The following is a 285,618-nucleotide window of genomic DNA, read 5'->3' as shown; positions in this document are numbered from 1 at the left end:
CGCCCAAGGTACGACAGGTGTGACTGGAAAAACTCTGAAGTGAAATGCTTTGCAACTAAAAGAAAAAGAGTGATTCCTTTGTGATTAACATGCTGTTGTTTCCACCTCTGAAGCCTTTTTTGTCAAAGTGGAGATGCACCAGTTTGGGCAGGTGGGGATGAAGAAGAAGACTCGCATCCTGAAGGCCTCGGGGGGGCAGTGTAAGTGGGCGGAGACCTTTCACTTCCTCTTGGCCTCGTTAGACCAAGCCTGCTCGCTGTCAGTCAAACTCTACAGCCGGAGCTCGGTCAGGAGGAAACACTGTCTCGGACAGGTGAGTTGTTCTGACACCAGGTTTTCCTTTAATTGTTAATTCCCCGAGCTCTTTTTTTTTTTTAAGGTGGGAAAAGTTCTCGTTTTAAAAGAACACTCCAGGCCTCATCTCAATACACACACACATGTTGTGAAGAAAATGCAACGAGCTGAGGACTTATCGCTTTCCCAATGTTTCTGGCAGGTTCAGCTGGGATTCGACAGCCCCGCCCCAGAAGCGGTGGAGCAGTGGAAGGACACGATGGCTAACCCAGAGAAAGTGGTGTCTGCGTGGCACCGGCTGAGCGCTGCCTGAACCTCGTCTCCTCGCGTCTTCTTTACGCTCTACGGGCGTGACGCTCTCGTGCTGCAGGTCCAGCTGTGCCGGCTTGCTTCTCCACAGATGGACACAGTCTTGTGCACTAGCTGAGTCGTCCCCGACGGACGGGACTATAAAAACTACTGAATGTGCTCTGAGCTCCCCTGGGACACCAGATTTCCACTGTTCAGGTGCTCGGTTGTAAATAGGGGTTTCGAACAAAGTTTAATCGCTGGAAGTTTCGGGGGTTGTTTTTGACAAATTTAACAAAGTCAGCTTCACAGCATTTAGCTGTATATAATGCTGCATTTTGTAACTCACATGCCTTTTTAGGGAAAACCTTGTCACTCTGTTTCAATTGGATAGAAAGTTTACAAGCAGAGAAAGTCACCACAAAGCCAAACTCACTGTATCAGTCTGTAATTAAGACCCATCGTAAAGGATGAGGCTGACAATATTCTATACTTTTCTTATTGTCAACGAACCAAACAACGATCAAAATAACCATTTCTGGGTTCTTTTTTTCAGCTACATTGATTCCACTGAAGACGCAAATCTTTAAATACTAGTCATGACCACAGTTTCATTCTATCATTTCCTAAAACAGCTGGGCACTATAGTGATACAGCAAACATTACTTAAACATGCAATAACTGGATGTTTTGTCCACTTGTTTACTGCAGAAAGAAGTTGTGAACACAATATCATCATCTTTTAAGTTGATACGGCAAACGGTCATGAACATAAGTCCAACAGTTAATCTTTTTTTTAGCTTTGTTTTAGGTCTCGACCAACTCCTGAGGGATAAATCTGACTCCTAACCTGCTGAACGCTCCACTATGTTCACCAGCTAGTTGCTAACTGCGTCTGTCTGCTGTTTAGTGCTCAGAAGGTTGTGTACAGTGAAAAGAGCACTACATAAATGAAGTCCATTTACCATTTGTAGCCACTTTAAACAGGAGTAAATAGTGTATTTTCAAGGACTTTTTTATGTGGATTTATAAACATTTGGTCTGTTAGCGAGTGATGTGTTTTAATCGTTTTTGGATAACAATGAATTGAGGAATCAGTGATATATGACTTTCTTGTAAAATCAATTCACTGTTGGTTTTGGTCTTTTCATGGCATTCGTTGACAATAAGAGAAATATAAATATCACTTGATTTATCTTTTAATTCCCGTCATGTTACTGTAGAATACCAGAGTATCAAACCGTAGCTGTACGCTTCTGATGAAAGCACTTTATTTTTGATGTATTTAATGTATTAATGTTGAAAGTTTAGTGATTAAAAGTAGATGTCGTTTAAGTTATTTTGTGTGTTTATTGAAAGAAAGAAGTAAAGAGAGAATTAATGAAAAATAAAATGCTTTAAGTGTTAGTCTGTAGGTGACATTTCGTCTCAGCAGAATCCGAAATAAGACGAGGATCTCTTTAAGTTTGCACAATAATTCTGGGATTTTATGTGAATGATGGGCAGTCACTTGAAAGGAAAACAGGCCGTGACCTTCATCATGTACATTACACTCGTCACACTGAGTGCAGCGCCTGTTAAAATAGGTCAACAGCCATAAACCGCAGTGTCACTCTGTCACTTTTTATTGAAGAGGCCACTGGTTGAGAAACCTCAAGACAAACAGCAGGAGACTCTGCCACGGTGCTTCTCCTCCTCCTACTGTCTCTGGAACATCCTGTTTTTTCAATTTCACCCTTTATTATAAAGGCAATTTGATGTCACTACTGTATGTGGGCAATCACGACCGGAGTACCTGTAGAAAGGTTTATCATTGGTGTAGAGAAATCAAAACAATTTCCTTTCAGCTGCAGCACTTTGAAAAGTTTCAGTGCCAACACTTAAGAATAAATACAAATCTTACTTGCCAGTATTAAAGGGAGTGTGTGAACATTTTGGGGTTGTAAACATAACTATTCAAATTATCATTTGGAACATAAAGTAACATTTTCGTCATGGTAATATAACTTTTTGGGGAATCAAACTGTGTGGTTTATCATCCCAGATGGAATCCTGTCTCCGTTTCAGTCTCATAAAGCATGAGCTTGACTGGCGATGTGGTCTGTGTAACCAGCTGTAGACGTGGACACGCAAACACACACCCAGTGAACAATAAGTCTGTGGACCAAGAAAACAGAGTCTGGCGGGTGTTTGTGTTTAAAGTGTGTGTGTGACCAGGACAACCGGGCGCCCCATGTGACCTGGCCTGCGTCACAGCCCTTCATATCCTGGCGTGCCAAAACACCATCATCTTTATGTTACATAATGAATGTTTGATTTATGGTTAATGTTATACAGAGGGCATTCCAGACACACCTTAATCCTGTGACTTGACTTTACACTCAGAGGAGCTTGTTTGACTTTCACTCAGGAAAGGTGCTCGAGTCTCACAAGCAGGATTTGGGGTTTATTGTTCCTCCTTTGTGCTGAACAGATTCTTTTCCCGACTCTCATTTGGCCGGTTGCCACAGTGAGTCTGCTGCACATTCCAGTTGTCTTATAACCTCATGGTTGTGTCCGCAGGTTCCTTCACCTGGGAGACACAATGGAGGGTTTACAGGAGTCCTGTAGCAGAGAGCAGAGCTGTAAGAGTCATGCTTCACTCCTCGTACATGAAGGCACTTCCTCTGGTTTTCATTCAAAATAAAGGGTTGTGTAACATTACACGACACACGAACCCCTAAACTTATTAAAACGTGCTGACAACCTATTGGAAAAGAACTCAGATGTCCTTGAAGGAACATTAAAAAAAATCCTGGAAAGAAATTGTAACTCCTTTAGGAAAGTAATCCTGCAGGATTCTTCAACTGGATTTTAAAGGAATCCTGAAGGAAAGCTGAAAGCTGAAATGGTGAGCACATCAGTTTCATGATCTGTATTGGAATGTCAAATTGCATCGTCCCCATCAAATAGGATAAATTAAAAACTATGAACATTCAAACTGTAGTTTCTTTTAATTCAATTCAATTTCAATTCAACATACAACATCCTGCTGATGGAAATACTCTCTAAAGCACAAAATGTGTATTCATTATTAGTCCCTAATGAATGTAGTGTTTACTCCTGTTTGAGTAACGTTTGCTACAAACTACAGTGCCCTAGATAATTATTTTGCTCTTTAAAAAAAATTGAACTTTATATTGATTAACCGTTTATCTTATTATTTACGGTTTCACAAGGAACCAATGGGCTTGAGGTCGGGTGCCACAGACAGGGGAAGTCAGAAAGTATATAGAGATGTTGTAACACAATGATGGTTTTTGTGTTATCATAGGATTTGTTGACAACAAGATAAAATGTAGAATATTACCTGCCTCATCCTCTCAGCATGCTAGAAACTGCAGAGTAAAAATATCTCTCAAAAAATGACTCCACATGGACAATAGACCTTTTGTTGAAGTGTGTGACTCCGCCACCAGGGGGCGCCAAAGTCACAACATTTCAAATCATGCACATGTTGGCTTCAAATGAGAGAAATATTCGTTCTAGCGCAATCGAAAAGAATTCAACCTAAAGAAAAGTCTAATTAATATTCTTGTGATAACATTGAAATAAATGAATGTGAACGGTGTTGTTCTCAAACTCAGAACATCATCTGAATTTGCAGTTTCCCTCATCTCGGCAGAGTGTTTTAGCGTCTCTCAGCTCAGTTTTGTTTTACTTCACAGTCACTTTCATAGAGTGTTTTTTTGAGCCGCAACAAGCAGCTGCTTTAAAAAAAAAGCTTCCAAAGAAACACTGTAGACTGCAAAACTTTAGAAGACAGACAGACTAAGTCAGCAACTCGCTGGTTAAGTTATAATAGTAGAGCATTTGGCAGCTAAAGAGCCAGATCTTTCCCTCAGGAGTTGGCGGAGACCAAAACAGAGCTAAAAGAGAGTGAATGTTGTACTTACATCTGCCAGATAAACAGAAAAAAATGAAAGTGAATGTTGCTTTGTGACTGCTGGAAGTGGAAATCGGTAGCTGTATGCTAACATGTCACTTTCTTTTCTTTTTTTTTTTCCAACAACATAAGCTGAAAGAATTAATTACAGAGTGAGAGCAGTGGAGAGGTTTATTTTGAAGGCAGCTATCCACTCATTCCTGTTCTTTCAGGAGAGGAAGACGGAGCAGAGGCCTCATGTGGCCGCAGAAGCAGGAGTCTCGGTAACAATGGTGCACCGACCACATTACTCACATTAACCAGTAATATGTGCACTTTGTCCTGCTACTGGGTACAGCTGCTACAAAGCTGATTAGCTGTGGTCGACCACCAGCTGCTGGTTTTTCATTAAAATGGGATAAAAAATAACTTTCATCCGTCAGCAGGATGTTTCCTACAGCTTTATCTCCTGGATTTGAATTCTTCACATACTGAATTTGATACAGAATCTAAACTTCTGTATAAAGATGTTTCCTTTTTTCTCACAGACACACACATGCACACACACATAGTGCAGGTAAAATGTAATTACATTTCGCTAAAAGCCAATCCTGTTCCTTTGGACAGGACATTACCTCAATGTTTTTCACTATTCATAATTCAAGATTCATGAGCTCATCACTTTTGTCATTTTACCTTTATATACTTTTATTTACTGTTTTACTTCCTGATTTACAGCCTACATTTATACTTCTCATTATGCATAGCCCAAATATTTGTTAGATCCCTGTTTGTATTAGTGTATTCATTTTGCAATAACTGTCTAACTCTTAATTTAACTCCTGCATTGTTTTTTTTACTTGCATGTTTTTCTTTTTATGAGCATTGTTAGAGTGAATCTGAGTTCTCATATCTTCATTACCAACGACCAGTTTCCTGTAATTGTTGTGCCCGTGACAATAACTTGAAACTTGAGTCTTTACTAAACGATCATCGCCTGTGCTGAGCCTCTGAAGGAGTCAGAGCGCCTTCCTGTGGAAATTGGCAGAAAGCGCAGGATTGGATTGGCCTCCCAGTGTTGAGCAAAGTGTGTGCGTGTATTGAAGTGTGTATGTTTGTGTTTGTATGCATGTGAGAGTGTGTATGTGTGTGTGTGTGTGTGTGTGTGTGTGGGGGGGGGGGGGGGGGGGGTGAACAGGGTGACGCACTCTCCTCTAGATTTAAATACGTGAGCAGGCAGGGACAGGCAAAGCTCAATTGCCAAGATCACACTGAACAGAATGGATACAGACAAGAAAAACATGACTCTAAGAGAAGGATTCCTGGTGAAAAGGGTAAGACATGTTACTTAAATACATATAATGAAAGATATATAACAGCAAGAGAGAAGAGTATGTTGATTTTCTGAGAATGTGATTTCAGGGTCATCTTGTTCACAACTGGAAGGCGCGCTGGTTCGTGTTGATGCCAGACAAGCTGTTGTATTACAAGTACGAAGGAGGCAAGAGGGACTCGTGTCAGAGAGGGAAAATCCTTCTGAAGGACTGTGTGATAACTTGTCCTTTCCTGGAGTACGAAACTCGACCGGTAAGTTCCTCCAGACTCCAGTGTTACTTTTATACTTTTCAAGAAGTAACGATAACGATCTTATCGCGATATCTAGAGAACATTTTTAAATATTGCGGTTACCTTTAAGGTTTGAATGAGGGTAGTATATTGTGCCACCCCTCATTCAAACCTTAAAGAAATGATTCTTATTCTTAGTTTAAGTAAAGTGTGTCCTCTTTAAGTGATGGCAACTTTCTACTTGTGAATTATGTGGATACAAATGAAATTGTTATGTTTATTTTGATTATTTAAAGTTTTCTGTCTGATGCCCCCATTTATGAAAGAAATTGATGAGGTAAAGAAATTATTATAGGGTATAAAATCACAAAAAAAGCAATTAATTAATTTGGTTTCATAATTTGATTTGACATAAACTTGAATTAAATTTGCATAGTTATACACAAGACACAGTAAGAACAAACAGCAGACATGGTACAAAGTGCAGTTGTCTACATATCTGTCACATGGACGTACCACGAATTCTATTCAGTGTTCTCCTTTGTTTATGATTTTATTGCTGGAAACCACATTGAAGGTGTGTCTTTGGCTGAGACTGAGTGTCGCCTCAGGCTACTGTTTCTGCAGAATCTGTTTGTTGTTTTTCTTGTCTGAATTTGTCATCAGAACTGAACATCAATCTCCTCTCTCTTTATGTTTCCTAGTTGGTGTTAAAGCTCCAGACAAAGAATGGGGCGGATCATTATTTGGAGGCTTGTTCCCGGCAGGAGCGAGATGACTGGGCCGGTGACATCACCGCTGCGGTCGGAAAGCTGCGGACGCTTGAAGGTGTGAAGGTGACAAAGCAGCAGGACCCTGCTGGATCCCACTTACACAACATCAATCTGAGGTAAGTCATGTTACCCACACAGGCTTTTACCACATGTTAACGGTGTGTTCACTGTCTCACCCTGCAGACATCTCACTTCTGTCTCTGCTTATCTCTTTGTCTCTTTTAAAGCAAAGTGTTGGACTCCATGTACGACGTCCACAGTGGCATCAACATGAGCAACCACGTGGAGCAGGGCAACACTTACAGCAACTGTTTCTCAGGTGAGCCTTGAACAACATCTTTAGTCTTCTGCGTCGTCTCAGGTGATGTTTGCTTGGAAACATTTTTAAACGCATCATCTGCCTTTATAATATTTCAGTTTGGTTGTGATCCCTGCATGATGCTCATTAAATCAATGAGGATGAAATAACAATAATAAATGATCTTCTGCAACTTTAGCTATCTCTATTAATTAGATGATGTTTTGAATTGTGTACTCGTGTTTTTAGTCGAGCTGCTGAGCCTCTGAGTCGAATGATCGGTTGATTTGGTCGCAGTCAACTTAAATAAGTAATTTATTATTCTTTTTTTCATGCCGAGTGACTTATTCCAAAGTAACTTAAACACAAGATTTAAAGTTGTGCTTGTGTGCTTTTTGTGTGGAGAAACTTAGTTTTACAGATCTGTTGATTAAATCAACCATTCGCTTAGTCGACAAAACCGTATGAGTGTTAAGAAGAATTTCTTTGCTTAAGGACAGTTTTTGGGCATTAATATGTATAGCACCTTTTAGACAATATTTAAAATACCTTACACACAATGAAGAGGAAAATACATGATGAATGAAATGAAATAAAAATGGGATACAGTTTTAGTGCAGTGATATTTTTTACCATGGTACTTTGGGCAGTTTGTCTTTAATCTTAATGTCTTGCTTTGTGCATATAATATATATATATATATATATTATATGTATCTCTTCATGTCTTTATCTTACTGGTTTTATATTTGCATGTTTATATGCAATAACCCGTTTGAACCTCTATCAATACCTGGCAATACCTTTATATACATTAGGCTATTTTCATATTTCATATATGTTTCTGTACAGTATTTGAAATGTCCAAATCTATAGCAATGTTTCCCTCTATCTACTCTATCAATGTGTTGATGGATCCAGTGTCTCGTGCACATGCGTGGTGTTCCCTGCAGGTTCAGCGGTGGTGGACTGGCTGGTGTTCATGCAGCTGACTCTGACCCGTATGGACGCCATGACGCTGGCCTCGGCCCTGCTGGAGGAGGGTTTCCTGCGGACCGTCGGCCTGAAGAGTGTGGAGGCTCTCCGCACCGCCGGCCTCAGTGAGCAGTTCATGGACGACTCCACCGCGCTGTACAGCTTTGTGAGTACCAGGAAGTCTCTGCCTGCTGACCTCCGGCACTCTTATTGCTTCATGATGCCACGCTGAGAATATCCACACGCATTATGGACAGATTTTCAATGTTGATCCGTTTATAAAGCAGGTCAGAGTAGTATTTAATCCACAGCATGTTTGTGTTTTATCACAGTCTGACAGCATGAAGAAGAGAGGAAGTGTGAAGGCAGAGTCTTCGCTGTCTGCAGTGGAGCTGAGTGGAAACGTGGTGAAGAGAGGATATCTACTTAAACAGGTAAGCACACCGAAAAATAACTGAGTTATTATTATTATTAATAATATTATTATTAAATAAAGCAAAAGCCCTGACAATAAATACATAAGTAAGTAAGTAGATTAATAATAGTAAGTACCAATCAGATCAAATAGAGACTCCTCAAACTAACCCTTGGCCCTCCTTCAAACACAGGGACACAGAAGGAAGAACTGGAAGGTGCGACTGTTTGTGCTGCGTTCAGAGCCGGCTTACCTTCACTATTATGATCCCACCAAGGTGAGTGTACAGCAGCCAATGCTGTGGAGGCCCAACACAGGCCAATAAACTATTATACTAAAGACATAGGCGATTCGATTACCTGATAGAATCTCAAATAAATCTGATCAGTGTAATTTACTTACAAACACACTAAATCATTTCATGACCTAAATAAATGCTTAAATGACGACAAGAGGAGTCACAAAACAAAGCAGTTGTTGTGCTTTCCTGAGCCTCAGGCCAGTTATGACTCTGAACCCGTCATTACTTTAAAGTCTCTGTAATTCACTTCCACAAATCTGACTCTCCCTTCCTGTCTTTCGCCATTCACTCGTCAGGATGACATCAGCCCCGCTGGCGGCTTCTCTCTGCGCTCCTGTCTGGTGTCGTCTCTGCACGATAACGGAGTTCCCTCGGGTGAGTCGCTGTCTGCAACTCCAGTGACCTCAGAGTTGAATGGTTTTGTTTTCCACTTTTTTGTCTGACTGCTTTATTTTCTTAATTCATGAATTGATGTCAACAACTATTGTCTGTCCATTCAAAACCTGCTATTTCTGTTCCCTCATCAAGATGAACACGGTCACTTGTAGTTTAATTTGAGTTAATCGCACGTACAATGTCCTGCTGCTGTAAATATATTCTAGAGCATCAAACTGGAATTGTTCCCAACTAATGCCTCATTTACTCCTGTTTGAGTAATGTTTGCTAAAAGCCACAGTGGACAGCAGCTTCAGGAAATGATTTGCCTTTTATTTGCAAAAGGAAAGTAACATTCTTAACCCTGAGCCACAAACAGGGTCAGAAAGTACTGAAAAATACAGAATAAGGCCAGAATAATACTTGTATTTTGTGCTCCTGATGAAATGTGGTGTATTTAACACTAAAGTTACTGTTATATATGCGTCATCATTCATTCCGTTTACATCGACAATTGGCTTTCCATATTGAATTGTGACTGCACTAATTCTGTTTGTCTGTTAGTGAAACCCTCATGCAGTTCTACTTTACTAACTCTGATTTTTCCTCCCACACAGGTGTGAAAGGCAACATTCAAGGCAACTTGTTCAAAATCATCACCCAGTCAGACACGCATTACTTCATGCAGGCTCCGACTCAGCAGCAGAAGACGGACTGGATCGATGCGATCAGGAAGCTGACGTAGAGCGGTTCAAACTCTTCAAGATATTAACTAGTTCAGTTATTCAGCTATGAAGAAAGACTTACACATTCCATGAATGTATACTGTAGCAGCCAGCTGGGATCATGCAATTTAAATTAATTGAAATGAAAGTGTTAGTGGTCACAAAACGTTTCTCTAAAATATCAGTGCCTTCAGTTTGTTTATTCTGTATTTTTAAGTTTGTGCTCGGAGGACTTAAAGGCGTTTAAAAGCCCAACTAGCTCAGAGTTTTGCATGTGTTTTATGAGATTATTTCATTATTAAAACATAAATCATCTTGACTTTATTCTCCACATTCATAACTCCAGACACTAGTGGTGAAAGTACATTTACTCAAGTATACTTAAGTACAATGTTTGATACTTGTACTTTACTTGAGTATTTTAATTTTCTGCTACTTTATACTTCTTCTCTACATTTCAGAGATAAATATTTCACTTTTTGCTCCCTTACTTTTATATGACAGCTGTAGTCACAAATATCCAGACGGATATTTGATCTAAACCGACACATTACAGGCTTGTAGAATATATAAATGAATTATTAGACATATTCCAAACCAGTTAGACTTACTGTATGACCCCTCACAAAATGAGCAGTGTGGCCTTTGTCATCTTTCAGATGTCTGTGAGATACATTTTCCTCTAATCTGATAATACTTATGTACTTTTACTTTTAAACAGGACGTTGACTTGTAGGTGACGGCGTTTCTGCAGGTCTTAAAGAGTCGTAAGTCCTTTGAAGGTATTAAAAAGTCTTTAATTTAATTCACAAAGCTCTTATTTCTTTGGCGTGCCATTGGCAGTGGTATTAGTTATGAAATGTTTCTGTATCGGACTGCGGGATTGTCGGGAGACTGGGATTGTCGTGGCGGTGGACTGTTCACACAGGAGGCTGTGTAAATGTAATCTAAGTGGTATTAAAAGGTCTTAAATTGTCTTTAACTTGGTGATTGCTGTAGAAACCCTTTGTGGAATATTGTTTTATGGTTTTGTATGATTCTTTAACTTAAGTAAAATGATCTGACACCAGGAAGAAGTACAAGTAGAGACCAGAAAAAGGCCTCAGAAGGTATTTGTCCCAATCATCCAGTTCAGACCTGCTGCTCCCAGAAATCACAGACGGGCACTCCCACCCTGCAAGCTGAGTGGAGCCTTTATCAGCTGAATGACTCAAGCTGAGCTGGTGTTGGTTTACGGGCTTGTTCCAGTGAAATCATAAGTGACACAACACCTTAGTGATATGAGACGCTGTACAGTCAGTCTTGGAGTAAATCCAAGTACAAGTTACTCGACCACAAAGCAGAAAACAGCAAAACAGTTAACAACAAAAGTGATTTATTGCAGTGAAGTTAAGTCAATATGAAACATTCACACAAAAAGTGCTTCGGGGTAAAAGAAAAGTACATGAACCAGTGGGTGTTGGTGGCTTTTCATAGTTGATAATGGTACAATAACAAAGTTTAATCTGGAGGCAAACTGAGAGGAATGAAACAAACCGTGTGTGTGTTACTGGCATGCACTAACGTCGGCTACGCAAATCGCTTTACATTATTATATACTGAGTTCGGTCACAGAATGACAATCGGTTGATTTCAGAAACATTCATCTTCATGCAGGCGCTCGTAAACGTGAGTGCTTTCAAAGGTTAACTCCAGAGGTCTGAGGTTCCAATGCACACAGACGGATGCAGCACTCCTTTCAGCAGCGACGCATCACATCTGTGCAAATGTTCATCAGGAAGGGAAAATAGTATAGTTTAAACCACAAATTGCTTCAGTTTAAATCACATTCCTCAGTTGATTTAAGACACTGACGACTGTTACATTCAGTCTAACTTCAAGTCCCCAAACAGGTAATCTAGTGAAGGCACTTAACACGTGATTACGAGGCAGGCGTCACTTTGTTCCCCCACAGCCCCATCATGGGTTAATTCATTCAAAGTAGCTCTATTCTAACCGTTCGTACTGTGGTCCCCACAACATGAGGCGCTGGTGCTAGGCCACCTTGGTGAGCTCAAAGTCTCCAAAGACCCGTAAGGCAGTGAGGGAGGCGAGCCGGGTGACCCGGTGGGTGAATCCGCACAGAGGCTGTCCGTCCACCAAGATGCGAAACTGCTGGTGCTCACAAACTATCTCCATCTGACGGTCAGAGAGGAGAAGTAGAGTGTCAGGGTGTGTGTTTAATGCTAAAAACACACATATTGTACTGGCCTAAATCGTGAACAGAGAAGTCACAGATTTGCCTGCAGGGTATGAAAAGTTTTATATTTATGCATTGGAAGTTGGTCCATATTTTCTCAATCTGTTTCTGTGAAGAGTTTTGGTTATTTTACTTGAGAGATTTCTGTATTGGGGATTTTTTTCCCCCCTCCTGAACTATGTGCTTGTAGAAAAATAGAAAAATATATATAAAAAAAGAGACGCTTAAGATTTGAAACCATGTTTGTAGTGTCTTTAAGGGCGAATCTAAGGGCGAATCTTGAACAGAGCGGCGAGGTCATGCTCCCTTCAGGGTCAGATGAACTCGATCCTAACGGATAATCTTCCTGTTTCATTCTCTGCAGCATGAATTCAATCAATGGCTGATTATTACTTCCTGTTGTTTGGAGCAGATTTGCCTTTAGAACATGTTTAAAGAGGATTTTGTAATCCAGAGTGTATCTGCAGAAAATAAGCATAACTCCTGGATCACAGACATTACAATCAATAGAAAGAAGTGCAGTAACGGTCTTTTTTTTTGTCTTTTTCTTTATTCCTGATTATGTATTGCTTGATTTTTCAGTCATGTTTAATACGTCTTTACTGCATTGATGACCAGGATAGGAGGGGACGGGTTGATGATTATTGTTCAAACTATAACATGAGAACCTTTCTATTTTTGCATTGTCTTCCATTAAAAATAACTTGCTCTGAACTACAGGAAGATCTCCAGCAACTCTCTAGGAAATCTACTTTTTACAATCTAAGATCATGCAGAGATCAGAGAGGTGAAAAATAAAGGCAGGACAGATATTTCCCTTTTGACCATAATGACTGATTAATACATCTCATGTTCATGTTTATTAAACTGTGGCCCTCGCCGTCAGAGACTCTCAACGTACCTTGAAGGATTCTCCAGGTGTAAACGGAAAGTAGGAGAGAGTAGTTTCAGGTCTTCCCCACTTTCCAGCCAGGCGAGCGTTGCGTTGGACGGCCTTATCCATGAAGTTCACGTTTAACTGAAGTCCCACATCGCCGTCTGCGTCCTCCTCCTGAGGCTCACTGGACAGAATCACCTCGATGCTGACATCGAGGACGGGGCAAAAGTCAGGACATGAAGCTTTACTGCACTGCATTTCAGAGGCAAATGTATTCTTTTTACTCCACTACATTTATTTGGCAGTTTTAGTTGTACTTTACAAATCCTCTCAAAAAGAAAGTACAGCGAAGTCAGTTAACAGAAGATTTGTTCAACTATTTTGATCATCAGTTAGAAAATCATTTTATGATTCCAGCTTCTGAAATGCAAAGATTTGCCAATTTGTCTATCGATTATTTACCTTTATGTTTAGTAGTTTTGAGGTTTGGACAAAGCAAACATTGTGACGGTGTCACTTTGGGCTCTGGGGAATCGTGGAGGCATTTATAAACATTTTACAAACCAAACAATAATCACCAGATTAATTTATAATGAAAATAATAATAAGTTGAGTAATAATATTAATCGGGATATTCGTAGTGATGGAGTGATCAGCAGTCACTTTAATACATTGAATACTTGTAATACTTTAAGTAGATTTCCTGAATAAATCATACATTATTTTACTTAAGCAACATTTTTAATGCAGGACTTTTACTTGTAACAGAGTATTTTTCCAGTGTGGTACTAGTACTCTAGTAGAGGTTCTGAATACTTCCTCCACCACTGCTGATATCATGTAGCTTTTCTGTTTGTCTGCCTTATATTTTACATTCTTTTTTATTATTTACTTCTGGTGGAATCAACTGAATTTTAAATCGACGTCGTTTTCTTTGGAGAACAGTGACATCTTCTGGTCTTTATCACAACTGTGCTGTTGTAATAAGACCTTTAATGAAGAATAGTTGATTGTGAGTTTAAGCACAAAACTTAATAATAAATGTGTTAAAAGGAACGTTTATTTATTCCTGCAGGGGAATTTATAAAACTCCACATTTTTGCAGACAATTTTCAGTGGTTGAAGGTACATTTACTGAATACTTCAGTACAACGTTGAGGTACTTTATTTGAGAATAGAAAAACTGACAGGGGCCATTCTGCACAAGTACTATTACTTTTGATACTTTAAGTACCTTATGTTGCCAGTACTTTTACTTAACTTTACTTGTATTAGATTTTTATGGGATATTGCTACTTTTACTTAAGTGAATGGTTTGAACGTTTCTTTTTACAGTCATCATATACACTGCTCTGCCTTTGGCCCTGATTACATGGAAAGCTAAAACATTTTAAGCAACATTATTCTGTAACAATCTGGCATTTTGCAGGGAATTTTGTATTACTGGCTGCTGGCATTGCATTATTATACATTTATCGTATTATATGTTTGATTTGACCTTATCTGGCTACCAAAATGACAAATAAGCATGATTTTGGCAGCACATTTTGAGAGTGGAGTTGGTATCAGAACGACCTGAATCAATGAAAAGCTCTGTCACATTACATGAGGTATTTAGGAAAATAGTCCTTTGGGAACATTTGTCCTTAAAACCTCCCCGATGTTTCTTTAAAAAGATCTGCATTTTTGCACAGTATACGTTTGTTGTTTTGTTGGCAGCCTAATTGTCATCTTTTACTGGAACTTAACTAATGTCTGAATGAGTAAATAGCCAATTGATGTTATCAACCCCAAAACAATTCCAGTGTGACTCAGATTTTCAGATTTCATGGGATTTTACATCTTTGCCACCCATGTTCACATACCAACCTATAATTAGGAAACGCACTGGCATTACAAACATATTTTCCCAAAACAGGGACTTGCTGGGTGGTTATGCACTCAAACACAGACTACATCTGTCTGAAATCCTTTTTTTATAACCAGCCAGAGCATTTTCTTCCCTCATAACTTTAACTGGCTGCCACGTCATGTGTGCAACAGTAGGCTATATCAATAATTCATAATCCGCTTTTTATTGCAAAAAGGTGTGCACTTACTTCTTGGGTTTTTTGTTAATAATTCCCATGATAACCAGTTTCATTGAAGGCCGCAGTCCACCCTTTATCTCGCCGGTGTACTCCCCCTGAAACAATAGAGATCTGTCACGTACGAGCGGTGACACACAGGATGAGGCCTGTGCCGCTAAACACACTAGATCATTCCTGCATGATGCTCTGTGATCATGCAGCCATGCTGATGTCGGAATCTGCGGTGAGCTGCGACCTATATGGCACCGCTAGGAACAATAGCTTTATTGATCCACATTCTGAACAATCAGTGACTCGAGCTGCACAAACTATATTTCTGTATATTTCTTTCAGTGAGCCAATGCCGGAGTGAGATATTATACATGATCAGTATTTCAAATCATAATTTTCACAGCTATACATACATTTTCGTTCTTGTCCTTTTCTTCCATTCCACTCAGGGCGTGATGCAGTGTGGAGGTTTGGAGCGGTGATGCCAACTGAGGACTGACTGACTCTGCCTCCAGCTGGCAAACCCCGCCTGTAGTTGTCATAGAGACAGGCTCCCAATTTGGGGGGGGTGGGGGGTATATATTACAAGCTGAATATTTCAGTTCAATACAAATGATTTGGATAAAAAGTCGGTTAAAGAAGAGGGCTGTTTTGGGGGACTGATGTGAACGTGTGGGTTCATCCTTTCACATTCATCTCAATGCTTTTCTGTTGCTGGTTTGCAGCGGACCCGCTTCATATTTCTATAATAAATATATATAAATATAATACACTGTGTGCTTCCCTGTAAAGCCGTAGCCGTCCACCTGATGCTGCCTTCACTGGTCACGGTTCTACTCGTTAAACTGGTACCTCAATATTAATAATAATATTAATAATAACAAGTACAATGTCAATGTCTTCAGACTACTTCATCTATGTCTACTGTCTTTTGTCTTAATTCTGCAATTAATTTCCTATTTAATTATAATAATAAAACTGATAACACTACAACAACTACTACTACAACAACTACTACTACTACTCCTGCTACTACTACTCCTGCTACTACTACTACTACTGCTACTACTGCTACTACTACTACTACTACTACTACTACTACTGCTGCTACTACTACTACTACTACTGCTACTACTGCTACTACTACTACTACTACTACTACTACTGTATTTTGTATACATATATATATGAATATACATACATATATATATAATATATATATATATTTAAATATATAATTTAATATACACGTGTATATATATTATATATATATATGTGTGATGTGTGTTCCGATAGCACATGAAGGCACCAGTAAACGGAACGCCCACCTCGTGCCAACCTTTGACCAACCAGCGTTGGAGAATCAGCTGATTTTGTCACATGACCGCCGTTAACACGCACCTAGCCTCTCAACATAACAGGTCTAGAGAATACAGTAGCTGGGAGTGTAAATAGTCCCCATTTTCGGGGGAAGCATCACAAAGAAATGAGTAAGTAACTTCATTAAATACTCTCTAACTTGTTATTGATTTATGTGTGTGCCTGCCAGCTGTTACGGAAGTTAGCTAACTTAATGTTTCAGCTACAGCCAGTCAGCAAGATTCTGTAGCTAATGCTAAAGCTAGCTAACTGGAGACATGAAGGTAAGTTAGCTGTCAAATCTGAGAAGAGACGGTGGAAACATTGACATATTTAAAGGCTTATTTAATCCCGCTGACTGAGCAGCTCACTGCACAGCTGTTTTGAATTATTTCTCAACTTTCGTGGTTTGTTTGAAAAGACAACTAAAGGTAACGTTAGACTTGCTAAATAACAAATGAGTTGTGTAACGTTATCTGTAAAACATCCCACCTCTATGATCTTGCCTCTGAGTGACGTGAAGAAAATATGTAAAATATTGTTAACAAGCAAGTTCAGTTAACTATCTTTAGTTTTACAAAACAAACAAATAATAGATTATGATATTAAAAGTGTCTGAAATCAATTTTAGGGAGTGATCACATAAAATATATGATGCTGTAAATCATATAGCATGGGCCAATGCAAATAAAAAGACATAGCAATACTGTATAAAATGAATGAAATATTTAATCAAACTCCATTATACATGTTCACTGATACTGCCATACATGACTTACTGTGTAGAAACAAATCCAATGTGCTTACCCAGAACCAACAAAGCCCATTGTTTAATAAATGAATGTCTCTAAAAGACAAAGACTTTGTAGATTATCATACCACACTAATCATCTGTAAAGTAAACAACACATTAGCACCGGCATGTATCCAAAAGTTGTGAATGTATGATTATTTGCAGATTATACTTAGTGTAAACAATTATCCTTCTGTACATCTTGACTTTATAATCACACAATATATGCATCTCTTTGTTTTGTCAAACTTCCGATTCAGGTGAGGAAAGCTCGAGCGTCCTCCTTGGCTATGTGGAAGTAACGTTGCTGTTCCAGTTGTGACAGCTGACCCAGTGAAAGTGGCCATGCATCCCTTCGGCCGTGAGGCTGAGACCTCTCTTCGGGACTTGTTTGAGTACTTCAAGAGGTGTCTGCAGCATGGAGAGTGGGAGTTGGCCAATGCCTGTGTGCCACAGCTGGTTAGCTCAACGGGAGGACTTTCAGAAAACCTACGAGACATAATCAAAGCCATTGTCTGCCATCCTTACAATTTAAAGTGAGTCGCGCAGCCGCATGCTCACAAGACATTGTGAATTCTTAGATAAATCAAATGTAAGGCAGTGTTGTTATGAGTCTGCAAAAGTCCCAAAACCAAACCCTTATATTCGAGCTGTGGATTTAATGACACTGTGTTTATTTTGCAGATGGGAGTCTGTGGGCAGTCCACACAAACTGGCTTGGTTTTGGCTTCAGGTTTTGGAGAAATGGACAGAAGAGCAGGTAACACCATGAAGAATCCGGTATCGCAGCTCGCTCTATTGTGCTTATTTGAGTTACTCTTAAACGACATGTTTAGTCACTTCATCCTCCAGCTGTATGTTGGTATCTGAGAGCATCTCTGTTTGTGTTAACTTAACAAAATATGTCTTGGTCAAATCTTTTGTCGCGACCAGAAACAAATGTGTTCTTTCACATCATTTCACTGTGTTGTGAAATGATGTGACAAAATAACTGGACTCTTGTTTACGGTCCACTTCAGGTCCCTCTCGACGTCAGGAGAGAGCTGGAGTTCCTTCTCCTCCTGGAGGAGTTGGGCTCAGAGAGCATACCAGACACCGTTCTCAAGGTTATTATCATTTCATCTCATGTTGTCTGCTGTTGATAATGAAGTTGTAAAAACTAGATAGGAAAGCATTTACCTTTTTGAATGAGATTGAGACAAAGCTTTCTGTTCACACAGGCTAAGTGTGCTGAGATTAACTTGATGTGTTCTGTTTTACATGTTGTGACTATAGACTGAGATCAGTTATCTTTCAGCAGGAGTTGCACACGGCCTTCTTGGACACACAGTCTGAGACGAGAGCTCCAGAGGGTTCCAGCTCAACAGATGCGGCTGTTGAGTCTTGCCTGCGGACCTTATTGGAGAAAAAGAAGCCCAGACTCGCCCAGTCTTTAACGCACTTCTTACAGGTAGAGTCACGACAAATTATTCATATTCGTAGAGTTGAAATCAAACTTTTTCTAATTGTTCTCCTCCTCCTGCAGGACGAGTCATGCGCAGAGGACCACACTCTGCAGCACACTTTCATCCAACACCTGATGAAGGTACTGGGGAAACCGGAGAGAAGGCCGGAGAAGGTGGAGGAGTGGGTGGAGGAGATCTACGCCGTGTTGTCCGTGATGCCATGGAGCTCCGGACGGAGCGGCGGGCAGCTGGAGGCGCTGTGTGAGGCGCTGTGGGCCGCCAGAGACAAGCCCCTGAAGGAGGAGAGGATCCTGAGCTCGCTGCTCCGCCCCCGGAGCGATGCCCTCATCTCTGTTTACTGCTCCGCCGCTTTGAGACTTCAGAGGGATCATCTGCTGAGGAGCGCGCCTGATACACGAGGTAGTCCGAGTGTGTTCAGCTCCGATAATGAGAGAAGCCCGTTGATTATTCGGATACAAACAGGTTGTGGTGCCGCGTAAACTTCTCTCTCCTTCGATTCTTGAATTCATCAATAGAAATTGAGCATTATTTGATGTGAACATGCTTTAAAACACATGTTTCAGTCTAAACGTCCGATTTGTCCCTTTTTAAGTTATCTTCATGTTGATTAGTTAGAACAGACTGCTTTGTAAAATAGCCGTAAATGTTCCAACTTCCTATAAATCACTTCCTCCTCTGAGCTGTTTTAGGAGTCAGGTTGTCTCTTTCTATTTTATAGTACCAATACGAATATAATATATTTTACATAACCATTTTTTTTTGCCTTCTGTGCTTCCAGTTTCAAAGAGCAAACGTTTGCATCACTTCTTTTCCTCTTTTAATCACACTTCTGCTTCTGTGGCTGCGAACGCTCAACAGATTTTACTTAGTGTCTGGAAAACGTTACACGTGACATGTTTTCTTACTCCTCTGCAGTTTTGTTAGCGTCTACATAGATTTTCTTTCATTTATTTAAAGATCTGTTTGCTCATAATGTGGCATTAAACCAATAGTGGAGATTGATGGGCGGTTGATGGTTTAGCTTGTATGTAATGATGACATTTATTCTTCATATTTGACTAATGACACAAATCAAACTTAAATCAAGGAAAACCGTAAAAAAGAAGAAGACACAATGTTGAGCAATTGTTTACCCCTAAATGCCTCCCAGAATATCTTATTTACAGAGTCTGTGTAAATATGACGATGGTGAAACTAAGTAAACTTTGTTTTAACCAAACTAAGTAAACTTGAAACAAAGTAAACTTTGTTTTATCCGCCAACATACAATTTTATTGATACAAAACTCGCAATATTACAGTCCAGTCCAGGAGGAAGATGGACAATTCAGGATCGGTTTTGAATCCTTTTGAAATAGCATTTCTCTCCATCTGTTGACCACGGTTGACTCTTGTTTTTGCTCGTGCTCCATCACCGTCTCTTTTAGCTTTGTGTGCCTCTCTGTCGGCTACAGTCGTGGCCGTGGACTTTATGTTTTGGGTTGTTTGTATGCCCGTACCTCCTTGCATCCTATTCTCGTGAACGCAATATTTAGAGGAATGCCGGGATGGAATTTCTTCAAATTTGGCACAAACATCCACTTGGACTCAAGGATGAACTGATTAGAATTTGGTGGTTAATGGGTCAAAGGTCAAGGTCCCTGTGACATTTGATCACATGGATGTAAGGTGCAACTTGAAAGGGTGGCAAAGGCGTGTGACCGCAAGGTGGTAAATCAAGTTTTTGTTCTACAGTTAATTATGTTCTTGTTCTCTTTGTTGATCTTTCTTCATTATCAGCCAGAACCACACAAATTAATGTCAAAAATATAATTCTCTGAAGAAAAATCTCTACCTCCCTGGTAAACGTACTACTCACTGCCAAACGTTGCCTGTGAAAATGTAATCATTATTTAATTGAGACTCTTTCATAACCATTTGAAAACCCGTTGTTGTAACTTGAAATAGCCTGTTATGGATCGTAGTACTCAACTTGTTTCCACTCTTATCATATCGCCCTCTTAGTGGACCTTCCTGAAGCAGAGAAGTTGGCCCTCAGTTTATGTTGCCACAAGGATCGTCCATTCATCTGGAAGACCATTTATTTTGAGTGCCTTAGTAGTGGAAAGCACTTCCTCGAGCAGGTCCTGGTAAGTAAACCGCTGGAAAACTAGTCAAACTAGTCAAACTAGTTTTGTTATCAGATTTAAATTCCTTCAAGAAGTAACAGAGTGTACACAGTCTTCTTTCAGTAGCATCACAACTCTGTATTTTTCATAATCAGCACTGGATCGTGATCGTCAAGTGAAGTTGGTTAGCGATCACATGTGATGAAATGCAGTAATGTAATAAGATTGGTTGCTTCCTGTAGGTTACTGCACTTGACCTGATTAAACACGAGGACTTTTCTCAGCTGAAAGACTTACTGAGGTTGGAGTTCCAGCCTTTATCTCGTCTGCTGTTGCTCCTCGGGTGGACTCAGTGTCGCCGTCTGAGCTCGGCTCAAACGCTGCTCAGCATCCTTCACCGAGAGCAGGTCAGACGTCATCTCGTACCTCCACCTCTACAGCTATTTTACAGCTATTAAGTGTCCTTTGCTGATACACTCTCTTCCTTTTTAGGCCCCAGCCAATGACTCTGTTCTGCAGGAGTTTTCTGATCTTCTGTCCACTCAGCTTGGAGTACTTGAATGGTGTAAAGGCAGCAATCCGTAAGTATTTGTTTCACCGGCATTTAACTCCATCTCAATCATTATTTATTGTTAATGTTTACGTCTTTTATAACCGTGTCTGTGCAGAGGGATTTCCATGGATGCATTGCTGGCACAGCTGCACACTCTGGACAATCACTCTGCCCTCTATATTCTGCATTCTCTGACTCCTTTGGCTCAGTTTGAGGAGCGCAAGGTACTGGATCTGCTGCAGCAACTGCCAAATTTACCAAGAACAGGTCAGCATCGTCATCGTCCTCTCTCTTGTTGTCTCACATGAATGTTTTGGGGTTGACTGCCAAAATTGTATGTTCAACATACCATGGCAATAAACGGTTCTGATTCTGATTCTGATTCTGAAAAGAAAAATGTAATTTGTACTTTTCCCTGCAGAAGACAGCGAGGTCGTCAATAATCTCAGCTCTGGTGTGCAGAGGAACATTGTTTTGTTCCAGGGCTTCTGTGCCATGAAGTATGCCATCTATGCTCTTTGTGTAAATGCACATAAGTACTCAAATTGCACCGAGTGTGAGCCTCTGCAGCAGCAACAACAACAGCAACAGCAGCTCTCTGAAGCAGAAGTGGACCAAACCAAAACCCCGACGTCCTCAGAAGGTACGAAAGCTGTCTTTCTTTTCTGCGGTGAAGATTCAGTCTGATAACGGATGATAAAATGGTTTCCTGTCTGATAATTGAAGCTAATTATAATCGTGTTGCAAAATAAGTAGACAGTGCTGTCTTCATGGATAACCTGTTTAAATATAAAGTATTTAAAGTTAGTTTTGGAATGAGCTTTTATCAGCTTCTCAAATAGGAAACTATACTTCAATATCTTTGGGTTTTGGACTGACAAAACATTTAAAGACATCACTTTGGTAGAGCTGCATATAAGAACCATTGTATGTTAAAAAAACAGAGCGGGGTGGGGGGGGTAATATTCAGAGATACAATTCTAAATATCCAAGATTAAAGTTGGAAATTCACAGAAAAATAACAACAAATTTGTGAGAAATAATGCAAATCTGATCTGAGATTATAAAGTCACATCCTATCACGTTGTGAGGTTGGGTTAACCTCATCACACCACAGACGAAGCCAGTAAGCAGGACGTGCCCCGTGCACACGCTGGTGTGGAAGTGCACCGTTATGAAACGTGACGATGACTCTTGTTCGTTGATGCACAAAAGCTATCGCAGCATCCAGATCATTTTGTTTCGTCTGATCAGAGCAAAGTCTGGATACTTATGATATTATGGTGATTCTGGGCTAAAATCACGAGTATTTCCTTTCATTGCTAAATCCGATTGCAAAGTCTAATTTGATTAGGTCATCCACTGCAGGGATAATACACAGCAAGCGTCTGTAGTGGGAATACGAGCGTGGGAAGTAGAATCTTGTTGTTTAAAGCTGACAAGGTTGTCTTTGTTTATCGACCTTTTCTTTTCTTATATAGTTCTGAACGACAGCCTGATCTTCTCCGTTTGTTGTGTTTTCCAGGTTACCATGAGCTGTTCCAGCACTACCTGTCAGAGTGTCAGCTCTATCTGGAGGCCGTTCCTGCCATGTTCCGCCTGGAGCTCCTGGAGAACATCTTCTCCCTTCTCTTCCTGTCCACCGCTGACTTTTCCCAGCAGATCCAAAAAGAAACAAACTGGAACCAGAACACAGGGAATGTCACTCAGTCAGAACTTTTAGCGGATACAAGAAACACAAATGGAGAATCGGGAACCAAGGCAAAGACGGATGAGACTGAGTACAGCAGGAAAGAGAACGAGAAGCTGCGTTCAGGTTCACCATCAGCAGCCCACCGTAGCCACCTGGAGCTGGGGCACTTTATCCAGGGCTGCAGGGGGTTTCTGTCCGACGTGACGGCCATGACGGGTTTCCTGAAGCTGCTGAAAGAAGGCTTGGATGGCATGTGTGTGCTGGGCCACGAGGGCCAGGAGGCGGGAGGAGCACTTCTTCGAGAGGCCGAGGCCGCGGAGAACCTCGGCTGCTCGGTGACGGCTGAGACGTTCGGGCCTCGTCTGCAGAAGTTGTCCAAACGCACTGCAGAGGCTCAGTGGAGGCTGCAGATCATCACCAGCAATCGGAGCAGTGGAAGTGGTGAGATGGACAAGATATTTCTTTAGTTCTCTCTGCATGCAAGACGTAGCAAAGGAAAATCAATATTTGACTGGTGTCTCATCTTAATGTGTGTGTGTGTGTGGTCTTTCTTATTGTTGCGTCAGTGCTGGATGAGTTCAGATAGAATTGTGGCATTAAATCTCTCTGTCTTGACGGTAAATTGACTTGCAGGTTCAGAAAGTCCTCTCCAGATATCAGCGGTCAGCTCTCCCGTCACTTCTCTGGGACGCAGCAAGAGCTCGAGCCTGAGGAGAAGGAAGAGACCAGGGAGACGCGCTACAGAGAGACAAACCTCAGTGGAGAAACACAATGGAGAAGTTAGCACGAGTGCATCAGGTAACGCATACACAACAGCCTGTCATTTACATGACTTAAATCCAGGCTTTTGTCCTCCAAAGTTGTTGTTTTTTAAAGCCTTTTGTTATTTGTGTGGCTTTATGAAGTGTTTATTTGTCCTTTGTCAGATGGTGGAGGAGGGACGACAGGTTGTGTGGAGTTGGAGGTTTGTCCATGCGGAGGTCCACACAGCTGGCTTGTCCCCGCCATGTTGTCCCCTCCAGAGTCTCTACTCATGTCCTGCATCCACCGAGGAAACTTCATGGAGGCTCATCAGGTCTGTGCGGCAAGCTGGACTTTTGTTTTGCAAAACCTATTTGTTTTTTAGCAGCTTAAAAGTCAATGTTCCTCATTTTCATACACAAAGTACATTTTATGCTGTTGCTACTAATAATATAATATTACTACCACTAATAACACTTCCCACAACTCTTATGCTTACTGCCTAATCATGCTTTAGGTAAACCTTTATTTTCCATCTCGTGGCGTCTCTGCAGGTGTCTCTGGTGTTTGATCTGGAGGCGTCTGCCTGTTGTGGTGAGCTGGTGTTCATGGAACGCTACCATGAAGTGCTGGTGGAGCTGGGACGGGTGGAGCAGAAGATGGAGAGCCAGTCCAGGTCTTCATCCTCATCCTCCTCAGAGGGTTTGGGGACAGCAGCTGTGTCGGGGGCAGGAAGGAGTCGGCTGGGCAGCAGTGGGCTATCAACCCTGCAGGCCATCGGAAGTGCTGCTGCTGCAGGTTCGACGTCTTGTTTCCTACTTTAGCAGAATTAAATCGTCGGCAACACGGACCTTCATTCCTCCCTCCAAAGCTGCTCCCCCAAAAATTATCATTACGAACGTAAACAACCAACATGGCTGTTGTCAGTAGCTGTCAAGCTAGCAGCTTGTGAAAGACACTGGTGACGCACAATGAGTTGAATGAAATTATTGGTCGGGCTTATTACAGTTCTGCGCAGCCAGATATACAGGGTTTACATTTTCAATAGTTGTATTACCTTTTGTCATGCACAGGAGATAACTCAGGATCTGACTTGTGTGTGTGTTTTTTTCCCCCGCAGGAGTGGCTTTCTACTCCATCTCAGACATAGCAGACCGTCTCCTCAGCACCCCTGCTCACCCGATGCCCTCACTGGAGGACGGCTACTGGCTGAGCCGCTGCACCTCAGACCCCTCTGGCCTCCTTTACACACTGCTGGAGGAGCTCAGCCCGGCAGCCATGGCGGCCTTCGACCTGGCCTGCTGCCACTGTCAGCTCTGGAAGACGTCCCGACAGCTGCTGGACACCGCGGAGCGCAGACTCGGCAGCAGCCTGGAGGCTCGAGGTATGCGGTTTTAGTATTAGGGTCTTTCTTGGAATAATTTTTTAGCAATCATGAGGATTTATGTAGATGGTGCAGGTTGCAGAGCAGATTTTCTTGAACATGGAAATTGAAACAAGACCAACTACAGCGTCATGTGTTTATTAGCAGCTTTGCACATGTAGTAATTTGAATCCCTGTCTGCCTCCCCAGGAGTAAGAGTTGACCCCAAGGTTACACATTCTGAGGGGATCTGTGGATTTCCTGTTGTATTACAGCAGATCAACAAGATCCTGAATCATTCTGCCACCAATAAGAGCTCTGTCAAAACAGGTGAATACAAATATAGACAAAATAACTTTCTGGACCAGAGATTTAATATGAAAAATGAATGAAATGTGCATAATTGTTTCTTTGTTACGGATCCTCTCTTGTTCATAGAAGCTGTTGGAGAAGACCAAGTCTTCACCAGTCCATTTGGTTGCTGCATCCAGGACGTGCTCCTGTGTTGCTACCCGGCCCTGAGTGAAGAGTCCATCGCTGCTCGGCTCGGTCTAGCTCAACGTTTGGAGACCACCCTGCACGTCTTGAGCACCGCTACAGATGGCACAGGTCGGCTCAGTAACCGTGGACGTTCAGATGCCGTTTTGGTAGTCAGATGTTGAACTGTGCATGTCAATCAAATTGTTTTATTACACTTGGATCCGTTGTATGTTTCCGTAGGGATTTGAGCGGATCGTTTGTCACGTCTTGTGTAATGTCAGATACAATTAGGTACAATCTTAGCTGTACCACGTTAGCATTCTGTGGGAAAGTCTGTATGATTGATGATTACCTCTCGTTTTGAACAGAGGGCAGCGTGGGCAGCGCTCTGCTGGCACAATTGGTTGAACAGGCCAGTCTGAAGCAGTCGGAGCTCGACGCCCACCCCGTGCGCTCCAGCATGAAGCAGCTGCTTCGTTCTCTGGATCAGCTTTGCCCCTTCGAGCCAGGCGGAGATCTCGCCAGACCAGATTACGTGCGCAGCTTCCTCGACTACGTTAACACACTGGCATCTGTGTTAGTGCGCAGCCTTGGTTCAGAAGGTAATTTGTCTTTGAGGAGCTGATGTGTTTTGGAAAGAGGCTGATCTTAAAATACAACCTCTAACAACAGCTCTTTAAAAGTTTAAATAGTTTAAGAGCATAGTGCTCAGACGTCACTATCTCAGTGTCCCAGTTGGTACTGGAGGTGCTTAGTAATATGCTCACTTTTTATACCAAACTACAGCAATTCTAACCTAAATACGGACTTTACCGTGAGCCAGCAGGGACTCTTCTGCTTGTTACACCTGGTTTTATTCTGGTTTGCCTCTCTTACGGTTTCTCTTAGATCAGAGCAGCGAAGTGAAGCTCGGGAATCCACTGCTGGTGTTGCTTCAAGCCCCGTTTCAGCTCTTCTCCTACCTGCTGTTTGACAGACAGGTGTCTCCTGACAGGTATGCACCGTCAATGTGAACACGCGTACATAAGGCTGCAGTTCTTGTTAAGACAAGTTCATTCATTAATGATGGTGTGAAAGAGGAGATCTACAACAAAAGTGAAATTAGTTAAAAAGGAGTGGTGTGAAGGCGACAGCTTAGTTAATTATTTCATGTCCTGTTTACTCCCCAGAGTGCTGTCCTTGCTGCAGCAGGAAGGCCTGCGACTGAGCGTCCAGCAGGTGATTGTCCAGCGATGCTGTGAGACTCTGCCTGTGTGGATCTCCTGTCCAGCTGATGACGGCGACTCCAACCGAGCCAAGAAAGATGACGGAGTGTTCGGCGTGGCCAGTTTGTCCGTCCTGCTCCAACAGCACGCTCAGGAGCACGTGTCGACTCTGGGAATCGCAGAGCCTCAGTCTGAGCCGAGCTCGGAGTCTGAGGACTCGGTGGAGGACCTCTCCCCTACAGCCACCAACCTCTCCACCTCACCACCATCCTCTTCCTCCTCCTCCCCCACTTCCTCAAGCTCATTCCTCCTCACACCGTCAGCTCTGTCCTTCCTCAAGTCTCGCTCCCCTTTACTGGCCACACTGGCGTGTCTGAGTGCCTGCAAAGGAGAAACCGCCCGGACACAATCCTCCGGATGGTCTGGCTATTTCCGTAGCAGCCGCAAAGAGGTTGCCCTAGATGGAGAGCAGATTTCTCGTGAAGCAGATAACCTCCTGAAGGAGTTCCCTATTCTCCGGTCCTACCTTCACACTATGGCGGAGCCGCTGCTGGGCGCCTTGTTAAGTGAGGGCGAGGAGGGTTCTGCCGGACTAGGGGCGGATGTTTGTGGGAAACCCGTCGTCGGCCTCCTGCTGTCTGGGCCTCAAGATGAAGTTGCCCAGGCCGTGGCTGCTGAGGCCTTCCAGCAGGCTCTGTCCTCCAGAGACCTCAGCAGAGCCCTCAGTCTGTTGGAGCTGTACGGGCAAGGCTGCAGCCAGGAGGGGGCGCTAAGAGACCGCCTACTGGCCTGTGCTGCCTTAGAGGGTGAGGCATGATCAGACATGATGCATTTTAACAGAAGGCAGCATATTGGAGCTCATCTCACTTTCGTCTGTAACAAACACATTATTGTTGCCCAGCTACATGTATATGCAGCACGTACATGTAGTCGCTTTACGTTGATCAACAGCACATTTTATATTTGTTATAAACAATTCACGTAATTTATTAAGCAAAAATGGCAAACATTCACTGGTTCCATATGTGCAGATTTACTTCTTTTCTGTGTTTTACATCACTGTAAATATATATGCACAGTACATTTATATTTGGTTTAGAACAGATCAAACACATTTAAGACATTACCTTCCAATTTTGTGTATTCCTTAAAACAACATATGTTGAATGCAGCAGTTACTTTACAACTGTTATCAATGTAACTAAGATGTTTGCTGTTCTTGTTGTTTATCGTCAGATGGAGACAACGGTATCGGTCAGCTGTTCCGCGTTCGGGATGCTAACCTTCGAGCGCGCGTTGCCCTCCAGGCTCTGGAGCGCTGGCCTCTGTCCGCCTGCCTGGAGCTGCTCGAGTTCTGCCTCAACGACCCGAGCACGGACACCTCGCTGAGGACGGACTTGGAGCTCAAGAAGAAAGAACTGGACATCTATCACTGGGTAATTTTATAGAGCTCAACTGAGACTAAGTGACCTGTTTCTAATCTCCAGAGGAATCTATACAGCAAAGTAGTCACGCAAGCATTCAAACCAAGTAGATGCATGTAGAAGCTGTCAAAACAACAGGAAGGAAAGTAATTGTTGATATCCTAATGATAAATATACACCTGCCCTTGAAATCAGGCTTACTTTTGGCTGACTTTAGTTCTCGTCTTGCACGTGTGTGACCTTTTTATCCAAGTTTGGCATTCACTACATATTGTTCTTGTCTGGTGTTGACACAGTTTGTCATGAGTAGACTGTCATTTGACATATTTTGAATTTACATTGTGACACGTCAATTGTTTTCTTCTTCTCTTGTCGCAGATGCTGAATTTACAGCCCCGGTTTCCTTGGGCTACTTGGCAGGAGCTGAGGACGGAGTCTAAGACAAACTCTGAGTCACTGTTATCTATGATGGTGGAGGCAAAAGTAAGTACAACACACCTGCAGCTGTTTGCTCAGTGCTTCTGGGAACAACGTAATCTCTTAAACACATAATATAAATCATCTATTAATTCTTTGCAGGAGTTTGCTCTTTGTGCACAGTGGGTTGAACTCTATCCGGTATCCGACCAGCTGAGGCTGCAGCTACAGACTGAGCAGTTGCTCCATCTTCTGGAGAAGGGACAGACAGACGAGGCTTTCCAGGTCAAGTCCACTGAACATCTGGTTAACTTTAGACTGAAATCCATTTTAGGCTTTAAAATAACCTTGTTAAATTGGTCAGGGATCACTAATTTGATCCTGAGTTCAGGCAGATGCTTACAACATACTCATCGTTGTGAATTTGTACTCCTGTAAGTAGAGGAAAGAAAGCCTTATACGTGTTTAACTAACATATTTAGTTACTACTGTGACAGTGCCTCTCTCTTTTTGTTAATGTGCTTCGTATCTTACTTATTTTCTTTAGTTACTGGAGGGCCTCTCAGACTTTGTGGTCGGCTTAGACGTTTGTGAGCGCGCTCTGGACCGCCGCCCCGGATTGGCAGCCTGTCACTTCCTGGCTGACTACCTCACTCTGCATTTCCAGAGGCAGGTTTCTCCAGCTCGCCGACGTCACATCCACGCCCTCCACTTGGGCTCAAAGGTCTGTCAATGCTGCACCAATGTAATCCTTAATAGTATTTAGTGGTGATTATCTGACAGAGGATTTAATTCATGCTGTCTGTCGCAGCCATTTTCCTTTTGAGAGGTCAAAAGAAATCCTCAGGTACACGCCTAATACTTTGTGATTTTAACATATGTGATTGGTGCCCATCACGTGTGCTTTTCACTGATTTCATGCAGCGTTTAACTTTATTCAATATGTCAATGAGCCCACTTATGTAAAGGATCATACACTTGACCTCGTTTTCTCATTTAGTTTGGCAATCTTGTGACAACGGATGTGTGTGTGTGTTATTCCTTCTCCCTCAAAGCTGTCCTCTCTCTGCTGCCAAATTCTCCGAGGCTTTTTCTTTTGGCAGCTCACAGTGAGATATATTCATGCTGTTATTTCCTCTCGTTTAAACTACTGCAGCTCTCTCTATACCTGCCTCAGTCAAAACTCAGTCTCACATCTCCAGCTTGTTCAAAATGCTGCAGCTAGAAGTTTTACAGAGACCATGTTGCCCCAGTCTTATCTTATAAGCAAGTATCTTTATTTCCACAATCAAGTTGGTATATGCTGAAGCTTTATATTTCCTCTTTTTAGGAAATGTTCCATGTGAAAGGGTCTCTATTATATTACAATATAATGCTATTTCTGATTAAGGAAATGTTTTACCGTATGGTTATCTAGCTATGTGATCTCCAGATGGAGTCTCTGAAAGATATGAGAAGCAAGGTTTCTGTCTTGGCCAGGCAAGCGCGCTTTTGCACTAAGTGAGTGCACTTTATATAACACTTGCAACAGGATGTAAATCCTCTTTTTGAATGTGTAAGCGGTTATTTCCTATACAGGAAATCAAGCTTATTACCTTATTTGATGACCAAGGGTTCTGTCTTTCCCAAACAGGATGTCAAGCCCTTATTCGGTCCTAGGATGTGCAATGTGCATGTCAGCATAATAAAGCAGTTTTCCATGATACAGGTTTTGACAGTCGTTGCGACATTATTTGATATTACACAACACCAGTAAGATTCCGAATTGATTTTAAGATTTGACTTCCATCTCACTATTGTGATGGAAGATTTCTATGTTTAATCGGGAGAAGAGAGTTTTGTTCACAAATCAATAATGTCTTCAAAAGATTCAAAGTTGTCTTGTTCTGTTTATTTCCTTGCAAGGGAAGAATGCACCACAGATACTCAAGTCAGTAGTCTTGTGCTGAAAGCTTCAACGAAATACAACATTCAACATACTTTTATACATGCAGAGGTCTACTGAGGTTATGCCCTAAATATGACTCCTACGCAGGGAGTGTTCAGCCTGGTGTTATCTGGTTCATGCAGGGACACTCAACTGTGAGTCAGTTGTTGTTTCCATGTTCCTGTTTTCAAACTGCCCTTCCGAGGAACCTTCAGTTTCATAATGAGCTTGAATGCCTTCCTGTTTTTAAACTTCCCATCTGAGGAACTTTCAGTTTCATTATGAGCTGGAATGCAGCCTTAAATCCTTCAGACATAACGGTGACTGCTCTTTCTCCATTTTCCCTCCATATCTCCATTCCAAACAACTTATCAATTCTGAAAATGTTATAATTGCGCAGAGGTATTATCTTCTGCCACAGAGTGATACGGCCAATTTTAAAGTCCTGTACTCTTAATTCTTCAAGTATTCAGCAAATGACAAGATGAGTCCGAGTCAAACATGTTGGTTTCATACCATTAAACTGTGCTTTTGCTGAATTGCTCCATATCTTTGGTTGTTTTAATATCAGCGGATGTGTTTCATCCTCCAGGTGTTGCTGACTTTGCCTCCAGCGGCCAGGCAGGAGTACTTCCCCCTGCTGTCGGAGCCCCTGCTGATGCTCGAGCAGCTGTTGATGAACCTGAAGGTGGACTGGGCAGAGGTGGCGGTGCGAACCCTGCGGAGCCTCCTGGTTGGTCAGGAGGCCGGCTTCGGTGCCGAGGACATCGACAAGCTTCTGGCCGACTACGCCGGCAAGGCCCTCGACTTCCCCTGCGCTCCGAGAGAGAGGTCTCGATCTGGTCAGTGCTGAGTGAGCTTTGTGTGGTGCCATTTAGGTAACATATTTGGAAAATGATCTTTAATAAACTGTTCTTGGCTTGGAATCGAAGTTTAAAACCCAAAATGTGTTTGTGCTCCAAAAGATATTGTTGTTGGGACAAGTTCAAGTTCATATTTTAGCACAGCCAGTTACCGGTACCACAGCAACTCGTGCCAAAATATATGACTGCTTGTATTTCAGACTCTGTAATCAGCCTCCAGGATGCGCTGATGCAATGTCCTGCTCAAGACAGCTGCTCCCTATCTTCCAGTCGAATCGAATCTTCAGCAAACTCGGCAGGTGAGACTTGTTGCACTTGTTCAACAGTAATAATACGATACAAATATTGATCCTCGACAGAGAATTTCCCTGCATGGAGAGTCTCTGTTAAGGGATTATACGTTCTTTCCCCAGGAAACATAAATATTGATTTAAAAAAATGGTAATTGAGTTATTTGTTTGATGGCGTTTCTTATGCGAGTGTTAAACTATTGATTGAAGTTCCTGGTTTGAAACTTGTGGATTTTCTAAATGATTTCTTTCTTGTGTTTGATTCCAGGCAGCACGCCAACACACACCTCCTCCTCAAACAGCACAGACAGAGAGAATGATCGAAGCTCCGCGGGGAGAAAACGGCGCTCGTCTGCCAAGTTCCAGCCTCCGGACCAACCACCGGCCCGCAAAGACTGGGTCCCTGACACCAAGCGGGACGTGTGCATGGTCTGCCAGCGTGAGCGGTTCACCATGGTGAGTGGGGCCAAACACTGTTGTCATGAGTTACATTACCTCACATTAAGTTACCTTACCTCTGTCCCGTAATATTTCCCAACCAAATGAGCGACCTGTTGCTTTTTCAGTTCAACAGGCGGCATCATTGTCGGAGATGTGGCCGTCTGGTTTGTCACTCGTGTTCAGAACATAAGATGTCTGTCGATGGCCGCCCAGGAGATGAAGAAGTCAGAGTCTGTGACCAGTGTTACGCCTACTTTCACCCAGAGTAAGACTCTAGATTTAAGTGACGCAAACCTCAAATGAAAACTCTTTTTTTTTAGCAATGGCAATATCTAGAAAGAACACAAAAATGTGAAGGTTTTAATTTACAAAAGAAATCAGACATGTTACTGTGTTTATTTAATTTATTTCTTTTTTCTTTTTTCCCCGTGTTTAGTTCTGATGATGAGCTGGAACCAGCTGAAGGTAAATTTAAATAAAATCAGAAATTGCATGTGAACTATTTACTGTGATTGAGAATAAAATGTGTCAAGAGAGGATGTAGGCTTGAAGAAGTGCACCGGCCACTTGGAATATCCAAAATGAAGCCATTCTCAAATCAGTGATGTGTGGAGGCCATGATGATGATTATGTCTCTCTCTGCTCTTCTGTCTTTGTGCAGTGGCTGGAAGCCCCGCGGCCACAGAGGAAGCTCTCGACGGGATGCTGCATCTGCCTGAAGTGGTCCAACGACGGATCCAACTCAGCACAAACCCTGCAGAGAACCAGCTGCTGCGGAGCGAGTTCTACTACGAACAGGTCAGTCATTTTCAACTCATTGCAGGCGACTTGCATTAAGTGCACCAACCTGTAATAATATCCTTGAATGCTACTCTACTTAACGTTATGGATTATTTTACGTAGAATTTCTGACTAAGTGCAGTATAACGAGCCTAAAGTTGAGTTTATTTCTAGCATTTGACATAGTTGACAGACCACTATACTGTTATTCAGTTGTCTTACGGTTGAATTAACCTACTAAGACTAATTATTGTGTTTTCCTAAAACTCCAAGGCTCCCAGTGCGTACCTCTGCGTGGCAGTCTTGTCTCTGCACAATGACCAGACGGCATGTGGTCATCAGCTCATCAGCCACTGCCGATCTCTGTCTTGTAAGCTGACCAATCCAGAGGTGGACGCCTGCCTCCTCACCGACATCATGCGGCAGCTGCTCTTCAGCGCTAAGATGATGTTTGTCAAGGTTGGCCGCAGCCAGGATCTCGCCTTATGTGACAGGTAATATGTTACCCATTTATTTCTGTTGTTAAGGACACTGTGCCATCAGTTATATGGCGGGAAAGTGAGCGTGAGACGGATGAAAGGAGATTCACTTCTATTAGATATGAGTGCGACGCTATGTCTGGCTGTGGAGGAAGGGTGAGGGTTTAAAGCCTGGGGGTTAAACACTTAATTATTTCCTGTCATTTTCTTAAAGGCCCTGCAGAGCCACACAGGGCTTTTCATTGACTCTGCTCACCTCAAATTATACCTTTAGTCGGGTTGGAATTGGCTGCAGCTATTCTAGGAATGCCACCAAACCCTGATAACAGAAGTCTTGCAAGAAAGAAGGAGTGGGCTGTCAATCAAGTGCATTCTGTACATGCCCAGGCAGTGTCAGAGGAGGTAGCATAAGTGAAAACACCTGTCGTGTTGACCATGAGTACGTAGAGGTTTTAAATCAGCATTAACCTTCAGGCCTTTTCCCACAGAAGACATTTTGACATGTGACGGTAGGAAAAGCACACCTGTTTTGAACAGGGACGATGCACAAAGAGCATTAACCTTCTATTAAACAAGGAGATAAGTAATGTACTGGGTCTCTGCAGATTTACTGGGCACGTAGGTAGAATAATAAATAGTAAGATTAGACTTTAATTAAACACACACAAGATTATAAACGAGATTAAAATCTGCAGGCAATCATTTCCGTTTATAGTCCGAGTGCTATCTTGGAACCCAGCTTCAATCGTCTGGCAAAGATTTAGCTTTTATTGGCTAAATAAAATTAGCTTGTGAACCGGCTTCGTATCTCAACTGCAACTCCAGTCTCGCATCTCAAGCTGCGAACTTTAAACAACGAGCAGTGCTGGGAAAAGGAAGTCTTCACCGGACCACCAGGGATATATCCGCCGTCAGACCGATAGCCGATGAGTTCAGGGAAGTTTTTATAGCTAACATTTTAGCAAACATCTTTGTTCTTACATATCCAGCAGACACAGAGCAGCAGTACCATCACATATGAATTTTTGGCCACCCGACTGATATTAAATCCAATACTCACTCACTCACTCACACTCTTTGGCTTCTTGATGTTCAACTTAAGAAAGCTGCGGCTGTAAAAGCAAATCAATGAGCTGAAGTAGACTTTGATACATTTCGAATTATGGATATGATTGATTTTACACAAATATACTTCAAGACCCACACAGTTTTGCTTCCTCTTTTATTGTGTTCTCTGTTTCCACAGTTACATCAGCAAAGTAGACGTGCTCAAAATTCTAGTGACGGCCAATTACAAGTACATCCCGTCTCTGGATGACATTCTGGAGACTTCTGCTGTCACACGTCTCCGTAACCAGCTGTTGGAAGCGGAGCACTACCAGCTAGCAGTGGAGGTGAGGCAGTTGGTGGTTCATTTGTTTTTTTAAAATTATTTCACAGTTATTGTCACAGTTCAATCATACACCCACCTCTCTCCAGGGCTCCGTTTTAATAAGTTTGCCTCTTGTAAGATTTCCGTTTGGCTTCTGAAAGCTTGAATTTGTATATCCCCGTAGTAGAGCACCTTGAGGTTAACATTCAGTTAGTTAGGCAGCTCATTAAACCACCCGAATCAATTTAATGATTCAATGAGATAAATGCAGACATTTAATTCCATCGCTGTTCTTATTGAGACTGGTTGTTTGGCTGCTATGCCAGGTGTCTACCAAGAGTGGCCTGGACCCTGGCGGCGTGTGGCAGGCCTGGGGGATGGCATCTCTCAAGGCGGGTAACCTTTCTGGAGCGAGGGAGAAGTTTGCCCGCTTCCTGAAGGCTCCAGTGGATCGCAACCAGCTCAACCTGGGTCCCTTACTGCTGCAGGAGGTTGTCCAGCACCTGGAGACCACTGTGCAACCCGGTCTGGCCACGGTAGGGAAATGGTGGCAGTGTCTCTTGTCTTTTATCCAAGCAGCATCTCTGCAGCGGTTGGCATGTCAGATGTCTCCATTATAGAACATCAATATGTGCAAGTTTCATTTCCCAACTTGCATCTATTTGGCACCACACACACATCATCATTCTCAAATACTAATACATAAATCACAGCAACTATAAAATGTCCAGAAATCATTGGTGAATCTGCTCGCTTATGCGCACATATAAATCCTTGACCTGTCGTGCGATGTTCGTGTTGTCTGTGTGTCTCCGTCAGTCTCTTGGTGAGGACATCTTGGCGTCCCTGCGGGAGCTGGAGGACGCCCTGTGCGAAGCCGGTCCTGTGGATCGACCAGAGGGTCCGACACAGAGAAGCAACCTCCACCAGGAGTGCCTCTACTACCTGAACACATACGGCACTCACATGGCACTCATCAGCTTCTACATGCGTCATGACTGCATGACGGAGGCTCTGACGTACCTGCTCAACAAGGTGAGACGTAGTTGTTGTTGTGAAGAGCATTCAGGCACGCTTTGAGGTTTTAATCAACCCCACTTCTGACTTTTTATACATCTCAAATCTGGCTGATGTCAGCCTCAACGCTGTCTAATCAACATCAATGCAGTAAAATTAGATTTTAGTACCCCGTTTGCACCAAAGTAAGGTTTAACAAGTAGCAGTGTACCGAGTGTATCGCTACAGTACAGACATTGAGTAAGCAGACCACAGTACGACTGCATCTTCTTGTTTGACGCATGTTTTTCTGCTTTCTCGTGTGTCAGGAGTGCCCAGACGAGGTTTTTCTAGAGGGTGTGTTGCAGCCCAGTCTGGAGCGGGGGCGTCTCGGCATGCTGCAGGGCATACTGGAAAAACTTGACCCTGGCCTGGAAACTTGCAGCCGCTACCTCATGGCCTCCTGTCAGTTCCTGCAGCGGCGGGGATACTTCAACACGCTCTACCAGCTCCAGCAGTTCATGATGGTTAGACTCTTTAATGTTCTTTTATCTCTTAAATTGTCATACTCTTTTGAGATTTTAGAAAGGTAAAAGAAAGACACATTTTCCTGGCTTTACCGGAAATCAGAGATTCATGCTCTGTGCCTTAGCACCAACTGACTAAAAACAGGCCTTTAGATTACATTATGAATGTCCCAAAATGTCCCTGTTGTTAAGACGAGCACCATGTAATTACTGATTATAGTTTAAACCAGCGGTTCCCAACATTTTTCTTTTCTTGTGATCTCTTAATACGAAGCAATGTCTGAGGCCTCAAGAGGTAAAACTCTAAAATATCTAAAATAAAGCAAAGATGAGAGACAAGTTTGATAAATATACAATTTTGTGAGTTGTTTTTTTTCCTGTTATACTTCTTGTAATTCGGAAAATGCTGTTTACCTGGACAGGATCAGGTGCGGGCGGCTATGACCTGTATCCGATTCTTCACTCATGGAGCCAGTTCGTACCTACAGCTGGGTGAAAATCAGGTATGTCTCTCTTTATGACTGCGGTTTTGCAGTTTGCAAAACTTTAAAAGAAAACAGTAACTTAAACATGACCGTGACGTTGTACAGCGCTGGTTGGTCAGAGCCAAAGAGCACCTAAGGACATACCTGCAGGAGCAGCAAGGTCGGGGAGCTGTGAGGAAAAGATCTCCGGTCAACTCGTTCAGGAAGATGATGTCGTCCAGTGACGTGTCCAGGTTATTCAATACATCCTTTAATTTACATGATAGAAATAAATCAACACGTTTTGCCTTTTTTATTATTATATTTGATTCACACGTTTGCTACCTATCAAATAGACTCTTTATTTTTTTAAAGTATGGACATCTTCTGTCTTATTTTGTCAGGCATATGAACACAATTGAGCTTCAGCTGGAAGTGACCCGTTTCCTCCAACGCTGTGAGTCGGCGGCCTCCTCTAAGGAGCCAAAGACCAGTTTACCTTCCCTCAAGTCCCCCGGATCCACTTCACCACCGACACTGTTTGGGGGAAGCCCCATGAAAGTTGAGGTTGCCTGCAAGGTGAGGTTCCAGTTGTATATATCGCAGTACTTAAATTAATAATCTATAATCCACTTTAGACAGATTAAGTTTGTTAAAGTGGCACACTGCTGACGTTATTCATAAGTTAAACCTCTGGATCAGAGATCAAGGAGTTATGTGAAAAGTATAAATATATATATCAAGGCACTATTAGATATTTGTTTAAAGGGTATTAACTCCCAGTCATGGATATTTAATCCAAAGTCTTTGAATGCATTTAGTTTCAGTCTCTTTGAACGAAAGCATTTGCAAAGTGAATATATTATAAACCTCAGTTTTATCTTTTTGAGGCGTTAAAGGTCAGACGTTTTTACAGGAATGGTTTTTAACTTAAACTCATTATGAACACATGTGTGAATAATGTAAAATATTAAAGGCCTGATTGTTTTCTGTGTTTCATGTATATTATCGATATAAGAACATCCTGTCAATCATTTATCATAAAATGCGTAATATGTCTTTTGTGTCTTTGCAGGTGATGCTTGGAGGAAAAAACATAGAAGAAGGTTTTGGCATTGCATATAGAGTCATACAGGTATGTTGTGTGTGTGTGTGTGTGTGTGTGTGTGAGGAGACAAAAGACAATAAAAAATTGGACAGAAGATTTAACGTGAACATATGTTCACTGGTAAGCTTTTATCCTCTCTTTCTCGCTCTCTTCCTGCCTCAGGACTTCCAGCTGGAGGCCCAGGCGGTCTACGTCCGGGCCGGCCAAAGGCTCGTCCGCCAGAGGCAGTATGGAGCCGTAAGGCAGCTGCTCAAATGTGTCGGTGAATCAGGCGCCGCCACCAAGAACGACTGCGACGCCCTCATCCTCAGCTGTGTCTCCATTGCAGATAAGGGACCAGCTGATGTGAGTACGGACAAGGAAGAGACGCGAGTGTACTTAGATAACTAATCATGACCGTGACTTGGCTCTATGATGTCTTCGTTTGTGTGTTTATTTGTGCTAAGTGCTTGCTGGCAATCTCCAGCACATTGGTCATGAAGACTTTTTGCTGTCCTTTTATCTGATTTAGGCCAAAGAGCTGGAAAGTCTCATTCTGGAGACCAAGAGCACAGAGAGCAAGGTAGTGTGTCTAATGTTATTATCCCCTGCTTGACACTATCATGGTTTTTCTTGCCTGAGGCTGGGTTTTTTTAATAGACATAGAAATCACAATTACCTCGTTCTTGGGTCACTTTGGTATTCTCGTTGTGAAAGTCATACTTAACCTAACTCTCATCACATCCGTCCGCAGATCAAAGCCTACCTGGTGTGCAGTAAACTGAGACCAGCGTACCTGCTGGCGGTGAAGCTGGAGCCGAGCCGAGCCGGCCCGTTGGTCCAGGAAGTCCTCCAGGCCGCCGAGGGAGCGCAGGACTCCGTGATGCAAAACATCTGCGGCCAGTGGCTGTCTGAACACCACAGCAAGTCCTCTCAGCAGCGCCAGGGCCGACCCAATGCCAGGTAAAGGCATGACGAGGGATTACACCGACAGCACTTGAAAACAATTGAGCCCCAAATAAGAGGATCCAGGGTTTCTAATGTTACACAGTTATAGAAACGCGGGGGGGGGGGGGAGGATTAGTAAACTTTCAGATAGATTTGACTGCACATTGGGTGTATCAGGAGAGCAGCTGTTGCACATGTTACATTACATGCAGATTATTATAATGATTGATATACGGCGCACTTTACACTCAGTGTGTGCTGAGTAGTGGATGTGGGCCACGGGAGTCAAAAGGATTTTGGTGTCTATGCTCAAATTGAGTTGTTAGAAATACGTTTTTTAAACCTCCCAAGAGTTTAAATTCTCCTCTTGCTGCAGCTATGAACAGCTGTACGTAGCTTTTAGGTGTGGTAACCATTGATACCTGCTGTGGTCAGAGGTGACACAGACAAGAAGCTTTCAACGGGACAGGTCAGTGAAACACGGTTTCTATTTCAGTGAAAGCATCTAGAAACCCTGACGATCACTTTCTCTTAATGTTGGTGCAGCCTTCCTGTCCGTAAAACTGACAAATCACCACCGTGCTTTATTTCCATTCTGGAAATAGTTTGCTGTACACTTTTTGAGAGGGAACAATGTCGCTGAACCGGAGTGACAACTACCACCGATACAGTCGTCGTTACACAATATAAACTCATCTAAGAACTCAGTATTTGACTCAGATTAATCTCCTACCTCAGCCAAAAGGGAAAATATCTTTAACTGACTGGAGGGCCTTTGATAAATGTGTTGCCTGTCTTTTGTTTATTTGTATTATTTATGTGTCCTTCCTGTTTCAGAGTGTGAATTTAGACGTCAATGCAATTAGATGTCCTCCGCCAAGAACGGTACATGTTTAAACCTTGTAAAAACTGAAAAAAGGAAGTATCTTGTTTTTTGTAATCCTGATGAAGCTGTTTACCTGTTTTACCTGATATTGTATAGCACATTTTAAGGCCAGCTTTCAGCGTATATTCCCTTTTGGTAAGGGAAATTAATATCAAACAGGATTTGAGGTATTTTGGGGCATTAAAGACGGTGTTGAGAAATTTACAAGAAAGTCAAAGTTTTAGGGTGGATACAGAAAGGGACCCGTTTATAGATCATGTTATTGGGGAAGTTTGATTTGATCCAGAATATGGACTCATTAGTTTTGTCTCTGGATGTCTAGTTTCATGTCGTCTCTTGTGTCTCCTGAGTGTTGCTAATTTTAAATCATGCTTTTCACTTTGTTCTGGTGGGAGACCTGAAATATCTGTTTGAATAATATAAATCCACAATGATTAACTTACATGGATAATCAATCAATTAATGTTGGAAAAGGGATTTCACTTTTGCCATATTTTTCTGTTGTTTAATTTTGTTTTTGCATATTTTGTTCACTAAGAAACACCCTGGCCAACTCAAGATAACCGTGCAAAAGCATTGCCACCACAAAACATGTTTTCAGTTCATTTACGGGACAATCAACTGTGTTGCTGAAGCGGCCTTTTCAAGGATACGACTCTTGATTACATGGTCACGGTCTTCTTTATGTAGAGCAGGTACTGTGTTGTCCCTTTGTCTTGCTTCCCTCTGCTGCACTAGTCTGAGGACTGAGACTGACGGATCTTCCTCTTACTGTAAGTGTTGATCAGCAAGAGATGAAAAGAATCCTCCTTAACGTCGACTGTTGTCTCATCACTGCCGCACTTTATACTTAGTGAGTTTAACAAAAAATAAACCTCTTTGGTCAAATGTGTAATTCAGTAACTGCTTTCATGATGCAGGGACTAATGATTTTGAAATGTAATTGATTTCTCTATCCCCTGGAAAATGAAATGAAATAATAAAAACAATGTACAATAATATTGAGCTTAATGCTGCCATGTTTCTTGAAATGGAAAGGAAAGTTTAACATACACTTATTCATTTACTTGCCATTAGTTTGTTAGCTAGACTAATGCCAATCTGATGTTTGTATGCTAAATGTGTAGCTAAGGCTAGCAGCGGGCTAAAGCTTAGCTTAGCATAAAGACTGGAAGCAAGGGAAGCAGTTAGCCTGGCTAACTGCAAATGTTGTTCCCTGTGAAAAGAGCCAAGCTAGCTGTTTCCTGTTTCAGTCTTTATGCTAAGCTAAGTTAGCCGGCTGCTAGTGTTAGCTTCATATATATTTAGCGTACGGACATGAAAGTGGTATAATTGTTGTATGTCTCTGCAAGAAAATTAATAAGCGCATTTTCTTTCTCTCCAAAGTAACACTGTGATAGAATCTGACTCATTTGTTCTGGGCAATAATTCAACTTTTCAATGACGTTTCACGGCTTGAGATGAACCATTTCTCTGTTTTTGTCTGTTAATCCAGTTCACACTTCACTGGTGGCATTTTGTTGATCTCAAACTGTCTTTTGAAAGGACTGAGACGAGCACCCTTATAGTAATATCTCTGTTTATTTACATCAAATGTAAACATTCAACTCTTAACATGAATTTAAGTGTAGTAAAAGGCATGTTTCACTTGTATAAAACACAGAATGTAAACTCTTGGCAACCTTGCATGTGAATGCTGAGAAGGAAACATGACGAGGGAGATCCTAAAAATGTAAAACTGTAGTTCCTCTAGGAATGTGCAATTTTTGGCAATGCAAATGGGAAAAAACTCATCAAATATTGCAACGACATGATTCTAAGTCGGATTTGGTTAATATAGAAAAACCTCCTTATAACCTACATTGACTACAATTATCACAAAATACATTTATGCAATTCAAGCGGTAATCGTGGCTCAGACGGGCGCTGATATTCGATAATTTACTAATTTTTTTTATCAACCTGGAAACACTATAAAGAACCCCTGCAATTGTTTAGAAATGCTGGCACAAAAGTCGAGCAATTTAACTGCAGATTCTAGAGAAATCAAAAGAACGCGATATTCGATAAAGATGCTGGTCATTTACCCTGGCTTGACCCTTCACAGTTTCCTACAGCATTACAATACATCAAGTTGCTTTTTTGCCTAAACTGTATTCACATTGTGTCACAAAAATATAGAGTCAAAAAGTTATTTGCGGTAACATGATAATACAGTGAAGTTTGGTTTGAGGAGCACCAAATACTCAAGTTATTGTAATGTAATTACTGCATTATTACACAAAAAAGCAACTTCACCTTATAGTACCTCTTACAGTATTACCTGACTGCTTATTAGGTAAGAAACGCTCAAAGTACAGAACATCAAAACCATAATGAAATGAATGATCAAAGAAAGACTAATAGACCTTTGAGAACTGAGATAGATGGTTAAAAGTTGAATCAGTCCCACTCGATACCTAAAAGCTCACAGCTGATGTCCCACAGTCTCCGAGCTGTCTCCTCACTTCTTCCCTGTGGGGCAACAAAGGCAGGGGCGCAGTCACTGAAATGAAAGAAGGGGTTGTGGTTACATAACGGCTAATGACGCTGTGAGTCATCACTCTGGGTGCAGTGATCTCATTTCTCTTTGACCTTGAGAATGGTAATGTTTAGCATGAAAGTATTTTATGTGTCTGGGAAGGGCTGTACAAAAGGAACTTATCTCCATCTTTTTGTCCCCTCTACAGTAAATTAAACGTCCTGAATCAGCACTTTGATGGCTCTTTTCACATCAGCCATTTTAACAAGCCCTTGCTTGTAAACCCAGGTGTAATGAATGATAGTGTACTAAAGTCATGTCAAAATGGCTTCTGTGAAAATGGCCAATTCAAAAGGAAAACTAAGAGAATCCGACTGCACTTACACTAGCTTATTTAATTATGCAATGCCGGATCTTATTGATGTGCGTCCCTTTTTAAATGTAGCTGCCGCGAGGAATTGTTGGACGGCATTATCTCCTTTTCTTTCGTACAGGATGGTCCAGTGTTCCCTCTGCTAAAGGAGTTAAGAAAGGAAACATTTAGGCACCTTTCCTAGGTCTTATCATGGCTGTCACTTAAGATACTTCTGTGTCATTTCACTCAGTAAAAAAAAGCCTTTTTGACCGCAGTCTATCTTCAGTGGTTCTGGTTCCAGAGGGAAATCTCCCCAAATCATTTCAGTTTACCAACCAGCCATGAAGGTTTAGTGGCGTGTGTCTCGGGAAGTGAGTGTTTTTCTGTTGGTCTGTCTACCACTTTGGCCCGGACTGAAATATTTCAACAACTGTTTTGGATTGCCACAACATTTGGTCATGATAAACAAAGTTGGCAGGGAATGAGTGCTTGTGACTTTGGTGATCTTCGGACTTTGAGGTTAAAATGTCTCTCAACAGTTATTTAATTTGCTGCAGACATTCGTTTCGCCCTCTGGATGAACTTTAATCGCTCTGGTGATCTCTTAAAGGAGCAGTGTCTAGGATTTAGTGGCATCTAGCCTCCCTTTGCAAGTGTGACTGAGAACTACGGTGGCCCTCGGGTAACATAAAAACATGAAAGGCTCTCGCTGGAGCCTGTGTTTGGTTTGCAACAAGGCAGACGCCATGAATAGGCTCATTCTAAGCTAACGAATACACAACGATTCTTAGTTTCAGGTCATTATGCACTAATGTAAACATAGTTATTAATATTATGAGTATTATAGGGCTCTTTAATATTAAAAGGTCTTGCTTGATACTTAAGATCTTCCTCTAAAATCTTCCTCTATTTACTAAAACAGACACATTTTGTGGAAAGTTTTATTTTTTAAAAATTAGTTACAAGACTGCAGGTCTTGCTCTCTCTCACTCACATCAAATGTCCTTTATAATGAACACTTAAAAATCACAGTATACTAGATTATGGGTCAATAAATGTGGTCAGTACAAGTATCTCACTCGTTTCCTCGGTTTCGTTGTCTGCTTTTACACTCGTAGCTCTGCTGTTGGCTGAAGTCCCTGTCGTACTGGAGAGGATTTATGCTTTTGTTCTTTTACAGTTTCTGTGTGGACTTCACAACAAATATGCATTAATAAGAAAAGGAAAATTGTCCATTTTGTGTCCATCGCCCTCCTCAAAGCCACTAACCGTGACTTCAAGCGTCCACTTCGTACGCCGCTCGCTAATCGCTCCAATAGCAGCTTGCTTCCTCTGCATGTCGGCAGTAGTAGAATTATTAAATGCAGAATTTAACTGCACAACAAGCTGCTAGTATAGACAACAAGGTCAGCGACGCCTGTAATCCTTTATCCATGTTGAATTTATATACCAGTCTAACTAATACTAGCCGTGGCATTCCTTTACCTTTACCCCCTCAATTCTGAAGAGTAATCTTACATCATAAAATGATAAACCGTCTCATAGGAAAACCATGATGGAGTCTAGTTTTGAAGCAAGAAGCTTGTGGGTTGTGTCGACAGTGGGGAGCGAAACATTAATAAAGAAGATAGGATCAGGTTATCACATGGTTTCTACAAAAACCCGCGTGTTGCACAATTTGATAGCACATCGAAATAAAAAAAAATTCCTATGATTGTAATAAATAGGCAAATTTGCTTCGAGAACCAATTTCAGATCCCCGGGTCTTTGAAAGGAACGTGATAAATGTCTAGCTTGTTGTCACCTACCTGAAGTGTTTCCCAGAGATTGAGTGCAGCTCGTCTGCCACAGCGCAGTAGAGGCTGGTCTGCGCTCCTTCCCGTGGGGTTTTTAAGAACGTGGCGAAGACGGTGAAAAATATCGTCATGAGAGTCGAGTGTCTGGTCAGGTCAGAGTTCACCGTCCCCGGGTGGACTGAGTTCACCGTCACATCGGTTCCTGTGAGGACAACAAACAAACATCACGACGTGTGACATCTTTCTTTTTTTTATTCCCACAATATTTTTATTCTGTTATTTTGAAATGCAGCCTTTAACGTTCATATCATATGTAACACATCATTACATTGCTGCATAAAACAAAGAGACACAAACATACTCATAATAAGAATGCTCCTCCCGCTTTAATAAATTATAATCTTTACAAAATGGAGTATATTAATTGCAAAAGATGCTAAATTGATCAAATATTAAGAAGAAGAAAAATGTCTCGATAAGCTCATAAATTGCATCACTTGATCATTATATCTAAATCATCAATGAAGAGCCTCTATAACTTCTCAAATATATGGTGTTTGTCCATTGATTAGTGCTCGGCCTGTGAATCTTTTCCATACATGTTGTGGCATAAAGCAAGCTTGGGTCTATAATTGATTTTTACTATAATTATTTATAATTATATGGATATAAGCCCAACAGCAAAACCATAAGATTTGCTTTGAAATAATCCTGAATCACCTCTTACCTCTTCCCAGAATGTTTTAATCTTCCTTCATTGCCACATACGATGAAACAATGTTCCTCTAGTTTACATACATTTTGTGCATATGCCTGGTATGTTTTTGTTATATCGATTTAATTACTCGTTTTCCTCTTTCTAATCTGCGATTATTACAAAACTCTTTGTGCACTACGAGGTCTTGAAGCACCAACATTACCCCCCACAAAAGGCTGGTTAAGACGAGTTGTTTGTCTCTTATTCTCACCACTAACCCTCTCTGTTACTACTCTGTTTGCCAGTGCAGAGCAGGTCACCGGTTTATTCTCCCACGTGTTGGTGTGTTTGGTGTGTTTGGTGTGTGTGTGTGTACCTTTGAGTCTACGTGCCAACTCTCTGGTAAAGAGCACGTTAGCCAGTTTGCTCTGGCAGTATGCTAATCCACTGTTGTAGCTCCCCTGGCTGTGAAGGTCATGGAAACGGATCCAGCCGAAGTTGTGAGCCAGAGACGAGACCACCACGATCCGGGCCGGCGCACTGCGCTTCAGCAGCCCGATCAGGAGGGACGTCAACAGGAAGTGCCCTGCCAGACGTAAGAAAGGTGTACAGTCAGTGCTGAACTCACACAGCATTCCATCAAGTTTAAGGTTTGATTCATTTATTGATTAAAATAAATGTCAGCGCGGCCTCACCCAAGTGATTCACTCCAATATGCATCTCAAAGCCGTCAATTGTTTTTGTGTAGGGGCACATCATCACGCCGGCGTTGTTGATGAGGACATGAAGATGGTTGACCTCTGAAGAAGAGAACATCACAAAAATAAAAAGAAGAAACACGGCCGCCGTGATAGCTGCTTAACAACGACAAAGCCGGGCTCTGTGGGTAGATGAGACTCTGTGCTCACCTCCGAGGAATTTCTGAGCGAAGGCTCGTATGGAGCAGGTGTCTGCCAAGTCCAGCTCTCGAACCTCCACTTGCGCATTCGGATACGCAGCTCGTATACTGTCCGCGGCCTCCTCTCCTTTGGCCACATCTCGGCACGCCATGATCACCCGCGCCCCTGTCGTGTGGATAAATAAGCAGCAGCTAAGCTATGGACAAAACTGCATTAATTCATAGAAGAGAGGCGAGAGGGAGCTTCTGTTGGAGGTCTCTGGTTTAAGCTTGTTGCTCAGTGATGCAAGACAGTGTTTGACAAAGTTGACCCACATCGTATGTCACTCCTCAAGCCAAGCATTACTGTAATAACATGGCACGGTCAACCAAAGATCATAAACTACAAGAGGCAACAGATGTTTTAATAATGTGACATACACAAATATAACTGTGTATGTCACCAGTAAGATGACATACTCGTGTATGTAACTGGTAAGATCCATATTTTCACAGCAGACATTTTGACTCGTCATAGTAGGAAAATCCCAGCTGTCACTAAGAACACTACTGATGTCTCTGTTCTATTCAAGTGTCCCAGGAAGTCGAGACAGTGAGCCAGCATGCACAACACCAGGACCCTGAAACTGAAGCAGCTAAATGGAATTCAGCCATTTTATTTACTTAGAACTCTGATTCTCCTGACCTACAGCCAAGAGATTAGAGCTGGGCAACAACTAAGAATCATCATTTGTTGTGTTGTGAAGATGTGATGATATGATGACATCATTTTATTCTGTTGCACAAATTAGTTTTCTCCAGCGAATTGTGATTTAAAATGAAAGAAACGTGATTAACTAGTGGGCCAAGGTTAATTGCACTTAACATCTGTGTGATTGTCATTGTATGTATTTCCCAGATCATTATAAATATATATTAATGTATAAGGATATGGGAGATAAAACACTCCTGAAACATACTGATTTCAATCTTATTGCGTAGCCCTACAGAGACACCTGTTTACTCTTATTGTCCGGGATACATTATGGATGTAAAGAGTCGCTGTGCTGTGTGTTTGAACGTAAAAACCAAAAAGTCACCTCGCACTGCCAGGTCCAGGGCCGTCTCCTTCCCGATCCCTGTGTTGGCCCCAGTGATGAGGACCGTCTTGCCTTCCACACTAGCTGAGGGCCTGCACACTCCTCCTGCTGCATATTTTCTGTTAATACACAATGACCACAGATTAATACTGGGGACATTGAATCACAGCAGACGGCTAACATTTGCATGACGAGTAGCCCCCCTTCTACTCGTGTCCTCGTAAGGATTGGACATATGGACAGCCTGGCTTAATTATTCACAGAGAAACTTGGAAAACGGGACAGTTTCTGAGCGTCAAGTCATACGACCCACGCCACTGAGCAGGACGGCCCCGTAACCAATCGCTCTGTTGGAGTAATGCATACAAATATAACTCCTCCTACGCTCAGCCTGCTGATAGGCCCGAGCCGCTCAGATGGACTCCCGGTTCATCTCTGTGCAAAGACTCCCACAGCTCCATCATTCTGTTTCATTGATTTTTCTGCTTGAAATGTCAGTCAGCGTCGCGTGACCTAATACGTGATTTAAAAAAAAGCAACCTTTAAAATAACGATCAGTTGAGTTAAGTGGACGGACAGCATTTTATATGATGTAAATGAACCCTCATCGCAATGATTACATCAGTGCAATGTGATGCCCTGTCAACCAAGTAACAATATACGTGATGTGGTAGACGCTGGATTTAAATATGAGAATAAACGAGTGCGTTCATCGCTGCTTACCTTATGTGTGGTGCAAATAAAATCACCAGTAGCGTCACCACTCCGAGGCCCGCGACAATTAATAAAAGCAACATCATACCACGGATGTGCGCCTTTCCTGTCTCTTCCTGCAGGATGCCACTGCTCTGTAGGCAGAACAGCTGATGTCAAAGCATAAAGGGGTGCAGAGCGTAACAGGGGTGAAAGCTACACCGCGAACGGCATCATGGGAAATGTAGTTTTTACAGCTTGACAAAAAAAGGTTATCTTTATTGTTTTTAGTTAAAATCATATCCATGTTAGGAAAATGTTAACTGTCATTCGAATTATTTAAATGTGTTCATTTATATAATATAAACAATTTTAGGCAAGTAAATTAGCGTATCTTATCGGACTGAATAAGACAAGTCGATTATTATGTTTCTAATTAATAACTTTAAGATACAACTGCTTTTAGGAAAAATAACTATTCAATACTATCAAGAGGAATACACAGTCAAAATAAATAAATAAAAAACTGGGCTACAATAAGAATGAACAAAAACAAATAATTACATCAATATACAAATTGGAAAATAAAATAAAATATCACAATTCCCCCCCAAAAAAAATTACATTAAAGTTTGTTTTTTTCATCCGCTCAAAATTAAATAAATCATAGAAATAAATTGTTGTAATGTACATTAAGAAGTAGTAGTGTCTCAAAACGTCATTTCCCAGAAGGCGCAGTGAAAGCTGTCTGCGTAGTGCCTGAGTAGAATTGTTGTCGGGTGATTTTTAAATAATCTTTTACCATTATTTGGCATAATTTTCGCATCTTGTATTTTGTATCTACAACGTTACTTTCAACCTGTTATTTCTTGTTCAAACAAAACAAAACAAAAACATGGGTTGTTTGATTTTTGGTCTGGAGTTTTAGGCTTGTAGGATCACGAGGTCCATCATGCGGAAGTCCCGAGAGTCTGATTAGCATGAAAGCAAAAACAGTAGATTAACTTAAAGTTGACGTCACTGTGATTAGTGTTGTATGTTTAACAACAAAGAGACGAGGTAGTTTCTCCAGAAAAAGGCAGCTTTAAAAAGGCATCAAAAATGTCGTCGGAGGAATTCGAGAAATTGCACGAAATCTATAAATCACTATGTGCGGAGCTCAAGCTGATGCCAGAGAGAGCTCCGAAATGCCACGGAGGTAAACAGGTGTTGTTGTTGTTGTTTTACCAGCTTATGTTAGCTACCTGTATTATAAAGTTATCAGAGCATGTGTTCTGTGCTGTGAAACTCGCTTTGTATCTACAGAGGAAAGGAAGCGGCTGGTGAGGAGCTTTGATGAGAGGCATGGGGAGGCTGAGGAAGTGGTGAGTCCTGTCTGTTTGTTATGGAAGTGGTATGTGCGAGCTAACAATAAGCACTTTAATTACAGCTTCAATGTTTGAAGTTGTTCTCAATGTACTTCCACACAGTTCCAGGAACAATGTACAGGAAGACATCAATAGATATGTAGCTTAACAACAGGGACAACAAAGATAAACACATGCGTTACTGTTCAAAAGTTTGTAATCTGAGACCTGCCACAAAATCCCTTTACAGTCATTTGACAGGACTGCTCTATATGTTTGAACTGTCTTTCATGCTTGTTATTTGGGATTCAAGGCTTGCAAAAAAAAGATACTAATGTTTTGTATGTGTGGAGATCAAAACACGGTAGAATGGTTCAACCAGACGGACAATTTAAAGGGAAGAAAGAGCCAACAGTAAAGAAACTGGAAGCTTTGCATCCCAATGTGTGCAGATTTAAAAAGGACATGGTTCCTGTTTCAGTGTCAAGTGCACAGTAGCCTCTAACAAGCTGGAAGGGGAACAGGTGTGTTGCTTTAGCAAAGCTATTCTTCAAACATCACAATAGAAATAGAAGATTAGTCTAAATGTACTACTATAGGAACTGGATCAGTGACCTAGTTTTCTGCAGAGGGCCCAAAGAAAAACCGGCTCCCAAAATGACACTATCACACTATTTTCTTTTCTGTGTCTAGTTACAAGGGATGGAAGAAGAGCTGCGTGCTGCACCTTCCTCCTACCGAAATGCAATGAGTACCAAGCTGCGCATGTACCGCCGGGATCTGGGCAAGCTGCAGAGGGACATGAAGAACTCTCCTGCTGGCTTTGGTTCGCCTTCCCAGACGTTGGAGGGAAGTAATCATGGCATCTATTCATCGCAAAACCAACAAAGTGTGAGTGTGTGGCTGTCGACTCTTGACATTTGATAAATGTCTCATCTCATGATGAGGGTTATCAAACGTTAAAGAAAAGGAAACATTTCGGCTGTCCAAAGTGTCAGTAGAAAGTGTATGTTTTGTTTTTCAGTCTCACAGATTGAAAGCAAGAAGCGCACATCTCCTTTCTGAGTTTTGTAAAAACAAATTCTGTGGAAGTGCAGGAAATCAAGAAATTGATTTTGAAGAAAGTCTGGCACACTGATGTGAATTTTACTGCCAAATAGCCCCAAATGGTTCTCTTAGGAAGTACAAATATCTGACAATGGATTTTCTTCTAGCTTCTCGGTCACATTAAGTGATATTTACTCTGGTTGGTTTGTCGTTTTTTGCCCCCCCCCATGCAGACACACGTGCAGTCCCAGAGATCTTTGCTCCTCCAGGGCTCAGACTGTCTGAACAATGCCAGCCAGAGTATTGAACGGAGTCAGCGCATCGCCGCTGAGACGGATCAGATCGGCACAGATATCATCGAGGAGCTGGGAGAGCAGAGGGAACAGCTGGACCGCACCAGAAACAGAGTGAGCTGTCAATTGTTACTATGCTACTGTACGGGATGAGATTGTGTTGCTCCATTAGTTTTAATCCGTTGGGGGTAGATCCTGTATGGTTAATATTTAGTTTCTTTAATTTGATAGAATTTTTAGGGGCAAAGGCAGGTGGTACAGCTCAGATTTGGGTCAGTATGATCTATCTTTGTTAGGTTTATTTTATTACTTTAGTATAAGGAGAAGTAAAAAGAATGTTGTTTTCATGCCATGATTTTGTTAAATCTAATCCGTCTTTTGTTTGTTTTGAAGTTGGTGGATACTGGAGAGAACCTCAGTCGAAGTAGAAAGATTCTTCGTGCCATGTCACGGCGGTAAGTCGTACGCTTAAATGATCTTGTTTTAATGAATGCACTAAATGATTGAATACTAAAAGTCACTTTCCTGGGTTTGAGTTGTTCTTTTGAATGCCTTTCTCCGGATGTGAGGTGTTTCTGTCTCTGTAGCGAGACTCTTATTATGTTATGCTGCATTAACGAGCCAAAATGGTGCACATTGATTATACTGAAACATGGGATTTGGTGAAAAATAAATATTCTGAGTTCAGAGTTTTTACACCAGAACATATGACTGTTGGTGGACACGCTGGCTGTTGCATTGAACCTGCAAACTGTTGATTTAGGACAATCTGTCTAATTGTTAGGACACGGCCCTGTTGTCTGTTTTGAAGAAACCTCCGTGCTTTAAATACTGCAGGTGCCAGTTTCAGTTGAAAAGCCTACGTAAATCCGTGGCTCCTGACGTCTGTCTACCATGCAGTCTGGGGAGGCCGGTTCATTCATCGCCAGTGGAACATTAGTGACTGAGCACTTTCAACTTCTCCCATTTCCCACGTCAGCTCAGGTTTCATCCGCTCAGTCGCCCTGCGCTAAGTCGCCCTGCGCTAAGTCATCCCAGCAGGAAATACCGGAAGAATTTCCACTTGGGTTAGGACACGGACTGCGAAGTAAACAAGTTATGTGATCTACCTTATTGGGGGTTCATCTGGCCGTGTGATCCGTTATGGCAGTGTAGTGTTACTCTGCTGATCTAAGGGGAACCGATGTGGTTCATTAACATTCCTAGCCAGGACAGGAATAGCCCTTGTCTTGGTGCAACAGGGAGCCTCTATTGCATGACAATTCAAAAAAAGTCTGTTATTCTGCTTTCTGTGAAATGCAAGAACTGCGTGCTGCACCTTCCTCCTACCGAAATGCAATGAGTACCATGATTGGCTGATTAATGCGTTTCTGAATAACATGCTGGTGATTAGGGCTCCAACTAATGATTATTTTTGTTATTATCGAGGCGATTAATGTAATTATTCTCAATTAGCCAAATATTTGTTTAATCCATAAAAATGTCAGAATATAATCCTAAATGCCTTGTAAGGTTTTGTCTTCAGACAGTCTAAATCTAAAGATATTCAATTTACGATCACGAATGACAAAGACAATCATCAAATCCTCACATATGAGAAGCTGGAACCAGCAAATGTTTTGTATTTTTGTTTGAAAATGTTCTGTCGATCGACTACTTAAATAATCTTTAAATTGAAATTTCATGAAATACGATTGTGGAACAATGAGCCTCTGTTTCTTGTTGACTTTCATCTTGTGTTGTCTTGTAGGCTGGTGACCAACAAGTTGCTGTTAGGTGTCATCATTGTAATGGAGTTGGCCATTCTGGGTGCTGTGATTTATCTGAAGTTCTTCCGACGATGAGCAAACTAAATAAAAACAATCTTAAGCTCTTGATTCAGAGCAAACCCAGACTCTCTTCATCCGTCTCCACTGACCCTCCAGCAGCAATAATGCTCCTCTGCTGTCTTCAGCCAACTGTTTCTGTGAGTACATAAGGACATTGAGATGGTTCAGTCCTAAAACGAACTTTTACTGACAGAGGATTCTGTCCACGGGCTGGGGAAGTAATCAAGAATGACTAATGATGATTGTTGAACCTGCTACTGGACTAAACCTACAGAAACTCAACGCACAAACCTGAGATTTGCACCGTTTTATCAGACTTAACACCAGTGATGCCCTGCAGGCTGATGTTGTGGACCTGCTGCAGACCTCAGTGTGGGTTTGACTTTCTCTCGCATGTGTTTCTCCGTTCACTGTCCCTGTGAAATGTTACTGATAGACATTAGCTCAACAGTTATTTGATGAAGTGGCACCAATTCAATCTTTATTCTTTTTGTTGTGTCATTGTGCCCCATATCCAAATACTTGTATTTAGCTCATTTTTCCAATTCGGAGTACTGAGACCTGAGGCCAAATGTTGTCGGTCAAAGATGTGAATTAAAAATGGGTGGAAACTCTTAATACATGCAACTTAACTTAACAGTAAATAATGTTGTCTAATCACTGTGTAATACAAAAATCAATCTTAGAAAAAGCTTCCGCATCCCTGATTTGAATGTCTCCACCTGATTAAAGGTAATCATTAACCTCGGTCTACATTTTATCTGGTACTTTTCAGGGACGGCAGTCAAACAAAGTTATAAAAACATTCGCTCTGGACCTAACGTTGCCAAAATATGTTAGAACCAGACCAGATCGTGCTGGGTGAACAGCACCTGTTACTATAATAATAATGATGATAAGGTTGTTTTTAGTGCCATGTACTTGAAATGGAACATCTGCCACTATATTCTTCTTCCGCATAGCTACCATGCCTTCCTAGAGTGGTACCAAGTACAAAAACCTGTTTGTGGATTGGGGCGGGGCGGGGTCGAAAGAAATGTGTGAATCTTTTCTGCTTTTGTCTGAAGTATTGCTTTCACTTCCCCTTAAAATAACAACAAATAAAGTACAATTTATGCTGTTTCTAACAGTAAATACTATGGTTGTATTAATACATGAATTATGATATATTTGATGATGTAAGTGCAACTAATGTAACTATGATGCCAGCGACACTGACAACAATTTATACCAGTCGAACATTGGCCATTATTTCTTTAATGCATCATTTTTCAGCTATATGCTCTTCAGATAGCTGTGACGGTCGACCACTTTGGTCCACACTGAAATATCTCAACTATTGGATGGACTGCCGTGACATTTCGTAAAGCCATTCATTGTTCACTGAGGATGAATCCTACTGACTTAGGTGATCCTCTTACTTACATGCTCGGTCAACTCTGAGGTTCATATTTGTGTTTTTTAGTGAAATATCTCAACTATTGGATGGGATTGCCATGACATTTGGTACAAAATCAAACTTCACTTCAGGATAAATTCAGGGCGCAACTCTAACTTTGTTTAGTGGTTGCCAACACGGAAAATATGAATGCCATTTTATTGTCACCTGACAAATTTCCCTTTGTGTCAGTTGAATCAATTTGCACACTTTGGTGATGTTGACGTGTTTGTCGGGAACTTTTCACCGCACAGTCAAAACAACTTCATTTGCCTCACCGGTGTCTCTAAAAGGGATGCCTGTGCCCATGCGAGGAAAGGCATCAATGCAGCGTTGTCTGTTTCCCATCTGACTGGAACAGCAATATTTTAATTCCCCTAATGCATCAAATATTTTAAAAAACATATTTGTTTTGTGGTGCACTTTTGACTGTTGGCTGCAACTGCTGGAAATCAAGGCAGCCCTTTCTGTCGAGCCCTAAATTGGCAATAACTTTGGCGATAGTTCATTTTTCATCAGGTCAACGATATTCTGTCTAACTGTCTGGTTTATGACCATTTACTTGCAGAACCAATGGCACTCCCATCAGCCTGAGTTTATTTTGTACTTAGTTATATGCCTTGAAAATAAAATGAAACAAACCACAGAGGAAATAAGACACATTTACACCAACTAAAAATGCCATTTCATTTATGGAAGCCCAAAACATTGTATAAACTCTTTGTTACATAGACAGTCGTTTAGTGGCAAAATCAAGTCAAACATTAGTTCAGATCAAACCTAAATCCAAATCAATTTTGAATCAAAGCTGGATGCTAATACATGTGCTGTTAGGTTCATAGTGAAAATACAAAAGTAAGCTCTAAAGAAAATACATTAAACACAGCTGGTCCAAAGTGCAATTACATAATTTCTAACTTTCAGTAAAGGACACAGCCACAACACAGTTGAGTCCACGTTAGACTGTGGGCTTTAAAGTAAGTCAAAGTTGGTTTATCATACCTCTGAGGCAGGTTCATTCTCTCTTAAACCAAACGCATAGTAAATGTGTCAGCTGTGTCCTAACACAGTGGTCCCCAACCACCGGGCCGCACAGAAAGAATCAATATATTATTTCCGTCTTATTGATTTTTTAAAGTTTTATTTTGAAAAATGACCGAATTTTCTCGCAATTTCATCCGCCTGTGGCTCTTGACATGGCAAGACGCTTGTCTCGGTCACGTGATACGTTACCTCAAAAATTAAGCTCGCAAACTAGCGAAAGTGAATAAAAAAAACCTTTTGGACAGCTACTTTGCAAACGGTTAAAGGCCACTAAGGAGACAGAAGAAGAGCCTACAACTTCCAAGAAAAAAAAGCTTAATTTAACAGACAATATCAGGAGTCTAATTAAATACCAGGAGTATTTCTGACGCGCCAAACTCCGCTCTGCAGAATATGTGGCGACAGAGGAAGATCAGCTGCTGGAGATGGCAAAACGACGGTGGCCTTAAAAGTATGTTTGAGACAACAACTCTGCTGGTGTTTTGGATTAAAATCAAGGCGGAGTATCCTGAGATCGCCACTAAAGCACTGAAAACCCTGCTTCCATTTCACACATCCTATCTTTGTGAAGCAGGATGTTCTGCAGTGACGGCAATCAAAACAAAGTAGTCTGGACATGAGGAACACACTTCGAGGGTCATTGTCTCCCATTACCCCCAGATAGGACCGTCTCGTTGCAGAGAAACAAGCTCAGGGCTCCCACTGATTCAGCGTTATTGTGAGTTGTATTTATTTATGCATTTTATATTTGTTTTAATGCCGGTCGTATCATTTTATTTCGTCGTGTTTATCCGCCACACCGTGAAAATATTGTCTTACATGAAGCCGGTCCGTGGCGCAAAAAAGGTTGGGGACCTCTGCTCAAACACGTAACTTATTATACATACAGGAGCCAAATAAGTTGGTATTGCTGGTAAAATTAACAATATTTCCATCAATAATTTTGTCTGCGCATTATCAATGTGAACTTTTTTTTACCTGAAATCTGTAAAGCCCTTTTTATAGATGAAAGAATTCAGACATAAGCTAGTTTTCTTCATGAAACATAAATCTAAACAGCAAAACGATTAGAGCAAAACGATTAGAACAAAACTGGTAGCTACTATTAGATTCGGTCTTCACAGACTTGTATTCAGAATTGCGGAATGCTCAGCGATAATGTCAGTAAAGCTCAAAGCTTTGCTTGGTGCTCTCAGAGGCGAAGCTGCTACGTGTCGTCCTTCACTGAGGGAATCTCATCGATGGATGCAAAGTGCCTTCTCTCGTCTGTCCCAGACACGACGCGATGACGTCCACCGCAAGAGAGGCGGTGGCCTCCACCGCTTCGGGGCTGGCTCCCAGCTTCGGATTTACCTCCACCAGGTCCATGGCTGACAGCAGACCTGAACACATTCACGAGTTAGATACTAATACGTCACGATAAAAGAGCTTTAAGGAAAGGAAAATAGACAGTATAAGGTTATGTGACGCTGCCTTCATAGGATGTTGCGACCATGTTTGTAGTCATCTGTACCTGTGTTATGGATCTCCTCGGTGATGTAGATTCCTTCCCTGTAGGTCAAACCTCCGTTCACTGGTGTTCCTGTGGCCGGAGCCAGAGACGGGTCGAATGCATCGACGTCAAAGCTCAAGTGGATCGGGCGCTGTTTTCTGTCCAAGGTGAGACAATTCAAGTGTGAACTTGAGGATCACTTCAACTCAGACATGAGGAATAATTTGGTTTTCATCATATATGAAAAAACTCAAACTTTCAGTAGAAGTTAAACATTTACACGTGTTAAAATGTTTAACAGTAAGGGAATGTAATCATTTACTTCGACAAAAGAGTGTCAAGAGTGACTTCCATGACCCTTTGGATGCCGAGTCTGTCGACATCCCTCATGGTGAAGTACTGGATGCCCAGGTCCTTCATGATGGTGCTGTAATAAACAGAATCAGAAACATCAAGAACTGGTTCCACAGTGCATTCAGGGAGAGTTCATATCAGCCACATTTGGTAACGGTTGATGTTGTGTACTTACTACTCTCCGGGGTCAACGTCCCGCAGTCCGATGTAGATCAGGTCCTTCGAGAAGAGGAACGGCTTTATCCAGGAGAACCCTGGGACAGCTGGCATCTGTGGTGGACAGATAGAGATAATGTAATTTGGAATATATATATATATATATATGTATGTATGTATGTATGTATGTGTGTATATATGTGTGTGTGTGTGTGTGTGTGTGTGTGTGTGTGTGTGTGTGTGTGTGTGTGTATATAGGGCAATGTTTTGGATCTCTTTCAGTCTGGCTGTCTTGCTCCTATGTAGTAGGAATGGGCTGCCTTTACATCTCTGTGCACAGAGGTCCATTATCTCATCATCCGTCCATGTTTGCACAAGAGAAAGTTATGTCAGTGCTGCAGGCTGGGCTGTGGTTATGTCACAGCTAAAGGGCGTTGTTTCTGACGCAGGTTTCTATAGTTACAGCACGCTGTACATTAGATATGCTGCACCTTGTCTGTCGTAATTGCGTCATCGTCTATTTCTGTGATGTATGTTTTTAAGTATTTCTCTCTATTTTATCCCCTCTGAAAAGTGTCTTGATTTTTTTTTAAAAGCTCTTCCTAAATAAAATGTATTACCATTAAATGATATGATTTTGAAGAAACAGTGCACGTTCAAATGTTAGCTGCTTGTATTAATTAGTGTTCACCTTGTCTTGCAGCTCTTTGAGCATGAATGAGACAGGCTGGCCGTGAAGGTTTCCCGATGGAGAAGTCATCGGTGTGTTTATATCGGCATGAGCGTCGACCCAGATGAGACACAGGTCAGGACGCTGCTGGGCGTGGCCTGCCACCGAACCAATAGCAAGGCTTTGAAATGAGAAGGACAGTCTTATAAATATCTGGTGTTTATATCAGTTCAATTCAGAGGACGAGAGTATCTTTAAACAAGAGTCTTACCGTAGAAACGTATGGTAAAATGACATGCAGTAAGAAGCCTTTGGACACCTACATACTGTACTAGCTGTATGCTGCTTGATGCAGGTCTTGTTCACAAACAGCACATTCTTTATAATTACCTGTGATCACCTCCGAGCATCACAAGGGTGTGTCCTGCACCGACGGCTCTGCTCACTGCGCCAGACAACATTTTATTTGCTGCGCCCACAGTGCGAGGGAACTGGACGGTCATGTAGGGTTCGTCCTTCTCAAGTTCTTGGAAGTTGAGGTCGCCGAAGTCGTGGACAGAGCAGTCTAAACACAGTGACAGAAAGCGGCCATCGATGAAAACACTTCGCCATCATTACATTACCATTACAGTTTAGTTCAAAAGTACAACTTATTTGATGCAGATGCACACTGAATCCGATCATAGTGAAGTTTACGAGTGACGGAGAAAGAGTTCAGTTTTTACACCAGAACATATGACTGTTGGTGGACACGCTGGCTGTTGCATTGAACCTGCAAACTGTTGATTTAGGACACTGCCCTGTTGTCTGTTTTGAAGAAACCTCCGTGCTTTAAATACTGCAGGTGCCAGTTTCAGTTGAAAAGCCTACGTAAATCCGTAGCTCCTGACGTCTGTCTACCATGCAGTCTGGGGAGGCCGGTTCATTCATCGCCAGTGGAACATTAGTGACTGAGCACTTTCAACTTCTCCCATTTCCCACGTCAGCTCAGGTTTCATCCGCTCAGTCGCCCTGCGCTAAGTAATCCCAGCAGGAAATACCGTACACATTTCCACTTGGGTTAGGACACGGACTGCGAAGTAAACAAGTTATGTGATCTACCTTATTGGGGGGGGTTCATCTGGCCATGTGATCTGTTATGGCAGTGTAGTGTTACTCTGCTGATCTAAGGGGAACCGATGGGGTTCATTACTATTCCTATCCAGGACAGGAATAGCCCTTGTCTTGGTGCAACAGGGAGCCTCTATTGCATGACAATTCAAAAAAAAGTCTGTTATATAGCAGCGACAGGCTGCTTCTGCTTTCTGTGAAATTAAAGATTGCTGCTGTACAGTGTGGCTTCTGTCAGCAGAATAAAATAATGTCAGTTGCATTAAATAAAATCCTAGATGTGGAAATACCCTGTGTGAGGAACAGAAAGGAAGGGAGAGCTGCGACTGTTGCTCAACACTGTTTACGACTGATGATCTCGGGGACCGGACATTCCATTACAAATACTGTAACACCCTGTGCCTGTTTATTTGGTGACATGCAAGATTAAACTTGTTTTTCCTTCTACATGAAATCCTATGATTGCATGCTGCAGTAATGTTACAAATCTTATTTGTAACTTAATATCTTTTGAATAATTTGTTTCCACTTGTTGCCTCAACACATTAACGTATGTGCCGTATACCAGTACTGTACATACATATCCTGTATATTAGATATTACAGAGCAGACTAAAATGACCCCTGACTGAGATTTAGTACTTTCCTATAATAAAAAAGGTTTGAAAAAAATCCTATTTGAAATCAAGGAGACAAGATCAAGGAGGCAAATTGAGTAACAAGTTTATGTATAGTAATACAAAAGAACAATGATCTTAATTCTTCCCCATGCATAGATCTTAAGTTACTTTCAAAATATACCAGAAATCCAAAATGCATATTTCCTTAATAAATGATTAATTGGATGTGAATCACCAGAAGCACATTTTCAATCTGTGTAGTTTACTGTATTCTGAACCAAGTTTAATATATGGGACATAACTGTAAATTCATATGTTAACACATGAGGTGCTGTTATCTTCATGCAGAAATATGTTATTCTAGTTGACTGGTTTACACTGCAGGAAATCCATTTCTAATAAATGCATGCATTAATAACGGTGTGGCTTCTGTCAGCAGAATAAAATAATGTCAGTTGCGAATAGCCTGTGTGAGGAAGAGAAGGGAGGGGAGGGCTGCGACTGTTACTCAACATCTGATGATCTTGGGGACCAGACCTGCCAGTACAAATACTGTAACGACCCTGGCCTGTTTATTTGGTGAAATGCCAGATTGCTGCTGTGCCCAAAGTTCTGTGGTTAAACTGTACTGGTTTGATTATCTGTATGATTTTATTTTTTACTGAGACCGTTTGGATAAACAGAGAGTAGAGTGTTGAGTTCAATTAGGGTTCGGTTTCCTACGTTGGCTCAGCTAGTGACACGGCAGCTGTATATTTTTTCACCGCTGCCATGTTGACTTCCCTTTACCAGAGAAATGATTCCTCGCCAACTCATTGCTTTCAACTTCAGCAGACTAAGGACATTTCTCAAACCTCTCATTTTAAACTTGTTTAGTTTTTTTAAATACGAACAATACATTTCTAATAAATGCATGCATTAATAACGGTGTGGCTTCTGTCAGCAGAATAAAAGAATATCAGTTGCATAAAATAAACCCCCAGAAGTGGAAATACCCTGTGTGAGGAAGAGAACCGAGGGGAGGGGCTGCGACTGTTGCTCAACATCTGATGTTTTTAAGATAAGATAAGATAAGCCTTTGCGGCTGATGATCTCGGGGAACAGACATGCCAGTAAAAACGATTATTTGGCTGCAACACGGGAACGGGTCCTGCCGTTCACTGACCTGCGGTCAAGCATAGACGATCTACTGTGTTAAGAGTTGCATAACGCTGCTATTATTACTTTCATTTTCTGTATGTCTCATGGAAGGTGCTGCAGTGAGTTCAAAGTGACCTTGTTTCCACTGTGGTGTAGTGATATGTATATGTAGACCGTAGTAAACTATATAGTGAGTGTATTTACTGTAACCTTATCATACATATGGCAGCCGTTTAAATCCTGTGGGGTCAACAAGCACAAGTCATGGTATTTTTCCCTTTCTTGTGGTATAATTATACTATTTTGTTGGATAATCCTGCCTGCTAGTAGATTAATTGTATGATGACACAGTTTTTATTGTGTTTCATTAAGGAGAGATGTAGAGAAACTACTTTGGGCTCACTTAAAATGGGCATTTGTCAGCATTTTAAATGTATATAAAAGAAAGATTTGTGTTAATGAATTACCATAAATCATTATATGAGTAGGCAGTTAAAGACCAAATTACTTTATTGTCCACAATACCTATTTCTTTATGATAGGTTGTACCATATCAATCTTCAGTGTGTCCTTCGTATTCAAAAGAGAAATATGTGTGTGTGTGGACTACAAATAGACTAAGTATCCTCGGCAGGCTGACTTTTCTTTTACAGTATTCCTGTCCTAAACTCATCACCAGGCTCTTAAATCTCCTCTTTTTTTTGTCATGCGTGTGGGCGTGACATTTCCATCACAATGCAACCTCAACGACCCGCTGACCCAACATGAATAACAGATTCTTTCCGTCTCACTTGTCCTCTTTCACATTCAAAGCAGCTCTCTGTTTCCCGCACGAGGCTGTCTGCGTCTCGGTTGAAACTGAAGATTCAAAAAAGTTATTTGGCAAAATGTTGGTGATGACGGAGTTGAAATACACCCGCACCCGCACCCTATCCTCTTACTACGCACTTAAGACCATTTACCGGAGACAAGAATGACGAAGCCAGAATGTCTCCCAGACTGAATTAAAGAATATAGTGTCCTCTCGCGTGTGTGTTGACTCACAGAGCGACCCTTTCGGAAGATCTACTTTATGCTATTCTTGCCCTTTTATGGACAATCGTTGTAGATGTTCCCGCGGGGACTGAGTGAAACTAGTCGCCATTGTTTCATCGTTCTACTTCTTGCAAACATACGCACAAAACACTGTTACTAAATGGAGATTTATAGTCTATTTAAATACTTTAATGTCCTGTTGTCTCATAATATTCCCACACAAAACATAAAAAGGGATCACTTTGTTCTCTACAGCACGTGCGCCTCTCCCCGGCTACATGTCGGATGTTTATATTTACAGCCTCCAGGCGAGCCTGCATGTTACACTCGTCCACTGTTACATAACGCCGCTGCATCGGCAGCTCCTTTTATTATCCCCCCGTTTGTCACTTACCTAAACCGGAGAGCCTTTCGATGAGCCCCGCATCTCTGATGACTTTAGGGCCGTGCTCCACGCCTCCTCTTTTCTGTGTTGAAATAAACAGGAGTTTATTCAGTGCTGAAGATGTTATTTGAAAATGAAGATTAATAATATATACACATATATATATATAAAGTGGACAAAATATGTTCTTACCTGTCCTCTTGAAAACGGAGCTCCCAGCACAGCCACGGACTGAGATCTGCTTTGTAGGCACGTGTGGTTGAGTTGAGATCTGAGAAGACGGGATAGCGCTAGTCTCAAAGCCATTTTTCTTTTCTTTTAAAAAAAAATAAATCCGAATCGTCCTAGTGCAAATCAGTGCGATACCAGACGCTGCCCCAAAAAGTCTGACGAAACCGCTGTAGATGTCGCGCTGGTGGATGCTGAATGTGGACCTGGTTCCTGCAGGAGGCTGGTTTTATTGGTCCTAAAACTACTTAATATTCATGAGGGGGTGAAGAGGAGGACTTGGAGGAATAGCAGAGGTGATCTACCCCATTGGGCATTTCTCCGTTGAAAAGACGTTTACAAGAAGTCTACGCCCACCATTGAATCAGAAGTGGTTCAAAAGTGAAAGTTATTTAGCTATTTATATAAGTTGATTAAACGTTCAGGCTTAGACCAGAATTCAACGGGATTTGCAATACTACCATTTTCCGTCCTCTACATTGTGCCAATAATAGTATATCATCATTTTAGAGGCTTACTAAGAAACCACATCCACATTTATCAGTTGAAAGCCAGTATTGGAAATCCCTTTGAAAAAAACCATCCCTTTGAACCACCTTTAACGCGAAATGCTCTCAGATCAATATGTAGCAACTACATACTTAGCCATAGTAACACATCCGTTTCCACTTACAGGACAAAAGACCAAGTGACACAGGAAACAGTTCATTTGTATTTATTAAGCACAATATAAATATAAATGTTCTTTATATACAACCATCATCTCCTTTTCTTGATTTAAATGTCGTTGTCAAAGCCACACAGGAGCCGGTTTCAGAAGGTCTGCCATGTTTTCAACGTGGACATCTGTAAATATAACAAGTATTAGAAAAACATATTGACTTTTGGACCAGTTGTGACATTGCTTTGCTTTACTAATGTCCTCCTCATCTAAACTGTGTACAGCCCCACTCGCTGTCCTCCGTGTACTTTACAAGTAAAATGTCCTAAATACTTTTATAACGTTAAGCTACAGCGGCAGTCCATAAAGAGTCTACAACATTTACGAACACATGTTGCTAACGCTACTCGCTAACATGCTAACGCTAGCTAGCAGCCTCGCCCACATGGTGAGCATAACACAGTGGCGGGCCGTCAGGGCCTGCAAAGCCTTCCCTGCTGGCCTAAACAATCACAAAGTTAGAGCTATTTTATAATTTTTCTTAAATACACTACATGTATCATAATTTATAAAATTATTTTTCCCATTATCTTATTGTCTTCAACCAATCAGATCTTTAGTTTAACATTCTTGGACACGCCAGAGCGGCCTGCAGGCCTACAGCTACATCAGCATTAGCAGCAGGCTGCAGTGAGATTCTGTGATTGGTCAGTGGGCGAACACGTGACTATTTTGAAACGAAATCTACAGCAGAGGCTTAGTGAGAGTTCATATTGAAAGATATGAATGAAATTATGATATTTTTTGCATTTTTCTTGGTGTAGATTGTTTTTTTTTACCTAGCTTTGTTTTTTAACACTCAATGGCTGAAACTGGAAGATAAACGGATTTGTGAGTTGGGATTTAACTGTGGGATTAAACTCTTTGTCAACAAAGAAAAGAGGATGTGATCAGCATTTAGTAAGTTAACTGGTTCGTTTTTTTACATTTAATATATAAATGGCCCTTGAGTGTGTAGCAGAATGCGTGTTGCTGCTGTTGTATTTCCGTTAAGCTAGTTAGCCTAGCCTCCCGGAACACTTGCGGGGCATCAGCTGTTTTTGTTCCGGTTCAGAGGTCACACAGATGTCTCCAATGAGCGCAGAAAACATTATATTTCTTACAATTTCAGCTTCTGCATTTTCCAAATGCACTAGTATTATTCAAACTTATTGTTCGGTTTGTAAGCCTAGTACCGAACGGTTTAATACAAATACGTAACGTTATATAGTTACAGCCCAAGAAACGAATAATAACCCTAGCTGTGGCGCCATCATGTGGTTATAAGGTGGTATTTCAGCAGTGAAGGCCCATGGCATAACATGATATTAATGGTATGGTAATAGTATATTTCGGTTTTTAATATTGGAATAAAGTAGTTAAAGTACTTACAGAGTATGTCGTTAGCGTGAAGCATGTTTAATCCGTCAGCTCGTTCACTTCACGCATCAACTCGGTAGGAGCTGCTCAAATCGTTGCATGTCTCCAGCAGTATCGTCTCCAACTTAGAAAAATGCACATGCGTGTTGCAGCAATAAACACGGACACGTATTTAGCATGGACATACACGTAACCGCAATGAGCTAGACAACAAGCTACAACCTTTATTAATTATAACGGGCCGTCTTACGGACTCCTCCGAGATGGAAAAACGGCATTGCTCTTAATGAGCGGCCGGCTGCGAGACGAGTGGCAGGGACCGTCTACAAAGTGCAATGCGGAAAATACCTACTACAACAATATTCAATAGCTTCACTGTCATGCAACCAAAATCACTTCATACATCAATGGGCTCCTCCTTGTTGTACTACAACTGGTATTTTGATAAAATATGATGTTGATTAATGTTAATCCTACAAAATGCTGTACTACAAAATAACAGTTGTAGTACAACAAGAAGGAGCTCATTGATTTATGAAGTGATTTTGGTCACACTACACTTATCAGTGAAGTTATTAAATATTATTTCCAATAAAAATTAACAAACATTAATTACATTACATTACATTACAGTCATTTAGCAGACACTTTTATCCAAACATTAATCAAAATAACAGTTGTAGCACAACAAGGAGGAGCCCATTGATGTATGAAGTGATTTTGGTTGCATGACAGTGAATCTATTGAATATTATTCATTACGGTTACACAGAGGTGTCGTTTGTATTTTAGCAACGTTTCACTAACGATTTATTGAACCGTGAAGTCCGAATCTTTTAATATCTTTACAACTTAACCTAACCTTTGAGAAACATTTTATTCGGAATTATCAGTGACGCTCAGCGTTTATGGCCAGTTATAAACTCGTATTGATAGCGGGATGTCCTTTTTCATGTACAGCGACTGACGTCAGGTTGAGTGAAATATGTGGGTTTGCTCGAGGACGTGCCTGCGTATCAGGTTCTTTTAGTGACTTGTTTGTTGTGAATCACTTCACTGCAGTCTAATCTAAGTGGAATTTTCCAGAGCAGAGACGGAGCCGAGAGATAACGACTTGTTTACACGATAACCTTCGACCTGGTTGTTTGTCAACAGCCTAACTCTGCACATCTAGCCTAATGTATGGTACTCTAAGGTGTCTTTTCTAGTGTCCCGCTATCATTAGCGAAAGAACAACGCCTATTCAAACCTGTTACATAAATTGTAGCTACGCCACACTATAAAAACTCCGTTAATCCCTTCGATTAAAGGTATTATCTGCTAAATGTAAGCTACTTGGCCAGTCAAAAGTACAACTAGGCTACTCATCATGCAGAATATATGTTACATGTTTATACATTATTACTACTGATGCACTAATGTGTACGTTGGGTTTATGGTTATCTGTTGGAGGCACAGCTAATTTGAACTAGAGACAGTGCGATTCATTTTCTAAGATCCTGTAAATAATCTTAATCTAACATTTATTCAAGTCAGATAAATTGAGTGGAAAAGTTCTAAATGGCATTAATATGTAATAACTCATATATACACATTAGAACAAGTGTCTACAGTACTGCTACGCACACGTCCGGGAAAGTTATGGGTCTCGCGCTGTAACAATAAAGAAATGCAAGTCAGTTCCCGATCCGTTCCAGCTGCTGGATCCGTTCTGCGCATGTGCGGGACCGCCGACCCAGAATCCCTGCGAGAAGACCCGCCCCTACTCTGCCTCTGATTGGCTACTTGCTGCTAAACGCTAACGTTAGCCTAGCTATGATGCTAACCCGCGCTTCGAACTAGATACGCCGGGTAAGAGCGACTCAGCCACGGCAGCTCACGTTTTTGTTCCCGTAGTAGGCTAAGGTTCAAGCAGGGGCCCCACAGAGCATGTTCGAGAACCAGAGGGAGGGTGGTAGGTGTGCACATGCGCGGAACGGATCGGGTACTGACGAGGCCTTTGGCGCCACCAAGCGTTGGAAATGGAGAATTTCGAGAATTTAAGAAGTCAACAAATAATTATAATGCCCTGAGTGTGACTGTCAGGCAACATTTTCTTCAGGATATATACAAATCTCCCCCTCCTACTCCAATTTAGTCCAATCTAGGTCCTAGACATTACTATTTGATTTACAAAGTATGTCAGGGGTTGCAGTCTGGGTTATTGTGATTAAGCATATGGACCCTTTTTCTTTTAATTAAACCTCACAGATTGTGTATAGCCTGCAACAACATCTACTCATTCAAATATTTAGGTTATAGATGGTTAAAGGGTCATTACAGCGTTGTTGTTGTATTTCTTTGGTTTTTGCATGTTAAGTCTATTTATTACAAATCCCATTTTCACAAACAAATTTCCATGGCATGGTGTTTGATACCTTCTATTTAGAATTTGTCACTTTGAATAAAAGCATCTGCCAAATAAATGTTTAAGGCAAATTAAGGAAATATAATCAACCATCTTTCGTCTTTAGACCATTTGTTTTGACTTAAATTAATCATTAACACTTTATTGCAGGTATTTTTCAAGAGTATATTTCACTCTATTAATAGATTTTTTTTTACAGATACAAAAAAGCTGATTAGACTTTAGAAGTCACTCAGGAAATCTTGTTCAGCTCAAGTGCTACGGGGGTAGCACTTATGACCTAACTAGTCACCGACAGGCCAAAGACATACCAAACCTGTGAGGGGGGGCTGCAGTACCAGGATGTAATGGAAGGTCTACCTTGATGGCAAAGAGGTGCCTGAGACTGAAAAAATATTGCCATGGAGCTTTGCTCAATTATCCACATAACAGTAAAGAACAGGGCTTGTTTCTCCTGAATATACCTACAGGGCAGTTCTCTTTATTCAAGGGACAGCTGACATTCATGGGAACCTATGCTTCTAGCAAGGTGATGCATTATGTTCAAGTGGATCAAGTAGAGAAACCTCCCTCAGTCACATAGTGTTACAGATAGGTTTCACGATATTTGGCAACCCTTCCTCAATTATTTTCCTGGAGGTCTTGTTGGCCTGCTGCTGAAAGGGTGCCCGCTAAGTCATAGACGCTGTTTTTCCTTTCCTTTGACACTGTACTAATGTATACAAAAATGTATATAATGTAATTCATATGTATGTTTTGCAACCCATTTACTAATTTTCTTATTTTTGTTCTGTAATTTGGCAATATCTGTGCTGTCTGGTTCTTTGTTTGACTGTGTGAAAAATACATAATATAATACATTATTATATTAAAAAAAGTGCCTGTGATCGTGCGTGAGTGACTGCCTGACAGACTGAATTTAGGGCAACAAAAACAAAAATGATGCTATGGTATCCCATGATTCATTGCGAAAAGAATAGGTCCCAGTTATTTGTATCCATAGGTGTTCTTGCTGCGCGCCGGTGGCAGTTATTACGCTAATCTATAGTGTAATGTTTTTCTGTTAACCGTATTTAATGGGCTTTTACTCGGATAAACCATAGTATTATCAGACGCTGGGCTTTATTTTACACTTGATAACAGGTGAGTAAATTCTCACATGACCGCTGCAGCTAACGTGAACTAGCAAGGCCACACAGTGAATGTGCTAAGCTAGCTCGAGCTAATTTAGCTAGTTAACGTCAAACGTGGAGGAAAGCCCACTTTTCGACTAAGCAAGGATCACACCTAGTTAGGTTGTAACGTTAGCCAGTCAGCTGCGCCATCCATGGTAAACATGTTATACTATGATGAACTTGACATTACCCAATTTAACCCTGAAAAGCGCCAACAGTGTTTTTCCTGTGGTCTTCGGTTGAACATCCTTTCTTCGTTGTAGGTTCCTGTATATTTCAGGATGTCTTACCCTCCTCCGCTCAACCGCCAGCAGATCGGCATCCCGCAGTTACCTCCCAGGATCCCACCTCCTCAGTATGCGGGATTTGCCCCGGGTGTCCCGCCAGGTAAGAATCTCTCACATCCACAGAAACAGCTGTCTGTGTGTTTTGTAAATCAGCCTTTGGATACGTGACCCGAGGTGTAAGGAGTTCCTGTTTGTTGTCTTGCACTTCCACCATTCAGACCAGCTCTGTGAGAGTGAAAGAACAGAAGCAAAGGGACATTGTTTCTGTAACAAAAGCTGTGGCTTCTGGACTCACATTTTGATTTGATGTCACACCAGTTAACAACAGAAAAACTTCCACTTGAATTGAAAAACAAAATGTACCACTAAACTTATAGAGGTTAGTGAGCCGTAAATGGTGAGGGAACGATACAGATACATACCTATAGGTTAAATATAATACCTAGAAACAGCAAATCACAAATTATACTTATTACATAAACAAATAGCAAGACAGCTGCCAGCATTTGTTTGGTAAACCTAGTTGGTTATTACCTTGGGTAATCACACACACTACAATATATGATTTTCTGTAGTTGTATGCTTCAATACGTGGTTCAGTTATTGTATTTTGTTTCTATTTTCAGGTACTCCCATGATCCCGGTTCATATGGGTGTCGTGAACCCTACAACCACAGTGAGTCAGAAACAGGACTTCCTACTAAATGCCAATTTAAGCATCAGCTGTTATGCATGACCTGCTAGTGAATACATAATCCTTACACATTATCAGTTTAGCTCCGTTCATGCAGTTTATTTTGGGCAACTCTGCTGCTCAGCCGAGGCAGTTTAACTGACCCTTAAACGTATTACCAGATTATAGTAATGGTTGCACTGTTTCTTTTGTTGCTTCAAACCACTTCAATACCTAAAATGTAATTTCATGTTGCAGGTTCTTGTCCCGACAACAGTCGCTGTCACACACAAGCCGATGCTTCTAAAGAAGGAGCCGAACATCAGAGCAAAGGACATGGACGACAACAGTGGCCCCACCACCACGGTTTTTGTAGGGAACATCTCTGAAAAAGCATCGGACATGTTAGTCAGGCAGCTTCTAGCGGTGAGTTGACAGAGTGTGTACCCACTCCTGTGGTCTGTTTGTTATTCAGAAAATGTTCAAATGAAGTTCAAGGTCTGGATATTGTGAGAGTGGAATGGCAGCAACAGTTTGTACAGTTCAAACCTCCAACACATCATCAAGATATGCAGCGCCGTGGATCATGAAAGTCTTATATTGAGACAGCCCTTTTTCACACAAACCCCTTTTACAGCAGAACACCTGCCGACATAACAGATTTTGATTATAGCTGCTCATGACTCATCTCACATATCCACTGACAAACGAGCATATGTCTCAGAGATAAACAAATACTGTTGTGTCAACTTCCTTATTGGCAATTCATTGATCATTAATTAAATATAAATATCTGTTTTGTGAAATTAAATAATTTCTGTTTTCTTTCAAAACAGAAATGTGGTATCGTTCTAAGCTGGAAAAGGGTCCAAGGTGCCTCTGGGAAACTTCAAGGTAAAAAGTGCTCAACACATTTAAACCTTCTTATGATGTGAATACACATTACTGTACCAGACACAACATTATAGAGACACTGTAATGCCACTTAAGAGGACTCACCCCACCACGTTTTACAGTTGATATAGTCGATATGTTTTCCCTGTAGATAAAGTTATGTTTGTTAAACTAACTTTCTGTCCGCTCTCCTCTCCTGGAAGCCTTTGGGTTCTGTGAGTATAAGGAGCCTGAATCAACACTACGAGCCCTCAGACTTCTGCACGAGCTGCTCTTGGGCGATAAGAAGCTGTTGGTGAAGGTAGATGCCAAGACCAAGGCCCAGCTCGATGAGTGGAAGGCCAAGAAGCGGAGTGCCAATGGGGTATGCTGTTCACCTGCTGAGTGAAACACGAACATTTCTGATACGGTGCTACTTTTTTTATATTGGGTTCATAAGCCTAATTGTTCTGGCTGTAACATATAGGGAGCCGGTGGTGGGTCAAAGAACGGGGACGACGATGAGGAGGAGGTCGTCGATGAAGAAACCCTGCGCCGGGACCAGGTTGTGAAGGGGGCAATAGAAGTCCTCATCCGAGAGTATGCGAGTGAGCTCAATGCTCCCTCGCAGGACCCTGACAGTCAACCTCGCAACAAGAAGCGTAAAGAGAAGAAAGAGGAGGTATTGTTGTCCTAATGAAGATGTCGTGTGATTTGTAGCTTTTCACAGTAACTCTTGAGTTCTTAGTGTGTGTTTTCTTGTCTTTCTTTCCTTCGTGTAAGGAGGATATCAATGCCATGGAGATGGAGGATGACAAGAGAGACTTGATTTCCAGAGAGATCAGTAAATTCCGGGACACGCACAAGGTAATGTATCAACCTGCTGTTATTACGCTGTCATTTAGGTTTCTGAGAAGAAATCCTCCACATTTGTAATTAGAAATTCCTCAACAGCAAATGGAGCTGCAATTTATATAACTTCTGGTAATTCCTCCATAAGACTGTTCTGTTACTGTCAACTATAGAAAGGAGGTAGTGTGTTAATATATAGATCAGTTAGTCAAATTCAAACATTAAAGGAATAGAGAGTAGTAGATGTTGGTACAAATATTTTATAGTATCTCTTTAAAGTGTTCAAATACTACATCAACCACTCATAGATGGTTTCATAGTATCTGTCAGTGTTTCCAAATTGGACGAGTTATTCTTATTCATAATACTGATTTGAGACGAAAGGATTTAGCTCTGCACAAGCGAAAGTCATCACACAGAGTGCATGGACACAATGTTAAATTCCATCCAAAGCTAATCTATTGATTAAACCCCACCAATGTGGTAGAGTTCATTTGGTGACTAGAGCAAGATGAATCTCAGAATCTCAGCTTTGGAAAAAGTTGCGAGGATAGGATGTAAGTATGACCTTTCACTTCTTCGTTACTCTTGTTGGGCGCTCCCTTCTGGAGGGTTTGCAGAGGGGCAACTGGCTCTCAGTCCACTTGCAGCATTTCTATTTACGTGTAGACTCGCGGACACAAAGTGCTGGAGTTGGAAAGCACACATTGCTAGTGATGTCCGAACGTAGCCTGGTGCACTTACCCTCAGTCAGGTCTCAGAAGGCGGGGCAGCTCAGTGAACCTCTGCAGGTCCTCGGGTGATAAATTATGTGTCTGAAGAACACACACACAGACTGATTGAGCCTAACCACTGCAGTGTTTTGAACTGCAGCCTGTAGTATTGCTAAAGCAGGGAGCGCCCCTCCACAGCACTCTGTGGTCTGAAGACATGCAAGGTAAGTGCTTTTATTTCTTATTTCTCTTCTTTTATTCTCAAACTTTTTTTTCTTCTCTTCTGTGTCTTAGTCCCCCCCAATTAGGTAAACAATAAAAGGAAATACATGATGTGATGTATGTATGAATCACATTAAATTACTAGTGTTTAAGTGAGGTTCAAAAGAGGCCAAAACACATATACCAAAACTACAGGTGCCCAAAAATCAATTGAAAATCGTTTAATATGTGCAGGTGACCCGTCTTGAAAGTACACGATGGATATCACATGATGCCAAACACACCGCAGTCGACACAGAGAAACCTGGAACTTGAACCCATACGATAGGGATATCTCAGACATGCAGTATGGTGGTTACCAACATCTGTTAGTTTGCATGTGACTTCATATAGTCCACCTCTGTAACAGTGTTTGAATCGTGGATTTAGTTTCTTGAGTCGTGTGTTTCAAACTCGCCTCCAAAATCAGCATTTTTCCATAAATAGAATTGTAGAACAAGAGGTAAGTTGTAGGATGGAAATAAGATAGAAAACAATTCAATGAGAGATAGATAGTTAAATGACAACTTGTAAGTTATTTGCTTATGTGTGTCAAAGCTCTCCCTCTAAATTAGACAAAAAGCTAAACAATGTAGAACATAAAGCTCACATACAACAGGCAGTTCAGACCTCTCCCTTTCTTTTTCCTTTTGTTTATCACTAAACTGTCAGACCCACATTTCCAACAGCACGAAACACTAACAGCTCGTAGACATTTGTTAAATCAGACTGTGGAATGTGGGCCTGACTCGGCTGAGGTTTTTATATTACTGATTGGGTTGGAGAGGCCAGATAGACACTAGAAGACAACCTGCAGGTAAGACTGTTTCACTCATTTCTTTGTGGCATAATGAAATATCTGACTTGTTTCCGACATGACTTTAAAGTTGTTATTGTTATTTATGTGGATGAACATTAGATAAACTGCTTCACAGGTATCGTTTGGAGCTTTTTTTTTTTCTTTCTGATTATTTTGACTTTACACATGACCTGCTTTTCCTCCCACACGTAGCCTGTAGGATGTGTAGGGGCAGAGAAGTGCTGAAACCGTAGTTCATCACCTGTGAGTTGCACACCAATAGCTCCAAAACGGTCTGTAGAAAACCCCATGATTTCTATGTCAACCCAGTTAGAAAGCAGACAAGTGGTCAACGATAATACGATACGAACTTTGTGGTCCGTTCACACTAAAATTCATTTTGCATCTTTTGGCAGTTCAAAAACATCCCGGTTAAACACCCAGCCACACATATGACACCTTCAGACATCTGGATTCAGGTCTCATTTAGCATGAAAAACACCAAACACAATGTGCTCCCAGTTCCCTTCTGTCACTCTGCTGCACACAGGACTCCCACACCGGGGGAGCACTTGAATTGCAGTCTGGAGCTCCTCCCTTGCACCTCGTATGACCATGTAGAAAACGCATGGGAGTAGATTACGTAATTCACTTAGTTGGGCCATTTGCCATGTTAAACCTGGGCTTGTTTTAATCCACGTGGCACCTAAAGGTAAGACCAAACCAGGGCTTTATATAGTGGTGATCTTAAGTGTACAGTTAGAACTTGTTGACCTGATGGTTCAAAGCTGACTCAGCACTTGGTAAATACTTTTATCTTAAGTGTAGTATTCGTAGCCCCACTTTGAATGAAACCCGTAAAGCTGACTGCATACAGCATTACGTTAATGTGTACCATTAAACCTCTACGTGTCAGACATGATGCTTTCAACCCACAGCATCTCTTGCATCATGTCTAATCTATTACCGTTCAGTATGTTACATTGATTATGAAAGTGGCCGGATATTGGTTTCACCACTATGTCAAGTTTTTATTGGAATGGCCTCTTAACAGAGCGTAATCTCAGATCACCAAAGAGCGCAGAGTAACTGCAGAGGTCAAGTTGACCTGCTACATGTGGGAAAAACAAATCACTCAATACTAGTATTTATGATAAAGGGGACGGCTGGATACTGATGCCAGGGCAGAAAATGATCTATGCACCACGAGATACAATAGTGTAAATGTTTAGAGCTAAAAAAAAAGGTGTCAAAGTTTAACTGGTAGATGGTTTTAACTTCCTCTCTTGTCGTAACTCGGATAACCTTAAGTTTATCGGTGTTTTTCAAGATTGACCTGTAACTTATGGTTTGAAGTAAGTGTGTCCTGACTTGAGCAGCATCTGTATTAAACCTGCTCAAACAGCGGACCACTCTTCCTGGAGGAAACACCAGAGCTAAGAGGACTTCCTCACTTGCAGCAGCGAGCCTCTCCAAGGCAATGAGTCATGGCAGTATGTGAGCATGTCTGGCCAAGGGAGTCAAAATCATTTACAGTGCTGACAACACGTGTACTCATGTATTTTAGTATGATGTTTTTGGTATTGACGATCTGTTAACACGTTCTTTTCCTTTTTCTTCCTGTTGGGCTCCTGCAGAAACTTGAGGAGGAAAAAGGAAAGAAAGAAAAGGAGCGACTGGAGGTCGAGAGGGAAAGGAGAGAGAGGGACAAAGAGCGGGAGCGAGAGAGGGAGCGCCGTGACCGCGAGAAAGAGAAGGAAAGGGAGAGAGAGAGGGACAAGGAGCGGGAAAGAGACCGAGATCGCGACCGCGAACGGGAGAGGGATCGCGAACGGGAGAGGACGAAGGAGCGAGAGAGGGAGCGGGAGAGGGAGAGGAGTCGAGACGTCAGTGAAGGTCGCAGCAGATCACGGTCAGTAGGAGAGAAAGTTCTTCTAAAACACCTCAATGTATTTGTACTGCGATAGAGACTGCATCAAAAGGAATAATAAACGGGTAGTTATCCTCTTTCCTAGCATTTAGCCTCTATCTGCACTGAACACGCACACGTTTTAGTGCTAAGTTCTGGAACTGCTTGGTTTAGGTACCTTGAAAGTGCTTGAAAAGTCTAATTTTACTCTTGCAGCTGTACGAACGCTGAAGAAATCAAGTGTGCTGGCTCATGCAAATACAAAATAATTAAACCAGTGGAGTAAAAATGCAGCTTTGGCTAAAACCAGATCAGTAAGACTGTCTACAAGTGAAATAAGTGCTTGACCTTTTGTATTACTTCAACATAAAAGTGATCCTGGTGTTGGACTCATTGAATTGTCTTTTGCAGAGAGAGGACTAGAGAAGATAAAAAACGAGACCGTGAGGAAGACGAGGAGGACGTGTACGAACGGAGGAGACTCGAGAGGAGGCTTAGAGACAAGGAGGCGGCCTACCAAGAAGTACATATGACATCTCTTCTGTCATTTTGATTTTCATCGATTTTAAACAAAAGTTCAAATAATTGCACATCAAGAATATTGATTTGATGTCTGACTCTGTGACGGTTGAATTGTTTTTCTTCTTAAAGCGCCTGAAAAACTGGGAGATCCGGGAGAGGAAGAAGGCTCGTGACTACAGCAAAGAAACAGAGAGGGAGGATGAGCGGCGTCGGGAAATGGTGAACGCACACCACACCATATCAAATAATGAATCCTATTGGTTTATACACAATTAGTATCGTCAGATATGTGAGGATGAGTGGCTGGAGCTCTGCAGAGACACTAATTGTTAAACTGTGTGATGTGATTCAGATGAAAGAAGCCAAAAGGCTGAAAGAATTCCTTGAAGATTATGACGACGACAGAGACGACCCAAAGTACTACAGGTGATTATCTTGCTGCACATTTTAGAAGTGCGAGGTGCACACTTGTTCGTTACTTGACTTCTCTTTGTCATCCTCAGGGGCAGCGCTTTGCAGAAGCGACTCCGTGACCGAGAAAAGGAGACGGAGTTGGACGAGCGAGACCGGAAGAGGGAGAAAGAGGAGCTGGAGGAGATCAGACAGCGGCTTCTGGCTGAAGGCCACCCTGACCCCGATGCTGAGCTGCAGAGGGTGAGTCAGTCATTCCAGAAACGAGAACGCGTGTCCAGATTAAAACAAAACATTGGAAGTAAAGGAGCAGCTGGGTGAAACCATAGATCATTACACTGAGGGATTTGTCCTTTTATTTCAAATATTGGAATCCAAAGTCTGACTAAAACTGAAACAAACACACTGTAGCTTCTACCGAGTCGTCTTATTAAAATGTCACCAAATATTGATTGCTGACACAGGATGTCATCGTTAATGTGTTGTGTATGTTTGTGCAGATGGAGGAGGAGGCAGAGCGCAGACGGCAGCCTCCTCTGAAGCTTGAACCCGAGGAGGACGTGATCCAGGAGAAGGCTCACAAGGATCGGGAACGGGATCGGGAACGGGATCGGGAACGGGATCGGGAGAAGAGAAGTTCAGGGAGGCCCGCGGAGCCGATGCCCCGAGTCCCCCAGCAGCATTCGGATGATGACGAAGAGGAAGTAGGCGAGGAGGATGACTACCACGATGGCGAGGACTCTCAGGAGGCCAAGCCGCAGCTCAAACCCATCATGCGACCAATCACCACCGCTCCCTCAGTGTCCTCTGCCAGTGGGAACGCGACTCCAAACACACCCGGCAATGAATCTCCCTGCGGCATCATCATTCCCGGCGAAAACACCCCTGAGGTCCAACCTCCGGAGGAACTTCGGCCCAAGATTGGTCTCAGTCTCAAACTGGGTACGTACACGGTAGCAAACTGAGGACACGGAGGGATCTACTTCTTCAGCTGCGTTGTGCTAGAAATAACTGGTGTTTCTCTTCTCCAGGTGCCACCAACAGTCCCAGCCAGCTCAGCGTCGGAAAGCGAAAGAAGCTGGCGACCGTGGAAAGTGTTTTCAACAAGTTCGATGAGGAGGAGGCCGACGAGCAGCCTCGCAAACGGAAACTGGTTCCGCTGGACTACGGCGATGACGACAAGAGTCTGGGGCTGGATGGGGCTGAAATACCAGGGGCCAAAGGCAACGTCAACACAGAGGAGAAACGCAAGCACATAAAGAGCCTTATTGAGAAGATCCCCACAGCCAGGCCTGAGCTCTTCACCTACCCTCTGGACTGGACCATGGTGGACTCGGTAGGGAGCCTCTGGCATTTCACTTTGCAACAACTTCATTAACTTTAAAATGTAACAATGTTCAAAAGGTCAAAGAACGTGTAGTAATCTGATATTCTCCCCCGTTGTTGTCTTTGCTGCCATAACATTGATCGATAAATAAATGAGGCCGTGTGTTGTTGTGAATTTTCTTTCTTTAGACTCTGATGGATCGTCGCATTAAACCGTGGATCAATAAGAAGATCATCGAATACATCGGCGAGGAGGAAGCCACGCTGGTTGATTTTGTCTGTTCAAAGGTTTGTGATTATTTCATTTCAAACGCTGGTTCCCGTTGAAAACATGAAAGCTACTGAATATATATTCGTTAGTAATAGTCATTGATATTTTTGTGTCTTGAAACTTGTTGCGTTGCTCAGCTGCTTATTTTCTTTTCTTCCCAGGTGATGGCACACAGCACCCCTCAGGGTATTCTTGATGATGTTGCGATGGTAAGTTGAAGCACAAAGCCGAAATGTTTTCGAATGGATCTTTTATGGGAGTTGCTGATTATTTGAGTCTGAATATCAGTCACTAAAAAAAACACACTGGGGTAATATATTAACACACATCGAATGTGTTCCGATAAATGAGTTTCTAAAAATTATATAAAAGTGAAGCCAATGCAGAAGAGCCTTAAACTTGTGTTCTCTCTACTGACCAGCAGGGGGCGACTCCGCTGTTTGCAAAGAGAAGTCAGATTGTATAGATTTCTATGAGAAAACGATTTATTACCTCAGTAAACATTGTGAACATGAGTTTATGGTCTCAATCTCTAGTTTCAAGTCTTCTTCAATACAGCATGATGTTCATTTAGTAAATTATGGAACATTTAGAGAAAACTTGACAAACGTCCACTTCAGTAGCACGGCTGCAGAATGTTGGTCTTAGTCGGTTATTATTTAAGGTGAAGCAGCTTAAGCCTGCTACATTGTAACACAGTTGGTTTTAAGTAATCCATGTAACTTTCATGTAACAAGTCAGATTCATTGCGTATATTAATCGAGCTGTTTTAATATAAAGTTTTTTAAACCAACCTATTTGTGTTTTAGGTTCTTGATGAAGAAGCAGAAGTCTTCATAGTAAAAATGTGGAGGCTGTTGATATATGAAACGGAAGCAAAGAAGATCGGTCTGGTGAAATAAAGAACACGTGTCTCTTCGTCTGACTTCCTAAGATCACAGTTCTGCTGGCGACAGTTTTCTGGTCCAGCAGACTGTAAACAACGTGCCCATACGCCCCTCCATTCCATCAGCAAGGAGCTGCTGCCTTGAGTGTGTGTGTGTGTGTGTGTGTGTGTGTGTGTGTGTGTGTGTGTGTGTTTGGAAGAGAAAGTCTGAGCTGTGAACAGAAAGGGTTTGCACAAACATATTGCATGATGAAACTTTGGTTGTATTTTTTTCCTTTGTTGAAGCTGTTCAGGCAAAAGATGGTTGCAATCCACCCACCTGTTCTCCAAACTGTTGGACTCGTCTGCTTTGATTTACTGTTGTCATGTTGAGGCACTGCTCCATTGTGTGAACTAATAAATATGCTTTTTTAATTAAAATATTGTCTGTCTGTCTTTCTTTAATGTGTTTCTAACTATTTTGTTTATCTTCATTTTTGTGAATTTTAAATGCAATTATGCTTGAGAAAGTTTATTTTTTCCTCGTTATATTCCTCCTCACTTTTTTTGTATTTATTCTCCAAAATAGGTTATTTACAAAATAGTAACTACAATATTGAGTAACTTCTCAAATTAAAAAAACCTCCATAAATAGATTTGATGAGCATAATCTCTCATTTTACAAACAGTTCTCCCTGCAGGCATCTAATTGAAACAACAGGGAAAATGTACCAAAATATAAATTGATATTTTTTTTATTAGTCACTTAATTTTTTTTTTTTTAATACAAAATTCCCTCAAGGAAGTTGTTTTACAAATTTATTTTTATTCCTGACAAATAACCCATTCATACATGTTAATTTACAAAATAGAAGCATTTGTTTGATGTATTTAAAATGTATTAAAACATTACAGATATTCTATTATGACCTCATAAATATACTGAAACAGTTGATTTTCTTTGCTGAATATTTCCTAAAATATTATTCCAGTTGGGGATTTCATTGTACTTATACATTTAAACATAGCTGTTACCAATATTCTTTTTCAGATTTTAATCTAAATGTTTAGTCCACGAAAAACGATATATATTATATACATTAATTATTTAAAAATAAAAACATAAAAGATCTGGTGTTGCACCATAGACTGTATAAAAGCTAACCACGGCCATGCTCGTATCTTGTTTATTTTATTTGCTTCAATTTCATTCTACTTCCTCCTGTCACGCGGCTACGTGGCAGGTTTGCGTCGACAGGTTGAGGGTTCAGGAGTTGAGTTGTGACCCGGAAGCACTTCATTGTAGAACCAAACAAGCGGATGTACCGTGAGCCAGTTTATTAGCTAGCCGCAAAAACCAAGTCGTTTGCAAGTTGCATTATTATTATTATTGAGTGACAGTTGAATATGGAATAAACGATGCGCGGTGACGGATGTTTGCAATTATACGTTAACGTGTCAGGATTCATCATTTGTGAATTTTGAGAGACAGACAGTTAACGAAGCTAGTTAGCTTAGCATTGCTAACGAGGCCAGAGGCTGTAGCGTATCAGTTTAGCGTTGGTTGGTTAACGTGGATGTTTTGCAGCGAGCTGAACTGGTACCAGATACAGAGGAGACGTGTATTTATGTATTTATTCAACAACTGTTCTTAACCAACAGCTACAGGTTGAAGGCATGTTCTTAAACTTGTCGAGCAGTATATAAAAGACCCGTGTTAAAAGTACAGGTGCAGGTTTGTTTTTTATGGTTTAGAAGATTAAGAAAAGAAAAGTGCAGTCATGGACGACTTTAGCTCGATCAGCCTGCTGTCTCTTGCGATGTTAGTGGGATGTTATGTGGCCGGGACGATACCTTTAGCGGTCAACTTTTCAGAGGTAAGTCTAAGACATGCTAAGCTTTAAAAACGTGCTTCCTGGAAGCTTGCAGTAACTTTGCCCACGTTTCAAAACTTATAGAGAGGTAAAAGTTCATCTCTGTCGGTGCCTGTTAATGTAAAGAAGCTGTGATTGCATCATGAACTCCGTGCTGTTATCAGATCATTATTTGCTTAAAAACAATGAGACTTGTGCTGATGGTTCCTCTGTGCTCGTGTTTCTCCAGGAGAAGCTGAAGCTGATCACTGTGCTGGGAGCAGGGCTGCTGTGTGGGACTGCTCTGGCTGTTATTATTCCTGAGGGGGTCCACGCACTTTATGAAGAAATACTGGAAGGTAGACGTCACCAAAACACTGATTCACTAATGTATTTAAGGACTACCTAGGAACTGTTTATCCAACTCTCCTGGATGAAGATGTTGCATTTCATTATGTTTGAACCAGTAATTAGGCTACAATTTGATTGTTTTAATCAATAAATTGTTAGGAAACCGTGAATAATGTCTGGCACAATGTATCAAAGTCCAAAGGAACCTTCCTCAAATTGCTTTTTTTTATCCAAAATACAAAAAATACCATGTCGACCAAATGTATCGTGACATATCAAAGACAAACGCAGCTAATCCTCACATTATAGAAACTGAAATTTGCTGAATAATTAACTTAAACGATGAATTGATAAACACACATTTTGCTGACGAATTTCCGAAGTTGACTAATTGATTAATTGACAAATGTTTTCAGCTGTCAATCAGATCTCAATCCCCTTTTATTCCACAAGGATAATTCACTCAGCGTCAGCGCTGCTCTCCAAATATTCCCGGGTATTAAAAACAAACAATGAGGCAACTACAGTACGTTAGTGGGAGCAGCAGTCTGTCCACATTTAAGTTTGAAAGCCTGAAGACTAGTTTGTCATCTTGTAGATCTGCTCCACTGCGTCCAGATGGTGTCACAGTGATACTGAAGACTACTTTTAAACACACAGTCTGTATCAGACAGCACTTTGTACGTCGTCTTTCAAAGGGCGCTTTATAGGTAAAGTTGACTTATTTACAAAAACTATTTCCGGCCGGGCGTCCTGGCGGCCTCGGGGGTCTTTTTCCATTCAGTCAGTTCTCTACTGTGTACTGTCTAATATAATACACTTTAATGTCTTTGCCTCTTTTCAGAGGAGACACCAGAAATAGAAAATATAAATTTATAATACGTAGACATTCGTCTGAGTGGACTGAAACAGTTTGAGTCTTTTTCAAACAGAACAAGGTTCAGCGAGCTGTAAAGAACAACGTATGTTCTTGCACAACAAACTTAGTCAAACATAGATGTTTGTTTTGTGATCATTTGTATTGACGTGTTCGTCTGCGCTAAAGAGAATGCTTCACGGATTAGTGATGGTTTCTGACTGTATTTAGCAGTGAATTAGATGTGTTAAGGTCTTTTTTTTAACAGCCCTTGTGCCTGCCTCCTCCTGCTCTCTCCTGACCCGTGTTTTCTGCAGGTGCACACCACAACCACGGCCAGGCCGGAGCCGTGGAAGTGTCCGAGGCGAAGGGTGAAGCGGACGCGGCCCTGAGTGTCGGCGGGAAACACGAGCACAGTCACGAGCATCTTCACGCCTGCATCGGAGTGTCTCTGGTTCTGGGCTTCGTCTTTATGCTGCTGGTGGACCAGATAGGCAGCTCTCATGTGCACAGCACAGAAGGTCAGTGTTGTGAGGATGGTGACAGCAGCTTTGTCATTAGACTCATTTAGTGCTAATCTTCTCCAGACCAAACTCCCAGATGCACCCAACATGTGAAGCCACACAGTTCTTACTCAGTGTGGAGACTTTGTTCTCTCATTATTACTTGCTTCTACTTTTATATCTTTCTTAAACCTAATATACATTTCTTTTTTTAGGTTTAGATCCAGAGTCAGCAAGAGTCGCCTCCTCAAAAATCACAACCACCCTGGGTCTGGTGGTCCACGCTGCAGGTAGGTCTGCTCTTGAATATTTAACGTCTCATAAAGATGCTTTATAAGACTTTTTATTTTCAAATCGTCCTCGTTGAACTAAATCACAAAGTGGTGCTGTGATAGAGAAAGGTCTTAATATACATAGACGTGATCAGACAGATGTTGTGTTGTTACATTTAATTAACACTTAACTGTTATTCTCTGCTACACCTACGTTTACTTGAGAATCCCATTTTGAACTGATCTTAAGAATTACTGCTTTATGGAAAATTAAAAACAGAGCGTTTGAGCAGTAGCATTTGCTCTCTGTCTTATTTTATTTTTTTCGGTTTTCACAATATTAGAACGTCGTAGATGTTGTGCAGATGTGAAAGATGTCTCATTGACTGTCTGTTGTCTCCAGCTGATGGAGTGGCGCTGGGAGCTGCTGCCTCCACCTCTCAGACCAGCGTTCAGCTCATTGTCTTTGTAGCCATCATGCTGCACAAGGTAATAACGGCTCATACCTCGTACAGTAGATCAACGCTTTTCAAGATCCTTTTTAAAATATCTAGTTTTATTAGATACACATTTATATGATTAAACGTGTAGCAGCAGTAGAGCTGAAACAAGGGACTTGTGATCGTCACTTTAACCTATTATTTCGACTTTGTATCGACCAAATGATGAATCGAGAATTTAATTTGCAGATCAAAAGATAATAGAAATAGAATTGTGCACATGTGAGCCTGTGTGAACTCTGCTGCTCTGTCTCCTGCAGGCCCCAGCAGCGTTCGGCCTGGTGTCGTTCCTGATGCATGCTGGTCTCGAGAGGAACCGGATCCGCAAACATCTCCTGGTCTTTGCCCTGGCAGCGCCCGTCCTGGCCATGCTCACCTTTCTAGGCCTCAGCCAGGTAAAAAAACAAATGATGCAACCCTGTCCTGGAGGCAGTGAGTGTTTTTGTTGTTTACTTTGACATTTAAAACCAGTTTGACCGGTGTGACTTCAGGACTAGACAGGACAAGAGACATTAACCCGCCATGTTTCAGATAAAGAGGGTTCATGTGCTTTTAAAATGAATATCAACAGTCGAGCCGTCAGAGGGAAAACGTTTCTTGGTGGAACACATGTTTAACAATTGCTTAGACATTTCCCCTCACTCTGTCTTTGTGTGTTCCCCTCCTCAGAGCAGCAAGGAGGCCCTGTCAGACTTCAACGCCACCGGCGTCGCCATGCTCTTCTCTGCTGGCACCTTCCTCTACGTGGCCACCGTCCACGTCCTCCCCGAGGTCGGGGGTGGCGGCGGCGGCCACAGCCACGCCCCCGCAGGAGGGAACGGAGGGAAAGGACTGAGCAAGGTGGAGGTGGTAGCTCTGGTGCTGGGCTGCCTCATTCCTCTGGTGCTCTCAGTCGGTCACCACCATTAGACCCCAGACTGCAGGACGGATTTAAGACAGGTGTACGGGGGGTGGGGTGGGGGGGAAGCGGAGACAGAGACTTCAAACATTGTGGATCTAAATGTCTTGTTGCTTTTTGTCTGCTGATGGACCTCGTGGACCAGACTGGTGCTCGTTGCGGGGACATCTCACGACTTAAACAGGGACTGAATGACGGTTGGGGAAATCAAGAGTTGCTGCAGAGACAACGGAGGAACACGACAATGTTTTTATCTGACGGCGAAACATCTCACAGCTGCTGTGTGTGTCCATTTATTCCAGCGGAAAGCCCTTTTTTTAAGAGACACCAGTAGCTGTTTTATTTCAATCATCGTGGAGTTTTCAGTGTTGCATTATCGTTCAAAGTCAAAGAGCCAACCCGGATTCATCACAGGGATGTTTTACTAGGTGGCAGTTGCTCAGTGAGATTTAGATTTGAAGAAGCCGCTGATATCAAGAAAGCAAACTCTCTCTCTCTCTCTCTCTCTCTCTTTTTTTTTTTAAAAGATTGTACAAAGTGTAAATCTCTTTGCAACAACTCCGATAGATGTGAGCTGATTTTCAAGTGCCATAGTAGGAAGATGAATGCGACACCTGAAGAGACGTCGCCACAGAAATAGAATAGGAACGCTACACATAAACATGGCCGCCACCCTGCTACGTTGATTTGAATGTCCCTTCTACTCCTTCTATTTCTATTGACATTACAGTTAGTCGTTCCCGACTTTGTCTTTCTGACCGACGGAGATCTTTTTCTGGCAGCCGACTCTGAAGCAGGATGAGAGATCGGCTCCAATAAACACCCAGATGCTCGTCACACACGTTTCTTTGGCTCTTGAGTTTTGCCTTTTGTTTCTTGTCCTGACGGGAAGCTTTTCTACGATGCGGATGTTGATGATGATGATGTTTCTAGTCTGTTCAAACCCGAGTCCTGAGCGAGCAGAAGACACGACCAGCGTCACAACAGTCACTTTTATTTCTAGTTTCTGGTTTTGCTTGTTTTATGTTCTGTTTTACTTTGAGGGTAATTATAAACAGAAGTCGTAAGGGGGAAACGAATTGTATAGAATTGTCTTAATTGATTGTATAGAGTGTTATTAAGATTATTTGGAGGCGGAGGGATGGTTTGCCTGACAGAAGGCGTTAAGTGGATGAAACCGTTTAGGGACCAGCGGCTCAGGAGAACAAACATATTACACATCCAGGCAGGAGGTTTTTGAACAAAACCTTTTTTTTTTTCCTGGTTTCCTCCTCATCAGTTAATCAAACCTGAGCAATAATCATACGCATGAAACCGGGGCACTGTCGCTGCTTTTGTTAAGGAGTGCAGCAGAGCCTGAAAATGGCTTCATAGGGTTTTGCCTTCATCCTCAAAGCGCTGGTCATGTGATTCATCTCTGCCTCAGTACAACTAAAACAGTAACCGGTGGATGCATTAAAGCCTCAGTAGGGACAGGACAGGTGGATATTGTGAGTGTTACTGTATCACTGTGCCTGCTCATGTATATGTATGTACGTGTGCTGTACAGAGTAACTTCTTCTTTCCACACTCGTCACCATCATGATCTCGTGTGAGACGGAACTGCTTACTCACAAACGCGTTGGTTCTTTTTAATCTTACATTTTTTTGGACATGGATGGACGGCTCTGACGCGAGGCTTCAAACGGTCGGAGGAGTCTCTGTTTTATGTATGACTTGAACGTTTTCTACAAACGCAACTCAAGTCAATTAATTCCGAGTTCTAAGAAGAGAAGAAGAAGAAACCTGGTGAAACGGTGTTTTAGAGAGGAAGGGTCGGGTCGCATGCAGACCAGCAGCTGCATGACTGTTTTATTTTTTTGTGGGACGCTGTATGTGTGTACAAAAGGGAAAGAACCCCACCGTGTTGCTTCTCACACACAGAGCCCCATCATGTGCCAGTTCATCTACATGTTGCATCAGGATCCCTGCTGAGACCCGTAGGCCACTAGTATGTGATAAGAGCTGTAGCTGAATCTAATCTGCTGGTTGGTTTGACAATATGTAAGTACATTGTGGAAAGAGTCCAAAGTGATGTCAGTCCGAAACTCCAAATATATCCGGTTTACTATCATAGAGGACGAAGAAATCCAGAAAATCCACAAGCTGAAACCTTTTGAGTTTTGCTTGAAAATTGCTTAAACGATTAATTTATTATCAAAATGGTTCCAGATATATTTTGACGTCGATCAAATAATTGTTGTGTGCATGATTTATTCGGGAATATGTCCGCCTGAAGTCACTGAAAACAAGCACATCTCCATCTGTACAGTGGAGGAGTTACTGGTGACTGTAATTGTTCCGTCTGTGTGTGAAAAGATGTCTCTCTGATGTGATTCAGTGTAACTAACTGGAGCATCGTGTTTACGGTTGTTGGTTAAAACTTTTTAATGAATGAATATGAAGCTTCATCATGATCAGTCAAAATACTGGACCGTCACATTTCCATTGTCGTCACTTAACATCTGATCAAACATGAGTATGAAATGAAACTTGTGGAAACTCGTTAAACTGCAGCTGGAGTTTGATGCATCGTCTCCCACACAGACAGGAAGAGGTGATGGCACATGATGGCACATGTTGGGGCTGAGTGGAGGTTTCAGGATCAAGTCAATATTTGTAATAGTTTCAGTGGGGGTGTGTCTTTATTTCCTTTCTTTTTCTGTCATTCCAGAATGAGTCTGCCTTATTTCCATACTTTTGATTGTGAAAATCAGTTGTAAAGCGATGTGTTTTATGACGACTAAATTAAAGTTTTTTTAACTGGTGAAAATGTTCTCCTATATTTTGATTATTTAAGCAACAAATGTTGCAGGAACATGTCAGCTAGCTGTTGATTTTAACAGGTGGAATTCATCATGTTTTTAAAGCAGTTTTCCCATGTATGAAGATGTCTTGCATTCGTCAAGGTAAGCATTTATGGATTCCTACCGTTCGGTCACATTTATAACAAATTGTGTGATTTTCCTGAAATGAAATGTTGATTCCGAGCCATTTCTATCCTGACGTCATGTTTTTCTTGTGAAAAAAAAGTCTGCAGGCTCATGCTCTTCTGAGCTGTCGATATCTTTATAATCTGCTGTTCCACACATGTTAAATTAATCTGATACTCAACAAAGCTGAGCTGCATGTCAACCGCTCTGACTCTCCATCCTCTTTAGCAGGAAGTCGTGCAGCCCCGCCACTGCCCCAGATGTTCTACTAATTCGCTGCTGGAGCCACGGATGGAGTGAGTGATGGAGTGATGGACGGAGAGTTCATACCTGCCAAGAGCTGGAGACCGCGGCGGCTCCAGTAATCTGAATAACAGCTTTTACCGGCTGGAATGTATTGACCGGCTTCAGATTTAGCAACTCACTCCTAAAGCTCCCCTCCCTCCCTCCCCCATTGCCTCCCAGTACCGCTCCACTTCCTCCCTCCCTCTTTCTCCCTGTCATCCCTGGTTTCATCTCGCCGCCGCTGTGCGGTCAGTCTGCCTCCGGCGTGGTGAGCGTATTGACGGCCGCATCATTCCACCCTGCTGAGTTATTGGGATTTCTTTGCTACTTTTCCAGCTGTGTATTGAAGCTGTCCATGCAGCTGTCCGTGCCTGTCCAGCTAATTGTTATTGACTGACTGTATTATCTATTTTATTGATAGTTTTTTTGTTTTGCCCAACCTCCCAGGGCGTGGAAATCCAGAGAGGATGTTCTCATCTTCGTCCAGAAACTCTCTGTTCTCGCCCTGGTTGTCCATGGAGCAGTCGGACTCTGAAGCGTTGGACATCAGCACCAAGGTGCAGCTGCACGGGGTGCTGTGGAAGAGGCCCTTCGGACGGCCATCGGCCAAGTGGTCCCGCAGGTGAGGGAGAGGGTGTGAGTCACCTGGTGGTCTTTATCGTTTAGCCTCAGACGGAGCACTTTACACTGCAGTTCTGGGGAGAAATTCTGCCTCTGCTGCTTACATTAACTTTAAAAAACGAGAACATTTTTCTTTTCCTGGACAAAAATGCTGAATATTCTTAGAGAACGGTCATATTTTCCTTCCAAGGAGTGTCACACGATACTAAAAAGTCAATCTTTGCTGTGATATATTTTGAAGAAAATTAACTTATATTGACTATTGATTTGACACCACAGGTATATAATATTGTTTTTCTACTTTTCCGGAGGCAAAAACTATTTTATTTCTTTTACAGCTGCAGTTAAAAATATCTCTTTTTTTCCTTTTAGAGAAACATCACAAATTACAGAAGATTATGATTTTTCTGACAGAAGTTTAGATTCCAGTTCTTTTCACATCCCAGTGTCAGAGCATCCTGACACGGTGTAGCTTTGGATGTTTAAATGCCTGGATTGGTACCTTATGTCATGATAATGCTCTTAGTTTACATAACCGTTAAAACGACAGTACACGGTGGGTCCAGAGAGTCCGTTTGCTGCACACTCTTCTTTCCCATCGGCTTGTGTCATACAGCTCAGAAGAATTTGGTTTTGTTCGGTAAACGCTCATTTGGTTTCTCGTGCCAAAGAGAGATTTCAGGGTATTTACTTTTGTCACCAGCTTTAAAAAAAAAAGAAAAAAGGATGTCGTTTGAAACAAATCTGCCAATCAGTGCGGTGACATTTAGATGTGCGTGACCGATTGAAAGACTATGAATAACAGCCGTCCCTGATTTCACACATTAGGGTCAGTTTACTCGTCGTGAAGAGTAAAACTCAGCCGTATAACTTCTTTCTAGACAGAAAACCTAAGTTATCAACTGGAGGCACCGAGTTTGAGAAAGAAGAGACAAGAGGGTCTAAAGAAAGATGCTTTTGAGGTGCATTATGGGAAATTAAGGATGCAGAGTCTTTTGAAGCTGGAACTTAAAGTCAGGATATCTCGGCCTCTGCTGCAGATAATTAGTTTTTCTTTAACTAGTGGTACTTACTAACTTTTTATTGTTTTCAAGTTAATTCCAAAGTTCCTTTAAAACGCGCAATGACAGGACATGGATGTGACGAGTAAAGATATAAATATGTCACATGTAAATCTATGTTCAATAAATGTTATAGTTTATGTAGTTAATGTAGTTTACACATCGGGGTCCGGACCTCTGCAAGGGGTCACAAGATGAATCCAAGGGGTCTCTAGTGGATTACTTGAAATAAGAACAAACCGGATTCTGCAACATTTGTTCTTATGAAATGTGGCATCATTTTACCCTTTTAAGTGTCTGAAAACAATTAAAATCAAACATTCTGAGAAGGTAAAAGTCTTCATAAGCCCAAGATGACAGGTGGCAAGTGCTGCTTTGTATTAATGAGTTAGAAGAAATAAAGGTTGGGGAACAACTGATCTAAAGCATAAAATACAACCGCAGCAGCAAAAAGCAGCTCGTTAACAGGAGGAACTTTACAGGTCACTTCTAAAATAATTACATATAAACAGAGCCAGAAGCATCAACTAAAATGTATCAGGGAGTCAAACAAGTCACCTGCTTTTGTTGAGAACGTCGGCAGACGTTGGTTCCTTCCAGACCCTCAGGATTCACTCACTGCTGCTTTCATTGTCTTCCTCGGTACAAAGATTCTTCATCATCAAAGACAGCTTCCTGCTCTACTATGCGGAGAGCGAGAGGAGAAACTTTGAGACCAACCGGTACTTGAACATCCACCCCAAGGTGAGCCGCTGCATCCTCTCTGAACGCCTGTAAGCTGGTGGAACATGTATGTCGGTTGTTTTATTGGATGACTACGTGCACATCAATATTTAGGAGGATTTAGATTAATAACTGTGTTTAAGTCACTTTTTTTCTTTGAGGAACAGAAGGCTTTGACCTTTATTATCCAGAAACATGATAAATATTGTGTTGTGTGTTTCTGTCACAGGGAGTCATTCCTTTGGGAGGATGTGTGGTGTCAGCGAATGAAAACATGGGCATGCCGTTCGCCATCGTGGTCGACCTGGAAGACTTCACTGTGAGACCCTGATCCTGTCACACGTTCACTCCATTACTTTATCAGCCTCACAGAGGTTTAAAGTATCATTATTAAGACGGAGCAACGCATAACGGTGCAGACAGACAACCAATTTATGCAAACATAGCAACACACAGTGTCACAATTGATTGCATGACAAAGCAGCTTGCAGCTTGTTAGCTCTTTCTAAACTGTACATTTACAACTGTAATGGCGTGAGACATCAGCTTAATCCTGCATCAAATGGGACACATAATGGAGTGAACTTAACTGCACACTGGGACACAACAGTGTTACATAAATGTGTACTATGTCAGCAGCGCAAAGATCTTTCACAGCCTAAGATCTTTATTGACGATCTGCTGATGTCTAATGTTGTGTATCCGTCCCCCCAGGGCACCATCGTCCTGGCTGCTGAGTCTGGGGAGGAGCAGGTCCAGTGGATGGAGATGCTGCAGGAGTCAGGGAAAGTGTGAGTATTCCACTGACGCAGACAGAACATGACTCTTAAAGCTTCTTTGTTTGAATTTTCATTGGTTTACAAAATTATTTTGATAACAGAAGTTTTTGTTTGTCGGAAATGTTCAGCTCAAACTCGAGACTTTAAGTTGTAAATGTTAGAGATAACGGCCTGATTCAACCACAGCTGTCACTATAATGTGTATCTGATCCGTAACAACCAAACATTTTATGTTTAACAATTTAATTTGAAATGACGTTTCACTTTGTCTGCTGCAGCTTTTAACAGTGCTAAGAGTTGAGGCTTTGAGCTAAATGCTAACAGCATTACAGTTAAACTAAACGGTTTACTGTCTTAGTTTTGCGTGTTAGCATGCTAACATTTGCTAATGAGCACTAAACACAAAGTACAGCTGAGGCTGACGGGAAAGTCATTAGTATTGGACAGATTGAAACTTTCACTTGACGATATAATTCATCCTCTGGGGAACATAACAGTGTGTATCAAATTTCACCAGAATCCGACCAAAGAGTCAAGATGTTTTTGAATGGAAACCAACATCTTTAGGATTCCTCCTCAGTGAACCATGAATGTCTGGACATACACTGAATTCACTGAATACGTGAAGACTTTGACCTGCTGGTGGAGCTCGAGAAGAAGTCTCACGATGGCTAAAGTCACATGCTCGCTGTGTTTTCATTTACAAATCATCCCGTAGTTTTGTTTAAATCTCTGCGTTCACCCAACAGCACGTGGAAGAACGCCCAGCTGGGGGAGGCCATGATCGAGAGTCTGGAGGCTCAGGGGCTGCAGCTGGCCAAGGAGAAGCAGGAGTATCTGGGTAAACATGGAGGGAAGTCTCCTCAGCTCTTTAAAGGCTCAACAAGCTCAGACCGTTTACAAGAAGTTGTTTTCTTTCTCCAGATAAACTGATGGAGGAGACTGAGGAGCTCAGTCATCAGAGAGCACAGAGAGAGGTGAGACCTTTTCATTTACAGTATGTTAGGTGGAAAGAGTTAAGTTGTAAATTTACGAGAAAAAACTACATTTATGAGGAAATAACTTGAATATTCTCTGAGATTAAAGTCAAATCTATCGGATAAAGTGTTGTTTCACTTTGCACAGTTTGATTAACCCCACAGCTTGCTGTGTGTAATGCCTGCAGTGGACGATCCTAATAAAAGCAATAAGGAAATGCTCAAACTCCAGAATCTCCAAATAATCATAAGCTTCCATTAATTAGTCATTATTTCCCAGAAACCAAGATGACTTCTTCAAAAATCTTCTTTAATCCAACCAGCAACCAACCAAAACCCAAAGATCTTCAGTTTACTTTGATATAAAACGCAGGAACATAAAGCAAATCAAAGGATTTTGCTAAATAAATGACCTAAACAATTAATAAATGATCAGAACTGCTGTAGGATAGTTTTCTGTCGAACTTGATTCATTCAGTCACGCTGTACGTTGTCGCTGGATCTTTGTCTTTTTAAAGATTTGTCACGCTGCTCTTGTTTGGTTCATCATTTAAACCTCCACACAGGAGCTGGAGCGTCTGAACCAGGTTCTGGAGGAGGAGAAGATGAAGTTTGAGGAGGTGGTGGTGGAGCTGAAGGCGGAGCAGGAGCATATCAAACTGTGAGGAAACATCTTCCAGTTCATGTGAACTGCTGCCGATTTACAATTCACAAGTCTGTAAATGAATGTGATTTATTTTCTGCTGTGTGATTTGGCGGCAGAGAGCTGGACGGCACGGCTCAGTCCCTGAAAGGTGTCGAGAGTAAAAAAGAAGAGCTGAGCAGTTTAACCGTCATGCTGCAGAAATCCATCGAGGTATGATCGACAAAAAGAAGCTGTTTAGGTGTCGCTGTTGTTTATCTAATCTAAAAAGCAAAGACGCACATTTACTAAAATGTCAAACGATCCCTTAACATAAAAATATCTTGACTTTTTTTCTCAGAATAACTAAATGTATTTAATTGTTCTTATGTGACTTTTACTCTCTTCTTTTATAACGTACTCACTGTTAACCTAGAAACGTTGTCTTACACGAAGTTGGTAACTGATCTTAAAGTACGTGTGCATATACAGTATAACTATAATATATAGTTCAATGTAACTATGTCACTCGTTTAGAAATGTAAGCAGAGGGCTGCATCTGAAAAAGACCTGAACACGTATTAAAAAGATCATTTGTGATCATCGTTAACAAAAAGCCGACGCGGTTTCCAGAGCTTTCAAGCACGTCATGAGTGAGATACAAGATAGTTTTTTGTTCAAATAGACAGGAAGGTGAATTATTTTTGTATTATTATTATTATTGGACATTTTTCCAGGAGCTCTCTCAGGAGAAACAGAGAACTCTGGAGCTGCTGGGGGTGAAGGAGCAGAAGGAGACCCAGACGACGGCGGGGGGGAGCTCAGCCTGCAGGGAGCCCGAGGTCGGAGAGGATCCCGGAGAAGTGGACCTGCTGCAGGACCTCAAACACATCGAGGAGCAAATGAAGATCCTGCTGAAGGAGAAGGAGCAAGCTGACATCAAGTGAGTGACGATTTAGAGACGGAATCAAACACATCAACACTGGTTACCGCATCAAAACTAAATAACTTGAAGGTGATATCGGCTGACGAGAGGGCTGCGGTTAAGTTTTGGCATCAAAAGGGTCAAACACTCCAGGGAACCTCTATACTAATGGCACAGAGGATGTTACTGCACTAGTGGAAATGTGTATCGATCCCTAAACAACCAGCCACATTGATCAGCACCAGTAAGTGGGATATTACAGGCAGCTGCTTATTGACTGTGCAGCTCTAATGTTCTGGTGCGAACACTGAAGTATCCGAGCCATTACGTTATGTTTCCATGAGCTCTGCCTTCACTGACTGACACACGCAGCTGCAGCTGCGTGGAAAAATACAAAAGTAAAACCATGCAGAATAGTTTTCTTATCAAACTGATGCTCACTTGCTTTGCAAAACAACAGTCCTGGATCTCATAGATTTTGACTCAAATCTATGAGATCCTTTTGAGGCAGTTAAATTAGAAACACATAAATCCACTGATGCAATATATTTAGTGTAAAAAAAAACCATGTTTTCCTACATTTGTTTTTTTTTTTATATATTTTGTCCAGTTATTTACATTATCGAGGAGCAAAAGTAGCAGAGAGACCAGAAACTGTAGTCTGACGTTCACAAAAGACCAACAAACAAATCATAAAGACAGGAACTGAGCTGGTAAATTCAACAGATATTCAACCACAAAAAGCAATAATTCGACAGTTGGATGAGAAGATCAATACCACTCTCATATCTGTCTGTTAAATATGAAGCTACAACCAGCAGCTGGTTAGCATAGCTTAGCATAAAGACTGGAAACAGGGGGGAAATAGCTAGCCTGGCTGTCTTTAAGGTAAGAAAATCTGCCCAGCAGCTCCTCTAAAGCTCAGTAACTAACACGTTATAGCTTGTGTGGTTCCTGATTTCACCTTGAAATCGAATGCCAGGTGTGTGTTTGTGTGCATTCCTCTGTGTCCTGTAGAGCTCAGTGAGCACAGCATGGCACCCAGCTCTGCAGCCCTGACGCTGAAGGGCACCAGAAGCACTATTTACAGCTTTTTAACGGCTTTACGGCTTAAGCTTTGAGCTTTGAAATGGGTTTAAATAATGCCAAAATCATTCAAAATTGCCAAAATCTGAGTTATGAACATGTTCTCATTAGGATAAAGATATGCACGACATGCCTCTATGTTGTTATGTTGTACATGATGATGATGATGATGATGATGATGTTGTGTGTTTGTCGCCCAGGCTCAGGCACAACGACCAGCGGGCTCATGTCCTGCAGCAGGAGAGGGAGTACTACTCTTCTCAGGCTCAGACGCTGCAGCAGTCGCTCTCTCAGCTCACTGTGGACAAACAGCAGACCGAGGCCGAGCTCAAGGTAACGAAGCATGACTCAGCTGCTCTCAGCTTGCATTACTCAGCAACAAATCACCGCTCAAAGTCAGTTTGAAGGTGACCGTATTAATCTGTTTTTAATTCATCTATTTTATTTATTCAGCTTTCTGGTCGATCACATGTTCTGTGAAGATGGTTTCAAAGCCTTTGACTCAGAATTCTACATCTGAAAAGCAGTCACTTCAAGAAAATCAACCCTGTTTTCACATTTATCATAATAATAATAATAATAATTTAGTTAATCCAATGGGTTGTAACAATTTTAAATGGATTATTTTCTTTTTTTGGGGGGACAATTTTCCAAACCCAAAAAGGAACATTTCATTATTTTGTTTGTCTGAAAAATTCTAAATACTTTGTATTTGTATATTTTTTTTTATTATTTTAAAGACTCAGAGGAAATGACCTCATTCCTCTTTACATCAACTCATGTTTCTCTGTCTTCCTCCAGACCTCCGGACCGAAGCGAACAACCATCCGTATTTATTCTGTGTAGTCAGAGTCAACATTGAAATTCATGTTTTACATAGCTATAAAGGTGGACAAGCCGGTACTGCTGCTTTCAGTTCACCCTGAAAAATGGTATTAATTTTGAGGTGCTGTGTCCTTTAAACACCACGAGACAGTTAGAATTTGAATAAACTGTGACTTCTTCATCTGAGGAAAATCTTTCCTCCATCACATCAGCTCAGTTTATCATTAAAAAGCCCAACGTTCCCACATACAGATTCAGTATATATCGCTGTAACCCACTCGGTTAAATCAACATCCCGTGTGCTTCTCTGTGTGCGTTAGGCGGAGATCGAGTCTCGGGTGGAGCTGGAGAAGAGACTGAATCAGGCTGAACAAGCTCTGCAGGAGCTGGAGAAAGGCCTGGACTCTCTGGAGCGGACCAAAGAGACCGACGAGAAGATGAAGGGCGGCGTGACTCAGCTGAGGAGTGAGTGCATTCACTGGTACCTTCATATCCGATGTCCAAAGTGTGCCGCAACATTGCATTTAGTCCACATGAGGACGGACAGCCACAATATAATCAGTATGTCCCAGTAAAATAGGTACTTTAATATGAGTTTTAGCAGGTTTATGCATATTATGCTAATTACTAAACTTATTGATTTCATCGATTATCAAAATCTATGGAAATGCTAAACTCTGAGTTTACTCTGGGCTGAGTAATAATTCAATATTCGTATTTTCATGTCAAAAGCTACAAACAATTTCAATCAATGGGATGAACACAAATGTAACTGTTTTTCCATTATTTTTAACACTTTAGTTACATATTTATATCTGTGTCAAATACTCTAAACGCAAGATCCACTTGCATTACTTTTCTGTTCCCATACTTAAGTCGCACAATGACACAAAAAGTAAGTGGACTTTGCCTTTAGAGTACGTTCACTCATAATAAACTAAATATCAGGCTGTGGCCTGATAATGTGTGTATGTTCATGTGTGTGTGTGTTTGACCAGGATTCTTTGAGGAGTGCATCTGTGCAGCGGAGATCGAGGCGAAGCTTCCGTCGATAATGAAGAACGCCGTGTATCTGCACAAAGCTGCCGCACGCCGGATCAAGAGCTGCCGGATCCAGAGGAGAGCCTCCAGACGCCACTGGTGTAAGTCTGTCACCGCACAGGAATGAGCACGACAGGAACTCCAAGGACACGGCAACATAGTTTAAGACTGAATTCATCCACATTCCCAACAGACATGAAACACGAGGCAAACCTTGGAGACAACCTTGTTTTATATTTTTGAGTGATGAATTTCATTGCTTCTTTTTTTAATAACATTTGTCGATTGTTTCTCTGTTAATGATCTTTGGATTTTATCTTTGGAGTCTGTTTCAATATGAGCACAATAAATTAGTCATTAATAGTTTGTCAGATGTTTAACAATGGTGCTTGAGATTTCACTGCAATGATGGTTAAAGTTTTTTTCGACATACTAATCTATGAGTTCTTTCGACGTGCTATACTATGATTTTCAAAAGTGGCTTTTTTTTTGGCGTGCTATTACTTCCACGATATACTACGACTGAAAAAACAGCATGCTATACTAGGCATCTATTAATATCTAATTGTTGTTTTTTTCCGCTCTGCTGTTAGTGACGCACTCAAAGTCTTTTGCTGCAGCCAGTCCTGATGACGACAGCATGGAGGAGCTGCGCGAGACGGCCCGACGACTGACCTCTGACAGCAGCTTCAGAGAGAGCGTGTACGAGATCATCGCTCGTAAGGACGCTACGAACAAAACGGGGGACTGAGAGGAGAGACGGCATTGTTAAGGGGGCGAGTGAGTGATTTAGAGATCCTGATCCGAAACCCCCGACTAAGATACTGTAGATGATTGTACACAGAAATCTGTTAAGTGTCATCTACGGTCGTGGCTCTTAACAGCCCCCTTTCCACCGAACAGTTTCCAGAAACTATGGAGCCAAAAGAGGAACTGTTTTTGCACATTACTGTTTGTGGTCCTGTCGAACCTGATAGATAGACAGATTTGATTTAGCAAAAGAGTAATTATGATGTAAAGTACATGAACGTTAGGAACATTGCACTACAGTAGTGGGACTCTAGACTCCACCTGATAAGATAAGTTGTGATGAGACTAGTAATATTGAACAGATAGCACACACAATGCAAATCCATCTTGTAAAATTGTTTTTATTCTCCTGGTTTTGATTGTATGCACAGATTGTGTCCTTTTACATTAACAGAGGCTTTTTGAAAACTACGCACAGATTTGTGTTAAATTGACCATTTCATTATTGCTACAAACTGAAAATCTGTCCTTGACGCAGCAACTCAATGTAAATCACTGACATAAGCATTTTGGGAATAATGTACAAATTATAACTTAACACCAGAAATGATACAGAAAAGAAGCCCACATGTTAGGGTAAGGTGAGAGGGTTCATAGGGACCGAACAACATGCCTTGATGCGAATAAAGCTGTTTTTGAACCTTGTACATGTCATATACTAGTTACTAGTTTCAAATGAAAAGAAAACTCTTGATATGGATGTATTTCCATGAGAGGACAGGTTTGGTGTTTTCCACTTGATAAAGTTCAGTGTGGGAAGAGAAGAAGGATTGTAGGTTACATCACCAGCTCTTGTTCATCACCAGCACCTGAAGGAAATAAAATGAGAATGTGATCAATACGAGTAACGATACAGTACGTGGAAAAAAGATGACGAAGAAAACGTCAAAAAAGACGAAAAGTCATGCGATACTGTCGAAGAGAAAACGTCATAAAAGTCAGTATACCATGTCGAAAAAACATCATAAAAAGTTATAGTATAGCATGACGAAAAATAAGAAAGTTCATAACACACTTTTTGATTTAATTATTAAAGAAATAATTAAAAAGTGATGGTATATGATGTCGGAAGAAAGTCATTGTACAGCATGTAATGAAGTCATAGTATAAGTATGTTGAAAAAGCTTCATAAAAAGTCACAATATAGTAGTAAGTATAAGAGTATTTCAAAAAACTTCATAGTATAGTGTGGCAACAAAATGTCACATGATATTATAGCATAAATTAGTCATAAAGTAAGTCGCCTCTCCGTGATAATCTTGTAGAACATCGTGGTTTATAAGCCCGTCAGTCCTCTGCTGCTCTAATGCTGCATTTCAAATTCAGTCTGGCTTTTATCGCAGCAGTTAGCGACGTTAGCGGGTATCAGGCTGTCTGAAACGCTGCGGTCCAGTCTACTCCCGGGCCACAGAGGTGACTGTGTAGGTGACAGTTTTAAAGGATTTCTGCCTTAATGAGGAGAAGGAATGCTGCCTAATGTTCCCTGCCCAACACAGATGTTGGTGTAACAAAGTGATGGCTTGTTCTTTCATATTCCCACGCACTCTTTCTGCTCACTCGTTCACCTTTTGCTGCTCCATCCTGATCTCCATTTCCATTACATCTGAAGGCAAAAACCCCTTTTCTTTTAATCTGTGAGATTGTAGGATTAGCGCAGCCGGAGGCCTTTAAAGCGCGTTGTTGGCTCATGATTGATGCATTTTTTCTCTGTCTAGTTGGGGTCAGTGTTGTGTTTTTTTTTATTTTTTACTTTAAGCGCTGGAGGAAAACAGTATGTAACAAAACAGAAGGCATTGCATAACATGTGAAAGCAATAAAAACTCGTACCTGTTGACCTTGACTCGGTCACCAGGCGGTTGTGTTGGGAGCAGATCAACTGCGAGGGGAGGGGGGGGTCTCTCAGAGCGCTTTACTGTTCACTGTAATCTGACATGAAGAGGGGAGACGGAGGGAGTCCTTGAAGGGAAAAAGAGGGAGAGTAGAACAACCCTGCAGCAGGAATCTGTGTCCCCTAATGCATCATCAGCATGGGGCTCGTGCACACGGCCCTCCTGTGCTGCATCGTCAGCGGCACAGACAAGTGTCCAACCCGGGGCTTTATTTCTATGCTATAATGTCACAGTGCGAGGACAAAAAGATCCTGCATTTACTTTTGGGGGGGGGGGGGGGGGGGTTTAGAACTATTTGCGCTTGATTTCCCCCTGCAGGAGCGCTCCCTTAAAAGCCTCTGCAGTTGTCATGGAGTTGTGCTTCCTGGTAAACAATGAGTCCTTTCAGCTTTCAGTCCGGTAGCTGAGATAGACGGCACAGAGCGGAGGAGGGGTTGTGTTGCCGCACAGGGCAGCTTCTCTTCCTCTCATCTAATATGAAGTCCACTGTACGTCCCATACAGGCCTCACTCTTCATTTATATCAGCTGATTAAGTTTGCGGTCTCATTACATCCATGATGCAAAATTTGGTTTGCTTTGAAAGGATCTCTAGTAAAAAAAAATGACGGTCAAAAAAGGTCATCGAACAAGCTGATAGGGTGACGATATGCAAGGAAACAATAACACTGTGGGTCTTTATGAGAAGAAGGGTAAAGCTGTTGGGGTGATGAGGGTCATGATGAAGGCAGGAGTCACGCACATGACCACAAGTAGAGGGTCCGCAGCAGAGCCGTGGGTTTATTTCTCATCCAGGCTGGCTTTGAGTTGAGCTTCCAGGGCCATTTTATCAAACGTACGCATGTTGGTCTCCTCGCGCACTTTGTCGCGCACATGAAAGGAGGCCCGGGCCACAGAGCGAGCGCTCTCCAGCACCGCCCTCTTCTCCTTGAAGATCTGCTCGCTCTTCTCCAGCTTCCTCTCGATGGACTGCAGCAGCTCCTGACGCCTCTGCTTCTCCTCCTCCTCCACTCGCTGCCTGTTGAGCCTCTGGAGTTTCTCCTTCTCCTGCCGGGTCTGGACGGCCCGCTGAGCTTTCTCTTTGGACCTCTCCTCGGCCACCAAAGACGCCTGCTGGGCCCGTTTCTCCGCCTCCTTCACGCGAGCTTCCAGGAGCTGCCGCTGCTGCTTCTCGTGCTTCTCCGCTGCCTTGCGTGCTTTCTGAATCTGCTTCTCCTCGCGCTTGGCCTTTTCTTTCAGCTCCTGCCCTCGACGCTCCACTATCTGTTCATAATTCTCCAGGGAGCGGCTGAGCTTCTCCTCTGCTGCCCTCCTGGCCTCCTCCCTCTCCTCCTGCTCTCTGCGGGCGATCTCCTGTATCAGGGCGGCGTGGCGTCTCTTCTCCGCTTTGTTCAGACCTCGTCTGTCCTCGTGGCTCTGGTGCTCCTTCTCTTGCTTCTTCAGCTCGGCCATGGTGAGCTTCTCCTTCAGCAGCAGCCTCTCCATCTCCAGCATGGCCGCCCTCTCCTCCTCCAGGGCCTTCAGGTTCTGCTCCTGAAGAGCTTTCTTATGCTTCTCCTCTCGTGCCGCCTGCTGCAACCTCAGCAGGCGGCTGCGCTCTTGCTGCTCCGCAAGCTCCCGCCATCGCTCCTCACTCTCCTCGGCCTGTCGCATCTTGGCGGCCGTCGACAGACGCTCCTGCTGGCTGAGTCGTCGCTGCCGTATCGACACCTGGGTCTGCCACACCCGCTGGCACTGGAGCACCGCGCGCTGCTTCTCCCGGTCCTCCTGTTCTCGCCGTAGCTCGTCCATTCTGCGCTCGCTGTCCCACTGAAGGTGAGCCACGTAGCGGGTCTGACTCATGATGTCCTCCTCCTGGTATCTGGCGAGCATCAGAGCTGCGATCTTGCGGTCGCGCTCGGACACGGCCTTCAGGCCTCGGCGCCTCACCTCCCTCACTATGCGCTCCACCTTCTGCGTCGTCTGCAGGGAGTGGCTCAGGTCGCCGAGGCTGAGGCTGCGGCCCATCAGGGAGTTGAAGGTGGCCATGGTGCGAGCCCGAGGGCTGGAGACTTTAGCCCAGTAATCTCGAGCGCCGTCCCAGCTGTAAGTAGAGGAAGCGCCCGACTCTGATGAAGTGCATGCAGTAGTGGTTGTGGTGGTGGTGGTGGAGGTGGAAGAGCAGACCGGATCCATCCTCCGCTGTAAGGACTCCAGCGAATGGCTTTTTCCTGGCACCTTGGAGTGGTCAAGGTGTCCATTGTGCTGAGAGAACGGAGCTCCTGTTACGCCGTTCAGAGGCGTCCCAGAGCTCTGAACTGCCGGCTTCTTCACCGATGATGACAATGTAGAGTTGGCTCTAGGGAAGGAGGGGGTTTTCGGTGTCGATCTGGGGAAAGTGTTGGAAGATTTACCGCCTGAGGACTTCATGACTACTGGTGGAGGGCCGGACGAGAGCGGCCGCGTGGTTTTTACTTGTTCGGGTGAATGCTTGGCAGATCCTTGGAAGCCACCTTTAAAGGATGGCGTATAGATTGTGGAAGCAGTTTTTGAGGACTGAGATTTAGGGGATGTACTAGAGTTGGGAGCTTTAGATAACAGAGCCGAAGCTGCTTTAGATGTTGGACCTGATGCTGTGGCTCTAGAGGCTCTATCAGGGGGTGAGCTGGAGGTCACCGGCCCAGATTTATTTGGCTGAGAGGAGCCAGAGGAGGCTTTGTGCTGCTGCTCCACAGCAGAGGGTGACGCAGCGCTGCCGGTATTGACTGCCGCCTGCAGAATCCTTCTCTTTTCCTCCCTGACGATCCTCTCCCTTTCCTCCTTGCACTGCCTCAGTTTGCCGTGCCGGTCTCTCTCGTAGACTTCGAACAGGCCCGTCGCAACACGCATGGAGCGGCCGGGAGCCTCCCGGGCGAAGTCAGCCAGCGGGCGGGGCAGGAGCTCCACGGGTTTGACCCCGCATCGCGCACACGCCTCCAGAGAGTGAGGGCTCGTCAACACGTAACGGCTGCCCTCTGCGACTGGCGAGTCAAAGTTGTACAGGTCCAGGTGCAACTTTGGCGACGGAGCTCTTTCAGTCTGAGTCTGTGGTTGCTCAGGTGAGGGCGGCCCCTGAGGGGCGCCGTCTGGCTCCGCCGGGGTTGCAGTGTGGCAGGGGCTCGGCTCGGAACTGCCGGAGGGCGGCGTCTCGAAACCGGCATCCCCATCATCCTCTGTCGTCGTGCCGTCGGCCTCTTCTGGCAGCCGAAGGTCTTCAGTGGCCACAGCTGGCGTGCCGAGCTGCGGGCCTTTGCACTTGTTGTTGCACTCCTCAGCCTCCGAGGGGTCGACCATAGTTGGCTGATACTGCAGGTAGAGAAGAGGGAAGGGGTTGATGGAGAGAGAGGGAGGTATGATATATGAGGGGATGTGAATAAAATAGTGGAAAGAGGTTTCAATTAGAGGATTATTACATTCAGTCCAGAGCTTAAGAGAGATGCAGTCTGTGGGGGAGGGTCACAACGCATGTTCAGAGATGCATGCATGCATGAGCACATATTCATGATTTTTACACCAGATGAGACATTTCCCCTTTAGGGGAGTGACATAAGACACGAAAAAACACCAGAGTCCTTTAATAGAGAGTCTATTTTTGGCAGAGTTACTAGGCTGTGAAGAATTTGATTACTCACAGCCATATTTTTCACTCTACATCACACAATCGACCTAAGGATACCTTTGGAATCAAACCAGGCCCTGTAACATATACACTATATATATATTATTCATCAGTTTATATTAAAAAAAGCTGGATTTAAGATCTACTCTGCTCTCTCCTCACCATCGTGGACTCACACCTCACAAACAGTAAAGGCCTTGACTTTTCTGTGTCAGCAGCACAGAGGCAGAACATATCTGAATTAGATATCACAAACGACTCAGGGTCAAATTCTAAAGACGGATTATATTAGACATGTTTCGCTGCAGTTTGCTGCTGTGTATGAAAACAATATTTACTATATTTGACTGTGGTTTGGTTGCATTTCATGCGGCGTCGCACCACAGAAAACACCCACTGACCTGCCAGTTTGTAAAACGTGTTCTGAACCGGTGCTTTGTTCCCCTTTAATCCGTGCAGTACCCCTTGTTCCCTGCATAATATCAGGTTTCAGGGAAAAGGCTGCGGCCGTCGACCCAACGATGGAAGCTTCACATCGTCGCAACCTGCAGCAGCGACTCGACGGACAGACGGAGCCTTTCACAGCCGCTCGGTCTCACTGAGCGGCGCGGAGTAAATCTGCGCTCTGCAAGATTAAAAATGGCAAAAAAATAATACAAAATACCGTCCAGAGAGAAATGTTCACGACACGTCGAAAAGAATCTGCTATCCAGCTTCCTCTGATCCTCCCTCAGCAGAGTGCATCGCGTAAACATCAGCGGTTTCCACCTGCTATTCAGCAGCATCCCTCCATCTCAGCCTCCTTAGCTCCGCCTGCTTCTGGCAAATATGCTTTAAAAAAAAAAAAAAATACGGTCTGCACGCTGCAATTAACCGAGTGCTCATACACTCAAATGACATGCTTTTAACATGTGACATTGGCCTAATGGGTCTGAATGCGTTAGCCTCGAGCACAGATCCTCCTATAGGCCTGTGTTTCAACCACAGATGTATACATCTATAGAAGGGACGCGTCCTAATAATAATTAAAGCTGCAAGCAGCGATGTACGGGCCCTCGTATCCTCCCGCACGTCGGAGGTACTGGCGGGATGCCGGCAGAAGCGGCCATAAATATCTGCGACCATCAGACAGCGAGCCCACAAGTTAGACGTATTTTTAATGATTGGACTGTGTGACACTGGAAATTATGTAGTGCAAATATTTCACCAGTTCCTGTATCCACTATGTGGCGCTAGAGAACACGCACAAACATGCATTATGTTGCTCTATATCAAGTATAGACCACATCGTGTAAATCCAATTCAGTGTGTCACATAACGCTGTCTTCCTGTTGCCAGTAGGTGGCACTATGATTTTAAGTGGAAATTGGCTCATAGACATCCTCAGGCCATGACTATTATCAAGTATGGCAAGTTTGGAACAGATTTGAGCAAGTCCAGTGGAGTTACATCAGCTTGTTGTTTAACGGCGAATCACTTAAAATGGCCGCCATGCCACGGCTTCGCCATTCCATCAAACGTAAAGCTTTGACTAACTTGTAATTGCAAAGTTCTCTAAAAAAAAAACCTCTAAAAGTAAAGTAACTAAAAAAGTAACTTTAAAAGTAAAGTAACTAAAAAAGTAACTTTAAAAGTAAAGTAACTAAAAAAGTAACTAAAAAGGTAAAGTAACTATAAAAGTAACTAAAAAAGTAAAGTAACTAAAAAAGTAACTTTAAAAGTAAAGTAACTAAAAAAGTAACTAAAAAAGTAAAGTAACTAAAAAAGTAACTTTAAAAGTAAAGTAACTAAAAAAGTAACTAAAAAAGTAAAGTAACTAAAAAAGTAACTTTAAAAGTAAAGTAACTAAAAAAGTAACTTTAAAAGTAAAGTAACTTTAAAAGTAACTAAAAAAGTAAAGTAAATAAAAAAGTAACTTTAAAAGTAAAGTAACTAAAAAAGTAACTTTAAAAGTAAAGTAACTAAAAAAGTAACTAAAAAGGTAAAGTAACTATAAAAGTAACTAAAAAAGTAAAGTAACTAAAAAAGTAACTTTAAAAGTAAAGTAACTAAAAAAGTAACTAAAAAAGTAAAGTAACTAAAAAAGTAACTAAAAAAGTAAAGTAACTAAAAAAGTAACTTTAAAAGTAAAGTAACTTTAAAAGTAACTAAAAAAGTAAAGTAACTTTAAAAGTAACTAAAAAAGTAAAGTAACTAAAAAAGTAACTTTAAAAGTAAAGTAACTAAAAAAGTAACTTTAAAAGTAAAGTAACTTTAAAAGTAACTAAAAAAGTAAAGTAACTAAAAAAGTAACTTTAAAAGTAAAGTAACTAAAAAAGTAACTAAAAAAGTAAAGTAACTAAAAAAGTAACTTTAAAAGTAAAGTAACTAAAAAAGTAAAGTAACTAAAAAAGTAACTTTAAAAGTAAAGTAACTTTAAATGTAACTAAAAAAGTAAAGTAACTTTAAAAGTAAAGTAACTAAAAAAGTAACTTTAAAAGTAAAGTAACTTTAAAAGTAACTAAGAAAGTAAAGTAACTAAAAAAGTAACTTTAAAAGTAAAGTAACTAAAAAAGTAACTTTAAAAGTAAAGTAACTTTAAAAGTAACTAAAAAAGTAAAGTAACTAAAAAAGTAACTTTAAAAGTAAAGTAACTTAAGTAAAGTTATGACTTTTCTACATGGTACACTGACTTTTTCATGACTTTTTTCGACATCCTATACTATGCTGTATATAACTCCGCAGCAACTCCCTTCATCAACATCGATTGTCTTCCTTCAGGATGGAGTCCAATCGCCAAAGACGTTGCACTATTCACATTTGTACAATGTGTAATAAATTATTGTGAAATTCTAATGAAGTCTCTCCTGATTGAATGACTTTTTTGACTGTTTTTCGACTTTAACCCCAGTAGAACAAACTGAAAAAAAACAATTGGGTTTCATCATTAAATTCTTTTCTTTACTGCATTTGCACATAATTCACTGAACACACGGAAGTCCAGAAGCATCCAATACATACACTGACCGATGAAAACAAGGTAAAAACAATACGTCTGTAATAAAATACACTTTCATGTTCTTATATGCATAATATAAAAACAATAAAGGAAAATATTTAAATTGCAGTAATTACTATTTACAAAAGGCATTTTCTTTTAAAAGGAACTTTTACAACTTCAGTACCTATAAATAAATCAAACTATATGCAGGTCAGGTGCAGTAGTACAAAAAGGCTTTGATATCAGGAGAGTAAGGTGACAGTTTTACAGCAGGACAGAAAGGCGGGATAAGGCCTGATGAACATTAGGTAGCCTGGAGGAGTTCACCAATGAGGAGCGAGTGCTTTTCCTCCGTTTCGTCTCTGGCCGGTCCAGGTTGCCTTCCAACCCAGCTGATATCACGCAGAAGTTCCAAATCATCAAGGTTGATAGGGTGAGGTCATCGCTAATGGAAATAACGAGCCTGTTGACAAGGGCATCTCCCATGCCATGCATATTATGCACTGAACACAGACTTCTATTCGCCAAACCTGTAAGGTAGTGTACTGTACTGTTTATATGTTGGTTGAAATTAAAGATATGTGTAGTTTTGGTTTTCCAAATGTGCAAGGTGTTGTAATTAATGCAGTGCTTACTCTGAATCAACACTACAGGGATACGGAATAAAAGTTTTTCAAATAAAAATAAAGTAACTAAAAAAGTAACTTTAAAAGTAAAGTAACTAAAAAAGTAACTTTAAAAGTAAAGTAACTAAAGAAGTAACTCTAAAAGTAAAGTAACTAAAAAAGTAACTTTAAAAGTAAAGTAACTAAAAAAGTACCTAAAAAAGTAAAGTAACTTTAAAAGTAACTAAAAAAGTAAAGTAACTAAAAAAGTAACTTTAAAAGTAAAGTAACTTTAAAAGTAAAGTAACTAAAAAAGTAACTAAAAAAGTAAAGTAACTAAAAAAGTAACTTTAAAAGTAAAGTAACTTTAAAAGTAAAGTAACTAAAAAAGTAACTAAAAAAGTAAAGTAACTAAAAAAGTGTGCAGGATGGTCTCTCAAAAGTCACATCACCGCATGTAGCAGCTGCCATCTGCCATCCTGCTTCAGTGTAAAATAAAATATACTGCAATTACTCATAACAGCCACTAGAGGGCACTACAATATAATAGATGAATGCCTTCACTTTCTCTGCAGACAAAGGAGGGTCAGCAGCCAATCAGCATCATCACAGTTTATCTGGGGTGGAACCAGTTTTCAGATCCTTTAATTAAGGAAAAGCATCAATACCAGACATAAAAAAAGAGAAAAAGTTATATGTAAGTACTATCACCTACATTTACTAAAAATATCATAATATATAAGTACTTATATTGCTGAAAAAAAGCCCCTTGTGGGTGTTTTACAATTATTCATAGATATTATTAGATAAGTATTACTGATGCATTCATGTGTAGTTTGTAGCTGATTTGAACTAGACTTTTGGGTAATTTTGTATATTTTTCACGAAACAAAAAATACAATCTACTTTTAAAACATAATGCATTGTTATGTTTTCTAGGTATAATCTTAGTCTGCTAACTAACTAGTAACTACAGCTGTCAGACAAATGCAGAGTAGAAAGTACAATATTTACCTCTATAATGTAGTAGAGTAAAACTTTAAAATAGCAGTAAATGGTAATACTAAGTAAATTATAAGTGCCTAAAATTTGTATTTATGTACAATACTTTTTGCTGCTGGAGCTCATAAGAATTGAACAATAGATTTTTTATCAAATGTGACGTGCTGTATGGAGGCCATCGATGACTTCACTCCAGGCTGCTTACTGTTTACCTTCTTTTCTTTTTTTGCTAAAACCCCTTTACGTTAAATATTAACATTTATTATTAAAGACAAGCTACATATATATCTATTAACTTTCAAACTCTTGTGATGGATATTATTATATTGAAGACACAAAAACATCACAGCAGTGATAGTAGTAAACATGTACTTGTAAATAGTGTGCGTTATTATTACCATGTATGTATTAATTCATTATGTATGTATTTAATTCTCTCTCCTCGACGTACCTGCACATTGCTCTAGTCACAGTGATTCATGTATGAATACGACCCACTGACATCTGTTTGTTCTATGTCCCACTGACAAAATAAAAAAAGAAGTTTTACTGTTTCATTATGTTTATACAGCAGTCTTCACAAGCCCATTTTTAAAAAGTCTAAATACTGTTTCTATTTCCTATTGAACCACTCTGATTCTCTAAATGACTAAAAGTCACGAACTTCAATGGTTTCTACACTATACAAGAGTTGTGAAGCTTCCAGAGGACTAACACCTCACCCTCAGTCCCTCTTTGTACGTGAATAGGAACAAACTGGAAAAGACAATCCTTTATTTAATGAAAAAGGTACACTGGGACATGTGTATCGTTACGTAATTGAGGTGGAAGGTCAAGGGTCACAGACAGGGCAGCAACAACAGAGCCGGTGAGAATTCACCTTCATCGGTAGAGTTGGTGTCTCTGACATATATTATATTTTAAACTTGTTCAAATGAGGTAAAAGCCTCATTATCTCCACCAGGAGATTATGCATTCGTTTGTGTGCGTCTGTCCACGGCTTATCTCGCATACTGCTGGACCCATCATTCTAATGTTTTTTTGTCCTTGTTTATGACTGTATGCTCAAACTCTTGTGGTTGCAGTGATTCACATTTTTTATCGACTGCTGACTCCTCAATACTCTGAATGGTGGGGGGGTGCAAGTGATCACCAACTGCTCCAGTTTGGACTCTTGTTTCCTCTACGGATTACAATTTATTTCTCTCTTGATTTGAATGCCTAGATAAGACAACTGCATGCACATATATGTACGTATATAACTATTGCTTAGCGAATTGCAAATTGAACTGAGCGCTGACTAAACTGAGTGTGTTTAGCTAACGGCTAACGGGGCTAAACACACACAACAGGACTGACAGGACTGACAGACTGACATTGCACTTGACTGAGTGCACTTTTCTAGTCAAGATCGATTTTTACCAGAGAGCAACAAACATTCAGAATCAAAAAGCGATATTAAAAAAAGAATGTTTTTCGTTATTGCTACTTCATTGACAGTACAAGTGCCACTACAACTATTTCTATTATCACAAGTACTGCTGCTGTAACATCCACAACAACGACTTAAGTGCTACAATGGAAAGCCGTTTGAGCGTTTAAATAAACACACCCACTTCTACTACTACTCCTACTATACCATGAATACTCTTGATGGAGCTATTATTAGCAATAGAGTTGGTCGTAGCAGTACTTATAAAATTCTTGTTCTAGCCGGTACTACAAGTGGTAGAAGGAGTCAAACAGAATGGTAATTGTCTCTGTGTATTTTCCTCCACCACCACCACCACTACTACTACATGAATGACTGTAGTGTGTTTACTGAGGCAGGCTGGTCTGGTTCGGTCCAGTTGGAGCAGTTGAATCAGGATTAGATAACTCTGAGTGAAAATCACAGTGATGATGACCCACTAAACTCCTGACCCGGTGTGGGGAACAGTGCGAGTTTAATTGGCCCCGCCCGTGAGCCGTATCAGGAGGAGAGCGGGTAACAAGTGACAACAGGGAACGTGCTGGCTGGCTTGTTAACCGGGGGCATGGGGGTCTGGGATGGGGGGGGGGGGCATGGTGTGGTCGCTGCACAGTTCACTGGTGCAGGGGTATGCTCGACAGAAGTTTTTGTGTGTTTTTGTTTTTGGTAGGGCATGCTCCCCACCACCAAAGCTGGACTGGGGGGTTCATCGAGAGGTGAGCTGCTCTGTGCAGTCATGGAGACCACTGCAATGCCCGGCTGGTGGTGAGGGCCTTGAGGGTGCCCTTGTATACTGGTTGTAGTGGGAACCAGTCTAGAGGTGCCAAAAACCTTCAGAGTAGCAGCACATTTTAAAGTATAACATGTGAACCGGGGCTTGCTATGTGGCACTCAGGACTGTAAGGACATTTTAAGGACAAATAATAGTTGTACTTCAGTATTTTACAAATTAAACCGAGTCCTAAACCATACTCACAGCCTAAAATCTATTTTTAGTTGAATTATGAATACTTTAAATGACAAAAATCACACTCACGTTATTGTCAACCCTGATGGTGCAGCAAACAACATATTACAAAGTAAACTGTTATCTAACAAATAAGTTGACAGTTTACTTTACTTTTACTTTACTATTTTATAAACAGGACTGTGACTGCAATGATTTATAAATGACTGCAATCAATCAATAAATCAATCAAGGAGTCAGTCAACCAGTAAATACTTAAGAAAACAAATTAACCAGATATGGTTTTACTCTTCTTTTTGTTGAGTGGTTTGTTAATAATGTCTTTGGAAAAACCTGGAAACTTAATAAATATATTCATCAAAGAAATCAGTAAATTCAATTAATCAATATTTCCTTTTTCATGCATTTTTGTTTTGCTCTTCAGAATTGGGTTCCTGTCACGTTGGTAAACTTTAAATAAATAAGAGTTTTTGCTGAGACAGCATTAAATAGTGAGTACGTTTACTCAAATACTATACCTGGGCACAATTTTGAGGTACTTGTACTCATATTCCCATTTTCATATGTAATAAAAAAAATAAAATCTGATGACTAAAGGCAGCAAAATAGATGATTTACTGTAAATGTAATAGAGTAATAAAGTGCTAATGCACGCGAACATTGTGTATAAGTACAAACTGATTCTATATCAGCTCTCCTAGTTTGGAAACTCTGCTGGAGTTCTGGGAGATCTTGCAGCAAATGATTGATTAAGAGGTCTTGTGTTATAATAACAAAGTGAAGGCAGAATCTGTGCAGCTAAGAGGATCTATGTGCCGTTCGCGCCAATGGACGAGGCCTATTTTTACACAGAGGCAACAAATGAATCCAGCCAAGAGATTACAGACAGACAGAGACTCTGGGAACTCTGGCTAGAACCACTGTTGGCTACATGACTCAACAGCCTCAGCTGAGATGAATTCACCCATTTAATTTGCCTCCAAGAGGCCGATCGGATTGTCAGCTCTACAGTGCGGATAAAGGCAAACTCTTTTACAGACCTGGAAATCAAGAGGATACGGTCGGTTTATGTGCATTTCCACCTCTCCGGAGGGCTACTGATTTTCCACATTATTATGTTTTACTACTACTGTAGTGTCTCGTGCCAGGAGGACACTATCGGGGTGTTCGCCCAGAGAGAAAAGAGAAACACTCTTAAAGAGTGAATGATGCTATTCTCACGAGTTTAGTGATGAACACCTGGTAAGGCGACTACATGTCACCTTTTACATTACCAAACTTTTTCTGCTAAGACAGAAACATGTGAATAATATATTATAATCTATAGGCTAAGATATTGGTCATTCACTTCTAATATGTGTGTATTTATGTCGGGTACAGCTGCAAATTACAGTAACAAATTTTCTTCTATTTACTTTTTTCAATTACAATTTTTTGTAATTTATATATCCTCCGATTTGATTGATCTTTAAAAATTGTTGCAGCAAATTACTGGGTTAAAATCAGCATATAAAGGAAGTTTACTCAAATTGTTTTAATGTAACGGCTTTCCCATCCTGTCAAGAAAATAAATTCAATCATGATTCTTAATTCTTTGGTCATGTGTAATATTGTATTATCAGTAAAGCTTTATTAAACAGGTTTTTGAATGTTTAACTGTCCCACTGAGCGAGGACTCGACGTTACGCAAGCAGTTAATTGATGTAAATTAATTGGAAGGTCAGCTTTTTTTCCGTATAACTGCTAAAAAATTAGAAAAATTCCTTCCAGGAAACTACGGACCTGTCAGATTAGGTGTTACTGTATTATACATAGCAGCAGAAGTCTAACCCTAATAATTCATATCTGCGCTGCAAACCAGAAGAAAAGAAGAACAATAAAACAAAGAAAAACAGACCAGAATGTGAGAAAGTTAGAGGTACCAGAGGATCATTTAAATGCAGCGCTGTAGGACTGTAGGCTGATGTTGTGTATGTTCTCAACAATCCCGTCTTTTTTTCACTCGCTGTGTCCTGAACACTCGCTGCCCTGCAGGAACTCACCGGTCCTGTGAAGACTGAGACCTCTGGTTGCCCCCAGTTCACATTTCCAGCCTCGGTTTGCAAACAGAAAAGGACACGTTTTCTGGACAGTTTCAACAACTCCACCTTTTGACCCTTTGCTTTCTCCAGCCACGAAGCACCCCCCCCCACCACCCCACCCCCTCCCTCTCCCCCTGCACTCTGCCTCCTGTGGGTACAGGGGTCCCATGCGGGTGTTGGAATAGTCCCCCCCCTCCTCGGTGGAAGGGGAAAAGGTCCCTGAGACGGAGCTGTTAATTCAATCAGAAGAGCGGTATGCTCAATTAAGCATCCATAAGGGCTCTGGATGGGTCTGGGGGCCCCGGAGAGGGCAGGCAGCCCAGTCCCCCATGAGGTATTAATTGTGGATGACAGTGTGTAAACAGTGGGGTGAATAGACAGCGCAGGTGCGGGACACCAAAGTCCAGACTCAATAGCCCTTTTCACACCCTTTGCACTCTGTTGCCATTTTCTCACTACGTAAAAATCCCTCGAATCTCTGATTAATGTCACAGATAATTTGGCTTTGTGGGCTTATTTATTTGTTGCTGTGCGTTTCCGTCACTAGGCATGCTGCTACATCAGCCTCAGTGTGTGTGTGTGTGTGTGTGTGTGTGTTTGAAGAGGGTAATAAGAGGCCAGGTTGCTGCTGTCCAGACCTGTTGGCCAGCCGAGGGCTATCTGCGGCTCCTCGTTTTCAGGAGCTAATGAAAATTGCGGCCAGTACATGTAAAATATGTGGAATTTATGAAATGAAATCCAGATGACACTTTAAAAGGAGTGGGCTTTCTATCTGACCTCCGATTTTTCCACAGCACACCACCAACCCCCGTCCCTGTCTGTCTGTCTGTCTGTCTGTCTGTCTGTCTGTCTGTCTGTCTGTCTGTCTGTCTGTCTGTCTGTCTGTCTGTCTGTCTGTCTGTCTGTCTGTCTGTCTTTCATTCAGCGCTCATGTTTGACAACATCAGCCTCACTAGAGCCGTCATACACACAGACTGTTAACAGGGAACTGTAGAGGAAGACATATGCAAATCAGTACTTTCGTAACAAGAAATAAACATTTCCTGAGGTAAAAGTACAGAAGTATCATCAGAGAAAATGTACAAAATTCAAAATACTCATCATGCAAAATGGCCCCTTTCAGAGTGTGTTACTATATTCCTGGATTATTGATGCATTAATTGAGTTGCATTAAAGTTAAGGCTGGTGACAGTGGAGATATACTTTAGGTAGTTAAATAAACAACATATTTTACAAACTGTTTTGCATGTAAAAAAATATTTTAAAAAGTAGCAGAAGGTCTCAGAAAAACGAATTGGAGAAAAGCGACAATATTTCACTCTGAAATGTAAAGGAGTAGAAGTACAAAGTCCCAGAACATGGAGTGCAAGTACTTCAATACTGAACGACTCCGGTGGTCAAAGAAGTATTAACAGAAGTATTAGTATGCTGAAAAACTATGATTTATGCAAAGTGGCTCTTTTCAGAAGGGGAAAGAACTGTTAAGTTAGTTATTCTTTAAAAATATGAAGAGATAAGATAATAGTTGCTTTTAAATGTTGAATATTAATAAGTCAACATGTAATCTGACGTATAAATGACAATTACAGCTGTCAAATAGTGCGGTCAAAATTAAAACAAAATAAAAAATATTTAAGAATTGTTCTTTAGTACAGCACTTTAATTAATGTATTTGTTACTTTCCATCATGGTTTAATGCAAAGTTTCATATCAAAGAGTTTATTATACCGTGTGTCAGACATTTAGTGAAGTAACTCAAATACAGATGTAAAAGAAATTTAGTGAAAAGTAAAAACTACAATATTTCCCTGTAAAACGTGGTACAAGTATAAAGTTGCACAAAATGTAAATACTCAGGTAAAGCACAAATACCGTAAAGTTGTAAGTTTAGTACTTCCACTGTCTAAAGTGCAGAAGACAATATATTCGAATTATTAAATGATCAACGAGAAGCTACTAAAAAAAATGGAAAAATGTAAAAGGAGCTTTTACTTTGAAAAGTGTTTGGTTCACATAGTATAAAACTGTGAATACCTGTAACATCTAATGGGACAACTAACTAGTTAAATGTTATAACTTTTACCCACAACATTAAGCATACCGCGTCTGAACTCTCTCTGTGTGTGTGTGTGTGTGTGTCTAACTTTTCGTACATGTGACATCATGGTTGAACATCTGTGCCCTCCCCCCCTCCCCTCCCTGGCCGTCAGATCTCTGGGTGGCCTCTGTCCTGCTCCGTCTGTTTCTGTGTCTACAGACACCTGCTAATTTTCGGCCGTATGTAGTTGGTGTAAGCTGGCCGGGGGACAGCGGCTGGGGGGGGTGCTGCAGTAATTGGGAAATACATTTCCTTTCAGCATGCCCATTCAGTCCTTTTTTGTTTTTGTTGTCAGAGGTTTTCATTCATGCTCGGCCAAATGACAACAGAATTAAAGTGTAGAGCCATGCTTTCCCTACAACAGCTTTACACCACAGAAAACTTTGTCTTCTTTGTTAGGGGGGCTGAAGCGAGAGGGAAGAGCAGATATAAACTGATCTCGTTAACATTCCAAGAGACACTCCTGTCCTGTCCCCCCCCCCCTCCACTCTACTCCTCATCTTCACCTCCCACAGCATTTCTCCACACATCACACCAGGTCATGAGTGGACCCGGCTGGCACAGAGCAGAGAGGAAGGGAGGGGAAAACGATGCACCCGGGGTGAGAAACAGCACCTGAGTGAGGCGTATCCATCCTCTCACAGCTCTGGTAATGATACACGGGCGCTTTGCTGAGTCTCTGCGGTGGACCGATAAAGAAGAATTCACCGTCTCCAGTTCGTTTAGGCCTCCATTTTTCCTCTCCTTTATGTCCAACTTTCTTTTTCAGAGGCCTGACCCTCTTCACAAATTCTCTCCATCGTCTCTGAGAAAATAGTCCTCCTGAAACCGCCCGGTGCTCACAGAAATCGTTAATGCTGACCCTAATTGTGCCAATTCCAGCAGCTCAATAGCTCTAATTACAAGGTTCTTCACTGAGGCACTCAAAAAGCCGCTGAACTGTCATCGGCAACAATTAAAAAATATCTATAGGGACAAAGACTGAGGGAAGGGGATTTGAGGGGGGGGTCACCCATTCCAGCAAAGGGTGACCGGATGGCCCTTTTCAGCTCTTATAAGCCCAGTTTCTGAAGCCGGCCACCTGCACTCAACACTCGGCTTCCCTCGCTCGCCCTCTTCGGTCTCTCCTCCTCCTTTTTAGCTCGCTCTCAATGGGCCACACAACTTATCTGAAAGAGAAAAGATGGAGAAAGAGAGCGCGCAGAGAGAAAGAAGACGTGGGAGCAAGAAGTTGAGAGTTTGTCGAACGACTACAGTGTGGAGCCAGTTTTACGAGTCCATCTAAGGGGGTTTCCAGTCAGGATGGACATCAATGCAATATGATCAGTGTTGGAGACGTATTCAGATACTTTACTCATATAAAAGTACCAATACTGTAATATGAAAATACTCAATTACAAGTAAAAGTCTGAAATCGAAAAGGTCACTTCAGTAAAAGTATTATTAGTAAAATGAACTTGAAGTAACAAAAATCAAAGAACCCATAATAGAGAAAAATGTTCATTTATAATTGTCTTTTATATATTACAGCCTATTGAATAATAATGATAATACTGATACATCCATGTGTAATTACAATTGAACTGCAACTATTTTGCATTATATTGGTTGGTTTAATACTTAAAAGTGAGTCATATTTTAAAAGATCATCATGTGATCGACGTGTAAAATCTGGAATCCAACTGGAAGTTAGTGTAGTAAAAAGTGCAACATTTCTCCCCGAAATGTAAAAATATTAAATAGCATCAAATGCAAATAATGAAGTTATGTACAAATACATCATATTTGTCAGTATAGTAAAAAAGAAAAATGTATTTATTATACATTTTAATAATACATTTTCAACTGCAAACACATTTATTATGTATTTTATGTATGTGTATATGTAATTTAGGCAATTATTATTATTAATATATATTACTGCTGCTTTCTTTACAGTGATCAGCCACCATACTCTTCCAAACAATAAGGTTTACTCTTAAAAACAAGTTAAACCACGAACAATAATTAGGGATTAAGTGTCACAAACAGACGTTTTTGCCCAATCAACCTCTGAATCCCCATCCTTTCAACACACACACACACACACACACACACACGCACACACACGCACACACACGCACACGCCGACCCCCTGCAGTGCTTGTGACAGCTATTGACTTTACTCAATAGATGTTTTCTATTGTAACCCAAGTACACAGGCTAAATGTCACGGCAGCAGGATACTTGGCTGTTATAGAGCATTATATGTCTCTGAATGGGGATGAGAACCTAAAATTTGACTTCACAATTGCTCGGCCATTGTTCCTGCTCTCAAAGACCGATGATAATACACCGAGTGTCCCTGCAGCTGCTGCTTCTCCTGACTGACTGACCACAGCAGCCCCTTTTCTCCTCCGTGGAGAGTTAATCTTGGACCAGTTTAAAAGGTGGGCGTGGCTTTCTAACGCCATCCCTCGCTGCTATTGGACGCTTGTGGGTGTCAGTCAGCGCCGCTTCTCCCTCCTTTGCGTTTTAAATGAAGCCGCAATGGATACAAGCGCGACTCAACCTGTGGAAGCCGCCCGCGATGAACAGCTGATCCTCGCAGTGGATAAAAACCCCCCCAAAAAAACCCGATGACCATGATCACCGCCGAGTCATGATTTCTCATCCCACGCGCGCACTATGTGATTAGTTATTGGAGAAGTAGACAAGAAGGAAATAACTAGAAAGAAAGTAGATTGGAGAGAGTGGAGGAGTGTTGTGTTTCTGGGACCTGTTGATCATCAGTGTGGCAGACGGACCTCACAGAGACTACCTGCAGCTCACCGACCATCAACTATGTTATTGTCACGTTTGCTTCTTTTCACCTTTTCTCGCTTTTGGGCGCCTCTGATCCTCTGCTACCTGCCTCAAGTCTCCGCACAGAAGCCGGGCTCACGGGTGAGTGCATACCTGAGCGTCTCTTGTGAAGATACACTGTCGGATAATACTCCGGGTAAAAAAGCGACATGACGAAACACTTTTTGTGAGCCAAATGTCATACTGTGCGAATATAAAGGCGTAGTTTATCAGAATATACATAAATGTTTCACCTTCCACAGAGAATATAGGAAGTGTGATCGTGCTTTTGACGGCATGATTAATCGCTTTGTTAAATTTACTGGAATTCAGGCAATCCGCAGATGTTTAAAATGCAAATCTATAGATGTATGTATGAATGTTCTTAGAAATATAGTGCAGAGGTGTATTATGCAGTTCACGTGAGACTGTTCATAACAGCGTTCCTGTGCGGACCAGGTGAAAAACGAAGGGAATCATAGGAAGGAGCCCCACAAAGTAATCAATAAAGTCAACAATTCAAGGACTTTCAAAACTGACAGTCAAAGACTCGAAATAACATGTTTTGGAAGGTGCAACATGAATAAATTCAGCCAAAATACGAATTAAATAATGCTTATTACTGATTATCTTGTCAAGTAAATAAAGCCTTCTGCTGCAATAAGTTATACATGATAAGTAATGTTTACAATGCAGCTTTTTCCATCAACACTCAAGACTTATAAGGCCTATGTTGTATTTATTTTTGGAATAAATTCGTCATTATTCTTAAGTATAGTTTATTTAATGGGTTACATGGTTATAAACTGTCTTACTCTTCCAGAAAAATACATTTTGGTGCAATTTTGAGACTTGTTCTCTCTTTTAGTCATTAGGAAGAACCGAGTCCTGATCTCTGTGTTTAAAGTAATCAGAGTGTAAGACATGATAAAACACTGTTTTTAAAGATATCCCTTCTAGGACAGATCTTTGTCCCTCCATCTCTTTTTTTTAAACTCTCTCTCCCCTCTCTGTCTCTCTCACACACACACTGCTTTATTTGTTCCCCCTTTTGTTACAGTTTCTTTTTGTTACACAAATACCTGTGGCACTGGCCAAACAGAGAGGGAAACAAGTGATGGAGAACAGCATTGTTTCAGCTCACAGATGCAGTGTAATATTTGTGGTTAGAGGGGTGGGTGAATATGTCACAGTCACATATTGGACCTATTTCACAATGTCTTTGAACCCCTCCCTCCCTCCCTCCCTCCCTCCCTCCACGGGACACAGTGGTCAATGCGGCTCTGTGGAAAGAGTCGGAGTGAATTATACTTTCCGTAATCACTTCTTTGCTACCCACTAGATAATTGTTTTCCTACTGCCCAAATAATTTAAAACATGAGAGTGGAGTGACTGGTTTTTACGGCCACACCAGTGAGTTCGGAGTTTGCTGTATATGTTGCGTCTGATTCAGCTGACAGATCTTTGGTTAGCCACATGGGATATTACAACAAGTGCTAGGGAGTTTAGGAAATCAGAAGAAAGGTGATCTATCTGAACTGAAATTTTCCAAACCGCTTCTACTTTCTGCTCAAACTTTAGTTAAGAGGATTTCAGGCTCCTCTGCAGGCCGGGAAACTTTCAAAACCACACTGGATAAAGTCCAAAATCAGAGGGTGATGTCAATTTGAAAAGCTGACGCTTTATAGAGACAAAAACGTTTCGGCAGAAGAAAACGCTGAAAACTTCACCGAGGTTCGGTGAGCAATCGTAGCATCTCTATCTCAACTTTATCCCCCCCCCAAAAAAATTAAACACTCTCTCCGCATCCACTTCATCCTCCTCCTGGGCCAATCCAGTCCCACTCGGCCTGCTGCACACCCCCACTCACACCGCAGCAGATACTTTCAACATTGCTCACAGCTGCCGTAAACCACAATTCACCCCCCCCGCACACTTTCCACGTTGATATCAGGGGCGAAAGCCTGAGCTAACTTCCCCGCATAGCACTGCTCCTTCCTCATTTCCCCGGAGGCTCCATGATGCAATAAGTGCAAACGTCCAACATTTCAATAGGAGTGATTGGGACACTAACAACGCATTTGACAATTTGAACTTTTTGCCTTGTGATGGTTGTTGTTGTTGCAGCAGTTCAGATAAGTCTGTCCATACCACTCCGTCCTCATTCTTGAAAGAGTAACTTTTGACTTTGTCTCCTTTATTGTTTTAGCAATGTGTCCATCGGCTAGAGGGAGGGCAGCACCGCTCAGATGATAAGGATGTGTGATGATGGTTCAGGGTGGGGATCACACATTTTCCTATGGTGATATAGGAACACAGTCTCTGCAAACTGCCAAGACAAAGTCCCAGTCTGAATTTATTTAGTTCAAAGGCAATTTTTTACAGTTTAAAAGATCTAATTGCAGGTCTTCATGACTGCAAAAACATAATTTGCAGATTTGCAGAACCCTAAATACCGGGAATGATTTATTTCTCTAACAAGACAGGTGGGATGGCAGGCAAAGTCTTGTTTCCTCTAAATGGTTTTCACTTCAGGGAATCTGTTTCCCAACGGGTGGGGGGGGTAATCAGGAATTAGTCCTAACAAATGGGGACCCCGTCCACTCTTACCCATCTATCCTTAATCCCCCTCATCAAATCAACCTGTTAGCGCCGGGGATGGGATGCGATGAGCCGTCGACCTGCATACTTTGGCGACGGCATCGGTGAAGAATCATAAAAACTCAATAAAAAAACAAACATAAAGAGCCAGGCTCGAGCGGCGACGCAGCCAAGAGTACATACCTCCAGCTTGGGAAAGCGGGAAAGCCTTTTTATTGGTGTGAGGTAGATCACAGTGCAGGTGTCAGCGTTCTGCGTGTGTGTGTGTGTGTGTGTGTGTGTGTGTTGATGCAGGCAGCGGATGGGTGCAGGTGTCTGTGTGTGATTGTTGCATCTTCAGCCAGTGACTTAATTATGCCGACAGTGCTCAAAGGAATGGAAGTCAGGAACTAGACTCTTTAAGTGAGAAATAAACTCATTTGAAAACATCAGATACATTAACAGGCATTTTGATATTTAAAGGTGATAGTCGAACGGGGAGAGAGCGTTTTAAGGGGACAGAGTGAGACGGTTGTATCCTAACAATCAAACCACTGAGATGCACAGAAGAAGAGCTGTTGGCCATAATCACGCAGACGTGCAGTGCACATTTCACCATTTAAGTCTTTATGGGGAAAAAACATTCTTGGCAAAGCGATAAGGTCATAGTTTGGCATCATCGTCTTCTGTGAAGAGTCATGAAATACAAACCTTTCAGATTAAACTTTGTCCCGACTTTCTGTTCAGCAGCAGTTTCTGATTAGGCGCTTAAAGGGAAAATCCCTGAACAACTGTTACTGGTGACGAAGCTTGTGGTTTTGGGTTCTTTTGTTGTTTAGTGGTGTGATTTTGAAAACGGACACAACAGCAGACATATTTTTCGGTTCTCAGAACATTGCTGTTCTTACTTAAAACATGGTGTTTTTGAATAGATGATGGATTCTTCCCTCTGGGAAGCTTGTGGGGATTCTTGTGCATAACTTTGGTTTGAAGGGACAGCGTGTAGGCTTTGGGAACATCTAGCGGTGTGGTTACAGATTGCAAGCAACTGAATACCCCACAGCTCGCTCACTCCCTCTCCAAGACTGCGGTAACGCTCAGAAGGGTTAGGGTTAGAATAAATCCTTGTTGGATTAAGAATATCTACAGCAAATTATGTGAATCCGGCAATTTATATTTAAAATCTTGTGTAAAAAAATGACATTTTGGTCTGAGGTTGGTGCTTTAGCGAAGCAAAATCAAAATGATTTATCCTCCAGATGTCCGTGCTGCGCTCAGCCTCATTTGACTGCCAATCTCACAGTGGAATCGTGGTAGTGACGGGAAAATGTGGTTAAGAATCAAAGGATCATTTATCATACATAACTAACAACATGGCTATTTCAGAGTCAATGATTAGGTCTATACATGTATTAAGCAGAGCACTCACATGGGAGCTAACACCATCAGAGGCTAGATATATTTTTAATTACGATTTTCTGGAGTCCGCTGGAGAAGGCACATGTAACAGCTGTTTGCAGCTTGCTTCTCCCCTTGACTGACCTGTAGCTTCCCGTCGGTTGCGGAAAATGGAATTAGGACCAAAAGTTCTATTTACTATATTTCTACAGAGAAATAGAGTTTGAACAGAAGGGTATCAATGAGTAAAAAAAAAAACGACGATCTGTCGACTTGACCAATCAGATTCCACTTTGTCAATTCTCAGTCGGGGACGCCCCCTAAAGCTCACTGTCTTTGGTTTATTTCCTCACTTTTCATCTGCTCAACCAGCAACCAATCCAATTGCTTACATATGTCGATTCCCTCTGACGAATGCATAATCAGGGAACACATTTCATGCTCAATTTCAGGTCTTTCTAATCAGTGTAGTGAAATGCAGTCACCATCCAGCTCTGTGATTTCAGTCCAGTGAGCTTCATGCACAGAATCATCGCAACTTCCCTCAGCATTCTTCCCCTGCAGATCCTCCTGATAGTTGTGGTTTATGCTTTTACACGATTGTCTAGTCCACTATGGGAACTTGCTCTATGTAAATTTGCTGTGATGGTGACATGCTTCAGTTTTTGTTCGAGGGGAAGGCTGCCTGTTAAAAGAGTTACAGCTCTCTGTAATCCTTCAGATTATCAGGACGGCAGGAACACTTCCTTTTCTCTCTCAAAGTAGCTCAGCAGATTAGCCTCTTCTCCCACACATATTTAATCGTTTCCTTTGATATGAGCGAGTGTGTGGTCTCGGTCAAAGTACGCAATGGTGGCAAAAGCTATTGAAATGGGTGGTACACACACACACACACACACACACACACATCCTGGGAACAGCAGAGACAGCCGACTGTTCTGTAGCCAGGATGTAGCATTAGTGACAAACAAGGAATGCTGTTAATCAGATTTAGAGTCATTTCCGAAAAGGAGGAGCACCTCCCTCTGCCCCTTCACTCACACTTTCATTTTGATCGCTTTACACCACTTCAAAAAGAATAATAAGGAAGTCATCCTTCTCTTTTATGTCATATTTACTCTTCTGAACGTCATCTAAAAAGGAAATCTGATTTCATAACCATAGCAAGACATTAAAGCTGATAAAATGAAAACAATAAATCAAATCACTGTGTGATAAACCCACAGATAATTATCACCCAACTCTGCAATTCCCTTGAGTGTTACGCAGTGTTTCAGTGTCTTTCAGCTTAAGGTTTTGGATTTTCAGACCTGCAACTTTACCGTTTTGGTTCACTGCTCTCATCAGCGTTGTTTCCAGATGCAACAGCTGGATGCTATCAGCTCAGCAAACAGACAGTCAGCGACTAGCTGGTGAACATAGTGGAGCATTTACCAGTTTAAGACTCAGATATTTCCTGAAGGAGTTGGCGGAGACCAAAAACAGAGCTAAAAGAGAGTGAATGTAAAACTGTGTAGGGCTGCATTTCACTATGTTAATGTGGTCGAAATCATCAACGCCAATGCATTTTCGGATTGCCTGATAGACTATAATAGAAATAGTTGTATTAAAAAGCCAAATCCGATTTCTTTGCATCCTTCATTTCTTTGTCGATTCAGTCCGGTGGAGAGATGAAAACAACACGTTAGGACTACGTTGCTAAAAACGTTACCTGCTAAAACATGACAATAATTACATAAATATCTAATTAAAATAAATAGTGGAATAGGGGACGACACTTTAATGTCTTCAGCACAAGTCCCACACACTTTGCACCTCCGATGTGAAAGTTGTTCAGCTCCTTTAGCGCTCACAACATGCTACTACTCTGTTTTGAGGGTTTTAAAGGGTTACGCTGAACAGTCTTTTTCAGGACAAAACCCAATTAGAATTTTAAAAGGAAAAAGAGGAAGGAGAAGAAGTGAGCGACTTTCCATAGATTCCTTTTTTATTTTCTCCACTTTTTTTTCCAGTAAAGTGTGTTAATGAAAACAGCATGAGGGATGGCATTCCATTTATATATTTCCTGAAAACAAAATGCTAATTATCGGACAAAAGTGTTTACCGCGGCCCGTTAAAAGCACAGTATACAATTAGCCCCGACTTTGGTGGACAACTTTCATTGGCTTCTTTCCCCTGTGGTTGACTCACTTTTATTCTCCTTTTCCGCCATTTGAGTCATCCACTTGTTGGCTGGTGAGGGAATGCCAAAACGCCTGTTGATGACACAGAGATGCATTAGATGACCATTTATGTATGTATTTATGTACGAGTTGGTGTTGTTGCATTGTTTGTTGTTGTTGTGCCCAAAGGGGATAATGAGCGCATCACACGAAGCGTGGAGCTGGCACACAGCGTTCCCTCTCGCCGTCTCACACTCACACAACCCGATGCAGCCGATCTCCGTCTGTGCATGCAAACCCCTTTTCCGTGGAAGCAGTGATGTCATTAAGCACAAGGAGCATGTGATATCAAGTCATTGTGAGAGCTTCAGTTGACGCGTGTTAGAACAAAGTGGAGGTGTCACTACAGGCTTCTCCAACTAAAGATGTTTGACTAAATGGAGTTTCAATCATGAGAGAAATCTCAAATTCGGACCATTGCTTTGTATAATAACGACCATACTGCAGCCTGTATTTGAATTGTTCAGCATCCAGTTTTCCAAAGCAGCAAAAATATACAGCTACATAACAGCCTTATGGACAGGACAGACAACTCTCCAAAAAAATATTCGTAAAAAATCCTCTTTAATTGACGAAGGAAATTGTACTGTGAAGCACGGATCAAGATCTGGAAAAGATGCCAAATCATGCTGAAATTTCTTTAAAATGTGTGCGCCACAAATGTTCTTGTGTTGTTAAGAAATTAAGATTTTTCAGTTACAGTCATCTGGAGATGAAAACTCAAGAGCTCTGGCAGTAAGATTTTAAAACTAACCAGAGGTATGAATTAACTCTAATGGGTGTGGACTGGGGTACTATTGTGAGTTTTAACAGTGACAGCAATACAGTGATTTCCAAAATGCAACTTCAGCCTCAGGTACAATATCTAGCCTACTGGAAGGCCTTGCTGCAGGTTTGAAAACTCATTTCTCTTAAACAGTATTGTGCCCACACCGTCATACAACCGTCCACAGAGAGAAACACACTATGACTAATTGTAGCGTTAACTCTTGAACCTTGTTTGAGTTGTAAATAAATGTTTGCTTTTCCCGTTTTCTGTAATCAATGTAGCATGAAAGCATGCATAGCATAGTTAGCTAACTAGCCAGCTGCAATATCATGTTTAGTTAACTTCTTGCTTCTTGTCACAGCGTAGGAAAGCACATCGCTATCGCCATATGAGTGATAACCATGTCCGGCTCATATTCTGTGCGTTAACCGGTGTAGCATGAACGCATGGTGGAATTAGCAAGCTAACTAGCCATCAAGCCAGCCGCTGAATGAGTCAAATTGAACATCTTTGTTTCATCCACACACTCTCGTCACAGTGTAGATGAGCGCGTCACAACAACTGTATGACCAATAATCAAACAACATTTCCACCACGTGACTTATGTTTACGATTTCTGGATCGTTACGTTGGATTTTACCTTTGTGGACGCAAACCAGACCAGCAAGAAAACAAATTGAGTTGAGTTGCATTGTGGGTGATGTTGGCGGCAAATTGTGACAAGGAAGACGAATGTGTGGAGTAAAAAAGACGATACATCGGATTACGCAGGATAAAATGTCTTTTTTTTTTTGCAAACAGTCCATCGTGAGTCTGACAATGCCATAAAAAAAAAGTGAATAAAAAAGCTCGATACCTTTTACTCTACTGTTGTGTTCACCCCAGAAACGGGACTCATTTTGTCCGCTTTGTATTTCTCCACACTCCTCTTCTCTCCTGTCGCCACAGCTCTGGTGTATCTGGGGTATAAATCAGGTGACATGTTGTTAAAACAAAATTATAGCAAGCTTATTCCTGACTAAAAAAGGGTTAATAAGTGTATTAAAGGTGAAAAAGGGATCTGCTGTTTATATTGTGTTATATGTGTGTTTTTATAATAAAAAATCTGTTCAAAGAACTTCGCTCTACCCTACACACAATGAGCCAGTTGGAAAGTTTTACTTTGTTGCATTTACTGTAGGAGACGTAATCCACAGATTTGTTTATTTACTACCTTTGTTCCGGCCTGCTTTTTCCCCTGTAAGCCTTTTAAGCGTGCATATATATAAAATAATCATTTTCTAATCATATTCTTTGTTCTTGTTCCACTCCTGAGGCTCAGGCCGGAGTAGATTCGCTGCCAGCGACGGTAAAAAAAAAAAAAAGACCACTTTGTTAATGTTGTAACTGTTGCACAATGGGGGTTGCATTTCACTTATTTTATGAGTGGTGCAGAGAGAGCTCAGGGCTCCGTGTGCTTCTGGCTGAGATGAGTGTGTGAGATTGTGTGTGTGTGTGTGTGTGTGTGCGTGTCGGGGGAATTTGGCTTGTTAAATGTGAGAATCTCAGTGCTCATTGTTTCCCCGGTCAAGATATCGGTACCACACTAGTAACTGGTAACTTCCCTGGTGTTTTAGGGTTCAGGTCAGCTCATCTTTGACTTCATCTCTTTGGTTCCTGGGTGTCCAGGATGTCATGTACTCACAATGTTTGGGGATTTCTATTTAAGCTGTCTCTCTAAAAAATAAATTTCTTCTTGTTGTTCTTGTGAATTAAAGAAAGGTCTCTGAGCAGCTGTTAAAGTGAGATTAATCCCTAATAAATCCCCATAAATCTTTGATGTGCTGCCTGTTGCATAACGATCTGCAGGAAGGGAGCATGAGCGAACTTCTCCCCACAGGTTTAGGTAATTAATGTTATTTCGAGCAGCGCGTGTTCCTCAACAGATCCAGCAAAAAGCTCCTGTTACATGTTAGTCTGTTTAATTTAGATGTGTTTGTTTGGTTTTGATTATGGGACGTCGGGCGGGTCTCAACCCCAGCCATTATTGGCCTAACATGAGGGGCTGTTTTCCCTCAGGAGATAATGCCAGGTCCCATAATCCTGGCTAACACTGTAGCAGCTGATTGGCGTCAAACAGACCTGGGTCAGACACAGTAACTGAAAATAACTCGTAGTCTTTGTTTTAACCTCCTTAAGCCGCCAGATGGGTGGGGTTTACCACATCAGGACAATTCAGATAGTATTTGGTAAGCTAGGAACCACAGAAAGCGTATGAATGCTGTCAAATGCTTTGCTGATTGCCTACAAACTTCGTTGTGTGGCGCTAAAAGACAAACCTCACTCCTCTGGTTGATCCTCGCGGGTTAACAGTTGTTTTTTCAGATACCATGTGATCCAGGCTCGGTGTCATTCACTGCCGGTGTGGGTGAACTTTATTTTGGCAGGATTCAAATGTGAACCACGTGCACATTTATTGTAGTGAGGAAGTCATGTAAAGCAGTGGTGCCGTAGGGACTGTTGTGAGACTTGATCCGACCTGAGAAGTGGCCGCGATGCAGTGCAGAGAGTCTGAGTCAGAAGATTAGATTAGATCAGATTCTCGAGATTCATTTAGAAGGTTTTTGCCTCGGCTGTTATAATCTGAAACAGTTCTTTGGCAAGTATGGTTATGAACAAGCAATTAAGGGTTACACAGAGTGCATTACACAGCTCCTAGTGAGAATGTCATCAGTGACTGACCAGTTGTCATTAGTGGGAATAGTTCCACATTGAGAAACACGCTCATCCACTTTCCTGACGATAGTTTGATGTGATGATCAACACCTCTCTCTGTCTGTTAAGATATGAAGCTACAGCCAGTTAGCTTAGCATGAAGACTGGAAACTGCTAGCGTGGCTCTGTCGAAAGGTAAAAGCATTACCAAGCACCTCTAAAGCTCCCTAATTAACTCTTTATGTCCAGTTTGTTTAATCCATAAGGAAAAAAAGACCCCAAGAAATAGTCCAGCATATTGTTTTCTTTTTTGTGTGTGTGCTCTTTGTCAAACTGTAATCGGCAACTTTAACAGACGTATGTTGATCTTTATTTCAAGCTAACTTTCAGCAAAGTAACTTGTCTTTTAATAATAAATAACTCGATAAATTCCCATGGTCTAATGTGCACATAGAGTAAACGAGACTACTAACGACAGCCACCGGCTTCACCCTAAAAGCTGAACAATGAAGTCCAAATAGTCCTATCAGTATTTATGTACCCTCAAGCATGCATTCATTGTTTGTTTTAAATCTTCAACTCAAGTAACAGAACGTCTAACTAAACCTTTTCTGAGTCTCGGGTTTCACCTTTACGGGAGACGAGTCTGTGGGTGGGACAGCATGACTAAGAAATGACTTTGTGTGGGAGACTCGGTGGGAGTGTTTATTTCCACTTACTGGACAATGTCGTCTCAAAATCTTTGATTTAATGTTTTATTATGACAGAGGAGGTAGAGTGGCTGAATCCATTAAGGCTGTTATTTCGAGCCAGGGATGGGGAGGACGGGTCAGTCCGTGGGCAGGGGCCGGTCTCTGTGGCTCTTAACCTGGATGAGTGGCCGGATAAATCACTTTTTTAAGAATAGCTTGCTTTGTATACCGATTTACAAATTGTAAAAGTTCATCACGTAGACAAACTGCTTTCCATACACACTCCTGCTGTGAGGGGAACATGTAACTGCTCGCTTCTAGCCGCATGATACTTTATTCTAGGGAGGAAAAAACCGATAGAACACAGATGCACGTTTTTTTTTCCGACTACTGAATTGTTCCCGTCCTTCACCGAAGCCAAGAGGAGAACACGCATGTTAAAAATGAAATGATGTGCTATGTTTTCCTCTCTGTCTGCACTTTCTCATAAAGAGGGCACATCATGATTTAGTTTTAGTCTGAGCTCTCAGACGAGAGATTTTCTACTATGCTTCAATGCCAAAGCTGAAATCCCATTTAACTGTCTGGCTTGTTCTGGACACATTGTTACGGCGAGGCGAGTTGGATTTGTGTCATCTGAAGTATTATTCCCTGTTTGTTTAAATATCCTTTCACCTTGTTATACAAGTTTTTGTCTGTATCAACTTATGAGAAGCATTTCAATGGAGGAGTTAAAGGAGCCGCTCTGTGCTCAGAACTTGGATATTCTAACAGACATATTGTTTTATGTGGAGATAAAAACCTGTAATCCTCTACAGTATTTTCAATTAACTCTGGACCACCCGGTTAACTCATCTCCTGATTTTATCTGGAAGATACTGAAGCTCCAGTGTCTTTTTCTATTTCAGGAAAAGTCTAATCTCTTTCTTTGCTCTTTACAGATAATGAAGTATCTGCCTGAGCTGACAGACACAATACTGATTTCTCTACGGCAAAAAAAAAACTTCCCAACCAGTCTACCTAATGTTATATTTAATTGTAGAAATATGGCCTGTGGGGTGAAATTATTCCACATTTTTTCCAATAGGTCTTCATCTGTTTCAGGACTAAAACAAGCTTGAAAAAGGGCCAAAATCTTCACTAATATGAACATGATCCAAACCAATTAATTTGCATTGAACACAGGTGATATTAGCTCACCAGTTGGCAGATTTTTCACCTCATGAATTTTGGACTTTTTATTTTCGGACCTGCGTCTCGTTTACTTCACCACATTTTTGGATTTGTAATTTGTGCGACAACAAGTTTAAACTCCTGTGACACTTCCAGGTCATCACAGAGAGACATATTAGCCAGAATGTGACAAAGAATATCAAATTCAAGTAGTACGAGTGTGCTGCCACTGTGGCTGAGGGAGTCTGCATCCTTTGTAGCCATAACCAGAGGTTTAAGGGTTGAACTAAAATATCTCAACAGATGTTCATGTTCCCCAGAGGATGTATTATAATGACTTTGGCGATTGCCTGACTTTAATGCCACAATGCGGTTCACATTTGTGGCTTTGAGAATATCTCAACAGTAAATGGATGAATTGCAAAAAGACAGACATTTATGTTCCCCTCAAGATGAGTTATAATGACTTTTGGTTTTGCCCTGACTTTAAATCTAGCATCACCAGCAAGTCAAAATTGTCCAATACCAAATACCTGCAAAACTAATGGCATTCCCTTCAACCACGGATGTCCTTCGTGTTAACTTTAATTACCAAATGTTAGCATGTTAGCATTAGATGGTGAACATCATAGACATGATACCTTAGCATTCAGTGTTGAGCATGGCTGTGGAGTCGTTTTACGTTGTTTCTTTTCTTAAAAATCTAAATTTAGTTTATTTTTATTTTTTTTTCTTCTGTGCGACATACCCTAAAACACTCTTTCAAATATTAAGTAGAATGATTTTCAGATAGTGTTCACAGTGAACTCCTTCAGTAATGAGCAGATTATAGGCGATTAGTGCAAGTGTCCACTGATCTGTGACAGTCAAATTGTCCAGAAGAACAGTGTCACTGGCGGATACTTAAAGTATGATGTTATTGGCAGTCGTTACGGAGCAAGCATGGTTAGAGGAGCAAAGAATTCAGACAGGATGGCTGTGACGGTTTCTGGAGCCTTTTTATAATAATAATAATACCAACGCAAAGGCATAAATGGGTGCACAGTGCTGCATTGACAAGAGTAAAAAGAAAATACACTGGCATGCGGTTAATCCGTTTAGAGCAGCACGATGAAGACTCCTGGTGATTCATTTGTATATGAGATCCAGTTGTACACCAGCTCATTCATGACATCAGTGGTTTGGCTTCGTTACCATCTACACTTTGTTCAGGTCCGTCTGATTGCTCTTTAAATGTTTGGAGAAAATCTGTCTCCAAGCAACAATTTTGATGTTATTCAAAATACGGAGGGGACGAGGGGGGAGAGGGAGAATTAAAGTTGTGCTTGTATACATGCAAAGCTCCACACACGCATTTGTACTGTGGATCATTTTGAAAAGATCGTCTGATAGGAGTTGGCAAGTGACGGGTAGAAACTGTGCCTTTTGTTTCTGGCTGCGTTTTATTTTCCATCACCTTCTTCCCCTCCATACCTGCCCCTAAAGAGATCCCCTGTGTCGGATCAAGACCTCCAACCGACACTACGCCGATTGCTTTGAGAGACTTTGGGTCAAAACTGCATTTGAGAGGTTTTCACGTGCACGTCCCTACTTGAGAATTGTTCAATTCTTTTCTTTTTTTGGTCCTTTATGAAACAGGTGTTTGAGCAGCCACAAAGTTTAATCAAGAGCTCCTGGTGTTATTTCAAATAGTTGAAACATTTTCAACAAGAGTTGGCTCGGGTACGCTGGACACATTTCACTGGTGCTCCTCACTGCACACCTACTCTCTCTCCTCACTAACCCACAACTCCATCTTCCTGGTAAAAGTCTGTGCTCCCCTGAAATCCTTTAGACCTTAAATATATTTAAGGGCGGCTGCAAAAGCCAAGAACCATTACTGCTGTCAGAGAGAAGGCCGACTTCCAACGGCAGAGTAGAACCGACTCACTAATAGATCATGAGTAAAGACCTGGGGAGGGAGAGGGAAGGACTCCCATTGCTCTGAATGTGGTTTGGCTCCTTTGAAAACTTAATCAAGGTTCAAACTTCAGCCAAAGATCAATTAGATAAACTAGCCTCTCGGTTGAGCTTCGGAGCAGAGCCGCTCACACCCGCGTTACAGTAGCCTAAACAAAGAAAGGCAGCGGCCGTCAAGTGCTTGAGGAGGAAAGAAATGTTTTAAGCAAAATGGGCAAGTGACCCATGTGTCCAATTTGTACGTTAGTTTGGCATAATCTCAGATCCAGCTGAATGCAGCCTTTGTTCAAACACGGTGAAACGAGAAAGAACGGAACGGAGCCAAAAGGAAACCGGTTTTTCATGGAATGAGAAAATCAATATCTTTGTGTTATGTGAAACCTTAAGTGAGTATTTCTCGTTGCAGTGGCTGATCGGAGACAGGGACAGTCACTGCGGGGTCATCTGCTCTCGGACGCAGGGGAAGCCGGTGTGCGGCTCGGACGGCCGGAGCTACGAGACCGGCTGTGAGCTGCAGAGGGCGCGCTGCAAAGACAAAACACTGACACTGGCACACCGCGGCCGGTGTCGAGGTGAGGATTGAACTCTGGGGTTTTCACTTGATGCCAGTGCATCAAGAAAATCTAGCCGCAGATGGAGTAATTTGTCTCAGATTTGTGAGTCATCTGTGACTTGTTAATGCCAGAAACTATTAACATTTTCATGACGTGCATGTTTGCACATTGTTTGTCTTAGTTCCACACAATTCTTGTCAGCAGCTGGCACTGGAAGTCTTATTCACTGGAGTTTCCATGAATGCACTAACAAGGATTTTCTAAACACTCTGTGCCTACAACTGCAGCACTGCTTGACAGTAATATAACTTGGAAAGATAAAATAGTCTTTTACAAAACATACTGCGATGGATGGAAGAGAGGATTCCGATTAGGGGTGAATGATGGATAAATACTTATTATAACGCCATATTGCCCGCTCCTGCCTCTATGGCCAACGGAACGGTTCCTAAGAAAAACTGCCTAAAAATGTTGTTTTGATATACAACACAGTTGCCAGTTGCACGCTAGCATCCCTTAACCATGCCATGACCCCACAAAGCTTCAAGTGACTTTTCTGTTTCAGGTAAAAATTGGGTGAAAATCGATCAGTTGCCGGTGGCTCCAGCACCAACTTCCACATCTGAGGCGAGAGACCTGGAGCCCAAAGGTAAGGCCACTAAAACACCTTTTGAATCTGATCACCAGGACTACAAACGAGGAGATGGAGCTCAAACGGTAAGACTCTCCTCTGTAGCAAAGACTATGTATTGTAAACTCAGAAAGCAATGCACTGGTTTACTTGAGACGAAAGCTGTTGCAGCTTTGCGTGAACACACCAAGACAGAAAAGTAGAACTGAAGAGGAGATGTCTAAAGTGGAACTGAACTGAAGATGTCTTTCATTTTCCGCCTCGCTGTAGGCGTGTAAGTTTTTACAGACCAGGATCACACACTTCCTCACTTTCTGGATGCCAGCCACTCAACAACAGCAGAGATTGATAGGTCTAGAGTCAAGGTTGGAACTTGGCATGTCCTCCCTTTTTTTTTTTTTTTTTCAGCCTCACTGTCCATTAGGAAAACAGCATTCCCCACCAAATCCATTTTTGGAGTGAATTTTGTTCTCTCTGTATGCTAATACACGGTTTTGTTTCATAATAACAGCGGTGTGCCAAGGAAAGGAGAGCTGGGCAAAGCTCACAGTCTTTGTAGACGCGGCAGGCCTGTTTTGTTGTAGTGTAACTGTTGCTTTATTTAGGCAGGCAGCTCATGAACAAACCTGTGTTCACAACGGCAACGCCTGGCGAACGCCTATGGAGGTGTGCGTGAGATTCAGATTAAAACACAACTGATAAATGTGACTACAAGAGGTATAAATTACAGCAAAACGACTACAAACACATAGCTACGCCTTTTACAACAAGCAGACCTGCTGGTTCATTATTTAACTGTCAATCATCAAGAAACAGCTCATTATTCAAAACAGAGTGATTATAAAGTGAAGGTTTTTTTCAGCCAGGTTATGAAGTATGTGTTTGGCAGTCAATCAAACTCTCCTAACAACAGAAATAAAGAAAGAAAGAAACCTTTGGATGTTCGGTTATTTCTGTCTTGTCACAACTTAAAAGCACAGACTTATTTAAGTGATTTATTGAGGTCTTCCGTAGGACATTGGACGGATTTTACTTGTTCTCTAAACGACACAAGCGCCACAAAGTTTAATAAGCGTCTTTCTAAAGTAAGACTGAATGTACTCTCAGTCAAAGTCCACGTTTATGAATTTGTGTAACCATGTCTGTCCTTTTTTTCGGGTGACTTCATCAGCCAGTTCTGGCTCTGTCAGTCTTTGACTCTGGAGGAGACAACATGTCTGTCTCCTTTCAGGTCCAGAGACAGGTTTTTTTTTAAACTTTCATTTATGTGGGGAGAATGTTTTGCCAAAAGTGGAGGGCTGCGGTCGCACCGGTCAGCTCACCCGGTGTGAGCGTGTATACACGGACAGTTGACCATGAAGCTCGACTCCACAGGAGCTGCGAGTGCAATAAAAACAGTAGTTACTGACGGGATTTTGAACCAGTGACCAGCTGGTGTGGAGCCCAGTTCAGTCTCTGACCTTTCAGCCACTTCCATCTAGTGTCCCCTGAGAGCAGCAACACAGTCAGTCACTCAAGTTTCCACTGACATTTCTAAATATCAGTGCGGAGTCCATGACGCACTCCTCAAGCACTAACAATGTGGTTTGGACGGAGAATTTAAAATTAGTGAATAAATAATGCTCCTCTCCCTTTATGTCTATCAAAAAAGGGTCCTTGAGCAAAGGCACTCAAACGTCAGACGGCACTCAGTGGCCAACAGTAGTAAACTGTGGCTGCACTGGTCAGCTCCTCCCCAAGGTGTGAACGGGGTGTTGTTGACACAGAACACACGTCTTCAGTAAAAACACAACAGCAGTGGTGTTTGTACACAGTGTGTGAGAGCGGGCTGTCCTGTTAATCTGTTACAGATGCAGGTCAGTCCAAGTGTCGCGTTGAGAGGAACCAGGCTTTGGAACAAGCCAGGAGACCTCAAGAGTCCATGTTTATCCCAGAATGCAACGAGGATGGAACATTTGCGCAGGTCTGTCTCGCTACCCTCCACAGATTTTCTTCCTCTTTATCCTTCACTTTACCAACAGTCTCTCGTGAACTCTCCCCCTTCACATCACCCAAGAGATCAGTTTCACTTCACTGATATTGAACATTTCTATCGTGCTCTTCACCTTCTGTTACATACACTAAACTAAATCATGTATGTTACAAAGCTATCGGTGTGTTTTACCTTTTTGCATCTGCAGGTCCAGTGCCATACTCTGACAGGTTACTGCTGGTGTGTCACCAGTGACGGCAAGCCAGTGAGTGGCTCCTCTGTGCATAACAGGACCCCGGTGTGTTCAGGTACTGGGGGAGGAGGGGGGGGGGGGGCTGGGGGGGAACAAGCCCGGCAACCTGTGGATGAAATGTTTTTAATAAGAATCTCATCTTAACATCGGCAACACAGCTTGCATCTGCTCTGCCTCGGCACTGCTCACGTTGGAGTTATTTGTGCTAACAGCTCAGCTCTACTTCAGAGTAATGTCTAACAGGTTGTATGACTTAAACTCCTGTAGAAGGGTTGGATGTTTCCCGACAGTCCTTTATTAGGGTGGAGAGGCAGCATAACGAGCATTTAAAATGATTCAATGGTGGCTGCCTCCGTAAGATCTTGGAGCCAGCGGTGCTTTGGAAGCCAAGTCACTGAGGATTGAGCCAATTATCTTTTCAGTCACTTTAGGAATTGGACTTTTTGTCACAATTCAAATAAAAATGTTTTTAATATATAGGCTTCAGAATGGATGCAGTACATTCGAGGCAGAACTTACGTCTGGGCCTTTGTGTTACAGTTAGAGAGGGTCTGTCTTGCCATACTGTGGGCACATGTGTATTACATGTCATGTGGCATACAGCAGGTGCAGGGTCAACGAGAAGGCTAATGGCCATACATCCAGGGGCCTCCCGCTCTCACCCCCCCCCCCCCCCTCTAACTGCTCTCAGCAGGCCGGAGGAGAGGGAGCAGCGCTCTGAACACTCATCCTGGATGGGAACACTTTATGATAATCACCATCATTTTCCCCCAGAAGATAATACACAGGGGTTCTTTGCCAGAATTGGATTGCACAGCCACAAGAGCATATGGTGCAAATTTTGTGTGGAGAGCGTGGTGAGAGCGGTCGCATGCCCCTCTGAAGCTGCTCGACAGACCGCCAGAGGCTTCCCGCTCCCTCTGTCTTCTCCTCCCTCAATTTCCTCGTCTCCCTCTCTCTGCGTTTCCCCACTTGTGCCACTAATCACCTGTATGGTTTCTCTTGGCACCTGCTGAGTCGCAGTCTTTTCAACAGAATCAGTAAATGGAGCATGGTTGCATTCATACATTTACTCTTCTGCGCACAAACAGGAGCTCTAATGTCTATTTGGTATTTGTCGAAAAACAACCAGGCTTGTTCATGACATGCTCACGGATTTTTCTAAATCTTTAAAAAAGTATCCTGAAAGTGGCACTGCTGTTTCAGCTGTGTGTCCACATGAAGTAGGTGGAACTGGAGGCTACATGGCAGCTTTTTGCTAACTGAACAGTAAGTTTAAACAGTTCATTCATGTTACTGTACCATCGTCTTCCGTCTTACGACTGACCACACACCGAGCTGATTGAGCCGATTAGATCATGGTAGTTTCTTCCATTTTGTATTCTATAGCTCTCTGTAAACATGGCATGCAATGGGTCAATGGAAAATTACCAGACTACCAGACTTGAACTATATGTTAACACTCCACGCAGATTTACTTCTCTGTAAAAGAATTAATCGATGAATCGTTTCAGTAATCTTTCAAGCAAAAATGGTAAACGTCTATTGGTTCAAGCTTCTTTAATGTAGGAATAATAGGCAGCTTTTCTCATATGTGATGGTAAATGAAATAACTTTAGGTTTTGGAACATTGCTTCAACAAATCTTAAGACGTCACTTTGGGCTCTGCGAAGTTGTGATGGCTGTTTTTCACTAGTTTTGACAAAGACCATCCAAATTCTCGACAATCTGCAGATTAATAGATGAAGAAAAGCAGTCCTTATGTATTAAAAAAACATATTTCATGAAGAAATTAATAACTTCAGTGAATTTTCCCTGCCCTCTATCAGCACTATCAATTTCAGATGTCCAGGTTTAAATAAAGTTGATGAAATTCTGAAGTGTAGTTTATGGAACAACAATGTCTCTAGCAGTCTCCTTTCTGTCCTGCATAAGATCCAATATCTTCATTGTTTCTTGCAAAGGTATGTATGACACTGGGACCAGAATCTGGGCACAGTAAACCTGAACCTGTATACAGCTGCTAGTTTTGCCCCCGTAAACTATGACCCAAATCAATCATCTCGCATACATTTGCAGGAAACTTCCGTGAATTTATGGGAACTCATGCTGGGACAAGTGGATTGTCAGGTAGTAAATTTCCTTCCAGTTGCCTTTACTCAAAATGTCTCCACTTTGCCCGTTCATTGTAATTGGTTGCACTGTCTAATCTCCCCCCCCCCCGTGCATCCATGCATGCACGACTGCTTGCATGCGCCAAACCAGAATGATATTTGCAAATGTATACTACTTAATTTCACTGCATATCCACCGATGGTGCAGATCACACAGGTTTGCATTAGTCAGCAATAAAATAACGCAACGGGCCTGATGTTTCAATGTGTGCCTGCTATCAAGTACTAACAGAATAAAATCATCAAACGTCTAACTAAGTCAAGATGTCAGTGGGTTGGGTAAAACGTGAGAGTTTTTCTGTTTAGTTGGAACAATCACATTCACATTTTAAGTGTTTCTTTTTGTTTCTAAAATGGATAAACATCATTTTGGAATCAAACTCTTGAAATGTTCCACAGGAGTTGTTGCTGCTGTCTAGTCTTTGCTTTGTACATGTTATGTGTTTTTTCTCTCTCTTTCTTTCTTTACAGGGTCAGTAACCGATAGACCACCCGGGCCACCGAACTCTGGTAGAAAAGGTGAGCTGAGATCTGCTGTAAGTCTGTGTGTGCATGCGTGCGAGTGTTTCCATTTGTATGAAAGACACAGAAAGAGTTCAAAATATCTTTTGACCTGGTTTTGTTCCGTCTAATCCGTGCAAAGTCCATATTTGTGCAGAGCAGAAAGGTACATGACTGGTGTTTTACTTAGTGGATTTGGATTTAAATCTTCTTTATAGCTAAATAATACATCTTAAAACTAGCATTTCTTTCTTTGGCATGAAAGCGTTACCTTCATATTGGATCTGTTGCTGAAACTGTAAATTATGAAAATGATATAGAATGACTGTAGTTCTACAGTTTTCCTATGGTTTCATCAAAGTAATTAAAACAATTGAACAAAACTGAAGTGAAAACTAATGCAAAGATTATTTTTAAACCCAGAAGAGACGGACGGCCTCTCAGGGTTTCTTTATTATTTAAGCACTTTAGTCGTTTCCAAACCCGGATGTTGTTCTGTACCTCTTGTTGAGGTGACGATGCTTCCATTAATTGTTTTTTTCCCCCCTCTAGCAGTTTGTAGCTCACAGTGCAGACCTGGATCAAACAGTAAATTGACAAATATTGTAAGTTACAGAGTTTGTTTTAACACGCAGCTACATCGAAATTGGAAATTTTAGGAAGTGCAGAAAATAAGTTGTCAAAAAGGGATCAAAACAAATACTGGTGCTTCTTTCTGACTAGTGTTTGACCCAGGTTTGCACTTGTCTGAGACCAACGCAGTAACCGCTGTGTTTTATTATTCACAGTTTGACCAGGTCAGGTCAGTTTGTCCATCTGATTAAAGGACTTTAGTGTTTGTAGAATGACTCCAGTCCTCTGTGGTTTGCTTTTGATCGCATTACTTCCTAAGGAATTTTCCAGATGCGACAACACTGCACATGGGTGAGTATTCTAGGAAGCTGAATTCACAGCATTATCTCAGATCCATTACAACTTATCGATTTCTTAAATAGGACATTGACTCTTCTGTCCTGTGCTACACTGTAAAATGTAATGCATGGGCAAAACTCAACCTTGTTACTGAATATGAAGTTGTGTCATCCTATGTGTGAGTGCCAAACACCACAAATGTTTGTTCTTGTTACACTGGGATAAAAGGATACAGTAGCAACTATCACGCATTTAAAGGTATTAGGATATTTACTTATGTATATTTATTATTCTTGTGCATTTATCCTGAGTTTAGAGCAATTTAGGCTATTATTAGATATATTGTTGCTTTTTAAATGACAAAGATGACACTTTTCCAACAACTCAACGCTTGTTTTCTGTTAAATACAGAACGCAGAAGGGAAAGAAAGTTCAGAAGACGCTCTGCACCTCATCACGCTGCTGCCGTTTGTAGCATAGTGTAAACGTGCGGCGTATCCACTGCAAGAATTAAAATAATAAAAAAAGGGAACATAGTGGTTGTGGCCGTTGCTCGTCATCTCCTGTGGTTGGCTTGTCAATAGCGCAGTATTGCAATATTGTGGTCATCGCGACAGCTCTAGATGAAAGAAAGACAATGACAAATTATTCAGCCTGGGAGCAAAGAAACTTGGGAGGGATTCATTAATTTGAATTGATGAATAGTCGTAAATATGGTGACACAGCGATCTTTAAAACTACTACTGGTTTATACACTATGTGGTTCGTAAGTTATGTGGTTAGCATGAGGCCAAATCTAACTGAGAAACTCCGTATTAAAGAAGTACTGCTAGAACGCTTGTTGGTGCTTTTTTTGTATATAATATTCATTCATTGCTACATTTGGGCAAAATGCGGACATGTCAATACGAGACTTCCTTCTCATGGACCATTGAGTGAGTCAAGAGGGTGATTTTTGGGGGTGGAGCCAGAATAATGATCAGATCGTCACGCATTAACCGCAGAGGACCACCAGTTTCGTTGCCAAACGTCACTTCATACACCGGATGAGCGTTTTTTTGGGCAGACCAACCAATCAGACGACGGACCGAATCAACATCTGCATCATCTTATTTAGAAACTCAAGAAAGAAGTTTAGTTGGATTAGTTGCGATTGAGCTACACCTGCACTGCACTCATGCGGGTCCTGATGAGGAGGGTGGTCCCCTCATGTGTGTGTGTGTATGTGAGCGTATGTATGTGTGGTTTACAGTGTGATTGTGAGGAAGTGTGCTGAATGTGCAGCCTGATCATGTTGGTGTTGTGTTGCGTGTCAGTGCGAGAAGTTGATTCATGTGTATGTGAGAGATGTGGAGCTACATGTGGATGATCGTTCTTCTATTATTCTATCTGTCTCTCTCTCTCTTTGTCTGTTTTTTCTATCTGACTTGGCCGGGCCATGTGCAAATCCCAACCATTCAACAGTTCTGGAGAGTAGATTGTATTAACCTCATTAATGGTAGTCTCTTTCCGTTTCTTTCTCACCCTCAACCCAGATGATGGCTCCAAGCCCACGCCCACCATGGAGACTCACGTCCCCCCTGAGGGTGACGGTAAGTCTGCAGTTATTACTCCTCCACCTGTAACACGGCGCTAAGGTCGTCCCTTAGTTCGCTGAGGTGCATAGGAGGATGCCGTAGCGTTTCGGCTCACGAGGTTTCTCCTTTATGTACTTTAAAGCTGTGGATCCTCAGATTTTAACATTCAAACTCAAGACGCCATCTCTTAAGAATGCCCCGTTATATTAAATGGAAAACTCCAGCTGTTGAAAATACCAGATGACATATTTGATATTTTTGGAAAAGCTGGGATCTCGACTGCAATTTAAATTTTGGTTTTGTGGGCAAAGCTTGGCTGTGCTAGTGAGCTACTGGCGGATCGTGGCTAAATGAAGCTTAAGCTGTGGTACGTTGTGTGACGATCATCTGGAAGCATGGAAGTTATTGATCTGCCCTCTGTCATCCTGTCATTGCAGAGATAACTGCTCCAACGCTGTGGATAAAACAGCTGGTTTATAAGGAGAATAAGCAGAACAGCTCCACTTCCAGGAGGCAAGGTGAGACACAGAAACTCATCCTTATTCTGAGACCTTTACGCATAGATTCTTCCTTGATATGAATCTTTAATAACACTTGAAAATGGTTTAGAACAATAGAGCATCAAGTCAATATCAATGCAGTACCCATAGATTGCCAAAATAGCGTATCAAACACAAGTGGACGTTGAGCGTGTGGGAGGCCAGTGAGGGATCACAGCCCTTAACATATCACTGATGAACCCACCTCTCCTTCCAGTGCAACCACCTACTCAAATATCACCCATGCACTGTTTTCAGGATACAATCATTAGCCTCTTATTGATATCGAAGATGAAAACTATACCAAAAAAGTAGCCTAAACCCTAAATAAAGTCAACACAGTGAAAGTATCAACTGGTCTCCGGTGTAACCGGTTTCAAAGCCACTAGTTTCAGATCAAATGTAAAACAGTTTGAGGACAGCGCGGTGCTGCCGGTATTATGTTTCTTGTTTTCTTTCCTTTGGTGTAATTTGTTTAGCTCAACTGTCTCCTTTTCAATTACGCCTCGGCATGTTCACTACCCTCCGGGCATCTGGACGCCTTTCACGCTTCTGCAGCGAGTCAGTGAGTGAATGTGATGGGGAGTGTGTGTGTGTGTGTGTGTGTGTGTGTGTGTGTGTGTGTGTGTGTGTGTGTGTGTGTGTGTGTACACATTGGTTAGCTGTTATATCGATTGATGTTTGTCCATTATTAAAAAGTCTGCAGAATGTGCATCTATTTTTTTTATTTCCAAGTTAATTTATTCACGTCAGTGTTCTGCTGTGTTTGGTCTTCTAACTCGCCGCTGAGGCGGTGCGGTGGAGAGTTTTAGAGTCCCACAGTTAAGCCGATGTTTTCTGAGGATACACAGGTTTTTGAAAATGAGCAAAATAGTTTTAACTTATTCTCAATCAAATGTTGTGTCACCAGCATTTAATATGATATTGTAAGATTAGTCTTCAAACACATTGGTCATGTTTATCAGCCTCTGCACATATGAATATTTTGAATAAACATTTCCACCTTGTCTGCACGTTATATTGATCTCTCTACCACACAATAGGGTACACAACAAGTTGATTGTGGTATGGGCCTTTAGCATGACAGCGCTGTGGCGGGGGAAACTATAGTCAGGGCAGCATTAAAGATTGTATTTTAGATGAGAGATTCACTGCGACAGCTCTTTGAATCTTCTGTGGAAACACGAGTTTCCTGTTTCCAATTAGCATCCGGTGTCCTCCGAGTACGAGCGACAAGGCCGACTGAGAGGGACGTGTCATCACGTTTGAGAGAGACATGAGCAATGTGTGTGTCTGCCACTGCATCTGTATGTAATTGCATACAGTATGTGTGTGTGTGTGTGATTTTGGATGCGTGTATCAAAAGGAGATTCAGCGCCTGTGTCTGTGAATATTTGCGTTACTGAAAGAATGTGTGTGAATGTACACGTGTGTTTCAGAGTTTGGCAGTAATAAACAACAACACAGTATTGCAAGTTAGGATGTTATTGTACTTAAGTATTATACATTTTGATAGACCTCTCTACTTTTTCTCCACTACATTTCCAGTCCAGTAATTTATGACAGCTGTAGTTAATACAGTAGTTACTTCAAAGATTCACATTTCTAAACATATCACTAATATAATACATTCTTTCTTTTGTCCTTTCTTTCCTGCTCTCTCTACCCGGGTTCTTTCTTTGCATTCTCATCTGATTTGAAAACATTCTAATCACAAAAACTTCCCTGTGATATATACAGGACTGTCTCAGAAAATTAGAATATTGTGATAATCCTCATACGTGTGATTTAGTTTACTGAACCAAGCTGAGTGTTTTTCAAGGCTCAGGAAACCCTTGCAGGTGTTTCGTTTAATTAGACGATTCAAGAGATTAGTTGAATACCCTACTAGTATACTTTTTCATGATATTCTAATATTTAGAGATAGGATATTTGAGTTTTCTTAAGCTGTAAGCCATAATCAGCAATATTAAAAGAATAAAAGGCTTGCAATATTTCAGTTGATTTGTAATGAATCCAGAATGCATGACATTTTTGTTTTTTTAATTGCATTACACAAAATAAAGAACTTTATCACAATATTCTAATTTTCTGAGACAGTCCTGTATATGATTACAGTATTTTTCTCCCGACACGCTGGGAAACCTGAGTACTGAGAAAGCAGCCCCCCCCCCTCTGTGCCCACAAAACTACCTTATTCATTTACTGGCTTTCTGGACACCCCATAATTATGATTTAAAGCGATGCGGAGATTGTGTTAGTGAAACGTGTTTGCTTGGGCAAAGCGATGCAAAGATCATTTTTCAAAAGGGTGCCCTGTTGCCAGACTTTGACAAGCTGTTGTTCCAATGCTGTGAGGAGGGGGAAGCGCTCTGTCGTGCAGCTCATTTATAAAAGTGTGGGGAGAACCAGAAACTCGCTCACCGCTATCTCCCCCCCCCCCCCTTGCGGCGAGTCAAAGAAAAGAAAAATGAAATGAAGGGAAATAATACGATCATGTTATCCGAGAGCATGATTTTGAATTTAAAAAAAGGGATTTTTATCTTTATTTAAATACTATTTTGGTTCAAGGCAGCTTGAACCGTTTTACTTTTCAGCACGATAAGCGCTGACAGTAACACGTTGGTACCAAACACGCTAAAGAATGATGTGTTTTCAACATGGCGTAATCATTTCATGAGTGAACTCTCCATCATCTCTGGTTTTGTTTCCCTTTAGGTCATAAACACACATGCACCCACATACCTACTCACAGAGTTCCCCTGTTACTAATACTTCCGCTATTTTAACTGCAGAGAGGGTTTGCTATAGACAATATTGCAGTGATTACCCCACAGCTGAAAGCCATTGGAGTGAAGTGAAGAGGAGAGAGCTCTGGGTGGGGTGGCGGTGGGTCCAGAGAGGGAGGCATTAGGATAGAGAGAAGCAGAGAGAGGAAGAAAAGGAAAGGAAAGTGAAGGCAGGAGACACAAATGCTTAGAAAGGTGGGAGGAAGGGATTAGAAGAATGATAAAATGTGTATCAAAAAGAAAGACAAGCAGAAATTAGAAAAAGAGAAGACGATTTTAAAATCGTCTTGGTTTGGAGCCTGGAGGACGAGGGCCAAAGTGAAAGACTTGAAATAAGTCTGATCTCATCAAAGATACTGCAGATGTTCATCTTTTGTCCATTATCAGTTTGTCCTGAAGAAGAAATGACCACAACAACGAGTTCCTGACGTCCACTTGTGTGGGTTCCTTTTTTGTTTTTCTGGACAATATTTGTTTTCTGAGGGTTTCTGTTTCTAATCATTTGTTTCCTGCCAAGGGAACAAAAATAAAAAAATAAATAGAACAGAAATATCCAAGGCAGGCAAAGAAATCGTAGATTCAATTTCAACTCCACACAAAACTGAGAGGACTACATTACCAGTGTCCAGCCACTTTCCATTTATATGTATGAAAACAATTTTCTTTTGGGATTCCTAGCGTCTGGCGCCAGCATAACCTCTGTATAATAAACACTGCTAAATAATTTGGATGTGAAGGAACCTTGGCGAGGACCAGAGCCACGGCACAGCGCTAAGAACACTTGAGTGTGAGTCTTCGCAGGAGAAAAACGTCTTTGGTGTAGGCACACGTTTAGTTCTCTGTTGGCAGCCATGCTCAGGAAACACACACACACACACACACACACACACACACACACACACACACACACACACACACACACACACACACACACACACACACACACACACACACACACACACACACACACACACACACACACACACACACACACACACACACACTTCCCAACCTCGTCAGGTCTGCTGAACCTGCCACCACCATCATCTTCCTCCTAATTCATTTTTTTAAAGATATATAGAAAATAATGTGTACTCTTAAAGTTACATTGATTTATTTTTCTCAGCCATTGGGGGCAGCACAAAAAGCTAAAAATTGCTTCTTACACAGAGAGCAAATACAGTATATATATATATATATATATATATATATATATATATATATATATATATATATATATGCCAACCCCTTTCACACACGTAGTAATTTGATTCAGTATGGCAATAGATAAGTTTTAACTTTATCATTTTTATGAAGTAAATGTTGATTGCACAATGTAAAGGCTCAGAATAATGACACCATCAACGTTTAGATCGGTTCCCTTTAAGTCCGGCTTTCACTATGTATTCTGTCGGCCACAGGGTCTCGATCATCTGGGAAAATGCGATGCAAAATGTATATAACTGAAACACTGGGGTGCCTTTAATCATCGCACTGAGATCAGTGTTTCTAGTTCAAATTCTTACAGCTGTTTCTTGCTTTGGACATTTACCAGGCTGCTAGCTGCTAGCGGTAGCCATGTTGCTACCGCTAGCAGCGTGAAAACAAACCAGCAGCTCCAAGCTACTGTGACGTACTGCACTAATTATGCTTTAGTTACTTGAATTGCGTGAGCTACCGGCACAAATGGCTACTAAATGACTCTAATGAGCTCGAGGATGTGAAAATACCATCCTGAAAAACAGGCTTGAAAACGGTTAGTGTGACCCTCTTATCGTAGCTCGATGCTTCACAGAGCACTTGAACGTAAAATGAAGAATGGATCAGGAGCGGTAAAAGCACACTTCATCGCCATGCTCACAAGTTTAGCATGCAGCTCTGTTGAACTTGGCTCAAGAGTGAGCGATGGACTAAATGGATGTGAATGTAAATACAGTGTGGTGGGACAAGGTGTTGCAGGAGCATCTCTCGAGGGCTGAGAGGGTACTGAGCTACAAAAAAGCTTGTAAGAGGACCTGGAGTTAAGATTTCTTTCCCAAATTCCTACAGTATTCCCAAGGCCAATAATTAACGTTGATGCTCAAAATAGCCTTATTTAACATTGTTTAACAATGCGGTGGATGATTGCCTGACAGTCAGTTACATCATGGGCCAATAGAAAGCCCTAAATATGGTTAAGTTACTCTATAAAGTGACCTGAAGAATGATAAATGCCATAGAGTACGCCTTTTACCAACGAGTAGCTGGCCAATCACAAACAAAGCTGGATTAAAATCGTGATGTTGGGCTACTTTAAGCTCCAAATAGTGACTTACAAAGTACAACATACAGAAGCATACCACTATAAATGATTTGTTTAATAGTTGCTAAAACTCTTTTTTTTGCTGTGACATGATTATCCCGAATCAGGTTTTCTTTCATCTTCTCCTACACAAGCTGCCTATAACTAGGCTACATACAGTATCTTATGTGTGCACGAGTTGGGTGCAAATAGCATTGCTGGCTCGGGACACCTGGGTGCTTATAGCTTCTGCCTTGTCTTTTTGTGTGTTTCTGGTTTCCCCGATTGTGGTGCCTCTGTATTGAGTGTGTTTCTCATGGTTTTAGAGAAAGTTCCCTCTTGTGACCAGGAGCGACAGAGTGCACTGGACGAGGCTCGGCAGAATCCTCGCGAGGCCATTTTTATTCCCGACTGCGGGCCCGGAGGCCTTTACAAACCGGTCCAGTGCCACCAGTCCACAGGCTACTGCTGGTGTGTTCTGGTGGACACGGGACGGCCCATTCCTGGAACCTCCACCAGGTAATATTATTTATTATAAAAAATCTCTTAACTTTAGCTTCAATCGAGCAAGACTGAATACTTTCAATTAAAGTGTGGTTACTACATACAATAGGCACAGTAGTTTGTTTTAAGGAGTCTCTCATTTTAAGTCTGTGAATTTCATTTTAACTAAGACTAAGAGTCTACAACTATGGCAGCTCAATGAGGCTTTACTGAAGCACGTTTCCCAAAGCTAAATGCTAACATCAGAATGCTAACATGCTCACAATAGGTTGGGACCATCAGAATGGGAATTTTATTATTTTTTTAATTCCTAATGGTTGTGCTACATGAAAAGTTGCGGGATCATCAAAGTTATTAGAATGAACCCTGAGGGGAACATGAATTTCGTGACTCCACTTAAGAAACATTACACTCAAAACAACAATTGTGAATCTCTTGTTGGCGCCAGAGTAAAAGTCAATTATTTACCAAAGTCAGTAGGGATCATCCACTGGGAACCATGAATCTCGTGCCAGTTCATTTCACAGGTATTGAGATATTGAAATGGTGGAAAGTTTGACCTTCCGGTGGAGCTAGTGGAAAGGTCAGGGAATAGCCAAAGTAACTAGGATTCATCCTCTTGGCATCATGGATACATGTACCAAACTTCACAGCAATCCATCTGATAGTTGTTGATATACTTCAGTCTTGACAAAAATTGTGGAGCGACTTTAGCTAATGGCTAAAATGTATTTTCAATTGTTGTGACCTTACATTTCTTAAGGAATTATATATCAGTTTTTGATGTAATTGATGTAAGTTGCTGCTGCCAGTTTACTTGGCAAAATAATAAGCTCCAATCCCTGATGGGAAAATCCTTTAGTCGAGTTTATTTTCAGTGCAGTTGCTGCTGTTTATATTGCTTTCAATGAAACGGCGGGGGCACAGTGAAGCTTTTACAAGAGCTGTATGTCACAGGGATCGAGAAGAGGCAATGGTGAATAAATGACGTCCATTGCTCATGTTTCGGTTGTTTAAAAACCTTTCATGAATTGTATCTGGAACGTGAATATCACAACTTGAAACACAGTGACGGATAAAGGGAACAAGTTTGGATGTTTAAAAAAAAAAACTGTCGGCATGCACCGGTAAATAGATGAGCTGTTTTTGTTCGGGAAGAGGCTTCATCATTCTCTCGCTACAAGAGGGTTTATGTTTTACAGGATGAGGCACAGACTATCAGAGAGAGTTGGTTACTATAGTTTGAATACAGGACTGTGCAGGTTTACTTCTAAATCAATAAATAAATGTGTATTTATTATTGACAGCCCCCCAAAAAACTCAAATATATCACTTACGCAGACCAAATTCTCATCCACATTTCAGAGATATTGAATGACACCCTTGAGGCGATTATTTCTTCACATAAGAATTCATTTTTTTGGGTCTAGAAATCATGTCACTCTTCTGAATTTCTTTCCTCTGGACAGCAATGTGCATACTCATGCATCAGACATCCCTTCTTGGATCAGTGGCTCTGCCGACTGAAAAAAAGAAATGACAACTTGCTTTTACTTTGAAAAAAAAGAAGAGAAAAAAGAAAGGCAAACGAGACACACATGCTCAATTTTCCATCCTACATGTCTGCAAGAACCACTGATACAACGGCCAGGAGAAAACGAGTCATGCCACGCATAATGCCGAGCAGTTTGTTACGGCCCTGAAACAACTCTTTGTGCATGTCAAATCAAATTTAGAGAAGCTCATCACTGTCAATAATGATTTGCAGATCAACAGTGAATACGCAGATTAAACAGCAGTAGGTTGTACAGTTTCATGAAGCCAGAACGGCGCAAATGAGCAAAGATCCTTGCAGTGAAGAGATTAGGAAGAGAGCATGTTTTCATAATGAGGATGGACAAAGATTTTCCTCCGGCATCAATAATGTCTCCTGGTTTTAAGCTCCAGCTCAGATTGTTCTGAGGCCTGAAAAGGAAAATCTTTTCTTGTGTTTTTGTCTTCAGATAAAAAGGTTTTTTAAATCTTTTTTTCCCCTCCGATCACATTTGACATCATGGACGAGCCTCTGTTTTGCTTTTGCTGTTCACACATTGCTAAGAAAGGTTTATTCTTTCCTTCTCCTGTCTCATGCGGCCATGTCCTCTCTGTGTAACAGGTACCAGACGCCAGAGTGTGACGGCGCTGCGCGGTCTCGCATCTCAGACGCTGAAGATCCCTTCCAAGGCAGAGAGCTGACAGGTTGTTCTTTTTTTTTTTACTTTTCACTGCAGTTCAATACATTTTGGTGCTTTGGGGACTGCAGAAACATTCTTGGATTCATTTTATTGTCTTATTTTTTAACAAATGAGGAAAATCCAGTTCATTACTGATGTTTGCTGAGCCTAATGGCTCCTAATGACTTTCAAGCTTTCTCATCTCGCACGACACATGCAGTTTACGATATTTTGGGGCAGATTTACCTTTTAAATTCTTACTAGGTTTTTGACAAAAGCAGCTCCTCATTTCTAGCTAACCCTGCTGGGCTTACATACACTTAGACAAGAAACACAAGAGGTTGATTTTTTTTAAGATGCAGACTTGTTTGGCAAACCAAAAGCTATCTCGGTTAACGATTTTGGCTGAAGTTGCTGGAGTGTAAACTTTTTCCAAATCCAATTAAGAGCGGGACAGAGCTGCCAACGTAACCCTAAAACACTGATAGCATCAACATACAGCGGATGTGCTAGTTTTTAATGGGGGGGGGGGGGGGGGGGGGGCTTGGCTGTAACCACACAAGCTTATGTGGTATGAAATCTCCTAACATGATGGTGACTATTTTAGGTAGTGGGTTAGTTAGCTAGACATGCTAACTTCTGCAGCTGATGTTAGAGCAGAGAGTCACGCTGGTTAATCCACTTCAAAACACTTTTTTCTTCCATATTTTCTATTTTGGAAACGCTTTTTAAAATATGTATATACTTTTATCTCTTTTAGTACAGCTTCAGCAAGTGGAGGAATCCAAAGCTTGACCTGCTGTGTTTAGTTAAAATATAAATTGATAGCATTGTAGCTCAGAGACTTTGAATTTGTTTTTCACCTTTACACAAACTGACCAGATTGAGGGTTTGGATTAAGAATGGTCTGACGCACACTTTGTGCTGTTGGATTCCCTGGAAGCAGAGACCAGAGGTCGTAACCTCGGCTCATACTCCTGTGCCCGTGTTACTGCTCACTTACTTTAGCTGCCCCTGTGTTTCCCCATTCTTTAAGGTTGTATTGTAACTCTTATTTAATTCCCCATCTGGTGAGTTTACAGAGTCGAGCATGACTCCTGACTGTGCAGCAGATGTGTGGCATGTTTTATGGAAGGTGCGAGTGTTGCGGGGTGTGCTGGTGCGGCTGTGGGGGGGGTGTTGGGAGACCACAGGGTGCTGAGTGGAGATATTTTTATGTACTGGAGAGGGATGCTCTGAACCACCACAACAAAGGAACAACACTTCATGGTCGTCACATGAAGGCAAGAAGAGAGGATGTCTATTAACAGCATGCAGCTACAGGTTCAATCCCACTGCACACAAAGCGGCACAATACCACCTCTGTCAGGAGGGCAGATAAGAGCTCCTCCCCCGAGACCAAAGGCTCGGATCTGATAACTTCCAGTTCAAATCAGTTCAGGAACTGTTTTTTTGTTCAATGTCATCTAGTCTATCAACAAATAACTTGGTCAGATGTGACAGACATCCACATTTGCAGACACTCAAATGCAAACAGAGCTGAGTGTGTGTCTGCTCTCCTGTCTATGTCAGTATATCAGGGATTCAATGTTGACTAAACCAGTTGCTTTGTGATCAGCTTATAAAGAGAGAAAAGATCTAATGTTGGTGAAAACAGCTTTATCTGGACAAAAGTATATTAAAAATAATTCATGTTTCTGTAAGTAGAAAAGTAGGAATTTAGCTCCAGAATTGAGTTTGGACCTAGAAGCAAATGTCGTGATCCCAACCCGACAAATGTTTGTTGTGATTAGTTGATGATTGATTAATGTGCTAAAACAGCACAAACGTACTTAATCATTTCTGGCTCTTCTCTATATTTGCTCTTGTGAAATGGATAGTTGTAACTCTTACAGGCGTTAAAGATATTTCAGAATAATCTCTGTACTTGAACTACCCACACGAGTTATAAACATATGCAACCTGTGAAGATGTGCAACAGTTAAACTTTGCTTTCTTTTTATGGTTTAAAAAAGCGAAAACAAAATTTGATGACCGTGTCGGAGTTTAATGTGTTTAAAGATCAAATCCAAGAGGCTCAGAGCCTGTCGGACGCTGCCAGACGGCCCCGCACCACACTGTGCCCTTGACACCTTGCCACATAGGCGGCATACAACGTAATGGTTTGCGCTTCATAACACCCCAATTTAACACTTGGATTAAGGCACAGCAAGGCAGTGCTGCTCAGAGCTTGTCATGTCCGGGAAATGCTAATTGGATTCACCTGGCGGCAGCAGACCACCTCCCACAGAACCCCCTGAGCCGGCACAAAGGGAACGAAAAGACACGAACGGAGCAGAGAACAAGGAGGCCACGGACGCTCGGAGGAAGGGGAGGAGGAGGGGATCGACTGAGAAAGCTTGAGCGAAAGACGGAGAGACTGGGGGAAAAAAAAGAATGAGAAGATTAGTTTACTATGCAGCTGCGTTTGAAGTTTCCCTTTCAGAGACACAATTAGGAGGGAAAAATTTGCACTGGTTTAGCGTGCTATTAAAAGGCATACATCTGGGCAATTAAAAAAAAGAGGTGTTCAGAATTGAGTCATAAAAGTTAACAGGTCTGCTCAAATGCTCAACACAACTCTCATCACCGCACACTTCTGTTCCACCTCTCGACATGTGCCTCAGCTCTGCTTTTCTGAGCACTTACAGAACAGCTACGTATGTCACCGCTATTGGTTCAGCAGTAATCGTGAACATAAGCAGACAGATACACCTGGTTTGTCATTAAGCTGTGGACAAGGTTTGCTATATGCTATATTTTACTGCGTAACTGTCGCTCTGGTTCTCTGGTGTCGAGGTTTTAGTGGCACTTCAGCCTCACTGTGCCGTGCCGACTCAAATTACTTGGAAGGTAAATTTGGTGTATTCTTGTCTTTGATTTGTGCCAGGCTGCCCAGAGGGGAAGAAAGTGGAATTCATTACAAGCTTGTTAGACGCCCTCACCACAGACATGGTGCAAGCCATAAACTCACCAGCCCCCTCCGGTGGTGGGAGGTAAGTAATGTCACACAGCGTTGAAGACCCTGAGAGTATTGTGCCTGATCAGGATACCTCATGGCTGATCCTTCATGGAAAACCTCCACCCCTCTCTTCTGGTTTTTCTCAAATCATCCCTCCCTCTGGTTTTCTGAATTGAACACTAATATTTTATCTCGGACATGCACAGATTTTTGGCACAGACGCCGACAGGGTTTGTGCTCATTTTCCGTCAACGTTAGAACTTTAGACACCGATGGGACTGGAGGGCATTTGGGATTAATGCTGGTGTAATCTATAACGTGGAATACGTAATGCAATGTCCTCCTTGATGTATAACATACGCTGTCAGTTTCTGACATAAAACATGAACCGCCTGAGGTATCCAGATTAACATCTTTTATTGCACAAAAGACGTGATTTCATTAGAAATCAACCAAATGGACCAATCATTTTTAAGTGAAGTGATGTCATACAGGATTAAGAACTGCTTATCATTTTATATGCAAATTCAAAATTCTAATTTGTGTTAGTCTTTTGTATCTCCAGTTCCTTTTTGTGGATATGTTGCTTTATTGCTAGGAATATTGGTATAAAAGGTATTTCTGCCTGTAAACCAAATTTTACTTTGCTACTTCCCTTTATGCCAGGTTTTGAAACATCAACTTTTTCACTCCCATCTGTGCCTCTAACCCCAACCAGGTTTGTTGAGCCTGATCCCAGTCACACTTTAGAGGAGCGGGTGGTGCACTGGTACTTCGCCCAGCTGGACAACAACGGCAGCCACGACATCAACAAGAAGGAACTCAAGCCGTTTAAGAGGTACCTGAAGAAGAAAGCCAAACCCAAGAAATGCGCCCGCAAGTTCACCGACTACTGTGACCTGAATAAGGACAGAGCCATTTCCCTGCAGGAGCTGAAAGGCTGCCTGGGCGTCAGCAAGGAGGGTAAGAGGAAAAGGACCTGAAGGTTGAGAGTCTGTTGGCAGGGTCACAGAGGAGGGTCATGACCGCGGTGTGAACCTCAGGCCAGCTGGGTCAAATCTGCATCGAGTCTCGTCTCCTTCCAGCGACGTGTGCCCTTTGGCTCGCAGTTTCACGGCTACTTTAATGAAAATAAAACTAATTCTCTTATAGACATGTCAAATTGAGGATTTATGACAAAAGAGGAGGTAGTTGGTTGTGTTACCATTTTCTGTTAGTTTTTTTTGTATTTCCCCAAGTTACAAGCGTAAACTACAATAAACATAACCGTTTCCATTTGTTTCCCTAATAGATTTTTACTAATGATTTCATCATGTCATAGTTTTAAAAAGAGTAAGGGATGAGGTAACTGCAGTGCATGTGACAAACAGATGTGGTGGCAGTCTGAATAAGGTGTAGCGCTCCACTTCGTGACGAATATTTAAACCAGACTAACGTATTAATGGATCCAGACACGGTCTCATCACCACTATTACTCATCATCATGAGTGTACACAATACAGATCATTAAGTAAGGAGCTCCCAGTGAGAAGCTGCTTCTACAATCCAAATGAAAAACGTATGAATAAATGTTTAAGTAGTTACGAGATGCTCGGAGGTTGTGAAACACATTGAACACAAAATTACAATGTTTTCAATTCAAAAAAGGAAAAAATACTTAGTGACAAAATGTTTCGCAGGTAGCTGTGCTGATGCATATGAAAAGTAATGAACAAATATTCCGCTATTTAAAGTGTACTATAATTATTTCATCTCATGGCGTATTAAAAGTTCCAGTAACAAGAAATCCACCTCCATCAAGCCCAATATTTGTTTTTTTTCTGTTTTGCAGGTAGCTCAACAACAAGTGGCAACCAAGGGCCAAGGCAAGGGACAAAGCTGTTCAGTAAGGCAAACTAATACACTTTCACTAACTCTGGCTTTGAGTGCTGTACTGTAGTTTGCTTATTGTGTAATCCATTAACAGTCACACTGGTGAAGTGCATCAGCCTGGAGTAGATACAGCTGGTTTACACAGCAGCGTTTGATTTACATGCAAAGCTTTTGTGAGTAAATTAAGTTTGAGGTGTATGTTCGTTTTGTTCTGTGTGGATGTGCAGTAATGTGTGTGTGTGTACATTGGTAAGATTGAGTATTGTCATCTGTATTTTACAGATTTTGCCTCAATTGACTCTCATCTCAAGAAAGAAATAATTGAGTCATTTTTGGTCCCGTTAATGCTGTTGACTCTTGCCGGTTCAGCGCCACATAGCACTGAGGTCATGCGTTTACCCTGGCGCCGCCCCGCCTCACCTGGAGAACGGTGGCTCTGAGCGGGCATAACGTCAGGCCTCTCGGACCCTCTGGGCACGGCTGCCAGGATAAACAGCCCCGGTGCCGGAGCAGCAGAGAAGGAGGCTCGGCCGCTTGTTTTCCCTGTGGTCAACAAATCTCTCACCTTCACGCTTAAGAGCTGGAGGCAAATAGCCTGACAGTTTTATACAGGTCCTCATGCTGCCACTCAGGCACTCTGAGCTGGTGATGATTGTGGAGAGACTGAGGTATGTTCAGAGAGGAGACAGAGTCTGCAAGAACATATGGCAGCATTCTGCCTTGACTAAGATAGACGACCATTGTGTTCAGGTATGCCTAGCTGATCCTAAATGGCCTGGATCGCTTTAAGCCGAGCGGCCTTTGCCAGACATTAAATCTTGTCATGCTCTGTCGCAGCTTTGGGTCGTCACTGGAGTGTTGTTGGACATATTTACTGTTTGCAGTACATGCTTTTTGGTGGAGGATTGTGAGCATGTGGGGCAGAGTGGAGCACATCTGTGTGAGGCGCCCCGCTCTCCACGCATTGGCAACGACAAAAGAAAACATCTGAATACCTTGTGCGAGTTTGGAAGTGCTGCAGAGGGTGGCATCCATCCTCTGGGAGGGACTGGAATCCTCATTATAGATGAGATATGGAACAGAAGCACAGGGCAGCGGGTCTGGTGGCTCAGACGGCCCGAGCATTGTGTCTCCTTCACTGCAATGAACAAAACACAACAAGGTTTTCACTGTTAAACTTGAGTTCACGATGTTCTTTTCAAAAATCTTAATTCCATTTAGAAGACATAAACATGCTTTCGAGTAAGAGCAAACACATGCGGGTGTGCGTGCACTAATGCTTGCACGCACAGGCAGGCATCGGCTCTTGTTGAGCATGAGTGAATTTTTTATGCTCTACAGTGGCAGCATGCACAACTTCGTGCAGAGTCGGCGCTAAAAGTGATGACGTTACATAGAGGTTGGACGGATGAAGGATGGACTAGCATCCTTTTAGCCTTGTGAAGGTCGATTTTTAATACAACCTATTTTCATCTGTCAAAATCGACACCGATGTCCATTTTCCCTCCAGTCTACAGATAACTAAAATGTATCATTCTAGCCGAGGAAATTATAAAAACGTAACAAAATCAAACATTTTTAATCAAACCCTATTTTTCAGTTATTTTGACGTCATTAAGCACTGATGACTAAGAGGGAACAGAGCTTTTAGGGGCTGATTTCACCCGACAAAGGACATTTTAAACTTCCCGCTTTGTTCAGTAGGTGAAGCTTGCATCGGCATGAACGGTCAGATGTGCAGATGGTGTTATTGTTAAGCTCCTCTCTTCTTCCTTTCTCGTCTCCTCCCCTGCTCTCTCGTCTCTTCCTCTCCCGTCCGTCATTAGGCGGGAATGAAAGGAGGGCATTATGAGGCAGGCCTGGCACCGAGGCTGCGGGACCATTAGAGAGCCCAGAGCCCCGTCCCTCTCAGAGCCAACAGCACTTGCTCCACACACCACTTGTGTTTTAATTACTGTGACATCAGCTCGACACACTGTACCGCGTTGAAGGTAACCAAGAGGACTGTGACAGTTTTGATGAGCGTTGCTTTGCTCACCAGTTTGGGACAATAACCCTGAGCCGACAGTAAACTCAGGCCTGTGAATCCTCAGCCAAGTCGTCGTCCCCCGGTTGCCACCATGTACAGGTGTACCATGATTCCCAGCTCGTGAGCCAAGTGTCTTTATTAGCTGGTCCCAGGCGAGGCGAGGCGATTCTCCGCTAGACGGGATCTTCTTTCAGCTCTTTATCACAAGTGGGGCCAAGGTGTCCGGGGAGAGGCCGGGTGAGCTTTGTGTTGTTAATGGCACACTAGACAGTGTCCTCAGTGACTGGGAGGAGAGGAGGGAGAGGACCATTCGCTGCTCTGGAGCCCCGTAATTGCAAAGCCGATCCATCAGCGCTACTGTGGCTCGGCGTCTTACAACAACGGCGACATTTATCTGAGCTAAAGAGAGAGGAGCGGCGTGACTTCACTGGAGAGAGGCATCAGGAAATATGGCGGAGCTGCATAGTTTTAGAGTTAGAACATGTCACTGACGCTGCCAAGGTAAAGGGTTTATGACACTGAACGTACAAAAGATACTTCAGTTGTTGTTTTTGAGTTGCACGGTGTTACTTGAATGTTACTTTTAAAAGCCATTAACACCACAGAGGCCAAACTGCAGTCAAATAACAGCTGGTCTGAATCTTAGAGCTAAACTATTTTAACATTCAAGTATCGCACCATGATTCCTTTGTATCCTGGTTTCACCTAAATTAATGTTGCCAGACCTAAAGATGTCAACGTCAGCCGGTCAGTCCTCCTATCAAATGATATGATGATATTCAAAGTTTCTGAAAGATAGTATTCTCTGGTCATGTAAGCCACACCCCTTCTTGTGCATTGAGGTTTCTGTCTGTTGGTGTTTAAAAGAAAGAGAGAATATATTTGATGAACTGTGTGGATACAACAGACAGTAACAGAAACCGACATTTAGTCCCATAAAAATGTCACAGCTAAGACTGCAAACAGTCATCTGGATCCCACTAGTCATGGTAGAAATAGGTGGCCGTAACATTTATTTCATACACTTAAAGTGGAGGCGAGAGCGCTGCAGGACTCATATGGAAGATAATCTGTGATTTATGGAGCGCTGCGGGGATTGTGATGCTTTTAAATCTAAACAGAATATTTGAATGTGGAGCGAATGCATCGTCTGAGACCTGAAGCTGGACTAACGTAACCAGCACTGACAGAGAGTGCACCTGCACATCCCCACCCCCCACGGGCCGCTGACACACACAAGTAGAGAGCCTACACATACACACACACCTGCAAACATATAGATAGAAAGACGTACACACACACAACCAAATTGAATGCACCAATATGCTAATAAGCACACGCACACGCACACGCACACACACACACACACACACACACACACACACACACACACACACACACACACACACACACACAGCTCTGGAGGACCTCTGCTCCCCTCTGACAGCCATCTGTAAGCAATCTAAGCTCTTTACCCATCTCCCCCCACCCACTCATCTGATTGATGAGAGAGCAGTCCATCCCTTGTGCAGAGCACCGACTGTCCCAAGCAGTTTCAGCACGAATGCAACACAACACACACAACTTCAGAGAATGTTGAGTTACAGCTCGGTTGTCACATAACGTCGGCACATGTGACGGTCCGTTTGGTCCGTTTGAGTGTTGGTGGGGCACAGCTGCTTAGCAGTCAAACTTTAGTCAGTAACCACTGACTTGACTTTTTTTGTAAACTCAAGAAAAAAAGATGACAAAGAAAAAAGCTTACTGATGGAAATAAAATGATGCTGGTGAGATGTGAAGGAAAGGCGCTGACAAACATCAGCTTTCTACATGGTCACTCAGAGACACACCATGCATCAGTAGTGATGTTTTTTTAATCAAACTATATGAGATGTTACAGATGTTATTTAAATTGTGTGTGTTAGTCCGTGTAAGTGAGCTTCTGCCTGTGGAGTGGAGAGAGGTCACTGTCTTGTCACGCAGCAGCTATGTGTGAGTGCATCTGGATGCCGGATACTAAACTACTTTTTTCCTCTTTCTTGTCCGTCCGTCTGTCTTTCTGTTCCCAGTAGGTCGTCTGGTGTGAGAAGAGAAGGATCCAGAAGCTGAGACGAGAGCAGAGGGCACAGAGGGAAGGCATCTGTACGCTTGCTGACAGACGGAGCAGAAAAATTAAGAAGTTCCTGAGTTTCAAAAAAAAAAAAAGTGACCAGAAAAAAGTGAAAAGAAAACAAAGCGGCGCCAAAATATTTGCACTTTCTCCTCCCTATGTTTGACATTTTATCCGTTTTGTACGTGTTTTTTTTTTTTCTTCTTTTGAATTGACTGCAAAGGTCTAGGTAAGAATGAGAATATATTTGTAAAAAGATCACCACTGGAAGATGTGCATAATACCACATTTCCCCTTGTGTTTTAGTCTGCTGTTGGGATTCATTCTGTCCTCGCGGAACAGGAACTAACACATTTTGTGGCCACTAAATTAAACTTACACTTTCCCCTGTTACACACACAGCAGCCCACAGGCCAGTGGGAAGTCACTAAAGAGGAGCTTACCGTCAAATTCAGCCCAAATGTTGCTCGATACTCAAAAAAGGAGGAACTATGGCAATGTAGGCTTAAACGAACGTGTAATGTTGTATGTGAGCATATTAAGTGAACGGCATGTATTACAATCCAACTGTGACCGTGAAGTCGAATTTATCAGCACAGAATTAGCTGAGGACTCCCCTTGCGTTGGGGAACGCTAGCCGTAAGAACTTACCACACGATTACTTAAAAGGTGTCCTTTTAGTGCAACCCAAAACCAATGCAATGTCCATCAGGTTGTTTGTAGGTCCCTCAGTTATCAGCATGTTGTCTGCACAAGATGCCTTGAGGTTTTCATTGTTTTTCTACTTTTGTATAAAGTTTGTGCTAACAAAAAATAAATCATTTTAGTTAAGAAGGAAACATTGCAAAAAGCTAACAGTAACCTGATTGTGGAAAATGTGTAGCAGCTGTCAGGAATAACAAAGGTAATAAGATGCACCCCCCACATACTGGTATAGAACATACTCAGTCTGAGCAGTATACTAACACAGCTATAGACACTGTAGCACACAGCAGGTAAAACATTTCTACAAGCACGTGGCAGTATGAATCTGTTAAAGCTGCATTCATTCGTTTTTTAAGCCTCAACCCTGAACTAAAATTGCCTCAAGAGTTACATCTCGGGTTGGGCGAACGGACCAACATATTGGCTTTCAGCGATCGGTCGAGTCCATCGACAGTTGGTTCTTTCTCAGGCGATTTTTGACATTTTATTTTGTTAATTTAAAATCGTCTAAAACGTTCCACTATGTTCACCAGCTAGTTGCGAACTTTGTCTGTCTGGTGTTCGGTGCCGAGCAGAGTCGCGGAGAGTCGGTTGGCTTGATGAGACCAAACTATATAGTAAATGTGCCATAAAGAAACTAAGAGAGAGCGGCAGAGTTGTCTGTATGAGGAACCCCTTTCACAATGAATTGGATTTAATGTTTTTATCTAAACAATATTGATTAATGCAGCTTTAAGTTCAAACCACAATGAAGGCCGTTGGTTTACACATAACTGTTCTGTGTGTAATTGTATGCGGCTAGTGTTACTACCCTACATGGTTCATAATTCATTACTCCGTTTGTACACAATCAAACAGCTAAAGACTATCTCCAGGGTGTTATTGGTGATGTTTGGTGATCATGGGTTCCTCGGGTTCTACCGGCCACCTTTACAAATTGCAATAACATCAACAAATCTGTGACAACGACCCCCTGGTGGGGATTTTATTTTTCCAAAACAGATTACAGTGCAGAGACGTTTAAATATTATTTTTAGTCCCGGGAAAAAGAGGTGGCACAGATGACTAAACCCAACCAGTAAATGGAGTCAAATGTTTACACGGCTCAGTATCCCGTTAATATCCGCTCAGTTCACCCGTCACACTCACGTTTATTCCAGTTATTGTAAACAAGATGTGGCATTGACAAACGCCAGTTCCTAAAATAAATATTTGAGTCTCCCCAGTAATTTCGGAGTACATTTTGTGTATGTAAACACACGTATTGTCTGTCCTCCAACAGTTGATGTCAGTCCTGCTCTGTGAAACACTTACCACCACACATACTCGGAGCTTAACCTAATACAAGACAGTGCAGGAAGTCTTTTTAAATACCCACAAAGATATGAGATGAAGAAAAAAGTCCACACGAACAACATAAAATGTCTTCCTCAAATTTGGGAACAATTGAGTTGCTAAATTGGAGAATCCTGAGTTTGCTATAGTGGTCTGAATGCTTGTGCATTTGTTGTGGAGTCACTGCAGTGGCTCATGAACATGAGACAAAAAAAGCTCCCATTGTAAATATGTACAATAACCTTTGTTTGTTTGTTTGATTTACTAAATTTCATTATGGGGTTTATTGGTGTTCACTTATTCACTGCCATATATATATATATATATATATACTTCTCTCTGTGTTTACATCATGTCAAACAATAGGCTATTACAGTAGCTAATTCACGTTGAAATGCTTAGACCAGACTGTATGCCATAAGCTCTGAGCACTGTTTATTTTATCTGTGGTGGGGTTATTTGACTATTTCAGCTTGTGTTTTACGACTCCTGTCATCACTAAACGCCGTCAAGAATGTATACAGTATCTATCTGGTTGCTTAATCCACTACAATCACAAGTCCAGTCGCGTCTAATTTGAAGTGGGCAGTTGTGCCAAGAATGAGAAAAGAAACGTCTCTCTCAGACGGCTGTGCAGTCTCTCCTGAGTGGCTGCGTCGGTCCAGGTTTGAACAACTGGCCCTGTGTGTCTGCTGAAGTGCTTCCAGACGCCGCAAGAGCTGCAGATCACATGAGAGATCTAAAACCAACCTAACAGGCTAGTAATCACCGCTAATCACGATGGGGGACGTATAGCGAGGGGAGGCCTACAGACGACTGTCAGTCTGACGGGGAGAAGCCAAGATTGTCTCGCCGCTCACTGGCAACTTTTCCACTGCAAAAGCCCCAACAGGCTTGTCGGGACCATCTCGATGCGTTTTGACAATATTTCTTATTCATAGTTGAAAGAAACAAGATCTGTTGGGAAACAAAACACTGAGACGTGTTGTCTTTGGGTGAAATTGGTAAATGATGTGGCTTGAGGTGCAGATGTTTGGCGAAGCAAATGAAAACAAAAATACTTTTCCACTTATTACACAGGCCTTATTTCCTGAGTTATGGGAACCTGTGTCACAATAGACTCACACGAGACTAAACAATAGACAGGACCAAAAAGAAAAAGAGAGCGTTTTTTTTTGGAGGGGAACCCACACTGAAGAGCATCTTGGCACACAGCAGTGGCTTACACCTGGGTTGTATCACTTTTCTGGGTAGTTTGTGTTTTTCCCCACCTGAACAGACATAAATTTAAAGCGGCCATAATGAGAAAAAGGCCTGCAGTTGCCCTACATTCAGGACAGCTGAGACACAAACATACCAGTTCATTCTTACTTAAAGCGGCTATAATAGATATCTATCAAATGATAATATGAAGGCAAATGTTAGCTCCTAAACTTGGAAAAAAATATTGGATAAATAGCAATCACTTATCTTTTGCAGGAGCGTATGAAAGTGTATATATTATAGCACCATTTTGCAAGCAAGTAACTGTTTTGACTCAAGTTGAAGTAGTTGTAAAAGCCTGTTAATTATGAAATAGGAGCAATGTTCAGAAGGATTTTTCTTGTCCAGAATTTCAATGTTCCCCTCCTCTTCCCACGGTCTTTACCCGTCATAGTCGCACTACATGCGGTTCAATCATGCCAGAAAAACAACAACAAAAGTAACGATAATATAGAACTGATCCAGATACAGTTTTATACCACATCTACTCAAACTATGCTCAGTTTAGACTCAGTGTTGTGCAGCAGAAAGGCATTTAGAGCTGGAGCACGGGACAAGATCTCTGTGGGGGGGAGAAGGAGTTCAACACTGCCCCCTAACGGTGAAGATGGTTCACTGCAGACTGCAACTCCACATATTGAACCCTGTTAGCCAGGTACACACACACACACACACACACACACACACACACACACACACACACACACACACACACACACACACACACACACACACACACACACACACACACACACACACACACACACACACACACACACACACACACACGTCTATTACACATAATCAGCCAAGCCAGTTAAATTCAATAAACTGACAACACTCAGTTTTAAAGACAGGTTACGTCCGGCAACTTTCTAACTTTAATGGGGACTTATATGTCACTATTTGTTTAAAAATTTCCAGGTGATATTGTAAAAATAGCTTACGGTGGACTCGCTTGTTGCTTCATAATTTGCAAAACTTTTTTGACTGATAAAACTTGACTACAAAGATGCACTCTGTTTGGCCTCATGATTTGTGTGCGGTGTGAGATTCTTTGATTTAGGGATGAGACTTCAAAGGTACGGATGTTGTCAGTGCATGATGGGAGGCGGAGGTCGCTGGTGATGGGGGTGGTTTGGACTGGGGGGCGGGGGGGGGGGGGGGGGTTGTATCACAGATGAAATTGGAGCCAAGAGGCAGCTGCAGTACATCTGTCTTGTACTGACACATGTGGCATTTGACTTCCAGTGTGAAGTTCAAAAGAGTTTCGTAATGACGCAGCTGCTTAGGGATGTATGTGTGTTTTAGAGAGTGTGTGTTTTCTCCTTTGTTGAAGGTGGGGTGGAGGGGGGGTTGCTAAAGGGGTTTCATAGGTGAAGACTGGAATTTGGGGTTTTTTATAAGGGATGTGTGGGCAGCGCAGGTGCTGCATGATGTTGTCTCCACTAAAAACATACTAATCCAGCATGTCTAGATAGAGGGTCCAGTCTCCTTTCACTAAACTAAACAAAATATAGAAATATAGGACATCTGTCCACGTAGGAGTCTGTTAGAGCCCATAACCACATGTTTTAGTAGTGACAAGTCACTTTTATTTCTCTTTTGTGTGCATTGAAACACTTAGAAGCAGGATCAAACACCATTACAGGTAATTATAGCGGGCAATTAGTCTGTGTGATAGCTTAACATTAGCGGTGGGGGGGGATGACGGTGCACGCCACTCACCATTTGTGCCTGATGCCCTCTGTTCCTGCAGCAGCACCTGCCCAGCGGGGTCAGGGGGGTTGTCTGCCAGGAGGCCAGGGCTCAGGGGTCAGAGGGCATGTTCCAGACAGGCGTATCCACACGCTGATTGAGAACTCAGCTGCAGGAACAAAGCTTGCAGGTGGACGAAGCATTTTGCCCCCCAATGCTAATTATTCTTTCCTCTTTTTTGTGCTCTGCTGTGCTGCAGATTTTGGGTTAAATACAGTCCTGTGACATCGGGGTGGTTTTGTGGTTCGATTTCCATCACAAATAAAGATTGAAAGTCAACAAGCACGTTCAGTTCTAAATCCCAGTTTGCTTTCAGTTAAATTCATTTTCTTGTCGGTGATTTAATGTTCTGTTCTCTGAGGTCTGAAGGTAAATCACAAAAAGTTACACAAAGTACAGAACAGGAGATGTTTAATATTTGAAATTGGTGACATTTATCAGCAGTGTGGAAAGTTGCTTTCCATAATTTACAACGTGAAACTAGCACTGTTTTATAGCGTAAAGTTGGAGTTTAATAGGAGGACTCCTGTTTTCCGTCTTCAACACAGCTCAAGTGTTTCACATATGAGTCAGTGCAGTGCAGGTTTTTCTGTGGATTGGGCCACACTTGATATTTATTTGGACATATTTTACTTAAGTTGTACGATAAAAGATCATTTTTATGCACAAATGATGTGGTTTGTGGCGAGGCCGGGGAATGTTTCCTCCCCTAACATTGTGATTAGGTTAATCCCTCTTCTTCATGCTTTTATTTATTTGGCTCGTGCAACTCGGCAGCGAAAAAGCAGTTCCTGCCTATTTGGATTTATTCAAGAGGCAGGTATGTGTGTGCGTCTATCATGATTTCATTTTCATTTCACTTGTAACCTGTATTTTACTCGTGGAAATGCCTCATGTGCACACATGCATCCTTTACATACGTGTTTGCACATACCAGCATGCAAACAAAATGCAGCCAAGCTAACAGTCATTGGATAAGACTGGGTTAGATTAAACCTCAGTGATCCATGTGAGGAAATAAACAAAGAAACACAGGACGATGCAATTCATCAGCTAAAACTAAAGCAGGAAAAACCCTAAAACTGAGGTAATAAGACTTTCACGCAAGTACGATTTTAAGTTCTCCATTACATCATAGGTGGGAAACACACACGCATACAATATATGGATACGCTATTAAAATATAGCAACCACGTAAAACACAAAACACCCACAAGCACATTGACAAATTTGAATGTAAACGCATGCAAGCGCCAATGTAAGTACAGATAATCCCCCTTACTACAATGAACATAAATTATAAGATTATCTAAAAGCTACATCAGGCCTAGATGGCTTTAGCCCTCAAAGCTCCACCGCGTCCTCCTGTGTGAGCTATTTGATCAGGATCAGTCCGGTTCAGGGATTAATCTCTAATAAGTGTGCATGTTGCTGCGGTCACAGCTCCAGGATGGACTGACGGATGGAAACCGATACCTCCAGAGCTTCAGACTGACAGAGAGCAGGGAGCTAACATCAGGCTCGTTGTCGCAGGAGGAGGACATTTCCTTCTTCCTGGTACTGTCTGTTCAATCTTTGAGGCTCTAAATTGTCACAGCGTTGTGTGATGGGTGTTGCCCATTAAGAGACTATCCTTGAAAGCAGCACATGGTGTCTCTGCCTCAGTCAGCTAATCTTGACCCAAGTATGCTGCTGTTGACATTTATCTCAGTTGTTACTATTTAAATTCCCGAAAAATCTTCATATTCATTGTATTATATAGCAAGCAGGCTTTTCCAATTCAGGAGTGAAACTGGGTGAAGATGTATTTGCTTTATTTTCTTCCTCAGAATGAAATTATTTTTCTGTAATACTTCCTACCAGTTACAAGAACGACGACGTATGTGTTGAACAGATTCCGTCATAACAACTATGCCCATGAACAGGTTATCCATTGTAATTTACTCACATCAATGGTGTTTAAATATGTTTGTGTGAAGAACACTAATGTAAAAACAAAGTTGGTTATTTAACCGTATTTTAACACAGTGGCTTTTCTATGTTTACATGATCGTAAACTGTGACATGAGGTTCATTGTCTTTGAGTGAAAACATAACTTTTCACATGTCATTGTCAGTTGTACGGTTTCCATCCATCCATTACCTTTAACCGCTTATCGCCAGACTATCGCAGGGCTGACACTGATTGACAGACATCCATTCATGCTCACATTCACACCGACGGGGAATTTACAGTCATCAAGTTTCATGTCTTGTCTCTGCGAGCCACGACACCACCGTCTCATGCTGATAAAATAATCTCAGTTTTTAGTTGGGAGAAATAAAGAAATGGTTCAATCGTAAAACCATTTTTTCTTAGTTCCTAGAAAGACACATGGAGATGCGAGGTCATCAGACACTCGTGAGCTTTCCATTTCAATGAACATCGTCAGGACAAAGTCGCCCAAAACACGCACTCGCACAGCTGAAGCACGTGGCTGTGTGATTGCCAAAATGACAACTCAGTGCTCCAACAAGGAAACAATTTGCATTTTGGTCCTGACCCGGGAACAGTTGCGCTTATTCCACCAGAGTTAATTTGAGGGTTTGGGTGCAGAAGATAAGCTGATCCTCAGTCAGTGAAAGCTTCAGCACGCCGATCAGCTGGTCCATGAGAACCAGAGGAGGCCCGCGGCTGCCTTTCTGTCAGGCCTGCCCCACATTCACCAGCTGGGTGCGACTTCATCACTGGTGCACGTGTGTGTGTGTGCGTGTGTGTGTGCAGTTTTTAGTAGTGGTGTGGTCACTTTACACAGTCATATCTGAAACTCAGGAATAAAGACGGGATCAACATACGACACTCAGGAACAGTGGTGAGTTTATATAGATATAGATGTTAATATATATGTATATATATATATATATATATATATATATATATATATATATATATATATATATATATATTGATATAGACTTGCACGCAACATAGTCAATAAACTGTCTACAAAGGTGTAACTATGTATTCATGTCAGATTTTACTAAAGCTGTTGTACAAGGGATACTGGTAATTATTAAATTAAATAATTTAATCACTTTTTTTCATTTTATTTTAGAATTCAATATGTGAATTGTTAATGAACAGTTTTACCAGCGGTTATTCGGTTAGCGGTTTTGATTTAATGCTAATGAGAGGATTGTAGTTTCACATTTTCTTTTACTGAAAATGACAATAAAAAAACGTATTTGTCTAGAAGTAAAAGTATTACATTGAATGTAATGTATGTGATTTAGTCTAATTTTCATTTTTATCACATATAAAATCCCATGTCAGCACATAATTTGTGTTTTTCACAGCAGAGAGTCAGACGAAGATACATGTACCCACATCTAGAGGGAGCGAAACACCGTCTCACCTGAACAAATGGCGCCGCAGGAGGTTTGCTTCTTTTAACCCTTTAATCTACAAATGAACAGACAGAAGGAGCACTAACACACACTTGTGGTCGTTACAATTCTGTACATCTTGCCAGTGTGTGAAGATACCGCGGTTGCTATCCTCGACCTTTACAAATAAGCCAGACAGACTGCTTTTATTTGTGGAACCAAATAAACTGAGCTCAGATCACTCTTGTTTAACTATGTACAGCACGTTTGTGTGTTTGAGGTGCAAATTAAAAACATCTCAGGGCAACTCATTCAGAAAACATGTTTGTGACTTCGTCCGGAATGTGTTTCATACAAGAAAAAAAATACTCAAAGCATTTTAATGTTCCATGAAAACCAGTTTCTGTTTAAAATAAGTTAAAAAAGGTAAAGAAATAAATGTCACTAACTTCATTGTTGCAGAGCCATCTGACCGCCACACTCCTGACCTCCATCCTGGCAGCGGTGCTCGGCTCCCTGCAGATCGGCTACCACACGGGCAACGTCAACGCTCCAGCCAAGGTGAGCAGGACACACGGGAGCTGAGGGGGGGGAGACGCGAGGACGTGATGCCGTGACACCAATCGTTAAGTTTTAACAGTCCCCGGTACTAAAAAAACATCTTCATGTTTTCCACTACTGTCACGTATTTTAGCTTTAGAATTTGCTTTGTAAATATACTGCTCATCAAGATCCATTGAGAAAAGCATATAGAAGAATATCTTTCTCAACAAAGAAATAGAAAATACCTTCATTTTAAATAATACCTTAGAAAATACACTATCAGGATATGCAGAAAGGTCACAACATGTCCAAGCTCAGAACTGCAACAAGAAAACCATTATATAGACCGTGGACAACCAAGTCCAACAGTATCATGCAACAGCGGATCCCGGAAAACCGTCTGACCGTCAAACAAATATCTCACAGCCTCAATACGACACTAAATAAACCTAACAAGCCCCGAAACTCTCTGGCTCAGCTCCAGGTCTGGCTCAGCTCCAGGTCTGGCAGGGTTCTGCTAGTTCACAGGTAGACTGCCCTACATGTTTGTGAGTGATTCGACATTTAAATTCCTCGCAATACAAAATATTTTGTCCGGAATAATAACAATACTGACAGTAAAGGTGACTTAAATTGGTGTTGTTTGATTGGTCCATCCCAAGGAACTATTCCGGTTTTAAATAAGTTGTACCCAGTTTAATGTTCACCAATCAAACCCACAGTTTGAATTTCTACTGAGTTTCCTGATCGTCTTTTGCCGTTTGCTCACCGTTTAGATCATTGAGGAGTTTTTCAACCACACCTGGAGAGTCAGGCACAACCAGACGATGCCAGATCACAGCCTGACTCTCCTGTGGTCGCTCTCCGTCAGCATTAAAGACTTCGGAGCCCTGTTGGGCTCGCTGGGAGTCAAATATCTCGCAGATTCTTACGGGAGGTAAGAATAAAGGCCAGGGAAAAAAAAAACAACGTTTTTCTCATAACTTCCATCGTGTCTTTTAACGTCTCTCGTCTTCCCCTCCAGACGAAACTCCATCCTCATAGTGAACGGTCTCTCTGTTGTGGGAGCGTGTCTGATGTCGGCCTCCAAAGCCAGCCAGTCGTTTGAGGTTCTCATCCTGGGACGGTTGGTGTTCGGCCTCTTCTGCGGCCTGGTGATGACTCTTAATCCACTCTACATCCAGGAGGTGTCCCCCACAAACCTGAGAGGGGCCTTTGCTACACTCAACCAGGTGTCCTTCGCCTCGGGCATCCTGCTGGGAATGGTGAGGACAGCGCTGGAAATCTTCAGTTTTGACTGGAAAAGTTAGATGAGATTGATGTTTACTGTCGTTACGCCTGCTGTTACGACCCCTCCTTTCCACTAGGGGCCTACCAGGATAAGTTAGACACAGTCCAAGGTTGGATTGTAGGAATTCTGTTACTTATTTTGTCCTAAATCTCTGACTGTTGCCCAAGTTACCTCCCATTTTCTTTTCCTATTACACTAGTGTTTAGTCGTGCATCCTTGGGGCCTACATTTAATGGTGCTGGTAAGGCTAAATAGCTACATTTGTTAAGAATTTGTTTCTGATCTAGAAAGTGTTGTTTTTGTCTCTATAATGACATCATGTTGTGGTGCTTGGATGTGATTTATAACCTTCCGTATACAGCAGTAATTATGTACATTGATGCTGATCTCGAGTCAAGATCCATCCAGAGAAAAATATCCGACAATGTCTCTTTCAACCAAGAAATGTTTAGAACTTCAACAGTAAAACATCATCATAGAGATATGATAGAAAGATGCATCCATGAACGAGGTTCCTGTATCCCGTCTGCTGCAGGTGGCTGGTCTGGAGACAATGCTGGGTACGGAGCATTACTGGGCCTTGATGCTGTCCCTGTCTGTCATTCCGGCCCTGGCGCAGTACCTGGTCCTGCCTTTCTGTCCCGAGAGCCCTCGCTACCTGCTCATCAACCGGGGAGAGGAGATCCAAGCAGAGGCTGGTGGGTCCTACTTTTAGGTATTTTATTGTAGTCATTGAGCCGAGTTATATCACAGAGACACATCCAACAGGGCAACAGTCCTGCAGTCACAGATTAGTGAGACGAGCTGAAGAACTTTCTTCATCAGCTTTTAGATTCAGGGCTGACCTCCAGGAATCAGAGACGTGCTTTTAAAGCACTCTCGTCTCTCAACTCTGTGGATGCGCCGCAAAAACAAAAAGAGAAATGTGCTTTTAACCCCCAACCCCCCAGCCCTGCTGAGGCTGAGAGGACGCTCAGAGAAGGTGTTCGCTGAGCTGGAAGAGATGAAGGAGGAGGCCGCCCACACTCAGACCGGAGTCACCATCCACGAGTTCTTCAAGAAGGGCCGATACAAGCAGCCCATCATCATCGTCCTCGTCATCAACCTGGGCAGCCAGCTGTCCGGATTCAACGCGGTCAGTCTTATGAAATGCATCTGTGAAAAGTTTTCTGGCAAAAACTCATGACTTTGAAGGAACACTGCCTTTTAGAGTTGTTAATCATTTAGTACGGCTTACTCGCTGTCTTATGAATATTTCACTTTTCAGCGTTGTAGTATTTCTTCAATGCATTATTCAGGGCTTCGGCTCTTCTCTCTTGACTCTCAGATTCTGGGGCAGTGGGTCAGGACAATACCCCCCTGTCCCTAAAAAACACACAGAGACGTCCCAGTAACCCAGTCATCTAAAAGCAGCGCCTGCTCTTTTCTTTCAGATCATTAATTATTCCACCAGAATGTTCCAGGCCAAGTTCGATCAGGCCAAATACCTGACTCTGGGCGTGGGGGCCGTCAACGTCACCTTCACTTTGGTGGCAGTGAGTACAAAATCTAGTCTTTAATTAATAGTATTATTCAGCACATTATCATCTCGATTATCAGGTTTTGCCACAAATTGCAGCACTGAGATGTTTTGTTTTTTTCCTCTTTCAAGTTCTTCCTGATGGAAAGGGCAGGAAGGAGGAGATTGCTCCTGACTGGTTTCATCTCCATAGCCGTGTGTAACTTACTCATGACCATAGTGGATTCTGTCCTGGTAAGCATCTACTCCAGTATTGGATTTGAACAAGAAACCTGGAATCCACTAAAATAAACTTTCGTAAAGTTATTTTTAACTTAATTCTCAGGTGAACAAAATACAAATGTATTACAATTTTGAAAACGTAATACATTTACGTTATAGGCTAATTAACCCTAATAACATACCCATTTTTGCACACATATTTCAACACAAATTAACCCTCAAACTCACAACGACCCGACTGTACATCGACCCTTTCAACAACAAACGTGTCCATCCACCGTGCAGCACCTGGTCCCAGAGCTGCGGAGCCTGCAGGTCCTGCTGGTTTTCGGGCTGATTTCGGCCTACGAGCTGGGCCCCGGCCCCATCTCGTGGTTCATCGCCGCCGAGCTGTTCGACCAGCCCGCCAGACCCATCGCCATGGCCTTCACCAGCATGCTCAACTGGGGCGGGAAGTTTGTTCTGGCACTCCTCTTCCCTCCATTACTGGTGGGTGTATACTGTTGGCCTGCACGCTGTACCACCGAGATAAACTTTAGAGTTCTTTTTTTAAGTTCCCTTACACCTTCGAGACATGCCTGTTAAATACAAGCTATAAATCTGTTCAATCATACTGTAAAACAGACGTGAATCAGAATCTTAAATATGTATAAATCTATTGCTAACTCCGTCAACATCAGGTTGAAATGATAGTAATTAAATTAACAGTTAACCAGGGAAACATCTGTTGGTTATAGTGCTGCAGAGATGGCAGCCAACCTGAAACCAAGTCTTCTACCTTCTTGTGTAAATCAGCCTTTTGTGAATGTTACTCTTCTGTGTGTGAGTGTGCTAAGACACCACGCTTGGTAAAATACAGATCAAGTACTAAGGTGAAGATAACAACCGTCTGTCTCTCCCACACACACAGAAAGTGTGCGGCGCGTACGTCTACCTCCTCTTCATGACGGTGGCTCTGGTCGCCTTCACCTTCACCTGGATCCGCCTCCCGGAGACAAAAGGACGCACATTCGACGACATCGCAGAGGAGTTCAGAGGAGCGGAGGGCATCCCTTTGCACAACAAGACCGGATTCAACACGTTCCCCTGAGCGACCTTTCGACCCTCACTGAAGCTGATCATAGTCACTGTTAAAAAAACTTCTGTTCACCCAATTTACCAAATATTAGCTGTACATAACCAAATAGTTTGGGTTTTATTTGCTTCAGTTTTGAAACAGAAAAAAACATCAATGGTTCTTAAATAATAAATAAATAATGTCCTCAAATTATTCTCGAGTCTCTCTGTTCAGCGGTTTCCGTTCAGAGGAATCTGCCTCAGGCAAAACATAATGTGGGAGTTATCCTGAGTAACACTATTGTCTCTGGAAAGACATCTTGAAAAACCAAAAGAGCACAGAAAAAATAAAATCCCATTCAATAATCCGGGTGAAGTGACACTTAAACCTTCCTGTTGTTCATGACAAAGGATGAACTGTTTCACTTCGAGCGCGCCGTCAAAGTGCGTCTAGAAGAAGCTGGCGGGGCCTCACTCATTTGGTTTTCCAACAAACACTGTTCTGATGACAGTATGAGAATTGAAAGCGTAAACTGATTGATATTTATACCATATGTTTTGAGGCATTTTGAAACCATTGTTTTGTTATTTTGTAAAGAGATGGAGCCTTTTGAGAGGCAGGTGGAGGACACTTTCAAACTGTAACAACGTGGAGTCTGCAGGACCAACGATTAAACTGTCGTTTGCGCTGCAGACCATGAAGTCATCGTGATGAAATCCTCATGTTTGTTTGTGTCACCGCCACCTGATGTGTAAATAAACATACTGTTAAATCATGTTGGTCACGATCTTCATTCTCTTAGGTTTTGGACATGGACTGTGGTTAAGCTTAGATTATTTTTATGTTTTAACTGTGTATTTAAGATCGATGACATTAAACTGAATTATACTGTCCCACCATAGAAGAATCTTCCCTTGAATGTGGGTTTACAGCAGCCTTCCAGTTTATTATTGGTCTGTGAAATCTCACATATCTCTGAAGTGTGTACATTCGTGAGATGTCTGTGAAAACCAACCGCAGCCGTGTGAATCAATATTTCATCCCTGATGATCTACTGTGACCTGCAGGAACCCCAGAGGAAGAGGAAGAGGAGGAAGAGTTTAGAGGACAAGTTTGGGTTTGAAAACACCACGGGGCACAATTAAATTTGCATGAAAACGACTGTACTGGTTCATTCAAAGTCGGCGTCTAATAACCCGTGACACTGAGTCTGTTTGTCACGTGTTAAGATTTAAGTCAGTCTCTCTGTATGTATGAAAGCAGTGCCATCTACTGGAGGAGATGTTGTTAATCAATTAAACTACAGTAGAATTCTGTAATACTGCAAGTAGTCTAGTAACAAATATAGCAAACCTTTGTGCAGCAGTACAGCAGCTCTTAATATCCGTTTCTGTACGAGAACAGAACATGAATAGTATCATCATCAAACAAGGACTCCTCCTCCGATTACACAACTACAGGTAACTCACAAGAACATTTACTGTGGACTTATAAATAAAACATCTTTATGAACTTTTTCATGTTTTTGACTTCTGAATAACCAGAATAATCAATCTTTCTGTATCCTTTACTATTACACACACAGACCGGTTTGCACCACTATTTCCCAAACTACCTCATGTACTGTAGGGGGACCTCGAGGACCACACATTCTCTCAGTGACACTTTGATCACACACCACACAATATATACACGACGCTCCCACCTGCAACTCTTTATCTCTGTAACCGTTAACACTGACAGTTGTGCGTTTGACTCAAGACTTTCTGAACATGGACATCATTAAACACGGTCTCCTCAGCTGGTTGATATTTCTTCTCTGGATAAAAGGTAAACAAAAATATCAAAACACTGCATTTATTTAAAAGTCTATTAGAGGGATAACAAGCAAGAAGTTCAAAATCACTGTAAAGCTTCTGCTGTTTGCACGTTAACATGTTCAACGTTCACTGTTGTTTCAGGTCTTACTGATGGGAGTGATGTCACCCAGACTGACATACTGTGGAAAGTCCAGGGTGCCGACGCAACGATGAGCTGCAACCACACCAAGGGTAGCAGCTACTACCAGATGTACTGGTTCAGACAGCTGCCGGGAGAAACGATGAAACTAGCAGTCTTCACTTTAGCAAACACTGAACCGGCGTATGAACCAGACTTCAGAAAGGACAAATATTCAACCACCAAGCCCGACGCTCACAGCGGGACGTTCACGGTGAAGAACCTGCAGCCAGAAGATAAAGGCTCGTACTTCTGTGCTGTGAGTCAGCCCCACAGTGGCACAGTTAACTTGCAAGGCTGAACAAAAACCTCTGTGCTGGACTTTCTATAAATGTTGCGTAATTACCCGACAACACAGTTATCACTGAAACTGTATTCTAACACATACGAGATTAGATTGTTTCACATTGTAAAAACTCAGTTGTTGAGATATTTTCAAGCTCCATAAAGAGTTTCTGTTTTACAAAATGTGGGGAGTTTGTCTGGTTTGTGGACTATGGTTTTGAAGCCTTGAGTCGCTTTTTTTTTTAACCAGTGAACGGAAGTGACTATATTTGGACAGCGGTGGAGTGACGTTGTGGTAGAGAAGCTGTATACGGGCTCTGGTATCCACGCACTATATACTCCGCTTTATTGTCTATTCTACTCTAAATTGGATCATAATTTACTAAATGAACATCATGCTGTATTGAAGAAGACTTGAACCTAGAGACTGAGACCATAGACTCATGTTTACTGAATCAAGTGAGAAGTAGAGTCATTTTCTAACAGACTTCTATACAATCAGACTTCTTTTTGCAAACAGAGGAGTCGCCCCCTGATGTCCAACAGAAAGAATGCAAGTTTAAGTCACTTCCAAATTGGCTTCACCTTTCAGAACTGGAGGTTACCACCCAGTGTAGATCCTCTAGGAAATGAGCTGATAAACATATTAACTCATTTAATCACAATTACCTAAAAGCCTCTAAATATCTGCCTCAATGGGTCTAAATCAGAGGTGTCACAAATACGGCCCGGGGGCCAGAACCGGCCTGCTAAAGATCCCAATCCAGCCCACTGGATGACAGCAAAGTCTGAAAATAGCAAAGAAGTCGTAAATTAAAATGTTTCATTAAAATGCTATTTCTATTAGTCCACTGGGGGTCACGTGGTCCTAATAAGAGTAGCAGGACACGATGCTGTAACACAAGCATAGGCTACTGTTCATTTTGGCAGTACGACACTTAAGGCCATCTGATAGTATGTGTAATATTTATTTCACTAACAAAAGATATCTGTATGCGTGCTGTACGTATGATGTAAGGAGACCAAAATACAGAATCATGTGACACAATCTGCAGCTGTTGTGAAATAACTATCAGCCGTAGTGTTTGTGAATATGGAAGAAGAACACCACAAAGCCGTCACTGAGGCAGCTTACGTTACTTTTGACACCAGCAGGGGGAAACAAACCTCAACAAATGAAGTGAGGATATCAACCACTTCCACTGATAGGCAAGATGACGCTACTCCCTCCCCGCTGAGTGCTGTGACGTCGACGTCTTTCTGACACCAGCCGTGTTCATTAAACTGTAACAGTGATGCATTCTCTCGTCCGCAGGTGCCGAGCTGTCGGGTCAGGAAAGAAAAGCTGATCGTAGAGTTTCAGATCTAAAAGTTCTTTACCATGATATTTACGGTCTTTATATTTAGTTTTCTTCATCTGCCGGGAAATAACGGTGAGAAGCGCAAGAATATTCCAGAAAGAGAAAGACGCTGCACGGCTACTAATTTCAGTATTTCAAATCTTGGCTGCTGTTTTCTTCCACAGGTAACCCTCCCACCAGAACGGTCGTCCAAACCCCTCCTTTCATTATTAAGAGAACTGGTGAATCTGTTGCCAGTGAGATCAGCTGTTCACACAACGTACCATTTTATGATAATGTTCTCTGGTACAAAAGAGAAGAAGAGCACAAAGCTCTGAAGTACCTTGGATATATGAATAACATCTTCCCGTACCCGGAGGACGACGTGAAAGAAAAGATCAGCCTCAGTGGAGATGCCCGTAAACATGCAAACCTCAGCATTTCTGATCTTGCATTAAACGACAGTGGTGTGTATTTCTGTGCTGCCAGTCAGCACAGTGCTGCAGGTTCCCCTCAAGTCAGCACAAAAACTCTCCTTTATCTGTCTGACAGACAAACACGTTGAGTCTCTTGAACACCTGCAGACATCTAAACCAAGCCTTTGATGATTTCATCAACCGTTTTGACACAACGTTGGCCTCTTGCTCTGACACTCTTTGTGACGTTCTGTATGAAATAAAGATTGTTTTATAGCAACTAATATGGTTGTGAACTTTTCTCCTTAACTACAGGAATAATGATTACGTAATAATAAAGAAGCATACCTGTAACTTCAAAGTCTGACTTGGTCACGTAATCATTTTCCCCTCACCGTTTAGGAAGGAAGTACAGGACGATCGTCCATCTTCCGTTTCAAAAATGTCTTTAAATGTGTCTTTAAATCACAAATAGATCACATCATCAAATCTTTGGTTAGTCTAAATACATATAGAATACAATATAGATCTAAATACAGGTAATCTACGGCTGAGTGATGTACTATAGGGGGACCTCCAGTACTTCTTCTACTACACCTTTAGTGTAGATGTGTACAGTGACCCGCCCACCTGCAGCTCTCCATGTCTCTGTGACTACATGAGACTCTTGACTGTTTGCGTCTAACAACATGGAGATCATCATCACACAACACCTCCTCAGCATATCAGTCGTTTTGCTGTGGACTACAGGTAATTTACAACAAAAGCAACTGTGAACCCTAATATTCTTCGGTTTCTTTTTTTAAACATTGGAATAGCTCATCGTTTTGGAAGTGATGTCAAAGAATATCACAGGAATCCAAAAAGATTAGCCGTGATCCCCTTCGCTGCTTCACACACACAGGTCTAACTGAGGGGAGTGATGTCACCCAGACGGCACTGCTGTGGAAACACGAGGGTGAAAACGCAACGATGAGCTGCAGCCAAACGAAGGGTGTCGAGTACTTCCGGATGTACTGGTACAGACAGCTGCCGGGAGAAGCACTGAAACAAATCGTGTACACAACAATAAGCAACAAACTTCATGATTTCGGAGATTTTAGCAGAGAGAAATATTCAGCCACCAAGCCTGACGCTCACAGTGGGACGTTCGCGGTGAAGAACCTGCAGCCAGAAGATAAAGGCTTGTACTTCTGTGCTGCGAGTCAACACAGTGATACAGATGCTCTCAATGGCTGAACATAAACCACAGTGCGCTGTAAACATAACTGTTACAATGAGCTTGTGTACTGTAGGGGGACCTCGAGGACCACGAGTACTCCCAGTGACACTTTGATTCACCGTGTGGGGTTTTTATAAAGCAGCTATCGGAATCAGAGAACGTCACAGAAGATATTGACACTCCCTCCTGCAGCATGTGCTTGTGTCCACAGGTGCTGAGCTGAAAGGACCTGGAAATAAAGCTAACAGTGGAGTCTCACATTTAAACTTCTTTATGATGTTTCTGGTCTTTGTATTATGTTTCCTTCATCTGCCGCGGAATGAGTGTGAGTAATCCAAACAGAGTAAGACGCTGCCCTGCTAATAACTTCAGTATTTAAAACAGCATATCTGCTCTTTTTCCACAGGCGCCTCTAATACCAGCAGTGTCTCTCAAACACCTCCTTTCATCATTAGGACAGCTGGCGAATCGGTTGCCAGTGAGATCAGCTGTGTAAACAACTTGAATTACGAACGTGTTCTCTGGTACAAACAAGATGAGCACAAAGCTCTGAAGTACCTTGGATACATGAATCTGAACTTCCCGTACCCGGAGGACGACATGAAAAAAAAGATCAGCTTTGACGGAGATGCCCGTAAACATGCACGCCTCAGCATTTCTGATCTTGCATTAAATGACAGTGGTGTGTATTTCTGTGCTGCCAGTCAGCACAGTGCTGCAAGTTCCCCTCACTTCAGTACAAAAACTCTCCTTTATCTGTCTGACAGACAAACATGTCGAGTCTCTTGAACACCTGCAGACATCTAAACCAAGCCTTTGAACATTCTTTTTTTTTTTTTTTACACGATTTTGACCCAATCTGATTTCATGTGTTAGGCCCAAAGCTTAACAATATATATTTGTTGCAATCCTAACATGTGCAGAACGTAATGTTAGTGATATCGTCATGTTATATTGTGACTGATGGGGCCTGAAACTACAGACAGCTGCAAAGCCACACATCCAAACCATCGTGCTTCCTGCAGTCGGCCTCAGTTCTACCTCATGGTGCAAAACAAACAAACATTCTTATCAAGAATGTCATTATCAGACTTAATAGTAAAATGTACTTTACTGCCATGCCAGTACAGACATATATATTCTATTTTAAAGATCATCACTAAATATATGACATCATAAATCAGTCTTTGTCAGCCTTGTCAGTGTTGCTGATCTTACAGGAACCATGCATGACAGTGATGAGCTGTAGGAGGACTCTACCTCAGTACCACTAATCCTCCCATCTGTACTTCTACTGTCACTAGACTGACACACCTACAGCTCTTCATGTCTCTGTAGCTACATGAGACTCCGGTAGCTTGTGTCCAACAGAAGATGGATATTATCATCATCAAACGAGACCTCCTCGTCTGTTTGCTGTGGACTTTAGGTAATGTTACAATAAAGTCAACTGTTAATAATTACAACTTGACGTTAAATTAAATCTCACTATAACTGATTGTTGCAATACAAAAAGAGTGAAAGAGTACAATTGGTAACTATTATACACACAGGTCTAACTGAGGGGAGTGATGTCACCCAGACTGCACTGCTGTGGAAACACGAGGGTGAAGACGCAACAATGAGCTGCAATCAAACGAAGGGTGGAAGCTACTTCCAGATGTACTGGTACAGACAGCTGCCGGGAGAAACAATGAAACAAATCGTGTACACAACAACGGGCAACAAAGATCACGATTTTGGAGATTTCAGCAAAGATAAATTTTCAGCCACCAAGCCTGACGCTCACAGCGGGACGTTCACAGTGAAGAAGCTGAAGCCAGCAGATAAAGGCTTGTACTTCTGTGCCGTCAGTGAACACAGTGATACAGATGCTCTCAATAGCTGAACAAAAACCCCCAGTGCGCTGTTAACACAACTGTTACGATGATCCCGTGTGCTGCAGGGGGACCTCGAGGACCACAAATACTCCCAGAGACACTTTGATTCACCGTGTGGGTTTTTATAAAGCAGCTATCAGAAGAAGTCCCACGCTGAAGAGACACTCCCACCTGCAGCTCTTCATATCTCTGTAACCACACTGACAGACATACGAGACCATGACTTCCACAACATGGACGTTATAACACTTAATATCTCTAATCTGGTTGAAAGGTGAATTATGAACTCATAGATGTACAATGTTTATCTATTATTTATAACAAAGGATTATTATAAAGGATTGCATCAGATGGTAGAAATGGTTTTAAATTGACATCCTGCTGAGAAACAAAGGCGACAGTGCAACAATAACCTGCAGTTATTCACTCACAGCACTTCTGTGGAAGCTGAACAAAAACCTCAGTGCACTGTTGGCACATCTGTTAGTGAGTCTATTTATCTGCTGTGCTGTAGGGGGACCTCAAGCACAATCACTGAACATCGTACAGTACAGAGACACTCCCTGCTGTAACCGTTCATCTCTGTAGCGTCACACCTCCATCACACAGACTGACAGTGACTCAGGTCTCCAAGTTCATTTTGTTCAGAACACAATCATGATCACAGCTGGTCTGATCCAACTCTCTGCAGCTCTGCTCTGGATTGTAGGTACTGAACATTATGAGGAGAAGCTGGTACTTTATCTCTACATTCATACTCATGATTGTATGTTGATCTGCAAACAGAGATGTTGTTGTTGGTGGTCCTGGAACATGTCATGTGATATTTTTTACCCTCACAGGTCTAACTGATGGGAGTGATGTCATCCAGACCCCCCTGCTGTGGAGGGTCCAGGGTCAGTCTGCCACAATGAACTGCAGTCACACTAAGGACATCTCATACCGACAGATGTACTGGTACAGACAGCTGCCAAGAGAGGGGATGAGGCAAATAGTTTACACGACCACAAATCCTCCACATGCATATGAAAGTGGCTTCAGTGAGAACAAATTTCCTGCAACAAAGAGCGACGCTCAGACTGGATCTCTGACAGTGGAGAAGCTGCTGCCTGGGGACAGTGGAGTGTATTTCTGTGCTGTGAGTCAACACAGTGATGCAGGTGACTTAGACAGCTGCACAAATACTCATGTGAATAGAAGAGAACTGTTTCTTTGATGCACTACAGAGGGAGCTCTGGACTAACACCGAGGCTAATGACTGTTAACTGCACCTAAAGACTTTGTTAGCATTAGTAGCTAATTGGCCGCTAAATGTATTTACAGAATCGATAATGTCATAATGAACGTAACACCACATGTACTCCAAATTCCATTATCGTGAATATTGTCACGAGTGACATGAAAAGCTGTGTAGCTCACCGTCATGGTTGAGAAGTGAAAAATAAAGCCGACTTTAAAAAACACAGGAATTATCACGAAAGAAAGAACAAACACACAATGTTGCTTTCTTTGTTTATATTTATTCACCTTTTACTTAAGCAGGGATACCTCATGATTATTATTATTATCTTAATTAAGATTGTTAGATTTTTGTGCTATCTGTGAAAAATGTTCTGTTAAGTGATTCCAGTATGTTTAAGTGCCATTTTAAGAGTATTTACGCATATTTTGATGATAAAAATAATTTTATATTGACCCAGGCCTGCTCTGTACTCTAACATTCTTTTTTGGGTTTTTTTGACACGATTTTGACCCAATCTGATTTCATGTTTTAGGCCCAAAGCTTAACAATATATATTTGTTGCGATCCTAGCATGTGCAGAACGTAATGTTAGTGATATCGTCATGTTATATTGTGACTGATGGGGCCTGAAACTACAGACAGCTGCAAAGCCACACATCCAAACCATCGTGCTTCCTGCAGTCGGCCTCAGTTCTACCTCATGGTGCAAAACAAACAAACATCCTTATCAAGAATGTCATTATCAGACTTAATAGTAAAATGTACTTTACTGCCATGCCAGTACAGACATATATTCTATTTTAAAGATCATCACTAAATATATGACATCATAAATCAGTCTTTGTCAGCCTTGTCAGTGTTGCTGATCTTACAGGAACCATGCATGACAGTGATGAGCTGTAGGAGGACTCTACCTCAGTACCACTAATCCTCCCATCTGTACTTCTACTGTCACTAGACTGACACACCTACAGCTCTTCATGTCTCTGTAGCTACATGAGACTCCGGTAGTTTGTGTCCAACAGAAGATGGATATTATCGTCATAAAACGAGACCTCCTCGTCTGTTTGCTGTGGACTTTAGGTAATGTTACAATAAAGTCAACTGTTAATAATTACAACTTGACGTTAAATTAAATCTCACTGTAACTGATTGTTGCAATACAAAAAGAGTGAAAGAGTACAATTGGTAACTATTATACACACAGGTCTTATTGAGGGGAGTGATGTCACCCAGACTGCACTGCTGTGGAAACACGAGGGTGAAGACGCAACAATGAGCTGCAATCAAACGAAGGGTGCCGGCTACTTCCAGATGTACTGGTACAGACAGCTGCCGGGAGAAACAATGAAACAAATCGTGTACACAACAACGAGCAACAAAGATCACGATTTTGGAGATTTCAGCAAAGATACATTTTCAGCCACCAAGCCTGACGCTCACAGCGGGACGTTCACAGTGAAGAAGCTGAAGCCAGCAGATAAAGGCTTGTACTTCTGTGCCGTCAGTGAACACAGTGATACAGATGCTCTCAATAGCTGAACAAAAACCCCCAGTGCGCTGTTAACACAACTGTTACGATGATCCCGTGTGCTGCAGGGGGACCTCGAGGACCACAAATACTCCCAGAGACACTTTGATTCACCGTGTGGGTTTTTATAAAGCAGCTATCAGAAGAAGTCCCACGCTGAAGAGACACTCCCACCTGCAGCTCTTCATATCTCTGTAACCACACTGACAGACATACGAGACCCTGACTTCCACAACATGGACGTTATAACACTTAATATCTCTAATCTGGATGAAAGGTGAATTATTGATTTGGGATTCCAATGAACCACGTTAACGTATAACGAATGTATGAAGAGGAGAACATCCAAATATGAAATGTGTTTGGCATCAGTGATGTTTTTAGTCATACAGGCCAATATTTTGAATATTTTGAATTATTACCAACATTTCTTACCTTCATACATACTATGTACTTATAGTATTTGTGCTTTGTTTAAGTGATCAGACTGACTTGAATAAATTGATGCATTATGAACAACAGATTGTAATTTGCATTATTGGTTTACTCACTTAATGTAAAGTGAACACATTAACTGTCCTAACCCCAACCGTCTCATATAATAAAATACATAAACATGTACCGCTTCCCTCCATTAAAGCCAAACGTCTTCTGTGCTTCCAACACACAAACAGAACACTCTGTGTAATGATGATGTATTGTTACGCCTGACCGTCAGGGTTCATCTCAGGTCTTTGTTATCTTGGTTCCTGTCATAAGGTGGCACTGCAGCACGTCTGTGGTGTGGAGCGGCAGTTCACTGAATATTACGCAACACAAACACCACCCAACAAAAAACATGTTTCCTGATGGGAGGGCTTACAGCAATATTCAGTAAAAACACAGTACCAATAACAAAGATGTTCAGTCATAAAACAAGATGATCACTGTCTTCTGCTTAGCCCTTAATGTCATAATGGTGTCAGGTAATTCTCACAGGTTCAACGTCTAAAACGCATGTTGCGCGTTCTTTTACTTTTACATTTATGAGGACCGTGATCGTGAATTGTTTTTTTTGTTGATGCCGTTTCCACAGGTTCCTCTCTCAGCGACCAGGTCTACCAGACTCCAGCTGACATGTTCACCAAACCTGAAGAAACGGCCACAATCAGCTGTTCACACAGTATTCAGAACTACGATCAAATCCTCTGGTACAAGCAGCTCAACAACATGCAGCTCCAGCTCCTGGGCTCCATGTATGCTACTCTTGGAAGCCCAGAGACTGGACTGGGTGTGAAGATAGAAGGGAGCGCAAATAAAAATCAGACCTGCACATTAACAATCGAAGGACTCGCCCTGAACAGCAGTGCCGTCTACTTCTGTGCTGCTCGGTTACACAGTGCTGCATATCACTGCTCCTCAGTACAAAAACCTCCTCACACGTCGCTTCTTCTCCGTACAACAGCTCCTCGCACCTGTGCTCCTTCCTCAGTACATCTTGACTCAGATCTTTATGCTGAACCGGGACAGCGTTGTGTAAAGTTAGTCAACAATTAGTTATTTGCACAATGACACCGCCCACTAATGACTTGGGAGGGTTTACTCAACGGAGGAGGTTGGAAACTCTCTGTATAGCTGCTTCAGTCATTGCAACAACTAATTGGGGATCTTATTTATTTAGATCTAATTTTCTGCAATATCACCAAACATCCAGAAAAAACACAAAATGTACATCGTCTTCCTTTGCTTTACTTTTAGATCTTTGCTGGCGTCAGGTAACGCACTAATAATTGTTTGACGAACTTTTAATTCAAGTTCTTTAAAATCGGTTTACATTTGCTTGTGTACATCCGGTCTCATTTGCTGCTGCTATTTCAGCTGTTTTTGCACTGTTTCCCATTTTATATTATTCCATTTTACCACAGGTTCCTCTCTCAGCGAGCAAGTCCACCAGACTCCAGCTGACATGTACAGCAAACCCGAGGAAACGGCCACAATCAGCTGTTCACACAGTATTCAGGACTACGATCGAATCCTCTGGTACAAACAGTCAAGGGATAAAAAACTGCAGTTCCTGGGATACAATTATAAAAACAACGGAAACCCAGAGGCTGGACTGAATGTGAAGCTGGATGGGAATGCCGATAAAGACCAAACCTGCACATTAACAATCGAAGGACTCGCCCTGAACAGCAGTGCCGTCTACTTCTGTGCTGCTCGGTTACACAGTGCTGCATATCACTGCTCCTCAGTACAAAAACCTCCTCACACGTCGCTTCTTCTCCGTACAACAGCTCCTCGCACCTGTGCTCCTTCCTCAGTACATCTTGACTCAGATCTTTATACTGAACCGGGACAGCGTTGTGTAAAGTTAGTCAACAATTAGTTTTTTGCACAATGACACCGCCCACTAATGACTTGGGAGGGTTTACTCAACGGAGGAGGTTGGAAACTCTCTGTACAGCTGCTTCAGTCATTGCAACAACTAATTGGGGATCTTATTTATTTTAGATCTAATTTTCTGCAATATCGCCAAACATCCAGAAAAAACACAAAATGTACATCGTCTTCCTTTGCATTACTTTTAGATCTTTGCTGGCGTCAGGTAACGCACTAATAATTGTTTGACGAACTTTTAATTCAAGTTTTCTTTAAAATCGGTTTACATTTGCTTGTGTACATCCGGTCTCATTTGCTGCTGCTATTTCAGCTGTTTTTGCACTGTTTCCCATTTTATATTATTCCATTTTACCACAGGTTCCTCTCTCAGCGAGCAAGTCCACCAGACTCCAGCTGACATGTACAGCAAACCCGAGGAAACGGCCACAATCAGCTGTTCACACAGTATTCAGAACTACGATCGAATCCTCTGGTACAAACAGTCAAGGGATAAAAAACTGCAGTTCCTCGGATACAATTTTAAAAACAACGGAAACCCAGAGGCTGGACTGAATGTGAAGCTGGATGGGAATGCCGATAAAGACCAAACCTGCACATTAACAGTTGACGGACTCAAACTGAACAGCAGTGCCGTCTACTTCTGTGCTGCTAGTTTACACAGTGCTGCAGATCACTGCTCCTCAGTACAAAAACCTCCTCCTCACACGTTCTTTTATCTCTGTATTAAAGCTCACAGCTCTGTGCACCTGCGTTGCTTCCTCTAATAAGGTGGCAGTATGTAGAGAGTGTTGTTGTAGCTGACATGATGGTTATAATGTTAAGAGGATGAGGAAGCACGAGGACACCTGAGACGAGGGTTTAACTCAAAGAGGAGGTTGGAAAGACTCCCCATAAACGAGACGACGATCTTTTATTCTTCAGCATTATTATTAACGCAATTCTGATTTTAGCATCATCAAATTATTTAAAATTTAGAGTTGTATTTTTCAAGTTCTCCACAAAATCTGTTAATAAATGTGCTTGTGTAATGTGTCTCATATACTGCTGCTATTTCAGCTTTGTTGGTATATTTCGTTCTTCAGTGTTTCTGCTCATGTTGTATTTTGTCCAATGCTTTGTCGATCCTTGTTCCACAGGTTCCTCTCTCGGTGACAAATTCGACCAGACTCCAGCTGACATGTACAACAAACCGAGAAACATTAAACATGAACTGTTCACACATTAATCGACAACCACAACCACATCATGGCAGACAACTAAAACTAAAAATCCTCATAATTTCTATCTCTGTGCAGCTGGAATACGCCATTCTAACCAATGTTGGTCTTTCTTCTGATTAAGATCAGAGAACATAATGGGAGGTCCTTTCTGCAGAGCAATGTCTTTAACCTCCCACCCCCCCCACTATAAAGAGAGACTCATCATGTCTGCCGTGGCGTCTTCTCATGTTAACAGGATCACTACGATGACTCAAGCTCTCATCACATTTGTAGTCTCGTCTCTGTTGCTTCAAGGTACAACAACACAAACTGACATGTTTGTGCGGTGTGTTATGGTTTATTGGTACCTGGTGTATTTACAATGGACACATGGTCTGATGGAGACCTGCTGTGTTTATGCAGCTGACTATAAAACAGGGATTATTGTCTTTTCAGAAAAATATTTGTATGTTTTCTGCTGGTTTTGCCTACATGTGATTAGCATTTTAAAAAATCCAGAAAAAGGAAATACTGAATTAGTAGTTCAAACATTAAAATGTTTCACCCTGTAACCAAAAATGTAACTTTTTGAAATGAACAGCATTTTTGTATTTTCTCCACACAGGTCAGTGCCAGGATGTGACCCAATACCCTGAAATCAACTGGAGTTATGTTTCCAAATCTGCAGAGATGAACTGCAGCCACAACAAAGACGCCGGTCACAGCCAGATGTACTGGTACAGACAGCGTCCAGGAGAGGCCATGACCCTCGTGGTCTACACAGCTTTGGGTGTACAGCCAGACTACGGGGGGCTCCCTCAAACCAAATATTCAGCCGTCAAAGACAACATAGCGAGCGGGGCTCTCGTTGTGAAAGACTTGCAGCTTGAGGACATTGGTGTGTATTTTTGTGCCGTCAGCAAACACAGTGATGTGACAAGTATAAGCGGCTGAACAAAAACTGGTTGCCAATACATTTGAGTGTATTAGAAACCAAATGTTGAATTCTATATATTTCCAGTAGGTGGAGCTGGAGCTGCAGAAATACTCATTCAACACTGTGAGATTTAATGTAGCTGGTTGACAGAGGAGGGCATTGATAAAAGAGTCCGTAGCAAACTGTGCAAGTCAGGTTTCTGAAGCCACTCAGTGTTCTGTGTTCATTCAGACAGGAGGTCAACATGCCGACATTAATCCATTTATCTTGGATCATTGGTAATCCCTTCATTCCTCCAGGAATAATCATGGTATCCATATCTTCCACACGGGTTACTCATTCTCTTTCTTTCTAGGTGTTTGTGTGAGTGTTAAAGTCGACCAGACTCCTCCAGAACTTCTCGGAAGACCCGGAGACAAAGTCCAGCTGGTCTGCAGCCACGAAAAGACAGACTACACACAGATGTACTGGTACCAGAAGTCGCCTGGAGACCGAGCTCTGAAACGCATCGGACATGTGTATTACGGAACCATAGATCAGGAGGAGTCCTTCAAAGAACATTTCAATATCACCGGAGATATGAGTGGAGAAAGAGCAAAGAACGGTTCTCTGTTTATAGACAAGCTAAAGGCCCCTGAGCACAATGCACTTTATTACTGTGCAGCTAGCTACGCACACTGACTGCAGAGCCCCTCTACGCTATACAAAAACTCTGAACCAACCTTTATCGATATTTATGGCTTTGAATAAGACCCTGAACAGACCCCTCCCAGCTGCTCTCAGTTTGATGCCATCGTCTCTGCCAGTGATGCGGTTTCATCTTCACTTCCCTTTCCAGACCTCAGTAGAGGAATCAGTTAGATGTCGCTCACAGTAACAAGTCAGGTTCATCTGAACGTCAGCAAATTAAACTTCTAAAAACTCTAAGATAAATACTTTGGATAATCTATGTAAAGGCTTTTTAGTAACTGCTTTAAATTGAGGAAGTCAAAATGATCGGTTTTCTTTTTTTGTGTTGCCTAACAGGTAAAAACTAGTTCAAATACAATTGGCTCTTATGAAGGTGACAAAGGCTTTATCTATTTAAAATGCATAACCTATCACGATGCACTATTTCCTGTCTTTGTCCAGGTGGTTGTCTGGGTCTAGATGTCCGTCAGTCTCCCTCTGATCTCATCACTAAACCTGGGGACAAGGTGCAGATCTTCTGCCGCCATGACAAAACTGACTACAGGGTGATGCTCTGGTACCAGCGGTCACCCGGAGACACCGCTATGAAACTCATTGGATATTTGAATTTCCAAGCTGTTCAAATGGAGGAGCCATATAAAGACGAGCATTTCAAGATATCTGGAGATTTGGGGGGGAATACGGAAAAGAAAGGCTTTCTAACCATCCAAGTCATTGGACTTCAGCAGGGTGCAGTTTACTACTGTGCAGCTAGCAAAGCACACTGACAAGAAAACCCTCTGAACTTAACAAAAACTCTGCACAACTTTATCAGAGAAGCTCCCAAACACCTGCTTTTGTGGTTGTACTTTGGTTTGATGCCATCACATCAACAATAACTACTGTCAATATGTTTCCACCTTATTGCTTCAGTTTATTAGGTGTGTTATATATTTAAAAACCAGGAAAGAATGATATAAAATCAACTTACTGAGAAACCACTAACATCAGAGGCCATCCTCCAGCCTTTACACAAGACAACAGCTTCTCTTTTCTGCCACCAGGAGTCGCACACACATTGGTATCAATACACAGTGCTGGTTAAGTAACATCATCTGTTAAACACATGAGTGTATCCGTCACATTGTTTGTTTTGCAGCCCATCAATAAATCTATTTTGCGTTGCAGCGTGTAGACTTAATGCAGCTCCACAAGTCACAGAAATATAAAGATGATTCTTTAAACTCCTCCCAGTAAGATGCTTTTACTTTGAAGTTCTCATCTTTGCCAACTAGTGCAGTCAGTGATGGTGTTTCTTCATCACTTCCTTCTCCTCTTTAAACCTCAGTCCTCTCAGAAGAGCCATCAGTAGATTCTCATCACAAACAACAATCAGTGTGATCAGAAACTGACTTCCACAATCTCGTCACACATTTTGTATGTGATCTAAAAACAAAAGCTACATATCCTCTATATTGATGAAGACAAAATGATCTGCTTTCTAGTTTTCTGCTGCCTGTCAGGTAATAACTTGGAAGAGTATTTATTATTTTGAATGTTTTAACTTTAACTTTCTATCTATCCTAATGTACATAACATCTCTTTCTCTTCCCAGGTGGTTGTCTGGGTCTAGACGTCCGTCAGACTCCCTCTGATCTCATCACTAAACCTGGAGACAAGGTGCAGATCTTCTGCAGCCATGACAGAACTGACTACAGGCTGATGCTTTGGTACCAGCGGTCACCTGGAGACACCGCTATGAAACTCATTGGATATTTGTACTTTAAAGAAGTCACAATGGAAGAGCCATATAAAGAACGTTTTAATATCTCTGGAGATTTGGGAGGAACTACAGCAAAGAATGGCTCTCTAATAGTCCAACCATCTGGATTTGAGCACAGTGCAGTGTATTACTGTGCAGCCAGCTTAGCACAGTGACTGTTCTTTCTTTCTCCTTCATACAAAAACCACTTCCTTAACTTCCTTTATCGACATTTATGGCACTGAAAACGTAATCAGGCCCCTCCCAGCCAGCTGCTCCTGATTTGATACTATTAGGTTTGCCAGCCAGCATACAGGAAGAGCGCTATTTAAACACTTTCTTTTTCAAACCTCCATCAATTCCGCAGAGGCGTCAGTTGATTGATACTGATGGTGAGAGTCAGTGTGGTCTGATGCCCGATCCCGACAACTTCAATCCCTAAAACTGTGTGACACACAGATTGACATATCAGCTCAGGACCTTTGAGTAACTGCTTTATACTGAGGAGGTTAAAATGATGTGGTTTCTCTTGTTCTGCTGCGTAGCAGGTAATAACTAGTTCAATAACAACTAGGCCTAGCTCCTCTGACTGTGGAAATGGTTTCATTTCAATGAATGACTTCTTTCTTTTCATTCTTTGTCCAGGTGGTTGTCTGGGTCTAGACGTCCGTCAGTCTGCCTCTGATCTCATCACTAAACCTGGGGACAAGGTGCAGATCTTCTGCAGCCATGATAAAACTGACTACTATGTGATGCTCTGGTACCAGCGGTCGCCTGGAGACACCGCTATGAAACTCATTGGATATTTGTATTACAAAGCGGTCACACTGGAAAAGCCATATACAGATGATTTTAATATCTCTGGAGATTTGGGAGGAACTACAGCAAAGAATGGCTCTCTAATAGTCAAACTTGTAAAACAAGAGCACAGTGCAGTTTACTACTGTGCAGCAAGAGAAGCACGCTGACAAAAACCCCGTCTGAACTTAACAAAAACTCTGCACAACTCTTCATCAATGGTTTTGAATGAGACAAGCTCCCAAACACCTGCTTTTGTGGTTGTACTTTGGTTTGATGCCATCAAATCAACAATAACTACTGTCAATATGTTTCCACCTTATTGCTTCAGTTTATTAGGTGTGTTATATATTTAAAAACCAGGAAAGAATTATATAAAATCAACTTACTGAGAAACCACTAACATCAGAGGCCATCCTCCAGCCTTTACACAAGACAACAGCTTCTCTTTTCTGCCACCAGGAGTCGCACAAACATTCGTATCAATACACAGTGCTGGTTAAGTAACATCATCTGTTAAACACATGAGTTTATCCGTCACGTCCTTCTCCTCTTTAAACCTCAGTCCTCTCAGAAGAGCCATCAGTTGATTCTCATCACAAACGGTAACTATCAGTGTGATCAGAAACTGACTTACACAAAGTCACATGTTCTAGATGTAATCTATAGACTTGATATCCTCGATATGAATGAAGATAAAATGATCTGCCTTCTAGTTCTCTGCTGTCTGTCAGGTAATAACTAATTATTTCAAATATGGAAACGTTTTAACTTTAACTTTCTATCCATCCTAGTGTAAATAACATCTCTTTCTCTTCCCAGGTCTAGGTCTGGGTCTAGATGTCCGTCAGACTCCCTCTGATCTCATCACTAAACCTGGAGACAAGGTGCAGATCTTCTGCAGCCATGACAAAACTGACTACAGGCTGATGCTCTGGTACCAGCGGTCACCTGGAGACACCGCTATGAAACTCATTGGATATTTGAACTACAACGCGGTGACAATGGAAAAGCCATATAAAGAAGATTTTAATTTCTCTGGAGATTTGGGAGGAACTACAGCAAAGAATGGCTCTCTAATAGTCAAACTTGTAAAACAAGAGCACAGTGCAGTTTACTACTGTGCAGCAAGTGAAGCACGCTGACAAAAACCCCGTCTGAACTTAACAAAAACTCTGCACCGTCTTTTCTCATCAGTGGTTTATAATGAGACATGGAATAAACTGCTCCCAGACACCTGCTTATGTGGTTGTACTTTGGTTTGATGCAATCACGTCATTAATAGCTAATATAACTGTGTTTCTCTTTTACTGGTTTAATGTAATTTAACAAGGCAATGTATTACAGTAAAAATGTAAACATAATCTGTTAAAAGCATAACATCTTGTTTAAGGAGGAGTGTATACGTATTAGTTTGATATGAAACTTCTACTTTAACAATTAATGGACTATCAAATCAGTCTGCAATCTTTTTCTCTGTCGATCGATTTTTATCGATTAGTTGACTAAATGCTTCCCTTCCTATTCTTGAACTGAAGCACCCTCAAGTCAGCAGGCAACTTTTCTGGGCAGTCCTGTGTGTCAATATGTGACATGTATCAACATGTCACATGTATCAACATGTATCAATATGTGACATGTATCAACATGTCACATGTGTCAATATGTGACATGTATCAACATGTCACATGTGTCAATATGTGACATGTATCAACATGTCACATATTGATACCTGTTGATACATGTGACATGTTGATACATGTGACATGTATCAACAGGTATCAATATGTCACATGTGTCAATATGTTGAGAGTTACTTCCACATGTTCCTCTTCCTGTTGTTCAGGGAACGCCAGAGAGGAAGATTTCTCCTCCTAAAACACAGACAGACTGAATGAAGTGTTGCTCTATGCTCTGACTTCCTCTACATCACTTCCTGTCCCTCCTTCTGCTCCACAAAGCTCTGCAGAGATGCCCGTTGGTTCTTCACATTCAACATGATGGCGTCTCATCTTTTTGTTACCGTCATCACCGTGTTCTGGATTAAAGGTATTGTACATTCATGAAGACACCTTTTCTACTTAATTTGGAATTAACTCTCCAAACATATCCAGGTTAAATATTTCAACGGTCTCATATGCTTTCATGTTTTTTTTCCACTGTGTAAACAATGGCCAGTGCACAATGATTCAATACTGTTGTGATCTCTTTACAGGAGTTCACCTCAGTGAAGAAAAAAAAGTGTTTCAGACTCCAACTGAACTGTTTTGGAAGCCAAATAATGAGGTCACCCTGAGCCTCACACATGAAATCCCAAGCTACAACACTATTCTCTGGTACCAGCGCTCAGCAGGAGACACTTCCCTGAAGCTGATTGCCTACATTTATTATAAAAGTCGTACGGTTGAGCCGCTGTTTAAAAGCCGCTTTAACGTGAGTGGAGATGGAGAGAAAACTGCTCATCTTCACCTCCTGAACCTGAGTCACCCTGAAGACAGCGGAGAATATTTTGGAGCAGCCAGTAGGCACAGTAATGAAGACAGTGATGCTCTCATACAAAAACCTCATAATGATCCAGCAGATATCATCACACCAACAGGAAACCATGTGACACTGTCTCAAACTGCTGAAAAATGCCTGTGATGAATGTCAACTCATTAGAATATATTAGGGTTCCCTTTACTATGTGCAGTAAGAAGTACAAGTTAAAGAGAAATATCCCAGTCGTTGATAAACGTCATCTTCTGCTGATCAGCGCTCTCTATTCTACAAAAAAAGTCACAAGAATAGATTTTTCACCGTCGTAAGAGTGTTTGAACTTCATGTTTAACGTACTCCCTCAGGTCATCTCTGTACGAATGAACAGTGAAAACACACCGACATGAAGGTGGCTGTAAGCTCCTCCTTCCTCATTACAAACGTACAATAAAAGGCAGATTTTACACTAATGTATTTTCATTGATGCCTCTGCTTAAGTCACAGCTAAGATTTGAGTCACCACAGAGAACATTACGTCTCCATGAGGATGTTCAAAATGCTCGTCTTTTGGGGGTTTTCTCTGTCTTTGCTCTCAGGTAAGAGTCATAAGAAGTTTGTAATTCCTCACGACACCAACAAAACCTTCCTGTTCACCTTTACTTTTTTGTACTCTAGACATTGTGATATCATCACTTTTAATCCAACAATCACCAGTAAATCTGTTGATGAAACCTGAACAAGAAGAAGCCCGTCTTGGCTGTTATCATGGCGACAACAACTACCCCTACATGCTCTGGTACCGGCACCGGTCAGCAGACATGGAGCTCATCGGAGTGCTTCACTATGAAAACCCAAACCTCGAGAAGAACTTTGAAGCCCGCTTCAACATAACGGGCCACTCAAAGGGCCGAGCTCAGCTCGTTGTCTCCAACGTGAACCCGGCAGACAGTGCGGAGTACTTCTGTGCAGCGCGTCAGCACAGTGGTGCAACTCCTCTGGCTCCTGCACAAAAAGCTGGTGAACCAGAGTATCAGACATGCAGCTGCATCCAACCCAAGCTCCATAAAGACAGCGGCGTATTTCAGCTGTCGTTGGTTTCCATCTCTGAGAGGACCAAAGCATAAAAGTAATGTGGGAGACAACTAAGGACGTATGAATCGAACAGAAGATCGACTGAACACTGACGTAAAGATCACAAACACAGCGGCTCTTTAATGCTAATGAGTCTCGTCGGTAAAGATATAACAATTATTGAAGTGACTTAGCAGATTATCATGCTGGTAACAGCTTTTCTCTTGTTTCCGTGCGTGTTTCAGGCGTTTCTCAGTCTCTGATGATCACTCAGTGGACCCGCTACATCTCCAGTCTTCCACAATGACACTGATTGTGAATATCTGTCCTGGTACCGACAGCTGAGTGGAGGAGGTTTTCAGTTTATGGTGTGGATAGTATATAGCTGGCATTGCAAACTATGAAGAGGGATTCAGATCTGGTTTTCGCGCAGTGAAGTGGAAAGTCTCTGACGGTAACCAGCGTCCAGAAGACAGACGGGGCCGTTTATCTGAGAGCTGCAGGTCTACACAGTGCTGTTCTGACACCTGACTCACATTAAAAAGAACATCATATGAAGGAAGTCAACCACACTGTGGAGGAGATCATATCAGTGACTTTAACTATAGATGTTAAGTTATATCACGGATACGAGGAAGGTGAAAGAAAGGATATAAATAACCTGCTTTGAAAAAGATAATAAAAATGCGTTATTGATCATGTGTTTCAAAAAACAACCTTTGTGTTTTTATGAAAAGAGACCACCTGCAGTTGTGCAAATGACTGTCCTGAATAGATTCCACCAACAGGTGGAGGTACAGCACCTGGCATGAAGCTGTTGGAGAACATAGTGATGCACTAACAGACGCAACGCCTTCCCTCATTACTCTGAGCCTTACTTTATTCTCAGAGAAATGCTTCACACACACACACAGTAGTGTCTGACGATGTTGTCACCTGTGCACACGTTGGGTTTTCTCTTCATCTGGTTTTCATGTAAGCTCTAAGATTTTATCAAGAATCTGACAGGGAACTACTTGTTTAAAATGCTAAAATCATGTTGCATAAATAGTATAAACACTGTATGGTCTTTTTGTCTGTTGCTTCAATTACAGTTCCGTCCAAAAATCTGCTTTCCTCCACAGGTCAGGTGAGCGCTGTTACATTTGAACAATCTCCTCCCCAGATAGTGGAGGAGAGCACCGAGGTCCAGATTAAGTGCAGCCATGATGATACTAACCTTGTAGTGATGCTCTGGTACCAGCAAAGACAGGACACTATGTCCATGACCCTCATTGGGTATGGATACGCGAACAGCGCCCAAAACTATGAGGGTCAGTTTGAAAAACAATTCAAGCTGACAAGAGAAGAAGACTCAGTGAAAGGAGCTCTGACTGTACGCAAAGCAAACCTGTCAACCTCGGCTGTTTATTTCTGCGCTGCTAGTACACAGTGATGTGGTTTGATGCCACTCCCTCACTAAAAACCCTCTTCACATGAGGCAGTGTGTCTCTTTACAGACTCTCACGAGGACGGGAGGATGTCTCCAACTGTGATCGGATTTCTGCTCATCTTGCTTCCATGTAATGTACATGTACAAACAAAATACGGCAACTATATGAATGTTTTTGTCACTGTGCTTTTTAAATCTGTGTTTTTTTCCCCACAGATCATGCAGAGAGTGTGACGTTTGAGCCATCTCGTCCCAGAATAGTCAACGACGCAGCCGGCGTAGAAATTAAATGCAAACATAATGATAACGGCATGCAATCAATGCTCTGGTACCAGCAAACACAGAGCGGTCTGATTCATTTAATTGGATACAGCTATATTGGCAGTGAACCCAACTATGAGAAGCAGTTTGAAGATCGGTTCAAGATGACAAGACAAGACATCCAAACAGGAGCTCTGACTATTCCCAGTGTGACTCTATCAGACTCGGCTGTGTATTTCTGCGCTGCCAGTACACAGTGATGTGGTTTAATGTCAGCCCCTCACTAAAAACCCTGCTCTGGTTCCTTCTCTGATGTTCTCATGATCCTGAGACTGAAGGTTGACTCAGTAGCTCTCGTTATGCACGAGGAGAGCACATTTGCACAAGTATACAAAACAGACAGAACTAAGCAAATAAGCAAACTTTAACATATATGTAAACAGGCATGAGTAAGACAACAGACTATGCACTGTGTAGGCCTATACGGGTCATTTGTAATACACCTGCATTGCAAAAATGTAATCATGTAATAAGTACTGCGTGGATACAATGTTCATCTATGCACAGAAGGGTTTACGTATACAGCCAACTGAGACTTGAGTTCAATGAAAGGCTTGACTACTATTTACATATCTAATATTTTCGTATTGCAGTGCTATTTATTTATTATTAAAATGGACACAAACAACTATTTTGTCACCAGAGTAACTAACCCAAAACAACTGCCTTAGAAACAGCCATGAAGTTGAATAAACACCTGACTTCTTAAAACAGTTTTAACAACAAATTCAGCCCCAAACACTTCGATACTCACACAGGAGCTTTCATAATGTCACCAAACCATCACCACAATACAAATGATGTTCAGCAAATCCACAATCATTGTCAATTCCAATAAACATGTTGCACATAGGTCGAAGTTAGCTTTGCCACGTGTTAGTTAGGCCAATACTACAAAACAAACAAAGTAGAAACATCAACTCACATGTCAGTGACTTCCGTCATCTTTGAGAGGAGTAACGTCTGTTAGTGGAGAAGAGACAGGAGAACCGACTCACACACACTGAAGTAAATGTCTATGGCGGTCTCTTTGGAGGTTTAATACACTAAATGATTCCTTCATTAGTCCGGTAAGAAGTGGACGGCCCGCGTGGCGGAACAGAGTGGGCGGGGCAAAGTCAGTTTAAGAAGACGGCCTCATCAGGATTGACCAATCACGTTCCACCAAGGCCCACCACTCCACAGGTGTGTTCATGGAACCTCATTCATCCCATACACCGGAAAGATGCACGTTAAACCAAAGTTAAGAAATAATTGTTCACATTTTCAATCAATGTACAATTTACAAGAAGATGACATAGTCAATCCTCATGTTGAAGAAGCTGGAACAAAAAAAAAAATGTTTCTTGACTAATTATCAAAAATGCTCCTTTTGATTAATTGTTTTAGCTACAAACTATTTGACTATATAACAGTTACGGATGGAGCTGCAACTAACTATTAACGTAAGATAGAACTTCATTCATCCAAAGGGAAACTGTCATAAAGGAGTTGCTGTACAAAGTAGGAACATATAAAAAAATGTAATATCCCCACGGTGCGAATTGAAATATGCACAATAAATAAAAAAATATTTTCATTATCAAATAATCTGTAATCTTAATTAATTGTCAATTTCTTACCGACAGTCCAAAACATGAAGCTATTTAACTATAATACAGTACTGAAAATGTGTGAATATTAATCAAAATAGTTGTTATAGTTGTTTTCTGTTGATCAATAAAGAGTATTGACTGTTTCAGCACAAATAAAATCATGTTCAAACATTCTATTACATGATTAAAAAAAAACTGTTTATCAAACTAAAAGACAACACAAGAGATTATACTTTTGTTCTATTTGTTATAAATTCATGATTTAAAAAGCATTTATACATTCCAGTTTCTCTTAGCACTGAGTAGCAGAGAAGCATCACCCCAACATAAATACTATCAAAAGAATGTCTCAGTTTTTAAGGTAGAATTTACATTGATGATGATGTTCTAAATACTGTTTCAGATGCTGACACATCAAAGTACTGTCAACCTGAGTCTAAAGACACGAGACTCCAAAGTCTCATTTCATAATCAGTGATTGGGAATAACAGTCGGTCCCAATTGTGTCATGTGATCACATGACCTCGTGGTATATTTGTGCTGAACAGAGTGATGTGTGACTCATTTAGCTGGGAGGAGGCTCATCGCTGACATGTTTACCACAGTCCTTTATCTGTCGCTTCTTTTACACTCAGGTGGGTTTTGTGTGTTAAGTCATGATGGATGGGCTCACTAACACACAGTTCACAGTTCTGTACATCGAGGTGAAGCACAGACAGTCAAACATCATCTTTCGTGTGCTGCAGGTCTCACGGTTGTAGTTCTTCAGTCTGGAGAACAGACGTCCCACCCGGGACTCACAGTGAACTTCATGTGCAACATGGGTCCAGGGTTGAGCATGAGCAGCCAAACCATGTTGTGGTACCGACAAACCCACTACGGAGGTCCACTGGAGTTCCTCACCAAAGAGCACGAGCGAACCGTGGGGCACTTCCAGTCGTCTATCGAAGCTTCCAAGAACAGCTTCTCTCTCCAAATCACCGAGCTGCTCCTGAATGACAGCAGCACCTACTACTGTGCTGCCAGTCACAGTGATGCACACGGACCAGGCCGTCATACACATATCCGTCTGGGTGGGTGTCACAGATGGCTCACAGGCAGGAAGGAGCTGTGGCTTGTTTGGTTTTTCTAATAAATTAGTGGAACAATAAAGAAAAAATAGTAATTGATCCAGTAGGATACTTTATGTATATGCATATAAGGGCTGCATGATATGAGCAAAATATTCAACAACGTTGTTGAATATCGTGATAACAATATTGTTTGCGATAAATAAACAGATCTTAAAGTGTTCTCAGTTCTGCCTTCTTTAAACTGCTAAAAGGCAACAAATTGCTTGTTGAATTAAAAAATTAAAAAGGGAATTAATTTCCAACATCTTATTAAACAAATTGAACTGAACACAAAAGGAACCAAGAACAATACAAACAATGACAGTGACATATTAAAGTGCAGTCGGGTGCAATCATTGAGTGCTTGACATTGGATGCCTAACTAATGCATGACTCATCATTATTGTATGTAAAAACTATGACACCAGTTTGTTTCTCTTTTATGCGTATTATATATGTGAAAATACGAGAGGAAAAAAAATGCTGAAATTTGCAGTAATGATACGAGCAGAACAAATTCCCTTTCAGCCAGCTTAGCTTGCTGGTAAACAACAGAGCAACAATCTTAGAAGCTTTTCTCCATTTGTTGCAGCAATCGGACTGTTTTACGGGAAACAGTCAGGTCTGTTGTTAAAGCAACACTTGCTATAAACTCTCTGAGAACTGCTGTTAGAGGAACTCTGAACCTGCAGTTGCTGCTCAGTGTCCACTAGAAGACGGAGGCTCTGTACAAACCTGTGAAACACATGAATACGTTCCTGGTAAAAGGATCAGAGCATATTTCAGAAGTTTTGATTGTAGCAGTACAGCGAGTTACACCTGCAGCTGGTCAGCCTGATAGAAGACAATAGACTCTGAACAATATAAAATCACTGCGACAATGACCGTCTTCTGGGTTGCAGTTCTAATCTTCACCAGTAAGAACATTTAAATTAAGTTAAATGAAAGATGTTTTTTTTTTAGTTATGGTGTGTTTACTTTTTTTCTTGTTTTCCAGATTTCTCCTTCTGTGTAAAAATTCAGCAGCCTCCATCTTTATTCAGCCGTGAAGGAGACCCGGCTGTGACTTTGCAGTGTGAGCAAGATGCCACGGATAATTACTACATGTACTGGTACAGACAACGCAGCAGTGGGAGAATACAGCTGGTGACATATTCTCATGGTAAAGACACGGCGAGCATTGAAGCTCCTTTCAACAACACCAAGTACACCATGTCCCGGCCTGCGGTGCTGAGCTCCTCTCTGCAGATCCACCCTGTTGAGGCCGGAGACTCAGCTGTGTTTTACTGTGCCTCCAGTAGCACAATGGTTCAGAAAGCCTCAGCAGCTACACAAAAACCTCAAGAAGAAACCGGGAACAGATGACAGGGAGGAGGGATGAACGAGGAGGGCTAATAATATCTGTAGCAGCATGACAGGTGACTTACATTAATGTGACAAGAAAATAAGGATGGGGAACATCAGCTAGAAATGAAAACAGCATGACAAACTCCACTAGTTGATGAAAGGCAGACAGGAACTGCCTCTCCACAGATCAGTGACGTTCCTGCAACACCACAAAGCTGATCGGCTCAGATAAATAAGCAGGTGTTCACATTTTAAGGCTTATACATCCCGTACAACATTATTGTCCTCTACAGTGTCTCATCTGTGTCACTCTGTGCTCACTCTCATGTTATTCAAATCTGTGTGCAGCTTATCAAGTTGAAGAGGTTATCACGCACTGACCTCTACAGGGTCCGTGTGGGACTGCACTTAGTTAAAAGTGAGGTCAACGCAGACTGTAGAAGGGGAGGCCGGTGTTGTTAAAGTGAGCTGCTCGTGATGTCTTTTAGCATGGTTGCTTTCATTATTTTTTATTTATTGGTTTATTTGATAAGGGACAGTGCACATTAATACAAACATTGCTGTAAATGCGCCAGAGTTAAAGCCAAGAGGCTATTTTTAATCTGTAGTCCCAAAGCAGATGTTACAAAGTAAACCTAAAAACAGAATATTTACAAAGTTATACAATATTGACCCTTTAGAAAGCGTGCAAACAATGAAAGAAGAGAGAATATTAATGTAAATAGTATCATCATTCAGGAGACTCTTATAGTGTCAAGTAGTAACAAGACATGCAACACAGAGGCTCTCACATTCAACACACACAAAGCAAATACAATGAGGGATAACTATGTTAAATAGAAACATGGACTAAAGAGAATATTATGCTGCATTCTTAGACACTAAAAAACATCCATGTTAAGTAGGATTAAAAGGGACATAAACTATTATCGATATTCATCTAGTTTAATGATACTATTAATTAAAGGTCAGCCATATGTAACATTTTTCTCTCTTCTTTTTTAGGGAGTGATACAACAAAGTGAGCAGACCCATGCTACATGTCATAGCATGTAAGCTAAATGTTATCTGCAAAGATTGTCCTTAGAGTCAAGTAATAATTATCTGTAGGTTCATCATGACAAAATGACACTTTCCACATCACACAATGTTAACCGGCGAATGTTACTCAGTAAAGGTGTGTGTCCTCAGTTCACTGGTTACTGGGTGGATAGAGAGGTGTGACCAGCAGAGATGTCACTCCCTCTGAACATCTTCAAACAAACAAACATCAGTTTCCCTTTTCCTTCTCGCTTCTTTTCTTAGCTGTCCCAGAAATAGCAGCAGTCAGGTTGGAGGCCGCTCAGCCGTCAGTCAGCCCGACCTGAACAGCTGCTCTCTCACACACAGAGAGAGATGGCGGCTGAGATATGGAGACGCTGGGTGGGGGAAGGAGAGGGGAGAGAACGACAGAGACTTCAGGTTTTTGTGTGATGCTTTTCCACCGTGGGGACAGGGGGCCACGGTGATACAACCCTATAGAGCCGCTGTACAAAAACCTCCTCCCATTGACGCCCATTGTGTAGACTGCTACATGCTACCTGGGACACTTGGAAGAGCAGAAAAATCAATAATCTGAAGGTGTGTGAGATGTCAGGATGAACTGGAACTGGAAAGTCAACATTTATGGACAAATTGGCTGAAAATGAGTTTTTAAAAAACAAGTTTTTAAATCATATGTGGAGCACTGGGATGCTTCTTATATTCATCCTGACAAAAGCAACATATTTGGACATTATGAAGCTCATCCTGCATGTTGAAACCTTCTTCATCCTCTGGATTATTACACTGTGCTTCAACATGAGGGTTATGGGAAGTTTTGAGCCTTTTTGGTAGAGGAGACATTCAGTGTGACACTGGATCTGAAGCTTACTTTGGAAATGGAACAAAACTCACTGTTTTGGGTAAGTAGCATCTCTCACTGCTGCAGTTCACTGGTACAAACTTACAATAGTGGAAATGTTGGGATAAAAGTGAAGACAAAAAGCTGTTGTTGTTAAAAGCTGAAATATTGAGCTGAAGTGAAAACACTGTGACCTACAATGAACCTGCTTACTTTGGCCAAGGAACCAAACTGACTGTTCTGGGTAAATATTTCACTTTATTATTGAGTTTTGTTAAATGTCACATTGCTGTAGAGTCTTAGTATAAACAGAAGTATTGGTAAAAACCTTCCAAAGATAATTAAGACTCAGGAGTTTCATGCTCAGTATTTCTGCACTGTGACAATGCAAACGAGGCTTACTTTGGAAAAGGAACCAAACTGACTGTTCTGGGTAAGTCAAGGATGGTTCAGATGGAACTAATGTAATACGATGTGTCATTGGGTTGGTGCATTACGAAAGTTAATGTACTTTTTAGTTCAAGTTCAGCTCAGTGGTTTTTGATGTTAAGCTTAAGCGCTGTGCCAATAACGAAGCCTATTTCGGCCAGGGAACTAAACTGACTGTTCTCGGTAAGTAAGACTTCAAACCTTCTTCTGAGTTATTCACTGGTATGAAGGTCTGGTGTCTGGGGGGAAAGTTTTGTGTTCCATCAAAGTTATAAAAACCAGACTGCAGTGCAGTAAATGTTGGTATTCAAATTGTAACAAACAAATACATTTAATACAATAGAGAACATTTGAAAGCAACTAAATTCAAAGACGCAGAGTAGAAGCAGCACGTTGGGCCGTTTTGAGCACTGATCAGGTTCACTGTGACTCTGGTTATGAAGCTCACTTCGGTGGAGGAACAAAGTTAACAGTTTTAGGTAAGAAATATATTTTCTGTATACAGTGGTTGATAAAGTCTATGGCAAGACATCGGAACAAATGTAACAAGCTTTGTAACTGGAGTTGTTCCTAAACAAACTTTATGTACCCGGCCTTCTGTGAAGAGCTTTTTGCTCCTCAGCTTAAACACTGTGTCAGTACGAAGCCTATTTCGGTCAGGGAACTAAACTAACTGTTCTCGGTAAGTAAAACGTCAAGTTAAATACTGCTCAGGTATGATATTGTTCATATGTCTCGGATACTGTTAATTCACTCCAAAGCTTGATTGACTCCTAACAACCAATGATTAAACCATGATTATTGCTGTTACTGGTATAAATAATCCTAAAATAGTCACAAAATGCATGTGGATGTTTAAGAGGTGAAGGTTAGTAGAGGAACATTTGACTCTTTGGCAAACTAAAGTAGATTCAATTCTTGAAGTCGTCAAAGAGTGACAAAGTTGGAATAGTGGCACAGACACAGAGGCAGCTGGAAGAGGTTTTGTATCAGTGGAACGTCTCTGTGCTCCTACACCGAGGCTTACTTTGGAGCTGGAACTAAACTCACTGTTGTAGGTAAGAAAAGCTGCACAAAAAAACGTCTCAGAGAAGAAGAATATCAGCTTGTTTGTTTGTTAAGATTATGGTCAGTACTAAGAATGTATTAAATAGACATTATATTTAATACTGAACAAAAGTGTACAAAGTTTAAAGTGTGAAAGTTATCTTAGTAAGTTAGTTTGTGCCAGTAAAAACCTGCGTTGTCTATGTTCTCCAGTAAAAGTAGAGCAGCAATGAAACATTTGGCTCTACGCCCAGATTATTCCTCTAAAGCCAGTTCTTATCATCTCTGTGAAACACTGTGAGTTCACAGTCTGAGGCTTACTTTGGAGCTGGAACTAAACTCACCGTTCTAGGTAAGACAGTTCAAATGATTTGATATGTACCGACATATTACATCTAAAGATATCAGAGAGAATGATATCAAATTAAAACTGCTACCAGTTATGTCTGTTTAATCGTATGCTCTTAAATGGACCTTAAATTAGCAGTTTAATAATTTAATTTGGTGTAAGCCTTTCTTGTTAAGTTTTGTGCGCTCAGTTAAAAGTGTTGAGTTAACCTGAAACAAAGAGCACAAAGAGTCGACAGCCTGCAGCGCTGGAAGCCTGAGCAGTTTTTCTTGTATAGCCTCGTATCAGTGTGAACAACTACGAGCCTGCTTACTTTGGCAGTGGCACCAGACTGACCGTGTTGGGTAAGAAAATGATAAGAAATGACATGTATAAATGTTTGTTCCTGAGCGTCATTGATCCTAAATCTGCTGAATTATTGAGTAAATAATGTTTCATATTCTATTCAGTGACTGCTGTGTTGGTTTGTTGTCAAAAAAAGAAAATGTCAAAATCTATACGATAAATCTCTCAGTTGTACAACAAAAAAAGTTACATTAGCTCCAGACACCTACTTTGTTACGTTAATTCATTAGTGACTAAAACGTTTGCACTAATAGTATTCACGACAGCCAACATTGTCTCACTCATACAACAGTGCTGCTTTACTTGCATTGGTTAAGAAGTAAACGGAACATTTTAATATCTGTGACATAAATGGTGATTTTGTACTGTATGTGTACTGGTTGGTAAAAGAAAACCACACAAATTAAGTAAAAAAAACAAACAACCAAAATAAGTTTAATCAGCTGTTGTAGTCAGTTTTTTACACGCCAGTCAGCGGTGTGCTCCAGCAGCTTTCCACCTTATTTTGGAGAGGGAACCAAACTGACAGTTTTTGGTAAGATAATAAAGAATTGTTTATTGCTTTCAATAAGAGTACAAAAACAGCCATGTTGTTGTTGTTATTAGATGTAAAATGTTTCAGGTTTCTCTTTGGATCTGCAGGACTTTGACCGTGCAGCTTTAATTTAGTGATTCATGTTCTTTTGTCCTTGCAGAACCAGGACTTGATATCACCGAACCAACAGTCAAAGTGCTTACAAACGAGTGTCCCAAAGGTCAAAAGTCAAAAGTCAAAATTCAAAAAACGACCATTGTTTGTGTGGCCAGTGGATTCTACCCAGACCATGTCGGTGTAAAGTGGAAGATCGACGAGGAGGACACCCCTGGGGAAACAGACAGCGCTGCCCTCCGGGAAGACGAGTATTACACAATCACCAGCAGGCTGAGGGTCACTAGAGACTTGTTCACACCCGACAAAGAGTTCACCTGCACCGTCAGCTTCTTCAATGGGACGCATACTGAATTTTATTCAGACTCAATTTATGGGGTAAACGGTAGGTTTCATTTGAAACTCAGAAATGACCTCAAAATGTTCTCTTTGCAACTGGAAATACATCAACAACCATCAGACTAATGCTTTTCTTCTTCTTCTATCAGCTATCGGAGAAGGAGTCCCGACAAGAGGTAAACATTCTGTGTTTCTGAACACCTCAACGCATCATCACTGCTATTTAGCGTCCCGTCTGGTCTTTGAATCGTGTCACTAAATGTTTGAACTTTCTGCAGAGAAATATTTGCGGGTCACACAGACTGCCAAGTTCTCCTACGGTGTGTTGATCATCAAGAGCAGCGTCTATGGAGCCTTCGTGGCGCTCTTGGTGTGGAAGCTTCAGGTTTGTTCCACATGATCTCCTTGTTGTTTCCTGTCCCTTCACCTTTTATCAAACATGCACACACACAATCTATTATTTGTCCTGTAAAAACAGGCCTTGTACATTTTAATGTGAATGAAGGAGTAATTCCAAAGAGCTCGTGACGTTACGACATCGTGTCCTTTCTGTCTGTTGCAGAGTTCAGCCGGGAAGCAGAACGACTGAGAGCGGAGCTGAAGCCTGAACAGACGATCTTCATCTTTCTGTAAATAGAATTTATAGTTGTATTTGCACAGCTTTGTATGTCACAGCATATTTGCGTTCATATAGAAATTAGCCAGTAAAAAGTTCCTCACATCAGAGGAACATATTCCTATTGCAATATTAAAGCCATCGCTGGCATGGAAGAATATTATGTGTACATTCTTTTACAAACACGTCTGCTGTACGTTTGTGCTTGTGAATTATTTGATGCTTGATTTTCTTCTCAATAAAAGTACGTCAGATTGAATGACTTATTGATTTTGATCTATATTTGTCCTAAAAATGACAAGCGAGTTTACATACAGTATCAGTCTAAATCAGAAAAGTTTCTGCATAAACCTTCATTTCAGACTAAAGTTTTACACAAGCTAGGATTAAGCAGATCTATAGCGACATCAGTCACATATGCAGCTATGATGCTCTCACATCTCCTCAGACACTGAACATCACTTTTTCCACAAATGGTTTGAGATATTTTTAGCTGAACGCCTTTCTGCCTCTTTTCTGAGAAATCCGTTATTTCTTATCTACATAATGTTGAAACATCTCAGCTCAGGGAAACTTCAAACGCAGGTTCATTTGAGTCGTAACATTTTCCAACAAGCAAACAGAGAGGTGACTTAAGTCTCCGATTACATTTCCTTCATCAATTAAATCGACAAATTGATTTTCTAGAAATCATTTGACTTTATCAAAGTGGGTTTATTTAAGTCGTATATCTAGTGAGAGAAGCTCATGAGGGTTCACGTTCTCTTCATAAATAAAGAAGTTGTTCTTTTAGTTGAAACACGTTCAGCAGGAAAGTAAACGTAAGAGTGTGAGGCGACCACACGACAACAGGAAGTCAGCGTCCTCATCTGAGAACAGAAGGAGGTCAAAGCTGTTGTTGGTGAGGGAGACAAACCGGAGCTCGAAACCCTGCAGAGGAGCAGAGAGCGACAGCAGAGGAGAGGATGTGGTCACAGAGCAGCCTGCACATCGCTCTCCGTGCTGAGAAACGACGAAGGTGCAAACCTCCACTTTACCACAACCTCCGGCTCTCAGAGCGCAGCTGCATCTCTGCACCCCCCCCCCTTACTGCAAAGCAAGTCTCTGAGCAAACAGCTGGAAAAACCTCCATTTCTGTGTCAACTGAAGCTACAGAATGAACATAAATGTGTGTTATATCTGTTACAACAGCTGTTTACAACATCTGGTGCAGAAATATGCATTTGAACCTTTTTGCTTTGCAGTAGATTAGAGATGTGAAATTTATTTTTCGCCAGTCACAGACTAAATTACAAGGGAAAAAAACTAAATCATTAAAAACCTGAGGGTGTTTCAAAGTCAACTCCTCTACAAATCCTCTTCATATGAATCACTACAAAAAGACACAACAGAACACTATATTTGAAGCATAACACGGCATCATTTACAAAAGGCTTCCGTCTAAAGTTTTCTCCATGAAAATTATATCGTATACATTTATATATACATACACAGGTTTCTTTTTTTACCAGTTAAGACCCCAGTGGGACTCAAACTGAGGAAGAACACGTTCGACTTTCTCCACTCGTTTCCTTGATAAACATGTTTGTGCTTAATCGAGTCACATAAACAGGAAGCGATGTGTGTGACGATGCAACAGAAGCATGGTGTGTGTGTGACATCTGTGAGCTGGATAATTATATCTCCTCCTGCAAAGCCTGATCTTCAGAAGTTGTTGCTTTCCATCCGTTAGAAAATAGAATTTCACTCTCTCTGCATTGTTTGTAAAGTGTAAATGTAAAGACTCTGACTTCTTAGGTTCATAATAAAAGATCATAATAAAAGCTATAAACCATATTTTAATCTTCTGGTTTTATTTTAAAACCATCATTATCACTATTGTGTTTATAGACAATATTAAAGAAACTTAAGTCGATCAAAACAAAAACGTTTGATGACATTTTACTTCACATAGAAGTATTTTTTTTGAAAAATATATAAAATCATATAATCATAGTGGTCTGAAGTTTCCAGAGAAAGAAGGTGTGCACATATTTGCATGAGGGTTAAGTGCCGAAATATAGTATATCAATAAAATTATCTTAATATGTATAATAGCTTTATAGCTTCACTCACGCCGCCATCTTGGCCTTTGTGTTTCTGGCATAAAGTTTCAGTCTTTGATGGCCGTCTCGCTCGGTGGACAACAACAAGGTTGAAAGGGAATCCTGCAGCCGTGTCCTCTTCAGCCACCATGGCCAACAGCGCCACTGCACCCTCCTGGAATGCTTCGATCTCCTCCTCCTGAAAGAGGGAGTACACATGAGGTCCAGAACATGTGTGTACCAAACACGTCAACTATGATAGGCTCATAAATAAGATATAAACCTTTGATGGTACTCCTGGGAAACATACGAAATTAGTGTGCTTACAAATATTCACAGGTGTAGAATAAAACAGTTTACAATGGTTTGGTAGAGGGAAGACACTTGATTGCAGAGGTGGGACAAAGTCATCAAGTCTAAGTCTCAAGTCTTTGTATTCAAGTCCCAAGTCAAGAGAGGCAAGACTCAGGTCGAGTTATAATTCTAAACTTGAGTATCAAGTCCTTACAAGTCAAAAAACACTCTTCACCAAAATCTAATGTATTATTTGTGGTACACTTAAAAGAACAAAAATATTCTTCCAACATTTCTATTCATCTTTCGGTTTGGAAGAAGGTTGCAAGTCTTTCCTAATTTTGTTGAGTCTAAAGTCATCAAGTTTGTATAAATCAGTGATGATGAGCAATGAAGGCTGAGGGAGAATGAGAAGTTAACGTTACCTTGCAACTCTTGAAGATCACTGATGAGTCTTCTTTTAGGTACAGTGGCAGCTCAGCCAGGGCTGCTGTTCTAGTTGCACTGATGTCATTCTTGTCCTTTTACACAGAGAGGTTTTTAACTGAAATATTGATTATATGATTTGACCATTTTATTTCATTGATTTTATTTAATGCAACATTTAATTTTATTAAATTGACCATTTAATTTGATAGCGGTTTCATCAGTTCAGTCATTATTATTGTAGTTACTTCCACCCTTCAGTAAACATATTAATAGCACCCTTACCTGCTCGTCATATGCCATCAGCAGATCTGCCATCTTTTCACCAAAAGCTCCAGTCTTCCTCCTAAAATGAGCCTAAATTATGACAAGTCCATATTTTAGTTACATTTTCTAAGCATATCTGTAAAGGGCAAACAAGTTGCAAGTACTCTTGTACTCCTGACATGTATCATGAGTGAATTAAAACGGCTAAAAGTGCATAATGGAGAAACAGTAGAATACTGGCCATGTTGGAGTCTGTAATGTCTCACTAAGCAGACTTTGATGGGACTAGAAAAAGCACATAACTTACATTTCCACATGACTTGGGTCCACGAGCTCAGCCACAACTGAAATGAAAATAATCCGTTCAATTTATTAAAGTTAGGCCTAAAAGAAAGAAAAAAACCGTGGCTAACATAAGGCAGTAACGTTTGGTATAGTTTGTGTATTAGCTGTATAAGCAACACATATGTTGAAAGCCTTAAATTAAATCAACCGTTTGATATCATTTTTATATTAAAATCTCAATCCCATTGTCCTAACTGCACAAGTGATGAAAATAACATGTGAATGAAACAGACTGAATGATATCACCACGTGGAGCCCAGCACAACCATGCTAACGTTAACTTAAGCTAACCGCAGATAACAGTCACTTTATAATCCTTGCACTCTGGCAGTGTAATTTGGATGTAAAATTATTTGCAGACGTCAACAACTCTAACGGGCGAAAAGACAACTTGTTTTGCAGGCAAACTAAACGTTAACAGAGAGTGCACGCTTTCGTTACAGTAATGTTAACGTTAGCTTTTCAAATATTTAGCTAGCAAGCTAATACAAGAGAGAACAGCCTTACCTTACTTGGTTTAAATAGGTTTAAACCACTGAAAATCTGCGCTGTGGGTTTCTCTTCTTTCTTCACTTTCTTAACTTCAGTCCCAGACAGACAGGTGTGTGGAACATCCTCTCCTTCCCGGCTTGAGCTGGGTCAACGTGCCGTGTAACGTTACAACTGGCTAGTTCAACTTCACACAAACAGCAGCATGTGTGTGCGCTGCGTTGATGAACTAGCTAGATTGCTTGTGCTAAAGTAAAATTGAGCCGGTAACATCATTGCTGTACCTAAATGAACATAACAGCAGGGTTAAAACAGGTGTCTGACGCGAGATATCGTACGGTAAAGCCACGTTGTTTTCGAACGGTCTGTTAAGACAGCGTGTACTACAACGTGTGACTTTAGTACACTGAAATAACGTTAGGCTATCTAACCTAGGCTAGCGTGCTAATGTTAGAAAGTTGGCTGACTGACGCCTCGCAAATCACATCAACCACTATTGCTGGTTACAATAACGGTGTTATCGGATAGTACAGTGTCTATTTCTCGGTAACTTTTGAAAAATCTAAGCGAAAAAACGCTGGAAATTGTACATTTAGCTTACTTCTTTTATTAAGATGAGCTGGTAGGTTTATATATTTGTCAGTCAGTCATTCATCTCAGAAATCGGAACATTCACGTGTTCAAAACGTAAACAAACTGGTATCCAGGCAACGAGCTGAAAGACAGAATGGATGACGTCATCGTCGATGCCATCATATGGCTTTGATGGCTTTCATTGCTTTGATGCGATAAGTCCCGCCTACATCTGAAGTTAGGGATATTCAGACCTTCATCAGCTGTTTTCATTATCAACCACATAGAGTCATGAAGGGTCAGAATACACAGAGCGGACACACAGAAGAGCCAAAGGTGAAAGAAATGGATTGTATAGCGAACAGGTGGAGACTGGATAAGGAAGCAATGCAGGACGAGATAAACGGCCTGAAAGTTATGATGCACAAGACTCTGGATGCGGAGATGGAGAATGTTCACCTGAGAGCGCAGCTGAAGAACATGACCGCTCTCGATCAGCAGACTTGCGCCAACACCGAGGCTCTGCGAGTCGAACTGGAGCAGGCGAAGAAAGATAAGACGGACATGGAATCACAGCTCAGTGCTACAAATCAGAAGTTGAGTGAGATGGAGGCGCTTCTAAAACCGAAAACAACTAAGAAGTATGTGGGAAAGGTTTCCTATCGACTCAAACAAGTCACCGCTGTCCTGAGAAGGTTAGAGGATAAAAGGAAATTATCGGCCGATCCAACGGAGACATTTCTTGCCCGGCTGGCGTTCTATGAAAAAGAGGAGGGGCCGTTCATGGCCGACTGTCTCCAGTGGGCGGAGGACAAAGCCGACCAGCTGGAGGAGAACAGAGACTCCTGTGTGAATCAACTTAACCAGCATAAGATGGACAGTCAAAAGCCCCAGAATGCTCTGAAGGAGACAGAGGAGGAGCTGAAGACTCAACTTGATTACCACCTGGAAGAGCTGGAAAAGTCCAGAAGCACGTTTCTGGCACAGGTGGCTAGCCATAAAAAAGAGACGGATCAGTTCATGGCCGACTGTCTCCAGTGGGAGGAGAAAGTCTCCCTGCTTCAGGACCAGCTGCTGGAGACCAAAGCCTTCTGTGAGGTTCAACAAGCCACACAGAAGGCTCATGTCTCCCTGCTTCAGGACCAGCTGCTGGAGACCAAAGCCGTCTGTGAGGTTCAACAAGCCACACAGAAGGCTCATGTCTCCCTGCTTCAGGACCAGCTGCTGGAGACCAAAGCCGTCTGTGAGGTTCAACAAGCCACACAGAAGGCTCATGTCTCCCTGCTTCAGGACCAGCTGCTGGAGACCAAAGCCGTCTGTGAGGTTCAACAAGCCAAACAGAAGGCTCAACAAATCCTGCAGATGGAGGACAGTCAAAAGCTCCAGAATGGTCTGAAGGAGACCAAGGTGGCGCTGAAGACTCATCATTATCAAATACAGAGGTACAGGAGTTACCACCTGGAAAAGTCCAGAAGCACGTTTCTGGCCCAGGTGGCTATCCATAAAAAAAAGACGAATCAGTTCATGGCCGACCGTCTCCAGTGGGAGGAGAAAGTCTCCCTGCTTCAGGACCAGCTGCTGGAGACCAAAGCCTTCTGTGAGGTTCAACAAGCCACACAGAAGGCTCATGTCTCCCTGCTTCAGGACCAGCTGCTGGAGACCAAAGCCTTCTGTGAGGTTCAACAAGCCAAACAGAAGGCTCAACAAATCCTGCACAAGGAGGACAGTCAAAAGCTCCAGAATGGTCTGAAGGAGACCAAGGAGGCGCTGAAGACTCAATGTGATCAAATACAGAGGCTCAGGAGTGACCACCTGGAAAAGTCCAGAAGCACGTTTCTGGCACAGGTGGCTATCCATAAAAAAGAGATGGATCAGTTCATGGCCGACCGTCTCCAGTGGGAGGAGAAAGTCTCGCTGCTGGAGAACCAGTTGGAGGAGGGGAAAGTCTCCCTGCTGAAGGAGAACAGAGCCTACTGTTTGGCTCAGCTCAACCATCAGAAAAGGGAAGACTACCTTCAGGAGAAAATCCTTGCTGTGGAGGCCCAGCTGGAAGAGACCAAAGCCTTGTGTGTGGATCAACTTAACCAGCATAAGATGGACAGTCAAAAGCTCCAGAATGCTCTGAAGGAGACAGAGGAGGAGCTGAAGACTCAACTTGATCGAATGCAGAGCGTCAAGAATTACCACCTGGAAGAGCTGGAATCGTCCAGAAGCACGTTTCTGGCACAGGTGGCTAGTCATAAAAAAGAGACGGATCAGTTCATGGCCGACCGTCTCCAGTGGGAGGAGGAGAAAGTCTCCCTGCAGAAAAATGAGGCCTGTCTTCAGGAGGACATCCTTGCTATGGAAGCCCAGCTGGAAGAGACCAAAGCCTCATGTGCGGGTCTACCTGACCAACAGAAGATGGACAGTCAAAAGCTCCAGAATGCTCTGAAGAAGCAGCTGAAGGCTCAACTCAAGGAGCCGCTGAAGACTCAACAGGTGGATAGCCCTATCCATAAAAAAGAGACGGATCAGTTCATGGCCGACCGTCACCAGTGGAAGCAGAAGGAAGCCTCCCTGCTGGAGGAGATCAGCGCCTCCAGTGTGGCTCTGCTCAACCATCAGAAAGAGGAGGTCGTCCTTCAGGAGAATCTCCTCACTGTGCAGACCCAGCTGGAGGATCTGCAGAGAAAGGTTGCTGAAAAGAAAAGGAACAAGTGGTACAGGTTCCCTGGTAGACTGTTCACTCATCGCCGAGCTGCAGTTAACCAGATAACTGATTAGTTTTATTCAAAATCACTGTTTAATGTCTGTCTGTCTGTCTGTGTCCCCCAGACTTGTCCCCCTTTAGCGACTTGTCCCGACTCAGTAAACGTGAGAGTGATTCTCACGGCCCAATAGCTCCTTTATCGACTTGTCCCGACTCAGTAAATGTGAGAGCGATTCTCACAGCCCCATGACCCCTTTAGCGACTTGTCCCGACTCAGTAAACGTGAGAGTGATTCTCACGGCCCCATGACCCCTTTAGTGACTCGTCGCGACGCAGTAAACATCGGGCTGTGAGAGCGATTCTCATATCGTATCGTGCATGGTCGTTCTTAGTCGGTGGAGCGACGGTGGCCCTCCCCCCTCCCCCCCAGACTCTCTCTCTCTCTCTCTGTCTCTCTGTCTCTGTCTGTCTGTGTCCCCCAGACTCAATGATGATGAAAATAACATGTGAATGAAACAGACTGAATGATATCACCACGTGGAGCCCAGCACAACCATGCTAACGTTAACTTAAGCTAACCGCAGATAACAGTCACTTTATAATCCTTGCACTCTGGCAGTGTAATTTGGATGTAAAATTATTTGCAGACGTCAACAACTCTAACGGGCGAAAAGACAACTTGTTTTGCAGGCAAACTAAACGTTAACAGAGAGTGCACGCTTTCGTTACAGTAATGTTAACGTTAGCTTTTCAAATATTTAGCTAGCAAGCTAATACAAGAGAGAACAGCCTTACCTTACTTGGTTTAAATAGGTTTAAACCACTGAAAATCTGCGCTGTGGGTTTCTCTTCTTTCTTCACTTTCTTAACTTCAGTCCCAGACAGACAGGTGTGTGGAACATCCTCTCCTTCCCGGCTTGAGCTGGGTCAACGTGCCGTGTAACGTTACAACTGGCTAGTTCAACTTCACACAAACAGCAGCATGTGTGTGCGCTGCGTTGATGAACTAGCTAGATTGCTTGTGCTAAAGTAAAATTGAGCCGGTAACATCATTGCTGTACCTAAATGAACATAACAGCAGGGTTAAAACAGGTGTCTGACGCGAGATATCGTACGGTAAAGCCACGTTGTTTTCGAACGGTCTGTTAAGACAGCGTGTACTACAACGTGTGACTTTAGTACACTGAAATAACGTTAGGCTATCTAACCTAGGCTAGCGTGCTAATGTTAGAAAGTTGGCTGACTGACGCCTCGCAAATCACATCAACCACTATTGCTGGTTACAATAACGGTGTTATCGGATAGTACAGTGTCTATTTCTCGGTAACTTTTGAAAAATCTAAGCGAAAAAACGCTGGAAATTGTACATTTAGCTTACTTCTTTTATTAAGATGAGCTGGTAGGTTTATATATTTGTCAGTCAGTCATTCATCTCAGAAATCGGAACATTCACGTGTTCAAAACGTAAACAAACTGGTATCCAGGCAACGAGCTGAAAGACAGAATGGATGACGTCATCGTCGATGCCATCATATGGCTTTGATGGCTTTCATTGCTTTGATGCGATAAGTCCCGCCTACATCTGAAGTTAGGGATATTCAGACCTTCATCAGCTGTTTTCATTATCAACCACATAGAGTCATGAAGGGTCAGAATACACAGAGCGGACACACAGAAGAGCCAAAGGTGAAAGAAATGGATTGTATAGCGAACAGGTGGAGACTGGATAAGGAAGCAATGCAGGACGAGATAAACGGCCTGAAAGTTATGATGCACAAGACTCTGGATGCGGAGATGGAGAATGTTCACCTGAGAGCGCAGCTGAAGAACATGACCGCTCTCGATCAGCAGACTTGCGCCAACACCGAGGCTCTGCGAGTCGAACTGGAGCAGGCGAAGAAAGATAAGACGGACATGGAATCACAGCTCAGTGCTACAAATCAGAAGTTGAGTGAGATGGAGGCGCTTCTAAAACCGAAAACAACTAAGAAGTATGTGGGAAAGGTTTCCTATCGACTCAAACAAGTCACCGCTGTCCTGAGAAGGTTAGAGGATAAAAGGAAATTATCGGCCGATCCAACGGAGACATTTCTTGCCCGGCTGGCGTTCTATGAAAAAGAGGAGGGGCCGTTCATGGCCGACTGTCTCCAGTGGGCGGAGGACAAAGCCGACCAGCTGGAGGAGAACAGAGACTCCTGTGTGAATCAACTTAACCAGCATAAGATGGACAGTCAAAAGCCCCAGAATGCTCTGAAGGAGACAGAGGAGGAGCTGAAGACTCAACTTGATTACCACCTGGAAGAGCTGGAAAAGTCCAGAAGCACGTTTCTGGCACAGGTGGCTAGCCATAAAAAAGAGACGGATCAGTTCATGGCCGACTGTCTCCAGTGGGAGGAGAAAGTCTCCCTGCTTCAGGACCAGCTGCTGGAGACCAAAGCCTTCTGTGAGGTTCAACAAGCCACACAGAAGGCTCATGTCTCCCTGCTTCAGGACCAGCTGCTGGAGACCAAAGCCGTCTGTGAGGTTCAACAAGCCACACAGAAGGCTCATGTCTCCCTGCTTCAGGACCAGCTGCTGGAGACCAAAGCCGTCTGTGAGGTTCAACAAGCCACACAGAAGGCTCATGTCTCCCTGCTTCAGGACCAGCTGCTGGAGACCAAAGCCGTCTGTGAGGTTCAACAAGCCAAACAGAAGGCTCAACAAATCCTGCAGATGGAGGACAGTCAAAAGCTCCAGAATGGTCTGAAGGAGACCAAGGTGGCGCTGAAGACTCATCATTATCAAATACAGAGGTACAGGAGTTACCACCTGGAAAAGTCCAGAAGCACGTTTCTGGCCCAGGTGGCTATCCATAAAAAAAAGACGAATCAGTTCATGGCCGACCGTCTCCAGTGGGAGGAGAAAGTCTCCCTGCTTCAGGACCAGCTGCTGGAGACCAAAGCCTTCTGTGAGGTTCAACAAGCCACACAGAAGGCTCATGTCTCCCTGCTTCAGGACCAGCTGCTGGAGACCAAAGCCTTCTGTGAGGTTCAACAAGCCAAACAGAAGGCTCAACAAATCCTGCACAAGGAGGACAGTCAAAAGCTCCAGAATGGTCTGAAGGAGACCAAGGAGGCGCTGAAGACTCAATGTGATCAAATACAGAGGCTCAGGAGTGACCACCTGGAAAAGTCCAGAAGCACGTTTCTGGCACAGGTGGCTATCCATAAAAAAGAGATGGATCAGTTCATGGCCGACCGTCTCCAGTGGGAGGAGAAAGTCTCGCTGCTGGAGAACCAGTTGGAGGAGGGGAAAGTCTCCCTGCTGAAGGAGAACAGAGCCTACTGTTTGGCTCAGCTCAACCATCAGAAAAGGGAAGACTACCTTCAGGAGAAAATCCTTGCTGTGGAGGCCCAGCTGGAAGAGACCAAAGCCTTGTGTGTGGATCAACTTAACCAGCATAAGATGGACAGTCAAAAGCTCCAGAATGCTCTGAAGGAGACAGAGGAGGAGCTGAAGACTCAACTTGATCGAATGCAGAGCGTCAAGAATTACCACCTGGAAGAGCTGGAATCGTCCAGAAGCACGTTTCTGGCACAGGTGGCTAGTCATAAAAAAGAGACGGATCAGTTCATGGCCGACCGTCTCCAGTGGGAGGAGGAGAAAGTCTCCCTGCAGAAAAATGAGGCCTGTCTTCAGGAGGACATCCTTGCTATGGAAGCCCAGCTGGAAGAGACCAAAGCCTCATGTGCGGGTCTACCTGACCAACAGAAGATGGACAGTCAAAAGCTCCAGAATGCTCTGAAGAAGCAGCTGAAGGCTCAACTCAAGGAGCCGCTGAAGACTCAACAGGTGGATAGCCCTATCCATAAAAAAGAGACGGATCAGTTCATGGCCGACCGTCACCAGTGGAAGCAGAAGGAAGCCTCCCTGCTGGAGGAGATCAGCGCCTCCAGTGTGGCTCTGCTCAACCATCAGAAAGAGGAGGTCGTCCTTCAGGAGAATCTCCTCACTGTGCAGACCCAGCTGGAGGATCTGCAGAGAAAGGTTGCTGAAAAGAAAAGGAACAAGTGGTACAGGTTCCCTGGTAGACTGTTCACTCATCGCCGAGCTGCAGTTAACCAGATAACTGATTAGTTTTATTCAAAATCACTGTTTAATGTCTGTCTGTCTGTCTGTGTCCCCCAGACTTGTCCCCCTTTAGCGACTTGTCCCGACTCAGTAAACGTGAGAGTGATTCTCACGGCCCAATAGCTCCTTTATCGACTTGTCCCGACTCAGTAAATGTGAGAGCGATTCTCACAGCCCCATGACCCCTTTAGCGACTTGTCCCGACTCAGTAAACGTGAGAGTGATTCTCACGGCCCCATGACCCCTTTAGTGACTCGTCGCGACGCAGTAAACATCGGGCTGTGAGAGCGATTCTCATATCGTATCGTGCATGGTCGTTCTTAGTCGGTGGAGCGACGGTGGCCCTCCCCCCTCCCCCCCAGACTCTCTCTCTCTCTCTCTGTCTCTCTGTCTCTGTCTGTCTGTGTCCCCCAGACTCAATTCAATTCAATTCAATTCAATTCAATTTGCTTTATTGGCATGAACATTTAGAAACGGTATTGCCAAAGCATCACAAAAATTAAACATACAATAATATTAATAAACAATAATATTAATACACAATAACATTAATATACAATAACATTTATTGAACATCTAGATTGATTATTCATTTTATATATACAGTATATATATATATAAAGTGTGTGTGTGTGTGTGTGTGTGTGTGTGAGAGAGAGAGAGAGCATATGGACTCTCTCTCTCTCTCTCTCTCTCTCTCTCTCTCTCTCTCTCTCTCTCTGTCTGTCTGTCTGTGTCCCCCAGACTCACTCTCTCTCTCTCTCTCTCTCTCTGTCTGTGTCCCCCAGACTCTCTCTCTCTCTCTCTCTCTCTCTCTCTCTCTCTCTCTCTCTCTCTCTCTCTCTCTCTCTCTCTCTCTCTCTCTGTCTGTCTGTCTGTCTGTCTGTCTGTCTGTCTGTCTGTGTCCCCCAGACTCACTCTCTCTCTCTCTCTCTCTCTCTCTCTCTGTCTGTCTGTCTGTGTCCCCCAGACTCACTCTCTCTCTCTCTCTCTCTCTCTCTCTCTCTCTCTCTCTCTCTCTCTCTCTCTCTCTCTCTCTCTCTCTCTCTCTCTAAATAATAATAAAATAATGCATTTTATTTGTAGCGCACTTTTCATTCAGAAAATCTCAGAGTGCCACAGAGCCAGTACATAGTTAAAACATAGTAAAAACATATTGTAATAAAAAAAACTAATAAACATAAGCACAATAGAGAACAGTGAAACATTAACTGAGAGCATCTTCAACACCATTTACTAACGGGATTTCAGTTAGCTTTGTCTAATTCTACCATACTAAAAATATTTCAAAACATACTTGCAACCAGTCAGGAATATACAGTTGTCAATCAGCATGGCCAGTCTACAACTCATTAAATAGCCCATTAATATTTGCATGCATGTTAGTGAAGTCCACAAGCTACTAAAACAGTCTAAAAGCTACTACAATTGAATTCACCTAGCATTCCACTTGAGCGCAATATCATGTTAGCTTAATGTTAACATACATATCTCCTTCACGTTATGCTACTACACAACTAAGCTAGCTGTTGTAACGTTAGATAAAGTAGCAACTAAGCTAACGTTAGCTATTGTAACGTTAGCTAAAGTAGCAAACACACAATTGATAGTGACAGCTAAAAGCTTGTTTCTATCAAACACTGTTTTAAAGTGTAAAGACAACTCTGTTTAGAACAAATATAACACACATATGGTTATAAATTGCTTACTTACCGAAAACTGAGACCTGTGGACAGATGGCAATGCCGGAGCTTCCAACTGAAATCCCCCAGAGTGAAAAGAATTCCCGCCTTCAGAATTTGAATTTCTAGCACTCTGCCCATGCGCAGACAGGAAAGCGGACGCTTTCTGCCCATGCTCAGAAAGCGCATATATAAAATATAATATTTTATTATATTATGATATAATAAAAATGATATCATATTTTATAAAATGGCAAGATATCAAAATATATATTTTTTAAATGTGCTTTCGGTGCATTTTCACAGTAATACATTTTAACACATTCCAAAAGAATAGTACAATTAATATATTGAAATAATAATATGAATAAGTTTACTTACTAATTACACACAAATACTACTTAAAATATACCAAAAAATCGGTATATTTAAAATCTGTATTTATAAAATGTGCTTTAAATACATTGTTTCAATGGTAATTTAGAGCATACATTTTGAAATATACAAAAAATATGTTTGAAAATTAAGTTCAAAGAAGTATGTTTAAGTAATTGCACAGAACTTACACTTAAAGTATATTTTTCTTATAATATATTTTTTGAAAGTATACTACAGTACAATTATTTTATAGTGTGTTTAAAGTAGATTTTTGAAAATAGGTGAAAGCGTGACTTTTGTATACTTTTTATATATTTTCAGAAAGTACAATTCTTTGAAAGTATATTTGAAGTGTACTATTGAAAATGTTAGTATATTTTAAGTACAAAAAAGTACACTTATTTTTCGCCTGGGTAATAATGCTAAAGTTGAACAAACACATATTGAACACAGTTGCAAATATATATATATATATATATATATATATATATATAATCTCTATATGTGTGACATATGTGTAACTGATACGGATCGTCTGGCACACCTGGTATTATTAGCAGTAAATTAGAGCAAAAACTTTAAGCAACCGTGCCTCAAACCACATCTGTATTTTAGGAAGTTTAAATACGAGGCAGGAAGGTCTCTCTTTAAGGTGGATATTAACTTCTTTGACTGGAAAGATGATGTGTAGTACAGTAGATTGAGACTTTATTAAACTGCAACAAGAAACAGGTGTTAGATCTTGGGGATTTAACTGGTACGTTTACACACTTCAGCAACTAAACAGCAGAATGTTGAACAACCTGTTGTAGTGCAAACCGAACATCAAGTCATGTGTAGGATTCATGCAGTTATTCAAACAAAAACTGGTTTTGTATAAAGGTTTTTTAAATATAAAATAATGATATAAAACCTAAACAACAACAACCCTGTATCAGTGAAACGTCAGAATATTGAGCAGATTATGGAGAAAAGTCACATGATTTACATCATGTTTAGTAACCTGAAAGATAAATCTTTATGATTCTCTGGAAGACAGAACAGGTCCACTAGATTCAGTGACTTCAATTGAAAGATGGCTGATGTTGGTTTTATCACATTTAACAGACTTCGGAAATTTACTCCAAAGTCTCTTCAGCACCATACCATCAGTTCACATTTCACAATGATTCATAATTAATTAAATATTCATCAATATTCTGTATGTCCAGGAGGAAGTGAACCTCTCACACTCAGTTTGATATTGAGCTATGCAGAAATACAGGTAAATATTTAGTGATGCAGATATACAGAGAATGCATTCTCTCTTTATCCAACATGTGAGGCAACACACAAACATACACACACCTACATTGTTACCACTAGTGGGGCTCAGGCTCATTTTGTCCGTATCAGCTCTTCACTGTGACTTTGTAAAGATGGTGTTCATCATGAGGCCAAAGAAGTGACCAACACTCACCTTGGACTGTGAGCTGCTGCTGAGTGGAGGCTGTTCATGTCTGCAGACTTCAGGGAGCCATCTGCTGGATAAACCTGCAACACACAAGTCACAGCTTTAACACAACCGAGCTACAAACCAGAGAACTTGACTTACTAAAGTATTACTTTACTTTGAATCACAATCAGACATAAGAGCAGAATAACAATTCAATGTAGTTTACTCAGGCTTACTGTATAATTGCATCAAGTCAGCGGTTGTAAATATAAATAATCTGCAGGTCATCCAACGGTCTATTGTTTTGGAATAGAATACAATAGAATTTCCTTATCGTCACTGCACAAAGTATAACAAAGTTAAGTAGCAATCCTGACGATGCGAACACACACAACAAGAGATCAAAATAAAGAAGAATACAAATGTATACGAAATACGTATTTGCTGAGTTCTGATGAATTGAATTAAAGATAAATCAAGCGATGCATTTTAAGCTTCATGTGACACAAGTTACGATCAGCAATCGTTTCTGTAAACTTCGGTGAAATGGAAAAAAAACTACTTTTCATTCAACTTCACAAAGCTTTTACTCACTGAATGCACCAACAGTATTGTTCACAGCAGCAGGGGGAGACATTTTTGCATTTATTTTGCTTCGGTCGTCTGCCATGATGGAAAAAATATAGCAAACAAAGTAAGACGCCGCAGAGCTAAAGATGTGATTAAACCCCGGACTATCGCAGGGCCGTGTTAATACTAGGCAATCGAAATGCTCCCAATCTCGTATTATGCACCTTTAGGAGTGAATCTGTTGCCAGTGAGATCAACTCTTCACAAAACATAACTTATGATCACATTCTTTGGTACAAACAAGATGAACACAGGCCTCCAAAGCTTTTGTCTGAATGTGACGTGAAAGGAAAATGGAATTTGTCGTAACAAAATGTCTCCGACTTGTAAAATAACTGAATAGTGCACATCCCATGATCAACCCTGGCTTCTACAGCTTCTCATTGTTTAGTCGAGTTCTCACTGAGCAGAATGAAAGTAAATGTACTGTGATGTACTGCAGGGGGGACTCCCAATACCACTAGTAGTACCATCTTTGTACGATACTGAAGGCTTTGATGCAGCTGACAGGATGACATCACACGATGCACTGACCCTCCTATCTGCAGCTCTTCATATTGACTATACGAGCTAGTTTCTGTCAGACAGAACATGGATATAATCATCAATAAACAAGGCCTCCTCAGATGGTTCCTCTTTTTGCTGTGGACTACAGGTAAATTACAATAAAATCAACTGTGGACTGATTGATGAAGAGACATTAACATTAACTTATTTTCATGTTATTGTAATGTTGACGTGACGTCAGAGGATATAAGTAGAATCCAACAACAAACCTTTAATATGCTTTCTTTTATTATTAAACACTCAGGTCTAACTGATGGGAGCGATGTCATCCAGACTTCAATACTTTGGGAAAACAAGGGTGTCAACGCAACAATGAGCTGCAACCACACCAAGGGTGCTCAGTACTACCAGATGTACTGGTACAGACAGCTGCCGGGACAAACAATGGAACGAGTAGTGTTCACAACATTTGGTACAACAAATGATTTTGGAGATTTTAGCAGAGACAAATTTGCAGCCACCAAGCCTGACACTGACAGGGGGACGTTCACGGTGAAGAACGTGCAGCCAGAAGATAAAGGCTTGTACTTCTGTGCTGTGAGTCAACACAGTGATACAGATGCCCTCAATAGCTGAACAAAAACCCCAGTGTTGGCACACCTCTATCCCTCCATCTCACGTACTGCAGCGGGACCTCAGGGACCACAAACACTCCGAGTGACACTTTGATTCACCGTGTGCGTTTTGTTACAGCAGCTAACGGGAGCAGAGAACGTCACACACACTGCAGAGACACTCCCACCTGCAGCTCTTCATGTCTCTGCACACTACAACGACAGCTATATGTCATGCTTTAGAACATCGACATGACCAAATGTGGACTCCTCAGCTTGTTGCTATTTCTGCTCTGGAACAAAGGTAAAGATCTAGGGCTGAAATCAATATCATGGTTGTTTTTCTCATCACAGCAATGCTACATAAAATAATTCATTTTTAATGCAATGAACCATGTTCCATTGTATCGTTGTTGTTATTAAAGATCCTCAAATACTTTGACATCAATATTAAGTAGTCATATCTTATGCATATCAATAGTGTGTTCTTTATAATATTGTGGAATTCAAACATTATTTAGATGAAGGCTTCAAATACGCCCGGTAGGTTTTCTCCCTCTTCCTGATGTTTGTGTATTTTTAGATTGTGCAAATTAAACTACTATTATTCTGCGGAAAGTCCAGATGTAAACGCCCAGGACTAAACACTCACTGTATTTCAACTTTCGTTTTGTCTCCAGGGACGAGCGGATCATAATGGTTTTTAAAGGGTCTATAGTATGAGAGGTAGAATGTTCACCAGTGTTAACGTTTAAACACAGTTATGTACTGCTATACACACACAGGTCTAACTGATGGAAGTGATGTCAACCAGACCTCCATACTGTGTGAAACACAGGGTGACAGTGCAACAATGAGCTGCAGCCACACCAAAGGTTTAACCTACTACCAGATGTACTGGTACAGACAGCTGCCAGGAGTTCCAATGGAACCAGTAGTGTACACATCACTCAGCAGAACGGAAAACCGTTGGTTTGGAAATTTCAGCGGAGAGAAATATTCAGCAACCAAGCCGGACATCCACAGTGGGACGTTCACAGTGAAGAACCTGCAGCCAGAAGATAAAGGCTTGTACTTCTGTGCCGTGAGTCAACACAGTGATACAGATGCTCTCAATAGCTGAACAAAAACACACAGTTTACTGTAAACATAACAGTTACAATGATCTCATGTGCTTTAGGGGGACCTCCAGGACCACAAGTACTCCCAGTGACACAACATGGAGGACTGAACATCCCACATGTGACACTCCCACCACCTGCAGATGTTTAGATCTCTAACTCCACTGACAGTCACATTAGACGCGTTGACGTCACCAAACATGGCCTCCTGAGCTTTTTAACACTTCTGCTCTCGAGAAAAGGTAACTACACTATAGCCTTTAACCCTCTGCAGTTTAAAATGTCGACTTGTGTTAACTTAATGTGTTTTACACAGGTGTAATTGCTGGTGATGATGTCACCCAGACTGACATACTGTGGAAAGTAGAGGGTGACAACCTGTCGCCACACCAAGGGTCTTGGCTATTTCCAGATGTATTGGTACAGACAGCTGCCAGGAGAAACAATGAAACAAATATTGCTCAAAACAATGGCCAATAGAGAAAATGATTTTGGAGATTTCCGCAGAGACACATTTTCAGCCACCAAGCCTGACGCTCACAGTGAAGAACCTGCAGCCAGAAGATAAAGGCTTGTACTTCTGTGCTGTGAGTCAATACAGTGATACATAAACATGTGGAAGCTGAATAAAAACCTGAATAAAAAGTGCACTGTTGGCACATCTGTTAGTGAGTCTATTTATCTGCTGTGCTGTAGGGGGACCTCAAGCACAATCACTGAACATCGTACAGTACAGAGACACTCCCTGCTGTAACCGTTCATCTCTGTAGCGTCACACCTCCATCACACAGACTGACAGTGACTCAGGTCTCCAAGTTCATTTTGTTCAGAACACAATCATGATCACAGCTGGTCTGATCCAACTCTCTGCAGCTCTGCTCTGGATTGTAGGTACTGAACATTATGAGGAGAAGCTGGTGCTTTATCTCTACATTCATACTCATGATTGTATGTTGATCTGCAAACAGAGATGTTGTTGTTGGTGGTCCTGGAACATGTCATGTGATATTTTTTACCCTCACAGGTCTAACTGATGGGAGTGATGTCATCCAGACCCCCCTGCTGTGGAGGGTCCAGGGTCAGTCTGCCACAATGAACTGCAGTCACACTAAGGATGCTACTTTTTTCCAGATGTACTGGTACAGACAGCTGCCAAGAGAGGGGATGAGGCAAATAGTTTTCACGACTCCGAGTCCTCCACATGGATATGAAAGTGGCTTCAGTAAGGACAAATTTCCTGCAACAAAGAGCGACGCTCAGACTGGATCTCTGACAGTGGAGAAGCTGCTGCCTGGGGACAGTGGAGTGTATTTCTGTGCTGTGAGTCAACACAGTGATGCAGGTGACTTAGACAGCTGCACAAATACCCAACTGTTGCCGTCACAATAAATAAATGTTAAATATTGGTAGGGGGAGCTCTAGGCTGCGTTTAGTGTTCGGTAATTTGTGATAAGCGGCTTTTACACTGGAGGGGAGCAACATACAGCTGAATTGCTGTTTTTCAAATGTTGAATGACAGGAAATTAAGACAGAAATTGGTACACAAAATGTACCCAATACTATTCAACACGTTTTCTGACATTTGTAGAATATATTTTAGTGCTGAATTAAATATTTCTATCATTTATTTAATTCCTTTTCAAAATGTTAAAACATTCCTTCTTAAATTGTGTATAACCCGTTTGAAGGTTACCAATGACTCTGTATTCTGTGATTGTCTGAATCTAAAATAAAAACATTTTATCCACAAACCACCATCACCTCTGTGTTCACTGCCGGAGATAGTGACTTACTCCTGGAAGCATCAGGACCAAAACACAACCAACGATGTTTCATGACACTGTTTGACCACCAACACGTGTTAATTAAGTTAGTTAATGTAAACAGAATACCGGTTAACTGAAAAGTATCACAACAAGTGTCTTGTCTAAGTGTAATGACACCTTTTTACAGAGAACACCATCATGTGACAGGATGGATGATGGGATGTCACATCCGTCTGTTCAGCAGATCTAAATGATCTCAGATCTCATCTTTACTGTTTCTCGGTTCTGTCCTGCAGGATTTTGCTTTTGCGTTAACATCTTTTAGTTAGTTTTAGTCAGAAAAGTATTATGCAACTTTTATAAGCACAGCTCAGTGTCCCCTCCCGCTGACTCTAAACCTATTGGTTTATGGTTCCAGGAACTACTGGGAGTATTAGAGTCCACGAGACCTCAAAGTTACTGGTACAGAGGGCTCAGTCTGCTCAGTCTGGATCTTGGTGGCAAATGCTTTCAGGGTCAGAGCCTTGTTTAGATATAATCGTGTTATTACTGTTAACATAACGTGAAGCTACTGAAATGGAGAACAAGACAAAACTGGATTTGAAAGGTTGAAAAAGAAAATGTATTTAAGAGCATTTCAAACCCTTTGATAAGAAAACAAAAAACACATTCTAGTACACTCACGTTTGGTTTTGTCTGCGTTTGCAACCGACTACCATTTTCATTATTGACTCACATTCCTTTTTTTTCCCAATCAATCAATTATTCATTTTGTTGTTGATAAAGATAAGTGAAAATCTGCAATCATCAATCTCCAGAGCAAAGCAAATCTATTCAAACCAAACATATTAAAGTTACACAGATACAAAACTAAAGCTGAAAACACTTATTCATAAAATAAGAAATTCATTTTCAGGAGGAAGTTGCCATAAAATAATCACAGTCTCCTCCATGTCTCCTCCCCTCTAAGTTGATCCCATAACATCTGTTCAGTCAGTCAGTCGCTGCAGAGACAGAGGACGATGAAGACATCATGATCAGAAACACCAACAGGATCACTCTGCTGCTTCTCTGCCTCTCCTGTAGGTTTCAGCTCAAACTGTTTTGCCAAATATTACATCTTTTGTTACCATTTCTGTGTTCTCACAGCTTTTCTCTTTTACATGCAGGTCGTTCACTGAGCACTGAAGTTCATCAGGCTCCATCATCAATATTAGGGAGTCCTCCTGTTCCAGCAACAATCAGCTGCAGCCATTCAGTCAGTTCATACAATGTAATATTGTGGTACCAGCAGCCGATGGGTGACTCTAGCCTGAAACTCATTGGATACCTTCTGTATACGCAACCAACCATTGAGGATGAATTCAAACAGCATTTCAATATGTCTGGAGACGGCTCAGCAAAATCTGAACTTCACGTGCTGAAACTCAGACAGCCTGAAGACAGCGGCGTGTATTACTGTGCAGCTAGTAGACACAGTGACTCAAAGTCGCTCTTGCTTCTACAAAAACCCGCTCTGATAATCAGCCACATAAATGCACACTGAAGAAGAACGCACCTGCATCTAACTGCAGCCTGTGGCAGGAAATCAACACCGATATCATCAGGATATATATGTGAAGAGATACAGCAGGATGCTGTTCAAATACACTGACAAAGACTCCTCCTCCTCCTCCTCCTCCTCCTCCTCCTCCTCCTCCTGGCAGCTCTGTTCAGTTTGCAGTCATCATAGTTTTGTTTTCATCTGCGTTAGGATCATGATTAGACTCCTCGTACATTTAGCAGCGCTGCCGTTCTGTTTAACAGGTAATATCACATTAACTCAAAGAAATTGACCTAAATATTTCCACGTTTATTCTTTGAGCTCACAAAGTTTATTTTCTTCACTAAAGCTGTGTGTTTAAAATGTGTCTTGCAGAACTCTCAAAGAACAGTGTTCATCAGAGTCCCGGTGCTCTGATCAAACGTCCTGGAGAAGAGGTCCAGATGAAGTGCAGCCATTCAAACACTGATTTTGATATGATCCAGTGGTACAAACAGTCTGCTGGGGGAAATGACATGGTCCTAGTCAGCTACGTACGATTCTCTTCTGCAGTCGTCGAAGCTCAATTCAAAGACACTTACAATGTGAGCGGTAATGGGGGAAGTCTGGCATATCTTGATATTCCAAAGTTGAGTCGCTCAGAGGACGGAGCAGTGTATTTCTGTGCTGCCAGTAGAGCACAGTGCTGCACGAACCCTGTGTCTTTGACAAAAACCCTCTCTGATGCAGCCGCATTGTGAATGACTGAGTTTTGCAGAGAAAGAATTACTAAAGAAATGTGATCATGTAAAGTTAGTAGCCTGTTATGTGAAGTAATAATAAAGGTTATATATGTATGTATATGTTTAATAGGTGCACAATATGACCGCAGATGTGACCTACAAGGGTCAAAAAAGACTTTAAAAGAAAACTTCTGAGTATTTTCTCATTTTATTAGGAACTTCAGTGCAAAATGAACAAAACCGTTTTGAAAAAAAATAAGAGAAAAATGTAATAAACATGTAATAAAGATTTCCATTTAAACACAAACTAACATGCAGAGTGATCAGATTAAAACAATCGTTTGATATAACAATGCTGGTGCATTACCATGAACAGAATTCTTATCAATTCAGATTGTTTTGTATCATGATAGTCGGTTAGTTAATGGTTAATGGGTGGAGGGCTATCAAAAGCAAAATTAACAGAAACTCAAATCCCTAATCACGATATCTGAAAATATGATTTCATCCTGATACGATCATGTAGTCAAACATGTATTAAACATATAGTTTCTTATTATTTTCAGAGCTTTGTTATGTGTCACAATTAATATCGCTTTATTTATGGCTTTCCTTCAAAACCAACACATTTGGTGAGCGTTTTAGAAACCAAATTCGGACTATTGTTATTGTTCCAGTAGGTGGCGATGAAGCTGCAGGAATACTCTCCAGTTGGACACGCAGCACTATGAAATATGTCAGCAAAGCACAGTGAATGTAGTTTCCTCCTAATTCAAATAAAAACTATGCTCATCAGTATTTACGGTTATAAATTACACCTTGTATAAACCCCTCCCACCCAGCTGTATGTTCTTTGGAGCTTTTCGTCTTTGCCAGTTAATGTACAGTGATGCTGTTTCCTCATCACTTCCTTTCCCTCTTCTCACCTCATAGTCAGCTCAGTGGTGTGAGATCCCAGCGACTTGCATCTGAAAAACTCATGTACAGTCTGACATGTCATGAAAAAGGGTTTTGAGTATCTTTACTTTCATCAAAATGATCTGCTTTCTCCTCTTCTGTGGTCTTGCAGGTAAACGCTTTTTCAAAATAGAATTGGCAAACATGTGGGTGGAAATATTGCTTTCCCTCATAATCATTACGTGACCAAGTTTGTTCTCCATGGTTGTCTTTGTCCAGGTGGTTGTCTGGGTCTAGATCTCCGTCAGACTCCCTCTGATCTCATCACTAAACCTGGGGACAAGGTGCAGATCTTCTGCAGCCATGACAAAACTGACTACAGGCAGATGCTCTGGTACCAGCGGTCGCCTGGAGACACCGCTATGAAACTCATTGGATACTTGAACTACAAAGCGGTGACAATGGAAGAGCCATATAAAGAAGATTTTAATTTCTCTGGGGATTTGGGAGGAACTACAGCAAAAAACCTCTGAACTTAACAAAAACTCTGCACCGTCTTTTCTCATCAGCGGTTTATAATAAGACATGGAATAAACTGCTCCCAGACACCTGCTTATGTGGTTGTACTTTGGTTTGATGCAATCACGTCATTAATAGCTAATATAACTGTGTTTCTCTTTTACTGGTTTAATGTAATTTAACAAGGCAATGTATTACAGTAAATCATCATCTAATAACACCTTTTGTGGGGCAATGAGGTTCAAGAAGGAGCATATATAGTTATTTAGTTTGATATGCAAATACATGAAGCCACTCCTCCGTTCTTTCATGTTTACTTCCTGATTAAAGGTGACTCAGTTTAGAGAGAACGCACCAACAACGAGAGCTCATAACTTCACTAATACTGCATTTCATCCATGACGTTAGAGTAACTCACACTCCATGTCAGATCTCTACATGATGATTAGATTTCTCCTTGGCTTTATCCTCTCAGGTAACAACTGCCTCGTATTGAAGTAAGGTGTCCTCTACCGTTTACCTTTACTTCTAAAAATCAACAATCTGTCCAATTCTGTTCACAGCAGGTCTTTCTCTGGGGGTTCAGGTCCATCAGACTCCCTCTGCTCTCATCAGAGAGGCTGGTGATGACGTGCAGCTTGTCTGCAGCCACGGACAAGCCGACTACACCGTGATGCTGTGGTACCAGCAGCCGCGTGAAGACAAGGCTCTGAAACTCATCGGATATGTGGAATACGATAGAATAAGCTATGAAGAATCATATAAAGAGCATTTCAACATCACTGGAGACTTGAGTAAAAATACAGCAAAGAACGGTTCTCTGTTTATAGTGAACCTGAGAGAGTACGAGCACAGCGCAGTGTACTACTGTGCAGCTCGGTATGCACGTTGAGGCAGATCTCCTTTCAACTACACAAAAACTAAACAGTCCTTTATCAACTGTGGTTTTGAGTCGTTTCGAAAAGACCTCCGCCAGCCACCTGCAGTCAAGTTTGGTGTCACGTGATTTCTACCTCACTTCCTCATGTCTCTGCTGGTTTTTGTCCCACATTCAGTCTCTTCATGCAGCCATAACCTTCATCATCATCATTTTTACAGAGGATTCAATCTGCAAGGGACAAAGAACTAAAATGATTTGTTTACTACTTTCTTGTCATCTTATCTTAGGTAATGTAAACGGTTCTCTGGGTCAACAAGTGTGTAGTTTGTGTTTTATATTAAAGCAGATAAACTGAAGTTGTGTCTCTTTTCGCAGGTCTTTCTCTGGGGGTTCAGGTCCGTCAGTCTCCCTCCGCTCTCATCAGAGAGGCAGCTGACGACACGCAGCTCGTCTGCACGCACGGCCAAGCCGACTACAGAGTGATGCTGTGGTACCAGAGGTCACCTGGAGACAACGCGATGCAGCTCATCGGATATGGATATGCGGAGTTCCGAAACGACAGCGTGGAAGAGCCGTTCAGAAAGCATTTCAGATTAGCCGGAGATTTGAGTGGCAAAACAAAAAATGGTTTGCTCTCCATAATCAATCTAAAAGCACGTGAACACACCGCAACGTACTTCTGTGCAGCCAGTCAGGCACAGTGCATCAAACATCCATCTGCTCTTGACAAAAACCTCTTTACCACTCGATGTGGGTTCAAGAGTACATCATGTCCCCCGTGTGATTATTTGAGTTTCTACTTTGTTTTGACAACTTTTCACCCTCTTTTTTTTTAACGTTTATAATAATTAAGATCCCTTTCCTGCTTTAGACAAATGAATAGCTTGTCATTAATTATTCTCATCGACAGAGCTTCCATCAAACCTACAAAAAGTATTTTACTCCTCACAGCTAAAGCCTTAAATATTCTCAGCCAGTGGTTCCCAAGTCATCAGTACTGGGCGGCCAAGAAATATCTGCTACTCGGCTGAAAGGAAACCATAGTTCAACAAAAGCAAAAACCCTTCATAATGACTATTGACTTTAGAGGCCATCATTGCTTATTATCTTGAACTTGGTGCCGTCTGTGTTGCATTTTTCTCCCTGCCCGCCCTCAACAACAACAGGCCGATCTTAAATTTAAGTAGGTCAAGTGTTATGATCCTCAAGTGTAATTGTCTTAATTTATCAAAGAGAGAGTTTTCCTGCTTTCAAGAAAAGGCAAACTGACTGAATTAAAGAAAGCTTCTCGATGTCATCTTATTCTGATTGCTCTACATCACTTCCTGTCCCTCCTTCTGATCCACAAAGCTGAGCGACTCAAGCTGGTTCTTCACATTCAACATGATGCCGTCTCGTTTCATCGTTTTCATCCTCACTGTGTTCTGGATTAAAGGTATTGCACATTCATGACATTTAATCAAATTAACCCTAATATTATTATTTCTTACTGCTGTTTTTCCAGTGGTTTAATCCAATCACACAACAAGGTTTTATCCGCTGGTGTCTAGACATTAGAGCTCTACTTAACATTGTTTCTCCATCTCTTTACAGGAGTTCACCTCAGCAAAGAAAAACAAGTGTTTCAGACTCCAACTGAACTGTTTTGGAAACCAAATAATGAGGTCACCCTGAGCCTCAGACATGAAATCCCGAGCTACGACACTATTCTCTGGTATCAGCGCTCAGCAGGGGACACTTCCCTGAAGCTGATTGCCTACATTTATTATAAAACTCCTCAAGTTGAGCCGCTGTTTAAAAGCCGCTTTGAAGTGAGTGGAGATGGAGAGAAAACAGCTTATCTTCACCTCCTGAACCTGAGTCACCCTGAAGACAGCGGAGAATATTTCGGAGCAGCCAGTAGGCACAGTAATGAAGACAGTGACGCTCTCATACAAAAACCTCATAAAGATCCAGCAGATATCGTCACACCAACAGGAAACCATGTGACACTGTCTCAAACTGCTGAAAAATGTATTTTCCTGTACTACACTGAAGTGAAGTAGAATTTAAGTAGTAAGGGATCATAATATTAAAGATCGTGATAATACATGCCGTCAACTTTCACAGTCACACTTAAAGGTTGCCTTTAACTGCTCAGCACACTCCACCGTGCAGAACAACAAGACTAATTCTACTGTTAACATTGAAGCTCACACATTTTGTGTCTTGTTGTCTTCTTCTTGTTTTCCTGTTGTGAGTTACAATAAGGCTGCTTTTCAGTTGGTCTGGATCAAGGAAGGAAAGTCATACGTTTTGGTTCTGACCAGTCAGCTAACTATTGTCTCAGTTAATCCTTTGGTCTAATAAAATGTCTAAATATGATCCAATTGAAAAATGATTAACTTTAAGTATTTTGTTTCGACCGACTACTCAATTGATCAGCAATTCGTTGCTCAAACAAACAAAGAGGTGTAAACAGGAAGTTCTACCCGGACACACAAAGTCTGCTGAAGCTCAAATAAGTCTAATTAAGAACGCAAAGTAAAGTACAGCAGGGTCCTGACAAACAGATTCAACCAACAGGTGGAGGCACAGCACATGATATGAAGCTTTTATCATGAGGACGTGATGAATTAACACACACACACCACACCACACACACACACACACACACACACACACACACACACACACACACACACACACACACACACACACACACACACACACACACACACACACACACACACACACACACACACACACACACACACACCCTCTTTCACCCTGAGCCTTATTTTTCTCTCAGGGAAATACTTTTCTCACATCAGTGCCTGATGATGTCTTCATGTATGCTGATCTTTTTCTTCATCTGCTCTCACTGTAAGATCTCCTCCTGACTTACAGTCACTATTTATATTATTATTTATATAACACGCTAAACAATCAAGCTAAAAATACTTCCCCCCTTTTTGTTTAGCACCATTAACATTTTCTAAATCTGCTTTCCTCCACAGGTCAGGTGAGCGCTGTTAGATTTGAACAATCTCCTCCCCAGATAGTGGAGGAGAGCACCGAGGTCCAGATTAAGTGCAGCCATGATGATACTAGCCTTCTATCGATGCTCTGGTACCAGCAAAGACAGGACACTATGTCCATGACCCTCATTGGGTACGGATACGGGACCAGCCCCCCAAACTATGAGGGTCAGTTTGAAAAACAATTCAAGCTGACAAAAGAAGACTCAGTGAAAGGAGCTCTGACTGTACGCAAAGCAAACCTGTCAACCTCGGCTGTTTATTTCTGCGCTGCTAGTACACAGTGATGTGGTTTGATGCCACTCCCTCACTAAAAACCCTCTTCTTGTTCCTGCATACACGAGAAGTGGCGTCTCTCTTAAAACACCATTGGAGGAAGCTGTGTTCCTCCCGCTGCAGCATAAACCTGAAGGATGGCACCGGTTGTGATAGCATTTCTTCTCATCTTGCTTCAATGTAAATAATTCAGCTGCAGCACAACAATATATGAATGTTTTTTCATCGTGGCTTCTGTATCAACTGCTTTTTTAAATCCAAGTTTTTTCCCCACAGATCAAGCGAAGAGTGTGACGTTTGAGCCATCTCATCCCAGAATAGTCGACGACACAGCCGGGGTAGAAATTAAATGCAAACATAATGACAGCAGTCTTAACATAATGCTCTGGTACCAGCAAACACAGAGCGGTCTGATTCATTTAATTGGATACAGCTACACTGGCAGTGAACCCAACTATGAGAAGAAGTTTGAAGATCGGTTCAAGATGACAAGACAAGACATCCAAACAGGAGCTCTGACTATTCCCAGTGTGACTCTATCAGACTCGGCTGTGTATTTCTGCGCTGCCAGTACACAGTGATGTGGTTTAATGTCAGCCCCTCACTAAAAACCCTGCTCTGGTTCCTTCTCTGATGTTCTCACGTTGAAGATCCTGAGAGGAAGGCTGAATAACAGATACATTACCTCTGACATGAACAGACTGATTTTAAAACAGACGTGCTTTTTCACAGTGAGATGGAATTCATGATTGCAACATACAGGCAAACCTGTAATTCATTTCAGACAAAATCATTTTCAGATTTCCACAATTTATACAAAGCAGGTGCAGACCAGATGCTGAAAATAAAGAGTGTTAGTGAACACCATTCATGGCACGGACAGGTAACGTTAAATCATGTGAAGAAATGACAAGGCAAAGCAGTAACAACAACCTAAACAAACACCAGTTCAGCCTCAACACACTCAATACAATGTTTTCATATTTCACCAAATCAACAGCATGAAAGGATCATAACAATTCCAAACAACCAAAAGAAAAGCTCAGTCAAAAAGAAACCAATTGAAAGAGTCCCAAGAAGTGAAAAGCAGAACGCTAGCTAGCTTAGCCAAATGCTCTGACAAAGCCAATGCTTACCTTGGTGAGGTGAAGCTGTGATTTCAGTCCAAAGCAGACAGAAGCAGGACAGGAAAACTCCGGTGTGCATTTGTTACCAACCTCAAATTTTACAAACTAATTCAGTGTTTTATAAAAAAATGTAAGTGTCCCAAAAAACAGTGGGAGTTTGCTTGTGCATCAGCTGGCGTGGAGCTAATTAATCAATCAGACTTTAATTGTTTTTAGCAATTTGTAAAATGTAAAACAAAGTGTTTCATACAATTAAACAATCGGAGTGGCGGATAAAACATTGTAACTTTTTTCAACAGTAAAACACAAAATGATCATAAGACGTATTAGAGGCAGACTTCAAATAAACAAGTTTTTTTAAATTTTGTTTTATTCAAACAAAATAAATGAGAAGGCAAGAAGCAAAGACTGAGAACAAGATACATGAATTAGTTAACATTATTAAATTATCATCAGGGAGAAATTGACATTAAGATTTTCAATGTAAACGAAGACATTGGAAACATAAAAAAACTGTAAAACAATGTTTTCATGATTCATTGCATCGCTTTTATTCTAAATTCTAGGAGTTCTGCTCGTCTTTGGTGGGAATGAAAATAAGATAACAGTCTTAATTGCAAACGGGCGCTGCATTGTTTTGGTCTGCTTAAACTTTTTAAATAACATTGTTTACAAAACTGGCTTAATACTGTAAAGAAAGACTATGAAAGCAATTCAAAAGAGGCTCATGCACCGGAGATCAAAGTATGCTGGATGCATTAAACACAAAGAAAATGTAGGTCTGCATTCAAGAGAAATGCAATTTTAGTAGCAGGCTTAGAAAATGAATCAAACTTTAGTTCCCAACATTCCTTAAATGTTTCCCGAATCACAACAGTTTACAGTCAGACGTTTGTATTCTGAGACGACGTTAAGCCTTAAAACCACTACACTAAGAAAACGTATTAAAAAGGAAAGTCCACCAAAGAAGAAGAAGCAGAATTTTTTTTTTTAGGAGATCAGTTGCAAGCAGAGGAAGAAGGTGACGAAGAGGAGGTGTGATGTGTGGAGAAGGGAAGTCATCTCTCATTTCATCTGCAATAAGTTTGTGAGCAGCATGTGAATGCTCCACCTCTGATAGCAGATCTACAGGCCTTTATGCCGTTATTGCACATTTAAGATGAAAACAATTGATTGATTTGTCACTAATGCACAGATCTTGATTTAAGGATGTCTCCAGCTTTATTCACGTTTGGATTTGTAGTGCTTGTGCTGACAAGTAAGTCTGATTCAGTGTTTTGTGGCCTTTCTTTGAATGTAAAGTACTGTTGTCTCTGTAACATCTGCACCACAGTGTGTTTAACACTAATGAGATGAATTCTCTTTATTCACAGGACAAGTGGAGAGCGTTTCCGTTGAGCAGTCCTCTTCTCAAGTTGTGAGGATCTGGACTCAGGAGGTCGCGATCAACTGCAGCCACGATGACAGCAGCCTCTCGGTTATGATGTGGTACCAACACAAACAGAGCGGTCGGTCCATAAGCCTCATCGGGTACACGGTCGAGCAAAGTCTTCCGAGCTACGAGGAGCAGTTCAAAGAATCCTTGTTCCGGATAAGGAGAGATGACACACTGAGAGGATCTCTGATCATCCGCGTAGTGAACTTAACAGACTCAGCTGTGTATTTCTGCGCTGCCAGCACACAGTGATGTGGTTTAATACCACAGCTTCACTAAAAACCTGCTACGACTTATAAACAGCTGCTGCTCAGGGGTGTGTTTGAAAATAATGATACCGTTTATTGGGGTATTGTTCAAGTATTGATTTGCTAATAAAAAGTAACTGAACATGTAAATGTATTCACTGTAAAAGACAAATATATTTAAAAAAAAATGTAATCCATAAAAATAATCATGTACCAAAATGAAATCATGTGTATATTAAAGTTGCATTTAAAATACAAATAAATGACCACGAACCGACAAGGAACAATGGGAAACATGTACACACACACACACACACACACACACACACACACACACACACACACACACACACACACACACACACACAACACAGTTGCAGTAGGCAGGAATTATAAAAGGAGGGAAACCAAAGGATGGGCAAACAATGGAGAAGAGAGGAAGGGATTAGTGAATTAACAAATGGACTCCTAAACCGGATCTTCTGCATGAAGTTGCTGTTGATGACTTTGCATTTTTTGTGCCAGAGTCAAAAGGGCTCAGTCATTCCGATCAATGACGAGGCCCTAAAAGTGAAACTGAACTTCAGAAAGTCATTCATTCCTGCTGATGCAAATTTGAAAAGAATGCACTAGAGGAACGCACTACTGATTTTCTTTGGTTGCAAAATGGGCTCCAAGTGCATTACGTTGTGCATCCCTGTGTTGCATAATGACAATGAATGAGCCTTGAATAATTCACTTTGAAGATGCCACGAGATAGAAACCGTCATGATACATTCTGAGTGACCGTTGACCCCCTGAGTTTATTCTGTGCTGTCGCGGTTCATTGTAAATCCTCTTTAGTGCCGTCTGGCGTGGCCCTTTAACACGGCCATGCCCAGGGGCCCATCATCTCATCTTATGGTGGTGGGCAACAACACCAGCAGAGACAATAAGACAGGTGCGCAGGGGAAATAAGGCTGCTCACAAGAGGAACTCAAGTGGTACAAACTCTCTGGAAAAACCAATGCAAAGCAGAGAAAGCAGGGCACCCAAAACAAAACCTCAAAAATAAAGCGATAAACAAAACAAAGTAGAACTGGAACTAAAGAGAGTCCAAACACCATGAAAACAAATAGTCGTCCTGACATTGCACTGAAAAAAGTCAGGGGAGCATAAAAGTTATGTGTAATCCTAACATCCTCTAAGAAGCACTGTCACACAGCTCTTGAGCAAAGAACTTGATCCTGCAGTTGCAGCTCAGCGTCCACTGGGAGACTGTGACTGTACTCAGACTCCTTCACACTTCTATCTGTCAGATGTTTTGACTGTGGCAGAACTGTGAGGTCCACCTGAAGACAGAGTTGTGATTTTAAATCCTCTTTTCACTCTTAACCGTCTGATTGATGTCGGAATGAAGCTGCTCCTGGTTGCCGTTCTCATCTTCACCAGTAAGAACATTTAAATTCAGTTGAAAGAACATTTTATTTCTTCTTCCTCGTTGAAGTTGTTAATTCATATGTTGTTGTTCTGTTTTTCCAGATTCCTCTGTTGGTGTAAAAATTCAGCAGCCTCCATCTTTATTCAGCCGTGAAGGAGACCCGGCTGTGACTCTGCAGTGTGAGCAAGATGCCACGGATAATTACTACATGTACTGGTACAGACAACGCAGCAGCAGGGAAATGCAGCTGGTCACATATTCTATCAATATCAACCTGGCGAGCATTGAAGCTCCTTTCAACAACACCAAGTACACCGTGTCCCGGCCTGCGGTGCTGAGCTCCTCTCTGCAGATCCACCCTGTTGAGGCCGGAGACTCGGCTGTGTTTTACTGTGCCTCCAGTAGCACAATGGTTCAGAAAGCCTCAGCAGCTACACAAAAACCTCAAGAAGAAACCGGGAAGAGATGACAGGGAGGAGGGATGAACGAGGAGGGTTAATGTGTTGAACGCTGCAGGATTCTGGGTAAAATCAACAGACCGAAACAAAAATATGAAACATGTTTTTATTCAAATCTATTAATTCACTAAAAGAATTACAAGAATTGTTCCCCAAAGACCACAACGCTGATCAGTTCAGATAAGTGAGCAGGTGCTAACGTGGTAAACATGACTAGTCACATTCAGTGTTATTGTCCTACAGAGTTTCTCTAATCTGTGTCATTCAGTGCTTTAGTCTCTGTTATTTTACTATAATCCTGTGTGCGGCCTGGCAACACTAAAGCATATCAAGGTTAAGAGGTTATCATACGCTGACCTCTACAGGAGTCACGTGGGATTACACGTAAACAACAACAAGATAAATAAAATCACATTGAGCTTTTCAGAAGTCAGGATATGTCAAAGTGAAGCCAATTTTAATATTTAAAGGTGTATTTGAGATGGAATGTGTGTGAAGAATTAGGCTGAATGAGCTGCAATTTACATTTAACAGACATAGGGTGATATACCATCATAGAAATGCTTCAGCTCACAATTAAGTAGATATAAGATGATAAAAAGGTTCTATTTTGAATATGAGCACTCTGGTTGTTTTACCAATCATTATGTTAAATACTAAACTTTCTTTTTATTGTAATACAATACATCAGACAGTAATATCTCAATTTAAAAAAGTACATTTTATGTTTATTTTAATGTATATTTATTCATGTTAAGAACACTTTTGAGTATTTCCATTATTTACCACTTCATACTTCTACACTTCAAAAAGTGGCCAAAAGGGAAATATATTTTTTATTGCAATATAATTATTTGGCAGCTTTAGTTGATTTGAAGATTCACAATATAAATAAAATAAAAACAATTGAATTATAATGTATTGTTGATATAAAAAGTAGGAACCAGCTGCAACACTAACGTGATGCTTATAATAACGCATCAATGATAATGAGCCACTAATAAAACATCTGATTCTGAAATGGGCCATTCTGCATGAAGAGCACGTTCACTTTCTTTTTACGTTATGTATAACTTTTAAAGACTTGTGTTGAAGAAAAGAAGAACAATTCAAGGATCGCAGTCACATCTGTCAGTAAAGGTGTGTGTCCTCAGTTCACTGGTTACTGGGTGGATAGAGAGGTGTGACCAGCAGAGATGTCACTCCCTCTGAACATCTTCAAACAAACAAACATCAGTTTCCCTTTTCCTTCTCGCTTCTTTTCTTAGCTGTCCCAGAAATAGCAGCAGTCAGGTTGGAGGCCGCTCAGCCGTCAGTCAGCCCGACCTGAACAGCTGCTCTTTCACACACAGAGAGAGATGGAGGCTGAGATATGGAGACGCTGGGTGGGGGAAGGAGAGGGGAGAGAACGACAGAGACTTCAGGTTTTTGTGTGATGCTTTTCCACCGTGGGGACAGGGGGCCACGGTGATACAACCCTATAGAGCCGCTGTACAAAAACCTCCTCCCATTGACGCCCATTGTGTAGACTGCTACATGCTACCTGGGACACTTGGAAGAGCAGAAAAATCAATAATCTGAAGGTGTGTGAGATGTCAGGACGAACTGGAACTGGAAAGTCAACATTAATGGACAAATTGGCTGAAAATAAGTTTTTAAAAAACAAGTTTTTAAATCATATGTGGAGCACTGGGATGCTTCTTATATTCATCCTGACAAAAGCAACATATTTGGACATTATGAAGCTCATCCTGCATGTTGAAACCTTCTTCATCCTCTGGATTATTACACTGTGCTTCAACATGAGGGTTATGGGAAGTTTTGAGCCTTTTTGGTAGAGGAGACATTCAGTGTGACACTGGATCTGAAGCTTACTTTGGAAATGGAACAAAACTCACTGTTTTGGGTAAGTAGCATCTCTCACTGCTGCAGTTCACTGGTACAAACTTACAATAGTGGAAATGTTGGGACGAAAGTAAGGACAAAAAACTGTTGCTGTTAAAAGCTGAAATATTGAGCTGAAGTGAAAACACTGTGACCTACACTGAACCTGCTTACTTTGGCCAAGGAACCAAACTGACTGTTCTGGGTAAATATTTCACTTTATTATTGAGTTGTGTTAAATGTCACACTGCTGTAGAGTCTTAGTATGAACAGAAGTATTGGTAAAAACCTTCCAAAGATAATTAAGACTCAGGAGTTTCATGCTCAGTATTTCTGCACTGTGACAATGCAAACGAGGCTTACTTTGGAAAAGGAACCAAACTGACTGTTCTGGGTAAGTCAAGGATGGTTCAGATGGAACTAATGTAATACGATGTGTCATTGGGTTGGTGCATTAAGAAAGTTAATGTACTTTTTAGTTCAAGTTCAGCTCAGTGGTTTTTGATATTAAGCTTAAGCGCTGTGCCAATTACGAAGCCTATTTCGGCCAGGGAACTAAACTGACTGTTCTCGGTAAGTAAGACTTCAAACCTTCTTCTGAGTTATTCACCCTGTAAAAGAAGTGAAACTTGTACAAACAGGTGAGTTTTCCAAGTTTAATGTACACAAAAAAAACGTTCGTCCTCAACAATCAGACTGCAGTGAAAGAAATAGTTTTTTTGGATTGAACATAAAGTGACATTAATATAATAAACGCTTAAAAAGTAACTAACAGAAGGAAGCAGAGTAAAAGCAGCATGTTGTGCTGTTTTGAGCACTGATCAGGTTCACTGTGACTCTGGTGGTCGTGAAGCTTTCTTCGGTGGAGGAACTAAGTTAACAGTTTTAGGTAAGAAATCAAAACATTTAAAAATACAAACATAATTCGAGTGTTTCTTTAAGGATTGTGCAGCACTAAAGTCCAGATGAAGTTCTGCTCAGAGATTTATATTGTGAAGCTTAAACATCAGTTCGAAGCCCGTTTCAGCCAGGGAACTAAAATGACTGTTAATATAAAGTCTAACAGGGAGGTTAGTGAAAGATTGATGTAAAGATAAAAACAGGCTGTAGTCATCAGCTGTAGAGAACTAAAAAGTAACAAAAAGTAAAAGCAGCACGTTGGGCTGTTTTGAGCACTGATCAGGTTCACTGTGACTCTGGTGCTAATGAAGCTTACTTCGGTGGAGGAACAAAGTTAACGGTTTTAGGTAAGAAATCTAAACTTTTTCTTAAATTGCGGATTTAAGAAAGTTATTTCACTCAAGTCTAGTGTACATTTAGCTCAGTGCTTTTTGTTGTGAGGCTTGAAATGGCAGTTTAAGCCGAGGAACAAACCTGGCTGTTATTTCAAAATTTGTGAAAAAAAACAAAACAAGATTGTAGTCGTTGGTTTTAAAGAAACGTTGCATTGATTCTAAAACTAAAAGAAGTAATGAAACAAAGTAAAAGCAGCATCTGTTTTAAGCACTGATGAAGTTCACTGTGACCCAGACTGCAGAGGCTTACTTTGGTGGAGGAACAAAGTTAACGGTTTTAGGTAAGATATCAAAACAAATGGGAAAAAGTCATTGTGACTAAAGTCTAGTTTAAGTTCTGCTCAGAGCTTTTTGTTCTTAAGTTTGATTATTTCAGACAGGGAACTAAACTTGGTAAGTTAATATTAATTCCAAACAGGAAGATAATTGAGATGTCCGTGTTGCATACAACTTGTTGAAAACAGACTGGAGTTGTTGGTTTTAAAAAGGAAATCTACATTTATTACAAAACTAAAGTCAAAGCAGCATGTTGGGCTGTTTAGAGCACCGATCAGGTTCACTGTGACTCTGGTGGTGCAGCAGAGGCTCACTTTGGTGGAGGAACAAAGTTAACGGTTTTAGGTAAGAAAACATTTAAAGTTCATTAAATACTGCTCAGGTATGATTGTGTTTAGATTGTTTTTTTTATACTGTTGAGATACAAATCAAATTCAAGTCAAATGACTTCTAAAACAACCATGTTTACCCAATATTTCATGAGATAATGATAAAATAACCAAAAGCACAAATAGATTTAAATGGAGACAGTGAGTTTAGTGGGATTTGACCGTTTGTGAAATAGGAGTTAAAGTCTTCACGTGTCAAAGAGTGACAATGTTGGAACTAAGACACAGAGGCAGCTGGAAGAGGTTTTGTATCAGTGGAACGTCTCTGTGCTCCTACACCGAGGCTTACTTTGGAGCTGGAACTAAACTCACTGTTTTAGGTAAGAAAAGCTGCACAAAAACGTCTCAGAGAAGAAGAATATCAGCTTGTTTGTTTGTTAAGATTATGGTCAGTACTAAGAATGTATTAAATAGACATATTTAATACTGAACAAAAATGTACAAAGTTTAAAGTGTGAAAGTTATTAGTAAGTTAGTTTGTGCCAGTAAAAACCAGCGTTGTCTATGTTCTCCAGTAAAAGTAGAGCAGCAATGAAACATTTGGCTCTACGCCCAGATTATTCCTCTAAAGCCAGTTCTTATCATCTCTGTGAAACACTGTGAGTTCACAGTCTGAGGCTTACTTTGGAGCTGGAACTAAACTCACCGTTCTAGGTAAGACAGTTCAAATGATTTGATATGTACCGACATATTACATCTAAAAGATATCAGAGAGAATGATATCAAATTAAAACTGCTACCAGTTATGTCTGTTTAATCGTATGCTCTTAAATGGACCTTAAATTAGCAGTTTAATAATTTAATTTGGTGTAAGCCTTTCTTGTTAAGTTTTGTGCGCACAGTTAAAAGTGTTGAGTTAACCTGAAACAAAGAGCACAAAGAGTCGACAGCCTGCAGCGCTGGAAGCCTGAGCAGTTTTTCTTGTATAGCCTCGTATCAGTGTGAACAACTACGAGCCTGCTTACTTTGGCAGTGGCACCAGACTGACAGTGTTGGGTAAGAAAATGATAATAAATGACATGTATAAATGTTTGTCTTAAACCTGAGCCTTCAGTTTAGTGTTGTTTTAATGTCTCGATTAGTTTTTTGCGTCAAAAGTGCAAAAGAAAATGTAAAATTTGAGATAATTAAGAGGATCTCTATGTGTTAAGTCTGGGTACAAAACGTAATGTGCTTCGTTCAAGCCGTAAAAATTGGCATTCAGGGGATATTATAATCATTTTCTCAGTTGCTTAGTTTTTCCTTCCTGCATCAAACAGTGAATGAAAAAAAATCTATTCAAATTACATTCATGAGATATTGTAGTTTCTAGCTTATTTGCGGAAAAAATAAACTGGACGTCATCTCAGTTCAACAGTTCTTGGTAAGATCAAAGTAACTCAGACTTTAATGTCTCTCAATGTGACCTCTAACCTGTGATGATCAGGTTTTATTTGGTGCAAATGTTTGTTGTGAAAAAGTCTTTTTATCAAGTCTACATTCTTGTGTCCAGAGGTCACATGAAGGATTAAGGATCCAGGATCGCAGATATCTTTGCTGCAGATCTATAGGCAGCTTTAATTCATGGTGCGTCTGTTTGTCGTTGCAGAACCAGGTCATTATATCACCGGACCAACAGTCAGAGTGCTTCCACCTTCACCAAAGGAGTGTAAAAGCACGAGGAAGACCATTGTTTGTGTGGCCAGTGGATTCTACCCAGACCACGTCGGTGTAAAGTGGAATTTCGGCGAGGACACCCCTAGGGAAACAGACAGCGCTGCCCTCCGGGAAGACAAGTATTACACAATCACCAGCAGGCTGAGGGTCCCTGCCGAAGACTGGTTCACACTCGGCAAAAAGTTCACCTGCACCGTCAGCTTCTTCAATGGGACGCATACTGAAGATTATTCACACTCAATTTATGGGGTAAAAGGTAGGTTTCATATGAAACTCAGAAATGACCTCAACATGTTCTCTTTGCAACTGGAAATACATCAACAACCATCAGTCTAATGCTTTTCTTCTTCTATCAGCTAACCTGACAGGCCTGACAAGAGGTAAACATTCAACGCATCATCACTGCTATTTAGCGTCCCGTCTGGTCTTTGAATCGTGTCACTAAATGTTTGAACTTTCTGCAGAGAAATATTTGCGGATCACACAGACTGCCAAGTTCTCCTACGGTGTGTTGATCATCAAGAGCAGCGTCTATGGAGCCTTCGTGGCGCTCTTGGTGTGGAAGCTTCAGGTTTGTTCCGTTCCGTTGCATTTGACATAAATTGGGCTGTGAATGAAGGCGTAATAAGAAAAGAGCTCGTGACGTTATGACATCGTGTCTTTTCTGTCTGTTGCAGAGTTCAGCCGGGAAGCAGAACGACTGAGAGCGGAGGTCAGAAAAAAGAAATCTAGGAGATCAATAGTGTTTGCTTCTGTAAATAAATAAGGTGGACAAGTTATACATCCACATCGTGTATGTTGCAGTGTTTACACTCTGCTAAAATAGAGGAACAGTTCTGTGCATATTGTTGTTAAAACTGCCATACAAATATATATACAAATACGTACTTATAATAATAATTCTGTGTTTGTGGTCGTGAATTGCTTGGTTGCTGATTTTCTTCTAAATAAAAGTATTTCAGAGGATCTTTGTCAATCATGTGCTTTCATTTCTCTATAAAAAAAAGTTTTATTATTCTCATGACATCTTCAGACATTAGCTACATTCAGTTTATTTCTAAAGGGCACGGGTTCATCCTCATATCAGATGTCGTTCATATTATAATGGTTGATTTAAAAATCAAAGAATTAGACATTACTCTCACATTTCATCCGAGCACTGAAAATACATTGTTTCCACAGACAGTGAGAGGTATTTCTGTCAGTTTTCTGAGAAAGAAAGTATTTTTCACCTCCATGCATAATGTTGAAACCTCTCAGCTCGGAAAATCTTCACAAGCTGTCATTTGGGTCTCGACAACTTTTTCCATTGAGCAAACAGAGAGGTGACTAAGTTTCTCCAGTGACATTTGATCAACTGATCTGTGTTTCAACATTTTAAAGGAATCATTTGACTTTATCAAAGTCGTATATCTAGTGAGAGAAGCTTATGAGGGTTCACGTTCTCTTTATAAATAGAGAAGTTGTTCTTTTAGTTGAAACACGTTCAGCAGGAAAGTAAACGTAAGAGTGTGAGGCGACCACACGACAACAGGAAGTCAGCGTCCTCATCTGAGAACAGAAGGAGGTCAAAGCTGTTGTTGGTGAGGGAGACAAACCGGAGCTCGAAACCCTGCAGAGGAGCAGAGAGCGACAGCAGAGGAGAGGATGTGGTCACAGAGCAGCCTGCACATCGCTCTCCGTGCTGAGAAACAACGAAGGTGCAAACCTCCACTTTACCACAACCTCCGGCTCTCAGAGCGCAGCTGCAACTCTGCCCCCCCCCCCCCCCCCTCACTGCAAAGCAAGTCTCTGAGCAAACAGCTGGAAAAACCTCCATTTCTGTGTCAACTGAAGCTACAGAATGAACATAAATGTGTGTTATATCTGTTACAACAGCTGTTTACTGTCATCTGGTGCAGAAATATGCATTTTATTTAGTTGTAGGAAGAGCGTGAGAGCAGTAAATGTTGCAGTCAAAGATTTAAACTTTATCAGGTGGACTTGTTTAAAGTTTAAAGAGTCTGTGCGAGTGTTACTGTAACTATCTCATTTTAATATGAACCATTATTTGAGATATTATTATTACTAACTAGATTTAAAACATGTTTTTGACCAAACAATCCCTCAGCAGCAGCGGTGATCAGCAATAAAACAGTAGAAGTACTTTGCTGCACGTAAAAGTCCTGCATTCAAAATTGTATTTTATTAAAACCAACGTACAAAAGGTAGTAAAATAAAAAAATATACTTAAAGTACCAAAAGTAAAAATACACAGTATGCAGAATGGACCATTTCAGAATAATAACAGCTGATGCATTAATGTGTTGATCTCTTTAATGTTGCAGCTGATAAGGTGGAGATCATTTAACTTAGTTGATATTCTTCTAGCATCCTCATTTAAATCTGTAATAATAAAAAAACATTGTTGTTAATTTAAGATGTCTTATGAAAACAACTCAAAAGCAGATTAATATAAAACTCCTGGAGCGCAAAAAAGAATGTATTCATAGAAAAGGCAACATCTGTTTTTGCAAATGCACCATTCATTTCTTTTTCGGTAGTATTTTGTATTTTTCATCGGACTCTGCAGTAATAAATAAATGCAGTGCAGTACAAAGTACAATGGAGTAAAAGTATGAAGTTGCAGAAATTGTTCAGTACAAGTAGCTCAAAACTATAATCAAGAACAGTAACTAGTTCATTTCCAGCATTTCTCATCAAACAACAAAAGTATTATTCATCAGTTAGGACCCCAGTGAGCTTCAAGCTACACAAACACGTTCTATTTTCTCCATTTGTTTCCTTAAAAAACATGTTTGTGTTCACCGGAGTCACACAAACAGGAAACAAAGTGTGTGAGACCGCAACAGAAACGTTGTGTGTGTGTGTATGTGTATGTGTATGTGTATGTGTGTGTGTGTGTGTGTGTGTGTGACATCTGTGCACTAGATAATTATATCTCCTCCTGTAACCCTGACCTTTAGAGTTATCTAGAAGCTGCTGTGAGGAAACAGTTGATTACAGGAATAAAGCTCTTCTGCTTATTTATAACTCAGTATTTGTAAGTAAGTATATTTATATCAGTAAGTATATTTCCAAAGTTAGTTACAAACTGTCTGATGAATTAAAAGACACCTTTATTCTGTTACATCATCAACCTATACGAACGGGACTAATGAACTGTATTATGGGAAGTAAAGCCAGAGGACAAAATGCAAGCTAGACACAGTGAATGCTCTTATAAATCTAGGATTCTCATAAAGGGAGTTTTGTATTGGACTAGAACTCTTCATGCAAACATCAGATCAGCGTTAATGCAAAGTAACAGCTAAACTACAACCGGACGCCTCCAGTAGATCAGAGCGCTCATGAAAAACGTTCCCTTTTCACTGATATTCAACAAATAAGCAAGAGTAACATTACAAAGACACATGTTTGATGTTTAAAGCTTCCAGTTTCACCTGATACATCATCATCTTCATCTTCATAGTAAACAACAATGTGAAAAAGATCAATTCATGAAGCGAATATGTGACATTTTACCTATTAGAGGAATTTTCCAATAACAGAAACTATTTGAAACTTGGCCTGAAACTTTAAAAATAAATGAAGTTGTACATAAAAAACCTGCAGTTTTCCCCTTTGTGACGTGTAAGAAGATGCAAACAGCCGAACTACAATAAACTGATGTCGTGATCTTTCAAAAACAAACCACAAGTTCTTCTGATATTTAATAACTAAGAAGAGTAAACTAAACTCCAAACAAGACAAAAATCATGTCATGTGTGTGATGTAATTCATAGTAATTGTCTTAGGTTGTTGTATTTGTTGATTTAAATGGTACTTTATTTGTCTTGTCTTACCTTCTCTTCTCTCATCGCAAAGCTAATATTAATCCTCTGAGGAGGCATTTTAACAGATAACTTTAGAAAGCGATGGAGTTGTTCATGTAATCATGAGTGAAACAAACCACCTGTGTTTAGACCCGTGACATCAGCGGCCATCATCTCGTACACCTGACGTCAATTATCAAAACACCTCAAATTGAGAACTTGCAAACAGCCACATAGAACAGTAACATACCGGCCTGCTGCTATAAAACAATGGAAATACATGAAGGAATGTCATGTTAGCAGAGCGATATTCAATGAGCGTTAACACAGTTCAGAAACGACATGAAGCTGAATGACACACGTCATTTGTCACGTTGAGCGCCCCCTTGTGGTTCAAACATCCAATCACACAGTAATCCAAATCCAACAACCGCTTTTATCAAAATATTATTTTTAATATCAAATAATTACATACAAATAAACATTAGGAAGAGAAAATACAAGCTCTTTTTATTTTATCAGTGAAATGCCAAAAATATTCATTAAAAACAGAGCAGTGGTCAAAAACAGTTTAATTTCACTGGATTTACATGTGAAATCCTTTTAATGACCTGCAAGTAAAACAATTCTCTAGAAAACAGAGAACACGTACAGTAGGTCCAAAGAGAAAATAACTTATTTTAAAGACGTGGCGGAGGAAGAACGACAGAGAAAGCTTGACTCTTGCGTCATCACATTCAACAGACTCTCCAGGTCTACGTGGTGCGTTTAAGGCCCCTATTTAGTGTCTCCATATTCAGTGTTTAATGCAGCAGTGTACAAACAGACTCCCTGAACTCCAGGTTCACAGATTTAACAGCATCTACTGGTATTGGTCCCTTTTTCTGTTGCAGTTTTGAGTACTTTTGGCAAAAGTTCAGTGTTGGAAGGTTTTTTTTCAAAATGCAGCTGCGATGTCTCAAACACTAGGCCTCGGTTGTCCCCTCCTCTCCCATCAGTTTTTATTAAAACCCTCTGCAGCTTTAGCCCAGACGACCGGACGACCTGTCGCTCCTCTGCGAGTGCCTGGTACAGCTGGCACAGCAGAAGCTGGAGTAGTACGAGTTGGAGCAAAGTCGGGCGTAAACTATCAGGTCGCAGTTGGCAAGATCAGGCTGGTCCACGCATTCTGGAGGCACATCGTCACCTGCAACAGAGACAAAGGATATGTAGTTTTGTACATTCAGGTCAATACAGCGAACATTGTGTGGTGTAAATTCATCTTGAAATGACTTCCTCATGTCAGTCTTTTACACTGTGTTCACCTGTATGGAACAGATCTGAGCTTTTTATGTTGCGTTGTCTGAAAAACGTAGTTTTTGTTCCCAGATGATCGTCCTCACCTTGCTGCGTGTCTTTAATGACTCTAACTTCAGCCGTGGCGCTCACAGAGTAGATGCCGGTGTAGGCGTTGCAGGTGTACGTGCCCTCGTCTGAAGGCTTGACGTTGTTCAGGATCAGGCTGCCGTCAGAGGACGTCAGGATGTTACGGCCGTCTGGACGCACTGGGACACCGTTTCTGTAGCAAAAGAGGAGCGAGACAGTTAAGGCCCGTGAGCTCTGTGCACCTTCTTTTACCAACTCAACTGACTATGTCTACCTTGAAAAAGTCACATTTTTGTATAGTAAAAATAATACAGCAATGTTCTTATGAATCATTTTAGAGACTATATAACTTTTTATAGTTTTTACTTATTCGCTGGTTAACTGTTGAACTGAACATCTAAGTCAAAGTAATTAATTAATTAATCTGGAACTGAACATCAAACTAATTCTAGGTGAGAGCATTTTTATCACAATCACGTCTAACAGAGGATACTTATGATTTACCTGGACCAGCCTATGTTGACGTTGTCTCCTGACACCACACAGGCGAGCAGCGCTCGGCTGCCTTCAGACACCTGGATGTTGTTGGGAGCTGTGGTGATCTTCAAGTCGGCTGGACAACAGAAACAGAAACAAAAAAAATCAGATCATTTCTTTCAACCTAAAAAATCCTCACAAACCAGTGAATTATGCTGCATATCCTTATATATATTCCATGACATTCACAAATACCGACCTCTGCTGGTGCTGAAGTGAGATTACAGCACCAACAGACACCTGCACAGAGGGACAGTGATCATGCAAAACAATAGAAGTCACCTTGGACTCTGAGCTGCAGCTGTCGCTGCTCCAGCTGCTGCTGAGAGGAGGCCGTGCACGTGTAGACGCCGGAGTCTGCAGACTTCAGAGAGCTGATGGTCAGAGTGCCATCTGAATGTTGGGTGAACCTGCAACGACACAGCAGCGAGTCAAGACGCCCGTTCGCACTGCCGACCAGAACATCACAGCACAATACGCCTGTGTATACGTCTACAATAGCTTTTAGATAAACCTTAGATAAAGGTGGCAATACGCCGTGAAAATACTTAGTAAAAGTCCTGCTTTCAAAACCTTATTTAAATATTATCAGAAAGATCTACTTAGTAGTTAGGAAGTTCCTTGGAATCCCAGTTAGTGCATGAATCAGTGGAGCAGAGTGACATTTACCTGGAGTCGCGGAGGGCGTGTCCATCTTTGGTCCACTGGATGCTGACGGACTGGAGTGCTGACGGAGGGACGATCGTGCAGGACAGTCTGGCAGTTTGTCCGGCTCGCGTCTCCAGCAAAGACGAGGTCGACCGCGCGATACTGAAGCTGAGAAGAAACAACAGAGACAGTGGCTGTTTCATCGTTTAACACAGCTACACGTTACAGAGGCCATTGGAAAGAATACAAATATTAAGCTTTACTGATTTTGGTGTTTTGTATCTTTAATCTTCAATTTCTCGTTTTGTGTATACAGAGAAAGAGAGATTGTTCTTACCGAGGGAAAGGACCGTCTCTGGGCCGTAAGGTAGGAACCAGCTGAGATGATCCCACTATGACACACACACACACACACACACACACACACACACACACGATTGGGTCAATGCTCCTGTCATAATTAACTTACGTAATGTCCCATTAACACATCATGCATAAAGACTGGCTAACTTTTTCAAGGTCAGCATGTTCTGACACCACCTCTGACATCATCTATGACATCAGCGTCGCCCTGATCTTCGGGATTTCCGTGTGACGGACTAATTGGGGTTAAAGTCGGTCAAATTAAGGTTTTGACCGAATCTGGCCCCAATTAGCCGAATGCATACCGGGAGAACGTTTTTTTTCCTCAGAAGCTTTCTTTGAGTCCACCGTTTACTGGACAATCTACACGCTGTTTATATCCATGCATGCCTTGTGTTTGTATTTCTTTAGTGATTAACAAAAAAAACAAATGAGGAAAGGTTAAAAAAATGTTGACAAAGCAAATTACTTCCACACTGCAGGTAAAAACTGCACATTTTTGCTGACACTTTAGAGGAATTTTTGTAAAATGAATCTCCTGTGGTTTTATTAAATACATGAAATGATCTAACAATGAAGCAAGGAATCTGTCTGTGTGTCCTTTGCATATCTCAAGAACCACTTATCCACTCTGCTTCACACTTGGTGGATTGCTGGGGACCCATGGGAGTGCTTTCTCAAATTTGGTGCAATTATGAACACGTGGCACGTTCAATATTAATCAACTTTGAATAAACAAGCGAACAGCGCTCTGTGCTACACTTCCTTTTGCTGCTGGATGCTGGGCAAAGCCTGCTAATGTCACATTGATGCTGAATAAAACATTACAACCAGACCTCTTCTTCTCTACCCTGGACTCAACACAAGCAGAGAGCCAACTGGAGGCATATCTTATCATCATAATGAATCTAAAGCGCTTTGGGGCCTTCCTTACTTTGCTGTAAAATCTGTCCCTCGTCTTTTTTCCTGCAAACCAGAGTGTATTTTACCGGTGCTTTCAGATCGTGAGTAGCTGTGACTTGTGTGTGTGTGTGTGTGTGTGTGTGTGTGTGTGTGTGTGTGTGTGTGTGTTATGTCATTGCAGGTGTATTACTCAGGACTCAAGAAAGCACAGTGTTGAGGATGAAGTTGTTTGTATGAGAGGTTCACGAGAAAGCAGTAACACCACGGGCCGAACATTCGGCCCGTTCTGAACAGGCATGTTTTCAACTGCACTAGTTTCATACGAATGCACTGCATTACCTGAGACAGACAGGTAAATGTAGCGGTGGTCTCTCTCCTGTTCACGAGTAGCCACACACAAGAACCAACCAGAGTCCAACTTAGAGAGAGGACCAACTAACAGGGAGCCGTTGGGCTGCTGGTGATGCCTAAACAACATATAGATAAAGAATAATCACAAATATTGACAGAAAAATGAAATATACTGAGTGTGTGTGTGTGTTTCTACAGACCTGTAGGTTGACAGAGGGACGCCATCTCTTCTCCACTCGACATTGACAGTGGAGGACGGCGGCGGGCTGACTCTGCAGGGCAGCACAACTGTCTGGCCCACTAACGCTTCCACCGTGGAGGGGTCAGACTTATCGATGGTCACTACTCCAAGGGTCAAACTGAGGAAACAGGAGGATACAAGCACAGAAGGAAGGAAGGAAGGAAAGTAGGGAAAAATAGGACGGAGGATCAGGAGGAAGTTGGAAGATTGAAGGGAGGAAGAGAATGAAAGAGTCACTTTATGCTCCGCTGTTGGTACTTTTATTAGTAGTCACCAAAGCAAGCATAAAGATCGCCCACAACCTGGCTTCAGAAGTTCATCAGAGAGAAAAGACAGAGAGGAAACCCAGCTTTGGCACACAAAGGGCCCATGCAACGTGAAAAGTGACGAGACAAAACAATGCAACCTTCACCCGCAAAACAGCTAATTATGTGCGCTACAAATCAAAGACAAATTTCCCAGAAAGAAGTCGACTAACGATGTCCCCCGAAGACGTAGCTAAGACACCAAACTACACGGATGTTGAGGTGGAGAAAGACAGAGTTTTAGTGACAACACAGAACCAACAACATGAAGCATCACAGCAGAACCTTTATTAGTTTGATCTAATTGACATCAAGGTGGCAACACAAAGCACGAAGGTGGTGGACACAGTGAGGTAGCGGGGGCACGAATAAGGAAAAGGACGACGACTAACGTGAACTCCAGACAGACAGTGAAAAGTCCCAGAAGCATTCAAACAGAAGAGACGTCCATTTTTAGGGTCGCTGTGAGGTTGTCGACTTCTCCGGACGTTTTGTCGAGGTTAAAGGAAAAACACAAGGTGGTGCAAGCGTGAGAGTAAAAGTCTGTGGAGCTCAAGGTACAGTAGCATGGATGTGGTTGTAGGGGTGTAGATTATATCAGCGTCACAAGAAGTATGTGTGTTTACATATAGTGGAAAGAGCATGAAGCATAAAATAAAGCACATGTACATCATACAATATAATAATATATAATGTGTTTAAAGAGTAACTTAACGTCAGACTGTTTCACGGCCCTTCCTGGTTGAAAGTTTTGGGGTTTGTTGCACCTGTTACCACTAAACAGTGATGTCATGATGTACTGACACACCCTGAAGTACTCTTCCACATCAACAAGCCTGTGGCTGTGTTCGAAATCGCATACTTACGTACTACATACTTACGTACTACATACTTACGTACTACATACTTACATACTCAATCAGTGTGTACTGCTTACTGCCTACTAAATGATGAAACGGTGTGATTATAACAGCAGACTGTTCACTAATATGCTCAAGCGCACCCATACTTCATAAGAGTAATATGTTAGTATGCGATTTCGAACGGAGCCATCCAGGGGCTGTTAAGTTACTCTTTAAGTTTGTTAATTTAGTCTTAAAAGCTTGTCAAAGAAGGCAAGATTGACTATTTATCAAGTCTTCACTTTGATTTCTCAAATTACAGATGCTTAGTAATTGATGAATTTTACTGCACACATAAAAACACTGATAAAATAATAATTATAATATCAATTCTGGATCTGGTTTGTATAAATGTGTCGTGCATGTAGGCTGGGAACAATCAGCACAATGATAAACCACTTTAACATTGATTCATCATCTTATTTTGGGGGGTAAGAGAACGATGCACGTGATCTGTGATCTGCGGATGATGTTTCCTTCAGCTCACTCTTTGGCCCTCCTCACACTCACAGCAGGGCTGAGTGGACTGGGGCTCCGTCAGCAGGGGGGAGGAAGGCTGTAAACGGCATTCTGGGGCCAGTGGAGGCGGTGCTGGGGCAGGGACTGAGCTTTTCGCCGTGCTCCCTGGGTCTTTTGGGGGTCTTACCTCGCTGCTGGGCCGGTGTACTGTGCATCGGCAGGAGGGGAAGGTCGGCGAGGGCGCGAGACTCTGGCTCTGTGGGCATGGCTGGCGGCGCTTGTGGCCTGTCTGCCGGTGCTGCCGGTCGATCCTCCCTGGACCGTGAAAATCCTCCCCATGCTGCGTGACCCCCCACCTGTTGACCCTCCAGACGTGGATCCACCTGCTCCAGATGCTGTTCCTGCTCCAGATGCGGTCCTTCCAGCGGTGGACTCTCTTCTAGAAGTCGGCTCGGCGGCGGGAGCGACCGGCCCCGGGCCCTGCTGGCTCGTTGCAGCCCCCCGGCAGCCCCTCTGGCACTCGGCCCGGGTCATGAAGTTGTTGCTGTTGCCGTGGCAACCCCCGTACCAGAAGTGCACGCACTTGGAGGCGATGACGTCGTAGTAGTAGCGCGGCACCCAGCCGCTGCAGGAGCCGGCGGCGCGAGGCAGCGAGCAGATGGAGCGCTCAACTGTGCAGCAAAGGAACAGAGCAACATGAAGTCTCCAGGACTCACTACTAACTTTTCCTGCACTTTCAGCTCTATCACATGGTCTTCATCGATGGATAGAGTTTGCTCAGTTGACATCATCATCTGATGAAGAACATATGACCCAATGTAAAGCTACAGAACAAGCTCATAGTGAGGGGACCCGAGGTGGGATTGTTTTGTTAAACTACTACTCAAGAAGGAACTTTTCTAGGAAGACCCGACAGACTAACAACACTTCTCTAACGCAACAGCTTTCATTACAATCAGCTACATTTCTTTGGCACGACCAAGACTACAAATACAAAACTGAATTTATATTGATCACAAGCATTATGTTGAAAACTAGAATTCCTGGATCAACTGGGGATATGTGTGCAAGTGAATAATTTATATTTCCCCCTGCTTCCATTAATATTACTCATTTCCTATTAAGATCAATGTGTGATAGTGTATTTGCAACTGCTCAGTCTCTTACTGTGGTTGGGTGGGTTGGGGCAGCTCTCTCCGTTGGGTCCTCCTGCAGGTGTGGTGCGGTCATAACAGCACCCGTAGGTGGTGATGCGGCACTGCGCTCCATTCTCAGTGGGAAGAGAAGGAGCAGCCTGAGGAAAACGTGACATCACAGATTAGAAGAACGGTTTCATAGCCCGTCTGGTCACCACAGTAAAGAAGTGAAATAAATACATTTGATGTTTGCTTACAGTGGGTGCAGGGGCCGCGTACTCCATGCAGCCCTCCCTGTTGGGGCCACGAGCCGCCGTCACTCCGTCTCGGCAGCATCCGTAACTGACAGGAACGAACAAGAAAACACTTTGTACTGAAGGTACAAAAATAACAAAAATGTGCAACTCGGACATTTCTAAGAAAACCGCTGTGGTCACTTAGTGGTAACACCAAACAATCTCTGGTTAGAGGGCCATAAAAGTAAAACAGGATCCATATGTTCCCTCAGCCAAATGACAAGTTGGAGCTGGATACCTGGTCTGGAAGCAGTGTGGCTGGACAGGAGTGGGAGCTGGGACATGTGGGCAGCCCAGACCCTGGGGGCCCCCGGCTGAAGTGCGTCCGTCCGGGCAGCAGCCATAATGGGACTGGCTGCAGTGGAGGGCCGGGGCGGAGCCGTGAGGGTCGTGGACTGTGTTCGTCTGGCTCGAGCCCGTCTCCGGCCTGCGGGCTGCGATGAAACCAAGCGGGAGGCGAATTAACATACACACAAGACGACGCAAAGCGAAAGAGACGTTCACACATCGCTTTAGAAATGTACAATGGAGTCTAAGCTTTTGTGCCGGAGGCCACACAGCAAGCCCTCACGGGAAGCTGCGACACAAAAGACCACAAAAAGGAAAAACATACATACAAATAACCACAAACATTTGTTGATGGAAAGATGGAGCAGGAGACAGAGGAGAGTGAATTGGGACAAGAAGTTCCAGTCGTCAGAATAAACAATCTCACAGGAAATGAACACACACAACTTGAAATTCTTGCTGCAGAATGCCAAAACATTCCAAAAGCACAAGAGCCAGCACTTGCACACTTCAGTGCTTTGGAAATATTTTAATCAGGCCAACAATGTCCATGGACCCCTGAAAACATGTCAATCAGGCCTGGATAATTAGTGCTGGGACAGGGGCTGGGGGGCTCTCTCAGCAGAGAGGATGGGGTTCAGGGGAACTGAGGGGAAGCAATTATTAGGGTGCAATCACACTTTTAGCTTTTTTTGTTTGGTTTTAACTTTAATGGAAAAGGTTGGTTTAAAAAATAAATAAGACTTGCTGTTATAAATATCCTGTTAACACACATATCATTTGGTCTAAAATGCCTCGTATCTTTTTTTTTCAGAGAGTGACTGGTATAACTGTCATTAGTGGGATTTAGATTTGGCTGCTAAAATATTTACACAAATGTAGATTTTTAAGAAAGCGAGTATAAACCGAGCGTTAAAGGTAATTTAAGATTTGAGTCCAACCCGTCGCGTGGTCGGGCACATAAGGCTGGAAAACGGTCTGTGTGTTGTCGTGTCCTCGTGTGTCCTGGAAGCTGGGAACCACTGCACAAAAAAACACAACAAACAAACACAAAACAATGAGAGCAGCTCAGTATACGGTGAAGGTGAGTGGTTGAATTGTCTCAGTGAAGGCTGACAGTGACAGACATTAAGATAATGTGATGTGAATTGTTTTCTGTTCATCCGAACTAGTTCTTATTGATTCAATCATTTATTCTGAACTTGAACATCACTGTGTACTTTTATTTAAAGACAGAGCTGCAGGAACCGGGTGTGTAGAGCAGTGAAACGAACATTTTGTCTCATTAAAATGCCATGTGATGCACTACATTCAGACAGACAACAGATGCAAAATGACGAATTGTGAGCAAAGAAAGCATGTCTACTTCAGGGGCTCGTGTTGCATGTTCTCACCCTGCGGGCTGTAGCAGGACTGGGAGTTGCAGCGCTCCACGGCGGAGGGTTTGGGGTTGGCGTTACATTGAGCCACAGGGTACAGGTTCCTCTCTCGGTCGGAGCAGATCACCTGTCGATCTCGTGAGCCGGAACCACAGCTCTTAGAGCACTGAAGGAAAACCGAGAGCGAGATTATAACCAGTGAAAAGTGTCTACCTGAAAGAGACATACATGCTTCACATTCAGCCACAATAACTGCACAGAAGCGTCAGAAGTGTTGTTTGTGTCTGCTGGTCCCTATCACGCTCACCAGGCCCCAGTCCCCGACGTGCCAGCCGATCTGTCTCAGGCAGGCCGCCATCTCACAGGGTCGGGCGGCGGTCGGGCGGAGCAGAGCGCTGCAGGATGTTTCCTCCAGCCGCATTCCTCCTGAACCAACACAGGTGACGTCCCTGGTCTGCTCGCCTGAACCACAAGTCACCGAGCACTGCAGACACAGCAGCACAGATTGCTCTTGAATGTGGAGGCCCCACAAAGTCATTTGAATAAAGTGCAAGAAAAGAAACTATACTTTATGTAAAAAGATAAATCTGGACTTAAATCTGCAGCTTGTGTTTCTTAAGAGTCTGTAATTCTATCCGGTGCACTCGCTATTCAAACAGCTTCAGTTTGGGATGCTCATGTAATCTTGGTTTTACATCTAAGACTTTTGCATTCATGATTACAGTCAAGTCACAGAGCCAAGCATCTGATCTTCCTTATAGACAAATACGAGACAAACTAAGAGAAAAAAAGACATTTTCAAATTCTTCTTTCCTGCTGAAGTGATGATATTTACTCTGCTGTATAAATTGATGTTTCACTCACCGCGCTCCATCTGGTCGCTTGATACTCTGCACACTTCTGCATGTTGCAGGTCTGCAGAGAGGCCGGTGCCTCTGCGTAGGCGGCGCAAACGACATCCTCCACCACGCGGGGGCCCGCGGCATCATGGGAGACGCACTGCACGCTGCGCACCTGAGAGCCTCCACCGCAGGTAACGGAGCAGGTGTTCCACTCTCCGGTTTTCCAGCTGGGAAAACCCCCCCCGACGTGAGGAAGAGGAGAGAGAAGACAAACAGAAGTCAGGAGACGTAGTAATGTAGAGCACAGAAAATGAAGAGAGCTTCATTGTGTAGTACAATGTGGGATGGAAATGTGAACATCTGGGCAATCTAAAGCATCTCAGCCCCACTTCATATTTGTTCTTGTCAATGACGTGAACTTTGACATACAAATTCTTGGCAGACTGCAGCATTAAAGAGCATCTTAACCAATTATTTTTTTATGATGTATGATTATGATGTAAAACAAGAAACAACTCTTAAAACTTGAGAAGCTGGACGCAGATCAATTTGACATTTTTGCTCGACTAAAAACTAAATTAAATGATGAATTGAGAACTAAAGATGTATTTCACATCCCATCAGCAATGGTCCCAGTTACAAGCATTCTTTAGATTTGGAATAAAACCCTTTAGGGTATAAAAGGATGCATCGTTTTAACAAAGCTACTAAAGTAACTTCTAAACTACCAGACGCGATCATGTTAAAAACAACACATCCTTTTTTAGAGATTGCAGCGTTAAAGAAAACCCAGAAACCAGCAGCTGAAGGATAGAAAGTATTTTGCACCTTGTGGTTAGTTTGATGACTAGAAGCATTAATCACAAAGACTGGAAAACACTCAAGTTTTACCTCTGCCCAGCTGTTAGCACACATGTACACAAACACATCAACCGTTCCTGGTCTATATCTTTCAATTGAGGGATAAAGAGAGTGCAGTTAGCGTCCCCCGGGCTTCTTAAACATCTCAGGTTTCTGAGCAGCAGCATCAAAGAAAAGAAGCAGGAAATACCAGAGAGTCACTGACTGAAGCCCCGGCTATTTACTACCACACTCACTGCTGCTGTGTCCCATTCAGATGTACACAATCCCCCCCCCCCCCCCCCCCGCATGACGACCTTTAACATTTAACGAACACCTCACAACACACCAGCTACACTAACGCACAGAGAGCTTTTATACAGTAAAGCGATCCGGCAGCAGCCCAGCTCAGCGATCAGGTACAGGGGCCACAGGTTGGGAGGTTAAAGGAGGAGGAGGAGGTTTCCAAGGAGTGAGACGTCAAGTGTGTCCAAGACGAATGAGGATCATTAAAAGGCTGAAAGGAGATCTCTGAGCTGGACAGTTGCCTTCGTTCTCACCCCACAGGGAGGAACGAGGCTTTGCGTTAAACACAGATGCTATAGAGTCAAACACGTCTGAAGGGGGAGAAGTTTGACATTCATTACACTTCTGAATTATTTTTTGGCACATAGCTAAAGATTTTTTTCCTTTTCCAGATGTCAATATGAAGTATAGAATGGATTTTATTTAAGAGAAATATTAAAAATCGAGAAAATAATGACTAAATGATTAAGATCTCCCCCTGTGTTTGCTAAAACTCTAAACACTACGACTACAGAGCCTGAGTTACCTGAACACATAGGCTCTGGGCCTTTTTGAGGATCTCCACAACTGTGGTGGATACAGGTACGCCATCCTTTCAGACAGTCACAACACACCAACAGTCAACAAGCTGCTGCCTTTTCCACTTTTTTACGAGCACAAACAAAAAAGCAGCACTCCCGATGGAACTAAATGAAATCTGGACGCTGTTAAAGATTCTGCCACTGAAATGTCACATTTTTACAGGTGACATGTTGCTGTAGTTTACCTGCGGATCTGTGGGCATGCATGAGGATTGCATGTACGGTTGGTCTGCGGCCTCGGCAGAGATGCACAGAGATAGTCGGGGTAGGACTCGTTGTCAATGGTGCAGAAGACCAAACGAGACTGGTAGCCTGATGACGGTAAGAATGAGAACTGTCATTTTACAAGAAGCAGGTCAAGAAAAGCATGAAACAAGTACTGGTCTGCATTCAGTGTTTGTCTGAGACTCTGACCTGATCCACACTCTTTGCTGCAGGAAGACCAGGATCCGAAACTCCAGTAGTAGCCCTGTCTGGAGCGTCCATTGGGAAGATAAAATTCATACTCCACTCCTTGGTTTGGCTCCTGGCTGATCAGCTGAGAGGAGAGGGTTGGACATAAAGATTAAACTCCATTTATAAAGATTGAGATCTGTCGCTTCAGATTGTTTGCTAGTCTGTCCAAAACTTTAGCCCAAAGGCCAGATTCCTGGTCCTACGAGGACAAAACCTCCTTATTTATGACTCTTTCTTTCAACTCTTTCTTTTGACCGTCACTTTTGTCCAAGACAACGTATTTTTCAGGTCTCCCATGAGTGTACTACGTATATTATTCATGGTCCCCAGAGGTTAAATCCTAATGTTTGTGTATGTTCCTGAAATTAGGCCCAAATTCGAGCGAAACATTTGACAGACAAAGAAAATAATCTATGTTACCTCAACAACGAGGGGTTCGGTGGTGGGGCCGCGGCCGATGATGGTTTCGGGGACGTTGTCACCCTCAGCTCCTCGCTGGTAGTACAGCATAGTCCCAGCAATGGGTGTCGCCCTGGAAAACTCAATTACCCAGTGGCCATTGAGGTAGTACTCACCACGCAGGTTCTTGATAGCTGGCCGTGCACAGAGGTTACAGTCATTGTATGTACAGAATACAATCAGAAAAGTACTTACAGGCTGTAAACTATTTCTCCTGATCCTCTAATAGTCTGTTTTCTGGAAACACAAACTCACCAAGGTAGTTGCGTGTGGCCACTGTTTCTCTGATGCTGATGGTGGTGGCTCCAACAGGGATGATGAACATCTGGTTGTAGCCTGAGATGAAAATGAGATGCAACTCATTTCACACACACACACACGATCTACGGAATGCTGCAAACTCAGACTACAGAAATCAGAGCTTTCTGGTACCTCAGCGACAGATAAATCAAATGAGACGATTGAAAACATCTGGTAGTTATAAATGTGCAGCGTACCGGTCGGCAGGTCGCGTACAGAGAAGCTGTTCTTGACTTGGGAGCAGGACTGTCCGTTGCCCCCACACTGCAGGCAGGGGTCCTCCTGCTGAAGAGACTCCAACGTGTTGTCACAGCCGAGACGCTGAGGAGGGAAAAAGTAGGGAAACATTTTATCAGAAAAAATGTTGGTGCCAGAATCTGAGATTGGCCTTTTTTTAAAGGATGACCTAAAACAATACAAGACCTGGTTTTACAAGGTGAAGGAACCTGTGTGGCATGCATCACTATGCAGATATGTAACACAGATAATCAAAATGTTCAGTTTGCAGAACCTTCAAAAAGAATGTAATTCATCTTTCGTTCCTCTTCACAGTAAAGAATCCAAACAGCTGTAGGTATCGTGATGATAAGACACAGTGAATAAAGAATATCAACACTAAAATCAAATGTGCACATAAAAAATGTGCTGAGACAACTTTACTACATAAACCCTCAGAAAGGCAAGAGTCCAGTCCCAGAATTCCCGGTTTTCGCAGCCAAACCAAACCGAAACAAGACCTGATTTAACAAGATGCAAGAAGCTGCGTTGCACGCATGACGATGCAGATATGTGACGCAGATACTCCAAACTTTCTAAACAGTTTGCAGAACCGTCAAGAAGAATCTGTAGGAATCTAATTCATCTTTTTTCCCTCTTCAGACTCAAGTACAGGAGAGTTTTGATGTGCAGTGATTTGATGGAGAAACACTTAGTAGAAGTGCTGTGTGCATGAAGTCTGTTCCAACAGCTGTGCTTTTACAGGTATGATAAAACCCACATAATGTTTATTTAAGTGCGAGGTGGCCGAGCAAGGAATATAAACACACAAATAAAAATTGCACATAAAAAATGTGCTGCATCAACTTTACTACATAAACCCTCAAACGGGCAAAAGTCCAGGCACAAAATTGCTGGTTTCAGTCGCCAAACTAAACCAATACAAGACCAGGTTTAACAAGGCGTAAGAGAAAAGTAGACCTGTGGGAACACAATGTTTCTGTGAAAGTAACAATCTCAAAACCACGCAGCAGAAATCTGGAGCTGGAGGTTAAATACGAGAAGGTTTAAAAAGCAAAGGAACAATAAGGTTCAGAAATAAGACGTGAGAACAGAGCGGGTTCTGGACAGCTGCTCCCCACAGAGGAGGCGATGAAGACATGATGTCAGAGGTTAAATAGTGGAGGTGTTTCATGAGGAAATGGTTGCTGCGATAATTACATGAGATCAGAACAAGTGTTTGATATTACCACATAGTGAAACTAATCCTTCATCCTGCTGCTCAGCTCCTCTGGCTGTGTCCACTCTGGTTAATGAAACCCTGGAAACCCTCTGAGCCCCTGACATGTTTCATTCCTGTGACTTTGATTTACGAATAAAATGACGGATGGACAGACTGATCACTGAAGTTTTATCTGAGCTCCGGGCAGAGGACAGGGTCAGACGGAGAGCAGCATGCATGGATCTAAAGTTCTGTCTGTTTTTATGCAGTCTAGTTGTTCACCTTTCTTATCGCATCATAGTTGATCTAAACTCGTGTGCGTGTTCCGTTTTCTGAGCAGCCTACCTTGCAGACTCCCTCCACACAGACGTCCCTCCGTCCAGGGTGACAGGGAGTCCCGTCCACCACAGAGCTGCGGTGACGATAGAAGAAGTTTTCTCCTCTCGGCATGCAGTTCAGCTCACAGGGGTTCTCAGCTGTCAGAGACACAAGCTTCAGTTTAGAATGAAGGTCATTTACTAAATTAGACCTTAATTCATTTATGTTACACAGCCGTGGCACCTTGGTAGATGTATGTTTATATGTATCTTAGGGTTTTTTTATATGCTCTTGCAAATACTACTTTTACTTTGCTTCTGACCTCCATAATAAGGCAGCCACTTGTAGAGTTTCCCCTGGAAGTCAGTGCCATCAAACTGGGAGCACTGCTCTTCACGGAAATCCTTGGATCCCTCGGGACAGTCCTGAGAGCGGAACGACGGGAGAACAAAGTTAAATATCCTTCAATCAAATATAATTAACACAACATATATCTGCTTTATTTAATTAAGGAAGACACATAATACAAAAGCAATACATTGTTTCTGGTTTGTTTGTTTGTTCACCTGGATGTTGCAGGTGCGGTAAGACTTGTCTGGTCCCACACAGTTGTGTCCTCCATCAGCCCTGTGTGTAGAAAGAAGAGCATCAGTATGAGACGCGACTGGGTGATGTTCTTACAGATTAAACCTGATGCTTGACCTGATGTGGAGGCAGAGTTTTCCACATTATCGTCTTAAAACACAGAGACAAGAGGAAAAGTCATCTGTGATGTCTTGTGTGATTTATCTTTGTGAGCTTTAATGATTTAAAGAGGTACTCCAGAGGTTGAGCATTGCACTTTGTAGAAAGTTGTGGGATCTGTTAGCGACATATTTAACAAAGGAGAGTGAAAAGTGAAGCAGATATCCTGACTTTTAGTCCCTAATATAGGTAAAGCTCTAAAAACGCTGGATCCTACATTTCCTATAATGCAAAAGGATAGTATCTTTTAATGGACCTCTCTTTCGAGCCAGACAACATTTTACAACTGCTTTCACGAGGAATTCCCCTTTAAGCCACGAATATGTGTTTTAGAAATCCCCCTTTTGCATCTTTTCTGACTGAACTTTCATTAACACTTCATGTGTCATCGCTGTGACACAAACATATAATGACTAGGTGAGGCCGCGGCGCACGTATAAAAATGTCAGCTCAGACTTTCTAAATGACAAGTTTCAGACATTAAGTGTCATTCCTCTTTAATCTCTGCATGTCATAAAAAAGAAAACGAGCTCTCAGCATCAGGAGAAGCCTCAACATCGTCACCGTTGAGCCCAAAACTAGCACAGACATCCGTGCATGCGTTGCTGAACCGCGAGACAGCGGATTGTTTTCGCCATCCTCCCTAGCAGCCACGCTGATAACTCATGATTAAGTCACCTCAAACAGTACCTGCCCTTAAGCTGTAAAAACAAGACACGCTCCTGTCAGCACGCCAAACCCAACGAAAACATGTCCAAACACTCAGCGGCAGCATCCAGCCTTCAACTTTTCAACTTTGGAGTGGAAGATAAATATTTGGAGCATCAAACTGTATATTTAAAATAAAATGGCACATAACAGAAAAGCTACATTATTGATCGCAGACAATTTAAATAGATTATATCCCATGAGGTGAGGACATTTTATCCTAAAATGGGAGGTAAAGCACCCAATGATTCAACGGAAGTTTAATCATAGTATTTAAAGGTGTGATTCTGGCAGACAAGATATGACAGAGTTCATCCAAATAGGTAGCAGTGGGCGGGACTTCTTCCCTGTTATTCATCATTCAGCTACAGACGGGAAACAGACTCACTGACAGACAGTCTGAGTCATCGGCTGACTGACTGGACTTGTTGGAAACCAGCATCTTACACAGATCAATGGAAAACACCAAACATCACCAACCCTACAGAGATCTATCAGGACAAAGCTGCTTTGTCCTACAGTTTCTCCTTCGCATGAATGCAACACTATATGAATCAAAAAACTGTTTGGACACGTTAAAGAAACAGCTCATTATAGACACGCTCTGCCTGGTGGGCAAAAACAAATCAAATACGTTCATCAAATTCCCTCTGAGTTATTGCTCAATAAGGCACACCTATATTCTAGTGAGTATTTTAGGGTCACAAAGAGTGTAAACTCAGCAAACACAGAGGATGAGGGATGACGGATGACATGTATCTGAAATCTCTTGTTACTTTTTACATCACATCCAAAACACATATTTAAAGATACCATGTCTTGTTGGAGCCTCTGGTCACATTTCAGATGTCTATGAGTTGTTTGCAGCTCCACAATTCTCCTTTAAACTTCTCTGATTGTTTCATTTATATTAACAGTTTGAGTTACAACATGTGCACAAAAGATTAAAGAAAACATGTTTGTTTTCAATCGTCTCTTGACCCTTCAGAGTTAACTTGTGACCCACTGGAGAGAGCAACTGGACCGCACTACCAAACTGTATATAAAGTAGTTGAAACTAGCTCAACAATTAAAAGCTGCTTACACGTTGAAGCATCAGTCATTAAAATCTAATCGTGTCATATATAATAATATATTAAACACATTGGACATATTTCTGCAGAATAAGTACATTTACTTTTGTTGGTTTAAGTCGATTTTGCTATCCTCTCGTATATACTACAGGATTTTGAGAGACTTGAACGCACCACTTCCCCCCTCATGAGCACAGATCACATTATGGGTTACATGAGGCAACACGCCGGCTGGATTCCAGCTCTGAATATTTACAATGTAAGCTGACAACAACACTCCTCACTCTGTCCTGTGCAGTCAGAGGTTACAAAACAACCTATAAATGGACAAAACCATATTTAAAGAAATTATACTTTTAAAAAAAAACAACGTGTGCAGCAGAGTGATCCTCACAAGCAGCCAACACCCAGGAAAGAGAAGTCCTTTTAATATTAAAGGGCCCCTCCCTGCAGTCTGCTCTGGATGCATGACAAGCCCACGTCCTCCTGACTTCAAGGCATTCTTTTACGCTCAAGATACAGTCTGTGAACCATGAACCTCTCAATTAGCTTTATTCACAACCTGTGTGTGTATTCAGGGACTCACGGTGAGCTGAGAGGGTCAAAGAGAGGCAGACTGGGGGTGCATGTGTTTATACAGGCATGTTTCTGTAAATGTAGGTGCATTAAAGATAGGAAGGTAGGCGGGTAGATAAGTAGGTAGATAGGAAGGTAGGTAGGTAGGTAGGTAGCTAGGTCGGTAGGAGACGTACCTGTGTGTGATACAGCTTCTGGTTCTCATGGTCACTCCGCTGCCACAGCTCCGGCTGCATTCTCCATAAGGACCCCACGTGTCCCAGTGATCCACACTGGGCACCTGGACACAACACACACAGTTATAACACAGTTATACACTCATCACAATGTAAACAAACAACATTAACCCTGTAATAATGCTTTAACTTTGCTTTCAAACCAAATCTCATTCAGTTTTTATCTCATTTTTAAACTGAACTTTTGCAAACAGGGACGTTAAATGTTTTGATTGTTTTGTCAACCAAATCTAACTTATAATACTTGTATATTTTCATTCATTCATTGTTTGTTATTAGCGTGAATGTCTTCATCCACTGGGAGTTTACCATGAGCACTGGAGCCAACAGCAGCTGGAGGGTTACCAGAGGCAGGAGCATCTTCATTGTTCCCTAGAAAAGAAGAAGAGATGTCAAGAGTTAGTCACTGTGACTAATCGAGGCTTTTACACATTGAGCAACAAGCCAGGGCAACAAGAGTGGAAACTGTAACTGATGGGAGACACAAGCCAACAACAGCATAACAGAATCTATGAGGGCAGAAAGACACTTCTCCTCATCTGATCCAACAACACAAAACAATAAAAACAACACAAAGTATCAGCCTCAGTCTTGTCTCACAGTCAGTTTTGTTGCCCTGCAGCGTTTCCTGAACTATCGCCACGTATATAAATCAGTTCTAAATCACAGTGTGGTAATGATTCTGTTCAAGCAGCTCATCAAGCTGAAGGTACACGGAGACGAATGATTCAACAGTGAGTTCTGTGGTTTGGTTTGCAGCCATCGACCACAGCAGATAATCAACAGCTGCATCTGTGGTTGCAGTTAGTGAAGTTTATGTCTGATGAAAACCTGAAGCTTTGGAGAAAGACATGCTTTGCTTTTTTATTCAATCCACAGAGGAGAGAGTCATTTCAGGCTGAAACAATCAGTCAATTAATCAACTAGTCGTTGAACAGAAATAATCAACATATTTACAAGTTGGTTTTCTTAGTCCTGTGGACTTGGAGAAATGTTTATTTTTCAATATTTTCCAAAATGTTATGGGCTACATGATTAATAAAGGGAAATGTTAGCCAGATTAATTGATAATGAAAATAAATAGTTGTAATTGCAGCTCTAAAGTCACTGAAGATGTGTGGATTTAACATTCCAACAAATATAACACAGCGTGTATAATAAGTCCTACTGATGTGCTGAAATGTATCGTCATCAATGCTTTTTAAAGACACACCTCTGGAGGGAAAAGCCTTTATGTGAGATCACTTTAACTTTAAACAGCAGCCTTATGATTTCCCTCCGCTGTCTCATCACTTAATTGCTTAACTGAGCTAAAAACGTCTCCTTTGTCACATGTGGAGAGGTTGTTTGTTTGTTTTCACCGGGAAAACTGAGGGTTTCTTGCACCACTGAGAGAGAGAGAGAGAGAGAGAGAGAGAGAGAGAGAGAGAGAGAGAGAGAGAGAGAGAGAGAGAGGGGGGTCGGCTGGAGCTGCCAAACCACCTCTGACCCCGTCTACCATGATGACCGGATGCCCCGGCAGTGAGGACCGTTAAACTCCACCACCGACAGGCAAGAAGTCAGAGGGGAGGTAATGTCAGAGAGGAGAGAAGACAGGCAGTCAGCATGTCTGATCCGTCTCAAATACAAACACACTCGCTGCAACAAACGCCCAGAGTTGAGCAACATAATGGAGTCATCTTCACTGGGAGGTGGTAATCTTCTTTGTGGGCATCTCAATAACTTCACAGATGAAGTATTAAGGCAGCTAATGACCAGAGCTGCCCTACTTCATGCTAATAACTATCTGTTGGCTGTTTTCTAACATGAATCGATGAATCGTTTAGTCCATAAAATGACATCAAATTGTGATAAATGCTAATACATGTTTCTAGAACCAACGGTGTTGTCTTCAAATTGCATGTTTTGTTCGACCAAAATCTAAAAATGTTCATTATACAATTATATCAAAACAGAGAAAGGTGTCAAATCCTGAAATTTGAGATCATGTGACATTTTTGCTTGTTTAATGACTTGTTTAAGGCCCAAATTGTTCATTTTATGCCCGTCAACAAATACACTAATTGAAAACTGTCCTTAAATGTCTGAGTTATATGTTTTAGTTCAGATACAAATCAGTGTTTGGCAATGAAACCCTTCAAAATCCAGCTTAAGAAGACACTGAAAAGAACTGCTGAACTCGTGCTGCAGACATGTTAAAGTCATCACATACTTTGAATACTTAAAGAATACATTAAAGAAAGTCGTGCTAAACAATAAAACCTCATCAAAGTCACCATCACATTTTAGGCTGGAATCAGCAAATGTTTGGCTTTTCTTTTGCGAGATCATCTATAATCACCTATAAATATTCCTCTGTCCTCTCATTTCAATGGTATTCTTCACCCTGAGCACAATCAACATTTAAACAAATCATTTTGGAGATTCCTGCATCTCTCAACAACTCATAAAGCCTTTCTCCTCAGGCTATACAAGCTTTTATCCACCCAGATTACCAATTATTCGTCAGTCAGTGAAGGCAAGCAGAGTCTTGTGTTCTGTACACCGGCACCTGGTCAGTTCGGAAAATCATCAATGGATCCTGAGTGAAATTATATTTATGATATTTCTATAAAGATTTAACTATGTTGTATTGCCTGTGTTATTTCATTTCCTCCCCTAAAGTGTCTCTGTGGGCTCCACATTGTGGTTTATTCTAACTTTATTAAATCTCTGTAATATTCCAGATTACTTTTTTTTCTTTACACAATTGCTTTTTTTATTCATTGTTACTATGAGTCAGTCTATACACTTTCTTATTAATAACCTCCAAGTGTAGACTTCTCCAAGTGTAAAACTTATTTCTCATCTTCTCTGATGAATATTTCCATCTTCCACAGTGCAAAAAAAAGGATTAGTCTGTTATTTAAAAGAAATGAGACATAAAGAGAAACATCGGAACTACTCACCGTGTTTCGTGGCTTTGAATGCGGTTTCTTGGAGTCCAAAACCGCCGGTGGACCCTTGCGGAGGACCGTGCGTGACGCAGCAGGACTGACAGCTGGTTTCTCTCCGGGAGCTTTGACTTGAAGTCTGAAAAGTTGTGCAGTGTCCTGGATATATGAGGAGGGTTGTCTGGCTGCAACCCTTTGTCTCTCTCCCTGCCTCTCTCTCTCTCTCTCTTTATCTAGATCTGTCTTGCGTCCAACAGGAAACCAACCAGGAGCAGCAACAGAAGAGAAAGTCCTCTCGGTTGAACCTCCTCCGCGGCGTCATAGCGCGCTTTATAACCAGCAGCTCCCGCGAGCCCCTCCTGACAGAGATGGGGCTCCTTCACGCGCAGTCTGTAATTTCATCCTGTAAAAATAACAGTTAATCAACGTGTTCGTTTGTTGTGAGGTCCCCGTGAGCAAACGTCCTCCATGGTTTATTCCCACGTTGATATGTCATTATAATGTTCTCCCACTCTACATACGTCCATGTAATACCAGGGTAACCATCCAAAGATCTCCTTTAAAGCTTCTGGGTGAAAGGAAAGGTTGTCATTTTTAGCTGAAATGGGCCACAAATGTTAAATTACTTTGTCAAAAGAGAAGATTGTATGTTTGGAAGCACTCAATATGATGATTTTGGTTTTACTTTCTCCTTATTTACTGCTGTAGGTGTTCAAACAAGAGAATACACCTGAAAGAGTTGTTAGTTTTTGCAGGTATTTAGACATAAAGCAAAGTGTTGGACAGAGTGAAATGTGTAGCTGATGAGGAATTAAAATGTTTTAAAATTCACCATGAGGGGACCACCAATAACTGCACCACGTTTTACAGCAATCCATTCACTAGTTGGTCAAATATTTAGATGGAAATCAAAGATTTTAGACCTAATGGAGGCGCTAGAGGAAAAGAGCTGAATCTGTAGGATTCATCCTCTGGGGACCAGATGTCATGACAGTGGTGGACCAACCATCAGGCATCGCCATTCCTGGAGCCGTGCGCTAGCGTGGCTTACAATAACAATGATAATTGCAAAATCAGCATTGTTTATCTCTTTTTAAATAGTTATTTAAATGTTTATGTATTTTCTTTTTACCTTATTAAAAACACAATAAGTAGATTCTTCCCTTTTGACACAAACTGGGTGTGCTAACTGCGCTAACAGTGCAATGCAACAGTGCTGAGAGAGCTAACAGTGTTTAACCTGAGCTGGAACTGGAGGGTTGGTGCTACGCTTTGCGACGACACCGTCAGTCCGGATGGTGTTATAAGCTGTAACCGCGGCATGAGCACAGTGCACTGCGGCGGCCATTAGCTAGCCAGTGGCACAACAGAGAACACGCGCCCTAAAAAGCACTCGGATCAGCTCCATTATGTAAACAAGACAGAGAAGCTTGATCACAACACAACACAGAATTCATTCTCTTCGTTTGCTGCTATTCTAAAAACAAAAAATGTCAATTCCTGAAGTTAAATCTCTCATTTTATTTTCTCAAAAATGTAAAAGACTGATCTCAAATACACAAAGGCTCTTTGAAGAATTTGGCAATTTAATTGCTGCCGAACCCCATAGAAAAGTGATTATTTGGGGTTTTAAAGAGGAAACCGCCGCGGCCACAACCAAAGCTGTGTTTAAACGTCTGTGTTTAATACGTTTCCCAAACACATTTAACCCCTCCTCTCTCCTCCCTCCTCTCTCCTCTCTCCTCTCTCCTCTCTCCTCTCTTTTGGGGGTGAGGTTTTAAACAACTGGCTTCTAAAAACAGACACGCAAAACTGCTGAAATAGTTCAGCCTTATGTAGTTGTGGGTGTAATCTGTACTTGGCTTCAGCTAACTTTCTACTGTTTCATTCATCCTTAAGTGTGTGTGAAAGAGCCAGAGAGCCACGATGGCTCCAAGATCTTTTTTTTCTTCACATGTGAATAAACCAAAGAAAAGCTTTCACGCCACCAAAACCCATCCAAGCCACATGTTTATCTGGTTACACTGAAACTGTTCCATGTTTAGGCCAGACTGCATGACTCAGTCAGCATAAATGTTTAAAATCACAGAACAGGTAACTATAACCTTTCCAAAGGGAAGGGAAGTCCAAACCCGCAAAGCGTCCATGTGAGTCCAAACACCACTCGAGTTCAATGGACCATCAAACACACACTGAGCCTCGGAGAGGAAGATAATAATACGTCTCACTTATATATTAAGATATTTATATATTTTGTCAAGAAAATGTAAACCCACATAGAAAGGCGTTCAATATGATTTAATAATTACATTCAATAATGGATTCAGGTTCAATGAACATCAAATCACAACCTTCGTCTTTACAGTCTTCAAGTTGTACGTGGTGCAAAAAGCCAACAGGAGTGATTGTCAGTTTCAGAAATCCACTGAGCATTTACCGTTTACTGGAGTACATGAATAATACACTATTATCTAGGTGTAAAAGGAGGCCCCTTGAAGCCTCGAACCTTACAAGATTAAGAGTAGGGAGGGATAATCAGGTATTTTTAGCACTTTGACTCTACAAACACCAGAAATAGGGGGCCACCCGCTTCTCCTGCACTTCACAACTAAAAATAACATCATCAAATACAATCTTTACAGGGGCAGTGCAGCCTGGCTTAAACATGCTGTTGTTTCAATTATAGAAACCTAATGAGCACAATGCCTTTTGAACCCCCCCCCCCCCCCTTCCCTTTTTTTTTTCAACCAAAGTCCATGTTTTTCCACATCCGGAGACTTCCTGTTTTGATTCCTGGTCATTAAGTCTAGCCGTGGCTTTAAAAAGAGGCCCTAAGCCACAGGATTTAAGTTAACATTCAAATTACTACGCTTTACATTCATCCCCTCCGAACCTAAAACGTACACATATGCAGACGGAAAAACACACTTTCTATATGTTAAAGAAAACAGCTGTGCCCAGTTTAGCCTTCATGCCCACCCAGTATTTAGACATTTTCTGCAACAAGCTGCTTTTTTTTCCTTCTTCTCCATCCGCCGTGTCGTCGTTTCCCTCCAGGACTCCAGCAGGTCACATCCACCACCGTCGGCCGTGTCCTCATCCTCCTCGTGGGCCTTCAGAGGTGCCGACTGAGCTTCTGCGCCTGCCTCTCCTTTGCATTGAAGGCATGTTTTGTGTCCATGAGCTGTTCTATGATCTCCTTGGCCTCCTTCATCTCCACAGTGAGCTGGTTGTACTTCTCCACCAGCTCCTGGTTCTCTCTCCGGAGCTCCACCACCAGCTGGCTCAGCTCCTCGCTCTGCTTCCCGCAGTGCACCTTCAGCTGCTCCATCTCCGAGAGCGTCTCCTCCATGCGCTGCACCAGGCCCTCCAGCTTGTCCTTGGACATCTCTGAAATGTTTTATTCACCTTTTGCAGGTTTTTTTCTTCTTCTTCTTCGTGTCTGAGCTTTAGCTCCTTTCTTCTGTGCCGTTGAGTGTCTGTGCTTCTTGCCAGTGATTATTGAAGTGTAATCCTCAATTCCTTACATGTCTCACATGGAGCAGACGTCCCTCCCATGCACAGTAATCCCCTTAGCAGAGCTATCCTGGGAAACCTGTAATGCACAAGGTGTACAAGGTATACACACACAGCAGCCACATCGTCTCCTGCTTAAGTCCACCCTATAAAGAGGATGACAGTGATTGACAGGCTACGTCAGTTCACTCTGTAGTCTCATCAACTCGTCAGGGAACGAGCTTAAAGGCCTGCAAAGAAATGCAACGTCTAATTTCACATCTGCAAGGAAACAGAAACAGAAGGTTCAAATTTCTCTCAATGGGGATTCTTCATCTTTGGGAAAGTCTGGAGATGGGGTTAATCTTTTTCTGGGAAAGCAGCCCAAACAGCCTCAAGTGCGTGGTGTAAACTAATCTGGACAGAACAGGTGTCTGGAGTCAATGCAGGAGAAGCCTTATGGAATTAACCGTGTAGTTCCCCGGCCGAGCAGCAGGACCCACATGAGCCAGGAAAGAGGCCTCACTCGGGGCTTGTTAGGTAAGTCACAGTATGAGGCTAAACATTCTGGGTAAACTGCCATACTGTGCCACTGTCCCGGCCGGCGAGGCCAAACGGTCCCCATGGTGACAGCTAATGCGTCCAGCGCGCCGGGCAGAGCGCCAGGCAGCGCTCTGCCGGGCCAGTTGGCATCGAAGGGACGGCGGCGAGCGCGGGATACCGGCGCATCAGCACGCCGAGGAATGTCCACAATGTTCCCACCGTCTGCAGGGATGCTGTGCGTCAGTATCCGGGAGGGTCGAGGAGCAGAGCAGAGGATGCAGGAGAGACAACAGGAGTTTGTGAGAGATAAAGTCCAGCTTTACAGAAGTGAAACCTCTCGTCGTACAGGTGGAGAGCAACTAGATGCATTTATTCAAGTACTGTACTAGTAGTACAATTGTTGAGGTGTTTGTGCTTTGAGTATTTTCATTTTCTGCAACTTTATACTTCTACTCCTCTACAATTCAGAGCGAGACATTCTGACAATGACTCGTGCATGTGATCTGTATATATAATACTATTGTAGGGGACGGAAATCAATTATTAGACAAATAGAAAATTAGCTCCCCTGCAACATTGTAACGTTTACAAATGTATGCATCAGTGGTAATAATCTAATAATAAGAACAACTCTAGCAGGCCCTAGTACTAGCACTAGAGTACTTCTACTATTACTTTTTAGCCTATTCTGCTAATATTGATGTACATTTACTTAGGTTCAGCTCCTTTTAATAAAGAATTTATGTAAAAGACACTTGGAATAGTGGTGGAATAGTTTTACATCGTTGTACTGATAGTTCATATATCTCTCCATGCTAACTAGGAAGTAGTACAACGTACAAGTTTAGCCCATAATTCGTGAAACTCCAGAAATGTAGTATTTCACTTGCGACAGGCCGAAACCTTGATGACATCATCCGGGTTATTTCAAGACATTATTCAACTGTTGAATGCGTCAAGACTCAATCAAAGAAACAACCAAAAAGAAGAGTACTTTAACTTTCATTATTTATTAAAAAACAAAATCTGAATTGAATAACCTTGCATAACACACATATGCATGTGAAGGACAGAAGAAAGCCAGTCACCCAACATATTCCCTAAAAACAAAAACAAAACGTTTCAGGGCGAAACTAAATTGCTCCCTCTTGGTTTCTTCTCTGGAAGCATGAAACTCGAGTGCAACAACAGAAGAGCAACCGGTGCCGCTCGCCCTCCTTCTATCTGCATCATCTCATATATGAGAAGTTTGGGCTCAAACATTTAAACATTTTGCTTTGTTTTTAACTTGATTAAAATAGACAATTAAGCAAATACTGCTTGTTAACTGGAGACTGTTTTCAAACTCGATGTACAGCTCCCTCACTCATCAGGACCGAGTGTTCTGATCTCCTGATCTGTGAAGGAACCCCGTTAACATTCACCCTCGTGTTTCAAAAAAGTACAAAGTCCCTCTAATGCATTTCTTGAAAAAAAACACAGCAGGTATCTGTGTGTAGTCGAAATAATCAAAGCGTTTGAATGGAGCATAGTTCCAGACAGCACCAGGCGAGCGTCATGACGGCGGCTAGAGCCTAAAAGGTTCAGAGCTCGTGACCAGATGATCACAGGTTACAATCCCTGGACAGACTCAGTCAGGGAAGAGAATGAAAAGCACATTTCTGTCCCACAAGAACAACAACAACAACAACTACTGAAATGCCCTTGAGCAAGGCACTGAACCTCCGGACTGCTCCAGCAGAACTGCTCAGTGGCTGACAGTACATGACTGACATGGCAGGCAAGTCTCAGGTGTGAGTGTTTGTGGGCGCTTCCCTCCCTCTGCGAGGCTCCGACTTCAAATGTGATTTGACGGAAAAAGTAACGGCGGGAAACACGGTGACGAGTCAGTGCCACAATTACACTCGTATCTTAACTCTGGAGGTGATAAACGTGTCCTCTTTCTGCCCGTGAGAAGGATTCACACGCTCTGAACATCATCATCATCAGTGTAAATCTTTCAGGGTGTGAATCGCTCTCCGGCTTCAGAGTTTCGGTTCTCACGTGTCCAAAGTGGGAAAACAAAAGACATCTTAACCATTCGTAACAGCGGCGAGGAAAGCACGTCTGGTGACTGACAGCTCAAACACAATCAAACTACACATTTACCGATCTATTATCAACATCATCGCAGAGTGTCCGTTAGTTTGACGAAGGCTTTTTAATCTTGGGTTTAGTTTTGGGAAGGGAGGGAGGCGGTGGCGGCTCAGAAGTCTAAAAAAAGAAAAAATGAAGATGTTTGATCAAAGTCTTTGAACGGAGATTCAATGGAAACTGTCTCCCTTCGCTCAACAGCTACCACCGAGGTGTCCCTGAGCAAGGCACCTACTGTAAAGCCCCAGTTGTAGAGGGCTGTGATGGGCGACTCCTAGATATGATTCTGTGTGAACGTGACGCAGGGTGCTGCTGAGGAGAAGCAGACGAGCTCTCGTGAAAGCTCCCCTGGATAAATAAAAAGGTAAAACACTCGGTTTGGATTGAGGCCGTTGATCGGCGGTTTGAAGATGACTTCCCAGGCCGAGCGAGAAATGTCCCTTCTTGGTTTAAAACCGAAATAAAATATCTAAGAACAGCTGTGGTGGGGAATACCCTCCCTTGGCGCCGGGAAAGAAAAAAGGCAAAACAAAAACAACGTGTGTCCCGTCATGGTGAGTTCTTAGGAGGGGCCCTTTGTTCCCCCCGGCTGTCGTGTTGTTGGCCGGAGGGCTATGTGGGTGAGGGTTATCAGGGCAGCGTCCGGCTAAATGTAGAACTGGTGTAGCGCCAGCCTGTCCATGAAGGGCTGCACCAAGTTGTCTGTGGCGAAGTAGAAGACTAGGCCGAAAAAAATAGAGATGGGCAGAGCGGGGAGCGCTTTCTTGAAGATGGCGAGGAGCAGCAGGGTCAGACACAGGCCCTGCGGGGGCAGAAGAAGACAAAATAAAACACAAGAGGAAATAGCACTTTGAGGAGATTGTGTACCAAACACGATCAGCCCCGAGGGGGGAAGGAAGAAGAAAATAAACGGCCTGTTATACAATCAAGTGGTTGGCGTAAAAGCGTGGGTTAGATATTGTGCTGAGAGACAGAGGAGAGGTTTGCGGTGACACCAAAATAAGCAGCTGTGGTCACTCACGATGAGGATGGCTACGAAGCAGGCGAGCGTGGTGTTCCAGTCGCCGCTGGCTGTGGCCGAGGCCTTTCCCACCAGCATGCTGTAGAAGATGAAGTCCCCGAGGCCCAGCTTGACGCCCCCTGAGAACACGGGAGGACACCACATTCAGGGTGGAGTCAATTCAAAACGCGAGATTCGCCTCGGCTCCACGCCCTCCAACCCCCATAGAAATCTTTTCTCGACTGTAATTACTGTACAAAAGAGAGCTCCGACCCCATATTTACCCAAGCTTTAACTCCCAGAAAGAAGCGAGCGGCCTCGCAAATAGTACGGACGTGAAACCTAGCAATTGCCATGAATAATCGCTTCCTAATGTGCTCCGACTAAAAACAGTCGAGGGCCAAACGTGTTGTCGCATTCACGTACGCACTCATTTCACAGAAAGGGGAACACATGAAAGCATTCCCAAAATGTTTTATGTGTTTTGAAGAAAAGTGAACTGTAAGATGATGATTACACACTGAGTCAGACGATCTGGGAATTTCACAAGGTTGAGTTACAGAGCTCGGAACATCTAAACATCTAAACGCATCATAATGCAGTTATTACCCTCGTATTGGATGGTGTAACAATACACGACACTGATGATGATGCTGGATTTCTAGTGTACGAAGACATTTATGGACAGAAGGACAGATGTGTAAGCTTTAATATTCCACGTTATATATTTGTACTCACTCTCCTCATCGTCGTCTTCAACAGGAGGGCGATCGGAGGGCAGCTCCTGGACCTCCCGTCTGGTCTGGTCGGTTGTCTGGAGCGGGCCCAGCTGGTGCTGCTGCTGGTTGACCCACAACGGGTTGAAGCCTCCGTCGTCGGACAGAGTGGTGGGAGCCGGAGACGCCACGGCTGCAGACAGGCGACACCAGTTAAGACGGAACAACGCGGTTTAAGAAGGTAACCGCGCTAGGACCGGATCGCTTTAACCACACGCTCACCTTCTGGAGCTTCTGGTTGAGGCGGCGCCGCCGCCGCTTCTGTCGAGTTCCTTTTTGGGGGCCATTCGGTGTCGGCCATGTTGACGAGCCACACCATCGTAGCTGTGGAAGGAGTCAAGAGAGTCAACATATTGAAGGTTTTATTATTTGTGTTACAAACAGAACACAAGAAAAATAAATCCCACCCCCTCCCAAAAAAAAGTGTGCTTGCTTCTACTAAAATGAAACTGCCACTTCAACTTCTTTCAGTGCGTCTGTTTCAACTTCCAATTCAACTCATCCGAGTACTCTGAAACTTTTGAAGTTCAAACATTTGAAACAGTTTAAATGTCTTAAAATGTTGATTCTTTGGCATATATATATTTATGGCAGTATCCTCCAACTTAGACCTTGAGTTGAAGTAGGACTCGAGGTGTCATTACTGCACTGAAAGAAGATGAAGTGTCAATTAAAGTGTATATGCTGAGAGGAGTTTAAGAGTCGATTGAATTGAAAGCCCCGAGAGCATTTCAGACGTCTGACAGGAGGTGAAGGGTCAGTTAAGGTCTCAACATGTAAAGCAGCTTTAGTGATATTCTAAGTGTAAAAACATTGATCAGTAGAAATATCAGATGAATGGAGTTGCAGTGTCATTTCAAGTGACTGCACTAAAGGTAATTGAAGTGTCCGATGAAGTGAAAGTGCTGAAATAAGATGAGTTGACAAGTGAATGTGCTGAAAACATTTAAAGAGTCACTTAAAGTGAACATGCTGAATAGAGCTGAAGCAAAGCACTGAGAAGTTGTGTTGTTTTAAGTGAAAGCACAGAAAGCAGTTGGTATCTGAAAGGATCGGAAGGATGTCCAAACACTGGGGAATTAAAGTGAAAGCACTTTTTTTAGCACCGATAGAAGCCGAAGTGGAGATTTAATGGAGCACTGAAGCGTTTAAGCAAGAGTTAAATGCTGACAGGAGTGGATTGTACTGAAAATAAATGATGTGTCAGCAGTTTACTTAAAGCTGTTGGTTTCTGAAAGGAGTTGAAGCCTCACTTATAAGTAAGGACTTTTAAGCACTGATAGAAGTTGAAGAGGCAGATTAATGAGAAAGCATTTTTTAGCTTCTTTATGTTTTTTCTAAAACTGGTGTTTAATTTCCCCGCCTCTGTTTTATTACAATAAAACGTTACGAATACAATCGGTGTCCGTCTTACAGGAGTAGATGAGAGCTGGAAAGATGGGCTCGTTCCTCTCCTGAGCCGTCTCCACCAGGATCCTCAGAGGCCCTTTGGGACAGAGCACCGCTACCAGATCTGTGAGAGGAGAGAGAAGCCAGACGAGTCAGCCTCCGAACAGAGCGCGCTGCGAGAGACCAAACACAGCTCTCTGACAGCGACAGGACATCTGTGATGACATGAAGCAGACTGCGGGGAAACCAGAGATCCGGTCCACATGTTTCATCATCTCTTTGTTCTCTAAAGGGTTTTCTTCCATGAACGATTAAATACGTGCGCTGATAGAATCACTATGATCTATTGCCACTAAACTCCAGTCGCCAGATATTTCTTGGTGGAAAAGGAATGTCCCTACCATTTAAATTAGAAACATTTCAATATGTTGTAAAAACGGTCTTTGTCCCTGATGGCCGGTGTGCATCTTCTTCTGGAAGATAAGCCGGTTACTGTGCTGCTTTTACACACCTCAAACATAACGTCTATTACGTTGACTAATACAGTTGTTTTTTTGGCAAGTAGATGAATTATTTGCAACTCCTTGACGGGTCAACATGCCTTTATGATGCCTATTCTATCTGAACCCCTTTCCAATGTGTCAAGAGTAAATTCCTCAGTACTAAAATAAAGCTATCCCCAAGAACGCAGCTTATAGGAAATAAACTGCTATGTTGCTAACAAGGTACCAGAGGACTGAATCTCGGTGCACTAAATAACATGTTCAAAAGGTGAAAAGTTCATCTTTCTTCCTAAAAAAGAGCAGAAGAGAGCGGAGGATTTACCGTAGACGGATATGGCGGCTAATATGAGCCAGGCGGTCCACTCTGGCAGGTACTTGATGAAAACCAGGGCCATGAGGGCGCTGATCATGATGAGGTAGGCCTGCTGGAGCCGCAGCGGTCCTTTCCAGTGAATACACATCATGCCCACCACGCCGAAGTTCCATATTATTATCGCCAGGGTGAAGTAGTCCATCGCCAAATTGTAGGTCTTGAAAACCTCTCTGACAGAGCAGAGACAAAGACAAACATCGTTGTTAAGAAATAAACGACGCCACATTTACGAGAGTGTGTGGGAACCTTGGAAGACGAGATAGCATGTGCACGGCTTACTTGAGGTAGATGTAGGAGAAGAAGAACAGCAGGAGGAGGGAGGACAGGAAGAGCCAGCCTTGGATCACCTGTGAACGCAAAGATTTCATGTTTTAGCAGATCACTACATGCAAATACTTAATAGTGCCTGTTTCAAACTACCCGGGCAACCAGGTGGGGTGGAGTTACAAGAACGGGGAAACACAACGAGCATCTTTTACACTGAGGACAGTGTCTTTATTTGACAGACTGTTGGCAGCTTGTTGCAGCTATTTGTCAAGAACAACTTTCACACATCTGTCATTCTCAAAACGGTCTCTTTCTCACAGCAGACGTTTTTCTACACGACAGGAAGAAAAAACACACACAGATAAAGCTAATAATACCAGCGACGGCTCTGTTACAATGAAGTGACCCAGTAAGCCATGACACCGTGCCAACATGCAGACAGAAGAGGAGAGAACAGGGTGTTAGAACACACCTAACTGTAATGAAGCCATTTTAAAATGGTACAGCTGTGTTCAGCAAGTCCACACCTTGAATGATTGAGAGGGAAACACCCTGGCTGTGTTTGAAATCACTCCGCATTTACTGACGCATTGTATTGCACGCAGCCAACAATGTGCTTCTTCCTACCATAACGAGTGAAAACGTCTGCCGTGAAAAGGCCGTTTGAACCGAGTTCAAACAAACAAAACACTGGTATGTTCTACAGCTGAGGTGTGCAGTGAATGGGACTGCAGTACGTGACAGGTTCTGGCATGTATACCTTGTAGCAGCGGTACTTGTACAGCAGCACCAGCACCAGAGTCATGACGATGATCACGGTGATCATGATGGTGGCGTTCAGGATGGAGTTGACGGCTCTCTCTCCGACCGTGTCTGTGTCTTCAGGGAACGGTGTGTAGATCCTGTCAGGAGACACACAGCTCAGTCCAAACAGCAGAGAATAGAATATATATATAATGAATGCAATAAAGAAAATACCGGGCTTCTTATTAGAGCTGCTTCTTAGTGAGCTTTATGTATACAGCGCTGCTTTCTGCTATTTCAGGGAGGTTCGGTTGCTTTGGAGAAGACATCAAATGTCTAAGAGCCCTCAGCCAGATTCAGACTCTGCTTTAATGATCTCATGTAATTACAGTACTGTCTTGGTATTCCATCCATGCAGGTGTGATATGTATATATATATATATATATATTGCGTTAACTCCACCTAGTGGCTCCGCGGCTGTACTGCACTTAATTCAAACACCAGACCTAAATGAGCTTTGGATCCTTCCAATAAGAGGTGTAACACTCACAATCTCTGGCCGTCGTTCCGGGTGTAGAAGCCGACGGACTTTATAGTGGCCACGACCACCACCATGCAGAGGGTCACGGGAACGAACAGCATGATGACGTGCTTCGCCCCGTATTTCAGGGTCTCTTCATCCTCGTCCTCCTCAGTCTCCACCACACGGGGAGGCCGAGCAGCGGGGGGCTGTCCGTTCTGCTCCGGGCCGCTACCATTGCCACCTACACCTACACCATCACCTGCTCCTCCTCCTCCTCCTCCTCCTCCAGCTCCTGAGCTTCCTCTGGACCGGGCTCTGGCCCCCGCAGCCTCCTGTGGCTGCTGGGTGGGTTCAGAGGCCACATTGGTCTCCTGCTCGTCCTGGATGTCGAGAGGAATCACTTTATTTATATGCTAGGAATTTGTGAAGTAATACATACAGACGTGAATTAGATTAAGAGTTCAAAAAATGCAGATGGTAGACTGAGGAGAGCACACACAACTCAGGGATGTCTCAGAGTCAACACGAACACGCCCGTTGATCAAATATTCCATCTAGGCGTGGTCCAATAACCCACAGCAATGATAATCTATGATTGAATGATCTAAAACATGCAGTAAGACCCAGAGTGCACAGTAGAGGTGATGCAGGTTCAATCTGTGTCACTGCTCAATTGTAAAAATATACTTTTTAAAAGTACGAAAGCACTTGCAAATCACAAGGTAGTACAAAATGCAAGACATACTTTGGTGTACAATTTTTTTCCCCTTTTGAACAAAATGTACCAAAACACTGGCAATGAGGAAAATCATGATGACAATAAATATTAAGCTAAATTCAAATGACTCCCCGGATGTTTTCAGTCACTCCCTACTGCGAACTATCGAATAAAAAATGATCAATCTTGCAATTAAGATCTTTTTCAAGTATTTTATGCTTTTATTTGAGACTAGATATTATGGAGATGACAGGAAGTTGTTGGTGAGAGATCAGGAATGACGAGCAACATACGACACCCGGCCGGGAGCCAATTTTAACCAAATTTGCCAAAATGCAATCTGTGATTTGCAACACGAGACCGTTTCTTGTTTCTCTCATTTAGATCAATTTCACTAAAACAAAAAGTCATACTTGTGACTCACACATGAGCACGCAGGAGCATTCTAGGACTCGCAAATTTTACCAATTTGTTTCATTTGTGAATCATGATGGTGCCACAATTTGTGTTAGCGGTTCTTGCGGACAGTGTTCGCTTTTATGATAATGAGCCCCAGACTCAAAACACGGACATTGTGGTTCACAGTGTGGTTCACAGTCGGCCCCTTAATCAATCTCGACTGTAAATGATATCTTCAGAGACCATGTGAGCGTGAGAAACCAGAGGTCTTTCTGAAAGTCTCACACTAGAATTTGCTACAGAAGTAGTCTAAATCTATCTTTCCTGGCCTATCTTTCTGAGGAGCTTGTGATGTCAACAAGACCATCGCATTATCAGATCGAACACTCAGCTCAAGCGTTTTAATTGAATTTATTGGCAAACGATTCTAGAAATGAAACGAGCGCTAAAGCAAAGTGTTTTCGGACAATCCATGTTTGTATCTGACGCTGACTTGATCATCTCCTCCAATGATTACAACACTGCACTCGTTTCCTCTCACCCAGAGGATCTGTCTCGTCAGGACTAAATAACAATGCAAATCAAAGAGACTGTGTGAACTAAAGCTGGTCAGGCGAGTCAAGACACGCGGCGGCCCAGACATGAAGCAACCTCAGCGGGTACACGAGGACGGATGTGAACGGTGAACGCTGCCTCAGCTCTTAACCGTGCGGCTGTATATAATGACCTCACTGTGTGCTACACCACAGTGAGGACATTTATTTGTTCAGCACAACGGTGTGTCACAGTCCATGCAATAAGGACACGAGGACACAAGAGATATAGACTACTCTACTGAATTTGTGTTGTATTAACTACGGGTTGGGATACTGTAGTAATGTATTAAACTAAACGTGTCATACTGGCCTGACTGAGCTGTCTGACCTCATTGATGACCTAGCTGATATTTTACTGACCATTATATGCAGTTTAAAGACAGAGAAACATTGCTGGCATCTGTTATGGGGTAAACAAGGCTTATGGGTGTAAAGTTGCCTGTGACAGTGAAAGGAGACTTTGACTACTCGAGGGGAGGCCACGCCTTTGATTACAGTAAGAGACAAACGCAGACAGCAAAGGAGCACGCTGACATTCACCTTCCTCATTCAGAGGGCTGACATCTTTCCTTATCAGAACATAACCAACCATAATTATGATTTACTGTGTGTATGAAAGGTCAAATGAAACACCAGACTCAAACTCCTCCGCAGTGTGTGTGTGGCGTCACACACACACTGCGGAGGAAACAGACGACTCTTTCATCACTGACTAGGCAGCCATTTCCCAATTGATCGACAGACTCTGATGCTCTGCTCCCACTCTTTCATACTGACCATATTGTTTTCGATATCTTCTACATTGTTCGCCATGGTTGGCTCGGCAGACACTTGTCCTCACATGCAAACCAACTTCTTTTGCCCTGATGAAAGAGAAAAGGAGACAATATGCAGTTTAAAGCACATGAAATGAGTACAACAAGTATATCAGTGACAGCAATGTATCAAATTGGGTGTTTCCTGTGTTTTACAGATTGTAAAGCCCTGTGAGGACAATTTTTAATGTTTGCAATAAAATATATCATCAGGCATCATGATATTTGCATTAAAATTACAAATACAGATCATAAGTGAGATTGGGGATGTAACGTTCACGGGAAAAAATACATAATTATTATCTGGTGAACTATTGACTGTTAAATATGATTTATAACTAACGTTTCTTGGTAACTACTTGAAAGCTCATCGGTGGTAACATAACTGAAATGACTGGTTGTATTACTCGGGAGGTATTTCATCATTAGAGAATGGCTAAAATGGCTAGTTAGCCAATAATGAATGGCACATAACGGAAGAGCAGGCAGCGGCCGCGCTGGGTGGCTAACGGCTACATTACTGGCATAGCTCAAACTAAATAGAGTTCCTGAATAACGGGTTTAAAATAAGTAAACTCACCTACTGTGTACGACAGCTAATTTCCTTGATTTTGGAGTTCAGATGTGTTCTCAAGTAGGTTTAAAACCCGGGCGCGTTCTCCTCTTTGTTGTTCCTGTCTTCACACAGAACATCCGGTCGCTGCTGTAAACTACTTCCGGTTCTGTATATTCACTCGGGAAGCGTTCAGGATCAAAACGTTGTCGGAGATTTGTTTTTTTATTTTGTTTACACTAGAACACGATTGGTGGTCTAACGGTATAGAAATCTATTTTTTTTTTCGATTCAATGTTCGCTTTCAGACACCGCAGACAAAAAAATAATTTGCAAGAAAAAGCAGAAAAAACGGATATTGGCAAGTTGTTCTTCCGGTGTCACTGGTCAACTCGTCCGCGAAGAAGCAGGGATCCAAGAAAATCGACGGACACCGACTGGAAAAAACAATTAAAACCATGGTTAGTACGTCGTGATACACTGTTTATACTTACACGTGTTTGTGTATTCATGAATACCATTATCAGTCAAAGCCGTGTGTCGGTTTTATTTCAGCGGGTTAGGTGTTTTGATAGCTCTCTGCTAACGTTAGCATGAATGTGCGGACGTTTACAGTCGAGCAGCTGCAACCTGACGGACCGACTCGGACAAATAAAACACAGATGGTCTGCTAAACCCGTAGCTATGAGTATTTTTTGTTATTTAAACCACCGGACTACTTTCTTATCGCTTCAAGTCGATGTTAGCGAACACAACTAGTCTACATTAACGCTCAGCTGTAGGCTCAGGGTATTTGATTTAAGACTTCTTTGGCTTTTTGTTAAATGTTTTTGTTCGAACTATTATCTTACAAATATAGCTAACTGTTACATGTCAACAGAAAGAGATATTACAGACTAAGTGAGACGTTTTAACTACTTCACTTCTAATATTCCTCCATCAGACCGTAAACATCATGACAATCACCCATCATTGGTTTGCTAATCTGTCAATGTGCGTTTCATTATTCGACTGCGTGACACATTTGCTGTCACACCTGGAAGCAAGACAACTAAATGAATGTATGCGTCTGTTTTTTTTTTTTTCCAGTCTCACACCATCCTGCTGGTGCAGCCCACCAAGAGGCCAGAGGGAAGGACGTACGCCGACTATGAATCCGTCAACGAGTGCATGGAAGGTAAGCTGATGGATTCCTCACGCTCTCTTCTGAGGGACCGAAACACTCCTACGACTTGTAGATGTTCTCCCTGTATTAAGATGGGTGCTGCATGTCCCTCTATTGCAGCACTAGCACTTGTCAGTTACAGGCATGCACTTTATTACCTGTCCTTTATTAAAGTCGCAGTCTTACTGTTCCATTTCCATTCTAGCGTGAGTATGTTACAGTGAAGAGTTGACTTGTATCTGTTTATACTCACCGTTGACATGAATGCAGTTTTTTGTAGATGAATGTCAGGAAAATCACCCACCAATATTCTCATTACTTCTAACGGATATTCTTCACAAACATTACAAATCTACCTCGTGTGATAGTAAAGATGAACGTTAACAAAAACTATCAATACTAAGACAAACTTCAGATGTAATAATTATTGGTTATACACAGTCATCAATATAACGCCTGCCTGATCATAGATTTTCTTTAACTACATTTGCCTTATACTTAGTTGACAAACGGCACAACAATTTAAACTTCCTCAGCATTATAGCTGTTCTTTCTAATTAATGTGGATGATTTTGGTTAACGTGTTTCACATCGATGAGTATAATTTACTGGATCTTCTGTCTCCTGCACAGGTGTGTGCAAGATGTACGAGGAGCATTTAAAGAGAATGAACCCCAACAGTCCGTCGATAACATACGACATCAGCCAGCTGTTCGACTTCATCGATGACCTGGCCGACCTCAGCTGCTTGGTGTAAGTTTGACAAGGAAACTAACTAATGACATGAACGATTTAGAAAACACTGTGTCACGAGTTGTTGTGTGTAATACACGTGTCGTAATTTAAATCGTGCCGCAGACCGTTTCCACTTACTGTATTTTAATAAGAATCATGAAGATGATTACATTTTACAAAAGGTCCTCCATTATTAGTCAAAATGAATACTCTGCATTTTGTACAGAAGCACACTTTTTAATTACATTTCCTCACAGGATAACAAAGTAATAAGTATAAATGATATCTTAGAGGTTTAAAGTCTCTGCCTCCACATCGAGGGTTCACCGTGTGGGCCGTCCCAGACCAGAAGTAGAGTAGAAGTTCACTTCTGACGGCATTATGGTCCTAAACAGGAGCACACATGCAGTACAGTTAAAGATAGGTGTCAATAGTAAAATATATTAAATTAAGTTTTGCACATAAATCTTTGCTCCATTGTCATTGCAGCGCATTTTGTGTACTAATTAGTGCTGGGCAAGGTAACGCATTCATTAATTAATGCCGACAATTATTTTATCACGCGTTAACACATTTATTTATTATTATTTGGAAAGTCCGTTGCTCACTGGCAGCGGTGGAGGAAGTCTTCAGACGACGTTGGATGCAGCGTGTGGGAGAAGTATAGATAAACAAAAGCAAGACAAGCTAACAAAAGCCACAGAAGTGGATACAACCTGCAGCCGATTAGTGTTGTGAAAGATGTCGGTCTGAGGAACATTCGCGTCGCGTCACGCACCTTTAGGATCGCAACGAATGACGGCACGTATGAGCCTCCCTCAATTTGTTGCAATGATGCAGAATATCGATCTCGTAGAGATGTAGAACAAGCCAGGATTCAGCCTGGAGCCCCGTTAATTTAGGCCCATCCATCCAAACGAGCAAACAGAAGCGTCTCATTTTAATGTTTAAAAAAAAAATCTAATTAGAGAAACCGAGCTTCCAGAGCAGCGAGTCCAAAATGAAACCTGAAACTGATTCTAGTTTTTCATTCTGTCTCAGGTATCGGGCCGACACACAGACGTACCAGCCGTACAACAAGGACTGGATCAAAGAGAAGATCTACGTGCTGCTCCGCCGCCAGGCCCAGCAGGCAGCAAAGTGAAGCCTCTGGGGAGGGGAGGGGAGGGGAGGAGGGGGGGGGATTTAGGATCTGCAACTTGTGTTCAAATGGTTTGAGTAACTTGTTCTAAGAAGTTTTTGACAACATTTGTTGTTTTGTTTTTTTACTCATCAAGAGGGGTGTGTTTTAATGTTTGCCTTATTAATAAAGTTTCCTTAAAAAACGTTTCTGAATTAAGTTTCTCTTTTTCCTAAAATAAATAAAATATTTCTTTTTTTTTTAAATAGCTGGGCCTTGTAAGAATTACATTTTCCTTCCATACGTTTCTGTTTTTCTATTGTTTCATTCCTCATTTCTGTATTTATTTTTATTCTGTCGACTGCAGAAAAATGCTACGAATGATACGTTTGTTTTGCAGTCTCGCTCAAGGTGATTTCCACAGTTTTTGAAAACGAGCATTTTTAAATATTTATTTTATTTTACTACCTGGATAAATTATTTCCAGCGTCCTGCACATTTAACCTAAAGCATGAACTGTTCCTCCCAGTTTCCTTTCTGTTCTGTCTTTTCTCCTTTTGCTCTTTTCTTATTTGTCCCTCCTTAGACTGTGTGCTGATGACTGTAGTGTTACTGAGGATGTTCATTTGCTTTGGTGTCGTGCATATTTCCTCATTTTTCAATCGATACAGCAGCAAACGAGCGTGTCTCAAAATATAGATTTTAATTTCTTCTAACTGCCCCTTGGAAGAAAATGTGTTTTTGGTTCCTGGACGTTCAAAACAGATTGTCGGTGTGAGAATGAGATTAAAAATGAAATTCTCTTTCAGTGTCTCTTCTCTTCTGTTTTTACTTTAGCAATTTCTTGATTTTCTTTCACCCTTTCTTCCTCTTTGACAGTTAAGTGCCGACTATAGAAACTTGTTCAGGATGTGAATATTCTTTGCAGTTTTCACTCAATACAGTGATGGATGAGCAAGTCTGGGAATCTTGTTTCTTTTTATAATTGCCTGGAAAAAATATATGTGTTTACCGTCCTGACTTCTCATTTTGTTTTTTAAAGTTATTACTGTAAAAAAAGTGCTTAGTTTGCTTTAGTGCACATGGTAATCCTCCCTTTAACACTGATAAAGTGGTAGATTGCCTGGAAATATTAGGTTTCCTGAGCTTTCCAAATAGATGAGACTTGTGGAATTAACGTTTCAAATATTTATTTTTCTTCCCGAGCTGCCTTTTCTCATTTAATTCTTATTTCCTGATTACTATTTTATTTCTCATTTCTATGTCTTTTTTCCCCCCACCAAGCAGTTTTCTTCTTTCTCCCTCTTTAACAGTTAAAGTGTTATTTAGGATGATAATGTGCTCGGCATGGTAATTTCCTCCTTTAGGCACAGTACAGTGGCAAATTAGCACGTCTCTAAATATTGATTTATTTTTTATTTTTACCACCCTCCCTGAGAAAGTATTCTCAGTTCTCTAGAGAAAATCAATAAAATGTAGACAAATAAAACATCTGTATCGGGGATGAAACACACACACACAGACTGAAGTGCGGGGACATGTGCGGAGTGTGTGCCGCCTGACGCAGCGCAGGAGGCGGCCAGCGTCCTCTCCTGAATCTAAATCCTCGCCTCCTCCAGTTGTATTTATTCTCTCTCTCATTCTCTCTCTCTCTCCACCTTTGTGTTGTGATCGGCTCTCCCAGTCTGTTTCTCACACCCACTCCGGTACCCCCCCCCCCCCCCCCTCCCTCCCCTCTCTCTCTCTCCACACCCCTCCTCCTCCTCCTCCTCCTCCTCCATCCCACCCTACCCTACCCTACCCCATCCTCCACCACCACCACCACCCCCTCTCCTCCTTTTAGCATCTGAAAAGACCACTGAGTGAGAATCGATGGCGCAGAGGCCCGCTTGACAGGACAATAAACCACAAAGAAGGGGTGAGTTTTTTTTCTCTCCCTCCTCTTGGTTGTTTTTTCTTTTGGGTTGAATTGCGGAATTACTCTAATGGCACAAGGATAAGGGAATCGCTCGGGGCTGGCAGCGTGGAAATGATATTTTAACACAAGGCATCTTTTGTTACCGCGATATGATTTACAGCAGGCGTCAGCTGCCGTGGTCCCGCTCAGGGAGGAGGACAAATAATAATAATAAATAAATAAATAAATAATAAATAAAATCAGAAAAAAACACCACAAGGAGCATAACAGCGGCTCCGCGTCCTGCATCGTCCGGGACATTAATTTCACATGAACACACATTCACCTTACGTAACCTGCGAAACGCATCAGTGGATCCCGGTCCCGTTGTCGCCGGAGAATAGCATGCACTTGCCGCTGCAGGTTTAGATGAGGGTCGTCTGCCTGGATTTCATTGGGCGATGCGGTACCTCGAGGGTGTTAATGCGGTTGTCGTGTTGTAAACAAAATAATAATAATGTCAGCGGGATCGGAGAGGGAGGTTTGTCTTGTTTATTTAAAAAAAAAAGGTACCTCCCCTGGAGACTGAGCGCGAGGCAGTGAGTAATGTTATAATTGGCTTGAACTGTTCCGAGCTTTTTCCTCCACATCGCTTCTTGTTTCTCTCTCTCTCAGCCATGAGGAGAGGACGAGTCACATCCAAGACGCAGGGGGAGCCGTCTATTTACAGCCGAGGCGTTCAGGTCTCATGTCTGCGATAGACACAACAATAGCTTCCATTTTCCCCCCTCCTCATCGGCATCAAGCAATAATCGATGCGATTATTGGTAAAGATTCGGTCCCCCCCCCTTCAGTGTGTCCGATCACACCAGCAGCAGCGCTGCACAGCCGGAGGAGAAAACTGATGAATCATGTATTGATCTTGTGTCTCGCCGCTGAGATGAGAATGTGTTTTGGCTGCCGGTAACCTCAAGTGACCTGACAGCATGTGGTGGGTGTGTTTGTGCCTGCCCTCTCCTCACCCTCCAGCCTCTCCACGGTGAAGACGCAGCAATGCTCCGGCAGCAGAGGGAGGACCCGTCTCCGTCCCGCCGCCTCGGTCTGGCATCCCTCCGCCTCCAGACACTGAAGCCCGGCCACGACTTCCCATGAGGCCACCACCAGAACTCAGCTCGACCGCTCTGTATGGGGCCTCTCACATATGAAGTAGGTTCAGGTTGAGGTCTGGGACTCGGGCACACGAGTCATGAGGAGATAACTAGGTGGGATGATGACAAGCTGGTTCATTTTTCAACTTTAAAATGTTCTGTCGTGATTCCCATCCTGTGGTTTGGGACACACAAGTTTCTTGCAAAATGCTGGATACGTTCACCTCTTACTTCAAATGAAACAATGACAGAAAATCACTCTTTTGAACTCTTCAAGTAGCTGTCTTAGGTCAAACAGGTTGGGAATCACTGACCTGAACAAAAGTTAATACTGAAGCATTTTCTTTTCTGATAATCAATCATGTAAGTCAATTATCAAGCAAAAACTAATTGATCCCCGCTTGCTGCCTCTCAAACGTGGTTATTATTATTATTGGTTTTATATCATCGCAAATTGAATTTCTTTGGATTCTGGACTGTTGGTCAAACAAGCTATTTAAGGCACCTCTGGTTTTGGGAACTATATGATGGATGATTTTCACAACTTTCTGGGTTTTTATCGATCAAACATTGATTAAATTATAGAAATGTGTACAAAAACAGTTTAGCTTTAGGTCTATAGAAGAGAACAGAAGGGCAAATATTGTACAAACCTCTATACACAGACATTAATAAGACACAAGTAGACGCGTTAGAAGACTGCTAATCCAAATACAAATGTATTTAAGTTGTCTTTAAATGAACTTTGTGTCAGTGCAGGTCTAACTTTAACAATGCGGTCTGATTCTGATCGGAGAGATCTGCTGGGTTTTCTTAACGTGTCTAATGTGAACTGTAAAGGCCTTTAGGAGCCTGTACACCAAGAGGGAGATCTGAAATCCAGAGAGCAACGGGTTCTCACTGGAGGTTTTGAAAATTACAGTCACCGTCTATAATAACCAACATAAAGATCCTTTAATCGATGTTGGAAGTAGTTGCAGCCATAAAAACGTGTGGTTTTCCTTCGCTGATTCATCCTTCATCCTAATAATTCAAACGTGATTACATTTGTCCTCCTCTTCCTCTTAGTTGACATGGAGGATGAAGATGGGACTTGTCTATTTGATGTTTTGTGGTGAGTCTGTCCAGATTATCAAAAGTAATTATTAAATAAACTGGACAGGGTCTAAGATTCAATGTGCTCTAATGTTCTCTTATTCGGGTATTTGACGTGCAAATTACTTGGTTGGGAATATTCAAAAAGGATTTAACTGATTTTAATTGTGATTCTCTTTGTCTTCGCAGTGACCCCCAAGCCCTGAACGACTTCCTTCATGGGACCAATGAGGTAACGGAAGAGTCTTAAATAGAGAGGGACTCAAATCCTATTTTTAAAAAAAATCAATAGTGCAAATGATCATTTCGAGGTGGGAATCTTTCTTGGCACACAGTCGTGTGAGATGTGTGGAGGAGGGCCAACAGAGTGAAAAGAGAGCCGTAATGTAACACTGCGTTCATTTGTCGCCGCGACTTTGTGAGCCCAACCTAAAAACCGACTGATTTCATCCCACCAGCTGCAGACTGAAGACCTGCTCATTAGCTCCTCCTCTGGGGAGCCCTCCCTCTTCACAGATGCCCCGGTGAGTGTCTGGATCCACAGCCAGCAGCGTCACAACAACCAGCATTTTCCCCCCCAGGCGAATGATTTTTTATTTATTTTGTTCTCCTTCTGTGCCTGAAACGGCTTCCTGTTAATCACACAATCCTCCCCTCGTTTTTCACTCTCTCTCTCTCTCTCCTTCATCCTGTTTTCTGCACCTCTCTCTCTCTCTCTCTCTCTCTCTCTCTTTATCTCCCACTGTTTCCTCCTCCAGAGCCCCGTCTCTCTGCTGGGAGACGGCAGTGATTCCCCAGACACGCCTCCACCCGAGTGTGTGGACCTGTCCTTCCTGGAGGAGGCCCTCCTGTCGTCGCCGGAGGGAGGAGAAGACCAACAGGTGGTGCAGGGTGGGACGCCCGTGGAGGCCGCGTTCGAGGCAAAGAAGGGGGAAGTGGAGGAAGCGGAGGTGGCAGAGGTGGCATGTGATATCCTGCAGCAGAGCCTGCAGGAGGCCGAGATCACAGAGCAGACCATGGCTCTGGAGGCAGAGCTGGCCCAACCCGGGGACAGCCTGTCCCTGTACTCACCTGCCCCTCTCCTCTCCCCACCCACCGTGCCATTCATACCCAAATCCGTGACCTTGCCCATCACTCAGGCGTTGCCCAGAGACACCCAGGCAGCGGTGGAGCCTCCCCAGCCCTCCCTCCTGGCCGTCGGGCCGGGCTGCCCTTCTCTAAAACCCGCTGCCCCTCCTCAGCTCATGGGGCTCCTACCTGGGAATGTGTTCCCCGCTGCCTCACCAGAGACCTCCTTCTCTCTGACTCCTGCCCA

At 42.0% G+C, this 285,618-nt stretch overlaps 18 protein-coding genes and 1 long non-coding RNA gene across 34 annotated transcripts in view; 13 read left to right on the top strand and 6 right to left on the bottom strand.

Annotated features, from left to right (window-relative positions):
• The window catches only part of tc2n (tandem C2 domains, nuclear), an 11,542-nt gene extending 9,607 nt beyond the window's left edge, over nucleotides 1-1,935 (top strand). The window contains exons 10-12 of the mRNA XM_079174754.1: nucleotides 1-8; nucleotides 114-313; nucleotides 497-1,935. The exon at nucleotides 1-8 is cut by the window's left edge and continues 107 nt beyond it. Coding sequence (XP_079030880.1) covers nucleotides 1-8; nucleotides 114-313; nucleotides 497-607 — 319 coding nt within the window. The 3' untranslated portion in view covers nucleotides 608-1,935. The remainder of the gene's footprint in view (nucleotides 9-113; nucleotides 314-496) is intronic.
• A 3,785-nt stretch (nucleotides 1,936-5,720) lies between these two features.
• plek2 (pleckstrin 2) lies at nucleotides 5,721-10,822 on the top strand. The gene is made up of 9 exons (XM_079175110.1): nucleotides 5,721-5,820; nucleotides 5,909-6,073; nucleotides 6,757-6,941; nucleotides 7,053-7,144; nucleotides 8,076-8,263; nucleotides 8,430-8,531; nucleotides 8,706-8,789; nucleotides 9,110-9,188; nucleotides 9,806-10,822. The coding sequence occupies exons 1-9, from the start codon at nucleotides 5,767-5,769 to the stop codon at nucleotides 9,931-9,933; spliced, it is 1,077 nt and encodes a 358-aa protein (XP_079031236.1). The 5' UTR covers nucleotides 5,721-5,766; the 3' UTR covers nucleotides 9,934-10,822.
• A 1,095-nt stretch (nucleotides 10,823-11,917) lies between these two features.
• LOC306707687 (galectin-related protein B) lies at nucleotides 11,918-15,565 on the bottom strand. Its single transcript, XM_079175251.1, has 4 exons — nucleotides 15,524-15,565; nucleotides 15,129-15,214; nucleotides 13,054-13,234; nucleotides 11,918-12,091 (listed from the first exon to the last, which is right to left on the bottom strand). The coding sequence occupies exons 1-4, from the start codon at nucleotides 15,548-15,550 to the stop codon at nucleotides 11,948-11,950; spliced, it is 438 nt and encodes a 145-aa protein (XP_079031377.1). The 5' UTR covers nucleotides 15,551-15,565; the 3' UTR covers nucleotides 11,918-11,947.
• Nucleotides 15,566-16,501: 936 nt separating this feature from the next.
• On the top strand, nucleotides 16,502-38,992 carry zfyve26 (zinc finger, FYVE domain containing 26). Of its 2 annotated transcripts, XM_079175448.1 has the most exons (43): nucleotides 16,502-16,600; nucleotides 17,523-17,798; nucleotides 17,947-18,022; nucleotides 18,282-18,368; nucleotides 18,563-18,712; nucleotides 18,788-19,127; nucleotides 20,732-20,856; nucleotides 21,078-21,242; nucleotides 21,328-21,416; nucleotides 21,504-21,655; nucleotides 21,810-22,031; nucleotides 22,914-23,522; nucleotides 23,715-23,879; nucleotides 24,008-24,156; nucleotides 24,377-24,620; nucleotides 24,943-25,206; nucleotides 25,396-25,515; nucleotides 25,624-25,794; nucleotides 26,034-26,267; nucleotides 26,554-26,659; nucleotides 26,835-27,676; nucleotides 28,107-28,306; nucleotides 28,673-28,777; nucleotides 28,874-28,996; nucleotides 29,259-29,435; nucleotides 31,231-31,480; nucleotides 31,702-31,800; nucleotides 32,060-32,247; nucleotides 32,358-32,497; nucleotides 32,669-32,697; nucleotides 32,894-33,030; nucleotides 33,286-33,506; nucleotides 34,738-34,885; nucleotides 35,190-35,399; nucleotides 35,683-35,898; nucleotides 36,189-36,386; nucleotides 36,809-36,889; nucleotides 36,977-37,104; nucleotides 37,255-37,429; nucleotides 37,926-37,985; nucleotides 38,121-38,303; nucleotides 38,470-38,520; nucleotides 38,692-38,992. In XM_079175448.1, the coding sequence occupies exons 2-43, from the start codon at nucleotides 17,608-17,610 to the stop codon at nucleotides 38,902-38,904; spliced, it is 7,833 nt and encodes a 2,610-aa protein (XP_079031574.1). In that variant the 5' UTR covers nucleotides 16,502-16,600; nucleotides 17,523-17,607; the 3' UTR covers nucleotides 38,905-38,992. The 2 variants fall into 2 exon arrangements, with proteins under 2 accessions (XP_079031574.1, XP_079031573.1); XM_079175447.1 differs by lacking the exons at nucleotides 16,502-16,600; nucleotides 17,523-17,798; nucleotides 17,947-18,022; ... (5 more) ...; nucleotides 21,328-21,416; nucleotides 21,504-21,655 and having other exon boundaries at nucleotides 21,816-22,031; nucleotides 25,627-25,794.
• A 2,352-nt stretch (nucleotides 38,993-41,344) lies between these two features.
• Nucleotides 41,345-47,933, bottom strand: rdh12 (retinol dehydrogenase 12). The gene is made up of 7 exons (XM_079174298.1): nucleotides 47,841-47,933; nucleotides 47,118-47,236; nucleotides 46,049-46,204; nucleotides 45,836-45,940; nucleotides 45,517-45,726; nucleotides 44,456-44,645; nucleotides 41,345-42,316 (listed from the first exon to the last, which is right to left on the bottom strand). The coding sequence occupies exons 1-7, from the start codon at nucleotides 47,915-47,917 to the stop codon at nucleotides 42,214-42,216; spliced, it is 960 nt and encodes a 319-aa protein (XP_079030424.1). The 5' UTR covers nucleotides 47,918-47,933; the 3' UTR covers nucleotides 41,345-42,213.
• An 847-nt stretch (nucleotides 47,934-48,780) lies between these two features.
• vti1b (vesicle transport through interaction with t-SNAREs 1B) lies at nucleotides 48,781-53,404 on the top strand. The gene is made up of 6 exons (XM_079174860.1): nucleotides 48,781-49,008; nucleotides 49,116-49,174; nucleotides 49,850-50,047; nucleotides 50,437-50,610; nucleotides 50,890-50,951; nucleotides 52,247-53,404. Exons 1-6 carry the CDS (start codon nucleotides 48,912-48,914, stop codon nucleotides 52,338-52,340), a joined length of 684 nt encoding a protein of 227 aa, XP_079030986.1. The 5' UTR covers nucleotides 48,781-48,911; the 3' UTR covers nucleotides 52,341-53,404.
• A 1,032-nt stretch (nucleotides 53,405-54,436) lies between these two features.
• Nucleotides 54,437-62,185, bottom strand: arg2 (arginase 2). Its single transcript, XM_079174633.1, is given in 9 exon segments — nucleotides 54,437-56,058; nucleotides 56,061-56,189; nucleotides 56,321-56,457; nucleotides 56,622-56,726; nucleotides 56,829-56,923; nucleotides 57,501-57,660; nucleotides 57,870-58,044; nucleotides 61,778-61,850; nucleotides 61,961-62,185. Coding segments are annotated over 9 exon segments (1,032 nt in total). The 5' UTR covers nucleotides 62,075-62,185; the 3' UTR covers nucleotides 54,437-56,014.
• Nucleotides 62,186-67,651: 5,466 nt separating this feature from the next.
• On the top strand, nucleotides 67,652-77,860 carry rbm25a (RNA binding motif protein 25a). Of its 2 annotated transcripts, none has more exons than XM_079174503.1 (18): nucleotides 67,652-67,812; nucleotides 67,921-68,044; nucleotides 68,571-68,620; nucleotides 68,876-69,043; nucleotides 69,454-69,511; nucleotides 69,715-69,875; nucleotides 69,978-70,172; nucleotides 70,277-70,357; nucleotides 73,753-74,027; nucleotides 74,436-74,547; nucleotides 74,676-74,765; nucleotides 74,899-74,972; nucleotides 75,050-75,200; nucleotides 75,458-75,899; nucleotides 75,989-76,293; nucleotides 76,473-76,571; nucleotides 76,716-76,763; nucleotides 77,364-77,860. In XM_079174503.1, the coding sequence occupies exons 1-18, from the start codon at nucleotides 67,810-67,812 to the stop codon at nucleotides 77,454-77,456; spliced, it is 2,529 nt and encodes an 842-aa protein (XP_079030629.1). In that variant the 5' UTR covers nucleotides 67,652-67,809; the 3' UTR covers nucleotides 77,457-77,860. The 2 variants fall into 2 exon arrangements, with proteins under 2 accessions (XP_079030629.1, XP_079030628.1); XM_079174502.1 differs by having other exon boundaries at nucleotides 70,274-70,357.
• Nucleotides 77,861-78,736: 876 nt separating this feature from the next.
• slc39a9 (solute carrier family 39 member 9) lies at nucleotides 78,737-85,454 on the top strand. The gene is made up of 7 exons (XM_079175138.1): nucleotides 78,737-79,296; nucleotides 79,523-79,631; nucleotides 80,797-81,000; nucleotides 81,198-81,272; nucleotides 81,658-81,743; nucleotides 82,015-82,149; nucleotides 82,424-85,454. Exons 1-7 carry the CDS (start codon nucleotides 79,201-79,203, stop codon nucleotides 82,661-82,663), a joined length of 945 nt encoding a protein of 314 aa, XP_079031264.1. The 5' UTR covers nucleotides 78,737-79,200; the 3' UTR covers nucleotides 82,664-85,454.
• Nucleotides 85,455-86,376: 922 nt separating this feature from the next.
• plekhd1 (pleckstrin homology domain containing, family D (with coiled-coil domains) member 1) lies at nucleotides 86,377-95,979 on the top strand (the record flags this gene model as incomplete). Its single annotated transcript, XM_079174197.1, has 13 exons — nucleotides 86,377-86,531; nucleotides 88,242-88,335; nucleotides 88,544-88,633; nucleotides 89,029-89,105; nucleotides 89,843-89,934; nucleotides 90,018-90,070; nucleotides 90,637-90,731; nucleotides 90,833-90,926; nucleotides 91,430-91,635; nucleotides 92,904-93,036; nucleotides 93,849-93,993; nucleotides 94,527-94,670; nucleotides 95,163-95,979. The coding sequence occupies 13 exons, from the start codon at nucleotides 86,377-86,379 to the stop codon at nucleotides 95,318-95,320; spliced, it is 1,536 nt and encodes a 511-aa protein (XP_079030323.1). The 3' UTR covers nucleotides 95,321-95,979.
• Nucleotides 95,980-98,046: 2,067 nt separating this feature from the next.
• On the bottom strand, nucleotides 98,047-100,578 carry ccdc177 (coiled-coil domain containing 177; the record flags this gene model as incomplete). The annotated part of the gene is made up of 1 exon (XM_079174075.1): nucleotides 98,047-100,578. One exon carries the CDS (start codon nucleotides 100,576-100,578, stop codon nucleotides 98,047-98,049), a length of 2,532 nt encoding a protein of 843 aa, XP_079030201.1.
• A 14,118-nt stretch (nucleotides 100,579-114,696) lies between these two features.
• Nucleotides 114,697-158,414, top strand: smoc1 (SPARC related modular calcium binding 1). Its single transcript, XM_079174935.1, has 14 exons — nucleotides 114,697-115,032; nucleotides 128,824-128,989; nucleotides 129,537-129,620; nucleotides 131,453-131,565; nucleotides 131,783-131,882; nucleotides 134,473-134,520; nucleotides 136,950-137,006; nucleotides 137,429-137,509; nucleotides 142,927-143,119; nucleotides 145,260-145,342; nucleotides 148,247-148,352; nucleotides 149,037-149,281; nucleotides 150,150-150,203; nucleotides 154,289-158,414. The coding sequence occupies exons 1-14, from the start codon at nucleotides 114,931-114,933 to the stop codon at nucleotides 154,303-154,305; spliced, it is 1,449 nt and encodes a 482-aa protein (XP_079031061.1). The 5' UTR covers nucleotides 114,697-114,930; the 3' UTR covers nucleotides 154,306-158,414.
• Nucleotides 158,415-158,907: 493 nt separating this feature from the next.
• On the top strand, nucleotides 158,908-167,421 carry slc2a1c (solute carrier family 2 member 1c; the record flags this gene model as incomplete). The annotated part of the gene is made up of 12 exons (XM_079174659.1): nucleotides 158,908-158,928; nucleotides 159,392-159,472; nucleotides 160,834-160,947; nucleotides 163,219-163,317; nucleotides 164,076-164,236; nucleotides 164,324-164,564; nucleotides 165,126-165,288; nucleotides 165,541-165,725; nucleotides 166,024-166,125; nucleotides 166,242-166,343; nucleotides 166,617-166,820; nucleotides 167,242-167,421. 12 exons carry the CDS (start codon nucleotides 158,908-158,910, stop codon nucleotides 167,419-167,421), a joined length of 1,653 nt encoding a protein of 550 aa, XP_079030785.1.
• Nucleotides 167,422-183,212: 15,791 nt separating this feature from the next.
• On the top strand, nucleotides 183,213-200,325 carry LOC306706808. Of its 11 annotated transcripts, XR_013767398.1 has the most exons (6): nucleotides 183,213-183,252; nucleotides 196,281-196,346; nucleotides 199,151-199,489; nucleotides 199,593-199,619; nucleotides 199,722-199,828; nucleotides 200,006-200,325. It is a non-coding gene; the product is annotated as an uncharacterized lncRNA (long non-coding RNA). The 11 variants fall into 11 exon arrangements; XR_013767399.1 differs by lacking the exon at nucleotides 183,213-183,252 and having other exon boundaries at nucleotides 195,719-196,346; XR_013767400.1 differs by lacking the exons at nucleotides 183,213-183,252; nucleotides 196,281-196,346 and adding an exon at nucleotides 196,479-196,529.
• Nucleotides 200,326-216,074: 15,749 nt separating this feature from the next.
• LOC306707508 (M1-specific T cell receptor beta chain) lies at nucleotides 216,075-238,483 on the top strand. Of its 2 annotated transcripts, XM_079175004.1 has the most exons (7): nucleotides 216,075-216,119; nucleotides 216,276-216,568; nucleotides 234,420-234,474; nucleotides 237,450-237,773; nucleotides 237,874-237,897; nucleotides 237,982-238,088; nucleotides 238,195-238,483. In XM_079175004.1, the coding sequence occupies exons 2-7, from the start codon at nucleotides 216,344-216,346 to the stop codon at nucleotides 238,219-238,221; spliced, it is 762 nt and encodes a 253-aa protein (XP_079031130.1). In that variant the 5' UTR covers nucleotides 216,075-216,119; nucleotides 216,276-216,343; the 3' UTR covers nucleotides 238,222-238,483. The 2 variants fall into 2 exon arrangements, with proteins under 2 accessions (XP_079031130.1, XP_079031131.1); XM_079175005.1 differs by lacking the exons at nucleotides 216,075-216,119; nucleotides 216,276-216,568; nucleotides 234,420-234,474 and adding an exon at nucleotides 235,874-236,181.
• A 3,287-nt stretch (nucleotides 238,484-241,770) lies between these two features.
• Nucleotides 241,771-262,459, bottom strand: paplna (papilin a, proteoglycan-like sulfated glycoprotein). 2 transcript variants are annotated; one of them, XM_079174819.1, is made up of 28 exons: nucleotides 262,331-262,459; nucleotides 259,692-259,754; nucleotides 259,323-259,426; nucleotides 256,612-256,672; nucleotides 256,368-256,470; nucleotides 256,073-256,203; nucleotides 254,487-254,610; nucleotides 254,245-254,325; nucleotides 253,951-254,123; nucleotides 253,489-253,612; nucleotides 253,260-253,386; nucleotides 253,020-253,085; nucleotides 251,370-251,574; nucleotides 250,813-250,989; nucleotides 250,521-250,671; nucleotides 250,068-250,148; nucleotides 249,077-249,272; nucleotides 248,800-248,884; nucleotides 248,574-248,700; nucleotides 247,594-248,077; nucleotides 245,700-245,858; nucleotides 245,488-245,615; nucleotides 244,220-244,274; nucleotides 243,904-244,050; nucleotides 243,517-243,644; nucleotides 243,202-243,310; nucleotides 242,715-242,890; nucleotides 241,771-242,518 (listed from the first exon to the last, which is right to left on the bottom strand). In XM_079174819.1, exons 2-28 carry the CDS (start codon nucleotides 259,746-259,748, stop codon nucleotides 242,355-242,357), a joined length of 3,723 nt encoding a protein of 1,240 aa, XP_079030945.1. In that variant the 5' UTR covers nucleotides 259,749-259,754; nucleotides 262,331-262,459; the 3' UTR covers nucleotides 241,771-242,354. The 2 variants fall into 2 exon arrangements, with proteins under 2 accessions (XP_079030945.1, XP_079030946.1); XM_079174820.1 differs by lacking the exon at nucleotides 253,020-253,085.
• A 4,888-nt stretch (nucleotides 262,460-267,347) lies between these two features.
• psen1 (presenilin 1) lies at nucleotides 267,348-277,288 on the bottom strand. Of its 2 annotated transcripts, none has more exons than XM_079175341.1 (11): nucleotides 277,171-277,288; nucleotides 276,553-276,638; nucleotides 274,090-274,442; nucleotides 273,555-273,696; nucleotides 272,807-272,874; nucleotides 272,477-272,697; nucleotides 271,677-271,775; nucleotides 270,485-270,586; nucleotides 270,225-270,395; nucleotides 269,508-269,626; nucleotides 267,348-269,288 (listed from the first exon to the last, which is right to left on the bottom strand). In XM_079175341.1, the coding sequence occupies exons 2-11, from the start codon at nucleotides 276,586-276,588 to the stop codon at nucleotides 269,133-269,135; spliced, it is 1,467 nt and encodes a 488-aa protein (XP_079031467.1). In that variant the 5' UTR covers nucleotides 276,589-276,638; nucleotides 277,171-277,288; the 3' UTR covers nucleotides 267,348-269,132. The 2 variants fall into 2 exon arrangements, with proteins under 2 accessions (XP_079031467.1, XP_079031468.1); XM_079175342.1 differs by having other exon boundaries at nucleotides 277,175-277,288.
• Nucleotides 277,289-277,485: 197 nt separating this feature from the next.
• Nucleotides 277,486-280,203, top strand: LOC306707041 (enhancer of rudimentary homolog). Its single transcript, XM_079174320.1, has 4 exons — nucleotides 277,486-277,604; nucleotides 278,233-278,320; nucleotides 278,941-279,061; nucleotides 280,085-280,203. Exons 1-4 carry the CDS (start codon nucleotides 277,602-277,604, stop codon nucleotides 280,185-280,187), a joined length of 315 nt encoding a protein of 104 aa, XP_079030446.1. The 5' UTR covers nucleotides 277,486-277,601; the 3' UTR covers nucleotides 280,188-280,203.
• Nucleotides 280,204-284,281: 4,078 nt separating this feature from the next.
• LOC306706848 (BRD4-interacting chromatin-remodeling complex-associated protein) overlaps nucleotides 284,282-285,618 on the top strand; it is a gene marked incomplete at both ends in the record, with an annotated part of 10,166 nt that continues 8,829 nt past the window's right edge. The window contains 4 exons of the mRNA XM_079174080.1: nucleotides 284,282-284,322; nucleotides 284,493-284,535; nucleotides 284,762-284,827; nucleotides 285,062-285,618. The exon at nucleotides 285,062-285,618 is cut by the window's right edge and continues 982 nt beyond it. Coding sequence (XP_079030206.1) covers nucleotides 284,282-284,322; nucleotides 284,493-284,535; nucleotides 284,762-284,827; nucleotides 285,062-285,618 — 707 coding nt within the window. The remainder of the gene's footprint in view (nucleotides 284,323-284,492; nucleotides 284,536-284,761; nucleotides 284,828-285,061) is intronic.

Source organism: Pholis gunnellus, assembly GCF_910591455.1.
Source record: "Pholis gunnellus genome assembly, chromosome: 15".
Classification (NCBI taxonomy): domain Eukaryota; kingdom Metazoa; phylum Chordata; class Actinopteri; order Perciformes; family Pholidae; genus Pholis; species Pholis gunnellus.
Note: the sequence above shows the minus strand (reverse complement) of the source record. Positions and strands in the feature narration are given on the sequence as shown.

Coding starts and splice junctions, on each gene's coding strand:
- plek2 (XM_079175110.1), top strand. CDS start 5,767: ATGGATACAGACAAGAAAAACATGACTCTAAGAGAAGGATTCCTGGTG. Junction 5,821..5,908: donor AAGGATTCCTGGTGAAAAGG/GTAAGACATGTT, acceptor ATGTGATTTCAG/GGTCATCTTGTTCACAACTG. Junction 8,532..8,705: donor GAGGATATCTACTTAAACAG/GTAAGCACACCG, acceptor CTTCAAACACAG/GGACACAGAAGGAAGAACTG.
- rdh12 (XM_079174298.1), bottom strand. CDS start 47,917: ATGATGTTGCTTTTATTAATTGTCGCGGGCCTCGGAGTGGTGACGCTA. Junction 46,205..47,117: donor CCTGGACCTGGCAGTGCGAG/GTGACTTTTTGG, acceptor TCCACACGACAG/GGGCGCGGGTGATCATGGCG. Junction 44,646..45,516: donor GTTGGCACGTAGACTCAAAG/GTACACACACAC, acceptor TTGTCCTCACAG/GAACCGATGTGACGGTGAAC.
- rbm25a (XM_079174502.1), top strand. Junction 69,512..69,714: donor TGCCTCTGGGAAACTTCAAG/GTAAAAAGTGCT, acceptor CTCTCCTGGAAG/CCTTTGGGTTCTGTGAGTAT. Junction 69,876..69,977: donor AGAAGCGGAGTGCCAATGGG/GTATGCTGTTCA, acceptor TGTAACATATAG/GGAGCCGGTGGTGGGTCAAA.
- slc39a9 (XM_079175138.1), top strand. CDS start 79,201: ATGGACGACTTTAGCTCGATCAGCCTGCTGTCTCTTGCGATGTTAGTG. Junction 81,273..81,657: donor TCTGGTGGTCCACGCTGCAG/GTAGGTCTGCTC, acceptor TGTTGTCTCCAG/CTGATGGAGTGGCGCTGGGA. Junction 82,150..82,423: donor CCTTTCTAGGCCTCAGCCAG/GTAAAAAAACAA, acceptor TCCCCTCCTCAG/AGCAGCAAGGAGGCCCTGTC.
- LOC306707041 (XM_079174320.1), top strand. Junction 278,321..278,940: donor CGTCAACGAGTGCATGGAAG/GTAAGCTGATGG, acceptor TCTCCTGCACAG/GTGTGTGCAAGATGTACGAG. Junction 279,062..280,084: donor GCCGACCTCAGCTGCTTGGT/GTAAGTTTGACA, acceptor ATTCTGTCTCAG/GTATCGGGCCGACACACAGA.
- smoc1 (XM_079174935.1), top strand. CDS start 114,931: ATGTTATTGTCACGTTTGCTTCTTTTCACCTTTTCTCGCTTTTGGGCG. Junction 131,883..134,472: donor CAGGACCCCGGTGTGTTCAG/GTACTGGGGGAG, acceptor CTTTCTTTACAG/GGTCAGTAACCGATAGACCA. Junction 137,007..137,428: donor CGTCCCCCCTGAGGGTGACG/GTAAGTCTGCAG, acceptor CTGTCATTGCAG/AGATAACTGCTCCAACGCTG.
- psen1 (XM_079175341.1), bottom strand. CDS start 276,588: ATGGCGAACAATGTAGAAGATATCGAAAACAATATG. Junction 272,698..272,806: donor TTCTCCTACATCTACCTCAA/GTAAGCCGTGCA, acceptor CTGCTCTGTCAG/AGAGGTTTTCAAGACCTACA. Junction 271,776..272,476: donor AGCCGCCATATCCGTCTACG/GTAAATCCTCCG, acceptor CTCCTCTCACAG/ATCTGGTAGCGGTGCTCTGT.
- vti1b (XM_079174860.1), top strand. CDS start 48,912: ATGTCGTCGGAGGAATTCGAGAAATTGCACGAAATCTATAAATCACTA. Junction 49,175..49,849: donor ATGGGGAGGCTGAGGAAGTG/GTGAGTCCTGTC, acceptor TTCTGTGTCTAG/TTACAAGGGATGGAAGAAGA. Junction 50,611..50,889: donor TGGACCGCACCAGAAACAGA/GTGAGCTGTCAA, acceptor TTTGTTTTGAAG/TTGGTGGATACTGGAGAGAA.
- paplna (XM_079174819.1), bottom strand. CDS start 259,748: ATGAAGATGCTCCTGCCTCTGGTAACCCTCCAGCTGCTGTTGGCTCCA. Junction 259,427..259,691: donor TGTTGGCTCCAGTGCTCATG/GTAAACTCCCAG, acceptor TGTTGTGTCCAG/GTGCCCAGTGTGGATCACTG. Junction 250,149..250,520: donor GTCCTGCTACAGCCCGCAGG/GTGAGAACATGC, acceptor TTTTTTGTGCAG/TGGTTCCCAGCTTCCAGGAC.
- LOC306707508 (XM_079175004.1), top strand. CDS start 216,344: ATGAGCTGCAACCACACCAAGGGTGCTCAGTACTACCAGATGTACTGG. Junction 234,475..237,449: donor AACTAAACTGACTGTTCTCG/GTAAGTAAGACT, acceptor TTGTCGTTGCAG/AACCAGGTCATTATATCACC. Junction 238,089..238,194: donor TCTTGGTGTGGAAGCTTCAG/GTTTGTTCCGTT, acceptor TGTCTGTTGCAG/AGTTCAGCCGGGAAGCAGAA.
- zfyve26 (XM_079175448.1), top strand. CDS start 17,608: ATGCATCCCTTCGGCCGTGAGGCTGAGACCTCTCTTCGGGACTTGTTT. Junction 17,799..17,946: donor TGCCATCCTTACAATTTAAA/GTGAGTCGCGCA, acceptor TTTATTTTGCAG/ATGGGAGTCTGTGGGCAGTC. Junction 28,997..29,258: donor AGACAGACGAGGCTTTCCAG/GTCAAGTCCACT, acceptor TATTTTCTTTAG/TTACTGGAGGGCCTCTCAGA.
- LOC306707687 (XM_079175251.1), bottom strand. CDS start 15,550: ATGGAAGAAAAGGACAAGAACGAAAAT. Junction 13,235..15,128: donor ATTAACAAAAAACCCAAGAA/GTAAGTGCACAC, acceptor CCTCGATGTCAG/CATCGAGGTGATTCTGTCCA. Junction 12,092..13,053: donor CACCTGGAGAATCCTTCAAG/GTACGTTGAGAG, acceptor TCTGACCGTCAG/ATGGAGATAGTTTGTGAGCA.